General features: G+C 42.0%; 2 protein-coding genes and 1 long non-coding RNA gene across 4 annotated transcripts; 1 reads left to right on the top strand and 2 right to left on the bottom strand.

Moving 5' to 3' along the window:
* Positions 1-25927: 25927 nt before the first annotated feature.
* On the bottom strand, positions 25928-39035 carry HHLA1 (HHLA1 neighbor of OC90). Of its 2 annotated transcripts, XM_063419310.1 has the most exons (15): positions 38937-39035; positions 37985-38044; positions 36843-36923; positions 36299-36382; positions 36119-36202; positions 34694-34777; positions 34071-34127; positions 33882-33968; positions 32997-33083; positions 31750-31929; positions 31169-31240; positions 30860-30934; positions 27133-27289; positions 26418-26500; positions 25928-26203 (listed from the first exon to the last, which is right to left on the bottom strand). In XM_063419310.1, exons 1-15 carry the CDS (start codon positions 39010-39012, stop codon positions 26160-26162), a joined length of 1311 nt encoding a protein of 436 aa, XP_063275380.1. In that variant the 5' UTR covers positions 39013-39035; the 3' UTR covers positions 25928-26159. The 2 variants fall into 2 exon arrangements, with proteins under 2 accessions (XP_063275380.1, XP_063275392.1); XM_063419322.1 differs by lacking the exon at positions 32997-33083.
* Positions 39036-50721: 11686 nt separating this feature from the next.
* On the bottom strand, positions 50722-246111 carry KCNQ3 (potassium voltage-gated channel subfamily Q member 3). Its single transcript, XM_063410323.1, has 14 exons — positions 245780-246111; positions 87371-87461; positions 85496-85622; positions 83616-83788; positions 81579-81734; positions 79713-79823; positions 78738-78833; positions 77240-77334; positions 64585-64772; positions 63430-63532; positions 61247-61378; positions 59328-59426; positions 57557-57641; positions 50722-56678 (listed from the first exon to the last, which is right to left on the bottom strand). The coding sequence occupies exons 1-14, from the start codon at positions 246109-246111 to the stop codon at positions 55941-55943; spliced, it is 2526 nt and encodes an 841-aa protein (XP_063266393.1). The 3' UTR covers positions 50722-55940.
* On the top strand, positions 125711-127024 carry LOC134561934 (uncharacterized). Its single transcript, XR_010083029.1, has 2 exons — positions 125711-125962; positions 126236-127024. It is a non-coding gene; the product is annotated as an uncharacterized LOC134561934 (long non-coding RNA).
* Positions 246112-282354: the final 36243 nt, after the last annotated feature.

Here is a 282354-nt window from a genome sequence, read left to right as displayed (position 1 = left end):
AGGGGATTCAGGAGAGCTGAAGAGGGACTTTGGGCAAGGTCATGCAGTGATAAGACAGGGAGGAATGGCTTCAAACTGAAAGAGTAGATTTACATTAGATATTGGGAAGAAGTTCTTTCCTGTGAGTGGGGTGAGGCACTGGAACAGGCTACCCACAGAAGCTGTGGGTGCCCCATCCCCGGAAATGTCCATGGCCCAGTTGGAAAGAGCTTTGAGCAGCCTGGTCTAATGAAAGGTGTCCCTGCCGATGGGACAGGCAGAGAATTCAATGCTTCAAAAGTTAAAATATTGAAGTAGGAAACACTTGTAGATTAGTAGTTAATAAATTAGTTGTTTGCTTTGGAGAAATAGCTAGATTTTAGACAGCTGTGCCCTAAGTCTGTGAAAAATATGGTGTTAAGTGACTATGAGAGTGAGAGAAGAAAGAAAAAAGGTATGCTCAATGTTTCTTTTTGATCTGCTTGTCATTTTTTTATTATTTTAGCACTGATCTCTGAGTACGAATAAATGTAGCTAATCATGACTAGATAATTTAAGACTTCACTTTATCAACACAATTCCTGTGGCAGTAATTAGGGCACAACTTGGCTGTTAAGCTCTTCCTGAAATAAGAGGTATTGGGGAAAAAAACTCAAAGGAATTAGTGGCAACATTGCCTGAACAACAGCATATTTAGTTATTTCTCTTTTACTTGATTGATTATATGATCCATCTATTTCTGTTCAGTCAGAAAATTCAGCATCATTGACTGAATGAAGATAGTAATAATTAGCAGAAAGGAATGGGAGTTTATTTTAAGGTGCAGTGTTCAGAGCAGCAGCACCACTCTTGTCAAAGACATGATGCTAATTGTTACTCTGCACTGCAATTCATTCACCTGTTTATAGTCCAGTTTTCCACATTTCAACTCATTATTTATCTCCCTCACTGCAATATTTATTTATAAATTCTATGAATTGTAAAATAATTTTTCATCTCTATAATAAAAAATGATAAAAAATGCAGTGTAATACAGATCTCATCCTCAGCATAGGACAAAAATGGGCATTTTGCAGTTTTAGCATTTTACTTCGATACTGAGATGTTCTTTTTCTGTTCAGCATAAAGGGGGAGTTAATTGAGATCTTGTCTGCAAATAGAATTTCTCATATCACTTATCTGACCTCTCTGCCTTCCCTTAAAGAAAGTCTTTTTGTTCTGTTGGTTTTTTCACTGGTGCTGATGGTGTAGCCACTGGGATCCAGAGTGATTCACGTGACTAAATACCTTTGGGGTTTATTTTGGGAGTTTGTATTGGTGGGATTTTGGGTTGTTTGTTTGTACTTTTGGGAGGAGGGGGTTTTGGTAGTGTTTGGTTTTTTGTTTGTTTGTTTAGGGTTTTGTTTGTTTGAGGGGCTTTTGCACTGTCGTATTCCTTTGCACTTTTAATGTAGGAAAAATACTGAAGGGGGGTGTCACCAGCCAGAAGTTTATAGAATATAAACGACTCATCCAAAAACATTCACAGGCATTTTCACCTGCTGTTCTCACACTGTTCAGTTCACACAGGATCAGAGGCTGAGCTTTAATGAACTGCTGCTGGATCTGGAAGAACAGGCAGCATCTCTGCACCCAGCGTGAGGATAGAGTCATCAGTCTATAGGAATACTTTAGTTACAAAGTTCAGCCCTGTAGAACAAGATGATAGAGAAGAAATCCAGACCTTTCAGAGCAGCTCAGTCACTGCGAAGTTTGTAGCAACTTTTTTTGTTCTAGGAAGTGTTGGTGAGTTATAGAATCATAGAATGGGTTGGAAGGGATCTTTAGAGGTTTATCATGGCCTGGTATTACACCTCTCTCCCTTTAAGTCTGTTTCAAAGCCTGTCAGTCAGCCCTGATAGCTTATGAGCAAAGACCCTCTTACCCATGTGAGAAATCTGAATCCCATCTGACACAAACAGGTCTGGTGTTGTGCTGATCCTCCCATTGCCAAAAAAACCCAAATTCTGGCTGTGACACCAGCCATGGAGCCAGCTATTGATAGACTGAGTCTGTCCCTGCAAGGATGGGGGGAAAAATGGCCTGTGCTCCACATTTCCAGATCAGCCATTCCAAGGCTCTGAAGTCCCTTTTCATCACCCTTGGACTGCACATTGTGATTTCATCACCCCCAGCATGGAAGAGCAATAACAGTAACAGTCCAAGGGTTGTACCAGGCTGGGAAGTTTCCTGCTCATGTCCTTAACTTGGGCCCCAGGGAGGGAAAAGGCTTCACTAAGAGGGTTTGTCCAGCATTTTGGACCCTCTGTTGACTTCAGAAGGGAGTCACACACAGCTGTAGACAGGAGTGAAAAAAGGAACTAATTTTCATGTAATTACTTTAGCTTTGTGTCTGAGTGTTTCCTGCTAAGCTCAGTAAAGGAAGAATGTCTGCAGTAGGATTTGGAGTAGTTGCAGGTTGGTTTAATTAAAAACCTGGAATACTTGGCCACCATCAGCAAGATCCAGTCTGAACCAAGTGCACAGTTAACAAAAGTCGGTCTGATCATAACAGTTTTTACATTAAAAATCAAGTGAAATTATACAGAAAACTGTCAAATAATTATTTAAGGTAATATCTGACCTAGATAGATGGTCCATAGTGCTGACCTCGCTACATGAAGGAGTTAATACAGCCTAACACCTAATCCTAGTCTAGATTACATCACTTGTGTGCTGGAGAGAGTGAGGCAGCATGTAGAGGATAAGGAGTTCTCAGGAGGTGGTACTCAGTGGCTGGCTGCTGTCATGCCCTTCCCAAGCCCGTGGAGGTTGGTGCTTATCTGCCCTGGTGTCCCACAGCTCTGGAGTTCCCCATGTGATGCTGTGTCCCTCTCTTGGCTCTTCGGAATCTGCTCCGCAGGGCTCCTTCCTCCTCGCTGCTCTCCTCGGAGCTGGAACCCCCTGTGCCTCCTTCTGTGCCTGTGTGAGGCCTTTCAGCAGGGTCTCCTGGGCAGGAGGCCTTCTCCTCTCGGCACTCCTGCCCGTGGGGGAGCTTCAGGCTCTCGTTGAAGAAGGCAGAAGCCATGCACTCAGCTGCAGCCTTGTCACAGGCACAGAGGAGCTTCTCACACGTGCTCTGGCCAATGCCTGAAAGAGAAGTTTCACAATTAACGTTTGAAAGCCAGTAAACTTACTTCATGTATAATTTGCCATGGGTAGATGAGCTTTTGAAAATAAAATCTTTAAATCTGCCATGAATTTTAGTCTCCAAAGTCACCGTTAGTTACCTAAACAAAAACCTGACACCAAAGTGCTGGGCAGTGGAAAATTCTTCTGGCTTTAGTTGAATTTATGAATGTAAATACACAAATAGCTGACTTATGTCCACAATTATAAAATGTCTGAATTTAATTTCTCAGCCTGACCTGGTCACATACACAGCAATGTAATAACCTTTGTTGCACTACGAAAAAATTTCAAGATTATAGTAAACATTGCTAATTTTTTGTAAGCTAAATATTTCTGTCTCCGTACTCAGCACTAGCAGCTCTGTCATAGTCTCATTCAGTCTGTCATGTTGATACACTGTCATCAGGACATGAGAATTTCCTCTCACACAAACTTACATTTTGGCGTGTGATCAAAACATACAACTTCAGATCTCAAATTCCTTTCTGCATGACAGCCAAGTTTCTTAACTTGCTCCATACAGCAGTGATGAGAGAAGCAGCATCTAAAATAAATGGTAGAAGTAAATGGAAAATACTTACTTTTCCTGAATCCCAGAATGCTCACAAATATTTGTCTGTCTTTATTTCAATGCCTATTAAAACTGAAAAAAAAATTAGTTTTCATACCCTGGACTTTTTTTTTTTTATGAAGAACAAAAAACAACCCATGCTTTCCTACTTCTTTTACTTGTTCCTACCTTCACTTTCCTTTTCTAATACCTTTTGTGTTGTGTGTTTAATAGGGGTGTGTTTTAATTTTAAGACACATAATTACAATTGTAACCATGACCTAATCTGCCGTGAGAAGTGTCTTCCAGTGTTCCAGTGCCTGGAAATCTAAAATCTGCACCATGATACCCAGATCATGCCATCGTCTAATCCAATTTTTCATGCATGGGCTCTTGTTTGTGTGTGAGTGCAGGAAAAATGTGTGTAGACCTGATGTGCCCCAACTGTTACCAACTTCCACAGAGGAAGAGATTTTTAGCTGTAGATACAACGCTCCCAGAGGTGCTTTTGTTTGTGGAATTCTCTGCATTGCCCCTCATTGTCAGCCATGCTGGCTCTTGGCTGCAGCTCCAACAGAACTTTGCTCCAGCTCTGCTCCTTTCTGAAGGACAGTGTGCCCTGGGTGGATGTTAATTCTTCTCTTCATAAGTCACTTTCCAGGCCACCACTTAGCCAAGTTTCACTGTGACCCCATCCATTTGATGGGGGCCCTTTTGCTCTGCTTATCTCCCATCATTCTCCTTTCTTATTTTGAGTTAGTAAGTCCTCTCCAAAACATTGACTCAACAGTAGAATGTGGTTTAGTCACACTAGAGTATTTCGCGTTTTATTTACTTAAGAGGATTTTTTTCCCTACATAGCTATACAATGCCCAAAAAATGATGTGCTGATCTTTCTTGGTGCATGGGCACCACAACAACACCCACAGTTAATGGCACATACAGAGGAGCCCACACCTGTCCAGTGCATCGGTGGGGTCGCCTCTTCCCTCCTGGCCACAATAGCAGCCATAAGACTCAAATTCCTCTGGGCATCGCTCAGTTAAGCAGAACAGCATTTCTCCAAGCTGGGGCAGCTCCCTCTGCGCTCTTCCCCGTCCTCTCTCCTGCAGAAAGGTCAGTCGCTCGCACACTACAAAGCAAAGTTGTTATTTGACACATTTTCACTGGCTGAGGACTCTCTTGTGAAGACAGAAGTGTTTCCAGAGCTATCAGAAACTCTGAAGGACAACATTTTACCATCTCTAAATTATTGCTTCAGTCCATGTAGACTCTTAGAATACTGCTGGCTGAGCAAGACAGCAGAAGAGCAAGGCAATATTTAAACAGGAGAGAGATCCCTATGAAGATAGAACCTACAAGTCAAATTGGACTGCAATGAGAATACTTAGCAATCTTTTGTAACCTTTCATAGGTAAATTTTTCTTTAGGAATATTCAAACTCAGCTGAGTATTCAGTGGTTTCTGTCTTGATAATTCAGAAAATACAGTCCTAATCTCTTGTTCTTCCACAGTGGCAACAGGGAAATGACCATGTTTTGCTGAAGGAAACAATATTTCTTGATGATGTTCTCATTTGAAATATAGTCCAATTTGAGCTGTGGTACCCCTAGACCAAATGCAAGAGTGATTGGTTGTAATGGCTATTGTGCTGCTGAGGTTTTGGCATCACCAAATCCCAATCCTAATGTCTCTTTGGTTGCCTCTACTCAGGCAGAACTGATATTTTGAGAATTATTCATAAGATTTGAAAGAACACAACGTTCCATATCAGGAAAAAGACTTTAAAGGGGCCTCTTCTGGGAGTTTGCTGGGGAAAGGATGGAAGGGGCTGATGACTGGATTGCAGGAGAAGGGAGGAGGGAGGGCTTTTTTTCCCTCTGCCTCCTCCTTTCCCCCACGAGTAATCCCGTTTTCCCCTCTGCAGCTCTAGACTGTTTCCCTGCTCCTGTCAGGGTCAATCCTGGGTTACTGTCTCCAACAAGAAATTCTGACCATGTGCCTTCTTGGGTCTTGACTCATTTATGTTAATTCACAGAATAAACCACAGGTTCAGGGAACTGATCTGTGCTCTCTAAAGCTGATATTTTAAAATCAAATTTTCCAGTTTGGTGAAAAGTGGGGTTGATTCTTCTGCTCTTTTCCAGTTCCAGGGCTGCTTCTCTCCATTGGGAAGCCTAAAAAGATGGATGGGACAGTCCTTGAGTGTGGATTTATAGCCATGACAAGTCCAAAATGTCTTAGGATCTCTGAGGTCTCTGAACAGATATTGGAACAGAATCAGAAAAGTTGAGAAAAAGTCTAACTGGCCAAAAGGGCAGAACAAAGAGCAGGAAAGTTCCTATTGCTGCTGCTGCTTATAAAACAAAGTAACTTAAGGATGTGATTAAATTACTTCCAACAAATAAAAGCAGGGAGAAACATTCCCTGAGCTCATTTTTGATGAGCACTATATGAAAAAATAATACAAGCTAATAATAAGTGGCTTTTATAAGTGTTACTGGCAGCATATTGGCAGAAGAGGTTAAAGTGATGGAAGCTTTTGTAGATGTCTCCACCTCCTGTTTTTCTAAATCCCAATACATATGTGCTTATCTAACTGGTTTCAAATAACTATAATCTTTATAAATAATACATACCTTCTTTTAATATAGAGGTTGCTGAATATTTCATCAGATGTTATGAGGAAAAAACCCCTTTATTTACCTTTTCCTGCAGGTCCTCTCTCAGACAGTCCCAGGCCCTGAGCTATTCCAAAGGAAGCTGTGCTCGGGCCACCCCTTGCAGGGCTTGTCTCTGGAGAGGATAAATGCATAGATCAGACTTAGAATAAACTCTTCTTTCAGGACTGTGTCTTAAAGTGCATATTCTAAACTATTATCAACTGCAGTATTCTAAAATCTGTTCATTCTTGGTGGGATGCTTTTATTTGTATATGTTTATTAATGATTTGTTTCCTGGTCAGGGGGCAATGAGCTGCCCTTTCCAGGACAGTAAGTGTTATACATCCTGTATTATATGCAACCTCCAGATTTAAATAACAAAGTAGTTTAATTCTGCACATCCACGAAGAATGCTGATTCCTCAGATAGCTGTGAACAGGAATAGGGGAGTGCTCTAAATTAGAAAAAGTGTAATTCATTTTTCACTTGCCTTTTCCTTTTGTCTTTGCAGGAGTGCCTGCAGGACTCTTGGTGGTGGGAACAATTTTGACTTGCATTGAGTTCCTGTCTCCTGGGAATGAGGCTGGGGAGGTGGTTATCTCTTCCACTGGGACCAAAACTTCCATAAATCCATCTTCTTCTGAATAAGCAGAAAAAAAGAAAGCAGAAGAAGGAATAAAAAATAAACAGCGAGATTTTAATTTTAGATAGCTGGTAAGGGTAATATCCTCAGGCAGAATGAGTGTGAATTGATGGTCATAGAGAAGGAATATCTAAAAGGAAAATTGGAAAAGCAGAGTATCCACACTGGTCATTTATTCACATCTCTTCCCTTTCAGAAGAAAGGACTGTGGTTAACTATGATCAGTTAAACTGCTGATTTTTTTATTATTATTATTCTCTATATATTGAGACAAAGAGCTGGGCCAGATGCTGAAAATCATGTTGGTTACTGCTTTGCTGTACTGAGAGATAAAGTACAGGTGAGATGTCATGAGATGTTATTTTCTGAGTAAATTGCTTTAAAAACTGTCTGTTCAACTGAAATTTCTAAAACAGAGTAACATCAGTGAAAGGAAAAAATTATTTGACTGATGCAGAACTGGGTGACTGAAGGATTTACTGGGTTGTAACCACAAGGAAATATTGAGGGGAAAATTAGTTGACAAATAATTGTTTTCAGGAGATTCATTATCCTAAAAATTGATTGGTATTTGTTTTTAGATTATCTCACACTGTTGTTAGTCAGGAATGTTTTGTTGAATTTAGAGGTACTTAAAATATTTTTTCTTACTTTTTAAACCTTTTTTCATATAAACTAATTTGTAAATGAAAACACTTAAATGGTTTCAGTTTTTCTAAATGTCAATGTGAAAATGTGGCATTTCACAAAATATATAATTGGAAAATAGTAATGGGCATATATTTTCATATTTTTAAAGCTTTCCTTTTGAATTCTTTGGCTTAATTTATTAATTAGACTAAACTCAAATTCATTTAACTTGTCCCTCTGATGTTCTGGTTTTAGTATGTGTTGAAAATAACCTGTCACAGGATAAGAGAATAGTTTAAAAGAAATAAAAGTCCTGCTGAGAACACAGCAAAGCCAATGAAAGGTGGCAGAAAGGGATCAATAGTCACACACTGGTTTTAGTAGCTCAGCAAGGTGCATGTTTTATGCCACTTTGTTTGGCAGGGGAATGTTGAAATGAGTGATTCACGCTGGATGTATAAAATAAAACCAGAGTCTGGGAAATTCTACACTTAGCTAAGAATAGATATTACAAACAATCTCCTGGGAGCCATGCAGGCCTGCAACACGATACACAGATTGTCTGATACATTCAAGTTAATCTAGGAGAGCATTTAGTGATTTTGACCAGTGCTTAATACAGCAATGCCAAATTCAGTGAGGTGGGAGACAGAGATACTGTTCAGACAGTGTAATCAGAGTCAAAAATTAATTGCTTTCTACTTTCCATATGCAGTTTTCTCTGACATTTTTCTGGTGGATTTCAGCCCACCTGGATTATCCTTTCTACACAAAAGGAGCCACAGGAAACTTCCAGATCTACCAAGGTGCTTCATTTTCAGCTGAACCTACTGGTGAGGCAGTGCTGGAAGCACACCTGTGAAAGCTGGAACAGGTTTTAGACTGGGAAAGAGTTCCATGAATTTATCTATGATAAAGGAGGAGGCAAAATCAAAATGAACCCTTCTGGCAGCAGATGCTGTGAATGTAATTTACAGAAACAACCATTATATCATAAAACCTTATGGGGAGAGGCTTTCAGAAATGCTTGGATGGGGAGTGCAAATGAGTGGCTGGAGGCAAGGAGCAGCTAATGCTTCTCAGCCAGGTTTTATTGCTTGTGTATCTGCTATATGACCCTGATCTAAATTTGATTCTCCAGCAACCCTGTTACTACCATGCAGAGTTTTAAATGTGATGCTTTTAGATGAAGAATTGCTGTGTCAGTCAAAGAAAGAAGAAAACTGAGGGCCACTGACCTTTTATCGAGGGGATGGGGGGAGCAGGAGCTGTGCCTCTGTGGTCCCTTGAGGTAACTGTACAAAAAACCAGACATCATCAACATGCCAGCTGAATTTCTGCTGTGCATTTCTGAAATTACTTTTACTTAAGGTATTATAAAGCTTAACCAAACAGCCTGGATTTATAAAAATGGTAATTAGGAGAAGTGAAGTGTTTTGCTGAAGGATGTGCAAGTCAGCAGAAGAAATAATATCCAGAAATCCTGTGCTGAAGATTTTTGACTGTGGCACCACAGAGCGTCATAAATGAAAATCCATCTTGACCTAGAGTCAACAGTCCCAAATTTTTCAACAAAAGTTTAATGACTCTTACCTCTGGCTTTGGAAGTTGCCAAGACTATGTCACGAGGGTCAAAAGAAACCACTGTTGAAAACAGAAAATACAAACTCAGGAAACACATAACCAGCACAGTTATGAACAGTCAGGTTGCTGAGAAGAGCTTTTTCTGAAAACAGGAAGATCCAGATGTATCATGGGTAGACATTTGCCTATTTATCTCAGTGGTATATTGATGGTTATAGACAAAGTGATACTATAAATTAACCTCGTTGCATGAAAATAATGTGCATAGCACTAACACAGGACTCTATGATTGTATGAAAGGAGCAGCATAAATATGACTGAACTGGGAAATTCAATTTAAAGTCCATTTAACAGACAAATAGACTAAACAGGATTAGGTCTGGCATCCCAGTGTTGTGCACAGAAGGATGCTGCATTCCTTTTGAACACCTTGTGTTTGACTGCACTGAAAGTCAGGTATGGATGGTCAGCCATTAGTCCAAATAACTCAATCTCTAACTTATTTCTTTACCTGATAAAATGATTTTCATTTGTCAGCTGTCTTTTGATAAATTATAATCATAGCTATCAAACAATCAAAAAAATAATCTCCACTTTTTTTTCTGTGTTAGGATGTTGTGATTTGAAGAATAACTTGTTTGCCTTTGAATGAGTTCTCAGTGATACTTAGCTTTGGTTTAGTGTAGCTTCCACAGTTATCAATGTTGAAGCTTCTTTGGGCTTAAACAGGGAGACAACTGGTTAAATAATAAGTGATTCTCCAAATGTTTCCTTCAAAGTCTGATAGGAAATGTTATGTGTGTTGTTTTCAGCTTTCTGAAATTCCTAATACAGGTTTTTTTTCCTTGGTAATACTTGGAGTCTTAAAATGGACTGTGCCTCATTAGGGAGCAGGAGTAGTTGTTTTTTCAGGAAGTAAAAGATTGCTTCAGAAGTGCAAATACAGATGCTCTCACTCCTTCAGGAGTTCCATTTTCTCTTACAGAGTGTCTCAGAAGCAGATAGAAAAACATGAACCAATACTGGAGCTGCTGCTAGGTGAGAATGAAAAATATGGTAAAAAACAACTTTGATAATACAGGAGAGATATGAAGGAACAGCCAGCACTACATTAAGCATAAAGCATTTTCAGGTACCTACACTTGTGCATGTGCTACTATTTAAAAACAAAAATAAAAAACAAATCCACCAATCTTTAAATCTCAGAAACACAATTTTCTAAAAAGAAAAAAAAATCCATGTGGTTTTCATATTCCAGATTCCCACTTAGGGCAATGGCACACACAGAGGAGCACACTAAAGCTTGAGATCAGGTTCTTAGATTCTCAAAAAATCCCACTTTCTACCTCTCCCCATGCAAGCTGGTCTAGTGGAAAGTGTCCCTGCCCATAGCAGGGGAGTTGGAAGGAGAGGGTCTTGAAGTCTCCTTCCAACACAAACCACTCTGATTTTCTGGGTTAAGCAGTGGCCTGTTTGCACATACCCAGTGCATGTTGCTTGTGTGCTTGGCAGACATGGGGTCTATGAACAGAGAGTCATGGAACTGTCAAGATAGCAAGAGACCTTCAGATCACCAATCCCACTGTCAGCCCACACTGCCCCTGTGACCCCTAAACCCCCAAACCACATCACCCAGAGCCAGATCCTGACACCTCCTAAACACCTCCAGGGGTGGTGACTCCACCCCCTCCCTGGGCAGCCTATTCCAATGTCTGAGCACTTGAACAGAGAAAAAAAGTCTTTCTAATGTCTAATATGAATCTCCCCTGCCTGATCTTAAGGACATTTCCTGATTGTTTCCCTGCAGGCACAGTGGAAGAGACCGACTACACCCACCTCACTAGAGCCTCCTGTCAGGTGGTTGTAGAGAGCAGTGAGGACCCCCTGAGCCTGTTCTTCTCGAGACCAAACAAACCCACCTGCCTCAGCAGCTCCTCATGACACATGTTCTCTGGTCCTCTCAGCTTGCTGCCCTTCTCTGGACACACTCCAGCACCTCAATGTCCTTTTAAAAATGCTGGACCTACAACTGAGCACAGCCCTCGAGGTGCAGCCTTGTGGTGCTGAGGGGTGATCACTGCCCTGGTCCTGCTGTCACACCATTGCTGACACAGGCCCAGATGCCACTGGCATTGCCTGGGCACACACTGGCTCCTATTGAGGCAACAGTGGACCTGCACCACCACTCCATTTTCCAAAAAGCTCTGGTGCCACTCCTCCCTTTACAGCTTTGCTTGTGAAGGAGCCACAAAACAAGAGTGCAGCAGCTAAACTGGGTAATAGTCTTAGAGTGGTCTCCCTCTCTGCTTCATATCTTGGCTCTCTCTTACAAGGTGTCCCCTCCCAGAGGTACCAAGGGCTTTGGGTGCTTGTGTCCCTGGCCTCTCGTGTTGCAGTGCTCACCATGCAGAGGAGAACAGATTCTCACACTGCAACACTGAGATTTTGCAAGTACCCACTCCTCATAAGAAAACCACTGACTGTAGCAAAGAAAGAGTGTCATGAGAACCGTTTGATCTTGTGGTTTAGAGACTCACCAAGGAGGCTCCAGAGTGAGGAGGTTTCAGCCTGGATCTCTTCCTTACAAGTAAATAAACCACCAAACCCGTGGCTCATTGGCACAAACCGTGCTCAGAATTTCCTTGTGCTACTCCTTGATCTTAATTAATTTAATATCTTTTAAAGACTAGAAATATGCAATTGGCTGTGGATGCAGTGGTTGGCAACCACAGAGGGCATCTCTGCCAAACAGCTCACCTGCTCCAACCTGTGTTCCCAGGGAAGAAAAGGCTGTTTGGATGAAAACAGGTTTTGTTGCAGAGTGCTCATTCTCAGCCCTTGGGAAACTTACTGTAAACACTGGTTAAACACATTAGATGCACAAATTGAAAAATTGCACCGTCCCATTCAATCTTGAATCCATCACCAAAACATTACATCTACTTTTACATCAGTCCTTTTAGAAAGGCAGAAAGGAAGCAACCATCTTGTATTGTCTCAGCTTCTGGAAACTGAAAGCAGGGCTTTTTTCTCTCTAAATTGCAAACCTTCTTCCACAGATGCAGTCACAACCCCTGTTTCATCAGCCACTTTATGAACCAACTCTGCAAAAAAAACAAAACAAAAAAAATTACTCAAGAAAATCATGGCTTAGGGTGCTGCTTAGACTGTAGCACAAAATAATACCAGAGTCATCAGAAGAGAACTTATTTCTAAATATTATTATAATTACAGTGGCAGTATTAAAATATTGCTTTTATACCTTGTTGATACTAAATTCTACTGAAATATAATCAGGCACCTAAAATTAGCAAAGGCATCCAGTGAACTAAAATTGAATCCGTCTTTATCAGCAGTGATAAAATCAGCATGATTTTCCTGTTAGCACCAAACAATTTCCCCTTTATTTTTAGTGTGTTGGATCTACCATACTGTATATTAAGGCCATCTGATCCCAGTGAAAGATTACAGTCTTAAAAAAGACAACTACCTGGCTTTGATGGAAACCTTCCTGGGGCATTTTCTTGTCCCTTGATGTATTCAGGAGGGATGCACACATCCAGGTGTGATACAGGAGTGTGTGTGTCTTCCTTAGCACTGGAGGCTGTGACTGTGAGCCAAGGTATCAGAAAAGCTCAAGCTGCTTTTTCACATCTCCCTCAGCCTGGGAGCCCAGAGGTCCTGCCCCTGCCATGCTCTGCAATCCATATGAATGAAGTTTTTAATCCAGGCCTGATCCCACAGGGCAGGCATTGGGTCTTGCAAGGCTGTAATTTCAGCTAAGGAGCACGGAACAGTGTGTGACCATGGGGATAAACATCCCCTTCATCCTTAGCAGGGATTCTTCCTTCCAGAATAGAAACCTAGTCACTGAACAGAGTAAGACTGGTTTTGCTTTCCCAGTCAGTTTCTGAATGGTTTAAGGGAAGATGTGGGTTAGCAATACTTTCAGCATTTCCTGCTAGTGACCCCATCACAACTATCACTCATTCATTCCAGGTGGAAGAAGCTTCCTGAAGAAAAAAATTCTTCACATCTAACTGGAATTTCCCTGTTGCAGTTGTGTTCCTTGCCTCTTGTCCTGTCCCTGTGCACCTCCAGGAAGCGTCTGGCTCCACACCCACTCAGTACTGAGAGCAGCAAAAAGATCTCCCCAAGCCTTCAGGCTCCAGCCCCCTTCCCCATCTCCAAAGCCTCTCCTGGCCCTGCTCCAGGATAGCAATCAGCCTGCCACCACCTTCTCTCCTGGTACTCACCCAAGCAGCAGTAAATGGACAGGATACATGAAACAGAGAACAGATTTATGGCAGGAAAGCACTCAGCTCCTGCTTCACTCTCGCTGGGTCACATTTGATGCCAGGAGAAAGTCTGGCAGGAGGGGGCAGTGGATCAGATCCCTGTTGTTACCTGTAACTGGAGATGGGCAGGAGGAGACATCCAGCCCATTCAGGGAGGAGTTAATCTGTGCATTGACAAAGCATTCAATGGCATCTTTGTCACAGGTGCAGAGGAACTGTTCACAGGGATCCACAGACTCTGGAAATAAAACAAAAATCCAAACAAGGCGTTTTTGAAAAACTGTTTCCACCTTCTGCTTTCCCCCCTTGTAAAGTCTGTGTCTGTATTTTGCTAGTGCAAACCTATTTATACTGTGTTCCTCCATGCGAAACATGGTCAAGTTTCTTTGTCCAATTCTTGTTTTAAACACCAGTTGATGCAACCTGGCATAGCTGTCAATAAATTATTGCCTCTTTGGTTGTGTCTGCAGAGTATTGAGGACTACAGAGCAATGCTCCAGCTTTTCCATGGAAAATTTAATCCAGCTGATACTGCATTTAACATTTCACAGCTTTCATTAAAATATTCCTCCTAACTCCAAGTATTCACAGTGCACAATCGAAGCCTTTCATGTGAGATGCAATTTGCTCCTTATAAAAAATCAGAGAACCTTAGAACATCTTGGATTCAAAGGTGTGTTAAACCTCATGTCATTCCACTCCCTGCCATGGGCAGGGACACCTTCCACCAGAACAGGTTGCTCCAAGCCCCATCCAGCATGGCTTTGAACACTGCCAGGGATGGGGCATCCACAGCTTCTCTGGGCAGCCTCTGCCAGCGCCTCACTGCCCTCAAAGTTAAGAATTTCTTCCTAACATAAAGGATATGAAACAGTTTCCCAGGAAATACTATTTTCCCCTCTTTAAAATCTCCTACCTTTCAGAGTTTAAAAAAACATCGACTTTTCATAGCTCTCACACACCTATTTCCTATTTGTGATGGAGACTATAATGAAAGAGCTTAAAAAGCATTTTTAATGTTTAAATGCCCTTGGACCATTATGGATTTGCCCAAACAGAAAAAAAACTGTTTTAATCTGAAACAAGAAATGGAAATTGGATCAGATTGTTGTGTAAATAGAATGTAAGGGTATTAGTTTGGGGATTCTGCTCCTCTTAGCTGGTATCCTCAAATCATGTTCTAGCATATAGTCTTTTCTGAGAGCCAATACTTATGAAAAATTATATTACATGTTATTAGTCATTAAAGAACCCCACTGCACTCTTGTCAGGCCTGTAGCAGCATTGTATGGAACAGCTCCTGTTGTAACACTTGATCTCTGCCCTCACTGGTGATTGTGCTGTAGCTGAGGAGTGGGTGTGACCCTATCAACAAAGAATTTGATCCCTCAAAGTGCAGAAAAAAATCACATCTTGCTGCCCCAGAAGAAGATTGTTTTTCAGATCTCTCCTCAGCACCTGCTGCATGCCTGATGTGTGGAAACATCAAGCAATGCTTAGTGGTCCTGGAAACTGAGGGAAACCCCAGGAAGAGGCTGCCTGTTGGAGGAGCTCTGGGAAGTGGAGGTGGTTTCTGATTCATTTATCTGTGACTTTTGGTAGGTAGACCAGAACGAACTTCTGGTCACTGTGAGGCTGCAGTGCTAAGCTCTTTTGACAGGTCAATCTCACCACAGGTCAGGTTTTTAGTAGAGCAGCTGACTTCTGCAGAAATCTTTGATGGGTCCCACGTGCACTCCATCTCCAGCGCTTCCTCGTAGCACTTGCGGTGCTGAAAGCAGCATCTTGAACAGGAAATAACAGAGAGCTCAGACAATTCCATCTCAGTTCAAGGTCAGACTGCAGTGATGCCACGTGGCTCTCACACGAAAGTGCAAAAGGTGCCAAAGCAGAAAAGGGGGTCCCTGGTGTGATCCCCAAGCCAAGTGCTGCCTTTCCCTGGGTTGGAGTGGCAGGACAACCACAGCTGCACGCAAAACTGAGTGGTGGGAGCAGGTCTGCCTGCCATGGGTCACCAAACATTTCTGTCTTGCTGTGGTACCTGAGTGCTTGCAAGGGCTTCACAGGCACTTTAAATAAGAAATCCACTACCAGTGCACAAATACGCCCCCTCAGCACTGTCAGCTCACTGACAAGCAAAGCCCCACAAGTCAGCTCCAGAGATCTTGGATCCAGTCCTGTCCCAACCTTTCTCACTGCAGATTTGGGGAACTACACTGAACCTGGCACTCATGGAGGGTTAAAGGCTCTGCAGTGTGAATAATTGTGTCTCACTGGGACTATATAAATACATGTAGTTTTATCCTCTATTTCTTGAACTTCTATGCAGTAATCACAATTGAAATGCACCATTTAGCCATGGGAAAGGGCCACAAAATATTTTTCTCACACTGGAGTAAAACAATTTTCTCCTGCCACTATACAACACAAGCAGTCAGAAACCTTGTGTTTTCCTGCTCTTGTGCCAACCTCAAATTGCCTAATGGGCCTCTTAAGCTTTGAATAGGAATAAAAAGTCAACTAAACCACCAAGCTTGTCTTCAACCCTCTCCTCTCTTCAAGTCTTTGTGCAGATAAATCATCTACAACACTTCTGTGCTCTGACATCAGCTGTAAATAAAACATCAGTAAAACAGTCTTCATTTACCCCAGGTAAGATTGTTACATAGATTAAAGGCTCTTGCTGTTAGATCCAGATTGAAATACCCTCATTTCAGAGAAATGAACTCAAAACAGCTCTGTTATTGAGTTGCATTTGGCCTGGACAATGCTGAAGGCAAGGACAACACAAACATCCAAACCCAGCATCTGCTGCAGGAAGGCTGACACCTGCTCCTTGCCAGGCTCCCTTCTAGGGAGCCCTTCTAGGCTACACATGCACTTTTTTGCCTCCTATTTTTAGAAAGAATTTAATATTAAATCACTGATTGTATTAATAAATAATGATCACACTATTTAACTTGTCTTCACAACCAGGGGTGTCCAAGGAGTTTATCTAAAAAAAGTGAGGGCAAATAGCATTCAGCAGAAAGGCCTGATGGCTCCTCTGCACCACAAATTCTACTGTGCCATGTTCCAGAGATGAGCCATAAATCTGTGAGCTCCATCAGAAACAGGATTTTGAACACCTAACTGGTGATGTCTCAACACTCTCCTGACTCTACCTGAGGTCTAGTGAGATGTTAGCATCTAAAAGATCCTCTAACTGCAAAAGTCTAATACAAACTCTGCACTTCTCATTTGTTTAGAGATTCACAGATACATCAACATTTACTGCAACAGTTAATCCAAGAATTTGCTTAGTTTCTCTTTGCAAGCAGGACATTGTAAGACATGGATTGTCTTCTGGGCCTGCTTCTCTTTCAAAAGGTCTGTGGAGGTAAACTCGGCTCCTAATTTATGGGACTGACATGTATGAGCTACTCTGGGAAATGGGAAAAGGCTGGTCTTACAGGCACTAGTACTTTCCAATGCCTTAAAAACCTGTGTGACGCACTGAGCCCTTTTCTATGGAACAGAAATGGTACAGACAAGCCTCAAGATTTGCTTAGAAAACGAATTTCTAAGAAATAAAATCAGTGAAAAACAATTGCAACACTGTGGGAACTGTCTCTGGGAAAGACACACAAGCCTCTGGTTTGGAGGCTCCCTTGAACACAGAGCACATCTCTGTCAGTGGCACAGCAATAATCACTCTCTGTTTGCTGCACACGGCAGTAGGGACTCTGTGCTGGTAAGCAAACCTCACCCCAGGGCTGCAAAACAATTTGTAAATACAAACTGGCTGTGTGGGTGACTCTCAGGACAAACCTGCTGATGGATGTTTCTGCAGTTTCTGGGTTTGTGCTGCTCTGCACTAAAATGAAGCTGAGTGAAGCAAAAGCCCAGGTGCTCAGCTCTTGGGTATCAATCCATTGAACTGACTCGAGCTCCCGTTTCAGGATATCATCACAATTGTTCAGAAAACCTTTCACAGAGAAGTTCCATGGCTTTTTTCCAGTATCAGAGTTAGATCTCCATTTTCCCAGCCATCCCATGCTGCAGAGTGGGTGGATTAATTTCCACCTATCTATAGGCTTAGCCCTTTCTGAGCCTTTGCTGTCTTCACTCAGGGAATTAATACATTACATTGTTGGAAAACTCATTTTGTTCACAGACATGGATGTATCTTGATTCTCTTTGAATTTCCTTTCACATCTGCTGTTGATATAACTGAACAACTATTTGATTGTCCTGCCTCAGATTACATTTTCTCTCACTAGAGTCAATTGGTGTGGGTCTTACTCACCCTCCAAATAAATCTATCTTTTTATTACTGTTTTAAAATCATTTATACAGGCTTTATGCTTTGGATAATCAGAGCATGAAGGCATTTATTGCCATTCAGGGCAGCAAAGGATCTCTCATGGATATGACTTACTCATCAGCTTCATCCACGGGGAGCCCTTCCATCTCAAACCGGCAAGAGCAGCCGTAGTCTTCAAAATCCCTGGGACAAAACCCAGTAACACACTTCATCTTGTTCACAAAGTTGAGAAGGGCAGGGAAGTTAGTGAAGATGGACTGTAACCAGGTAAAGTGAGAACCCAGGCAGTCTGGAAAGAGAACAGCCATAGAACACCTGGTGAGTGGAGGTGAGGCAGGTGTGGGTCACACAGGGGTGACATTTGCAGGAACACAGAACCCAAACAACGCAGTGACATTGGGCACTGATTGACACTCAGCAGTGTTCAGTGTTACAGTGGTTTTTGGGGAGATCTGCATCAGCAAAATCCCTGTGTCATCTTAGTAAATATATAAAACAAACCCCACAGGATTTCTATTTAGTGCTCAAGTACAGCTGGAACAGGTACGTACCAAAAAATAATGCAACACTTTCCACATTTTGAAAGACTCCATTGAAGAGTGTGGCATTGTCTAAATGAAAAAAATAAACAAACAAACCAAGCTTACTTTAAAAAAAAAAAAAATGACAATAACTGTCCCCAGACTTCCCCAGGTCTCACTTCAGCTGTTAAACCATTTTCAGATGAGTTCCTAGCTTCTGGAGTACAGGGATTCCCACTGTCATGCAATATTGCAGAAAGTAAAGCTTAAACCTTTCTTACTCAAGATTCTTTCAGGTGTGTTAAGCAGCTCTGGCAGGAATGCTGGCGGCTTCAGTTCTTGGCCACCTACCTCAGCAAACAAATTTGAGAAGAAAAAGATTTTAAAGTAAAAAAAAAAAAAATAAAAAAAAATAAAAAAATAAAAACCCAAAAGATCACAATAAACCAGCGACATATATTTCATTATGACACATTTCAGGCATTTTGAATAGCTCCCTGCTCTGGTAAGGTGATTTATCAAAGACATGAAGGGGAAGCCCAGAACTGGACTGGTGTGGACTGGTAATTTACCTCCACTTCAGCTCAAACCCAGTCTGTGTTAAACAGGAATTGCTGCTGAGAATGAGCTAACCCTTGTCTTCCTGTTCTCATCTGAACAGTAGCCCTTACTGGGAGAAAATTGTATAAAATTGGTTTAGTGCCCACCTATGTCCCAAATACTCTGTAACCCTGTGCTATAATGTGAAGCAGAGTTATTTGAAGTGATTTGTTTTTTCTGAGTCCATATTGGCTATTGCCTCATTGCCTCATTGCCTCATTGTCTCTCTTCCTATAACTCTTTATATTTTACATTAATTATCTCTTCTTCCTTTTGAAGATGACATGGTAGTTTAGGCATATTTTCAACACTTTCATTTTTTTCTGTTGGTCAAGTACTGAATTAGAGTAAAATCTAATGTTTGTTCTCTCCTTTCCCATTTTTTAACCTGTTCTTTTCCTCTGCATGATTTCAGAAGACAGTGCATTACTTTGGATTGATTTAACCCAGCTTTTAAAAAGAAAGTAGTTAGTAAAGGGTATTTATTGTCTCAAGAATATAAATATTTAAAACCAGAAAAACCCATAACGTTAAATTCATGGCATCACTTATGTCTCAGAAAAACTGGCATTAAAAAAGCTGTCCTTTTTCTCTATAAAAATTCTGGGAAAGAGCTGACAGTTGTCTTGCTCATCTGTTACATTTTCCTGCAATAAGTATAGGTGTAAAAGTAAAGCAGAGTAGTAGGGTTTTTAGACAGGCGACTTAACTCTATGTTTAGCAAAGGATCAGGGAAAATAGGATTTATTTTATTATATTTTAAGATCGTGTACTAGTGCATTCTCAGGATATCTGCAACTTTTGTGGTGTGAAAAAGATTTTCATGGTAACAGTCGTCTGCTCCCAGCAATTAATTTCTCAAGTTCAGCTGCAGAATATGGATACAAGATTGAGTGAGTTAGGAAGAGGTGCTTCCTCTAACTTGTTCTTTTTCCTGAAATTCTTGGTCCCAATGAGAAGCTATTAGATAAACAGTAATCCATCAAAAACATCATTCTGTGCAGCAGGACTAAGGGGAGCAAATTGCTTTCCACAAACCAGAAATAGTCTCCCAATAAAGGCTGATCTTTTCACAGAGCTGGAACAAGTCTGTTGAAAGCTTCATGGCCATGAGGAATTCAGCTTCAGGCAAAATAATGGTGCCAAAAACCAGCATTGAATGCTGTATTTGTGCACATGCTTGCTAAAGAAAAACTAACTCTCATTTTTTGGCTTAAAGCCTGTATTTCCTCTGCAATGACAAACATCACCTGGGCCAGGTGTGACACACTGCATAACTCCGCAGCTCAAACTAAGTGTTGATGAACAGCCATCAATCATTTGGTTCTTTCAGGAAAATGTTTGGAAAACATGGAAATCCCATAAAGCTGAAATGCATCAGAGGAGAAAATAGACAAAACCATATTCCAGGGGTACTGGAAGCTGTGATTGCTCCAGTACCTTCACTTGCAATTTGTTCCTCTGAGCAAACTGAACTGTGCACACCCAATTAACACATAAATGTTTGAAGTTCCCCTGGAGAGGAATGTCTGCTCAGCAGTTTGGTAAATCATTGGCTCTTCTGATCCTCTCATTACAAAGAAAAACTTCTCTAATTGTCACCAAGTCAAGATCAATGAACCAATGTTTGCTAACAAGATTGCTTACTTTTGTTTAAATAGGGGATGGGAGGAACAAGGAGAAAATACTTTCTGGAGTAATTATTCTCTTTTCCTCTTTTGATATATTTGGAGCTACTGGTCCTATGTCATTCCCTGTAGAGGCAGCAAAAGATTTCACTACAAAAAAAATCAATCCTTTAAATCTCAGAAGACCCTGAGGATGTCAACTTGTCTCTTCTCTCTCTAAAACCTTTTAAAGAATTCAGTATGTTTTGAGGAGACTTGTATGGTACATCAGCTCTTGGGCTTTCCCACTGTACACCTTATGGAATTTCTTTTAATGTTCAGTTATATATGAAAATGTTTCTGGACTGCATCTGTAATTTTCCTACCTGACAACAGTTTTCCTGAAATGTTGCCTAAAAAAAGCCCATCAAAAAACATCATTGCACCTCCAATTGTCTTTTCCAGCCATAGCCCACTAAAATGTCCTGATACACGGCATGGATGCACTCATTATAATCATTGGGAAGCAAAAACCTCAACTATGCCAGAAAAAGTCAGGGTGCAGCAAACCCAAACTATTTGATTTATTCAAGGTAAATCAAATTAATTCCTCTCAAGGATGCTGTTCCATGTACAGATATTTGCTTCAGTCTCAAAGAAGAGATCAGTAGAATAAATCCCACAGAAATATGAATCAGTAATCCTCCTTAAACCTAAATGTAGTAACACTTTGAGTCTTCATGTACTGATTGCATTTAGCTAAGGGGAAAGAATCTAAACACTGTTATACAACCTTTTAATGTTTGGGGGAGTTTTTCTTCAAATATTTTGTCATGAAAATGTATGAATGTCCAGATATTTTTGAGTGCATTATCAATATAAAAATATATATTTTTTAAAATAAATAAATAGTGCAGGTATTTTGGCATTCACTGTCACTGCAGTGAGAAAATGTGAATATTTTCTCTGATTTCTTTCTGTACAGTTGGAGTCTTAAGGTTCAGCTGCATCATTTTAGCCTATATGTTTTGTGTCAGACCTGTTTCTTTTCTGAACTGCAATGCAAGCAACCCCTTCTCTTGTAATGCAAGAGAAGCAACTGGTGAACTTGATGAAGGTCAGTGCAGAATTTTTCTATCCCGGAGTCCTGAGTTTTCTCTTCCATTTAGAAATATCCCCATGGATTGACCAGAAATGGTGATTGACCTTCTAAGAGTCCTTCTCTTCACTTGCACATCATAACTCCTACTGACATTTCTGCATAGTGCAGAGACTGCAGAAATTTGAGATGTTTTCCCATCCCTGACTCTGGGAAGTTCATTCACTCATGACAATAAAATCTAAAGAGTTATGTGAAGAACAAACCTATTCACACTAAGATTCAAAAGAGGAGCTTTAGCTGGACATGGGTTATATTTCAGGATGCACTGAATGGTTTGGAGAATTAAGACAATATAAATGTATATAATGAGTAGACTCTCTTTATATAAAACTTATAAATGCAGAGTCTTAATGACTTAAATAATCACAAAATGCTAGCAAAAAGAAGTTTCAAATTTTCAGTTGTATTTTTAAGCCCACTACATGTTTGCTGCTTCACAAGTCCTGAGAAAAATATTTTATAAGAACTACATAAAGAAATATCTTCAAGTGCATTTGGGTGTTGAACACCGAAATTTGAGGAGAGAAAAGGTGTGTCTCTAAGGGTTTGTTTCCAAACGCTCATACTTAAAATAGTATTTTGACATAATGTGAAATAATCATAAAAATACATTGTCACTTACCACTGTGCACCACCATGGACATTGAGACCAGAAGAAATACAATCATTTTTTGTTTAATCCAAAGACAAGAAAAAAGTCACAGAGCAGACTGGAGTGCCTGGTAAATGTAAGTAAAATATTAGACAGAATATTATCTCTTCAGTCTGGGACTGGGAAGATATATTGGGAAATCATTCCTCTGTAGCCTGGATCAATTTCGGCTTGATAAAATTCACTTTTTACCCTTATCATAATAAATGCACATATTACAGGAATGATGAGCCTTACATATCCTTATTTTTACAATGTTGTCTAAAAGTCTGATTAACAATATTTATTTTGGTATTGCTTTGAGTCAACAGAATCTATGAAACTGTCATGCAGGGATAAAATGGTGCACTTGCAGCTTGTTTAGTTTTGCAGTTTTCACATCTTCCTTCATCTCACAGAATGTTCAAACTATTCTCATGTTTAAATGATGATATTGTGAAACACTCTGTAAATGAAGAATTATTCTTATATTACATCTATGGAACCCAGTTTATCTGCAATCCATTATATTTGTTTCATATCACAAAAATTTATAGTCAAACATTTATTCTAATCTGTGTTGAGACTGAATCAATATATTATCAGTTTTCCTAATGAGAAATATTATTTGGAGATCTTCAAGAAATGTGTGAAAAAAATTCTTCTAAATGTGTTGCACTAGTATTCATTAAATAGAAGATGATAGATTGGTTTATAACTAGTCACAAATTACTGTAAATTTAGAACAATTTTCCAAGTAAGTCAGGCATAAAGTTTTTTACAGATAAATAAATGAATATATATATATCAGTTTTCAAATATGTACCTATTGATTATTACCTGCTTTTCTGAGCTCAAATATAGAATTAATTTCTATTAGAAAATCTTGTAATATTTCATCAGGAAGTGAGATTATAAATCTAACATCTCTAAATATTACAGTCTATTTTCCCAGATCTCTTGCCTGTATTTTTGTCTATTATTCCTAAGTCACAAATAGCTTATTCTACATTGTTTTTTTCCTGCTTCCCTTATTATAGAGGACATCTAGAAAGACTTACCTTGAGGGATATTATCCCAAAGCAGCTGGATGGAAAACAAATGAATATCAGCAAAGCCAGCCCTAAGTTATTTATACCCACTTGAATATAGACCTCACCCATGTGATCACTTCCTTTATCAAACCCACTTCAACATTGATTAATTAATTCTTCCACGGGATTCCTCAGAGTCATTATGCCCCCAGTGTGTCTGGTAATATGGCTCCAGCCATGTAAAGGATCTATATGAGAATTCTGTTCTGCAGGTGCCCTCACCATTTAATAACTTTCCCTAATACTCTAATTAAATAACAGTCATCCCATTGTTATTAATCACTCACAAAATCTCTTGGGCATGTGAATATGGCTTTAATGGCTTAGCAAGAGGTAGTGTTCAGTGATGAAAGATGAGTGAGAGTTTACACAGCTTTAAACACGGGCATTCCTCAGGGCTGGGAAGTCTTCTTTAATCTATCCACGGTGGCTGTGATCCAAGGCTGAGTGAAATCCAGGAGAAGGTTGATTCCGTGAGCTTTGGGAAGGCTGCTTTTCATCAGGAAGGTGTGCTTTCTGCCAGGGCCAGACACAGCTAGCCTTCAAAGAGTCCATCAACAGAGACAAACTGTCCACTGGATTGGAGCATGGAGAAGTGAGAAGTCTGACAATTGGGAATTGTAAAAATACTTACATGAGCAAAAGGCCCTTTGACTCTGTGACCTACAAGGTTTTCAGGAAGACCTTAGCCCTGGTCACCTCTAAGATCCTTGTGGAGCAGCTGTTGATCTCTGATGTGCCTGGGGAGGTGGGTTAAAAATTGCCTGGTGGGGCCCCAGGGGCGGTGGCCAGTGGCACAAAGTCTCTCTGGAGGCTGCTGACTGATGGTGCATTCCTGCAGCCCGTGCTGGGTGCAGCCCTGCTCAGCATCTCCACTAATGATCTGGGTGATGGGGCAGAGTGGGCCTTCAGCGGGTGGCAGGTGACACTGGGCTGGGATGAGTGACTGGCACTTCAAAGGGTCCAGCAGGACCTCAACAGGAGCCCCATGAAGTTCAACAAGAAGTGCCACATCCTGCACCTGGAGAGGTGCAGCCTCATACACCGATATGTGCTGGGAAGCAGCTCTCTAGAAAAGGGCCTGGGTGCTGCTGCACACAGGCTGAACAGGGGTAAGAGGTGTGTCCCTGCAGCAGAGAAGGCTCAGGTGTCCCCAGCTGCATTGGGCAAAGGGCTGCCTGCAGACTGAGGGAGGGCTCCTGCCCCTCTGCTCCTGCCCCTCTCACCTGCAGGGCTGCATCCAGCTCCGGGCTCATCAGCGTAGGACAGACAGGGAAAAACTCGAGACAGCTCAGAGAGGGGCACAGGGATGAGGAAGGGACCAGAATATCTCTCATGGGGAGGGGACAAGAGAGCTGAGACTCTTCCCTAGAGGAGTCTTGGGGGGATCTCATCAACCTAGTAAACACCTGAGGGCAGCATGCAAAGGGACAGAGCCAGTCTCTGTCCAGTGGTGCCCAGTGGCATGACAGGAGGCAAGGGGCACAGACTGAGAGCTGCTGCAGCAGGGAGAGATCTCCCAAGGCATGGCAGTACCATGGCCATGTTATGGCACTTCTTCTTGAACTTCATGAAGTTCCTGCTGGCCCATTTCTTCTGTTAAGGTCCTTCTGGATAGCAGCATGTCTTATTCCCAACATACATTCACTGTATGGACATTCCTATTTATTCCATTTGCCTCAGTTTCAATATCTGCTGTAATTGGTACTTCTCCAAACTATCCTGCTCTTTGACATGACAGAAGTTCTTCTCTCACACTATTAAGCACAACAGTGAAATGTATTTTGGAAGAGAACTACTGCATCCCACCTCTCCCTGGGATCAGCATTGCACATACTGCCACTGTTCTCCTTGGCATTGCCTTTGAACTCATCTTTCTTCAGGGAAAAATCAATGTGCAGCAGCTACAGTGCAAATAAATTTCTTATTTAAAAACAATATTAATGGATTGGTGATGCTCTCTGGATAGACAGTACCATAATGTTGCTGCAGCATAGAAAAATATGGGATCGTGCAATTGATTTGGTTATTCTTTCGCTTTTTTAGAACTGATTTTCAATTCACCAGACTTACATATAAAGGACATGAAAGCTGGGTTGGAAGGGGCCCTGAGCAACCTGATCCAGTGGGGTTGGAAGTAGATAATCTTTAAAGTCCCTTCCAACCCAAACCATTCTATAATTCCATGTTTCTATGAATCCTGGTGAGCTCACACAAATATATCCAAGAGATCCTGTCACTTCCTGGGTTGACACTGCACAGCAGGCATTGCTAAAGTAAGAAGTTTTTGATTTAGAACCTAATCTGCATGTGTTTAACACCAGAGAGTCCTTCTAGCCTTCAGTATTTCAGGTTCCTTTTAAATTACTTTGCATTTCTTAATTTTGATTACTATGTCTCAAATGTCAATAAAATAAATAGAAACTATTTGCATTCACTAGCCAACCATGTAAATATCCGTTATAAAATAAGATTTTTAAAAGCCTTTCAATGTTTTTATTGCAGTTACATCACTTGTATAAAATACCTCTGTCTTTTACACATTCTTTTTACAGTGCCTTGGGGGAGAAGACATTTCTAAGTTAACATCTGCTTAATACCTTGTCTGATTTCAAATATTTGCAAATAACATGTTGCTTTCTGATTTTTACACTGAAAAATCAAAAAGAAAACTAAAACTGCCACCAGTCTTCCAACTTGGAGTAAAATTTCTCAGTGCTCTAAACTGATGTACAGATGTTTTTAAGGCATTTTTGCTTTAATGCTGGAAGAACACAAGAAAATATTAGTTAGAAGAGGTTTTACGAGGAAATATAAAAAACATGCATGAAGGTTAAACAATACTTTTTTTAATCCCTTAAAAATCTTTATGAGATATAATAGCTATCTGATGAAAGAAAATATTCTGTGGATATACAAAAATTTTGTTATGTCTTCATAATAAGGTATGTAGAGATATAAAGTGAAAATGAACTTACTGTGGGAGTAAGCAACTCTTTTGACTCTTTCGCAGACATAACTTGCATTTTTCACAAACCAGGAATAGTATTCAACACAGTACCTGAAGATGCAGTTACAGATAGGAGATGCAGTTAAAGATAAGAGGTTTGTTATCTCTCATAAGGAGAGGACTTTGGACAAGGGCATGAAGTGATAAGATGAGGAGGAATGGCTTCAGGCTGAACGAGGGCAGGTTTTGTTTAAATATTAGGCAGAAATTCTTTCTTGTGGGTGGTTAGACAGTGGGACAGGTTCTCCAGAGAATCTGTAGATGTCCCATCCCTAGGAGTGCTCCAGGTCAGGTTGGATGGGGCTTGGAGCAGCCTGGGATAGTGGAAGGTGCCCCTGCCCATGGCAGCAGAGTTGGAACTAAATGGTCTTCAGATCCCTTCCTCTCAAACCAGTCTATGATCCTATGAAAAGCACAGTATGTCATGCTGCTATTACTGAATATGGAAATAAAATTCCAACCTCAATGATGTCATTACACGTTTGGAAAAATGCAGCTGGGCTTTTTTCACTTAGCTGGAATACAGATCAGGTACTGATCAGTGCACTGGGACACATTTGGGTCTCAGCCGATGGCCACAGACCCTCCAAAATAATCACTGGTGATTAAAAATTGTCATCTGGGGGAGAAAAAGCCGGAAGAAGTATTTTAAGGAGACAGAGGGAAGAAAAACTAGGATTTACCTCATGGCTTCCTTTCTGGAATATCTTCTCTGACCGACACAGAGGCACAGCTGGAAGAACCTACAGAGCTCCATCACACAGGGGTTGATCTTCTGCACCATGAGAGTGACAGGAGGGGAGGTCACACGGGGCTCTCTGAGCATGGCCTGAGGGCACCCTGGGGAAAACATAGCTCTGAACTACTCCAAAAACGTGTCCCACTAAGCTTCTTGCTCTGCCTTATCTGGGCTATGGTCTCCAAAGCAATGTATTCCCTACTCCAGCAAATAAAGGATATCCCTGCAAATGCCATCCTGGGGCTCTGGGGAGGCAGGGAGGCAGGGAGGCAGGCAGGAAGGCAGGAAGGCAGGAAGGAAGGCAGGAAGGAAGGCAGGAAGGAAGGAAGGAAGGCAGGAAGGAAGGAAGGCAGGAAGGAAGGAAGGAAGGCAGGAAGGAAGGAAGGAAGGCAGGAAGGAAGGAAGGCAGGAAGGAAGGAAGGCAGGAAGGCAGGAAGGAAGGCAGGAAGGAAGGAAGGCAGGAAGGAAGGAAGGCAGGAAGGCAGGAAGGCAGGAAGGAAGGCAGGAAGGAAGGCAGGAAGGAAGGCAGGAAGGCAGGAAGGAAGGCAGGAAGGAAGGCAGGAAGGAAGGCAGGCAGGAAGGAAGGAAGGCAGGAAGGCAGGAAGGCAGGAAGGAAGGCAGGAAGGAAGGCAGGAAGGAAGGCAGGAAGGCAGGAAGGAAGGCAGGAAGGAAGGCAGGAAGGAAGGCAGGCAGGAAGGCAGGAAGGCAGGAAGGAAGGCAGGAAGGAAGGAAGGAAGGCAGGAAGGAAGGCAGGAAGGAAGGCAGGAAGGAAGGCAGGAAGGCAGGAAGGCAGGCAGGCAGGCAGGAAGGCAGGCAGGAAGGCAGGCAGGAAGGCAGGAAGGCAGGAAGGCAGGAAGGCAGGAAGGCAGGAAGGCAGGAAGGCAGGAAGGCAGGAAGGCAGGAAGGCAGGAAGGCAGGAAGGCAGGAAGGAAGGAAGGAAGGAAGGAAGGAAGGAAGGAAGGAAGGAAGGAAGGAAGGAAGGAAGGAAGGAAGGAAGGAAGGAAGGAAGGAAGGAAGGAAGGAAGGAAGGAAGGAAGGAAGGAAGGAAGGAAGGAAGGAAGGAAGGAAGGAAGGAAGGAAGGAAGGAAGGAAGGAAGGAAGGAAGGAAGGAAGGAAGGAAGGGCAAAGTGAGGCAGCTGTGGTGTGACTGTCAACTATTTTTTTCCATCTGTGTAACTAGCAGCAGGCTTTGGCCCCGTGTGGATAAACTGCCTTACCTGCTGAGTCTAATCCCCTCAGACAGTGTAATTGCATTTCCAGGTTCACATGTCTCACACACTTTATAGCTCTGGGCAGTGCTATGTTATGTGATAGCAGAGGTTATGAAGGTTAAATTTGGACTAATGAAGTTCTGTTGAAATAAGCTCGAGTCATCTAGTGCTGACAAGAAATTTAATATAAAATGGCATTCTTGGGCAGGAGGAAAATCAAGGGTCTGCCAGCCTGAAAGAGATTGCTCTGAAACTATTTCCCTCCTGGCAGCACTTGACCAAGATAGCAGGAATATGTGAGGAGTAAGGCACAGACACTGGCAGCTCCCAAACTCACAGGCTGCTCTGAAAACCAGTTGTGTGTCAAAGGCACTGCACAAATATCAGGTGTAATTAGCCAGGGATGGGCAAGAGAGAGACCCATTTCTCCTCACCCCAGAAATTTCACATCAAGGTCATTAGGCCTTGTCCACTTAATAGCATTTGACACACCTTGATATTTTCCTACATGGAGTAAATTAAAAAATGATTCCTTGCTTAAGTAAACACACTTCATGTCAATAAGAGCATGGGACAATGAGTTTTTAATACAAGTTGTCCCTGAGAAGTACTGTTAAAATTGATGAGAAATATTAAAGTTGATGAATAATTAAAACTTGCTGGAGGCCACCCTCCTACGAATTTCAGCCTCCACAGAAGTGAGTCCTCCTATCCTGCCAACCAGATGTTAAATGCTTTACTCAAGCCATGTGTTTTGCCAGCAGAAATTCAGTTTTATCTAGCTGCAAATTGAATGATGGCAATTTCAATTTGGAGTCATCTATTTGGGAAAGAGAAGTCAAACAAAAATGCTGAAAGCTAAGGAAATTGATTTGGTTTTCATTTTTGACAATCACTTTAAATTAACACTGTGTTTGCATAATACTATATTTGTTTAATGATGAAATTATTTTTCAATTAATTTTCTATTTAATTTTTTTGATTGCATTGTATATTCACATCATATCACTGAAATTTAAATTTTCACCCATTCATAGTAATGCTTTATACCTCTTCTGTAATAAATTTCTACTGTGAAAAGTTTTGGTGTTTTTTTTGTGTGTTCAGTACATAAGTTCATAAAGATAATTAAAAATAGGATTTTAGAACTTTCTTTTCTAAGAATTCTCTTTCTTAAGAAATTGAATTAGTGAAGAGACTAGAAAAGGCAAGAACCACAGCTCCTGCAAAGAGATTTCCTCCCTTGTGTTTCAAATTGCCACATTATTGTCAAGGGCAGTGAAGTGACCAACTTTTGCAGTAAACAGACAGTTCTTTTATTAATTCAATATCACATCCCTGTGACACTGAGATTAAATTTTGCTGCCTGTAAAGAGCAATGTTATGGTTACTGTGAATGATTCAGACTCAAAATATCTCTCCCTGCATTCTCTAACATGCACATTTATGTGTTTTATTAGTTGGGACCTACTTCTGATTTAAGAAATGAATTACTGCAATAATGAGTCATCCCTCAGAACAACATGGATGCCTTTTCTTACTTTGGGATCTCACTGTTGGATTTCTTTCCCTAAATGTACAATTGTTAGAATCAGGCAGGCAGCCTCTGCCTCTGTGGTTTCTCACAGAGAGGCATTTGGTGACTCCAGTTCACCCATCTCACTGAAATCCATGTTTCCCAACTTCTTCAAAACATCCTAGGTTCTCCAGGATCTGTGGTGTTGCACACCAGAGGACGACTCTGGTATTTGGAACTCTTTAAACAGAAGTAAGATGAGAGAAAAGTAAGCCTGGTTTCAGAATTGAACAGCATTATAAGAGCTACAAGGATGACCATGAAAACCAAAGTTATTTGCCCAGCATTTTAGTTCTTTAGACTCCTCTGGTTTTATCTAAAATATCGATTCAGGATATTGAAGACCCCTGCAGGTTGGGCTGATAAGTTATCTTTGCTCTACCCAGCATCTGTGCTTCTCTTAGACAGTCACCACACAGAAGCACAAGCAGGTGAGAACTGAGCTTTCACAAAGGTCTAGCTGATGATGATCCTTCATTAGCTGAGGAAGTAATTTGCAGTACTGGAAATTCTGAACAGTTCTGGGTGTTTCATGTGGTATGAGCTGGTTTCATAATTTTATTTATGATGAGATTTAAAGCATGATATTTTCTTTTGGAATGACTTTTAAGAATGAGTTCTCCGATAACCAATCAATACTAAAATTGCCACACAGAGTTCCTATGTTAATTCCATCACCACAGTGTGATCTCTGTTTTGATTTTGTAGTTGTGTGCAATTCACAAACAAATGGGAAGCAGTCCTTTGGACATTTTGAGTGGTTTACATACATAAACTGCCACAAACAAACCAACCATGTATGTTTTTTCTTCATGGGAACGTTTCTATCCTGCAGTACTTTCAAACACACTGCTGTTTCTGCTGTATGAGGTTCATTTACTTACTGGTAGCTGAGTAAAGTTTCAGAGTCACACCAGGTCGGTAGGAAGGTGGCATAGACAGCACTGTGGAAGGCAAATCTAAGGGAGGGAAGAGAATAGAACTTGCTTTCATACCTTAAACAAAAGGCAGGTTGATTGAAGGAGCAGCAGACAAAAATAAAAAACTAAACCTGAATTCACAGTTAATTAATAAACACTTACATAGGTAGTGATGTAGAAAATACATTTTCAGTCATCTATTTCTATATATTACTTTCTATTTCATAAATGTGCCAACTGACACACTTAGCTGCTATCCCAGACCAGTCTTACCTGGCTCTGTTTGCATCACTTTGTTGGCTTCTTGTGGAGACACTGTCTGCATCCAAACCATGGACATGTCAGCTGTGGGAACAAAGAGACACACACACTTCTGCCATTCATTATTTACCTGTCTTCTGGGAAGAATTGCTCTGTATGAGACGGCTCAACAGCCAGAGTCCCTCACCCAGAACTGCCAGTGTCATAAAAATGCCAGGATGAAATAGGAAGAACAAAAGCTGTACTTGAAAACCCTGTGGACTAGGGAAGAGCAGGAATTCAAGAAGGCATATTTAGGGGACACCAAAAGAAACATCTCTATTTTACTCTTTCACAGGTTTGCTCACCATATTTGGAGCAAATCGTGAAGGAAGATCCAAGTGGCAGAAATGTTTGTGGGAAACAAGATCAAGTTTTCCCCTAAAGATAAGAAACTACAGGATGGAACCTATAGCTGATTTTGACATTCCTGCAATAAAGTAATCAACTCACTGATAACCCAGAGAGGGTCTCCAACCTCCACCTCAGAGACACTTGGCCAAGCCCCACAGCAGTGGGGCAGGGCAGGTCCCAGGGCTCCTGGCCATACTCACTGGGGCTGGGCTGCAGGGCTGGCAGGGGGCTCAGAGGGGCTCTGGCTGAGCCTTGGGGCCTGGGAGCCTCCACGTGGGGTGATGGAAACCAGGATCCTTTGGCTCCAAGTGTCTCTGTCCACGGGGGGAACTTTGTGGTGGGGATTTCCCCTCCTTGCTGGGCAAGAGGCATCCTGGTAGCTGGAGAAGCAAGAGAGACAGAGAGGGCACCAGCACACTGAGGGTTCTGGTGCCCCATGGCAGCACCAACTGCAACACTGCGGGAAAATAATACTTAAAACACATCTAGAAAACCCCATCTACCCCTTGAGTGCTTCTCTGGCACTTGAGCAGCCACTTCTCCCTTTCATTTTAAATATGGAAACACAGGCAGCTCCAATAATGTTTGAAATTTTAACTTAGAAAGTTTCAATGTGTGAGTTTTTATAAAAAAGAAAGAAACTGAAATGTTCCTGCAGGGTTTTGTGTTTCTCGTCACATATTTTGTGCCTAATTTCCTGGACTGCTTCATTACAGTAGAAAGAGAGAAAAGTCTTGTCTGTTTGAAGGTGAGCAGGCAGGTCCTGGAGGGCAGATGCTGCAGTTTGAGAACTGACACTCATGGTTATAAGAGATAACAAAGGCTGGCATGTGGTTAAGGAAATTTAAACATTTTATAAAAGACAGCAGACTGACTACAGGAAATGCAGGCATTTTGTAGGGGAGATGCAGCTGCAACGACAAGGAGGTATGAAGTCAAGGTCAGAATTTCTATCAGTTTCTACTGCAAGTGAGCAGGTGCAAAGCCTTGGGTTTTGGCTCCCAAAATGGGGCAGATCAGGACTTTTCTATCTTGTAGCCCCATAGCAAAGCCAAATGAACTAAAGTTTATGAAATGCTCAAGTACATCTGAATGTCATATAAAGAAATAGACAGAGAATAATACAGGGGGAAAAAAACCCAAAGAAAATAAGAGGAAATAGTTTAAATAATCTTATTTCTTGGTTCAAAACTAAAACACAGTTTTTCTTTTCTTCTCTGCCTCTTCAGAAAACTATTTTTTTTCTGGTAAAATGGCTTTTCACAGGAGTTTTTCTATCCTCCAGCTCTTCAGTGCATTACTGACATCATCTGCTGATTCAGAGAAATTTTTGTTACCCTTTATTTGGAGTTAACATCACAGTTAACTGTGCAGGAAACATATCTGATCACTTGTCAAGACATTAATCAAAGGCAGCACAAATTTAGGTCTGACAATATTTGCTCACATTTAAATGTCCACACATGTTCTGCTGAGGAATCCAGTGTCTTGTTTGGGTCTTCCTGCAATTTCACAAAACTTGAGAAAATGGAATCTAGGTTTTTGAGGTATGAGAAGACAAGGTTAGAGCACTCACTGTCCACTGCACATTGTGTGAGAAAAGGGAAAGAAATCAGATTCTGCTACCACAGAAACAGCTGTTGTTTCTAATTAAAGGGGGTTTTGGCCAAATGTCTTGTTTGTTTGTTTGTTTGTTTGTTTGTTTGTTTGTTTGTTTGTTTGTTTTAAAAAGGAGAGAAACATCCCACAGGTTTCAGCACACACAATTTGCCACTGATTTCAGTCTGCCTGCATTAATTATTGAAAATGGGAGATAGTGATGGGCAACAGGGAAAGGTGAGCACCTGAAGCGCAGCTCAAACTGCAAAGGAGTTTTGGGTGGAGGAACCACGCAGGAGAACAGCTGATTGCATTCACCTCCACTCTGAAGGTAACTCATGTGAAGCTAGGAGGGCATTTGTGCTGAGAGCTGTGGAAGGCACCAGTTGGATTTAAGAGCACTAGAGACCCTCCCTAGCCCAATGCTGAATTCTGTAAAAGCTCTTGTCCCTGCAGGTTTTGTTTGTTCCTCCACCAGAAGACCATGTAACAAATAATTTAAAGTCTTTAAAATTTACTTACATTTATAATTATTGTATTAAATTTTCAACAATATAAAATATTATTCTAACTATAATCAAATATATAATACTATACAAATATATAAGCAATAATAAAAAATGAAATAATATTTATAGTAGTAGTAATGAGGATGGAGTACTCATTGCAAGAGCTATCTGGACATGATTTTCACTCTGGTTCTGTTTCCTTTTGTTCCCCAGGATGTACTTACCCAGGTCAGATGATGTGTTACTGGAAAATGTGTAATTAATAATAGGAGACTTCTCTAGTATTTCCAAGAAATCAGACAGATTTTTCCCTGCAAATAGAAATGCTTACAAATATCAAGAAAGGCTTCTTTCAATAATACATCATCACTGAGGAAAGCCAGGGCAGTATTCTGAATGATTTTAACTTTTACCTGTCTGCCCTGCCATCACACAGATGTAGATACAGTCAGAGTCATTGCTCTGACGCACTAAAAGGCAAAAAAAAAAAAATTAAAAGAGATTATTGTTACCAGATTTCCTTACATAGAATTGTCTTAAACAGTTGAAAACACAAACAAAAAATGGCATTTGTCTATGGCAGATGATCAAGTATGCTCCTTCTGATCTAATTTTTCACAAAAACGTTAGACCATCATCAAATCCAAATGTTAGTATCTTCAGGGAAAAAGTTTTTATCTAATTAAAATTCTAAGTTACAAGTATTTTTATATGGAAAAAAAAAATAATCTTCAGCTAAAATAGCCCATACTTATTCTCTGTGAATCAGAATTTCTCAAAATGTCAGTAACAATTCTCAAACCCACCAATTTTTAGTAATTAATTATAAAACATTCAAAGAACATAACTGCTCACAGAAACATGTACATCTCTATATTACACACATGCACATTATATATGTATCTTGTTCCATGTGTTGCAGGAAAAATGCTGTTGAGTAAGAGCAATAGGCTTTTATCCACATTTTTATGGTGTTTTCATGTAGGAGTAAATGAGGCAGATCAGACAATGATAAATGTTCAAAGGAAATGCAAACCTGAGAGAATAGAAGTGGATTTGAAGATTTCTGTGAGATAACTGGTGGAGTTTCCAATGATATCAACAAGTAGAGCTGTAAAATCTAGACAACAAATAGAGAAAGTTTATTATTGAAACATATATCCTATCATGTATTCCAAGTTTAAAAATCACTTTTATATGTGATGTTATTTTAGATATATGCTCATACATGACAAAGTTTAAAACATTTTAAGGGTTAAAATATTTTGCTGGAGTGGACTGAAAAAAACAGGAGAATACTTTCAGAAGTATATTTCAAAGATGATATCCAAAATTACATCAGTGTGTCTAAAAGCAAACTTAAATGGCATTTGTCTGTACAAGAGAGCATTTTAAAGTAATGTTCTACTTAGTCTGCTTAAATGTAGAAGGAGATCTAAAGCCTGCAAGCTTTGCCTTTGCTGTAATTGCCTGTCTGCTGTGTAGGACTCTCCAATAGGCATTGGATTTTTTCCTCTGGGGTCTGCTTCAGGCACACTGATGATTCAGATGTCAGCCCAAAAATGGTTGGTGGTGTTGTGGTGGCACTTTCTAGCAGGGAAAGGTTACTGCTCTCACTCAAGGAGTGATGGACCCAAGCCCTGAATTTTTACTGCTGTGGAGAAACTCCAATTCCCAAGATATTCTGGAACTGCAGCAGAAAGATTAAAGATTCTCTGTCATTCTCCAAGGTGAACTGGGTATTTATCCATAAAGGCTTGTGAGATGTGTGGGTCCAGAGAAAGCCATGAAAGCCACTGTGGGGCTTTGTGCAGGGTCACCACGTGTGGCAGAGAGGGTTTGGAGTCTGGTCTGCAGCTGCTGACCTACTCTTGATGCCTTACATTAACCAGGCATAGGATCCAAACACTCAGCTACACCCTGAAATGTAAAATTCTGTGAAACCAGGGGTGTGAATGAGGGTTTCAGGTGAAAGGTTTGCCCAACAGTATTTTGTAGTCTGTCCAACAGTTCTGTGAAGATGTTCATCCTTGCTTTTCACTCCTCTTGGGCTCACTGAAGTTGCTGGAGCCCCTTGGTGGAGAGAAGCCCTTGTTCATCTCCTGTTTTATTTTTCTCTCCTGAATTATCTCAGGAGAGAAAAAGTGGCCAAGATGATGTATCATATGTGGCTGGTTGTCTCTCCTGTGCTGCAATTTGTATTCCAAGGAGGAAAGGGAGGCCTTTTGCCAGTCAAACCACGCCAGTCACTTGACTGATGGCTCCATCCCAGACTGGCTGGCTGGGTGCAGCCACCTGAGGCTGAGGAGTGAGAGCAACCACTCATTGGGGGTCACTGATCTCTGTGTGGTGGTGGCAATCACAAGGATGAAGTCTGCAGAATTCAGACTACAGCCTCCAGCTCCAAAGGAAATAATTCAGCTTAAGCACATGCAATTGCCAACCTCTTTTGTGTACCCACCTGTCAAGTCATTTGTCACATTATTCAAACAGTAGCAGTAGTGCAGAGGGAACTTGCCAGGGTCAATAGTTTTTGCATTAGAGACTGGAGGGAGAGACAGAGAAAAAAAAAATCAATGTCTTGTTGCAGGGGCTGTGGGAGAGAAACTGCTCCTGAGCAGAGCAAAGCACCAACACTCACTGTTATAGATGGTGACTGACACTTTGTGGAAGGCAAACGAGCTGTAAGAGGTGACAGTCAGCAAAGAGAAGAGTTTCTTGCTACCTGCAGAAACACAGGTCCATGCTGTTAGTGCTTGGAGCAAATTGTGAGAACAGCATGAGAGCTAAATGACTCTGCTCATTTGGTGTCTAAAGCATTCCCGAGGTGCCAGTATGATACAGCTGCCTCACACCCAGTCTGTTCTCATTTCCACTGAAGGAAAGATCATTTGTATTGCTTCTTCCTTTCCATTTTGTTTTTCTTTTAATTGAAATGTACACTGGATTAGAAAGTGCTTTCAAAAGGTGTCCCACAAGTAATTACATTGTGTCTATATAAAAATCCACACTAATTTCCAGGTTCTCTGGGGCAGACAGACATCTGCATTGTAAATGCATGAAGGTAACTTGCTCCTAGAAGCAAATCTGGAGGCTGACAGCACAGGTTTACAGCTTCTCCTGCTAACCCTTGTAGTGCCTTTTCTCCTGCACTGCTGGGTGGCAGCTGTGACCTGCCCCATTACCTCTGAGTGCAGTGCTCAGCATCCCATTCACCAGCTCTGTCAGGTTAATAGCAGCCAGGTCCAGGGACTTTGCAGGCAGCTCTGAAAGAAAAGGGGTGCCTGAGGACACAAGGAAACAGCTGTGCATCCACTGCTTTGATGTGCTAGATGTCTGACAGAACAAGAAGAACAAAAGAAGCAGATTGTATACTGGGGTGCACCAAAAAAAAAAAACTGACGGGAAAAGAAAATTCCAGCACCACAGAGATGAGTCTAGAAAATTGCAAGATCTAGCAAGAGTGGAATGGTGGTCTAAAATCCAGGTCTGCCAGCTGTGCCCTTGAGCATGCCCTTGAGCAGCTGCAGGACCCAGCCAGCCCTGCTGTGCTGGTGCCCTCTCCTGCTGGGTGATGGGTGTTTGCTGCCAGCAGAGCAGCAGATCTCACCATGCTGGTCACTACAGGCAGAGGAAGTGCCTAGGAAATGTTCCACCTTCCCCAAATCTACAGGAAAATACAGATTTTTGTTTTTCAGCTGCATTGATGGCTATACTGCTTGCTACAACAGAATAATTTTGCTGTAGCCAAATCACACTTTTTATCTTAACATGTTTTATTTCTGTTGATGTTGCTTATTTGTTTTTCCCAAGTCAAAAGTTTCAAGGATATTTTTGGCTTCCCTCCCACAAAGTCATGCTGCAGCAGAGCAGTACAATGTCTGTGTGAGGGAGGAAGGTGTGTGTGAGCCTGACAGAGAGAGGAGGAACAGAGCAGGACAGAAAAAGAAGCACAGAAAGCTGAGATGAGAACAAAATTGAATTTGGGGAGAAATGCAATTTTCCAATGACATCAGTGTTATTTATAACCAAATTGAAGCCAAGCTGCACCCCAGGGCTGTAAGTAGTGCTTGTCCACAGCATAGAAGAGAGAAAAGGAAAAAAAAAAGGGAATGAAGAGCTGGGAAGGAGAGACAGGAACAAGAGAAGAGCAGATTTTGGGAAGGACAGTTGTTAACCTGGCCAGGGACTGGATGGGGTGGGGTGGGCTGGGGCTCCCAGACTCTGCAGGAGCAGGGCCCATCTGCTGCCACCTCCATGCCAAACACTGCACCTCCTATTCCCATTAACACCCCAGGGCTGGGGCCCCTGATGTGCTGCCTGTTACCTGCAGTAGCCAGCACTGCCACTTGCTTCTCTTTCTTGTTTTCTTTTCTTGTGCATGAAGCTGAAACGTGAAGAAAGAGACTGAGAAACAGTTTTCCCTGTTGAGTTTGCCCCTCAATAATCAAAATAAAAATAGAATAGTAAATATTTATAGAGATCTTCACTAGGTTTGCACACAGAATTTGCAGTAAGGTACAAAGTAAAATAAGTCCTAATCCAAACAAACTTTCCCTTCTCTTTGCATGTTGGTTATTCAGATCAGTCATGCAATTGAGGACTGTCCTCAAGAGCTGTGTTGCAGGAAGAATGGGCTGAAACTGGATTCAAGAGATTGGACTGGGTTTCTGGGATTCACTCTGTGACTAGCTGAGGTGCACAAGAGTAAATGAGATCTTGCAGGAAAATTGAAGATGTGTGTTTGAGATTTAGGTTTCCTATCCCACCAGAAGAGAGCTGAGTACCTCCTAAGAGTAATCCAAAAGGCTCTCCAAAGGAGTCAGTGCTAGAAAATGCTGATCTGCCATGTTCCTATGAAGCTTCAGCTTCTCAGCCCATCCAGGTTGCCCTTTATATATGTTTATAAAGGAGAATACCCAGCTGAAAGTGTGTAATCCAGGGCTTATAAATTGTGATGTGGTGTTATTCAGCTGTATTAACAACCCTCAATTAGTCAGAGCTAAATCTGGATTGACAGTCCTGGTGGTAGGAGCTCTTCTAACCCTTCTCTCTCTTTCCTTATAAACCTTTCTGATTCCAGATTCTCAGCATGGCATCCAGGAATAGGCACCACCTGGTGTGCTCTCTGAATGTCACCAGCCCTGAGCTCCAGCCTGTCAGTCCCCACACAGGGGAAAGAACCAAACCTGCCACAGATGTGGGGATGGGGCCATGGGAGAAGCTGGGAAAGAGGCACCTGGGTTATTCCCTTGGGAGCACCAGACCATTGTCCTTACCTGTGCTGAAAACCAGAAAGAGACATAGAAACCCCAGGCTCATCTTGGCTGCCACGTGCCAGCAGAATCCCTGCATGGTGGATGCTGACTTCAGCAGGTTTGGCTGGTCTAGGAGAGAGAAATGCTCTTTTGGTGGTGGTAAAAGTTTTAGTGTGGAGCGATTTTGTCCAGCCCTTGTCCAAGACTGGTTTGACCACAGGAGAAATTTCAGATTTCTGTGATGCAGAGAAAGATTTGTGTTGGAAATTACAAAGAAAGAGAGATCCCACAATCAGTATTTCCTCTGTGCCTGTGGGTGCAGTGAGTTTAGCATGTGCCTCTCAGTTTTTGAGTCTTACCTAACTGGCTATTCTGGGGACTTGGTAAGGGTGTCAACACAGCCCTCTTCTCTGGCAGGATGAGCTGTGCCTAAAAGGCACCTGACACATCAAGTGCCTAAAGTCTTTCTGTTAAAACAAGATAAAATTTGCTTATGTTTATTTTCAAACCAGAAAGGTCAGCTGAGGTTCTCTTCCACAGAAATGTTGCTTTTCTGATCATTCCTGGTCTTGTATTTCTGTAGTTACTGTCACCAGGTTGTGTCCTGTGCTTGCCTACCTTCTTGGTAATGATTAACAGTGTTCTGCCTTTCAGACCATGAGCTGCTTTCCAGGTTTCAATGATTTAATTAGACATGGTTAGGAAGGGAAAAAAAAGAGAAAGTTTCTTTTCATGTTTCCCCTCTTTTTGCAATATGAGAACATGTCAAATAACTCTGTAGTTGTAAGAAAATGAGGGATGATACGAAAATCAGAAAAAAAAGTCTAAAATTTTTTAATATCCTCTTGGAGCAGCTAATCTCGCAAGTATGCAGCAAATCATTATCTTGAAGATACGGTTTGATTGTTTACTGGTTTATCATCATAGTTACAATATTTTTCATATTGAAGTCTCTAGAGGATTAACACATTCCAAAAATGGCTTACTTGTATTCAGTGGCTCTAAAGAGACTCTTCCTTGGGATGGTGAAACAATACTAAATATTTCTGTATTGGAAATGTCCATGTTTTCTGGTTTGATGAGTCAAAAGTGTGTAAGTGCCAGCTCTGCTAATTCAAGCAAAGCTCTGAGAGCTTTCAAGCAGTTAATCCTACCTGTTCAGTCCATCTGCCCAATCCTTTTTATTCAGTCCCAAGCCTGGACTTATCCACAATTTCTGCACAGTATGTGCAGAAGAAAAGAACTGAGGCAGAAAGTGTTGGCCAAATCTCATTCCCAGACTTCATACTCCATCACCTTTCTGTGGAGTAATTATGCATGGAGAGAGTCCAGTATCCCATGGACAAGTCTAGCATCAAAAATCCTAAACCTGGCTTTTCCTGTGACAGTATTTGGGATCTGGCAAACTGCTAGACTACAGACCACGAAAATGTTGCTGTCATGAAAATCACAGGGTCCGACTCCTGGCAAGGTTGTCCCTGCTTCCACTCTCTGGTGTTATGAAGCTTCCTGGGACTTGTAACAGCTTTTTTTTTTCTTTAATGGATCTGTAGACTCTGTAATTAGGGGAGAGCAGTGTGTCAGCTCATGCCTGCTCACAGGCTGATGTGATGGAGGTGTAATCTGCATGGAAAAAGGTATAAAACCAATCCACATCTCTGAATTCTGATAATTTTTTTGTTGTCTTTGGTTTGGTTCAATGAAGTAGAGAGGAGTTAGTGAGAGATGCTCCTCAGTGGAGCTGAGCATGAGGAATTGGTGCTTGCAAAGCTGTAGGGAGGTGGCTGCTGGGGAGAGCAGGCTTTGGGAGGTGGAGAGGAGGGTGATCATGTAAAGGCAGGTTTGTAACTACATGTGACTTGGAGCAGGGGTCTGCGGTGGCTGGTGCATCTAGATAATCAAGTCTCCTATCACAGGGAAACTGTTGGGTTGAGTCTTTGTTTGAGGTGAGAAGTGGGGTGATTTGCTGCTTTTTTAATAGAACTTTATGCATTTTGATTGTGCTATGAGAAGTGCCCCCATAGCTCTATAAAATCTGCCATAGTATTGGTTGTGCTTTGTGATGATGGTTCAGTGTTTGTGGACCACAGACCCTCTGGGCATGTTCCCCATGACCTGTTCCAGGCTGCACAGCCAGGGCTGTACCTGTGCACAGCAACCCAAGGGACACCAGCAGGAGACACAGACAGCAGAGGTGCTGCCCCTGAGCTGTCCCTGAGGTGCAAGGCTGGTCAGCTGGAGGGTCTCTGCAGCCCTGACTGCTGAAAGACCCCACACCTCTGCCCTTCACAAGGATTTTGGCTGCGTGGTGGGTGGAAGAGCCACACCTAGGAGGTGGGAGAAGAGGGCATGCCCTGCCCCATTTTCAATCTGTCCCTACAGACCAATGGCCAGTGTTCATTCACCATGAGGAAACTTGATTTCCAGGACCTGCTTTGAGGAATATGGGCTTGGTCACCAGTGAATCACACCAGCACTGAAATTCTTGGTAAGTGCATTTCACAGACTGATGTGAAAGCACAACTCTTCTACAAAGGTTCATAAGTAAAAAGGTAGATAACAGATAATTTCCTATCAGAGATCCAACTTAGTACTGATTTATTTAAACTGGTCAGAGTTGTTTAAACTCTGGACACGGGAAAAATCATTTGACAGAGGACTTGGTATAGCAAGCAAGAGCAGGGTCTAAAGAGCATTCCTAAAAGACAGAGAAAAGGCAAGAGGATTGACACATGAAGGAATCATCTGTTTTAGGAGAGTGAGAAAAGCTGTAAAAATACAAACAAATAGAGCAAGATAAATTGTGCTTGGAAGCACTCCCCGCTTCCCCAGCACTTCCCCAGGGTGAAGTTTTCTTGCTCACCTGCACTGTCAGTCCCTTGCTGTATTCCTCACTGAGCTGCTCCTCTGTGCTAATCAACACACACAATTTTCTCCACACAGTGCTGGTTTCCAGCAGTAATTCACAGAAGGCATTAACCTGGCCATATCACACTACAGACTCAACCAAGCAAAACATCTAACGATAGGGACAACAGGCAAACATAACCTGGAAATGTGGATCAAAGTAAGACAAATCCTGCTCTGCTTCTAGCAAAGAAATACTGAGTATTGTTGGTATAAAATGATGGGAAGTCCTCCATTCATGAGGGCTTGTTTTGCCTGATTGCCAGATTTAGCACTGGTGTGTTCCCTGACCAGCACAAAATGCTTAAAAAGAAATTGCAGATAAATCTTAATACTAGGGATATCACTCCAAAATGTGCTACCCTTGCTCCTTATTTGGTAGAGACTTTGATTTAAATTTGAAGCATTAGCTTTTAGCTGCTTCCTAAAATCTTTTTCCAGCATTAACTCTCTGAAATTTATGCTATCCAATGAACTTTCAAAACCATGTCATGACAACAATTCCTAGAACTGTTGCCTGAAATATCTCTCAGCAATGTGAATATTAGTACTGTTAACTCTTGCAATACATGTCACGTTTGCGTTACTCTGGTTATTTGAGATCCAATTTTTATTTATAAGGGACAAGTCTTTATTACTTTGCAACTGTATCTCTCTTGCAGTGACTCCACTGCGATGACTGAAATACGTGCCCAGATTGCAAATATGAAACCCTCATTGTCCTCCAGATCAAAACCACCATTTCCATTTCAGACTAAACTGAGATTCACAGGCACTGAAGGCACAGGTGCCTCACAGCCCCGAGCAGGCAGACAAATCCAATAAATTGACTCAGAAGGTTTTCCTTCCAAACGTTTATCTGATAAAAGCTGGGGGTCAAGTCTTTGGTTACAACTTCTCCTTCACCTGTGCTGGCTATAACAATCCTACTCTGTTTATTTTAAGCTGAATGATATAAGTAGGATCTATTTTATATAGAACTGTTGATCCAGAGTTGCCTGAACTGCTGAATTGGAGATTTTAATCCAGTTCAAATTACTTTTATACACGCATGAAGACCTCTTATTAAATCCTTCTCTGTTGCTCTGGGCTAGCAGCAATCTTAAACCAATGTGTTTTTTAGCTATGCTTCAGTAGAACTCCTTTTAATGTGGCAGGTAACCATGAAGTTTGAATTGTTTTCATTTTTCCTGTACAAACCTAGTGCACTCCACTATCGAGCAGTTTCCTCATGTCTTCACGCTTACCAGAGCGGAACACAAATTAAGAGAACAAAGAAATAAAAGAGGAAAGTCCTTGAGTACAGATTTCCTTACCTTCATTCAGTTACAACATCTAAAGATCATGTCTCATTTTAAGCACACCATCATCCTCCAAGTCTAAAGAAATATTTCAAGTTAATGTGAAAATATGCCCGTGTTACAACCGCACGCTTCATTACGTTGATACAATTACTTTTTACGGTAAGATTTATTTGTGTGAGAATGCAATAAAATGAAATAAATATACATTTAATAAAATATTATTTAGTTTCCTCATTTCCACTGAGCATTAATAGCACAGCTGAAATGGTTTCCTCCAAGTACAAGCAAAACCACCAAGATCTTGAATAGTTAATATCAACTTACCTGATTTCTCATGACAAAAATTATTATCTTCAGAGCCTATATAAAACTGGAAGTTATTTCCAGGTCTTAATAAACACTTTGTGAAAAACTTTGAGTAGACAGGCTTGATAATCTTTCCTTAAAATCCTGTGAAAATTTTTATCCTAATCCCTGAAGGACTAACTGGAGGTAACACAATCATAAGCACACAAAGTGCCTGTTGAATCCTGCATGGAAAGGCTCTGTGGCAGGTCAGGTGGGGATTGGAAGCTCCCCTTGGCAGTAGAATTGAACTGTGGAGGATTTTTTTCCCTTTTAAAGGAACAGCTCTGCTTACTGCAATTAGACCAATGCCACCTTTGATGGTGAGAATTAGGCAAGGGTGAGCCCCTCTGGTGAAGCTTCAGCCATCCTTCAGTTCAAACAAGGGACATTGTCAAGGGGGCAGAGATCACACCTGAAGAGTATCTTAAGTGTGGAACCTCAAAAGGAATAAAATGTTAGTTAAAACAGGAAAAATTGCCTGGAATCGTGGTTAAGTGGAGAGGAAGGAAGAGAGGTCTGGTCAGAGCAATGACATAAGGCAGTTTCAGTGATGCTGAATGATGTTTAGTAGTATCCAGGGGAAGATCACTGTTAGACACAGCTGGCAAAATTCTGCTCCCATTTACTCCAGTGGGCTGGAAGTTATTCCTCTGAAATCAGTGAGTTTAGATGCAGCACGGTTAAAAGGCAATGATCATCCATTCAGTAATTTTATCACATTCCACCAAACATTTCAACTTGTGAGATCACTCAGAATGTTGTAGCAATTAATAAAGGAAATCTAAATGGATTCTGAAATGAAAAGTGTTTTAGCCACCATTTTATGTGTGTGGTTGAGCTGTGTGTCTGTGTGTCTGTCTAACAATCCTGCCTTCACCAAGAGCTTCAGATGCTGCAAGGCGACTGCAGCCACATTTAACAGAGCTGTAGCTGGTCAGTAAAATGCCCACACAACTGTGCACATGCACATACAATTTTTCCTTGTTTTCATTCACTCTGTCTTTTACAAAAAACATTATGCAGTGGGGTGTCACTGCATCTATTATTATTTAATTTTATATGGAATTTACTGTTGTGAAAAACAGAACATTTTTGAGACTTGTGACTGAATGCTGCAGCTGGAGAAATATAGAAGCACCTTTTCTTTGACAAGACTTACTTTTACTGACTTAATCACTAGTTGCTCAATATCACATCAAGAAGGCTGGGATGAAAGTCCTCTCTGTGGCAGCTGACAAAACCAGGTATAGCCAGGAAAATGTGTGTGCTGGGATCAGTTCCAGCCGTTTGATGTTTGCCTAGGAGGATAATTAGACTTTCAGCAGGTTTTGCCTCATGCTGTGTTTTACCCTGGGACTCTGTAATTTTAACTTTCCTCAGCTGCTGGGCAATGCTCAGGTGACCCAGGAGGGGGCTTTTGTTCAGCCCCAACTTTGACTCTGGGGGACAATGCTGTGTTCTCACTCAGAACATCCCTCTGAGCAAGGAGCTTTCTCAGGAGTATAATCTTTACATGCCTCCTTTTTCCAGCATCCCTTTGTGTGGCAGCACTCTGCCCATAACCAGCATCCCAAAATCCAGAACAGGAAAAGAAGACATTTTTAGAGTCTCTTAGTAACACAGTATAGACACAGAGTTCATATAAATTACCTAGTAAATGCATCCATTTGCTGAAGTTGCACAGGGTAAGGCCCTGCTAATGCAATTTCAATAATCACAAATTGAAGGAAATGCCTGTGATTTATCTCTAAGAGACAGTGTGGTGTGATGTTCTGGTGAGGACAGAGAAAATGAAGTCTGGCTGTTGGAGTTCCATCTCTCTGTGGCCTGAGAGCACTGAGTGAAAGCAATGAACTACTTCTTCCTTCTGGCTTTTTCTTAGGTCTTTAGACATTATTAAAATCTCTCTATAGAGATTTTTAGTTACAGAAATTGCAGTATGTGTAAGTGACTGCAAGACCTCCAGCCATACATTCCTGTGACCTCAGCCAGTGGCCTGAGCCAGCATCCCCCCCACCTGCCCTGTCCTGATGTGACCAGATGTCCTGGTTTGAGGGGAATTGAGTTTTTTCAAGAGGCTCTTGTCAAACCAATCAGTGGTCAGGTTTGAATGTTGGCACTTTTAGTGGCCACTGAGGGGTTGGACACGCCTCCAAGGACACAAGGGGTTAAAAGCAGGGAGTCCCAGAGGGGCTTCCTCTTTCTGGCTCTGCTTTCAGGAATGGAGCATCTTTACCCTCCTCCCCTACCCAGGCTGGGTGGGGGAGGAGAGCCACGTGGCCGGGCTGAAGTAAGCTGGGGCCCCGGGAAGGGGAGAGAGTGAACAGCACTGGAACTGAGCTGCCCCATCCAGGATGGAGGGGTGGAAAACTGTGGAGCTGCCTTCCTTCTTCCCCCCTCCCCCGCCCTCTGGGAGAAGATGCCCAGCCACGTGGGGGTTGCCGAGCCTGGGACTGCCTGAGCCTGCAGCCCTGCCGGGAGCCAAGAACTGTTAACTCTTTCTGAGGCAGAAGGAAACTTTTTTCCCAGACATTGATTCTCATGGCTAGTGGTTTCAGAAGAGAAAGAGAAACAGCCTGAGACCGAGATGATAAAGCACGATTAGAAAGAACCCGGTGGGCGGGGAATTGAAGAAGAGTGGCTTCTGAGCTGGACTTTTCATGCATAATGTTAGCCATAGACTGAACTCAAGTCTCTTTTGAACATAAACTGCATTTGGGTGGATACAGCTGCCCTTGCTTTTGCTACAGTGACTGGCACTTGAAGAGTGGAGCGAGCAGAGAAGAGAGGGAGAGGGTGAGGTAGTGCCCTCTGCCCTCAGGGCAGACCTGCTCTCAGAACCTCGGCCCCTGGGTAAAAAGGGGGAGAGCTCGGCATGCAAGCATCCTTAAAAGAGCCCTGTATGCAGCTTTGGCCCATGGACAGTGGTGAGAGCACTGGACATGGAAAAGAGAGTGTCACCCTGGCAGACTTCTCCGGGTGGTGCCACGGGTGACATGGAAACACATAAGGGGTGGACCCGTGTTTTCTGAGGAACAGTCTGTGGTGCGAAAGAGACTCCTCTCTCCCTTGCTGAATTGAAGATTAGTTTTTTTTGAGTGGTGATTGTTTGATCTAAAACCCAAGGTTTTGGTCTATGGAGGTTTACATGTAGGGGGTGAAACTGGGGGAGGAGAAGAAATGTTCTGGGAAGTGTTCATTTCTGGTTTTGTGTGTGTTTAGAGTTTCCCTTTCTATTTCTGTTCTTATGTAATGTAATAAAGTTTTGTTCTCTGTTTTCAAGTTTTGGGCCTGCTCTGCTCTGTTCTTGACCACATCTCACAGTAACTCATTAGGAAAAACATACACTCATGGGTGCATTAACATCTGGCCAGTGCTAACCCCTTGACACCAGATATGACCACCCTCAGGTGGTCATATCAGATCAGTGTCCTCAGGTCTGACCAGATCAGTGTCCTGAGGTCTGATCTAACCAGTGTCCTCAGGTCTGACCACCCTCCACCCTGGCTGGGCTATGAACCATCTCTGCCCTAAAAGAGCTCTGTAGTACCTAAAGCACCTCTCAAACCTGTCTGATTTACCTTGTTAGAAGACACAAATCCAGCTGTGCCTCTCTCTCTTTCACCAGATGCTGATGTGCAAGAGAGAAGAAAATGTTGTTTTTAAATAGAGTGTAAAGAAGCAAACTTAACCCAAGTTTACTCCAGAGCATTGGAGTTTTATTTTCAGTTACACTTCATTTTACTGTGGCAAATATTTCCATGAAAGCATCTTTGAGTGGTTGTTAAACAAATATTGTTTATAAAAGTATCAATTGAATAAATTTATTTTGTTCTGAAAAAAAACCTGATTGTACTTCAACAGTTCTCTGTTAGTCCTCTACCATTACAATTTTACAAGATATTTAGTTTATTTTATTAGGAAATGTACTAGCTCTATAAAATTTTAATTTCAGATTTTACCAATATCCTTCTATTACATTAATTTCTGGCATATTAAAGACAATTCTCTAAGTGTATTACTGTTTCTTTGTCAATCTTTTTTTTCAGAAGAATAATATTTCATCTTCTAAAAGAAAAAATATATTAAAAAAAACAGATTGTTGTGTTTGGAAAAGACCTCTAAGATCATTGAGTCCAACCATTAACCCAGCATTGCCAAGCCCACCACTAAACCACATCCCCAGCTGCCACATCCACACATTTTTACATACCTCTAAGGATGGTGACTCCCTGGACACTTCCTGCACAGCCTGTTCCAATGCTTGACAACCTTTCCACTGCAGAAATTGTTCCTAGTATCCAATCTAAACCTCCCCTGGCATGACTTCAGGCCATTTCCTCTATTCCTGTCTCTTGTTGCCTGGAAGAAAAGGCCAAACCTCACCTGGCTGCAGCCTCCTTTCAGGGACTTGCAGAGAGTGATGAGATCCCCCCTGAGCCTCCTTTTCTCCAGGCTGAACACCCCCAGCTCCCTCAGCTGCTCCTCACCACACTTGTGCTCCAGGCCCTTCCCCAGCTCTGTTGTCCCTCTCTGGACACACTCCAGCCCCTCGATGTTTTTCTTGCAGTGAGGGGCCCAACACTGGACACAGGATTGGAGGTGTGACCCCAGCACAGAGGGACAATCCCTGCCCTGGCCCTGCTGGCCACACTCTTGCACACAGGTGCCATTTGCCCTCTTGGCCACCCAGGCACACCCTGGCTCGTGTTCAGCTGCTGTCACAGCACCCCAGGGCCTTTCCCTGGGAGCTTTTCAGCCTCTCAGACCCAGCCTGGGGCACTGCAGGAGGCTGTTTCAACTCAAGTGCACTTTGCTTTGTAGAACCCCAAATATATAGCTATATATATAAACACGTATTTATTCCCATTCATAGAACTCCTTTCCTATTTCAGAACATATATTTAGAACTGCAAATGGTTTCTGTCCTTCATATAATTTTTTTCTTTAATTTTTCTCATCCATGTTTTGCTGAGATTAGTACTAACACCACAAAACCTCCTGAACAGAAAGCACATTAAATTGTTTTCAGTAAGAATGGTTTGCATATTTACTAGTCTAAAGTAGGGAGCACTTTCTTTTGAAGTGTGTGATATTGTGAAACTTTTTTTTTGGATTCAAGTACACTCATGAGGGAGTAAACGGAGAGAAACTGAAAAAAGGAGCCATGGAGGTCGTGTACTGGTGAGAGGCATGAAGTCCTAGTGGTTTTCCTATCTGTATGTGAGTTACGATACATGAGATTTTTACACAATACTATGCACTGCTCCTTGGGAGTTTCCAAAGATGTTAGTTTGTGATCAAGCTCTTGGCATGTTTAGACACAGATCCTCATAAAGCCTTGATTAGTATCAAGAAATTTCAGCGAGTTCAGTCCAGAATTTATTTAGAAAAATATTTAATGACTTATCCAATGATTTTATTTCTGAAAGATATGTGTCAGAGATGTAACTGATCCCATCAAATCTGCCAAAACATTCATAGCACACATTACACCTTTTTTTGTGATCTCTGGTCTGCATTCTGCTGTCCATCTGCACCTGACACAAAGAAGCAGGAGAAAAGCTGTGCTGCTGTCCCAAGCCCCCTGGGCTTCCAGCCTTTATCCTAGAGGGCAATTTCTTTAGCTAAAGTCTAGCTCTCCCGCTGCTCTCTGCCATGGGACTTGGCTTTCTTGATCCCTTTCCTCCTCTCTAGTCCAAGAGGATGCTCTGTGTTCCAAGAGGATTCTCTATGTTAATCAAGCAACCATTTTACCCTGGTGAGTCTTAAAAATCAAAGCATCCTGCAAAGAAACAGAAGGATACATTGAGAAAATTCCACTCCTGACACTTTTGTTTGAGACATACTGGACTCAATTTTAACCTTTCTAAGCTGCTGTCCCTAAGTCTTATTCTGCGTAGGTGGGGGACAATTTTATAAGATCCCCAGAGTCTCATAAAGAGGTAAGCCCAGGCTGCATCCCTGGATATAAGCAGGGAGGGCTTTGCCTAAGAACAGGTATCACACCTTCCTCCCATTTTAGAGTCCATTTCTTAAAAGATCAGACCTAATGCCTTACTGAGATCCAGTGATTTCTCAGGCTGAAGTCATTGGGTTACAGCCAAGGGGAGGTTTTAATGCAACACCTTTTAGTGCAGTGAACAAAAGCTGAGTGGTTTTCCTGTTGTGTCTGTGAAATCCTCAGGTAAATGTCATTGCTGTGCCTGGCAATGCCTTCAGTTCAAGCTGGGATATTCAGTACTAAGGCAGTAATGATAATGCAGGGTAAAATTGTCTGTAAAAGTGAAGACACCTGAAAAATCCCTGAACCACAGAAGGTTCAGAATTCCACACTCTGGTGCATTAGTTTTTAAAAACACAAACTCTCAGTCTTTGGAAAAAGTAGAACTTGGCTGTGAGAGCCTGACATTCATCCTATTTCTTATTTAGTTATTACTTTTATTTAAAACAAACAGACCCAAAAGCACTACAACTTAACATCACACTACAAAAGGATCTTTTAATTAAAATTAAATTTAAAATTAAATTTAAAATTAAATTTAAAATTAAATTCCCACTTTACAGTGATTTAGAAGTGGGATAAAACATGACATAAATGTTGAATATTTTTTTACCTACCACAAAAAGATAAAACACCTTTTTTAAATGTTGTATCTCAAGTGCTCAGCAGAGCTGATTCCTTGGTAACAGCCATGAAACTGAAGCCACAGAGAATGCCTTAAAAATACCTGTCTGTGTCCAGCTTTTGGGAAGAGTTGAAATTTCACCTGTTTCTCTTCCTGCCTCATTCAGACACAGGACCATACAAAAATGCAGCAACAGAACCAGGGGGAAATTCAAGCAAATTCCCTGCAGGGGATATTCTGATGATGCTTGTGCCATTGCTGTGTTCTCTCTATATTTTGTTTGCAATTTCATAATATTTTAGTACATTTATGTCTTCAAGAGGAATGTATTTTTCCCCCACTTTTAATTTCCCCCCATATCTATGCTCAAAGCCACATAAATGACATGGCCACTAAATCAAAAGATGTCACAAATAATGGGATCTACTGTGTGATGACAGAGCTGGATACAGAAGCCTCATAAAACCTACTTGTAGATGAATTTATTCCTGCCTAGATGAAGTCAAAAGTGTCATTACCAATGTCTCTGTCTTTGAATATATGAAGATATTAAGATTTAAATGAAAATAAATCCATCCACATTATAATTGAAATTTCTATTTATTAATAAGTGGTGCAGTTTTTAAAGACAGAACATAAAAAAATCAGTTAAGAAGTATTGTTTGCATAATATATTGAAATAAACATATTAAATTTGTTCAAATATTGGACAGTGCCAGAATAGAAATTACACATACATTTTAAAAATTACAATAAATAATATTATAAAGAGCACTAAAGGCCACTTGTATAAAAGTTGTGTTCCCTTGTCAGCCAGAATCTGAAAAGCATCTTTGTAGCATGGAGATTTCAGTGAGCAAGGCACAAATACTAGTAATAATAAGATGCCATAACTAGAAAACAAAATGCAGTTAGCTATGTAACCTTCAGTCTCAGCATGTTCTTCATGATGGAAATAGGATCCCATTTTCAGTAATTTGCTTCAGTTAACTTCAGAGGGAAGCTAGTCAAAACTGAATTGGGAAAGATCAAATCTTACAGCCTAAAAACCAGAAGGAAAAGTGATACCCAAGATCTTCATTTCCAGAGTGCCCAGCTGAAAATGCCCCTTCTTCCTCTGCACCTCTTAAAATTATCTTCAAATTGCACACTCACATCCAACAGGGCTCTTGACATGCCACCAAAATCATGAGGTGCTGTAGGAAATGTAGGTTTGCAGCTCTCAGGCACCCAGAGCTTAGTGCTGGGGCTGTGGGGTGCAGGGGATGCAGACCCAGCTCCTTCCTCACTGATTTAGTTCTTGCTAAGCAGATGTGACACCTCTGCAGCTGCCAGCAGGGTGAGGGTGCTCCTTACCCTGCACTTTCTGATTGCTTTAGGCTGTGATCCTGCACACTGGCTGGACCCTGGTGCTGTCCTGAAGGCCACAAGGCAGTGGCCCCACTACCCCCGGTTCAGGTGGGCTTTATTTTGCAGCCCTCATGGGCCACCATTTAAAGCAGAAAAATTTTAAATTATTTCCACTCTGGACCACAATAATGCAGAAATATTACAGATAAAAACAGAGCAAATATAGCCAAAGTCCATTTAGGGACTTTTTAATCAATCTCTCCATGGGTTGAATTCCCTTTTGTTTTGATATGAGCCAGACTGATAAATTCAGGGCAGGGAAAAGCCAAAGCAAGAACAACAGCCGTTACCTGGCTAGATTTTTTTTTTAAGTGCCAACTCCTTAGGTACAGCATAAAGCACATTTATTATACCTTCATACTTCAACTAAGCATTCACTTTTGCCTTAATCAAATAGTCCCAGTTTGCATCTAAAATGAAGAAGCTTAATTGGTAATAATGCTGCAAAGAGAGACACACAATGTAAACACAGAATCACCTTTTTGAAAACTTCCAGACATGTGGCATTTGTTAGGGACTGAAAATCACTCTCAAAATGTAGCCAAGAAAAAATGTCTCCAGATCAGTGCTGTTGTTCACAAGGAAATTTATAAAGACAGATTAGAACCCAGCCCTACTCCCAGTGCATCAGTGTGAGAAGGTTTCTAACTTACTTCAAGGAGAGCAGAGAAAAGCTCCACAGTTTCAAATTACAAAAAATATCTCAAGGCCTGAAATGAGATGAGAGTCATCAAAGTCATTAATACTTTTTAGTGTTAAGTACATGAAAACAAAGTGCTAATGTCAGTCGAGATGCTAGAAAGATGTGACTCAAAGAGAATTGATAACTCTTTAGTTGAAACATCATGTAGAAGAAGCAATTGAAAATGTGATTAGACATTCCTTGGGTGGGGAAACAGGTCTTGACCTTCTTAATGTTACTGGGTCCCACACAGTTTATTTTGCTTTGTCCAGTATCTATGGCCAGCACACAAACCACAGTTCCAAGGTGGATGCACTGCCTGGACTCACCCAGACTGGAGTCTGATGAAGTTTGTGTGCACATCCCAGAGCAGGGATGGCCTCCAGATCTCACCTTGGTGGTGGCACCATGACACACATCTGTGTCAGCACAGGCAGCAGAACTGATTGGGTGCCCTGTTTTTAATCTTGATGATGTAAAGGGCAGAGAGCTGCTAAGAACAGCACCCTTATGAACAGAGCAGTGACAGGTTTCAGTGCTAAGAAGGAAAAATAGATATCAAAATAAGTTAATCAGATCTGCCTGTCTCATTTCTTGGATCTCCTTCACAGGACCCACAGATGTTTACTGCAGAGGATCTTGCTGAGTTTATCACCAGTGCTTTTTAAGAGGAGGCAAGATCTTATCTGGAAATAATAAATATTTCATGGTGTGGCTACAAATACCTGACCTTTGAGATGCATACTGTAAATTGGTGATTGCAGGCCAGAGAAAATACTAACTTCAAGACAGTCCAGCTGCTAAGTGTGCAGAGTGCAGGGCAGCTCAAATCCTGCTTTCTCTGGGGCTGTACTCTGTGTGCAGGTGAATATTCATCCAAGTCTCTGCCCTTGCTTGGATTTTCTCTTGGAAAGAATATACCTTTATATGGAGGCTATTTATGGATTTTCAGCTGGGTTTAATACTGAGAAAAGATTCCTTTTATATGACCTGCCATGGAAGAGAACAGAAACCTGAATTGAAGGATTTCAGTGGGAATTGGACAGGGAACTGCATGGCATAGCCACTGTCAAAGACAGTCACAAACAAATTGATCAGACTGAACCTGCTTTTTGGCTGCCCTGATTTTTGATTGCTTAGATCTAGAGAGCATTTAAAGAAGGAGCAAACTCAGGTGAAATCAGTAGGAATGACAGGCCTTTGACATACAAGAAGACTGAAGCAGGGAAGCAGGCTTGTCTAGCACATATATCAACTTCAGAAGTGTAACAATGTTAAAATAACTTCTCATTCTTTTCCATTCTCTTGTCATGTGACGGTTAAATCTCACAAGCTGCCACAGACATCTATTACTATTTCAGAGAGCCTGCAACAGGTACAATGCAAGTATTTCCAAGAATTGCAAAGGCCAAAGAATTCTTCTCAATATGCCAAATTATAACAAATTACACCTTGGTCATTTAGTTTTATTCTTTGCAAATTTAGCCACAAAACTATGCCAAACACAGATTATCTTTCAGGTCAATGCTATTTTGTCAATTAAGTGATTACCAAAATTACCATCATAGTTACTGGCTTCAGAACAACTCCATGGACTCAGCCCAGTCTTCAAAGGCTGTAACTGGTCTGCAGTATTTAATCCAGTAACAACAGCAATTTGTTCTCCCTGAGGATCCACCCCAGAAGGATGACTCATGATTTAGCTGAAGAATCAGATGAAATAAGAAGATCCTAATCCTTTAGATGTCTCTTCCAATAGAGAACAAACAATGAAGATGAAGGCAATGCCCACATCTGGGAAGGAACAGAAGGTCCCTGGATGGAGCAACTGTTATGAGATGTCAACAACACTGAGGAATTAAACCGAAAGTTTACTATGGTGGGAAAAACCCAGCAAAATATTGTCCATTGGAGCACTTTCTATCCAGGGCTGTGCAAAACCCAGCAAGCACTGGGAGGCCCAGTAAGGAGGTTTTAGCTCTGACTGGATGTGCCAAGGATGCTCAGTTCTGCAGCTGCAGTGTAATATAAGCAGTCTCTACAGAAAGTGCCTCTTCTAACATCTTATTTGGGCCAAATCCTTGCACCTCTGCTGGTCAGTGCCCTGGCCACACTGGGGAAGTCATTGTGTGGAGTGACAGGGGCAGTTCTGGACATGAGCTGGGGATGAGCCAAGGCAGAGAGGCTCACCTTGGATCAGTGGGGGAAAGCTGAGAGCCTTGACACTGATTGTGCGGTCTCTGATCATCTGACATCTGTGCAAGTCAAGCTCTGCTCTCTTCGAAGCTGGTAGACATTTAGTCATTGTAGATGACTGAGTTAAAGGTGAGATTAATCTCATCCTAAAGTTGATGTGTGCCTTGGTTCCTGTAGCCTGTGCTCACTGACTGCACTCCTTCATTTCTCACCAGCTGTAAAGAGTGTACAGACATCAAGCTGGACATCACATGGATGCTATTTCATGGACACACTGACTGACATCTGACTTTCCTGGTCTCCTCCTTTTCAATAATTTCCAACTTCAATTAAAAAATATTTGGCTGAGGTCTAGGGAGTATGCTTATCTCTCTGTTGCTCAGGTACACGTGACAAAAATGGTGATTTTCATACATTAATCTTAAATATAGCACACATTCATGGATTTGGAGCACTCCACTTCCAAGAAAAAAGGTAAACAGAGAGAAACAGATCCTGGCAGCTTCTCACACTGTAGAACTTACAGGGAAGAGAATAGCAATTTTCTGCACATCTGAGGAGCTCAAAGCACTTGGCAAACATTACAGAGCAGAACCTTTCAGCCTGTGAGCATGTGTGGAAGTGTAACTCCCGATTAACAGATTGGGAAACTGAGGCTGAGTTACATTATGCATCTTACTTAGCAGCACCTAAGTCAATAGAAGAGTGAAGTGCATAAACCTGGAGTTCCCTACACTGAACAACCTTATTTTTGTAACAAAGAAAATTTGGCCCCATAAGTAGCAAATAGGCTTAGCAAAAGATTTTCTAAAAAAAGCATTATAACCCTACTTTGAGCAATTTCGTAAACATTAGTGAAGATTTTCAAAGTAGTTTGAGGGATTTCTATTTACATTTTACAATAAATAAATACCTATGATCAATCCCAGGAGGTGACTTTGATGATTTAAAATCCTACCCTTTAATTTCAACATTGTATTTCAGGGGTAATTATATAAGAGGTCACATGAGAAACATTGAGTTCACAAAAACATTTCAGTTAAGTCATACTTTAACTCAGCTTTTTCCTGCTTTCAATATGAGAAATTTTTGGCTTGGTTGATTAGAGATTGATTTGCTTGTATTGGAAAATGATTCAGACCTTATGTTACTGCAAAGGGATATTGTTCCTGAAAATCTTTTTATTTTGCTGCTCTGTTTACAAAATGTAGCAAGGACCACTGTATCGTGTCTGTTATCAATTCACCATTGTTGTATTGAAGAGTATCAGATAGATATGTATTATGGAAGAAATCAGCTGTACCATTTATATAGGGCAAAGTCATGCAAACCATGCTCAAAACTAAGCTCCTTAGTTTTGGTAGCATGAAAAAAACTGCATTAGTAAATTGTATGAAATGGTGCAGAATGACTACCACTAATATCACATGCATCTTATGCAGCCATTGGTGTTTTGAACTAGTAAGCTTTGGGTGTAGAGTAAGTGAGATATACAAAGTATGCTTACATTACAAGGAGAAGCCAGCCAGTGAGTGCCCCACACGCGCTTTTAGACTGGCTTGTTTGAGGGGGTCCATATGGAGTCTGAGATCCCATCTCCCGTGGAGGACAGCGGCATGGAGCCGCTGGGCGTGAAGGGGTCTGTGTCCGTGTCTGTCTCCCCCTCGGCCAGGTAGCGCTTCTCCCTCATCCACGCCGAGCCCCCGCTGGGCCCGAAGGGGAAGTCGTCTCTCTCCTGGGAGATGCTGAAGCCGCTCGGGGAGCGCTCCAGCTCCTCGTGGTTGACGGAGAGAAGGGACAAGGGAGTGTCGCTGTCCCTGGTGAGGCTCCTCCTCTGCCTGGGAGACACCTTGTCTGAGTAAGGGCTGGGCAGGTCCCCCCGGGAGTGGTAGCTGACCTGCGAGTCCATCAGTGTGAATATAGGCAGGACTGTCGGCCTCTCTGCATACGAAGTTGAGGAAGGTGTGGCTTGCAGTTTGCCAGAGTTTTGCCCACCTATTGACAAAGGTTGCGAGTGAGCCGTGTGACCCCGTGCTGAGAAACCATAGGGGCTGACTTTGTTGACTGGAACCTGCTGGAAGTTGTAAGGAGTTTCACGAGAGCACTGCTCAGTGTATTTATATATTATTGTTTTTAATTCAGAATATTTGTTTTCTTCTCTCTTCTCCCTTGCAGGAGAAGCGGTTTCTTTCAAAGGACTTATCTCAGCAACTTGTATCTGCAGCTGTTCCATGTGATGCATGTGCATATCAACAAGAAAATCCAGTTTCTTCCCCATGTCATTTACCTGAAAAATACCAATATCATGACATTGCCTCAAGTCAGTTGATCAAAAAGAGTCCATGATCCATATGTGCACTGCCCCCAGCAATGGTGTGCTGCCACATTTATTGGTCATGGAGGTACATAAAATAACCATGACCTTCCCTCAGAAGCAGGGCTGAAATGGATGACAGCTTATCCTCTAACTGCCTCAGAATAAGGAGACCCATCCCTAGGAACTGTGCCAAAAAAAAATATTGGTCTTGCTGGATATTTAACAGTACAGTATCCAACAGGACTCTATAAAGTTATGACAAAGTCTTGATACCATTGGTAAATAGCTATTACTAAAATACAATATATGGAATTACCTTTGCATACAGACCTGTTCTCCAACTGTGAATCACAGAATAATCTAGGTTGGAAAAGAACTTCTAGATCATTGAGTCCAACCTACGACCTAACACCATCTAATAGTCCCACAGCATCAGGGTTACATATCAGGACTAGTTTCCTTTCTCTTTTGGATAGGGCCCAAGAGTGGACAATCATTTTGAGACCAGACCCTGCAGGAAAAGGGCTTGCTCACACCAAACACCAGATGTGATGAGTACTGAAGTTACAGGAGTGAAAAAGTCCCACTTCAACATCGTGGTTAGGATCTTCTACCATACACAGTGACACTGATTAAACAAGTTTCAAAAGGCACACTTCCCAGGTAAGTAAATTCTTTCACAAAAAACTAGCAACATAGTTTTGTGATCATTAGAACAAAATCTCTGTGAGTTTTCACTGCCACCAGCACAATTCTGCCTGGGTCAGCCAGAGTCATGCAGAATTTATGTCAGCTCTATCATTTCTGAACAAGCACCTCAGCCTCTGTCATTGTCATGTATTACTTACCTGCCTCTCAACTTTAACAAATTTTCCCATCATACTTTGGTCTTCAGTATCAGCTGTAGATGCTTTGGCTACATATGGTTCATTTCTACAAAGAATTAATAACTCTGTTAGTGTTCAATATTTCTTTGCATCACAGTAAGCAATTTATATCAGAAAACAGATTGCTATACTGCTGATTTATTCATATAGATCCTTGGAGCCCTTTTAGCTGTTTGTACAAACAGGAATGAGAGTCTATTCTATGTGATGCTAATGCATTCCTAAAAAATTATAATCTTGATTTTTAATTTTTTGTTTTGTTTTTCAAGTTTAAGATAAAGATTTAAAAGCCCCAGAAGTTCAAAATAAAATTTAAATTAATCTCAGCTTGTTGGAATAATTTCAGGTTTGTGAAAATTTTGAGATGGTGCATTTAATGGGTCTACAGATGGCCATGTGTTTTTGAATCTATTTCTTTATAATTAGTATTTTTGGAGACTGAATCTGAGTTTCAAAGATTAGTGTAGTTTTTTTCTCAGTTTCATTGTATCAAATAGTAAGTGTCAGAGATTGGAAATGCTGAAAAGAGAGAGTCTGGTCTGGAGGTTTAAAGCTGATTCCAGAATAGTTTTCATCTGTGCAATCTCCTCCTGCCTGTCCATCAGATGGACAAAATTCATTAGGTAAGAAAATGATCGCTAACTAAAGAGCTTGATTTATAAGCTTCATGGCATCTTGGATACTCATGATCGAGTCAAACCTTTATCAAATGGTTTCCAAACTGATGTCACAGGAATCAATATCTCCCCATAACAAAGTCTACAAAAATAATTTCTGAGTGCTTGCTCTTTAACATGATTTGGAACAAATATACCCTAAAACTTTTAACATGGCCAGTTCTTCTCTTTCCTGACAAAATCCTAAATATAGCTGTGAATAAATTGTACTAGAGCAAAATCTATACACAAAATATGTCAGATTTTCCACACTGGGTTACTGGTGCTGTGGGCTCATGCAGTTTTTGCAATCTGCTTTCCTCCCCAAATGATCAGTCCCTCTTCCCTATACTTAGGTCTCTGTCTTCACATTTACGTGGTTTCATATTTTTCCCTATGTGGGATTATTTATTTTCTGTAAGATTGCTTTTGTTCTGAGCAACCACAACAGCTTTGGGGACAGATTGCTGATGGTCCTGTGTGGTTCTTGATGGACATTTATTGACAGATTAATAGTTGTAAACAACAGAAGAAATGTCATTTATTATTGAATTTTTCTATGTGGAATGCAGCAATACAATAATATGGTACAACTTTCACACCCAGAAATCTGTTATTACAATTTATTTTGAGTATCTTTCCCAATGACTGGTTTAAAAGCAGCAGCATTAAAAATCTCTGCTTGCCATTTGGTGGGCACTTCAGGAAGATAACTAATTTACTTTCAAACTGTTAGTGATTTTTATTGAGCTTTTAAGTGGGTTTACAAGCTAAATGTTAGAAAATTATCACATCAGCAGTCAAATGCATGTATTTAATTTAAAGCCATATTTTCAAACAGTGGAGAAGCTGAGCTGGACAATTAAGAAACCATGGTTTAGATTTCCATCATACATTGTTCTTAGGGAAGTTAGTGACTTTCTGGATCAATGTTTATCCATGTGTATCTCACAGCAACATATCCTCTCAGTCTCATTATTATAACACTGGATGAAGAAAGATGATGCTTATTGGAAAGAATTAACTTTTTATGTCTGTGTTGGGCTGTGCTAAATATTAGGTATAAAAGAATTCACCTGGGAGACTGTTGTGAAGGGTAAGAAAAAGCTCCTCCCTTTTGGGATTTCTTATGCTTGGGAGTAGATGGAGGTCCAGGTGTAAAAATCATATCTACTCTGAAAAAAAGAGAAGTGCAAATGTGTAAGTCCATCTCCAAATGCTAACACACCAGAGAACATGCTGTGCATCTCTGAAACAAAGATTAAAAAAGGAAGCTCTTGTTGATTTGGTAATATATTGAGGGTCATGATGTGTCTGCACTCTTTTTGGTCACAATCAATGCACTGAATTGCAATTACCTGGTAATTTTAGGGTAATTAAGTAATGCTCTACCTCACTGTTTCTAAACTTCAACATTTGAAACACATCTTCTTTTCCTTCAAAGGAACCAAACAGCATGATTGTCAAAAAATATCCAATAGCAGCTGCTCTTAAAAATGTCAGGAGACCCGCCAGATTTTGTGCAGGGTAATGAAAATCAAAACTTGGCAAAAGGTAAAATTTCTGACATTCCTAATGAACCAACAACATTCTGTCAGTTGTTGTTTCTAATTGTCAGCAATATTTTAGTCTTCACTAATTATTCTTTTGCCTCAAAATTCATAACTTTAAATGAAGTTGCATAAGGAAGTCTTCTCAATTTTTTCAGTTTGGGACAAGTGCAGAAAGATTGTTTGGAATGCTCCAACACGTAATTATGCTCTTTTACTACAGCAAATATTCTTTCATTTGTCATATCCAACTGCTCAGGTGCAAGTCTCTGTTTATTCAGCCTGGCCCCCAACATGGCCACATGTCAATCAGCACTAGTCCCCAGAGCAGTTATCTGTGTTATTGGACAATCCATGCAGATACCTTGCATGGTTTCACAGTGACCCATGGAGTTTTGAAAATGGAACTTGAAAAAGCTCCAGGCAAGCCTCACAAAACTGGCTGGATATTGGCTTGATCCCCAGGCATTGCTGACAGACATGTTATATACTTGAAAAAAGATAGCCCTGTGCATGGAAAATCACTTTGAAATAAGAAATTACAAAGTTCAGCAGAAAGATAAAAGCAGCCTTTCAAAGCCAAGGTAAGTCCAGATAAGGTGCAAACATGTAGCAAGAGTTCCACTCATTCAGCCCATTCTTGAGAGAAATGAAGGTGTTTGTGTGGCATTTTGGTGTTCAGAGACCCTGAGGGCATCAGGGAATGTGCTGTGCAGAGACTGAGCACAGACAGCTCCACACACCTGCACACACATCTGCACACACATCTGCACGCACATCTGCACGCACATCTGCACGCACATCTGCACGCACATCTGCACACACATCTGCACACAGGCCCACACAGATTTACAGCCCCAGGCTCTGACCTGGGCTCATACTCAGGGGATGAGTAGCACAGAGTTTTGTACATGTGCCTCAAAAGCACATTGCAATGAACCACCCCTGTGAGGAAATAGCTGTGGATGCAGATTGCATCTGAACAATCACAGAGGCCTGAAATTCCAACTTATTTTCAGATAGTTCAATTACACCTGAGTGAAACCTTTGTGCTGACATATTTTTGCACTTTTATGGGATGTTTCCAGGTCATCAGAGAATCCAGCTCAAAGAGTTTATGGAAAGCAACTATTGCTTTTATTTATCACCTATCAAATGGGGAGAAGGAGAGAAATTTGATCCTGATCAAATAAGGCAATGGTCAAGAAAATTCGCAGGATTTTTAAATTCTCATATCTTTGTTCTAAATCTGAGCCAGTGGTCTCTCCCTGCAGTTATCCCTGCTAGCAACTCACTTGCCTTTTCTCTTTGGGAAAAGGTTTTCTCATGGACCAGCTACATTGTGCAAAGGCAAAGCTCCTGTGTGGCCTTGTACACAAACAGGCCAATGTTTTGATTTTGCCAGCAAAGTTCTACACTTCTCCCATTTACCAAAAGATTCTTACCTTGCCTGAAGGTATTTTATTCTGGAAAGCATATCAAGATGCCCTGCTGAGTATTGCTCTATCACATCCTTTACATCATAAGGCCTCAAAGTCTCCTTGAATTTTTTTTTATAGAGACGAAACTGTAGTATTCTGCATAATAAACAGAAAAAAAATTAATTTCTTATATAAATTCCAAGATGAAAATTTCCAGGTTTATCAAAATGTGGATGAATTCTCTGTCTGTTTGTAAATTGAGCATCCTATTTCTAAACAAAGCAATAAATTATACACAAAGAATCTATAACATCATACCATATATGAACATTTATAATAGTTGGCTTTGCATAATTAATAGTCTAAAAATAATGGTTTAAAGCTTCAGAATCACAGTTGGAGCTTGACTTTGAACAACACAAGTCACAGGAGATTTTGAAGCTGTGAAGTTGAAGCTGCTTCTTTTGTACTTCAGCCTGTTATAAAGCTAATTTATAGAATATGTAATGCTGAATCATTTTCATCTTGGTTTTAATTTTGCACCTGGGAAAGTTTTGGATAGGAAATGCTAATTAGATATAAATGTGGAAGTTAAGAAGTTAGCAGCAGTTCAGGTTGTGAAGAGGTGAAAACTTTTTAGAACTGCCTGCAGTGTCCTTGGAGAAAACAGCAGTATGACATTATTGTTTTTGTAGTTGTAATGGTAATAACATTACTGCTGCTACTATTGCTGTTGTAATAAAATGACCTAGTAACTAGTAACAGAATGGTTATAGCAAGGAACATGTTGGCCACAGCACTTGAAAAATGTTTGGCATTCTTTTTTTCATCTTTTTCTGTTTATACATGACTATAAATGTATATATCTTGGTAAATTAAACAAACGGAAGTAATATATTTAAATAATGAAATCTTTAGCTCATCTGGTTACACTTGGATTCTGGATATTTGCTTTCTCAGTAGAGTCTCCAGGCACTTGTTGGTCTGAACTTGGAAATTGCTGTCATCTGTTAAGATTCCAGCTTGTTTTTTTATTTAAGGTTGGTGGGGTTTTTTATGTTTTTAAAGATAAATTTTATGTTTTTAAAGTCTACATAAACTTCCACTAAGAAAAGATAATTCTATTACATATTTTTAAGGACTGCTGATTCTCTAACTCTGTTGTTTATAACTACTTCAGGGTTTCAAAATTATACCTGTATCTATTTCAGCCAATTTATATATGGTAACAGCAAAGCTACACATTCAAAGACTTAAATGAAAAATAGGGATCACAATGTTAGCAATTCTGATTTAAAATCTCTTTGATCATGACCCTGAAATCCATTGAATGTTTTTTTCTGAAAGAATTACTCCAAATTAATGTTCAAGATCTGAGTACACTACACTAGAAAAAAAAATATCTTGGTTCCTGATTGAGTTTGAATGGAAATTGCATTAATCAATTAGATTTGGACAAGATGTGGGGAAGAAGTTTTTTAAAAGTAACAATAACATGTTTGAAAACAAGCAAGTATCAGGGAAAGAATGGGAAAGCTATGGAAGACAGGGATGAAGAAGCTTCCAACAGGAATGAAAGCAGAGCATTTTCCCATGGGGACATTTTTTCAAGGGAGGAGAGTAAAAAGTACTGCATCAAGGAGTAACAGAGCATCAGTGAATGAATTCTATCTGCCTGATGTGTTAAACACGACCAAGGCTTACTACAAGTTTTTTAACTCTAGGGAATATCTCTTGTGACATGGAAATAGAGGTGACACCTGCCACAAGCCAGAAACTACTGAAATGGAGACCTCAGCATCGATTAAAATATGACAGCTGAAAAGTAGGTTGCACACTCATACAATTGCGAATAAAGAGTTGAGTCAGCTTAGAGTTTTTTGTTAAGCAAAAGTTCCAGTTTCATATAAATATTAGTCACTAAATTGAAAAAGATATATTTATGTAACATTTTAACAAGGAACAGTACTCAATATTACATTATGATAAAAACACTGTGGAGTATCTTACAAAATGCCATGGTCAGTGTTACTGAAAAACTTTGTCCCTTCTGCATACTTTCAACAGACTGAGTAGGGTCTGTCTCATGTTTTTGAAAATATTAGTATTATCTCATCTATTGCACTGAAAAAAAGGAATAACAGAAACAGTGACTCAACATGTAGCAATGCTATTTCCTGAAGTACAATCCTTGAAATAGACATTACCTGACAGCTCGGATGGCTGTCTTGAATGTGGGGATCATGTCTTCCACAGGGAAATCACTACTGTCACCTCTTTCTTCTGCCATGGGTTCCCCTGTCCCTGCATCTGCAAAGCAGGCCAAAAAACCAGATGAGTGAACATCTCACCACACAGTATTTAGAGGGATGTCTGGATGAATAAGGCACTACATAAAGTAAGTGCAATTTAATAAAGAAATATCTCTTATAGCTTCTTTCACTGGTCAGGTCTTGAAAGGGATGCAATTGCTTTGGGACAGTAAAGGAACCTTCTTTATTGAAGGATCTCCTCTCAGATTCCAGCATTTCTGAAACACTGGGAACTTTTCTCTCTTTTGAATGGATGTTTGTCCAAATTATTTTACATAAAGGCTAAAGAATGTGGTTGTAGAAGCCACAGGCCAAGTTCTCCTCTTACTGGCATCGCCTGGAGTTCATGTACCTTCACAAAGGAGAAAATCAAGTTCCTGATGTGGATACCCAGGCTATATCCATGGTAGCATGTCCAGCATGCACTGGTGCCAGCTGGCACAAGAAAAGGGAAATTGTTATTTAAGGACCAGTTAGATGTTACAGGCAAGAAGAGGAAAAAGTGCATTCAGGGAAGCTGAGAGGAAAAATTCCCAATAATGTGTGGAGACCCAATGGAAACCTCTGAGGGGAAGCAGGCTTGGGGAGAGAGGAAGACATCAACTCTACAAACCAGGTTTAATGAGATGGCAGTGAGGGTATTTGGAGATGCCTGGACAGGCTGTGTCAGGGCTGGATGCAGCCCAGGAGGGAGCTACCTCAGCACAGCATCCTTGCTCGTAACCCAAGCCACGATGGCGTGTGCTTTTTGGGGAATATAGACTGACTGCCCAGTGTGCCCACTTTTTCCAGGTCAAATAGGCTGAATCCAGCACTGCCTTTATCCTGTGTCAATTGCTGGTTTTGAGAAGGGCTGTTGTTTGATTCCAAGCACTGTGTGTGTTGCCTGGACTCCAGGACTCTTTTTCTGGGGCATCCCCAAACGTACTACATAAAATCAGGTACCAGACATGCCTGTCCCAGAAAGTCACAAACCTTCAACAGAATATGCACAAAGTAAAATGGGGGGAACAGGAGAGGTATAAAAAGAAATCAACACAGATGGGCTACCTTCTGAGCTTTGCCAAAAAGCGTATGCTTTCATTCGGAATGCAGTGCGAAAACGCTCCTTATTATTCAAGACAACATTCTTAGGTTCTTTTGAAGGACTTTCTTCAATGGCATCTACATTCAGAGGGGTAAATAGCTTTCCTTTAGTATTGGTACCACGCACCCGATCCAAGAGACCCAGCTTTTGGCTACAAAATAAGCAAAAGTAATCATTTTCCTCCTTTGTACACCATTAACTTGTTTTCACGATGCTTTAAGTATATAAAGGGCTAAATATTTGTCTTGTATACAAGGACACTGCTGGGGCTACCATAATTAATGAATGTCTTTGTAAGCAACAGTTCAGATCCACAGATAATTAACTGCTTTTTATGAGCATTTTTTGGTATCAATGTTGAAAATGTTACCAGAGGGTCATGCTATCCCCTCCATGCAAGGTATCACAGTGCTTCAGCTCACGTAGCACACCTGAAGCAGTAGTTTTATTATTAAGACATGAAACAACACTACTGCCATGGGCAGGGATGTCATTCACCAGACAAAGTTGCTCAGAGCCCCATTCAGCTTGGCCTTAAAACACTTCCAAGGATGGAGCATCCACAATGTCTCTGGGCAACCTGTTCCAGTGGTTCCAGTGAGGAATTTCTTTCTAACTTCTAATCTAAACCTGCACTCTTTTAGTTTGAGGCCATTTCTCCTCATCCTGTCACTACACACCTTTGTTAAAAGTACCTCTCCCATTTCCTTGCAGTCTCCCTTTAGGTACCAGAAAGAGTTCTAAAGTCTCCTCAGAGCCTTCTGTTATCCAAACATAACCTCAACTGTCTCAGCCAGGAGATAAAACCAAAAATATAATATATATTATATATATAATATATATAATAAAATTAAACCAAAAATTTGTTTGGTTCAGGCTGTGAACCAAACAAATCACCAGCAAAATTCTGGCAAGGCTTTGCCAAGCACTGATTAGGGACATGGTAGGGCAGGATACCCTGTTTTCTCTCCACCATGACCTACAGGAGTTGTAGTGAAGTGAAAAATTTTATTCCTCTTATGATTCCTTGCACTGCCTGCCCTCTTAGGGATTTGCTGTCCAATTACATTTGTCCTTCCGTGACCACACAGAGATAGAATTTCATCTATGTGTCATTTTACCAGCATCACTAACCCTCCTGACAGCCTGCTGACTATAATGGTCTTAAAGGTGATCACTAATATCACTAAAACAGTAACAGGAATAGGAATTTGCTAGTGAGTTTATCAGCTTATATATATTCTTAACACTTTGTAGGTGATAGATAGTATAAATATTTGATTTGTTCATTCGCTTTACTGCTCTAATATTTGTTAATTGCACATTTGTTAAAAAAAAAAAAAAAAGAAGAAGAAGAAGAAAAAAAAGGCACAAAAAGCAGGGCTAAGGCATGGGAAGAAAGCCTGCTTTTTAACACATCCCTGGGACAGCTCTAGGGAGAGGTGAATTGCGCACACATGAACAAGAGGCAGTTCTGTGTGGGACAACAGACCAAGTAAGTTGAGTGTGGGGAGGGAAGAAGCTGCTGTAGCTGGCAGGTTTCTGAGAGCCACAGATGAGAGCAGAGCTGAAGGATGAACAGCCATGGCTACCAGCAGAAAGAGTGATGGGTATTCAGTGAGGTACCATTGCAGGAGGCTCAGCTGCAGCCACTAAACCTGCTGGCAGGAGAGGCAGGCGTGGGGAGGGTCCACTGTGCAAGGACAGAGTGGACAAAGATGGAGATGTGTGTGCAGACCTTGCAAGTGTGAAAGAAGGACTGTTCCTATCTGTGAGTTCTGTCTGTTGCAGTGTTCCACCACAATGGATGTTGTCTGGGCATCACAGCTGTTGAAAGTTTTTGTGTCTTTGGTTTTTTTTTAACATGAATTGCTGCAATTCTCATCTCTAGTGTCTGTTTCTCATTAATATATCTTTGACCCAGGCAGTAATGAAAAATGGTCTTCCTTATCAGAAAAGACGCAAGTACTAAACCTTTAGGTGTAGGAAGTTTTTCCAAACCTTCTGATATTTCTTTTTGATATAAAAATACTTGTGAATGTAATTTCTGCAGCCTAGGAAGTCCAGACACTTGGCCTGTCATTGCATGTATGAAGGGCATGTGTGTGTGTGAGTACTGAAGTGCAACTGAGGAGGAGCTGGGTATGGAGACACAGATTTAGTCCTGATATATCAGCATTTCCAGGAGATAAAAACATGGATTTCAGTGAAGAATTAGAACAGTCTAAACGTATGATATCTATGTTACTCAGACTTTGCCCCAGTGCCATTTCCTGAAGAATTCATGGAATGGGGGGAAGATGCACAAAGTGCAGACAAATGTATGGAGTAAAAATCGGGGATTTCTTCCTCCTTTGTAGAAAAATATGAGATGTTGCTTGTTGAAATCTGTGACAAAATATGTTTTGGGCAGTTTCACATTTGGACTTAAGAACTTGTTTTAAAAATTATTTCCATAGTTCTTGCTTTTGGTTCTTGATCTTGATCTTGATCTTTTGGTTCATAGTTCTTGATCTGCTTTGCTCACGAAGGTTCTGTCAACACTGAACTGGTGGTGGGTGTAGAGTCCCAGCAAGTGATTTGTGTTCTGCACCCTCTTTTCTGCATCACTTTGACTTCTCTCTTCGACCACATTTGAGAGCAGTTCTGCTGTACAAGACAGATATTTAAATTCTCTCTGAAATCTGGATTCTTCAAGCACCCAACTGCCACACATAGGGCAAATATATACAGGAGAAGATAACTAATGAGCAGGTTTGAGAAGGGCATGAAATATAAGAGTGAGGAAGCACAAGTCAACAGAATGATTTGCATGTGGGAATTTTGGGCAGGTAAAGTAGGGAAAATAAATTCTCATGTCTCGTTAATAATAAAATCCAAGTTTGAAGGAGGAATTCATTTTGAGAAGTACTGTCAAGAAGAGTCTAGAATCATGGTACATCACTAGAAAAGAATTCTAATGCAAAGAAATGCACCAAAAATCTAGTTAAGTGACAACAGCCAAGCAATGTAAACTGATGGGCCTGAAGGTGTTAGAGAGAGTGAGTTGTGACAGTGAGAATTTCTTTAATATAAAGAAAAACAAGCAATGAGGAATGGACACCCTTGTGGGGACCTTTGCAGCCTGAAGGAGGCTGTGGAATAAGATACAAAATGGGAGAAACCAAACAAGTTTTAGGTTGAGGAGATCTGATCTGTGGTAATAAAATGACAAAGTTTGTTTCTGGGTCTGAAAAAAATGTGCAACAAGCTTGTTGCGGAGATCAGCTTTCTCCAGGTGTGGGGATTACAGGGTTTCTGACAATAGATGATTGATAGATGAATCTCCAGTGAAAGGAAGAGTCAAGTGGTCACATACTACACACTGGCCTTGAGCAATGCACTAAATGTCACAAGATCTGAGTTAGTAACACCACAGAGAAGCCCTCAAGAGAAAAATATCTTTAAGGAAAAAAATCTGAAAGGCAAAGAAGCAGAAAAATAGGTGAAGCAAAAGACTCTGTTATTTATAACAAGCTGTTTAGTACTACATTAAAATAATATAGTTGTCATTGCATGTGGACTGTGTGTCTCTCTCCAGAAATTTGTTTAGTTCTTCAAAATACATATCCAGTTGTCCCAAAGTCTGCCCCTTAAAACTCCTGTGATAACTTCCTTGCATACCAGAAAAAAAGGAGGCATAAAGTGAGGCGAAGATCTGTGGGGATTAGACCAGCAGGAAAAGAGTCAGTAGATGATGCAAAGTATCCAAAATATTAATCTAGTGATTTGATTTTTTAAGTATAGGACAGCAATATAAGCAAGATATGCAGAAATCTTTCATAGTTATGCAAGACTGGGACTGAGCAAGATTTGATATCCTCCTCATAGATAAAATCAGAACAAAATATTCCTCTGCATTCAGCACAAACCCCTACTTATCTGCAGGGACATTTTCCACTGCCTATGGCACGCTCATTTGTGGTGTGGGTTTTTTTCAGTGGGTTTTTTTTTTCAGTGGGTGGGACTTAAGGTAGATAATACAAACTGAAAGCATTTCCAGATTTTCTTTTCGGAGAGTTTTGCTGCTATCCCTGCTGATAAGTGGCAGTTTAAGAAGAAACTATTCTCCAAAGACTGTTGCTTGAGCATCTTAGGTTTATGAGCTAGAACTCATCTGATCTGTTCTAAGCTGTTAAAAAAGTCAAATTTCCTGTCTAAGACTAATCTTTAGACCCATTTCTATAATCAATGGGAAGTCAGCAACTCTAACCAGGGAGTGGAGAGAGTGTGGCTCAGTTTGGGATGACTTTACACTTGGGGAACTTGGCTCTTGTTATTGACTATGGAAAGATCTAGATGAGAAGTCATCTAAAAAGCAGGTCTCTAGTTCAAGTTAAAGTTACCTGAGCTGAAGCCTTCCTCATTAACTGAATCCTAAAGATTAACCCTTGAAGTAACATTCAGATTCATAACAGAATGTTTGACAAACAAATGTAGACAATTGTGTTCATATCTGGCAGCCAGAGCAGTAAAATCACCAGAAAATAATTCATCAGCTTCACATCAAAATATACAACCATGTGTTGTATACAAAAGAGCCCCAAACAAAACCCAAGCTTCTTTCCAGATAACAACTATCTGTCATCAGGAAAAAAAAGGGACTTTATTCTCATTTCCAAGGAATGAAATCTGGATCTGCTGGGGTTTTAGTTTTCATTGATCTTTTTAGAAGTCCTGAGGAAAGGTTTGTTCTCATGGCACAGTCTCCCTCTGAAGCAGCATGCGCAGTCACGGCTCAGTCCCGGGCACGAGGCATGCGCAGATGACAGGGTCCTTCATGAGAGGGGCTAGCACAGTGGTTCCCACCCACGGGCTCATGCACTGCTGCTCTTTTGTCTTCCTGACTCCCCCTTCTGATGTTAGCTACTCTTCCTCCCCTGGGAACAGCAGCCCCACTTCATTTGGCTTCCTTATGTTCAATAAAATACGATTCTTAGCTTCCAGCACAGTCCAGAAACTGGGCACATACAAATCCACCCCAAACAGGCTCACAAAAATGCAGGGTTTTTGAAGTTTCTCTGGCTAGCTTGGACAAATTGCCATTTCTTGTCCTGCATGCTATTTCATCCTCTCTCTCATGGGTTCCAGAACCTATGTCTTTGAAATGGGACCCAGGATGAGAATTCCTTAACTCTGTGGTAGAAACAGATCACCAGAAAGGGAGGAAGGTGAAAGCAGTGCAGTTTCTTTCTACCTGAAGAAAAATTCTGCTCTTAATTTTTTGTTCCCCTAGAGCAGTGGGAATTATTTTGGACCACCTGAGAGATTATTTTGGTGGCTTGATACATAAGAGATGGCTGCTTCTGCAGCACGTTTTACCCTTGCTCAGAATAAAGAGTGGGAACCACTGAACTAGAAATATTTCCCAGAAACAATCATGCAAAGAAATAATGCATTTACATCCCATCATGCAAGCCAGATACTCTCCTCTCTATCCTTTTCCTAGTATTGGAGTTTCATAAACAAATAGTATGTGTATAAGGAGAAAAACAGTGAATTAATTCTAAGAGTAAATCAAACAGCCCTCTGCCATGGATTTACCACTTTCACCTAACAAGAACAAATGATAATCAGGAATTTTTTCCATATTTTTCACAGTTTAGAATCACTAGATGTAATTAGTCTCAGGTAACTGGAAGCAGAAGGAAGTCATGTTTACTCCAGTGTTTATGTACTTTATCAGCTGAACTTATATGGGTGAAGTTAGCTTTGGAAAATCAAACTTTCTGAATGAGTTTTCCAAAAGTATCCTGTGTTCTGCTTTGAACACTTCCTAATAAAAATTAACACCAGATTAAAGTTATGACAAACATTAATTCTGTAGTGAACCTGTTTAACTGATCTCAGATAGTCTATGAGATCTCTTAAGATAAAACAAAGAACATTCCACACTTCCAAGGTGGTTCTAATCTTTAGCCAATCAACTTTCCCTTTTATTGAGTAGCATCCTTTCCTTCAGAAAGGATCTCAAAAAAATGTTCTTTCTCAAAATAGTTGACTACAGCTTCCTGAAAACTAAAGACTTCACCTTGCACCCTGAATCTTGAAGTCTAAATTTGCAAGTTTCTAATGTGTGAGGAGGAAACATTCCTTCTAAATCAATAAATTTCCACACTCCTTGGAGGTGTACATCCCCACTTGTATTTAGGGTTGGGTATGACTCAAAATCCAGACTCACCTGCAATCCAGATTATCTGCCCATAGATATGAGCAGAAGTCAAAACTTCAGCTCAAATTTGGTGCCCTTCAGAAAAAGAAAGAGCCTTTACATACACTAAAGGCCTTTGCTTAGCCCCTTCTCTCATCCACACTTTCTAAAGGGATTTGAGATGGATGAAAATAAACAATGTCACACAGATCTATGGGAAGAATAATCCAAAAGGAATTCTTTGTGAAAACAGGATGGGTATTTTTCCACCAATGGATGCAGGCATTGTAGGTAGAAAAAAACATATGGATGCTGACCCACTTTTTGCTTCAAAGTGAACAAATATATCAAACAACAGAAAGCAAATTGAACTGCAAAATCAAAGTCTCTTGACTATTTTGCATGGGCCAATCATCAAATGAACAAATGGAGTGCTTTACTTGCTGCTCTCCAAAAGCTGAAGAGCTCCAGCTAGGAAAGCTGAGTTGCATGTTGATGATTTCATTTTGTGGAATGAAGCTGGAATGAGAACAACCAGCTAAAGTTGAATGACAGCAAGGTGTGGAATAGAGTAAAGTACTTTGCAATTCAGTCAGAATATTATTTCTAATGATGTGTCTTTCATATTCCTGAAATGTCACAAACTATTTCTATGTCTCTTTGCAGGAAGGTAAAGTTCTTGTCCCACAGTTCAGCAAGATACTTATGCGTGTCACTAACTTTATTCAGATGGTCAAAATTATCCCCTTGTTTTCCATTTTGTGAAACAGAACCTGCAAATACACATGCCAAGATGTTGTTCCACTGAACTCAAATTCAAAGTAACTTGCATGAATTGTGTTGGCAGGGTCAGGACCACATAAGGAATAGTGTTTAGCTCTTATAGTATATTTTTCTCACAATAAATTCCAAAACTATTTGCAGACTTGGCTAGTTTCATTTCCATTCTATGGAACCAGAGAAAAACACCTGTTTCTAAGCAGATCATTGGGAGAGCCAGGATAACATCCCATGTTTACTGAACAGCAGAACAATTAACTATTTTCAAGGTCATGCAACTTTCTTTTTATGCTTAATAACTTTTCAGTCTTAACTGTCCCTTAGTTTTGATGGTGGTTAGGTGAACCACTGTAGTAAAAACAGAAAGTGCAGGCAGAGAATGGCATGCAAGAAATATGAAAAGAATAAGGCTCAACTGTTACTTGAATGTATATACCTAAGTTTTCTTGTGAGGCTTGATCCAAAGAATGACTCCCTACTAAACATGACATTACTGTAAAGTGAAGAAAAGTTATTAATGTGAGACGTTAATGGTTACCTATGAAAAGCTCTATGAAAAAGAATGGGAGCCTTTCATTTGTAGCTAATGCAGTGTGAAGATCAGAGTTGCTTTTTTCTCTTTCCTGTTTTGGGCAGATTATTAGGATGAGATGCTTACAGTGAAATTTTACACCTTGCAAAGTAGGGTTTTATTTTCATTTTGTTGTCAACATTGGCGATACAAAGATGCACCACATTTCATGAATTCTTTCACACTCATGTAATAGGAAGGACAGGTACTGATTATGCCACTTTAAAAAATCAAATCAACTTTCCAAAGGCACAGAAATATTATTTGTCTTGCAGAAATAAGGAAACAGGGATAAATGATTTTTCTGCTATCACATAATAATAGGTCCAGGAATTAACATACTCTCCTGCTGTCTAGTTCTAAAGCTGGACAATGAGGATCAGGAACAAAACCCAAGGAGAAAGTTCAAAATCCTTCAGTAAAGTACCTGCACATGCAAGTTACAACACTGGTCAAAGTCAGTGGAACAGCTGCAAACAACACCACTGAAAAATCAGGCCCCAATATTCATTCCTGAACCACAGACATAAAAAGTTGGCTCAGAATAAAAATATGCCCGGCAAGCAAACGTCCATCTTAAATGCAGTTCAGGCTCCCAAATGTTTGCTGAATGATTTGCTGCATGCCAGCAGAAATGAGCATTACTATCTCTTCCTCATAAGTCTCCCTTCTTGAGAGCTGAGCAGATGAAAAGGCTTTGCAAGATAGGGAGAAAAGCAATTACTGTCTGAGGTTTCATGGGGCTGTGAGGTTTAGGCATTGATTAAGGAAGAAAAAGCTGGTGTCCCCTCTGGCATCAAGTCAAGTAAACTCCCCATCAGTGAGCCACAGAGAGCCCCAGTTCCTCCTGGGTTGGGGGATTATACAGGGCCTAAAGGGAAGATGCTGTTCTTAAGGAGCAGCATCATAGCTACCACTTCACTGTTTACAGGACAGAGCTGAGCTCCAGTCCAGTGTCCTCTTCATCAAATCTCATATCTTCCATTTTGTTCTAAAGGGAATGCAAATAAAGCTTTGGATTGCTGCCAAAATTTACTTGATTTTTCCACTATGAACAGTCCTTCCCTGCAACCTTGCCTTGGGATCCAACTTCTGAAATGGACTTTTCCACTCATTTTTGACCCCTGTGTTCTTCTCAAATGGCCTAAGAACAAGGTCCTGTATCTATCTGTGACTTTGTCATGATGCCAGCTCCTGCTTCTGTTCCAATCTAGGAGAGATCCTAGAGGGACCGGTCACAGAGTTCAGCTCTAGAACTGTGGAGTTCCTAAAGAACTTTCCCATTACTCAGTAGAAACTCTGCTACTTAAAGTACTTCCTGCCCTCAAATTTTGACACAGCCAGGCCTCATTTTTAGATTATTAAAAGTTTGAGATGTGAAAACTTTGGACCAATTCTTCTCTCTCCTTTGTCAGCCACAGATCAGACAATGTAATTGATTACTACAGCATCATTACTACTTTCTTACTTTCTCATTAAGTAATTAACTGATGGAAGAACCTGGAGACTGAGGATACTTATGGGCTGTTCTCCCCATTAGGACCGCATTCCCTTATTGCTCATTTATTTCAATACAGTCAAAGTACAAACTTCAGTTTAGTACTAGTAACATTTTCTATACTAAATCACTGCAGGAGGAGGAAGACTTTTTTAAATTATCTGGTTTGTAAATAAGAGTTTTATGAGACTTTGGATCTGGTACTGTCAAAACAACCAGATTTTATACTCAGTTCCATTTCTAGTGAAGTCAGTGGATGTTCCCACAAGTATCATCATATATCTGTTTTCCTGCAGATTTTCCAATCCCTTTAATTGAATGCTTCATTCCATAACACATTTCTTCTAGCAGGAAGGCTCCTATGCAGGTGTACTTATGATTTTGCTAAGGGTTATTATACATATATAATAAAATAAAACCAAGTTATATCTAGCTAGAATGAGGGGCCTTGGGATTATAGTTTTAAAGATTTTGAGCTGTGAGTCATACTTTTCCATTTTTAATTTAGTGTGCCAACATTAAATGGTTTTTACTGGCCTGAAAGGTGCAGTAACTCAGAACTGCTGCAGGTGCAGGAGCCTCTCTGTGGGTCTGTGACCAACACTGAACTGCAGCATTCTCTTACCTAATTTTAATCTGCTGCTGCATCTCAGCCAGAACACTTTGACTCAAGGTATAGACTTACACACTCAAAAGGATTTCAGCTCCTGAGATCTTCCCTACATATTAAAGACCAAAATTCATCTGTTACCAACACTGGAGATGGCTAAAATCTCCAGACATCTCCACTAATGCAACTGAGCCTGGTCATGACTGCTTAGCCTGGGGAGTGCTGTGGTTGTAAAGGACTTAAGGCCCGTGGGGGTTCATGAACTGGGTACCTCCCACCCTGATGGCTTTGAGGAGGGGCAGGTGAGCTCATGATTTTGGTGGCAAGAGGAGGAAGACAACCTTTCCCAATAATTTTTTACTAGAGCACTAGCCTGTATTGTAAGAAAATGTGAGATAGGTTTTTCTTCTCTGCTAAATGAAGCTTGAACCCCAAAAATTCCCAGGAGAACAGTGTGTTTTTTTTGGTTTTTTTTTGTTTTGGTTTGGTTTTTTTGTTTGTTTGTTTTTGGGTTTTTTTTTTTTGGTTTTTTTTTTGGTTTTTTTTTATTTATTTATTTTTTTTGTTTGTTTTTGTTTTTGTTTTTGGGGTTTTTTTTGTTGTTGTTGTTTTTTGTGGGGTTTTTTTGGGTTTTTTTGGTTTTTTTGTTTTGTTTTGTTTTGTTTTGTTTTTTGTGGTTTTTTTGGCAACTTCCTTTATAGAAGTTGTCATGTTCTGCATGAAATGTTTAAAAAACAAAAAGAAAAACATAATTTTTCATCAGGCCAGGGACTGGAACTCAGACCTGACCTCTGGCTTACCAAGTTTTCAGATATAGCTACAATTCTTGTTCCTTTTCTCTGCACTGTAAATGGGGATGCAAACTGAAGTAGCTTCAGCACGAGTCTGTGGAGCCATTTGTCCTTTAATTGTTATTGAATTTCATTGTGGGTGACCCACTGACAGGGGTTTGACATTAAGTTTTGACTTACAATTATTGTATGTTCATTTGACTCTTATACTTCTCTGAAGAGGGTTATAAATACATCATTTCCATTTGAGATTTTGCAGATTGACTGACAGTGGCTGCTTTGCTGCAGTCTTCAGTGACTGACCAGTATTGGGACTGATGATTCCTTCATTCTCTTTGCTTGTGAATACCCAAGTGTGAAGAGGAGCTTTCCCCTCTTTCTTCAGCACAGGTGGCACCAAGCCCTCAAACCCACTGTAGCTTTTACAGTCCTGCCAGAGAAAGTGACTGTCCTGCTCTTCCACCTTAGACACCCATCTCTGTATTTACTGCCAACAAATCTTTGCACATGGTGAGCTGTCACTGACTCACACCACAACATTGCTCTGTGCAAGGCTGTGGAGCAACAACTGCAAGCAGAGTCTTAAATTCCCCCCAGAAGAGCCTGGTTGCTAAATCCTGCCTCTGCAGCATGGATCAGGAGAAATCTACACCATGATTAGTCATAACAAACAATAAAGCTGTTTACAGACAACCAGCAAGCAACACTGCCTTGGTACAATTAGCATGTTAGCTGTGTTGTTAAACTAGGAAAAAAGCAAGCAGTTAGGAAATGGATTTGTTAATAGTTTTTAATGATTACTTGTGGTGTTAGTAGCACAATTTAGTTAACAGCTCATAAATCCAAAATTTAGCTTGCATCCTCCAACAGCTGTATTAAAACACATGTATATATTATAATGAAGCTACATACCCAGCAGTACCATCCAATTGCTCTTTCCTTTTATAGAAGAGAGGATGCATTACAAGGAAGCAAGGAGAGAAGAATCACATCATAAATTGAGCATATTTTAAAAATATAAATTGATAATCTACTGCTTATATTTTATACCTCTTTTGATCTGTCACCATAATTGACAGAAAAAACAGAATAAAAGCTACATTTTTAACTAGCCATAAAGAAAAAAAAAAAAAAAAAAAAAAAAAGATAGATTCACATAGATTCCTGAAACCAATCTGTGCTGCTTAGATTGGGTATCCAGTCTTTGGTGAGAAGTGGTCTCCCCTGCCCGTTCTCCCTGTATCTTATTTGCAAAACACCTATTAAATTTCAGGTTGCATTTGAATCATAAGAGCCTACACACAATGAGCAAGCTTGAAGTCACAGTAATGAGTCCAGACTCCTTATGAATCTGAGAATTATTCTCTGAAAAACCCTGCAGTCAAGAAATCCCAAAGAAATTACTCTGTAATGGAAAATGTGGGAATAGACAAAAAGTGAGAAGAGATAAAGAAAAGGGAAGAAATGTACTGAGCCTTAATTAAACACTTTTGGTGTTAGGGTTTTTTTGTAGTGGTTTTATTTTTGAAGCATGTGAAATTGATTCTAAAAATGTATTGTGACTAAAACAAAGAAAGTATGAGTATTTGTAATTTGCCCTTTGTGAAGGCAGGAGTCTGAAACACTTCAAGTCAGTCTTAAGCAACAGCTGGAGCTTCAGTATCAGTGCAGTGAGCACAACTACACATGGAGACCTCTGAGCTGAACAGAAGGTTAAGGGCATTTTTTTTGCAATAAGGCAGAACAGCAGTCCAGGAGGAAAGTTTAAAGCACTAACTTATGTAATGGCCATTATTAGTAGCTGATTATATGTTGCTGAAAGTCTTTGCTTTTCTTAGGGTTACATAGCTTTTTTAAAAAAATAAAATGTTAAGATCTAATTGTGAGAAAAATGTCTGTTTGGCAGGCAAGGAAAGTGAGGATCAGTCTAGTAGCCATAAACATATAAGCATCCATTTTATCTGAATGTCTTTATGTATGCAATACTTTCACTGAACTCAGAAGTGGTGACTGACATTAAATCACTACCTTAGAAAAGATTCCTCTTCTTCAGAAGAGTTTTCTGGAAACCATCTGTTACCTAAAAAAGCCTCATTGATATATATACAGAGTCTGTGTTCCCTGTCCTGACTGATACTTCACAGAAAATTATGATGGAGAGGTGGACAATGCACTTACCTGAAAAATGGAAATGATACAATTGATTCATAAAACCTCCAGGTAGCAACTAAATCAATCCTGTTGGGGTTAGTAGCATAGTATCTCCAGGCAGCCTAAATGACAAGGGAGAGGAAATAATTAGTGTTAGGTGAAGTTATTTCCCAGCTGGCTGCAGCCAGGCTCTTTCAAAGAACATAAAAATGCACCTGAGTGACTATCTGGAAATTAATTACTAATCAGCCATACCAAATGAGTGTCACTATATGGAAAAGCTAGTGACACTGAATTTTGGTTTGGGAGGGCTGTTAAAGGAGACAGGACATGGAGAGAACCACTAACAGAACATGATAATACATTAGACTAAACTGGTTTTACTGTCCTGTCTGGTATGTCTAAAAGAGCTTCAAGCACTCCTGGACTTGTCCAGTAATTCTGGAAATACTTATGATAGTTTGCCTCCTAATGGATCATCAGAAGAAATTTTGCTGAGCAATTTTCTACTTCAGCAGTTAGTTCAAATTAAAATTCTGCAAAAAAAAAAATCTCCAACCTAAAACCATTTGCTAAATAGGCCACCTGATCAGGGGAGATGCTTTAATTAAAAATTAAATTCCATTAAATTCTATTCACAACTCATGCCTGCAGCCCCTTCTGTTTGCTAAAGAGAGTTTTTAATGAGAACAGCCATGAATTTTAATGCCATTCAGCCTATTTCTCCTGAGGACTGGTTTGATCCTGAGCATCAATGCTTCCATTTGTTATCACAGAAACTTTCTCTGTCCTTCTGTGAAAGTGCTGTCATTTACTTAACTGCTATCAGGATGTGCTCCATACCTAGTAAGAATAAATCATTTCAAATTTGGCAGCACACAGACTAATGATTTTAAGCTTAATATCCTGAATTCATAACAAAGGCCATAACTGATGTCCAGGTGAGGTAAGGGCTCTCTTCCCACTGAATGTTTGGAACATCCAATGACATAACAGAGGATACAGAGAGTGTTTTCATTTTTAAAACACACATATACTCTTTATGTTATTTGCCTTGATTGAAATTGTCAGTCTATTGTGTTACTTCTATTGCTGTTTTCACGTCAATAACAACATAACTGTTTGCAGAGAAAAGCATTTTCTCAAGGGAACTGAAAAAAATCTGTATTTTGTAAAGAATGTGTTTTCAACAGCTTGTTTTCTGTGATTTTGTGGCAGTGATGCAGAAGCCAGTTGGTTTACAGAAGACAGTTGGTTTACAAAAGCTAGCAGATGAGATCCTTTCTTTGAAAAGGATCTGTTCTTCTGAAAGACGTTCTGGGAGTTGAAAGATTTTTCAAAACTGCAAGGGCCTCTGGATTATCTAGCCCAGTGTGAAAACATGACAAACACAAATTGTCACCTCCTGCAATGGGAAGTGAGAATTTGGGCAGGGGAGGAGTGGTGGCCCCTGTTAACATGATGCAGCAAAATGCACATGCACATGCACAACACTGTCTCAAGGAAGAGGAAAGCAGCTGCAAACCTGAATGAGCTCAGCTGCTGGCTTTCTTCTTTTCTCAAAATGTTTTTGACGATGCTGCTCCTGGACCTTCAGTGCCAGCCCCGACCCCAAAATGCCCTGAAAGCAGAGTGATGCAAGATTTTAGGCATTTCTTACTCAGAACAAAAGGGATCAATGATGACAGGATGCAGGTCTGTGGGTGGAGATGGCTACGTGGAACCTTTGTGCAGTTCCCGTGCCATTCCTGCTGCTCCACTCGTGGGACAGGAGGTTGTCATGGTCCCTACAAAGGACCACAGGCCACACCAAATCATTTAGAGGTCCTCAACAGGCTTCTGGAATGTCTACTGCCTTTCCAAGCTGGGGGTGTCCAGGTGCTGTGCTACTTTCCATTTCCACTGAAACTCTATTTGCAATATACAAGGGCTGTGCTAAAACATCATTTGGATCTGGGAGTGCAGGACTTGTCATCCTCTGTGAATTTTTTTCCAAGTCTGGATCTAGAGGAAAAATATCCTAAAGTCTGGGCTTGGGACAGTTTCTGTTGCTATTCAGCCCAGCTCAGTCAGATTTTGTCTCAATCTCATCTGAGGACATTGCAGAAAAAGGAAATAAAGGCCTGGATAAGATGGGTCAAATTCTAATTATTACAATATTGGACCTCAAATCCTTTGAAAATATGTCTTGTGGGGGTTATGTTAATAGCAGTGAATTACCATGTGCCAGTGTACAGTCTCATGAACTGCCTTGTCGATTGTTCACTTTCTAGATCAATTTTGTCCTGTCCTTGTCACTGTGGTTTGAGGAGTATTGGGGTGATATATTATTCCCAATAATATACATAATATATAAACAAGATCCTTTTACTGATACAGACCCTTTCAAGTCTCTGGAGTACTTCTTTAAAAGGGATTTGTTTCACTGATGATTTTATTAACTTCACCTTCTTTTTGCAAGTTCACAGCACTGTCAAACAGAGGAGGGGAAGGTACTTACAGCAGGAAGAGCAAAGAAAGACACTCCAATGAGAGAGAAGGTGGCTGCAATCAGCCGCCCCTCCCACGTTTTGGGGGTCTTGTCACCATACCCAATCGTAGCGAGGGTGATCTGTGGGCAGAAGGACAGGGCTTGATGTAAGAGAAACAAAGCCAACAGCTCTGGGTAAAGGCCACCATGGAAGCTGCATAACTCCCTTAGCCCCCTGGGTGCTCAGGCACAGCTTTGTGAAATAGGATCTTGAGGATGGGCCAACCAATTTCTGGTGGATCATAGTCCCAAGGCACTGCATGGAGAATGGCTTTAGTGTCAAAGCAGCTGCCTCTTTCAGATGTGCTTGCTGCAAGTGATCTCCACATTAATCTCCTGCCCACCATCCCATTCCACAATTAAGAATGGGATTTGCCAGTTAACAGCTTGCAGACCCTTAACAACCTAGTCAGAACTAGCTCTACCTGAAGTCCTGTATCGAGATTTCTCCCGATAACTCCGAGGGTCCAGCCAGCGGAGTAATGGCTTAATAAAATAGCGAGACGGCTTCCCAGGATATGCTTTGTAAAATAAAAGTTTTAATAACAGCAAAAATAATAAATGTTACAAAATGAAAAGAGATAAGCCGAGCACAGTGTACCAAGCACAGCTACACAGGCTAAGGCACTCCCAAAAAGCCTCGTGTACCCTTATGCAGGCCCTTTAGTACTCGATGGTCTAGGTGGGCTTATTTGGGTCTTGGCCCAATGAGATGGACACTAGACTTTGAGGTGCACTTCCAAAGCCCTATCACTGTGTCTGTGCTGGGACTGAGCCAATTACAGCGAGCAGGCTATAGAAAATTCTAGCTTAACTTCCTTATATGGAAACACCTGCTCGGGTACAGAAATGCACGACTACAGTCCTGGTCTTTTTAAAGCAAATATGTCTTTGTGAAAAGTTTCTCCTTTCTGGAACAATTGTTACTTTCCAACTGGGTTTTCCCACTACTGAGTCTATATCTAAATGTCCTGGATATAAAAGGACATGGAAACATTCAGGTATTCTATCAACACTTGGTATCTTTTGACTAATAATGGGAGGAGGGGAGTGTCTTATATTTATGTGTGAACTACATTAAAGAAAAAAATATGCTGCTTAATTTAAGTTACAGCGTGACATAGACTTCCTTGACTATCAGTAACAAAGCAACATGAATTCTGGAATGGCAGGAATATTCTGTGATTGAATGACTAGTGATGCAAACCAATACTCCTCTCATCATCAGAACAGACAAGAACAGATGTATCAAAGGTCCCTCTTGTTCGGCATCCTGCCACCAGTGGCATCTCCTCATCTTTGGGGAATGCATGTAAGAATGAGAATTGTTAACTTTCCAGGAATATTTTTTTACTTCCTCCATCTGAACCCAGAGACATCTTCAGTCATTGGCTCCATAAGAACCAAACCACCACGAGTGTCTACCTCAGCTGCCCAAACATTTGGTGCTCTTTTGTAGCCCAGCAAAACCATCCATTGGCCAGCTCTGGTTTTGGCATTTTCTGTAAGATGCAGCTCTCACAGGCAGGACAGTGCTGGCTTCAAAGTCTCCCATAGTGCAGTTGTACCTGAAGAGATGCTCCTCTAAAGGAGAGGTTTTCCAGACACCAGGAACACAGTTTGATTTCTGAAGGTTTAAGCACCTAAGGGCCTTTGTCTGAAAATCAACAGGGTTGTAGGTTCTGTTAATTGGGTCACCCCTACTTTGGTAATGTTACTGGGTAATGTGCCTTTCACCCAAATATAGCAGCACTTGCACTGTAATGCCTAAAACTTTATTTCTTCTTTGATATGAAGTTTTAAAGAAAGGTATAAGTTAATTTTGGAGTCACTTACCAGCCCCCACCACAGTGCATCTGCATAGGTTTCAAACTCCTCTTTCATCTCCACCCCATTAGCATCTTTTTCAGGAACATCTTTTTCAACCAGATAAACAAGAAAGGAGGATAAGATGAGTGTCAGGAACCCGATGTACCAAGCAGTAATGAGTTCCTGCAAAAGAAACAGATGGAGGGGCTGAAAAGAGCCTCAATATCCACAGTGGCAGAGTAAACATCAGGAGGAGAGAGAAGCACAGAGGGTAACAGCAGAGCTGTCACTGCTGGCTTTGGTCACATCCTGACCAGCCCAGCTCAGCACTTAGTGGGAAATAATGCAGAGATTTACAAGAAGTGGCCTTTACACAGAATCTTCCTTAGGAGAAGCCTGGAGGAATCTGCAGTTGTAGTTCTGCATAAAGCTGGACCCGTGGCTCAGGGGCTGCAGGGCTCTGACCCTGACCTTGGCTCTTTCCTTTCCTTCTGCCCCTGGCCTTGGTCAGTCCTGGCAAGCAAATCAACAGCTCTGCCCTCCCCCTACCTCCAGAGAGCCAAGGCTGCAGGATGCACCTCCATCTCTTCAGCCTCATCATCATGAATGATGTTTTCAAAGTGAATTCATGCAGTAAGAACAGAACTTGAAAATATTCTGTGTGCAAACAAACCCTGAACTTTTTTGTTTTAATGAGAATGACTAAAGTGGAGCATGTGTTTAATTCCACTGAGGTGGGATGTGCAGCCACCCAAGTTAAAATCCCAACAATAGCTTAAACAAGGCAGAAACTTTTTTTTTTAGGTCTTCAAAAGTGGGTAAAAAAATCAATTCCAATTCATTTTATGTGAATTTTATTTGGGGGAAAAAAAAAAAAGCAAAAAGTATTGTAGCTGAGAACTTTGTGACTGAATCTTGAGACAAGTAAACAACTTTCTTAGGTAATTTCTGGTGTGCAGTCAGAGAAGGAAATTGTTAGCAAAATTGTTTTGTCATTGTCTCCAGTAAAGCAAAGTTCTCACAACCATTTCACCACCTCAGCCAGCTGAAGTCTAAAAGTGAATGCTGGGGAACCAAATAAGTAATATTTGAATGAAATCCCACACAATTAAGCCTTTAACAATTTCTAAACAATGTTTTTGGTATATAGACTTCTTCCATGATGTTTCCTGAGAAACATTTTTGACATAAGTGTTTATCTGCCACCTGTCTTGCAGCAAGTTTATATGAGAAAGAAGCAGAAGCTGGTAAGAAATGAAGCATGGTGGGCATCCCCATCAGCCCCTACACAGAAGCAAAGTCTAAATATGCTATGCCAGCTGGCATTTTAACTTTCAAAACCCTCTAAAATGTCAGGAATGTCGTTCATGAGTAAGAAAAAACAGTATGTATTGGAGTACATGCAATTTTTATACATCCTGTGCAGATGAGAAAACTCATCTAGAGGCATTTTAAGCAGATAGTTTTTAACTTGTAACAATGTTTTGTGAAAATGCAAGAACACAAGTACCTGTCAGGTACAAGACAGAGTGTGTCTTTTGCCTGTCTGGGTTCCCACTGTGTCCATCTCTGTATTGTCTGACCTAAGCTTCTAAAGAGATGTTTCACTGGTAGCTCCCTTGTAAACCACATTTCCATGCACATTTCTCAGGCTGATCAGCCTCTTCCCACCCCTTCAGAGTGCTGCTGCATCTGTTGATCAGACAAGTCTGAGAAGCCACTGCAACCATGCTGCAACTTCACAGGCGTTTTTATCAAGGTTTTCAGCATTCTTTACTATAAAAGGGATGTCCCTGCTTCCATTTAGAGTGAAGGCAAAATTCCTGTTGTAACCTGTGGGGATGAACATGCTCTCACTTCCCAGCACCACTACTGAGCACAGAAAGGTGAAACAAGGGGCAGAAATGGTTCTGAGAATGAAGGAGGGAATAAAGCTGAAAGAACAAACTGCATTTTGAACTGCTAAACATAAACCCACGGCACTGCTGTACCTGTGCAGCCCCTCTCTTTCCTTTTAACCTTGCTCCCCAAGCCCCAGCTGAGCCCTGCAGGCTCCTCACTTACTTTGCTATGTGCACAAATAGCTGATCCTAAAAGTTTCCAGGTGCCGCCCCGCCGGTCCATGCGGAGCATCCGAAGGATCTGAAGGAAGCGGAGGCTTCTGAGAGACGTGGCCAGGACATTGCCCTGGTTCCCAACAGCGACCACTGGCACTGAAGCAATCAGCACAAAGATATCTGCAAGGCAAAAAGAACAAAGCCTGCCAACAGGAGTGGCCCCATCGCCCGCTTCTTAATCCCATCTGGTTGTGCTGCAAATTTCCCTGGGTGAGTTTGGAAGCTGCCTGCAAACGCCTTCTCTTGCCAATTAATCAGATATCTGCACCTGCCACGCAATCATATCAGGCACAGAACCTCCTGGAAAGCCTTGGGATCCATTTACAGATCAATGCACTGGACTTGAGACACTGAGCTTGCTTAGGGAAGCACGGAAACAGTGTCCTAATGCTGACAGAAAATCAGCCTTAACTTCATCTGTACCACTGGAACACCACAGTGAACAGCTCAGCAGATGAAAAATTCAGGTTTGATGGTACACTTAAAATTCTATTCTTTTGGCTGAGTTTTCCCACTAAAATCTTGAAGTCAGTACTACTATTTCTTTTGTAAGTGCTCACAGGACCAATTTGCTGATAACTGAAGAGTTTGAAATGTGAATAAATTCTTTTTGTTTTCTTTCTTTTCCTTGTTTTCCCCTGCTTTTTGATCCTGTATACACATAATAGAAGTGGTACCAAACAGCTTCAAACATTCTCTCAGCACTCAGTCTTTGAATTGTCTTTATATTCTCTTTCCAGCCAAAAAGAGTCGATTTCAGATTTATTCACTTCCAGTCATTCTCAAAACAAACTTGTACCAGTGACAAATGAGAGATGATTTTAATAAATCCAGGATATCTTCTGGTTTTTTTCACCCAGATATTAATGAAGATTCATACTCAGAAGTGAGATGACACTTCTACTGAGAAGAAATGAGACAGTATCAATCCCACTTGCTCACACTCTGCTGCCTTCACAAACCTCCTGGAAGTATAAGGAGTATCTGTACAACAGTAGCACCCAAAGGAGCATTACTAAATTGAGGATAGCACAGATGCACAAAGAAAATTTGTCACAATTTTGTCTACCATTTAGATCTATGAGCTAAACAAGAGGAGGGAGAGGAAAGAGAGGCTTGTATTCATGCAGTACCATGGCTCCCAGAGTGTTATGTGCTGTACAAATAAGGAAAAAACCCCAGTACTTGGCTTGAAGATAATCGAAAAAAGTGAGGGTATCCTAAAATCAGTGAACAAATGGGGATGACAGGTGCTCAAGGCAGGGTGAGCTCCTATATGTTGGCTGGTTGGTTTGTGGATATAATGAATAGTTGCAGGAGGGTATTCAAACATGAATAAGAAGTAATTTTATGGGTAATTATAGACAGAGCCTTCCAAGCCTGAAAGACAACATGGGTGAAATCACAGAGATACTTGTTTGCAAATACAGATCAGCAATTGTAAAACAGAACACCAATATGAAAGGGAGCTGGGGAAGATGGTATAGAGTTGGGCTCTCACATGGTTTGATACTGCAGGCAGAGAGAATCTTCCTGAGGACAAGCTTAAGAAAAGTGCAATGGGGATCGTGACAAGGAAAATGTATTTGAAGAGTAGAAGGATTCTTTTTTTCTCACTGATAGGTAGCCAAGTGTCTCTTAATTACAAGTTATTGCTGGCTACTTCAAAAAATTACTCCAAGCAGAACACAGTTCCTGGCATAAAGGGCAGATCTGATTTCAGTGCTCTTTGCACTCCCAGTCACCAGTGCTTTGACATCCCCCAAACTGGCTTAAAGGGAAAAAGGACATTAATGAGGAAAACAGTAGTAGAGAGCGTGTGCCTACCCAGCATGCACAAAGGCTTCCTGGCAAATTTGAGTCTCCCCCTCCATCCTTTGTAGCGACAGCAACAGCCAGCAGCCCAGATTCTTAAGGCAAACTCTGCTCCAAAGATGAAAATGGCAAAAGTTTCCTGTATCAAGACACAAACTACACTGTTAGTCTCACAACAGGTTTTGCAATAATTCTGGACACAAGGATACAGCTGAAGGAAACAGATGAGGTGCAAGTGTTAGGATATGTGTAATTGAGAGGAAAAAAGTGGAGGAGACTAGAGATTGATGACAGAGGCAAGGCAAAGTGGGTCAGAGTTTTCCAGCCTGCTAAGTACCGTGCAGGAAGGATTTGCCCTGCTAATGGGTAAACGTGAAGTGCTTACCCTGCCTTTATGGAAGGACAGTGACTTCACAGAAAGACTTCCTTCTCCACAAAAAATGGGCAGAAGTGTGTGAGGGGTGACTGCAAAGTCCCCAGGGCACTCTGTACCACCCCCAGGGTCACCCACCAGCAGCTCGTTCATGCAGCCGTGTCTGTCGAGACAGGGGCAGGACACAGGATACTCACATGGTCGTAAGTTTAAAGCAATGATAGAGACACACATAAGACAAATTTAAGGCAGATATTGTTCCCTTAAATTTCTGGTGCACGAAAGAATGGGATTTTTCACCTTGCTCCAGAACCTTTCTAAGCATGGGGAGGGAATGGGAGCAAAGAGCTTCTCTGAGGTGCTCAGCAGAGACAGGCCAAGGGCAGCCTGGGGCATGGGGTTACTTTTCCTCTCTGTGAATTGCTGGCAAGAGGGAAAAAGGGACTTTTCCTCATGCTCATTACCCACAGCTTCTAAAAACTGTTGAGAGCCACATAAAAACAAGCACAAGAGAAGGAAAGATAACCTTAGGCTTTTTCAAATGTGAAAGATGGGCCTAAGCAGGGTAACAGAGACCAAAAGCGAGTTTCACATTCCCTGAGGGATGGAGGTGTTTTCATACAGGCACTTTTTGAGAAAGAACATGCAAGGGGAATTCACCTTTCATTCCTTTTGGCATTTAGCTCTTGCTCGGATCTATATGTCTCTGGAGGTACAAGGGGAAATGGAAATTGAGATCTTAAAACTAATTTTGCTGTGCAGTTTCCCTAGGGATACTTCAAACAAGGCCAGGTTAAGCGAGACATTGTGCCCTCTATTTTGTGATAGCTATGGGAGTAAAGGAAGTTCATTTTTAGGGTCATTTTCATAAAATGTTGAATTTGCCATTTTATATTTAGTAAGGGGATTTTTTTTCTATTTTTTAATTCTTCTGCTAAATGGGAGGCCTTACTGAAATAAAGTCTTGAGGATGAACTTCAGCATTTATAGAACAAGCAATCTGGAATGTATTTGCTGTGAATACATTTTTTCTCAAAGGCACTGCCTGCAGCAATTTCAGTTATGCTGCTATTGGACACAAGCATGAATCCAACTGTGATGACCTTCCTTGAGAGAAATACTAGGTTAGTAGAATACTACAGAATGAATCAAAACTGTTGAAAGATTCCCCCAAAAAATAGTTTCAAAGTGTGCTTAGGTCTGGCATGGTCAATAGAAAATTAACTGATAATGTGATGGAAGGACTGTCAGACAAATGCTAAAAAGCCATTATTTAAAATCCTCAGGCTGGGGTCTTTCCTCTCATTTTCTTTCTGCTCAGGAGCCTCACTTACTTTTTACTCAGTTGGTGTTGACAATGGACTGAGAACCCTCCAATATCCAAGTGTACAGTCACTGGTCCAGGACCAAGAGCAGAATCTCACTGCATGCAGAGCTGGGAATGTCCAATCCCTGCTGATGGGGCTGAATTCCAGGACCTTACCAGGGCCATGCAGCAGCCACAGTTCACTTACCAGCAAGAGGAGCCAGTCTCCAGAAACTGTTTCATACTCCTTGAAAGTTGTCAGGACAGCTAAGATCAAACACCCCAAGACAATCAGAAACCTGGAAGGAAATAATAGAAAAAAAGGACAGAATTTTAATCCTCTCTGTATTTGCACTGGTGATATTTCCTATAAAATCCTGAGTAGAGACCTCCATGGGGTGGCTGCTCCCTGTTGGCGAGAATGAGAAAGGTTTTAAAGAAGATCAGAAGTTTTCAAGGTTGGAGCAGAGGGAACTGGCAGTCATGGCAAGATCCAGAGTCAGAATGCTCCTGGGGAAGACATGCTTTAATCAGCTCACGTTCTTCAAGAATGAAATGGGTGATAGTGCATTTTCAGAAGGGATTGTATGATATGGCAGAGGACTGCATTGCTCCATTCCAAGCTGTGTGCTGCCCAGAATGGCACTGCAGCTCCAGTGCAATGGATCTCCCTGGCACATCCTGAGGCCTGGGAAACACTAAACCCTTCACTACAGGGCAGCACTGGAACAAACCTTCCCTTGAAAACTGCATTGCATTTCTTTTTTTTTTTTTTTTTTTTCTTCCTTCTCTTTTTGCACTCATTTCTATGCAGATGAAAAGATGAAAAGTTTTAAAAGAGTAACAAGAGAGGGTAAATTTCTGCTCTCCAGTAAACAAAGTGTATGATAAATCACTGCCCTGTTTTATTTTCAGTCTGTGAGGCTCCAGAACACAGAGATTTGACTAAAAATTTAACTCCCACTGCTGGCAAATCCAATTCAGCCTAATTGATCTGCTTTGCAAAACTATTCCCAGGTTAAGGCTATTCAAAATCTTTTATAGAAGTGATTACTGTGAAGCAAAGAAGGGCAAGCTCATATTGTGGTACTTCATGTACCCAGATCATGGGCATTTTTCTGTGTTTCCAAAACTTGATCCACAGGAACAGAGGGGCAGGTGGCCATGGAAATATTCTGAGTTTAATGAATAAATTAGAAAGATGTTTTTGTAAAAGCTCTGGATCCCCTTCTTTCGTAGCTAGGGTACATCAAAGAAATGATAGGCATTAGGTACTGAAATCACCCAGGGAAAAAAGCTTGTGAAGAATCAAGCTGAGTTTATGTGTACTACCTGTTTTGAATTTTAATCTGGTTCCTGTAGTGTGATTTCATCTCTCGCTGAGTAAAACTCCACTTTGTTTCACTGGGTGAAATGAGCAGAGCCAGAGCCTGCAGAGGAGGCAGTGACAAGGGACTCAGCTCAGCTCAGCAGCATGTGTCTTCTAACCTGCCTTGGGTTTTCATTATTTCATGTCTAGAAAACCTAGGGCTAAAGAATGGTATTCTGAGAACATGAAAATTATTTACAGCTGGAGAGAAAGGATAGAGGTGAGCTCCAGGTAGCTCCTGCTGGCTTTTGGGGAGAATTTCCTCCAAGCAGAGTCCAGCAGCACCTTATATGCAAGGAAAAGACAATGGTGAAACACTTCATAGTAAACCCTGAAGGATTACTCTGCTGTGGCTTTCCTGAAATTCACTATTCTTATGCCAGGAAAATTTCAGATCAGCCATTTCAAGCAAGTTTAGAACAGAAGTAAATGTGTTTGCTCATGCTATATAATTTTGGATTTCTTCTGCAAGTTTCTCCTTTTCCCACTCCCCAGACCTGCTCTAGAGAATGGCTTATGTAATTGGTAGGAAACAGACCAAAATGTGTATTTTTTCATCTCCCTATAACCACACTCCTGCTACTCAAGACATCTGGCAGTTCACTGAGCAATTTTGTGGTGCTCCTGCCATGCCCTTGAGCTTTGCCACAACATATCTTGTTCTCCACAATTTGCAGTTATAAAGCCACTGGCTCCCTGGCTTCCCAAGGCCCATGATCCAGCTGTCCTAAACCTCCAAGAGCAAACTGGTGAAAACTAAACAAAGACAACCTGATTCCTTTAACTATGAGCCACCTATGCTCAGCCATGCTACAGCCTTTAGAGTGGTACCATCACCACACCCCATTTAAAGCCTTGAGCAGCTGCTGCTTGGCACTTTCCATTACAGCCACTTCTTTATACCGTGTGAAAATTCGGTCACCCATCAGCTCACAAGTATTATTTTAACGATTTAATGAAAGGTGAAACACACTGAAAGCAGTCCAAGGAAATTACATCATCGCATTACATCATGGGCTACTTAAACTAAAGGCATGAATTTACGATATCATTTTTTAAAAAATCACCACTGTCAGTTAAAGATGACGTACAGATTTTTTTGTCCAAAAGGAAAACAAAAGATAAGTTAGTAGTGAAATCGTCATTTTTTTGCCTAAAAATGCCTGCAGTTTTACCACTAGAGGGTACCGGTGCTCCACAGAGCGGTGCTACAGCTCCCTCGTTTTGAATCAGACTCAAGGCAGGGGATGCTCAGGTGATCCAGGTATTTGATATAAGGAAAAGGGTCTTACAGTGATGGAAGAGTTTGGTCAGTAAAAATCCCAGATGTTGACACCAAGGAACAACTGCTCAGTGCTGTTGAGGTGCTGTTTGTTCAATCCCTCCTGTGGCACAGCTGCAAGACCCAGCTCCAAGTGAGAGCCCACCCATGAGAACCACACATCAAGCAGGACAAAACACCCACTAAAAGCAGGGTGAGAGGGTCATACTGAAGATCACAATGAGCGTGAATAATGTTGAGGGCAGATCTGAGAAGAGGTTGTGGCCTGAAGCCCCCATTGCAGGAAGTGCATGAAAGCAATGAAAGCACCCCAGAAGTGCCACTGCTGAGTGGGAGCTGCGGTCCCCCAAAAACCTCGGAGCCCACAGCTGCTTCCCGAGGGACACTGAGGTATGAAGGGATGAAAAGCCTGTGTTGGTACCCATAACCACAACCCCTCTTGGAAGGGCTGGCTTTCCTCCTGCTGCACCGTATCTGAAGGATAAACACCAACTGCAAACACCCACAAGGCAATCAACTCTCATCTCCTCAGCATCTGCAATAATCACGATGCAGCTCAGAGCACGCCATCAATTTTAATCTGTATTGATGCTGTGCAACCCAGCCTCCTCTGGTCTGGATCTCTGTGGTGTTGAAGCCTGCAAGTCTTCTTGTGTCCTCTTTCTATGGAAGAGGTCACTCAGATTCCACCCTTCTTTCATCAGTCCCCTTGCTCAGCAAAGATGATAAGAAGGTTCATGCTCCCCTTGCTGCCCTGTTGTGAGCACACCTGTGCCCATACAGTGCCAGGCAAACATAAAGACAAACATAAAGCTGGCAACAGGACAGTGCCTGAGTCTGCACTGCCTAATCTCATTTTGAAGAGGCAGCAGCGTGGGCTGAGTGGTTGAGTCTGGCTGTAAAATTGTTACAGGAAAATCACAGGGTAGGAAACTGCTGAAATCACAGCGGATGAGCAGGAGGAAAACTGACCTGGGGAATCAAGGCACAGAGGGGGAGGAAATCTGAAATTTACTCACAGTTAAAGTGATTCATGGGACATAGAGTACTAAGGGTTAGAAGAAAGAAATAGGGTGAAAATCAAGGTTTAAAATGAGAACTGAGTCCTATTAAGTCAAAGCCTCCTATTAAACAGTGTTTCAGCAGGTGGCAGTCCAGACTTCAAGAGTGTACATCACATATGCCAAATGAGAATGTGTTCTTCAGCACTTTAGAATCATTTTTGCCATTATTTTATATTATTTTTTCACAGCACATTACATGATTCCTATTTGCAGCATTATGCCTTAAGAATCAGATTAGTTTGTTGTATGAATAATTTCCCGACCACCAAATGGCAGTACTTATTTGTCACTGTCACAAATAATACATTATTCAGGTTAGTATATTTTTTTAGTTTTAGAAATTACATTTAATATTCATATTTTCTAATAGCACTATTTCGGTGTGTTAAAAAGAGTATTCAAAAACCAACCAACAAACAAAACAAACAAACCAACCCCCCCCCCCCAAAATTTCCCAGAAAAGAAAAGATAATTTATGACTATGCATGATCATGAATCTAATGTTTCTTGTATGAACATCACAGACTGTTTTGTTTGGTAAATTTTTACCTTTATTTTTTAATATTCCCCATTCTCTGAGTTTTTTCTCTATATCTGTTTTCATTTGAAGCCAATAGAATGCAAATCTAGCTGAGAACCTTTATGTGTTTTATACATACATCTGCTCATCAGGCTTTCTATTCACCACCCCTTCCTTCAAAACTGCAGGAGCAGATCCTGTAGGAATTTGCCTGTAATCTAAGCCAAACCAGCTTCCCTATGAAGCTGTTTTAAGCACTAGATACGCCACAGGCAGGCCAAACTACATTTGCATCTGGTAACATTTTGACAAATTTTTGTTCTGTGGGACAAAATGTTAAGTCTCAGTGAGGTTTAGTTAACAGAGAGGAATGTGTGACTCCAGTGTATGGCTCAGGTTGATTTAAAGCAAATAGGTCAAGCTGGTCAGGAGCACCTACAGCGGATATTTCTTCTCTTTAACTGTAAGGACAAACTGATGATGAGCTCTTATGGAGAGGTTTCCTGTGTAAATGAGCTGAATGCCACCCCTTATGTTTAACCCTGGTTTGGATATAATTTTAAATACCACCTCTTCATAATGTTTATGTACTTTTTGCTACTGAAGTAATTAGCCAGCCAGCCACAGCAGTCCTACATGATAAGGTTTTTCTGAAATCCCTTGCTGTAAATTTAGTTACCATGTCTACATGTGGTCAAGGATCCTGCTTATAAAATTACAATCCAGGCTTTGGGTAAGAAAGCCTCTAGCCTGTAACTGAACAGTTACTAGTAAGAAATAACCCAAATCTAACACTGCACAGATTTCTTTTTGCACTCTCATCTTCATTACCACTTCTTGCAAGACATTGGGACTTTTCTGTCTCCAAATGTTCTTATGAATCTTAGATTTTTCTGCTTTGCTTCATTTGGTATTTTATTTTCTTCCCTTAAAGCTTGTGCTCTGGTTTCATTATGCTCTGCCACCTGGTAAATGCTAATGAAATTCTCTAAGATTGTGATATGTAAGGAAAATCTGGCAGTGTTCTGCTAAATTTTTGGTTTAGGGTATCCAAAGCAATATGGTTCTAAACCATGATTCCCACACAGTTTCCCAAATTTCATATTGGAACAACCTTATTTTCTTCAGCTATTGGCTTTTACCCATAAGGATTAAAAATGCATCTTTTCTCACAGTTCTTTCAGTTTCTCTATATTCCTACCCACCATCTTTTTCTCTTCTTCCAAACTTCATTTTTCACAGAACATCTGCAGGATCTTGCACTGATCGCTTTATGGTTGCTAATGAGAAACTTGAGTCAGGGTTTTTAACACTAAAAAAAATGACATTACCAAATATTTGAGAACAGCTCTTCAGAGAGAAGGGAATGCACGCCTGATTTCCACAGATTAGGCAATACTCATTGTCTAATATTTAGCTTCTTGAATCTCTGCACTTCCAAGCAATAGGCCAGAGATCAGAACTGAGATAAGAGTGACAGGAAAAATCCAAATATCTTGTGAGGCTACAAAGGGCAGGGGATGCAGGGAAAGAACTGAGAAACTTGGTGGAGGTCCTGGAAGAGAAGAGAAAAAGCAAAAGATCCTGCAGAAGGGATGTTCTAAGGTTCTTTTTCTTTGCGTCCATGGGTTGCCCTGAGTGCCCACACAGAGTTCCATGCAGAAATCCCTGTCCAAGTGCCATTATACAGCAAGGACAGGGCAGAAATGCCATGCTCAGTAAGCTGGATTGCACTCTTGCTCTGCTGCGATGGCAGAGGCAGAAAAAAGTCCTCCACTGGTGCTGAAGGAAACCTTAGGAAGTAAGGAAAGATCCCCAGAAGAGCTCTAGTCTAACTGGCACACAAGCTGACTGGCAGGTGATGAGGTGGTGGCCCAGAAGGACATGTGTCCATTGGTGACAGAAGTGACAGACATTGTCCCTGGCACAGCAGGAAGGTGAGACAAAAAAGCCCAAACTAGTACTCATGCCAGGTTTTTGATGACCTTGGGCTCTCATTGGCAGGAATGCCTCTGAATGCGCTTCACTGCTGTTCCCATGAGTCTGGGAAGCTTTTAAAATCAAGGCCTGGGAGAGGGAAGCTGTGTCTCACAGCAGGGCATTGAGGGTGCAAAAGGACAGATTTTATATCAGATGGTTCCTCTTTCCTCTCCTCCATATACTAGCCAAACCAGGTTAAAGCTCTCTTGCTTTTTTTTCAGGCTCAGTCCTAAAAATCTTTTTCTTCTGAGCCCTCTTGACCACCACTGCTTTTTTTTCTCAGGGGTCTGGCATGCTGGTACCTTTTGGGTCAGCAATGTCAGATAGCACAGACACCATCAATCTGTATTTTGTGCTTAAGGGGACATTTCAGAAGAATGGCCTGACACATTTCCCAGGTTTGCTGGTATGAGACTGCAAAACAGCCCAGAACACTACATTTCCCTGTGTGTTTTTTCTCAGCTTAAAAGACAAGAGTCATATACCAAGATCCTATTTCTCTCCTGGGACAAGTGTTAAAAGTGCTGCAAAATTCCTGGCACAAGTCAGTTACTGGGAGAGACCAAGGCATCTTCCCACATGGGTGGCTGAATGGGGAACAGATGGCAGAAGCAAAGGAGAGGCAATGACAGCATTAGCTACCAAGGGGTTAGATGTCTCCTATTCCCCTGCAGCTTGAATAAGGATGGAAAAGCTTCTGACTTGCAACTAAATATCGTGAATTGCTTCATTAGTGGCTTTAAATTCTATTTTTATATTAGGTGAAGGACATCAGACTGAACTATTGTTTTGGGGCTTTTATCTGCCATGGCCAGAATGCCTATCCATGGGCTTATCTCTGGCTGGCAGCAAGCTGCTAATTGAGTTGAGACACGGTGAGCCATGCAGGGCAGCAGAGCAGGGAGAGCACAGAGCCAAACCACAGCACCCAGCAGCCCCACCTGCAAAAACCACAAATCAGATGAGTTTCAGAATCGCTTCTGACAGGGCATTCTCCAAAAGACATTAAAAAACTTGCGTGAAGCCATTTGAAGAGAAACTTTAAGATTGTTACATTAGTTTCCGCTAAATTTTGCAAAATAAAAATGCTGGACCTCTGAGAGCCATCCTGTAATTGAGTAGTCAAGTGCCCAGACTTCAGCAAAATCTGTAAAGAAGTGAATTTAGATGGTAGAAAAAGCGTAAGACTAGCAATCATCCTAGCAAATCAATGTTTAAACATCTGGAGAAAAACTAGGAAGATTCCTTTTAAATGTCACCAAGACTGCTCTGTCTAGAGGGACAAAAGATCTAGGAGTCTACCTCCAAACATGACAAAATCTCAGGGGTACTTAGGATGTACAGACTTAGGATGTCTCACAGGCACATACCCTGATCTCCCCCTCACACCCTCCCTTGTTTCTTTAGAAAGGAGGGGGATGAGTTACACCCTCTGTATAAAGTTTTAGCAATCTCAAAAAAAAAAAAAAAAAAAAAAAAAAAAAAAAAAAAAAAAAAAAAAAGCAAATGAGAGTAACTTCTGAACCCACAGTTGTGACTTCTGCCTTGACTGAACACAGCGTTGTGATATTTTCCACCTTCCCATTTGAAATCCATAAAGATCAAAAGACCGTAGCAGACAGAGAAAACAAACAGAAAAAAACAGTCAAAGAGCCCAGCTACCCTTTCTTCCACCTGACCAAACTCCCTTTTCTTGCAGGCACACACATCAAATACATTAGGTCCTCCAAAGGTGGCATAACTTAAAGTGAATTTCTAACATGTCCAGAAAAAGCCTCTGTAGTCTCTAACACGGAGTTAGTAGATAGGAAATTGATAATAATAATTTGGTGGTCAGACAGATTCTTACAATAAACTGAAAAGAGAACCTTTGCTCTTTATGCAAGACTTCAGCCCATTTTGGAGTATTGATAGTTGGGTTTTTTCCCTATTTTTGACCATACACTGCAAACCTCATGCTTTCAAAAATGCCAGTAATTCCAGTCCAATGTAGCCCTTCAGCCATGTGGGACTGCCAACTGAAAAAACAATTTCCAGCTGGGACTGTATCGTCTTTGCCTGGGCCTTATCAAACTCATAAGTCACCCTTATGTGAGAACAAAAGCACTCTCAGCAAGGATCTCAGTTCTCACCTGGAGTGGGACATTCAGAAGAAAAGCTGCATGGTGCCATTCCCAATGGACTTTCTAGCCTGGTCAAATATTTGCAGCAGTGTAAGGAAGGCTGCACATGACCTGCACCCCACAACAACACTGCCACTACACTCCAGGTCCAGGTAACATTCCATTATGGGCAAGGAAGGATGTCCTGATAAAGCAGCTCCTGTGGAGCCAGACATATGGCTCAGTTCTCTCAGATTAGCCAGGATCTCTGGATTTTCTGGCATTAACTCCACAGTGAGCTCTACCATTTTGCACCTGAGTGGTCACAGTTGTGCTTGTGACACACTCAGGGCTTTTCCAGCTAAAAGCATGAAGTACTGCAGCTAGAATGGAAGATAGATCTTTTCCACATAGTGTTTAATCACTGACACACAAAGGTCTCATATTTTTGCTTTGAACCATCCAGTTGTTGGGGTTTTTAAATCCAGGAAGACTTTCTGGAATTTTTCTGTAAGTGAAGAGTTCAGAGTCATTACTGCAACTTAGGTTATTTGACAACACTGTACAACAGCTTTTCTTAACAATCAGGTCTGTAAACTGTGACCCATTCACAGATCCAGTGGTGCTGAAAAACAAGCTGACATTGGTCAGGGAAGGATTTCTATTTCTATTTACTATGCAGAGTGCAAAGAGGATGAGCTGCCCTCACTTTATCCTCAGGCAGAGAAGAAGAGGAGAAAGGATCTGTGCTAAAAGATGCAAGGGCTAAACTTCATGTCACAGGAGCTGTGGATAAAAAGAGTAATGGTGGTGTAGAGGAATGCTTTTTCTTGGAATATACAGATTGACACAGGCAAAATACTGCGTTAATAGACAAAATTTCACTGGAAATGAAACCAGATTTTTAATCCAGTTTGATTTGATGCTGTTCTTATAAACCTTTTCTTACACCAGACTCTTCACCTTTGCTTTGTGCTCCATAGCAGGTTGTAGTTTGGCATTTGTGATCAGTCAGATGACAAAGATTCACAGCTCTGGCTCATTTCCAGAATAACACCCCAGAAAATGGCATTAGCTGGAAGCAAGAGGAAGGCAACTGAATGCAGAATATTCTTAGGTATCTCCCTAGAACAGAACTGGGAATGTCTCAGAGGCTTTAGATTATCTCAGATAAAATAGCCATTTTTAAGCATATCAGTGTAGGAGCCTTATCTCAGTCTGATCCCAAGGGATGAGCTTTTATCCAGTGAAGATGGACACCACGATGCAACTCCACTCTCATGCTGCTTCTCCACGGGGAAACAGAAGTTCCTCCCCTAGGTTCTGTTGCACTCTTCCAGCCCTGCATGGAGTCTCACAGTGCACTTGGTGCACATGACCAAGCCCCAAATTTTTTGTGTTTTTGAAGCAGATGACTCCACTGTAACAATCAAGAGTAGTGTCAGAGTCCTGGCCCTTTGGGATGAGAGCCTGAGCATGGTCTCCCAATCACACCTTCCCCAGATGCCCAAATGCTTGATGCCAGGCCCTTTCTCTCAGTGCAGAAATCAAACCACTCCCTGTAACTCAGCCTCACACCAATCAAACCACTGCCACAGGTCTTCTGCCTTTAAATACCTGTCTTTCAAAATATATTTGAGGGCTTCTCTGATAGTTCTATATGAACACTGGGATTTTTTTAATATCTATTTGTTGGCAAGATAAAAGAGGGACAAAAAGTGAATTTTGACCCTAAAACGTCAGCTTCTGCCTTGATTGGTTTAATGCAGGACAAGATATGGGGTCTGGATAAAAATGTGAGGGACATGATGAGTCATTTAAAGGCAAATCCCATTATAATTTTGTTTTTTTCAACATCTTGCCTTTAAACTGATGAGAAGATGCCAATAATTTTTAGGTGTTACAGCAAAGGTGTTTATAAAGGCTGTGTTATGTGGAATGTCTGTAAGATCTGCCTCTCCATAGGAAAAAGATGGTGCTGATGGAGCGTCGAGGCCAACACAGCAACAGCTGAATTTGTGCTCCTTTCCCATCTCCAGTTCACATTCATTAGCAAATGATGAGTCATGTTAGCATTGAAAATGGATCACAGCCTCACTGGTGGTGAACTTTGGATAAGCTCTTTGGAGGTTATTTTATTATCAGGACTCTGATTTACACAACAGAGCAGTGTCATTAGCACAAAGTATTTGTACCTGTGTAAATCTGATGGTGTTTTAAAGTATTTCTGCTGGTTTTCATTACCATAAACCATTAATCAGCATTCAAAATTCAGAAGGGTCATCTGTAAGCAAGTAACATTTCATTTGATGCCTGAAGTTGAAGTCTTTGGAGGCAGTTATCAGTCTTTTCCAGACCTGTCCAATTTTATTCCTGAAATGTTTCACCAGCATCTGCAACAATGTTTCTCAGCACAATGTATGATGGACCTTTTGCTCAACTGACTCATTAATGTCTCAGATTGTATTATCCCTACTTAACCTGACAGATTCAAACAATAACAATTCTATCAAACACACAGGAAAAAATGGCCATATGGAAGGAGTTTTAAATTTTTTAAATTTTAATTTTTAGAAAGAAATCTATTGAGTTGAATAAGTAAATTGAAATGGCAGAGATTTCAGCATATGTAAAGTACATTTGGAAAAACAGAAAAAAATGCAGTAATGAGAAGTCCTGCATGCAGAATACAATCCAGAAAAGCAGTTAAATCTGTGCTAAGAAACTCTGTTGAGGACTAACATGTTTGTATCCTCAAAAATCATGAATCTTTTTGTGTCTCCTAGACAGAACAGCTGGTTTTACAGAAGGAAGGTTGTCTGTAACAGAGGAATACTGGGCACAATGAGACACAGTTTTGACATAACTTTCCTATTAATACTTGACATCAATGGGAACAGGAATTCCTATTCTTAATTCAAGCTTTGCTGCCTTCTTCTGTTGTGGTATCAGTGCAGAGAGTGGCTGGAATTTCAGCATAATAAGGGTGGAGAGTTAAATCCATTTTCAAGTATAGCATGACAGATCTGACCAGCCAGACAGCCACTAAAACTCACTCAGTGAGCTGAACAGCCCTCAGAGCTCCACAGGCAGCACCAGCTACATTAGTGGGACAGCAGACACTTAAATCATCTATACACACAAAGATATTTGGGTGCCTGAATCGTATATCCAGATCATGCCTTGAATCCCATCCCACGCAGAACAGAAACAGAAAGTAACACAACACTGGTGTTCTGCTCACAGCTTGCAGTGCCTCTGCCAGTTCTGAGTACTGGGGTGAAGGAGAAGGTTTGCATCAGACATGCAGAGCTTTTCCCTTTATCTGTAAAATTAGGACTGTTGCTGAGGGATGAATTTCAGGCCTAGATTTTTATCGACCTCCCAGATGACCATGATGGTTGACACAGGTATCTAAAGGGTGTGAAAAGGCAGGTTTTTCTCCCCTTACGTCCCACCAGGACATGTCCAGGGATAGGGAGTTACACTTGCCATGTGGCTACAGAAAACATTAATAAGTGAGCACTAGGCTATCACTCTTTCCTGGGTAAAAGACCTATTGACTCAGATGATCCCTCCAGTACCTCAGTTCTGTAACTAAATACAGATCTTAGCCTTGGCTATCTACAGCACTGGCTATACCTTTGTATTTGGTATAATGTGGCTTGAAGTGGCTGTCAGCACTGATTAATTATTTATCTCATAAGCTCCAACTGTTTCAGGGGTGTTTTCTGATAGTCTTGATCAAGATGCTCAGGACTGATTGTATATTGATTGTTCTATTGCTTACCAGCAGCAGTAGTTCCAAAAAGTTTCATAATTCTAGTCTATACACAAAGTAGCACATACTCTTTTTAAACAGGAAATTAAGGAGCCATTCCCACGTAGATCATCTGGGGAGCCAAAATTAATAATGAGCTGTTCTCAAAAACACCTCGCCGTACCATTTTTACACTCGAGTGTGGATGACTTCTACTGTTTTTCCACAGACAAGACAGCTATAAGAGTTTCCAAAGGAAAAAAAGCTTAGTTTCTCCTGTGAAGGAGAGTTATAGCTAAAAAAAAAAAATGAAAAAACCCAAGTACTGAAATGCCAGTAAAATTATAAGACCTGCTAACTACTAGTTTTCAAGTCATTTGAATTCTGGGGATGGTGTACTAAGTCTAATGCTAAAGCTAATTACTCACAAGAACAAAATTTGAAAGGGTTTCATGGTGAATGTTTCATATTAAATTACTGGAACTATTTTGGTCACTGTAACATTTTAAAAAAAGCACACTTGATTCTTGAAAGGTTATTAGATACATCTCAAGGTGGCTGCTTTAGGTGTACACTAAACAGATGTAATGTGGCTGTGGATGCTGTTTATCTAACACAAGTGATTCAACATGCCCACAATAGAAAGCGTGTAATTAAGTTCTGCAGACATCATTACTGGAGTTACAGGGCAGGCTAAGGAATATTTCACTCTTCAGACTCTTGAGGGAACTTGTGCTCCTTCTTCCAGCATGGATCATTATGTTCTTTCCTTCGCAGGACAGAAGAATACAAAAGTGTGTGACATGTTTAAAACACAAATATTGATTTGCCAGGAATTTTGAGTCACTGTCTTTATGCAAGAAATGTCACGCTGTGCACAAGAGCAGGAGCAGCATTTCCCCTTGAGCCTGCACAGTAGAAATTAATAATGCAGTCATCATTTTGTGCATTCTGTTGCATCTTTCAATCTTGCTCCACTGCTTAAACTCACATCAGTTTTATTCTTTCTGTAATCATTTAATACATGGAAGTTCTTTACATTGGAAAATACAGTCATACAAAAATGTTTTCTCACCTCCAGGAAGTAGTTTTGGTTTTTCTGTTCTATTTATTTATTCATTTATTTTAATCTGTTTATTTATTTCCAGTGCAGTTTTTTATTAGCGCGCTAGTTTACAGAGCAGGGAATAAATTGCACATGTCTGTCTCTTCATCCTTTATTACAGCATTAACCTTTCCATTATCTGCTCAAAAGCAGGGTTTAAATTGCAGCCATTAGATCCAGCAATGACTTCATCGGCTAATTTAGCAGCAATCCCAATCAGTCAGCTGATGGCCCACAGATCCCAACTTCATGAGTTAGGTAATAAAAGAAGAAAAAACAAGAAATAACAGCTAAAACCAGATTGAATTCAGGGGTTATTGGCTCCTCTCCACTTGCTTTTATGGTACAGCAAGTTAGCTAGATTGGAGTCACACAATGCTCCTAATTGATAAGGTAGCAGTGCATCAGATCAGGCATTTTTTGCATGCATGAATTTCCATAATTACCTCCATTCAGCTCAGAACAAAGAAGGAATAGATTAATTTTCTAGGATTCACACATAAAAATCCACATTTATTTCATAGGTATATATGAAACCTGTCACTATGCTTTTGGGAGCTGCCAGTTCTCATTTTAGTCAGCATGCACTGGTGGGGTTTGTAGGCTTCTGCCTACCCCCTCAGGGTCTCCTCTCCCCTTCATCCACTCCACCTACAAGAAGACAAGTTCTTCTTTGACACTGTTTGGTGCCCAATGGGAACTGAGAAAACTTGAAATATTAAACTGGAAAGATTCAGATGACCTCAGCTCTACCCCACCTTCAGCCTTGTGGGCTGGATCTCATCACCTTGGCAATGCTGGGTTTAGGGGGAGCTCAGGCCGAGTGAATCTATTGCCCAGTTTTCACTAAGCTGTCAAATTTACACTGACATCCCTCTAACTGCTCTGCGAGGGGATTTCAATGCCAGTGAGTAAAAAATAAATTAGCTGTGGTCCCTGATTACAAGTTTGTGTAAACACACCCTTAAAACCTTACCTTAAAGCTGGAGAACCAGATGTGATAAAGTAGCAAGCCATACTATTACAGTTACTTGTTACTACCTCTAACTTAATTGTACAGTGTTTTAGTATGAGTGTTTCAGAATTAATGAGTCTATCAGGGGCATTAAGACAAATGTAGCTGAGTTGGAATGGGTTAATTTTCATACTAAGAAATTAATTAATATGAGGGTAAAAAATCCTGTGTTTTCACAGTTAATTTGCTTTCATAATCATTGTAGCTTGGTTAAAGAAGGCTTGGGTATTTCTACATGCCACTGAAGTCTGTTCCATATTTGTATTTTTTGTTTCTTAGAAGTAGTGCATATACAAAGGCCATCATTTAAGGAAAGTAATGACAGCTTGAGCAGAAATGCAATAAAATCCAGGAAGTCTTTGATGCACAGGATGACACACTTCTCACATCTTCCACAGTCTGATTTAAGCCAAGCTTCAGATTTGGAATAAAGGAGGGATATCTCTTCATTTCACTCTGGCATCAAGCATTGGCTTAGGCCTGGATATTTTCTTTTCTTTTTCCTACAACATAAAGCATTTTCTATTTCTTCGGCTAATTTGGGAGCTATTTTATTATAGCAAGAACTAATTAGTGTCTCACTCTTGAAACCCTTGGTCTTCAATACAGGCCTTTTTCCAATGTTTCGAGCTCATTGTGGAGGTGACTGTTATTGTTCTGGTGAATGCAGTGCATAAGTAGATTGTCTCTGATATCATCTGCAGAAATACTCAGGTGTATTATATACTCATGCAGTTATACTCAATAACTGCATGTGACTGAAGCTCTTGGTCCTTGTAGCCTTTGCAAGGAAAGAGAGAACCCCCATCTTCACATCCTGGAGCCTGACTAGGAAGGGTCAGAGGTGCTGAAGGGATTGTAACTCTTGCACCTGCAGTGAAAGACTATTGAAACAAACCCAGAAAGATCAGAGAATCAGGAATATGCTGAGTTGGAAGGGACCCATCAGCATCACAGCTTCTGACCTTGCACAGGGCACCATGAGAATGATGCCATGTGCCTGACACAATTGTCCCAGTGTTTCTTGAACTCTCTCAGGCTTGGTGCTGTTGTCACTTCCAATGCCCAGTCACCCTCTGGGTGAAGAATCTTTTCCTATTGTCCAGGCTAAACCTCCCCTGGCACAGCTTCAGGCCATTCACTTGGGGCCTGTCACTGGTCACCAGAGAGAAGTGGTCAGTGCCTGCCCTTTCTCTTCCCCTCATGAGGAAGCTGTAACTGCAATGAGGTCTCCCCTCAGTCTCCTTCAGGCTGAACAATCCAAGTGACCTTAGCTACATCTTTTATGTCTTCACCTCAAGGCCTTTCACCAGCTCATGGTCTCCTCTGGATGCTGTCTAATAGCTTGATGTGTTTTTTTTAATTGTGTCACCCAAACCTGCACACAGGACTGCAGGTGAGGCTGCCCCAGTGCAGAGCAGAGCAGGACAATCCCCTCCCTTGCCCTGCTGGCCATGCTGTGCCTGATGTCCCCAAGAACATGGATGTCTCTCCTGGCTGCCAGGCACTGGTGACACATGTTCAGCTTTCTGTCAACCAGGACCCCAGGTCCCTTCCCACAGCCCTGCTCTCCAGACCCTCCTTCCCCAGTCTGTCCACAAAACCAGGGATGCCTTGTCACAGCTGCAGCATCCAGAACCTGCTCTTGCTAAACTTCATTTGTTGGTTATTGCCCATGTCTCTGATTTGTTGTGGACTCTCTGTCCTCAAGGGAGTTAACAGCTCCTTCCAATTTAGTATCATCACCAAATTTACTCAGTATAACTTCAGGTCCAAGATGCACATCTTTCTCTTTAGTCTATTTTCCTACAATTCCTACAATTTTGCTGACCAGCTCTTCTCCCCAGTTCCTGGAACTGATGTAAGAAACTGATGTAAGAAACTGATGTGAGAGCACAGGATGTAAGTGAAAAGTACTAAATAAAGGAAGCAGACATCAGTAACTTCATTTTCCTCCCATCAGGTTTAAAATAATTTTTGATGAATAAGGAGAACATCTTTTCATGTGAGCTAAAAATATTACAGGAAATTAAATAGGGTTGTGAAGATGTTAAATCTGGAAAGTGTATTCAATCATTATAACATCAGTTTTAGCTCTGATTTGAGCTCAAAACCTCAAACTAAACTTAATTTTGGAGCCCTCACAGCATTTCTGGAGTGTATTCTGGTTGCTATATTTATAGACAGTGTTATGTGAATGTTCTCTTTCTGTGCAGCTATTCAGGAGGTATCGAGGCAGTGGGTAGCACTCCGGAACACATCTGCTGATGTACCAGCATTATGGAGTCAGGAAGGTTTAATTTAGCAGCCTTAACTGCATACATTGTTCACAGTTATGATGATACTTGGATGTGAGCAATCAGAAATTATTTAATTCTTTTTAAATATGAATACCAAACTACTTCCGGGAAAGTTTCTATGTGGGAGTGAGCATGTGCATGAGTATTCTGAATTGATTTTCTGGCAACTAAACATCCTACATACACTGGTTTGCTATTTCAAGGAGAGATGAAATCTAAACTGCCTTAATCCTCACCCCTATCCTAAAGAGATTTTCCCAGAATGCTTGAGGAAATCTGGCAAATCAAATTATTAATTGGGTTTTTTTAAGTAAAGCCTGGAAAGAAACATTTGGGAAACTTGAGAAATAGTATGAAAGAAATTAAGAGCTTGATCTTATGCTTATAGAAATTACTGGCAAAACTCTTGGTGACTTTAACAGTGAAAAGACCAGAGCTCAAAGCATGAGCCCAAGAAGGGAAGAAAAGCACAGGGCAATGATGAAAGACACAAGCACAGAGAAATGGTGACAGTCAGAGAGCAAAGCCCAAAGCCAAACCCTTTCATGTGAAAATCTCCAAACTTCAATGACTTAAGCACTTCTGATGTAAGGTAATTTCCCTCTTCGGGGAAGATGGCCCCAGACCTACTGTCACTGTGCACTGAACTCAAGATGTTCAAAGTTGATGATTATTCTTCTTTAAAGTTTTCTCTTTCTTTTTTTTCAGCCTATCTGCTGTCAGCTCAGGAATTTTTACCCCACCAGTTCTGAGTACCTGTGTCTCTGGTGATTGGGGGAAGTCTTACAGACAGATCTTACAACTGTAAAAAAAACCCCTTTTCATTGTAATGGCTTGGAATATTGGCAACACATTGAGGTGCCTTTAGCTAATGCTGTAGTTTTATGTTTTCCAACAGAACAGGTGAAACCTGAAAGACTCAGGGAAGGGAAGCAGACAGGATTTAGCTATGGTTTTATTAGAAGAATTAATTTTGAATTTTACAGTGTCTGTTCTGAAGGCCTGAGGCTTTAATCCTGCAAAGATTTTACCATGCAATCTGTGCTGGATGTTGCACCATGATACATCATTCCCTGTTTGCAGCACAAATTCTTTTCTGATTGAGATTTCTGAAAACTTTGAAAAACATAAAGCATATGATTCAGCTCCATTGATCAGCTGAAGTACACCAAGCTGCAGAGCTTGTGAGGATGTAATCTTTTGGGGGAGTTAAATTTTAACAGACTGCTGGGGATATTTTTGGCTTGTCATGTGCAATCTGGCTGTAATCTCATTGGTACCCACTGAGAAGTCAGAAAGGATGATGTCTGTGCTAGAGCTGCTGGTGAAAGGTTATTCTTAATTTTAATCTGGCAAGCAAGTTATCAGCCATCATGAATGACAAGATTCCTTCTCCCACTCAGCCAGTGATGATGGGCAGGCTTTAAAACCCAATGTCTTAAAATGGCATAATTACAAAGCCATTTCAAAGTCAAGGTTAAAAACCTAAGCTGCTTCATTGCTCCTTTGGAGTAGAATATGAAATAGCATTGTATACTTTCCTCCCTGCCTCCATTAACTAATTCTCTGAAAAAAAATCAGCTGTTGTTGCTCTAGAAGGCAACTGACAGTTAAAGACTAGAAAGAATATTTTACCTTAAATTGGAGAGAGAAAAGCAATAGAAAAATAAGAGGTTTCAGGCTATTTTTGGCAAAATCAAGCTCTGCATCTAATTGCAATTGTGGCAACACACTGGAGGTTTTACCATGAACTAACAATGAAAGGGGCCACTAACTGCTGAAAAGAGCTACACATAAGTGGATGAAGTTTTATGTTAATTTAAAATGTGGTGATTCAATAAACAATTAATTTAAAATGCAGTGATTCAATAAACAATGGGGATCATTTCATGGCTTTGTGGGATGGCATCCCACTGCAAACTAATGGGGTAAAGTTTTCCATCAGTTGTCAGTGCTGATTTGAAATTGTGTCTGTTTTCAAAGCTAGAGCAAAATAAGGGAAAATAAACAACAAAATTATTTCTAAAGTAAAACCTTCCATTGACCCTCAAAGAAATATTAAAGAGAGGATCATTTGATCTAATCATATAATGTGAGCAAATCTCTGAATAACAGCTGCTGCATGAGGAGGACATCAGTGTCAACTCTCCAGCACAGGCACCAACATCTGATGATTAGCACTCATGAAAAGCACTGTGTTGCACATGCAAAACCCAGTTGCTAAGGGGACCTGAAAACTATTTAAAGCCAGAAAGTGGCAGGCATCCTTATGCAAGCTCAGTGTTATGCTGCCTCTGCAATCCTCTTTAATGCAAGAATTTTTGGTGAGAAGTTTCAAGCTGAGTAAGATCTCTGCTGTCTTGCAGGTGATGATGGAAGAAAGGACAGAGTGGTGTACAGTCAGCAGATAGGTCTGCATTCAGAGTGAGCACCTGACTTCTACTGAGCCTGGTGCTGAAATGAAACAATTGCATTTATTCAACATGTCCATGTTCAAAACATCTAAACCCTACTGCTGATGAAGACACTCAGACTCTGTGTGCTGCATGCCCTGCTGCTTTCCACAGACTGACAGAAGGTTGCCTCACCTGCCTGATCTTTGCTTGCTGATGACAAGGAAGGGAACTGAAATTGTCACCCCACACAAATACAGGACAGAAGCTTTACAGTTACACTTTTCTATCTTATAAGTATGAGATATTTTGCACACAATTGAATATAAAATAATTTAAAGAAGCTGCTTGACTCTAATCATATTTCTTAAAATTATGATTTATTTTTTTTTTTTGCTTTCTGGTATCAGTCTGATGTCTGACCTCAAGCATACTTAAAGCACTGTGCCTCAGTAATTTATTCTAGCAGACAGAGAGCTGAGGGATAACTTCATGAACAGCCTCTCAGTGCAGTCTGGCAGTGGTCTTGTGATTCCCACAATTCTGAAATACTCCACAGAGTCAGGATCCAAAACAAGGGAGATAACATTTCTATTATGAGGTTTCTTTTGGAGCTGTGTTAACAGTAACCCAGTAAATTAACTCTCCTATCTCCACAATTCTCCTGGTGATGTCAGACCACACCTAGAGCTGCTTTCCCCTGAGTTACACAGGTTACCACAGCATGTAGCACAAATCCAGAGTTTGGCTGAAGGAGACTTCAGTAAATACAAATTTACAAAGATTACAAGTCCAATACTTTCGGGAATTTCAAGGACCTCTCATGCTAACAAAACTTTAATTAAGGGAGGCTTGTTGAGACAGTACTGAACTGTAGGCTAGTACTAAAAATTCATTAAGAAAGAAATGCCTGTTCAGTGTTATTAAGAAACAATGTCTTGGTAATTTCCTTTGCAGGGCGTATTATTGGATCAGGAGCAGGTTTACAATCTTGGAATAATAATTACCTTGCACTAATGCTATCAATACCAAACACACACTGGTGGACTTTCACAGAGCAACTGGTCTCTTTGTGCAACCTAAACTGAAGCCATCCATTGCTATCCCATGTTTCCACCTTAGTGTCTGATTTCAGCCAAATTCTGACAGCCAAAAGCAGGAACTGAGTAGGAGATGAATGTTGTTTAGTGACAACCATGGTGGATTTTCTAACGATGCTGATAATAGGTCATTAATCACAAATGAAACCTTGCCATAAAGCAGCCACTGGCTCACAGCACAAGGAGGAGGAGTATGCACAGTAAGGGAAATGACCCTCACCCCCACTGCTCCCCCACCAAATGTCACATGGCCCAAATGATGTTCACCAACACAGCCCATTTTGATGACCACAGCTCCTGCCCCACTTCCAGGATCATTTATCCTCCCAGGAAATGGGGTAAAAATAATCTCTGGGACATGTGAAATGGCACTTCAGACAAAACAGAAGGAACTCCTTGGGAAGAAGTTAATTTCTCCAGTGCTGTGAGTATGTAAAGGGGGACACTGGCAATAACGTCACAAGTAACTTCATCACAAGGAAAGTTGAGTTCCTTTTGGTTATGTAGGACCACATCAAAGACAGCCACCCTTGAGACTGACCTTTCTCCACCCCACTGAAATGATTTGGGCACTATGAATACAGAAGTAAAACAATTTCATGCAGTGTACAGTGGCTGCTGTGACCTTGCTGGAGGAATGAGACCAATTTCTGCCTCCCTGAGAGCTGTGACTTCTCCCTCTCTACTCCATGGCAGCCTGGGGCCCACTCGTGTGGTCCCCAAGTCCCCAGGACCTCCAGTCCACAGCCAAGGTTTTAACACAGCAGGGCAGGATGACCTTTGCAAGGTGGTAGCCTACATTTTTAATCTTGTTCCTCTGGGTGTTTTCTCTTCCTTGGCAATTCCTCATTACTTGTTGTGTGTCTGTCTAGCAGCCTCCTAGCCTGAATCTGTTGGTTGGTTTCTCTAAATCCCTTCAGCCTTGGCTTTGTCCAGAAGCTGCAGAGCATAAAACATTACATCCCATCACAACCACAACCCAGAAGTGATCACAGCTCTAGAGAGCAGCTCAGCCTGTAAACCTATATCTGGCATTTAGGATTCATCTTATGTTATCTTTACACTGCAGACCAAGCAGCAATTTTAATACATGAGCAAACACACAAATTCAACACACCAAAGGAGAAAACATTCTCCTGTGATGTACACAAAAGACAGTTTAATGGGGGGTTTTTTGCCTCTAAGGGTTTTTTTGCCAAAAGACCTTGAAATTTATCTTGTAGCTGCCCATTGTTTTTTTTTTAATCTCTTGCTTGCGCCATCCCACCCTGAAGACACACTGTGCACTACCAAGAGATAGTTTGTCCTAGAAAAAAAAAAACAAAACCCAAAACAAAAAACAAACAAACAAACAAAAACCCCAAAGCATTTTGCTGGGTGAAAAAAATCAAGCCAACAAGATATCTCTCCAGCAACTCCTTTCTCATCTTAGCAAAACATTGCTACCACTTTCAAAGCATCTAAATGAATCCTTCCTAGTCTTCTTTAAATATTTATCCATTTATAATTTTAATATCCAGCCTTCTGGCTCTCAGAGATTAAACACTTAAAAGGATGAAGTCTGCCCTCACCTACCAGTTCTCTTGGGATAATCACCATTCCAATCCCATTAGGAAAGATACACCACTGTGGTTTTGGGTGGACCGATTCAGACCCTTGAATGTGCAACTTCTCTCCCTCCTCAGGTTGCAGCATTTTATTGACTTTTGGTGGTTAGCTGAACTGGCTGAATATCTGTGTATCTCACTGAAAGCTAAATCCAAGAATATATAGTGAGTGAAGGTCTAATACATTAATAAATAATAGCTGTGCAGAGGAAGGTAGGAATTCAACCCCTTCTGCAAGTACTTGCAAGGGTAAAAGCACTGCCACCAGGATGAGCCACTCAGTCTGACAGGCTGCAGAGCCAAGGACATGGTGTAGGCACAAAGAAATGACCACTGTTGCCCAGTGACAGAAGTTAATGAAATTTTATGGCTGAAACAGGTGTTTTAAAGGCATTTTTGTTGTCTTGTGTATCTTTCAAGCAGGCTCCAGAAGTGTGTTAATGGTAAGACAGCACAAGCCAAATAAATGTCAAAGTGAAATACTTGCAAGTTGTCACTTGCAGGGGTGGATTGGCTCCAAGAGATGATACAGCTGGACCTGCCTTGGCTCCTGCAGACACTGCCTGGTGCTGTGTGAGATTGGCAAAACCAAGAGCCCCCAAACCAGACAACTAAAAATAGAACTGCAACTATCCTCCAAATCCATTCCTCGCACTGTAAAGGCCAAAGGCTTTGAAATGATGAAATTCCTTTCCAGTCTCAGCACTATTTTGTATCCCAGCCATCTGTTGCTCTCCTGCTTATCCCAGGGAGCTGTGCCAGCTGGTTGTGCTGCACAGCTCCCCACGGGAGGGCTGCAGCCGGGGAATAGCCTGTGCTGGGGCAGGGAGAAGGGAAAGGCAGCAGGACCAGCCCAGAGAGGCTGTGGGACCAACCACAGCCCCAGCCTCAAGGTGGGGGAAGTGCTTCCAGTTCATATTTCCCTTTAGAAAGTCTGGGGCTGTCATCACTGGTAAACAAATTTATACATTAGGGACATTTTACTATTTTATTTTTTACTTAATCCAAAGTCAAAAAAAAGATAAAGAAGAGAAAAAAATAATATTATTTGGACAACCATTCTAGAGGATTTGTTCTTTGTGGTTTTTAGTATTTTACTGGAGTAAACTTTAATGACTGTAATGAGCAGTGGCTACCTGAGTGTCTGGAAGGCCAGTCAGAGTCACAGAGTCAGGGCTATCCCTGGTTGTGTGGACACACTGGGGAATGAGGGGCGGGAGAGCAGTGCTGTGAGAAGGGACCTGGGCCCCGCTCAGTGGGCAGCAGAACGTGAGGCAGCAGTGCCCTGAGAGCCAGGAGGGACAGCCCTGTCCTGGGGACATCAGGGACAGCATCAGCAGCCGGGCAAGGGAGGGGATGGTCCTGCTCTGCTCTGCACTGGGACGGCCTCACCTCGAGTGCTGGGCACCACAATGTGACGATTTTGAGCTATTAGAGAGCACCCAAAGGGGGCTATGAAGATGGTGAAGGAGGGACCACAAGAAAGACATGGAGGAGAATCTGTATGAGGAGCAGCTGAGGTCACGTGGATTGTTCCTCCCGGAGCAGACTGAGGTGAGACCTCACTGCAGCTACAACGTCCTCATGAGGGAAGAGGAGGGGCAGACTCTCATTTCTTCTCTCTGGTTACTAGTGACAAGACCTAGAGGAAGGCCTGAAGTTGTGTCAGAAGAGGTTTAGGTTAGATATTAACAAAATGTTCTTCCACCCAGAGGGTGGTTGGGCATTGGAACAGGCTCTCCAGGGAAGTGGTCACAGCCCCAAGCCTGACAGACTTCAAGAAGTGTTTGGACAATGCAGGCACCTGGTGTGACACTCTTGGGGTGTCCTGTGCAAGGCCAGGAACTGGATTCTGTGATGCTGATGGGCCCCTTGCAACTCAGTACATTCAATGACTCTGTGATTCTGTCTGATTCTTGATGAACAGTTAGTGTTTTTCACATGCTACTGACCACTGTCAGAAGTGTTTCTGTGTCCTTCACCTTAAAAAAAAGATTATTTCAATGTTTTCACTGTAACCCAATTACACCCCATGTCAGAACAGAGCAAAAGCAAATGTGATTTTGGCTTCAAGCCTGCCAGCATCGTTCAGTGCTTTAGTGATTTTATTTCCCCTAAGTCAGCAGTATTTAAATTTGTCAGTACATAATTCCTTGTCGTTTATTCATATCTCAACAGCTGGATTGTGGCACTGTGCCCTCCATTGTATCAGTGGAGGCTGAGGAACACAGAGCCACTGTGCCTCAGAGACCATCTACTGATTTATAGCTCACCCGTGCAAAATTATTTTGGGATGGCATAGAGTGGAAGATCCATTGCCAGTGGCCATCTGACAGGAACAGGAAAGCAGCCACTGTCTACTGCTTATGTGGGACAGGAAAAACTCCTCTTACACTGAGGAAAAACCTGTAGATGAAGGCTATTTTAATGTAGCCAAAATTCAGATGAACATTCCAAAGAATTGCTTTAGCCAAAGCAAGCAGTGCATCATTGTATAACAGGTATCAGCTGGGCAGGGTAAGTGGCCATGCATCCATAGCCCTCTGCAGCTGTGAAATAAAACATTCTAGCTTAGAGCAGGAACTTCTGAACCATGGTACCATTAGTGATTTCAGCCATAGCTTTGGCTTTGGTAATAGCTTTGCCTAGGCTGGAAATTATAGTAATGATCTTTATTGTTCTCTGTGTTAGACAGTGTCTTTAATGTCAGTCTACAGGGGAATATCTCAGCAGATTAATCTGAATTTTTAACGTGCATGCCCTGTAGCCACCAAAAGAAAGCTGTCCAGTGTCAGTAAAGGATTTGTGGTTCTTAATTCTACTACAGATGCACTTCCTTAGCCTCCATTTATTCATCTGTGAAATGGAAATTTTATGATTTAACTGCATTTCAGACCAGTGAAATGATTGCAATTTCAGCAACTTGAAATCAGGAAACATAACAATATTATTGTTGTTGTTAGCAATGCAGCATTAATCCCCACCCCCCCCCCAAACAAAACAAAAAAACCAAAAAAACCAAAACCCAAAAAAACCCACAAACAAAAACCCCCAAACACCCAAAACCAAAACAACAAAACAAAAAATTGCCTACACTTTTTCCTAACTGGAAGACTGTGGCAACAGAAATTAAGAAGTTGCTGGAAAAAGAAGTCCTGCCTATTCCCCTTCCATACTGAACTCACATACTGTTTAGAATCATTCTCTACATTTATCACCAGAGGAATCCTTTTCACAGCACCTGTCGGAGCTCTCTGGGGTATTCCCAGCATCTGAGCATATGGGCTGAGAGTGTGTTTGTGCTTCAGCTCCTGAGGGCACCAGGCACAGAGATAAGGGACACTGAGACTCAGCACCAGCTGTAGCAAACACTGTTCAGGCAACTCCCCAGTTTCCTCTTCTTGTGTATATTCAGCAGCAGCAGCAGAACAGCAGCCCCTGGGTGCCACCTTCCAGCTCCCATTCTGACTCACTGCCTGACCCCAGACAAGTCAGTTAACCTCACTTTGCCTGAGTGTTAAAGGAACACAGCAGTTCCCTCCTCTTCTGGGTGTTGCAAAGCTTGGGTAATTCCTACCTGTCAACTGCTTTGGGATCCTTAGACAAAAGGAGCTGAAGGATCAATATTAATATTTGTGAGAAAGCCAAACCCATAACGTAATGCATGCAAGCTGAATGCAGCTGCATGGACTTTGCTGGACAGCATTGAGCCACTGGGCTTATTTCTCTTCTCTTTTTACAGCAGCATGATTGCAACAGCATCCTTGGGTGGTTATGTCATTTAACCAGGACTGTACTTGGCACTGGTTGCATTTTTCACAAAAAGAAACTATTACCTTGATATTCATTGTACCACAAGTGTTGCCCAAATTATGGCATGCAATATTTTGCAGAGGCTCCTGGACAGCTTGACACCCCTGCAATACATAATTCCTTAGCTTCTTTCCCATCCTAGAGACAGTAGGTCTTTCCTTCTTTGATCTGAAACACCATTAGTCAATTTTTTTTGTGTTAAGTCCTATTTTCACAAGACTGTGCATTGTACAGTCCTGCTTAATGACTGACTGCAAGGTATGGACAATTACCTCGAGGGTTAATTATGTACATTATGATTCCAGCTTATAGGGCAAATTTCTGCTTGACTGCAAGAAAACCACGTCTTCTTGAGTGCCTCCAGAAGCCATCAGGAATGTGTCAGAGATGTCTTTCAATAAATCAGTCAATAAAGAGAGATCAGTAAGAGCTGCTTGCAGTCAGAGGGCAGACAGAGCTATGCTCCTGTTGGCTTCAGGGAGCACTGTTTGCTTCACAGGATTGTCTCTCTGCCCTCCACCATGGGTGCAGTTCTACAGCTGCTAGCTACAAACACCAGGCTATTTGCCTTTGTAGCTTCCTTTATGCCCAGCCAACCTTCCTTAAAGAGAGTAGGAGCAAAGAAGGTGGCAAACATGAAAAACAGGCTTTTGTAAGTAAGAAAAAAACCCGTGGACTCATCAGACTGAGAGATGACTCCGTGTGCTTTTTACAGTCTGGTCACATTCTCCAATTGCTCTGGTGATTTGTACTTAATCACAGCCATTCTCCTTTGCTTCCCATTCCACTCCTCTCTCTGGCCCGGGGATGAAGTCACAGGCTAAGCCTGTGAGGATGACAGCCCATGACATAGTCACAGGCAGTATTTTGGTCTGACTGTAATGATGGCAGATCTGCACATTTACTGCAGGATCAAACAGGAGAAACTGAGCAGGGTGCAGGAGGGAAAACTTTTATGTATTTTAAGGCAACTAGCTCCCTTATATCATGCTAGATGATAAATGTTAAAAATATGGAAAAATTAGAGGGGAACGCTAGGGAGAAAGACATTTCTGAGTGTGGGGTATAACGTGCTTTAGGGATTTATGGGAAGCTAGAGCCCATTCCCCCATTCCTCCAGGCACTCTTTTTCAATCTAATTAAGCATAAAGGAAAGTACATGCAACTTCAGGATGATGTAATGCATCTGCATAGCTGAGCACTGCATTGTGAAAGAGCATTCAGTGCAATGTTATGGATATTTGATGGAACCATTTCCACTATTAATATTCACTAAGGATTCCTAGAATTAACTCTAATTACTGAGGGAGAGGGCCTGGATAAGACTGAGCACAGCCCAAAGAAAACATCTGTTCAGTGCTCTGTGCTGGGCAACCACAAGGATGGTGTTAAGCTACATTAGGAAAGAACAAGGCTACAAAATATGAAAAGAGGCAATAGAAAGAGAGCTGAAGTAATGAATGGCTTCAAATTAAAGCCCAATATAAATTCTACTGCTGACCCCTAGAGAGAGGAAACTTGCAGAGCATTCACCAGAGTTACCTGACTCTGTATGATTCTAGAGAATGTTGTAAAGCAAGATCAATCTCTGTTTTTATCCCAGAAAAAATCCCAGAATTTATGGTAATAAGGAGGAAATGTATCTTGTGAACAAGATGATATGTCACCATATATCTGTTCAGCAAATCAGATCCTTAAAAGCAAACACCCTACATAAAGGAGGAGTGTGAGGGATTGCAGAATGTTCTTTCATTTATTACAAGGAGCTACACAGCAACACTTTTTGATTCATTAACAGATTAGGTCACAATATGGCAAATAAAAACTTGTTGTTTGTCTCTTGAAAGCTTGTAAAGTTCTTGCTGATTTTCCCTAATGTTTCAAAATTTGACAGTTCTAATGAATTAATTTTTCAAGTGAAGAGATGCTGAAGAGATCTTAAAAGCACATATTCAACTAAGTTGTAGGTTCTGTCATTGTTATCTTTCTAGCATTAAATTGTCCTACTGTATTAATGAACACTTGCTTTAATATTATGATTCTGCTACACCCATGACAAGGGATCTTTGATGTTGTCAGCAATATTAAAAAAATACAGGGAAGGAGACTGGTGAACTGCCCATTATCGTGTCTGCTGTTTATTCTGGCCCTGCACCAAACATAACTCCTTTTTTAGGATGGAAGGCAAGTCTGGTAGTTCTGGCTGAATAATAAAATCTTTTCAGGATTTCTGGTGGCTTGAATGTATAACAGGTCTAACAAGCTTGGGAGGCCTCACCTACACAGTCTGTGACATTTACCAATGTCCAAGGCATTCTAGAGTGACATGGTTTAGCCCTGTCTTCCTGCTTCTGAACTGATTAGGAAATTTCTTAACCTTGATGGTCATGGGATTTTTCATTCTGACAGGTTATGGGATTAAAAGACCAGTGAGCAGTGAGGCAAATTACAGAAGAACAAAATAACTGAGGAAAATAAATCCTTTGGGTCATTACATCCCTCCTACCATAGGATGTCACATAATCCTGTGCAAAAGCAGGTCAGACTGCATCTCCAATGCTGTGATCATTTCTCCTCTTACTCCTCAACTAGTCATCACCCTTCTTGTTTTCAGCCTAAAATAATCATGAGCAATACATTCACACTGGGTTCTGCCAGCACTGTCCTGTCTGCTAACAATTGTGTTTGCCTCCCCAGTGATCACACACTGATGTATTGATAGACAACATATATTTCTGCAGCCTCCACTTTGGGGAAGTTAAACAAGCTGACTCACTGTGTCTCCTCATAAGAAAATAATCTCTCAGTTTTGTCATTATCCTGTGCTCCACCTCTGCACCTGATCTAGTTTGAACTTCTCTGCTCTGAATATGGCCAGATTCTTACACAGATATGGACTGTAGCTTTCTCAGTCTCTATCTTTCTGGAAATTTTTGAATGAAGTTGGGCATCCTTCCCAAGTGCCTGCAGGCCTCTGAAAAGCAAAGCTGATTTTCTGACCTCCTTTTGTTCAATTTCTACAAGTTCTCCATGGACCTCCAATAAAAAAAAAACAAACATACATTTGCAGTGTGTTAGATCTTAGTATCTTAGCAATATTTCCCCTCTCCAGGACTTCTGATGTGTCCTGAAAGTGCATTTACTCTTTCATAGTCACATTACATTTTCTGTTTACCTCTGTCTTTTAAAAGAAAGAAACTCACAGCTCTGTCTGCTCCTGAGGCTGGGGTGCAGCTGGTATCTGCACAGAGCATTTGACCATTTCTCACCATTTGACTCCAGGTAACATGCTGGCTATTCCTCTACCAGTTTGATAGCTTTACTGAAAACACTCATATGACAATCAATATGCCAGCTTTTCAGGATTCTGGGACAAAGAGTATGATGTTCTCCTAGATGTCTCTCTTAGTGTTCTTTGAATTTGGTTTCCATATTGGATCTGATAGTTTCCTCTATTATGTATTTATTTGGTATTTTGTTTTGGCTTTTTGTGGCTTTGTGCTCACTAATTAAGTAAGAAATTGGAATTTGGTGCAAAGAGATACTTGTAGAAAAATGGGATTAGAACCTGGTGTTCTCAGCCAATAATAATATGTGAAAAGAGAATTTTCTTGTAGTACCTCAAAGCTGATGGGTTATTTCAAGACTTGTTAGGAAGCATAATTGTCATCTTGTCTCTGTTCCAAATTGGAATAGATTGTCAGTAATAACACAGTGATGAAGAGAGCCCCAGAACTGTGGCCTTTGGAGTGCATTAGAAATTAATTTTAATTTAACTTTTCCTCAGGGACAGTTCTGGTTCCCTTGGATCTAAGATGGGGTTGAGAGTCAGGACTTGTGGTCCCCGTTTCAGTTTCTGATAGTGAATCAAGCATTCTCTGAAAATTTTGTGAGATCTAAGTACCAATTTAGAAGCAAAATAAATTATCTAAGGTGTTCAAATTATTAAATGCATTTTGGTCATAAAGAACAAGACAGATTTATTTCCTGCTTCCTTCTTTTACAGTGGGAGCACTATGCTGGATATTCCTTCACAGAATTTAGTGAAAAATGAAATATGATTCTTTCTAAAAAAGAAAGGAAAAACCAAAATTCATAGAATTCTTCCACGGATGCAGAATGACATTGTGAGCTTTCTTGTCATTTTAGGAGTTGTTTATACTACTGGTCTGAAGAATCCTTTCTTCACTTAAAAATGAGGGAATTCAAGTATGAGAACACATGAATTTCCAGTGAAGGGTGAGCCAGAAATGGAATATACTACTCCATTTTGACACATTCAGTACTGTTCTGTGAAACCTCTTTAGCAGTGTTCAAAAAGAGCAAAAACCTAAAAGCTGATTTTCACCCATCTTCCCCAGTACATAAAGGAGAGCAGCTCTGTTCTAGTTTAAGAATTAAATTAGTTTAAGAATTAAATGGCTCTGTTTAACCGAAGTGTTTTTACTTGTTGGTGTATCTTTGAAATGCAATGTACACACCTTCCCCAGGCAGGAGCATTTCATTGTGAGATTCTCCCATTTTGCCTTCTGTGCTGGTTTTTTCTGGGGTGGAGTTAATTTTCTTCACAGTGGCCAATGGGGGGCTGTGGTTTTGATTTGTGCTGAACAGGGGGTTGATAATAGAGATGATTTTGTTATTGCTGAGCAGGGTTTGCACAGTTTGCCTTTTCTGCTTTTCCTGTGGCCATTCTGGTGAGAAGTTTGGGGGTGCAGGGGATGCTGGAAGGAGAGACAGCCAGGACAGGTGACCCAAACTGCCCAGAGGGACATTCCAGAGCATGTGACATCATGCTCAGCATATAAAGTGAGGGGAAGGAAGAGGAAGAGGAAGGGGGGACACTTGGAGTGATGACATCTGTCTTCCCAAATCACCACTACATGTGACGGGGCCCTGCTCTCCTGGAGATGGCTGAATTGCCTGGCTGTGAGAAGGAGAGAATTCATTCCTTGGGGTTTTTTTCTTTTTTTTTTTTTTGCTTGTGTGCTTGGCTTTTTCTTTCCCTTTTGAACTGTCTTTATCAAGCCCACGAGTTTTCCAGCTTTTACCATTCTGACTCTCTCCCCAGTCCTGCTGGTGGAGGAGTGAGAGAGTGGCTGTGTGGGGCTGGGTTCTTGGCTGGGGTTAAACCACAACAACTTCTCAGGCTTCTTCCCACATCTTTCCTTAATGGGAACAGACTTCTGTGCAGACTCGAAGATGAAAGCACAGCTCTGAACCTGCCCACAGTATTCTCAGTTGCTGCTGTGATTTATCCAATTGATAATATCTGCTTTCAATATGGGAAGGAAAGCTGAAAGGTGTTAGATTGCTCAGGATAACTGGAATGTCTTTTCTAGTGTGGGTCATTTTGACAGAAACAGGACAGGAGTTTATCTCACATCTTTTCCACCATCCCTGCAAGTGTGGTAATTTCCAGGTCAAGGAGGGAGGTAGGAATTTAGTTGAGGTGAGGGAAAAACCATTACCCTCCTTATCTGATACATCTCCTTACAATGCATGTTATCTGCAATTTGAGAAGCCAAAAGCTTTTTCTCTACCATTTTTCAGGTAAGCTGCATGACCTATCTAAATACACAACAGTCTGGAAAAGAGATATCACAGAAGTGTCCTGCTAGCTCAAACTAGTGATCCATCCAGGAGTTCTTTTTCCAGAAATAGAGTAGGAGCTGTGTAGGAGCAATACTAAGAGTGTAACATGTCCCAGTCTGCTCTCTGCACCCTTCCAACATACACAACTGCTGTATTAGCAGTGTTGGATCTCCACTCTGAGGAGTAAAACACAATCTGAGCACGAAAACTGAAGGATTGATCAAACTGAGATTGGGAAGAAGTGGCACATCCAAATGTTTTCTGAGAAGGAGAAAATGTAGGGGCAATGTTGTAATGTCAGTGGAGATAGGAGGTGACATACAGCAGAGACTTGTGTTTTGGGCCATGGTCCTGATGAAGTATGATGAAGACACAAGGGTTTACAATCCCAGCTGCCACAGGCACAACAAGGATGCCTGGTTTGGGCTGCATAAGCCGTGGCACAGAAATTGCACAGTAGACCACGTGTTTTTCCTGGCCTCCAAGATCCTCCTGAACAGGAACAAGATGCAAACAGCCTGTGGTGGTGGAGGTGGCTCTCTACTTTGCCTCTGGAGAGAGACCAAGCTTTGCACATGTTTCAATTCAGTCTAAATGCCATCAGATAAAGCTGTCAAGTGTTTGGGGTTGGCATCCATGGTTGGAGAGATGGCCTAGGATGTTGTCTAGAAGCTAAAAGAGAACTGAGCAGTGCACAGTGTTCAAGCGTGGTCACAGCACACCTCTCCTGTGTCGTGACAGCACTAAAACAGGAGAGCTGGCAGTGAGGAGGAGCCCATGAGAGTCACTTGCCACTATTTACCTGTTCACAATAGTAACCCAGCTGTTATGAGAGTTGTAAGAAAGAAAATGATCAATCTTTCTTTGGAATAATAATCCCAAACAAAATACAATCAAGGCAGGGTTAGCTCTGAGACTTAACACAGGTTGTGCTCCTGTGTATACACCTGTGTGTAGGCAAGGTGCCTACATTTCCCCTTATCATTACTGGAGATCTAGGCCTTGGTTTATTTGCACAGACAAGGTTTTGTAATGGGAGATTTTCTCTGTGTCCTACTTAGCACCCCATACTGATACTTTGGCTCATCTCAAATGTCACCAGTTGTTTACATATAGGCAATGAATTGAAATAAAATTCTATCACCTCCCCCAAAGTCCTGTGGCCCCCTGCCCCACTCCAGCCCTCCCCAAATGAAAGAAAAACAAAACCAAAAAGGCTTGAGCAATGCATTCCCTCATTCATAAAATGAAGACACTATATTGATATCTTGCACCCATTTTTTATGTCAAGTTCAGGCAAACTCAGTCCCCTGAAGGCTGGGAAATAGTGTTTAGTAGTTGCTCACATAAGCTTAAGTGATGGATGCCTTGAAAGTACAGATGGTCTCATTCTGCCTAAGATCTGCACAAACACAAGGTATAATTGCACATGTGTGAATATGTATGTGTGCTGTGAATTTGGTGTTAATCAAGTTCTGGAAATAAAATTCCTCTATTTTTGCTTTCTCATCCAGTATTTAACCTCTAATTTCTGTTTTTAAGGGATGCTCTAGACTCAAGTTTCTTTTCAAGAAAGCTTAAAAATATCCTCTACCCAGAAGTGCCAGTTTTCTTTCTGTAAACAATAATTTAATTACATTATTTCCTGAGCAGGCCATAGCATGCCATTCCGAACCCCCCTCATGTTATTGTCCTGATATAAATACATCCACAGCTCGTTTGCTCAAATCTGACTGTTTACAATCCCAGCAGGAGCTGGAAAATAATGAGTTTGATCACACAGTAAGGTAAGGAGGCTAGCCTAGCTCACAGAGAGACTTTCTAAGTACAATGCTTCCATTAACCCCCTAATGACATCCTCAATTGAATGTTTTTAAGCCAGAGCATAAATATAACAGCAGCAGGCCTGTGCTTGCTGGAAATAAGGTTTGCTCACAATATTCACTTAACTTCCCACGTGATGCAAGTTAGGATTCTGTTTCCTGCCACTGGGGTCCTGAGACCTGCAAAGAGAAGAGTTAACACTCAGAACAGAGAGAGCTCATCAGAGGCAGTGAAATGCCTGAGCTTGTTAGCTGAGCTGGCTTTGGAGAGAAACAGGTGCCTCCACAGGAAGAGTCAGCGGATCTGAGATGTTCCTCACAGGGTGAAATGAATTGCTGTATTGCAGCAATTTTAATTTGGAAGCCTCAAATTAATTCAAACTCACAACAGCCCCCTGGTGTGCAGCTGAGAAGTGGTTTCTTTGAAAACAGAAACAGAGGAAAAGGAAAGTTAAGCTGCTTGTCTTGGACATCTCGTGAGTCACCAGCAGCCAGCGACAGATTTGACAAGCCTTGGCTCCCTACTGCAGTGATATGAGCAGTCTTTGGATATAAATCTTCCCCTTTGGAAACACAAAGGTCCTGGCAGGCAACTAAATGAGTGTCTGCTGACTGGTGAGGCTCCCCATGGTGGCAGCAGGGACTCACTGGGCTCTCTCTGTCTGGTCAGTGGGGGTCTGGGTGGGGAGGGTGCACCAAGATTTCAGCTGTGCAGCTGGAAACACTGCTGGGATTGCACAGAAAGAGGCTGAGTTTCCACTTCATGAAGGGTTTTTCCACTGATCTGACAGGATAAAAGATGGTTAACACAGAGTGCAAGTGGCCCTACGTAATGTTCCCTGGCACTGCAGTGTCAGAGGTTTGGCTTCAAAACACCCTTCTGCAACTGCTCCCCAGTTCCAAATTTAAGTATTGAAGGTATACAAAAGAGCTAAAGGTGATCACACTGTACAGCTGCTGAGACTCTTTCAGAAAACACAATATTTATTTAGTTGCACACATTTCAACTGCTGCAGGCAACTGTGCACACACAACTCCTGTGAAACCCAGCTCGTGGCAGGGGAGGATGTCTGTAAAGGAATGAACTGATTGCTGGATAGAGCTGAGTGAGGCTGCATGCAGGGGCAAGAGCAAAGGAAGGGAAATCCTACTTTAAGGTTGTCCCAAAACACTAATCATGGAGCTATTCTTTCGGATTGTCAGTCAAGGGACAATTTATTCTGGATAATCTAAACTGAACCTTGTAGGTCTCAATAGCTTGGAGAAGCAATTCTTCTGACAAATTGAAACAGTATAACATAATATTCAGCATTTTTCTAAAGCCCCAGCTCCTTGAGTTATATGATTACACAAGAATCTTTGCTGTGGGCAAAATAAAGGAAAAAAAAATGATCTCTTGACGTGACAGCTATACAGAAAAGTCTGAGAGAATCAGACACAAAGTCTCCAACTTCAGAAAACTGGTAACTTTGCTCAGGTTTAGATTTTAAATTCAAAAGGATTTAGAATCTGTAGCCCTAAAGCTAGCCAGCATTTTACCCACTCCTAAGGGTAAAGGTAGAAAGGAAGTAAGCAACAATTCTGCCATCCCCTGGTGTGGCAAACATCTGCAGTGAAATGATCTGGGGTTTTGTTCTGGGGTACTTTTTTTCTTTTTGGGGAGCTGGTGTTCTTTTAAACCTGTCTATGCAAAGAGCCTGAGACCTTTTCTCAAGAGCAAATCCTATTAAATTGCAGTGCCTTAGACAAACAGTTGAGACACTGGTGGCCTGATCCAAGAAGTGCTGGACAATTTTGATGCACAGGCATGCAAAGATTCCCCTGACTAAAACCTGTGTGCTTTAATTATATAATGCTTCTGTGTTTGAATTGCAAACAATATTTATTCTGCATGCTCGTGCCTTTACCTGATGAAGAATTTGTCACTTCAAGACCTGACATATTCATGCAGTTTTTCTGTGCTTTGTAAACAAATCCCTTGTTTGTAAAGCTCTTAAAAATTCAATCTAAATATTTTTTGCTAAGTTATTTATGGCTGCACCAGATACAGCTGTGTGAAATGTGGCTTCTGATGCCACCTGGGCCCTATGAAATGCATGTCCATAAATCGTTTCAAGCTCCACTAGAATGAAAGCTCCTACATAAGCAAAATCATGGTATTTCATAGCTTTAATATTTGAGTTCAAATTCGTTAATGAACTTCTGTCAATTTACTGCAGGGAAGGAATTAGGATTTTTTTTTTACTGGCTGTATAAAATGACAGAAAAGTCTTAGAGAGGTTCAAAAGTTTAATTCTACTGTCTGCAGCCCAGGTACTATGTTATTCCTTTGATCTAAAATTGTATTAACACTGAACAGATTTCTTCTGAAGTTTACTACACCACATATTTGACCATAATGACCTTCTAAACCTCCTGATGTTTTCTCTTGTAATAATTCCTTCTTTCCTGGTAGCTTCCGACTATTTTGCTTTTTGAAGGTCCAATTTTATTTTCAGAGGCATAGCTATCTTACAGGGATTTAGTACTTCAATTTGCTTTTCCTAGTTCCTTTTCATACTTTCACCTTCTTACAACTAACCCTGAGGGTCTGCAAATCCCAGGTTGGAGGCTGCAGTTCTGCATTCAAAATAAAACAATTTTTCTTTCTGCTGAGGGACACCAAGGGAGGGAAGGACATGGGGAATGTGAAATGGGAGGAAAGGGAGGAAGAGGAGAAAGGAAAGGGAGGAAGAAGAAAAGGCAAGAAAAGATAAGGGAGGGAGGGAGGGAGGGAGGGAGAGAGGGAGGGAAGGAGGGAAGGAAGGAGGGAAGGAGGGAAGGAGGGAAGGAGGGAAGGAGGGAAGGAGGGAAGGAGGGAAGGAAGGAAGGAAGGAAGGAAGGAAGGAAGGAAGGAAGGAAGGAAGGAAGGAAGGAAGGAAGGAAGGAAGGAAGGAAGGAAGGAAGGAAGGAAGGAAGGAAGGAAGGAAGGAAGGAAGGAAGGAAGGAAGGAAGGAAGGAAGGAAGGAAGGAAGGAAGGAAGGAAGGAAGGAAGGAAGGAAGGAAGGAAGGAAGGAAGGAAGGAAGGAAGGAAGGAAGGAAGGAAGGAAGGAAGGAAGGAAGGAAGGAAGGAAGGAAGGAAGGAAGGAAGGAAGGAAGGAAGGAAGGAAGGAAGGAAGGAAGGAAGGAAGGAAGTCCCATCCTAATATATTTTTCAAGGTAGTGGGACAATATACTGCCAAATAATGTTCATTTAATTAGACCTTTAATGATTCAGCCTCAAGAAATTTTGCAGTAATTTAATGCCACAGTATTTCTGAGGTTCATTTACTTCATTTGAGGTAGATCTTCAAACTAATTTGCTCTGGGTAAATTCTTACTGTGCTGTTCTATCCCCCTGCCCTACCCTTGTGAGTTTGGTTCTGCTTTGAATCAATCCTGAATTTACTAAAAAAAAAAAAACCCAAACAAATTAAAAAGGAGAAAATCAAAGAGGGAGAAGAATAGGCCTGCAGGACAGGTTTCTGCAATATAGACATTATTTCTTATGTAAAAATAACTTTCCCAGCTGGGAGGAGAGGCAGGAAAGACAGAAGTTTATTGAGAGAGCTTTCCTTGCCATGAGCCTCACTACAGTTCAAGGAGAGAAACCAAGAGAGATTATCCCTGGAGTGTTCCATTGTGTTAGATCTGCACAAAGGTGCCAACACATGGAGTCTCACCCTGTCACCCATGAAAACCAGAGTTATAAACATTCTATGATCATGCCAGCTGATTAGGACCTATTTCAAAAGCAAACCCACTCATGCCACATGAATGTCAGGAGAAGTGTTGTGGTGCTTTTTGTCTTCTCAGCAGATTGTCTCATTTCATTAAATAAAATCAGTTGGGAAACATCCTATTCATTGGGGAAAAAAACCTGTCATTAAAACAACTCACCTTGGATGGCTTGGCTGGGCAACTTTGCTACAAATACTCCAAGAATTAGGCTGCAGTCATTTTTCTGTCCTGGACAAAGGGCTGTACCATTTGAAAATGTGTAAGGAATTCCCTTGTACACCACATAGTGAAGAGCAGTGGAAGCAGTAGTACACAATGCCAGAATGACAGTCCCAATCAAAAATGAAAGTTGAGGTTGCACTGGCAGAGTTTAAGCAAGGATGCTCAAAGGGTCTTCTGAAAATAACTCAGATTCTTTGCTTGTAGTGTGGGAACACAGGATGGATGAGATCAGCTGGGCCTGTACTCAGTCTTTGCAATTGCAGGTAATTCCAGAAACATTTCATCTGAAAGTGCCCACATAACCTCAGTTCAAGTCATCTTTGGAGACCATAGCAATGGAAATGTAAAAAGGATCAAAAATGACCAGGACTACACAATGGAGGGGAAGAGAACAGGAGAGGTCAAGGAGATCATGCCTCCAATTGCAAAAGCTCTCAAGTGAAAATACTCTCTTCTTCAATGTGGATTACATTCTAAGCTACAGAAACAACAAAAGAGAAAAAACAAACACCCAAGGATTTAATCATCAAAAATGGAAAAATAAATCCTCCAAACCATATATCTGATAGTCATTTTTAATCCATGTTGAATGAATAAAACTCTGAAACAAGACATCCAGCACCTGTAGGAGCAGCAGTGTGGTTCTGGCCATCAGCCATAGCCAACCTCTGCAGTTTCACATAAAGGTGACAATTATTTTTATTCTGTGAAGGCGAATGACATGCCAGGTTTGGGAGACCAAGGGTGGAGGATATCTGCAGTACTTGTCACAGACAACCAGCCAGATATGGGTAAGGAACAAAATAAATGTCATAAATAAAATAAAAGCTGGTTGAGACTCAGGTGTCTCAGGACTATTCGTAGCACTGGGCTGCATCCTGACCATCATTTGTATAAATGGATACTGGTGATGGCAGGACCTTTGCCAGTACAAGATGCAGACTGTGCCCACACTGGGCAATAGCAGGAGTAAAAGAAAAAGGAATAAATCTCTCAGTTTTCTGAAAATTCTCAATGTATACCAAAACAAGCAAGATGCAGGATAACCCCAATCCTTACTGTATTATCAAATAATACAGCCTTGTTTTCACTAACAAATCTGCTTAGTGGCAATTAGTCTGATTTGACCTTGGTAAGAAAGCTGTTCATTACCACAGAACTCGTGTATTCAAGCAGCCAAAATAGATTTTTAAAACCTCTTCAGCTGAAGTGTTTTGCTGTACCAAGGGACACAGAGCAAGGATACTGCCATCCATCAGAACACCAGAAAATATTGAGCATTTTTCACTATTAACACTTTGTGTTCTCTCCTGCAGAAATTGAGGAACTCTGAGGTGGAGAAAAGCCAATGCTAGTGACCTCCCAACCCTGGAAAAGTGAACTCCAGGAGCCTGGGAAAAAGAGAGTCAGTCATTCTCAGAGAGCAACACAAGGCAGTCAAGTCCAGTAAAGTGCAGTGAAAAGAAACAGATTCTCAAAGATATTTCAAACTTCTATGTTTCAAAACATTCTTGAGCACAAAACACCAGGAATATGCAGACAACCCTTCAGTATCAGCAAGATGTAGAAAACTCATGTCCATACTGTAGAAGAGTGAAAAGGGGTGAAGTTTTAGGAAGTATTTAGGAATGGTAATTTTGTGATTATAGAATAAAGAAGAAATTCTGCTGCTGTAGGTTCAGATGTTGTTTTTACCAAAGATATCATGTATCTTTGGCCATTTACATGGCCTTGTCGTGGTTTGAAGGGAAGTGAGTTTTTTTGGAAGTAGTGGTCAAACCAATCAGTCTTTAGATCTGAATATTGGCACCTTTGTTGGCCACTAAGAAGGTGGACACGCCTCTGAGGACACGAGGGGTTAAAAGCCGGATTTCCCAGCAGGACTCTCTCTTTCCTGCTCTGCTTTCGGAGAGGGAGCGTCTTCTCCTCTCCCCTGCCCAGGCCTGGGCTAGGCCGGGTGGGGGAGGGGAGCAAGGTGGGCCTGGCTGAGCAAGGTGGGCCTCGGGGTGGGGAACAGAGGGAGCTGGAGTGGAGCTGGTCCAGCTTCCATCTAGAATGGAGGGGTGGAGGGAGAACTTTGGAGGTGCCTTCCGTCCCCCTCCCTGTCCCATCCCGTTCCCCCCCCTTCCCCCCCCCCCGGTCCCGTCTCTCTCCTCCCCCCACAGAGAGAAGGTGCCGAGCTGGAGCTGCTTGTGAGAGCTGCAGTGTCTGCGATCGCCTGTGCCTGACCTTGGTGGTGGGAGATAAAGCTTTTAACTCTTTCTAAGGCAGAAGAGAGTTATCCCTGGACGCTGTATTCTCATAGTTGGTGGTTTTAGAAGAGAGAGAGGACAGCCTGGGACCGAGAGGGTAATGTGAGATGGAAAGAAGCCCCTTCGATTGCCGGAATGAAGAGGAGTGGCCAATGAGGCTGGACTTTTCTTGCATAATGATAGCCATAGACGGACCCTGGACCCTCCTGACTATAAATAAGACTGTGTTTGGGTGGATGTTTTTGGCTCAAACCCAGAGACGTTCTGGCCTGCTTCTTGGAGCCCCCGGCCCCAGGGGTAAATGGGGGGGACCTGAGTCCCAAAATGAGAAGATGGCTGGTTTTTGGTACTTGGCCAAACATCCTTAAAAAGAGCCCTGTTGCAGTGCAGGTCCATGGACAGCAGTGAGAGTGCTGGACATGGAAAGGAGGGTGTCACCCTGGCAGACTCTTCGAGGCAGTGCCATGGGTGACGTGGGAACACGGGATGGTGGACCTGTGTTTCCTGTGGGGGGATGGTCTGTGGTGCGAGAGAGACTCCTCTCGTCCTGGATGGAATGTGGATTGTCTGAATTTTAAAGGATGATGATGTGGATTAGGAACCCAGGGTTGTTGAGGGATTAAGCAAGTAGATGAAGGTAATGTGCTGGAGTCAACTGAGTGAGCATGTATGGAATGGAATTGGGGGGAGGAGAAGCAGTGTTTTGGGAGGTTTTCTCTTCTGCTTTTGGGTGGTTGGGTTTTTCTTTCCTTTTCTATTGTCCATTGTTATGTAATATAATAAATTGTCTGTCTGTTTCAAGAAGTAGGCCTGCTCTGCTCTGTTCTTGACCACATCTCACAGGAGTTCATTAGGTAAAATATACCCTCATGGGTGCATTGGCATTTTGTCTAATGTCAACCCATGACAGGCCTTCAACTCAAACACTGGCTCAACTTACCTGTGGGAAGCAGGCATACTCAGCAGTTTGGGTATGTGCCCGAGTTAATTTCAAGGATATGCTTAGGATTGTACAAGAATTTAAGGAAATTCCTAATTAGGAATAGGCTGAGACATGCAATTAAGTGCTTTGCTGAATCATCCTTAACACGTTCAAATTACCTTGCTGGAAGAGCTTTAACAAAATTTCTCGCTCTCATGAGGAAAAGGCCCATCTGATGGGTAAGGAGTTGAGGTACAGTGGTGCTGGGTCTTACTAGTAAACTAACTCTAATCTGGTAGGTTGCCTCAAAATCACTAATTTTCCTAGGCTCTTCTAACAGTGAACAAAGAGATAAGAAGTGCTTTGTGGGGTATATTCTGCCCATTTACTAGGGAACCTGCCCACTTTTTCCTCATTCTTGCAGACTCTAGAGGTGTCTTCATCTCTCCTCTAACTAATATAAGGAGCTCAAAGCAAAACAGTTCTTTCCATACCCACCTTCTAAGCTTTAATTTACAGAGAATAAATTCTAGCTGAACAAGCAAGGAGATAAACAAATTTATTCACTATCTCACATTTTGTCAGATATGATCTGCTTGTGATTAGCAGACTTTCTATTGCTTTTGTCGTTGAACTACTCCGGTATAATCAACAGTCAGTTTAAATTCCTTATTTCTCAGTAGCGCTTGATTACTCCCTAATTTCCCCCCTCTCCCGCCCACCAAATCACTCCCTTTCTTCAGGATTTCCATACGTATGTGTATTTTTATAGCTTCCTCCTCATTTACCCATAATTTCACAAGTGAGTAAAACAGGAACTCTTTTTCAGACCAGCTTCTGTAATACGCAAAAGCAATTCCAATGCAAGTAGTTTACTCCAAAGACAAAACCCTGCTAAAATAACTTAGGAAAGAACACATCTGTAGGATGAACATGGAATCTGGTACAGGAACAGTATGTTCCCATGTTCAGTATGTCAGTGTATGTTTCGAGAGAGATGTCACTGGGATGGGGGAATAAAATCAAGAAGAGAAAACTTCTACTTGAGAAAAAGCTTGGTAAGCTCTGTGGAGAGCACTTGAGAAGAAAGGGATTTGGCAGAAGGAATAATTGTCACCTGTAAGCCATGAGCAAAGAAACTTCTTTGCAATCATACCTGGTGATCTGGGGTCCAAGAACAGGAACAATTCTACATTAGGCTTACCTGGCGTGTATCCAGCAATACAAGTCCCAAAGTTCTACCTCTTTGATGTTTCAGAGAACCACAGGGTAGGTGAGGCTGGAAGGGACCACAGTGGGTCACCTGGTCCAACCTCCCTGCTCAGAGCACGTGGCACAGGATTGTGTCCAGACAGTTCTGGAATATCTCCAGTGAGGGGAACTCCACACCCTCTCTGAACAATCTGTTGCAGAGAACAGTAAAGATGTGCGTACTCATATTCGAGTGGAATTTTCTGTGCATCATTTTCTGCCCACTCCCTCTTGTCTGATTTGCACCAAGGGCAGCAAATGCTAAAGAGATGTTACTGGCTAATAATCCTGTAAATTAAGGCTACTGCTGTCTTCTTTGAAACTCATTAGTATTATTCTTAATGGTCAGAGCACAGAGGCCACTGGCCTGATTCCCAAAAGAGGAACTTCTTACCTGCATAACCCTAAAAATTATTTTGGTAGAGATGCGTGGATGGTGTTATGAGAGAGAATGACAGCAAACAACATCTGCCCATCAGCACAGATGTCCAATAGCAGGAATATACTGGTACCAATCTGCTTCACAGCCAGTGATCATCTCCATCAGTGCTAAGGACAAGACAAAAATAGTTCCTGTGACGCTAAGCTTTCCTTCAGGCATAACACTGCCAAGGCAACATCTCCACATCCCTTCTGGGCTGATCTTATACCTGGTTTGGGGAGGAGGATGCAAGCTGGAGCTCTGACAGCCAGCTCTTTTCACAAGCCCATAAAAAGCTCAGTAAAGCAACTGCAATGGGTTCTGTAAAGGAAACATTTTGAAACCGAAGTAGACAATGCCCAGATGCAAAGAGCCTACATAAATCTGTCAAAAAACCCCAAAGTACTAATTTTGTGAACATTAATTTCACTTCCTTTCACACAGATGCTTGATCTTTCTTTTTACTTCTAATTGAAGTAGAGATTTTGTAGAAATCATATAGAAAGGGAAAAAATGCAAACTCGTGCCTTGAGGTAAAGAGGAAGGATCTCTGCTTTGTTGCATCTCCTCAGCTATCACCAGCAATCATGATAATTCACTAGGGAAATGAAAACTATTTGGAAATTTGGAGTGGGGAGAAGTGATGAAGCACCAAGTGGGACGTCAACTACATTAAGAGATGGAACAGAGAAAGCTCTGTAAAATAAGCCTTCCTAGAAAGGGACTGTAAAAAAACTGATTTGATAAAGAATGATATGGCCATGTGAAATATTTCTTCCAGAATGAAATTTGATAACTGAACACCCCCTTAGAAAATAACACTGTACTAAATAAGAAAAAAATGTTGATACTCTCCTCTCTGTCTCACTCCTCTCTCTCTCTCTCTCTCTCTAGCTCTCCAAACAGCTGAACTGTTCATTTTCAGTAATGCTTTTTGACTCCTCTGCTAAGGTAGTTATAAGGTACTAGCCTTATTTTACTGAGGAGGAACCAAACCATAAAGTGGATTAAGTGAGCTACCTGAGAGTGCACAGAACTTGGCCTGATAGGCTGGTTTGATAGATATCCAGCAAAATATGAACTGAGAATTAATCCCAGATATCTTGAATCCAATTTACCAGATTAAATTTTATCAAAACTTCTACTGGGACTTCAGGACTGAGGGATAGTCACATCCCATTTATCTAGCTGCAAGGCACATGCAAGTCCAGGGCAATACCTTGGCAATAGAAAAATGAGTGCTGTCATCAGTGGTTGAATGTAGATCTGACCAACCTGGCCCTGCTCTAAATTCTTTCCAGAAAATGCTGTTAATCACTACAGGAATATAAGCTACTCTCTATAGCATGAAAGGCCTCTGCTTATTTAAGTGAAAACTGCTTTTGGTATGACTTGAACAACTGGATAAAACATTATAGCAACAAAATCAGCCATAGCTCTCAGAAAACTCAGGCAGAACAGTCAGTCCTTGTTCTCTGACACCACTGTTTGCACTGGCTGACCTGTGGCAGCTACTCTCAGAGGAAGAAATCCCAGTCTTCATCCTGAGGAGTTGAATCCACAAGGAAAATTCCTCCTTGTGGCCCTGGGAGTCTCCTGCTGCAGCCTGGCTCTTACCCAAGGTGAGAGGTCTTGGAGCTGTGCAGCCCTTTGCCAGGGCACAGCAACGAGGTATACTTCTGCATATCCACAAGGAGTAGCCAGGGCTCACTACCCAGCCTTGGGATAATATTCCATCCCTAAATCCCACATTTTAGTGCAGTAAACAGGTAGATCATCTAGCCTGGAGCAAAAAACAGCCTTAGCAACTGCCTAGCAACACTACTGCAGAGTAAGGCAGGAGCTGCAGGTTATCTGGATGCAGTAACTCATAAGGAAGAGCCAGCCCCAGACAAAGCTCAGCAGCTCTAGAGCACAAACTGAGTCTCAACCTTGTCTCTCTCTGCCCTAGAAAGGCAGGAACTTTCTGTCAATAAAGCAGTGAACACAAAAAAATATGTTAAAACCTTTCCTTAAAGAGCTGCCTGTCTCAGTCTTCAGCATCAGTAGGTTGATAAACTTGTCAGGTAGACAAATTAGCAGTAAGTCAAAGGTTACTGCTCATCCCCAAGACTGAGAGGGTTTTTTAATCTTCAGAACATATCATCCTGATTTTGATTTCTCTTTCCTGTTTACAGATATGAGTGATGGATTGTGGAACTGTTTTGGCCATCTCAAGTTCCTCACTGAAACCTTGCACAGTTGTAACTTTCCCCTCCTTGCAGTTTATAGCTTCCATAGTTGCTTTATTAACACTGCTACAAAAGAGAAATACGGCTTGGGCAGTATATTGGTGCCCATTAGTATTGCAGACTCAGTGCTATGCATCACATTGTAATGCCTCTGATACCACAGCCAAAATGGTTACAGGGGGAATGAGGCTATTAACTCCAGGGGCTGTGAGCAATTTAAATTCAAATGCTGCTCCACCTTAAAAAAACAGTCTTTCTTGCAGGTTTGGAGCTTGCAAACCTTCAGTTAGAGCTTTCCAGGTGGAAAGCCATTCCTATAAAAAGCAGCTGAAAAAAAGAAGCAAACTTAAAAATTTAAGAAAATTGTTCACTTTGGCTGTCCAGTTGTGAGGTCTTTTTGTGCGATTAAAATTCTTTGTGAAAGAATGGAATGGAATGGAATGGAATGGAATGGAATGGAATGGAATGGAATGGAATGGAATGGAGCAGATAGAGTGGTTCAGTTGAAAGGGGGCTTCCAAAAACCATCTAGTCCAACTGCCTGACCACTGCAGGGCTGACCAAAAGTTAAAGCATGCTATTAACTCTATTGTCCAAATGTCTCTTAGTGGCGGCTTTGGGTATTGACCACCTCTCTAGAAAGTTTGTCCCACTGTTTGACCACACCCTCAGTAAACAACTGCTTTCCAGTATCAACACTGAGCCTCTGTTGATGCACCTTTGGATCATTCCCACATGTCCTATCTCTGAACATCAGAGAGAAGCCCTCAGCACCTCCCATTCCCTGTAGAGAACCACAAGGTCACCCCTCAGCCCCTCTTCTCCAAACCAGACAAACCTAGAGCCCTCAGATGCTCCTCACAGCACATGACTTCCAGCCCTCTCACTGGCTTTGTTACCCTCCTTGGCACACACTCAAGGACCTTCATGTCTTTCTTAACTGGTGGGGCCCAGCCCTGCACACAGGGCTCCAAGGCTGAGCACAGCAAGAGAATCACCTCTGCTGCCTGTCTGGTTGTGCTGGCTTTGATGCAGCCCAGGATGGGGTTTGCCCTTTTGCCTTCCATATTTTTGGAAAACTGAATGCAGTTATAAATAAACCTATGAGGTAATGACTAACAGTTCATGTTCTTTTACTCAATAATGGCTTTGAAATTTTAGTTTTAGAACTAAATTGGCAGGATGCCAATGTGACAGTGGGGTCATTTGAATTATAGATACAAGACTGTAATATTTCACCTTTTGATTACTACCTATTGAAATACATAGATGCAATTTCATACCATCTCTGCTTTCCCTTCTTTGCCTATTTTTTTTCTTTTCCATAATAAATATGTTTTGAAAGAATATGCTTTTAATTCTAAGTTAGCTGATGCTAATGGGTTTTTAAAGAACAAATCTGTTGTCATTCAAATGGCGAACTCCAGAAACACTTGTCAAGAATCAGAATCATAACATCTGTCTTAGAAAGCTTTTCACATGAACAGCTGGGGTTTTACATCATATCATGGTGAAGGACTCCATTGGCTTCTCTAAGAGCCTTGATTTCCACTTGGATGATTTTTGGAGCATGGGTAGATTTTTGCAGCTATCACTGTGGGGGTTTTTTTGTGCATTTGTGTGCTCATTTCCAGGCTAAATCTCAAAGCCTCATAAAATAGCAAATTTAAATTGACACTTTGGTTTAATTGCTCAGTGCAGTTAAGCAGTGAGAAACAAGTTGAAGCAGATCCTATATCCCTGGTAAAATCCACTGTAATTGACCTCCAATCCCTTTCTCAACAGATGTAGGATCTGAGCACCCACTGGTCTGCATGGAAGGCACAGTGTCCATCAGGATACTTAGTCCAGTTCCCACAGCAACATACAACCATGTAAGAGAAATGAAACACAAAAAACCTGCACAAAAACCTGCCCTTTATGTCATCCTGAAATAAAACTCCCACAGCTTGTACAGGACTTGCTTTTGGATGGCAATCTCCAGACCTTATTTCATTTATCAGTTTAATGCAGATATTTCTAGTTTCAATTGCTTGCTGTACAAATTATTTCTTCCAAACCCCACCATATGCAAAGGCACAAGTGACTTTTCACTGTACATCCAAGTACTGGAATGAATCTGTCAAACATTTCTGTTTTAATCTAAACTACATTACATTGGAACATAAGCTGTCAAAAGCTGAAAGTGGTGAAACCTATTTAACAGAGTTGAATGCAAAATGTTTTTCCTGCTTTATAGAAAAAGAATATAACACTGATATTTGCAATTTTTAGATCATCCCTTACTCTTTTCACATTTGGACCTGAAATGTTTTTCATTTTCTTAAAACTACACAGATGCTAATACTCAGTATTTCTGATCCCCACCAGGATCTCTCTGTTTTGCTTTGTCTGGTTAACCCCATTCTGATAGAAGGAATGAGGCAATATCCATCTACTCATAATTAGAATAATTCCTTGTCTGAGTCTGCCTTGAAAAGAGCAAAGCTATGGAAGATTTAATAATTGCTGGCAGCAGAGTTTGCAATTCCTACAATCACCAAACTTTCCTCAAAAAAAATCCCTCATTTAAAATACAATTCTTGCAGACTTTTGTATATATTTAATTCTTGGATTTATTTTCCCAAATACCAAAATGCCAGGTAGTTTTCACCAGAGTCTTATTTGGAAGCAATGATAAGGATTAAAAAAGCTTAGCTCGTATTATGGGTGAAAAGGGTTGCGGATCTAGCAATGTGTGAGGAGGAAGATAAAGCGTTTATCTAAAAATCACAACTGTAAATGCTTCAATCTCAGTCTTTTAAAAACTGCTCTACCAAATTATACTTTCAGAAGCACAGGTAATTCATTGATGGTATTTCCCTTTAACATCCAAATCAGAAATTATAATAATTCTTTATGCTGTTTTTTCACCCTCCTTATAGGTAGGAGGCAAGATAGGAGCACAACCTAAGCCCTCCAGATCTGTCTCTTCTGTTAGGCCCAGCATGAACTAAGTCTTAAATAAGGAAGTTACTAAGAAGGCTGAAAAAACTAAAAGGAGCACTCATTGCAGAGAAGCAGACAGGCCTGTGGCAGTCCCATGAGCTTGCAGGGATGAAAGAGGCTGCTCCCATCCTCCCACTTGGGAAATCAGTCTGCAGATGTTGGATAAGCACAAACTAAGAGAAGAGGAGGGTCAGAACTCATTGTTAAAACACACTTGTTTACTGTCTTGCTCCAGTGGGGCAGAGACTCAGTGGGAAAAAGTATTAAACCCTTGAGTAGGTCAGTCCTGCTCCTGGCTTGTGCTGACAAAATCCACTGGAAATCTAGACAGGATTTAGCTATAAACTGTGCCTTATAAAAGTGCATCTGTCATGTCACCAGAGAAAACAAACAGCATGGTGAGTGAAGGAAAAGCCAGAGAAAGCAATATATATGAGAGAAAAGAATATGGAATGAAAATCAAGAAAACAAAGATCTGCTGGGCTGTGAACCAGACTCATATTTAATCAGTGCACTCAGAACAGGTAGTTAGTCTGGACCAGATAAAATATGATAAGAAATAAATCTGTGAAGAGCATAGAAATGGCTAAAGGACAGACAATTTTGAGGTCAGCAAGCTGCTGATTTATGTCCCTATGAACTGGCATAGCTACCAGACATACTGACTCCAAATTTTGCTGCTTCCAGAACTGCAGAGGCAACAAACGTCATCACAGGCTTCTCTGCATAAAGGAAAGGAAATATCTTTTCTTAAGTCATAGGTGATTATTGATACTTTTATCTTTAAAAGATTCCATTTTAAGTTGTTCTTATTAAAATGAAAACAAATGCCTTCTAAAATAACAGAAATTTTTCTTCCAGTTTATTTTTTAATAGCAGTGCATTTTTCAGGGAACAATAACTTAACATGCTGATGCATTAGTTTTGCACCTGAGACTGGAATCTTTCTGTTCTTCATTCTAACTCTAGAATACATAGCAAAAATGGCATGATTATAATTTTAATTCTCCCATAGAGATATAGTTTGTCTCTTACTAATACCTTCTTCAATGTTAATAAACTAATATTTTTAAATATTGCCCTATTTTAAAATGTATATTGCAACATTAAGGGAGAACATTGGATTCATAATGACACAAACTACAGAAAAAAAATCCTTAATAATAAAACTGCCAGTTTCTTTAGTAAATGAATACCAGAATGTGGGCTCAAAAGACCAGACATTGTTCTAACAGCAGCCTCACAGTATATAAGGAAGCTTATTCAATCAACAGTCCAGTTCTCTGGGTCCTTTTCATCAATGAATTTTCATTGATAAACTTTCTCTGAATGGAGGTTTCCAAAGGCTCTGGGATAAATTAATTAGCTCCCTTTGTCTTAATCTAAAACTCACTTAAATATATGGTAAGAGTTCCATTTATTCTAGGGCAGGTTGAACCTGACCCTGTGTCATTTAAAAATTGGCTTTTCTGCAGAGTGCTTCAAACATGCTGATATTCTGAGCCAACCACAGCCCTAGGTGGTGGTAAGGCATGTTGCCAATGCAAAGAGGTTGTCCTGATTTTCTCACTGGGCTGGTAAAATACAGGGAAATATTGTTCCTACTGGGATGGATAAAAAGGATTTCCCTATGATCTGCTTTCCAGGCTGTGAAATGCTGGAGCCATGGCTTTATGTTTTTGTTCTTTCACCTTTGATTGAGCCATTCTCATGTGGTTTGTCCCCACTGCAAGACTGAGACAGGAATGAAGTCATGTCACGCTCTCTTTCAGGCTCAGGCGATGTATTGCCATGAATAATGTTCACCTGTTTGGAAATTCAAAGTGATTTGTAGATTTTGGCACTAAATCAAGGATTATTTTTTATTCCCAGAACCTCTGTGCTCACTAGGAAACAGCCAGTAAAAACTGGGCATCCTACAGCATTAAAGCACAGTGTCACTGAGGGCAATAACACAGCAGAACAAAGGGCTGGGAAGGCTTTTAACTTCACCCCTAGTTACAACAATCTCACAGATAATGTTTCTGGCCTGTCCTGTTGTCTCTGCCCTGACACCTCAAAATTAGACTCTCCCCTTTGTCAGCCTGCTGCTCTTGCTGTCTTTAGCAAATATGACATATATTTTCTTTTGAAACTCAATCTGTCTTGCAGCTGTACAGTGCAATGTGCAGTACACCTGGCTCTGCCTGTGCAGCTCCTCAGATCCTTCCTTGTTAAAAGACCCCTCATTCCACTGCTGAGCAAGTCTTTCACACAGACACCTATCTCACTTTCAGTGCTCTGACCTCACATCACCTTTCTTTCCTTTTGTGCAGCATTGTTTGATCAATACTTCCACTCTTCCCTGTCTGCTACAGAGGTTCCCTAAAAGCATCAAGTTAGTTTGGCTTTTTTGGATGTTTGTTTTGCCTGACCTACTTATGGTACTTGTATTAGCTGCCTTTAATCACTCCATCCTACCCAAATTAGTAACAACACTAAAGGCCAGTAGTAATTTCTGGTGCTTCCATTCCCTGGCATTTAAAATAACACCTCCTAGACTTTCTATACTGCAGAGGGACGCCTCCAGACCCAAGTTAGCACAGACATGTCTACAAACCACTAAGATTAGAAAAGACCTCCAAGATCTTTCAGTCCAACCTTTGACCAACACCACCATGCCCACTAAACCACACTGCAAAGTGCCACATCTGCTCATTCCTAGAGCACTTCCAGGGATGGTGACTCCACCACTGCCCTGGACAGCCTGTTCCAATGCTTAACCACCCTTACAGTGAAGAAATTCTTCCTAATAGCCAGCCTGAACATCCCCTGGTGCAATTTGAGGCCATTTCCCTTTATTCTGTTCCCAGTTGCTTGAGAGCAGAGGCTGATCCCCACCTTACCACAAACACCTTAGGAAAACAAAGGCAAATCTTACACAGCTCAGCCCAAGTGCTTGTATACCATACAGGGCCGCTGGCAGCAGAACAGAAATGTTTTTAAAGCAGAAAGAATCATAGGTTTTTGTCCTTTCCCACAGGGACTTGAAATCAGAGGGTAGAATGTGGATGTAGTGCAATATTCCCCAACAGAGGAAAGGAAATAAAGAGGAATATTGATACTGTAAAGTTTATTTCAGCCATCAAGGCTAAGAGTTATTGCAGAGGGACACTGCAGAAGCAAAGATTCCCTCTCTGTAGCTTGCCTTTCTGTCTGGCCTTGCAACAGCATTTCTTGAGCTCTGCATATAAAAGATGATCTAGGCCTATTAAAGAATTAATGTTCAATTCTCCTTAACAGGATCATTCTGGTCATTTCAATGTCAAGACTTAATTTTTTTTTGGCAGTGATTTGATCTGGAACATCCAGATAATGTTTATCTACTGCAAATGGATTTTTTTTGAAAGAATAAGGAAGTTTTCAACAGGCATATAAGTGAGAGGCCAGTCAGATTAAGTAGGTATTTCTGTCTGTATTTAAATGTTCCTGTCCTTTTTTTGTCTCTTTCCCTCAGGTGTGGGGACAGAAAGCTTTCTGCCTGAAGAAGAAATATATGTGAAAAAAAGAGATCTGTGATGTTTGGAAAATCCTTTGGCAGTGAATGTGAGCAGGCTTAAAAAAGGTCAGGTTTAGATGTATTTATAAAGACAAAATTGTCTGAAATCAGCTCCACTGGCTTCACTTCAAGCTCTTCAGGCAAATTTCTCATAGCATGAAGCCCCTCAGAGAGCCCTGGAATTTTGCTTAGTGACTTTTTGATGTGTCTGTTTTCAGACTCTAAATGTTGTGATCTGCTTGGGTAGGGCTGGTACATCAGGCAATCACTGTAGGGCACTTCAGTGATTATTTTGTGTTTAAAAGTTGCTACTTCAGTTAGAAAACAACATGTCTTCCACCAGCCTACTACGAAGCAGGGTGCTAATATCCCAGGTAATTCAACGGCAGCTCAGGTATTTCCAGTGCCGTGCTGTAGTCTTCTCTATCACTTAGTGTGGACTTTCCCTTGGTGCTCCTGTGTTTAGTAAAGCCCATGCTGGGCACCATGGAAAAATAAGCAACCTTAAGTCTCTAGAGATACTGGCATTGTGAAAACTCATTTCTGATGCTAGAATTCCTAGAGAGCTTTCATAAGCTTGAAGAATTTTTAGGGACTCGGATTCTAAATCATGCCTGCTGCTGTAAAAGTGATGCATGTTAAGGGTCTATAGTGTTCATGCATGTTTTTTAATATTTCTATTTAATTATTTGCTTGCTTGCCTGGACCAATTTCTTTTCTCTTAATAAGAATAAAATGAAGTTAAAGTGTATGCATTATTAAATTTAATAGGAAGTTACAATTGAATTACAAAATAGTAGATATTTCTTTTATTTATTATGATGTACTCTCTCTCACAATGGATCTTCCTTTTCTGCTTGTAAGACATGGGGGAAATGGCCTAATAAGCTGTTTTTTACAGCTGAGATTTTCAGAGCAAACTTCAGATGTCTGAATGCCCTCATCCCAATCAATTTAATGAGGACAGAGAATCAAATCCCTTAAGTGACTACGAAAACTTTAGAAGGGAGGGAGGATGTTCCAGCAGGCAGGGCCGTGTGTGCTGAGGCTGCCTGCTCCATGGGGAGCTCCCTCTGTGCCTCCAGACTTCCCCTTCCTTTCTCTCTGCAAAGTGGACAATGCCCTTGGCCACCCACTGTGGGTGTGAAGGGCTGTGTGGGGAGGAAGACCTTACAGACAGTGAATTTTTGGACTGCACAGAGGCAGGGGTGTGTACCTAACATGTGAGAGCACTGCATTTCAGAACTATTTCCTTGCATTGACACTGCAGTCCTGGCATTTCATAAATGCCAACATGATGGAGCCTGCATTGCTTGATACAAGAAACTATCAGCCTCCCTGAGCAATGGAGATGAAAACAATGATCCAGGTACAAACAATGATAAGAAAAAGAAGCTGTTTGGGGTAAGAGATCATCCTCATCACATGACTGGGGAAAAAAAAAAAGTAAATTTTGGCCATGAAAATTTTAGGCTAGACAATACTTAACAATCATATGGCAGCAGCCCTCACACAGTCTCACAAAAGAGGTGATGGAGACAAAAACATGGAGCATGCCTATGATTTGGAGTGCAAGAAGTGCAGCATCAAATTATTTGGTATAAAAAACAAGGTCATTTTCAGTCCCATTGTACTGAAACTCCTTCTTTCAGAGTAAAGGACATTTTATAACCATAGTTATGTCTCTTATGCAATTGCAATGTGACTGAGAGGAGTAAACGTGAATTTGTTTCCAAGGCATAGTGGAACTAACTGAGGGCCATCAGAAAGAAAGAAAGAAAAGAGAAATGGGAAATGTTAATAATCAGAAGAATGCAGAAGGGGTTCTAAAGCTGAGCAGAAAGTTTTGACTGGAAATAATACACAAATATCTTAATGTGAAGGAGTGGCATAGATCCTCCATATCATAGGTGGACTGGATTTCCCTCTGCACAAAAATCAATCTCTTTCTGCCTCTGTAGAAGGTTTCAGAGGATCCTTTCAGATCTTGAAATTCACTCCTGTGCATATGAGGAAAAATATAGTAATGATAGAGTGACTCTTAATTCAAATTTTTCTCTTATCTTCTCCAAGCAATACAGAGATTCTAAGGGACGCTAGATTAATGGAGGTAACATTAATTTAACAGTGTCTCATAAATTAGAAAATAAAAAAATAGAAGAGATTAAAAATGTAACTGCTATGAATCTGGAATGGAATTGGTTTTCCACTAAACTTGAGAAAAAATGAGAAGATAGGGGAGGGGAGGGGAGGGGAGGGGAGGGGAGGGGAGGGGAGGGGAGGGGAGGGGAGGGGAGGGGAGGGGAGGGGAGGGGAGGGGAGGGGAGGGGAGGGGAGGGGAGGGGAGGGGAGGGGAGGGGAGGGGAGGGGAGGGGAGGGGAGGGGAGGGGAGGGGAGGGGAGGGGAGGGGAGGGGAGGGAATCACGGCTGAGTTACCTGATCCATAAGGGGAGATGGAGCAAGTAGATGTGACTAGAAACCAAAATTAGCTTGTGAACTGGGGCAGTTTCAAGCCTTCACCAAGATATAAATGGCAAAGATCAAACTTTGATACAGCAGTGCACAGTTCTGACTTTGAGTGCCTGAAACCCCTAGGATTTGGATCATACAGTGTTCTGTAGCATCCTGAATTTACCTGACACAGATATGCTACTCTTCCTGAAAGCCCTGACTGTGGTCCCTGCTTTTTCTCGGAGAAACCTCACAAACTTCAACAAGTATTAGCCTTGTCATAAAACTCTGCTTCTTTGAGTTTATTTCCAGGATTAAGGACTGTAAATCCGCTGCAGTAGGGAATGTTTGGCTCATGCTCAGCAATAGATAAGATGTTTTCCCATGTAGGTCATTGAGCTGGATCTGCTCCAGGTCAGTAGTGGCCAAAGGTAAATGTTGTTTCATTACAAAAATCTAAAGTGGATCCCAATAAAACTTTAAATGAGCAATTACTATTTCACCTAATTTCTTATGTTAAGTCTAAAATGTCTCGAAAATGCCATGACACAGAGGTTATTATCTTAAAGACCAACCCTCCTTTATCCAGGGCAATGGGGGTTTGGGTAATTGCATTAACAGAAGGAACTGGTGACAGGGATACAAGCTGCAAAGGCATCCATCTGGCTTTGCACAGAGCCAGTCTGGCTCCTGCAGGACTCATTAGCTCTCAGCTGCAGCTCTGCAAGATTTGGATTATCCCTTGTGAAGCCACTGGTCACCCCAGCCCCTGCAGTCTGAAAGAATGGTGAAGGAGGGTATGTTCCACTGTACAAATGTACAGAGCCTGCTCCTTTGCAATGCCATGCTGCTTTCCCAAGGAAGAAGCACTGGGAAGGCAGTGCAGAAGGAGCACTGCTGCTCAGCACTTGGCCTGCCTCTGTGCAAACCCAGCCTGGGTGGAGCACTGGGCACTGTCCTGTTCTCTCTCACGTGGGCAGGCTGAGGGACCTGGCAAGGGACTGTCCCTGGCAATGTCACTGGAGAACAGGCCAGGGACGTGACCATGGAAGGGGCACTTGGCCCCTCATATGGATGAGAGCAACAGAAGGATTTAGTGACCACAAACTCATTTGCAATGGACAAACCACCACCACCATCACTCTTAGCAACAGTTTTCTCCCCAGCTGGCCCACAGAAGTTGTTTTCATGGCAAAAAGGCATCCAGTTTTCACCAACAGTTGCTGATTATCATATTTCCAGAAGTGGACAAGCTTCCAATCTTAAGAGGTGAACAGCATGGGACAAGGGAGAGAGTCTGTGTGGTTCAGTGCTCTCTTTAATCCACAGTCCCTGGCTGCTGACAAGACAGGCTATTACAGCTCCTTCAGAGCTCCTCAGTGTGCTTGTGCCAGTTCCTTATCCATGGATCATGGATATGATGGAGCACAACAGCAGCCTCCGTGCCCCTTATATTTTCAGTTGTCAGATTGAATACAGGGAGATGCTCAGCAGCAGGAAGTCACTCACTGTAGTGCTACTTTTATGTGGGTTCATGAAGCCTTTACAATATTTCATAACAGAAAGGTACAAAATACACTACTCTAGATTTCTCTAATTGCAAATGCCAAATTACCAAGTATAATGGAGCAAAACGATTTCATTTTTGTCTCATTTCTGAGCTAAAATGTTACAATTACATGACCATCAGAGATTCGGAATATTATTTTTGTTCTTTTTTGTTCCTTGTCTTAGTATCTCATTAGAAAATACATTTTTAAAGGCTGTTTATCATTGCTATGCACCATTATAACTTTCCTGATAGATCTCACTTCTATGCATACTGTTGTTTAGAGATGAAGAGTTACAAAATAGAATCCAAAAGGGCATTTGAACAGCATCCTGTCCAAGATCCAGCTTAAAAGGGAAGCAGCCAGAGCAATAAAATCATGCTTACTTCCACATTAAAATTTTCTGCAGTAAATTCCAGATCTCTACACTGTTCTTCACATGTACAATAGAGGAATGGGTAAAACTTGTCAGCTCTGTGATGAAATGAGTGGCAAGCTGAGATTTGATTTATGACCTGGCAGGTAACAACAAACAATTCTAAGAGGGGTTTCATTGTCAAAGCATTGATGGGCTTGTCTTGTTTCTGGCTAAAAGAAAAAAGAGTCTTCCCTACTATTCCTCCACCTAAAAAAGTTCAGAAGGGGAAGGCTGTAGCTTTTCCTCAGCAGACAGAAATTGAAATGGAGAACTTTTATGGATGTCAAGATGACTGGACAAGCTCAGTGAAATGAACTCAGCCACCACCATTGTCTAATTCACTTTAGTTTATTTCTCCTGTGGCTGAGCTTGTCCCTTAAGATGTCAGCCTTGATGACAATATCTTGAGAGCTACTCCAAAGTAATTTAAAGCAATATATAATTACTGTGGGGCTGAAAGCTCCCAGTTTACAAAGCAATAGCAGCTGTGTGAGTTCTGGCTCATCTAACAGGATGATAGCTCTGCAGGCTCCTCCAGCCTCTTTTGCAAGCTCACCCCCTGGATCACAGAACAATTCATTTGGGCTCTGTAGGATCTGGGGCCCAGCTGTGTCTGAGGAACTGCAGATTTCTCCAAGGACAAGGAGCTGGCAGTCAGTGCTGCAAAGCAAACAGTGAAAGGCACAGGGTGGGCACTGGCAGAGTGTGTAGGGAGCACTTAGAAGGCACAGCACAGGCTCTTTGCACTACCAAAAACCTGGTGTTAGAGCCATCAGTTCTAGTGGGGAGACTGCTCAGTCCCTCACTTTGCTGAGGGGACTGCCAGGTGCCAGAGAGCTTTGCCAGACATTCAAATTGTTCAACATCCAGATCCAAAAATTCTTCTCTATGTGCATCTGGATTTATGGTTCACCAAAACTGCCAACTACACCATGTGCCTAATATCAGAATTTGGATCCAGCTCAGTATGTGCCACACTGTCCATGAGAAAACAACCCCCTTTGGCCACCACGTCCTTAATCAGGCTTCAGTTCCCTGCTGGAGTTTGGAGTTCTTCTCTGGGTTCTTTTCTTTGTGGTAATGGGAGAAGCATGAGTCACTGGAGATGTGCTTTGAGGTGATGCTGATAGTGATAACTTTTGTGGCACCTAACAAATTAACTTTGAAAACTATTTTGTTGTTACTTGGCTTTATCTATGCTCTCCCTCAAAACTATCTTCCAATATATACCTAACAAACCTTCCTCTATGCATATGCATTACTCAAATAAGTTTTAACAAGTACTCAACATTGCTAAGTTAAGAGGTGACTATTGATTAATAAGGAAACAGATGGCTTTTCTCCAGAAGTTAGATCCAGAATTACATAATTTCGGAAGAGAAGCAGATTTAATGATCAAGTTAATTATTAGAACTGGAAAACTAATTACCACAAAAGCCTACTCACTTGTTAAAAGTTTCAGAAAACTCAATGAAGTCTTGTTCCCATATCCTCTTTCTGTACTCTGACTAAGCTAATTTTCATGTTTTGCTGATGTTCATCTGTGGTATCTCTGAGATGTGAAGCAGAACACCTCCAAGCTCAGGAAGCCTTACATGCTGCACTTGCTAAATCTGATTCCCTGCACAGTCACTGGCCAAAACAAAGGGGGTCCAACCACTGCCTTCAGCAGAAAAAAGCCATCCTGGTTAGATTTACCTCACATGGAAAGCAAACCCAAACTGCACACAGTTACATGTCTCTGATCTTTAAATATTATAAGATAAAGATAGTAAGATTTTTTAAAATCTATTTGGCTATTTGGATACACAGAATTGCTGTCCAAGGCAGGTGCCTCACAACCACAGAGCTCAGGGTGGTCTCTCTGGGCTCTGCCTCCATGGATGGAAGGGATTGTGCCAAATGATTGTATGCAAAAAATGCCAGAGCCTATGGCAGTGGTTCCCATCACAGACAAAACAACACAGTTCCTGCCTGTGCCCTGTGATTCAAGGGAGAAGCCCCCTATTATGCTGGTGAGACCTCACACTGATGGGGAAAATGTCAGGGTAAAATAACAGTGAAGCTCTTTGATGCTCTTCAATGAGCTATAATTACCACATTGTCTAGAAAAGTAGATCAATTAACAGGGATACATGCATGCAGGATTATTGTGGTAAAGAACACTCTCCTTCTCATGACTTTCTACTGAAATTTTTACTCAGAGAGCATTTTAAACATATTAAATGCTGTGCAAAGAGAGCACTGCAGGTAAGGTTCAGCTGTGTTACTGAATTTTAAAAGAAAAATTACATTACTGAAACATTTAGAAACAATTCAAGCAGAGATAATAAATGCTTAATGACTGTCAATAAATGGTTGGTCAGTGGTTATGACAGTTAAGAATCTAAGAGGTCCACAGGTTTTGTTAATGTGATGGGATTGTATCATGTATAAAATACGGCTACTTCTTTTACAAATATCCTTTTAACACCTTTTTATTTTTATTTACCCTTTTCCAATTATTTATAAAGATGGGCAGAACAGTAATTGAAAAAAGAAATAAAAGAAAAAGAAGAAAAAAAAAGAACTATTGGATCCTGTTGGATCTACTGTAAAGGTACAATGTTTTTGAACTCCTGCCATTCACTTCTAGCCACAGACAAAGCCCAGAGGCCAGAGTCACACCAGTGATGTTCTGGTCTGGTGTGTCAGGGAGAAGGGCAGCTGAAGCAGACACTGGTTATTAATTCTCTGATGAACTTTTCAGTCTGCTGTTGCCTGTTTACATCTGTAGTCCTTCAAGGGTAGTCCAAGGCATATTTCTACCTCCCTCTGCAGCATTATGGTCCTCTCTACAACCCACTTTCTCCTCCCTGCACACTCCACCTTCCCTCCTTGCAAGCAAAGTCACAGCCACCCTCCACTATTGCAAGGATGGATTCACAATCAATCCCCACCAAGGCAATACATCTAGGGCCACCACACTTCTTCATGGCTGGGAAGCACCACTCCATGGTCACTGTCAGCCTTTATTTAGCTATAAAAGTGATTCACTCTCTCTGCTATGCTGCTGACCTTTTCAGAATTACACCCACAGCTCACCCTGAAGCCAATAAACTCTTGATGCAAAGGGAAATAAACCTGCTTTAGCCCATTGCAGGACTTTCTAATTATTTCTGAAATGTCTTTGCTCTTACTGCAGATTTGGGGGGGTCACTGTGCAATGCAGTTGACACACACAAAAGCTCCTCCCCACATCTGTGAGAGCTACAGACTGTTCTGGAACAGGCTGACAATGTCAGGTTTATTCCTGAGGTCAGGTAAATGCAGGTGCCATCTCTCCACATAATATGTTCAACATTCCTACTGCCCCACTTGCAAACACAGCAAATACAGACACAAGATCTCCCAGCTTTGCTGCACCTGAGCTATTGCCCAGATCTCCAGCACTGAATCAGAACCCAAGCCAATGGAGCCAACAGGGACCAAGTGTAGGAGGCTTGGGACAAGGCAAATTGCATCCCAAACTCTGCAGATGTCACTGACCACTCCTTCCCTGGATACAATGGGGAATAGGAACATTTGCTCAGGTATGGGTGTTGTAGATAAGCATCTTACTCAAGTGACTTTCACTCTTGTTTATTATCAATGGAAGAGAAATGAGGCTTCCCAGAGCAGTTTCAGCCTGTTTAGAAAGGTTGTGTTGACTTCTGAGGTTTAATCGCCCACTGCTGTATAAAATGCTGTCATTTCATGAGCTCTACACTGGGCAATGGCTTCATAAGTGTCTCATACATGCAGAGCCCCATAAACACTGGAGCAAAGATTCTTAACAGTATTTTTTTTTTCCCAACAACTGCTTGTTGTAACAAAAGCTAATTAAGAAAAGAAAATATATTGTTAGGAAGATTCAATTTTTAACAGCGCAAGGAACATACTGATTAACAAAAGTCAGTCAAACAAACATGCAGCTGCTAAGCCTTTTCCTTAGCTGTCTACAAAGATAGGTGTTCATTCCCTTCCTTCTAGTCACTGCTGTAGCTGCACAAGCTGCCTGGGGTGACTCAAATTTAGTCAGTACATACAGGGACAGTCCTGCAAGACTGGGGCAGAAGTAAATTTTGTTTAGCTCCTGTCTGAATGACCAACTAGGCCAATTTTAAAACACATCTGGTTTTCTGAGTCCTGCAGGTCATAAGCAGGACCTGACCATTTCCAAACTATTTTCTGACAATTTGAGGCACGTTACCTTATCTTCCTTTGTTAAAGACTCTGTGTTATTTTGTTGGAATGAAAAAATGCACAAAATGACTGACCATAGGTCAGGAAATGTAATAATTTCATGTTCTAGTGTATGAGTCCCCTTACATGGTGATCAAGAAAAGTATTGTGTGGTTATCTGCTGTGTACAGGAAAACCAAAACTGAAAGCTGAGACTGAGAGGAAAACATTTATACAGTCCTGCCTCCATAGCCTATCCTGCTCATGGACAGGAGACAGGGATCAGTCCTACAGCAATCCAGACTTCAACAACCCTCCTCTGCATGGATGTCAGAGGCAGTTTTCTACTCATAAAAAAAAAAAGTCTCCCTTTGAGGTGAAATGTTTCCCTTCTCCTGGGTTATTGCTGAGAAGATCTGGGCAGACATTCACTGCTTCTGACTCCATCTCCCTGTTGTGGAGGAAATCTCTGTTCCCAGAGCAGTCTGATATCCTCAGTCCCTCCTCAAGGACTTGATTTCCCTTAGGATCCCACTTGGGATGACTTGGGATTCCACTCGATCTGTCTTGAGATGCAGAAAGCCTGAGTGGATTTCCCAGCAGTGTTGGCCACCCTGGGTGTGGGTGGCCACTGCAGGATTCAGTCACCCTGGGGAGGGAAAGGCTCCTACCCTGGGGAGGGAAAGGCTCCTACCCTGGGGAGGGAAAGGCTCATACCCTGGACAGGGAAAGACTCATACCCCGGACAGAGAAAGGCTCCTACCCTGAGTAGGAAGAAGCTCATACCAGCATGGGAGGAAGGGAACAGATCTGGGCCAGGACCTGGGTAGCTTTAAGCACCCATCTACATAATGTGAAATAAGCATCTTGTCACTTTAGGCTCTCTTACCAATCCCTACTATCCATTTGGCTTGGTTTTAGCTCCAAGGGCACCCCTCACACTCTGGCAAAGACCACAAAGGAAACACAGATGGACTCTCAGCACAACAGTGCTTCAATTGGGATGATTTAGGCTTAAGACACACAGCAGGAGCTCAGAAACTCCCGTCCAAGTTCAATTCCTGACCCATGAGAACCTTACTCTGTGGTTTTTAAATGAAAGCTGAATGTGGCCAAGGCAAGGACTCCTGAAAGGTAAAGCAAAGAGCTGGAAATCAATTCACCAAAGCTTTATTACTAGAAAGCTCTATTACTGGCCTGAGCTCAAGATTACGGGTGTATTATTCTTCCTAGTCAACACAGTCAAAACTGAAGATAAAGCAGATCTGGGGAAATTATTAAGGTTTTTTTCTGATAATTATTTGTTTTTTCATCCTTTCTGTCTCTTCCCATTAGGAAGTGAGTAAGAGGCAGATCCATGTACAGAGCTTACAGTGAAACTGTGGGAGTGACAAGAGACAGAAAAATAATTAAATTCCATGGCTTGCTTAACTAGAGCCTGTTCATCAGGTTGTTAATTTGGCCAATACTCAAACTTGTGTTAGTTTAGGTACATTAAATTAAATGCAGGTAAAAGCCTGGCTGAAGTGGGTGCCTGGCTCATGCTGTCAGCCATCCCACAGCCATGCCCAGCAGAGCCAACATCGGGAGAGACACCAAAAGTTTCAGCACAGACTGGCTCCTACACAGGCTCATTCAGCCCCTGAGCTGCCCCCACGGATAACAGGGCTTTCCTCAGTCAGGGCAGAGAGCAGGCAACACTGCAGCTGTCTGCCCTCAGCTCTCTTGGAAAGGAATAACTTGACAGTCACAAGAAACCAAGGAGTGAATAAACCAGCCTGTGGGACACAACAGAACTTCATGGAGCATCCTGCTTACAAATAAACCAAAAGAAAATAGAAAATGAAATTTAAAGGAAAACAAATGCATATTCTTTAAAGCTTTAAGCTATTTTCAGAACTATCTACTGGATTTCCCCTATACAGGCAAATCCTTGGGCTGCCTGTGATATTGTGGGCTGTCACGTCCTAGTGATGAGCATACATCAAGCTGTTCTGCCATCCCTGTGTTACAGCACCGTGGAATCAGAGTGAAATGAGGCTGGAGGGGGCACACAGCTGGCAGTCCCAGGCTGGGATCTATCCTGGATAGACAGCTGTCAAATGCTACACCTCCTGGAAGAGACATTTCCTTGCCTCCCACATTCTTTTTGCTTATTTAGCTAGACTCACTGCTAAAAAACACTCTTCTAATTAGCAAATTAAATCTTCTCTTTAAGCTATTTCCTCATTGCATCACATCCCACGTGGAATGAACATGGAGAACAGATGATTTTTGCAGCAATCTGTTGTATATTGACCCCTGTTTCTTGACACTTGTCAGTCTTCCCCAGACTGAGCAACCCCAGTCCTGTCCACCTTCCGATGCAAGTCATTGGCACGATGTCTCTGACTGACACATAGTTTTTCCCTCTCTTTCCCCAGATAGCCCAAATTCTGTTTCCACATGGTGCTCACAAAACCTCAGACTGAGGTCTTACTCAAAGTGATGATTGCTGTTCTCCTCTCTCTGCCTTTGCATGAGTTTCTTTACTTAGTCGAGGCCAGCTTCTCACCCACTGCAATTTCTAGAACTTCTCTTGCAGATCTGTTTTCTCTCACTTTTCTTTGTGTAATTGACACTCTCTGCCTAGGGGCTATGTCTGAAGCCTTTCCTGCACTGTAATTTCTCCATTTTCTTAAAATGTTCTCAGATAACTTCTATTGAATGACTCCCACACATGAGCATGTTTAACCAGAACCCTCTTGGTGGTACCTGCAAACGACCTAAGTAGGTTTCCTATTCCATCCTCTAGGATTTCAGTGAAAACAATAATAGGGCAGATAGGCCAGTGCAGACTTCCATTCATAATCAACCATTTTTGTAGGTTTCTCCAGGCTGTTATGCAGAGGTGTTCAAGCAATTTTCCTCAAATTAATTCTCTCTAGATCTTGCATTATTTGTTATACCAGTAGCTTGAGGGAGGTGCCATGCCATGTTTTGAAAATCAAAACTTTTCTTTCCCCTCAGGTTCACCTAAGGCTCTCTTGTTAATCCATACCCTGCCTAGATCCTACTTGAAACCCTGCCTTTAGTTTCCCAATTTGCCAGACTGACTTCCCAACACCATCTTTCCTTTCCTTCTGTTGTTTGTTTTTGATGTGGGCTGTCAAGTCTTTTGAGTGCATCTTTGGGTTGCTGTTACTGTCTCACCTAGTCGACAAGGAAGTCCTTATTCCTTGACTTAACACTTCCAAAAGAGGAACTATGCTTACAAATAAGGTGCTTTCACTAAAATCAAATGAGAATCCAGAACAAAAATGTGTTGATTGAGGGAACTTTTGTTCCTTTTTTTATATTATAAGTGAGATAAAGCAGTATAAATACCTGTCCTATACAGAAAACTAAGTTCTTGGCATGGATTTTTTTTTCACTTTTAACCCATAGCTGAAATTTTACCTGTGATTTGAACTCAACCATTTAGCCTGGAAAAATCCAATGCTGTCTTGAGTGAAAGACAATTCAAGAGTAAAGAAAGACAGTTTTCCTCGTAGGTACCTGTCTAAATGCTGGCTATTTAAAACTCTTTTTGCAGCAAAGACCTTTAGTCAATCCAGGCAATGGGGCCTGAGGAGTGACCCAGCCCTGCAGGCACCAGCTGCCCCTGCAGGGTGAGCTGAATTACTCTGGGCTGCACCAGCTTCACTGGCTGCACATCCAGAGACAGCAGTGGGATCCTGAGGCACAATGGGCTCATTTCAGTCGTCCACATGGGCCTTTATCCAGTGTCATTTGGGATGATCCAGGGTATCTTTCCTTTGCTTCTCCTTGGGGTGTCTCACAGAGCAGTAGGCCACTGCATCATTTCTCTACATGCTGCCCTGTATAGGGAAAGGCTCACCAGCCCTTCTTTAGTCTGAAGGACCTAAGGTGGGTCAGCTGAACCACAAAGAGACAATCCTATTTCTGGCAGCCCTTCTCTAGGATATATGTCACATTTCTACTCTGACTCAGGGATAGACAGCCAGGCAGAGCTGATGCAGAGATGAACACAGGATCTCTACCCTGTTAGCACCTGTCCCTGTTAAAATGTCTGTAACAAGGTTGAAGAAAAGCCCTGGGTTACATCCAGGTCCCAGACTCCTTGCTCTGAAGTTTACCCAGTTGCTTCCTTCTTTGATGCATCCCTTAAGGTATCCCCCTGCTGTGTACTGGTCTTACTTCACTACACAGTGAGGACAACTGACAGAGAAACCTTCTGTATGTGTCAAGCATCAGCAAAAATTATCAAATCTAATAGGAAGGAGTGTCTGAGAAATATGTCAATCACAGAGACCCTTCTTTCCCACTATAAGGCAAGCTGCACTCGTTGAAGGCCACTGGCCTTGGGAGTATGAGGGTAACTAATGATGCTGTGTAGGAATTTGATCAGTCCTGGGTTTCAGCCTCACTCTGCTGATCAGCTCACCTAAAGACTCACCTGAAGGTCAAAAAGAAAGGGAAACCCATAAAAGAACTGTTTTCAGAGGTACATGTGGTGTTGGAATCTGTGACTAGGTCTCCTAACAGGACAGTTCTTCATTTGCCACCCTGCCTTGCTTTGACCTTCTGCTTCTGAGATTTGACCTATATTTTATGCCAAAAGCCAAGTTCTGTGCTTTTAACAGGAGAGTCAGCAATGGTACCTAAAGACCCCTGATACCAAGAAGAAGGTATGTCCCCATTAATCCCATTAATTTGTGCATCAGCATCTGTGTGAAAGAATGATTGGCTTTGACAAACAAATAGAATGACCCACAGTCTCTGAGGACAGTGTGTGCTAAATAAGCTTCCTCAAATTTTCACATTTCTTGGAATGAAGGCCCAGATTCATAAAGTCATTTCACTGCCTGAATCCCATTGAAATTCATGGGAGACGAGAGCAATGATGCTTTGTGAATCCTGGCCAATGTGCCTGAACTCCAGTCCAGCAGCCAAGGACCAGAGGCAATGGCAAACTTCCCACAAAGATCAGTGGAACAGGCTTCAAAAGACTGTCACTGTTAATATCTAATGTTAAGGTAACTCCTCAGCTGAATTAAAATGTTCCACGCTTGTAGAAGTCAGTGGATCTTGTACATCTGAAACTAGCATTGTCTCATCCCATTTCTCTCATTATTTTGTGAGTGCCTCTCATTTTTTTTTTTAACAGGAGTCTGCTAGCAGAGACTACAGCAATGGTGTGTTGGACTGTTCCTGGGAAGAGTGAAATAGGTGGAGTGATCTTTGTGCATTTTCCTCATCACAACACATTCCCATGAAAATAGAAATGAAAATGTCACTAGGGGATCTTTAAGGTCCTTTCCAACAGAAGCAGGAGGATAGAGAGCTAGAGAATCTGAGATACCCTCATGTTTGCTGAAGTCTCCAAGACATTAGACATTATTCCCAGAGACATTTTGTAAAAGTGGATCAGTGAGTAAGAAGATAAAAATTCAGCTAAACATGGTGCCAGGTTGTAGCATGCCTCCCCATCAGTCTCCCTGCAGAAGACTAAGTAATCAGCTTTTAAATATTTTATTTTCTGTGAATTTCAAGCATTTCCTCAGCATGCTGAAATGTGCCAAGGATTGTGGCTTTTGATATTTAAGCCAAAGCCCAATAATCTGTTGACCTGTCAAATATGATATTCCTAGTGTTTAATAATAATTTTTAAAATCCTGTAAAAGTCAGTTCAGAAAATATTCCTGTTAAACAGACACTGGTGACTGCTTTAAATCCTTCACTTAATGCCTGTGTGGAAGAGAGTAAGAGATAAGACCAAAGCCAACATATCCTTTGAGCACTGTGATCAAAGTACATAAAAGATACTTCAATAGAAGAATTTTGCTGTCAAAATGCAGCTTCTACCCTAAAGCTCTTACAGTGCACACTGGAGAAACTACTGAAGCACTAGTTTCTCTCAAACAGGGGCCTCTTGTGAAGAAACACACCCCAAAACCCCACAAACACTAGTAGAAGTCTGACCAGCCAGTATCAGGGGGCTGTGGGTCAGATTGCTTATGGCCTGATTTGACCCTTCATTTAAAATTTTTGTAAGGAAAGAATGTGTCACCAGTCCCATCAAGAAGAACAGATCCATCCTGGCATAGTGATGTGCCTACACTCACTCTGAGAGCAGACAGATTGTGTCACCAATCAATGGTGTTGAGCTGTACCAGCACTCCCAGGGAATGACTGCACTTTTCAGACCTCAGTTACAGGACAGATGAACTTCAAAAGAATTCTAAATTCCTGTGCCCATCACTGATTGTATCTGTGGATATATGCCCAATGTGATGGTGACAAATCTTCTCATCTTCCCAGCTAAACTGGGTTTTTTGAGGGGGGTATTTTTTAAGATCTAAACACATTGGAGCTGAATTCAGGACTAAAGAAATTGGGGTCTTTTAAAAGCCTACACTGACAGGCAGCAGAATAATAATTCCAGTTTGCTGTGTCCTCTAGTAAGGGTGATAGGCCTTAGGTAACAGTCCCTATCATTGCTGAAATCATGAACACAACCATATGATCCTGTTGAAGAGGTAATCAGGAAGGCAAAATGATAACATACAATATGAGACTGATTAATAGAGGGACATAGGCCAAATTTTGTATTTAAAACTCAGTTAACAAACAAATTCAAATTACCTGTCTATCTGGAAGCAGATGATATCTTAAATTATTTCCACTTTGATTAATCAAGGTAGCAATTAGGAAAACTGGTGTCTTGTTGAATTAGCAGGGATTTAGAATGAGTTACATGTGTGCTGGGAAAGCGCTTGTGATTAGAGCATTTTGAATAAATTGGGAAAGAAGAAGTTCCTGAGGGATCCAATGAAGGCTAAACTTTAATGTCTGTGTACTAAAAAAGCAAATCAAGTCCTAAGCCAAGAACATGGACCAGTGTGCTACTGTCTTCTGCCAAATGCAATAAAGCTTGGGCAGAAAAACATCCTCAAACTGTCCACATTTTGAAATGTGGTCACTTCTGAGATTTGTAATGCCCACAGGTATGCCCAGAATAGCCTGAACTGAGGAAGGAAGGCAAGTTAAGAAAGATGTTTGAGGTGTGTTCTTGGCTTTGTTTGGTTCCCTTATCTTCACTGTGTGCTGCTCAGTACTGGCTGGACACCGTCTCTCTCTAGCCTGGTTCAGCCCCTGTGCACAGATGCTGTGTGACAACCCAGCTCCCCAGAGAGGAGCCTTGCCCTTGGCTCAGAGAGACAAGCACGTGGTTGTCCAGAGAGAAACCTGGCCCAGAGCACACCATCAATGGACACACAGCACCTCCCCTAAAATAAGGGCTCTAAAGCATGAGCATTTGCTTTCTTTGAGCATATCAGGAAATATTAATATCAATGAGCTAATATCAAGATGGAAAACTAAGAGACAATAAGACTAATGCTCCTTATAATGTCTAACTGAGGGGAGAATAAGGTTTATCTCTGAGTGCAGCACACTAAAAAGAAAACAGCCCTGTGAGCAGTGCACCAAACCCTCCCTCAGAGCAGCACCCCACAAAGAGCAGCCCTCAGCTGGGCTCCACACAGGAACTTGCTTACCCTGGTAGTGGGTGGAAACACAAGGTTTTAAACTTCTTGCCTTCTCTCATGCTGTTTGAAGTCCCTGAAAGGGAAGAAATTAACTAGGAAATGCTGATCATTCTTCATTTTGGCTAGGGGTGGTCCTGCACACCTTATCTTATTTTTCTGATGCTTTCAGGTCCCAGACTCCATTCAGACCTTTTCAAGCCACTCAAACATGGTCTAACCAGTCAACCCTCAATCACTGCAACATCTTTAACACCTCTCACATCTACCCTGCCCACTGGTGAAGTGAGACTTCTGAAGCACTCTGACAAGTTTCCAGTGCAGAGTACCATGACCTCCAGCTCCCACCCTCATCCAGCCTTTCCGTGGCACTGGCTGAGCCTCCTGGATCCTGTCTTGGGCACTGAGCTCAAAGTCCCCTCACTTTCTCTTAACTCTAGCAGAAGGTTGTAAAGCTGCTCTGAACCATAGGAATGGATGAATTAACAATAATTCCTTGCTGTTCAAGGGAATGAAACCAACAATGTTGTGGAGTTTGGAAATCTTCTGTCTGCCAATCACAGAGCAAAGCCCCTCAGGGACCAAGGAGGCATTAATTGATGTCTCCAGCTCAGCAGGAGCCACTTAGCAGTTCCTCTCTATCCTGTGTGCTTTGGTTGCCCCTCCAGTTTGTCCTTCTGATGCTCTCTCAGGGTTTTCATAGTAGAAGTTCAGAGATGCCTCTGCCATTACACATCCAGTTTTCTCCAGACTGTTCCTGAGGATCCACTAGCTACATCTGTAGGAGTCTACACAAGGACCAGGACTCATTAGCTCCCCTTGTGTGAGAACTTAAAAACACAATTGATTGTCTCAAACACCATCAAGGCCACAGAAGGAACTTGCCATAAGATAAGGCACCACAGCAGGAACATGAGATTAGCACAGAAGGGAGGAATTTGACAGTGAGGCGCAAATCCCAGGCCTGGGGAAACTGAGTGCATCCTGGTTAACATAACCAGACAGAAATTCCCACTGTGTGGGAAATTCCAAAGTGTGGGAAAGGAAGCAACTGCTCCCACACATATCACCCCAATTTATGGGAATAGTTTTGACCACCACTCCAGCAATATCCATAACTTGAATTGTATAAAGGTGGTAGCCTCAGAAGAATAACTCTGGGACCCCCAACACTAGGAAGCCCAGGGTGAGAAGGACCAGTGGAATACTACTTGATCTCTCTTGTTCTCTTTTATGTCTCTTTCTATCTCTTTACCTCACATTCATAGTTAAATAAAATCCATATCATTGTCTTTAGCGTATGGTCATGTTTGCACCTTAATTGGGCAGAGGCATCTCTTGCTAATGGGACCTTGGCATAGCTTTGCATGGTTACAGCACTGCATTACAGGCTGCTCAGAGAGGGTGTGCAGTGTCTCCCTCACCAGAGACATTCCAGAACTGTCTGGACACAATCCTATGCCATGTGCTCTGGGCTGGACCAAGTGACCCACTGCGCTTCCTTCCAACCGCACCCATCCTGGGATTCTGTGATTCTGTGCCCCATACGGTCACTCCCCTCCCCCCTGGCACAGGTTAGCCTCATCCCTGCTCCTCACTGGGAATCATGCTTGCCTGTACTGCTCCTGAAGGTGTGGCCTTTGAGGAACATGCCCTGGTCACAACCATTCCAAGGAGCAAGGTCAGGCTGCACAGTCTGTACAGTTCTTGCACCTATGTCATACCCCTGTTTAGTTTATTAGTTCAGATATTATTACTTATTCCAGCTTAAGCTATTGAGGGCAAGTTTCTCCAGACTTAACGTCCAGGATAAGATTTGAACACATTTCTACTCAGCATAAGCTTTAAATATGTCTACATATTTTTCTATTTCCTGCATCATAGATAAGTCTGCATGTGTATATGATCACAAAAATAACCATGGGATATGCAAGTGAATACAGCAGAAAACTGTATGCTCTCTTATGTTTCCATTTCAGAACAAATGTCCAGCAACATAATTTTTTTTAAGCTTTTTCAAATGCTGACACATCAGTATTTGAAAACTTCATTCTGTGTCAGTAAAGTTATTTCTCGATTGCTCTATGACAAAACTTGCCAGAACAGTAGAATATTTTTCTGTATATTCAAGATTCATGGCCTTCTGTACACTTGCAACACTGTTAGTGAAAATATGAACATCACCACTAAGTACTTGAGGTGAGATAAGAAATTTGTGTGCAAGAGACAGAGAGATCTCCCATTCTCTGAAGGGACATATCTCAAACCTACAGCTTCTTACTGAAAATTCCCCTTGCTGTAAATGGTGCTGATGCACTGAGTGCATCCAAAATAAAAGCAATTTCATTGGAGGTCAACTGTCAGGCACACAAATACTGACAAGCTTTGGTCAGACTGATGTTGCAAGCAAGTTCTCCATGTAACAGGTGATAAGAGACCAGCCACACTGGCTCACAGCCTGTGTGCAAATAGTGAACAAGAGTTTTATATTGTACTTGGATTTCATAAAGGCACAGGGAACATCACATGGCCAGAGGCAACTAATGAGATGAGGGACTATATTCAAGACTTCAAAACAGCAGTGAGAATGACAGAGTCAATATGATAGGTTTAAGTCAATTTACTAAAGACTTACTCGTGTCAGAGGATCAGGTTCCCAACATATACTTGCAGAAAATGCTGAAGACAACCACCACATAAAACATATAATAAAAAGATGAGAGTAAATAATAGAAAAGAGGTTCTTTCCAGATTAACCAGGGGAAATGCTCCATCCTTAGCTCTGATGTCAGATCAGGTTTTTATTCCCATGTAGAGTCAGAGGAGAGCAGCCAGACAGGTACATCCATCCCACACTCCTCCTTAAAAACCACCATAATTCACTGCTTGGGAACATCCCAGCAGGCTGTGCCTCAGATTTATGCACTAGGTAAAGCTACAAGGTAAAAACAACACCATGAAATCACTCCACATCTAGACATATTTGTGCCCCTTCCTGTTTGTGTTTTATGGCTGTTGATTTTGATCTTCCCAAAGGACATCAGCCAGATGGGGCTGTGGATGTCTGTGGTGTCACAAACTGTTTACATCTGACCCACTCACACCCTGATGAAAAGTGCAGTGAAGTCAGTGACAGACTTTTCTTTCTTTCCTGTGGCACCGGATCAGGTTTTTGAAACTCAGACTTGCCATAGGAGAGAAGAGCCTGTACAGGTGACTGCCTCAGAATGGAAAACACATTGCTTTTACCTTTCTGATTTTAGAGGCAGTTGAACAAGTTTTTTCAATCTAAAATGATGCTTTCACCTCAGAAACTGGGAGACAGAGCCACCCTTGTATACAGTCTGACTAGGACATGCCAGCCTGGGGCAATGATGCATTACTCACAAGTATTACCATCTCCATTGGTGCAAAAAGCAGGGAGATAGCTCAGGAAGTCTGAAATCTTGTTATTTCTAAGTCAGCAGCAGATTTAATGTGGAAATGCATTTTATGGAAATGGTTTGCTCTGGCTCACCCCTGGAAAATGTATGGTTTATCCCCAGTCTGTACCCTCCCTGCAGTATCCTGTATCTGTAACCTCATTGGCTGGAGAATGTTACCGCGCCCCTTTGAACCTCTGTGATAAGAATGCTAAGGCAGAAGGCTCTGCCCTCTTGCCCCTCTACCCCTGGAGGCGTCCGGACGCTCCTCTCTCCTCTCCTCCCTTCCCCCCCCTTCCCTTCCCCTCTCCCTCAGTGAATAAACCCTCACCTCATCAGCACCCACCGGCGTCTGAGTCTCCTTGCCTGCAAGCCCGGGAACACCACGACCCCAAAAGACCCCGGGGGTCTCCGGGGGGCACTCCCCGGGGACCCCCCATAAATTTAAACAACAACAGATGACGCACCAACGTCGGGCAACAGCATCAGCGACCCTGAGATAAGATGGACCATGGTAACTCCGTTTCTGTGCCGTCTCCGGTGGAGCGGCCGTTCTGGGCCATCGCGGCCCAGGGCGGCCCCTCCCCCACCGCGCAGAGACCTCGTGAGCCACCACGCGGCCGTCCCACCACCGCCGACCAGCCCGGCGCGGGCCCAGGTCCCGGCCCCTTGGGGCCCCGGCCCGCCTCGGCGCTGCGCGGGCTGCGCAGCCCCGCCGGGCGGCGCGGCCCAGGCGGCGCGGCTCCGCCACGGCGAGGCTCCGGCGTGAGCCCTGGCGCGGCGGGACCGCTGCTGCGGCGCGTGGCGGCGGAGCGGCCCCGGCCCGGCGCGGCCCCGGCGGCGGAACGGCCCCGGCCCGGCACGGCCCTGGCGGCGGAGCGGCCCTGGCGGCGGCACGGCCCCGGCGGAGGAGCGGCCCCAGCCCAGCGGCCGCGGCACGGGGCAGTCCCGGAGCGAGCCAACACGTGGTCCCGGCCCCGCCGCAGCGCGCGCGGGCCCCAGCACCGGGAGAAGCCGCGCGGACAAGCAGCCCTGGACAGCAGCGAAAGGAACTCAGCCAGACGGCCATCAGAGAAGGAAAAAGCAGTCTTCAGTTGTGCCCAAGCCCCGCACCTTCCAAAACTCGGTTTTGTAAATTGTGTAACCTCCTTCCTTACCCTTACCCCCTCCTCCCCTCGCTGCTCCTTCTCCCCAACCCCCTTTCCCTTAACAAACCCCCGAGAGTTAACCCCTTCCTGCTAAACCCGGCACGGCACAGCTAACACCACGTGCTGCGCTGTGACCGCATGGCCACCATGGCCACGTGCTCTCAGTTCCATCTTCCGCTTTCCAAGTCCCACAAGGTAAACGCTAAGAAACCAAACCCCAAAGCTAAAGTGAATTTGTAATACCAGTTTTGCAGCCTTGTATAATTGTTAATGCTACTTTGATTCCCTTTCCCTGTTTTTCTGCCCCTGTCCCTTGCTGTTCTGGCCAAACAGCAGGGTGTCCCAAACCCCTCCATTTCCTTCCCATCCCCATGAAGTAGTTTTACAATTATGCCTTTCTAGTTTTGTGTGTGTAAATATTGCAGATTCCCCTGTTTTCTGTTTTAGAAAGCAGAGGCCTTTTCAGGTCACAAGTGTAGATCCAAGGGAAGCAGTTTTTGAATTGTCTTCTTGTAAGGCGCGATTCAGTAGTGTAGACTATTGAATCTGTAACGCTTTTGGGTTTATGCTGTCCTCAGTTAGTTCTGAGGGTGATTGATAACCTAAATTGGTGTCTGAGAAAGTATTTGACGGTTTTTGTAGTTTTTTTCTTTTGTTTTTCTTTTGATGACCTAAAACTGGGGGTCTTTTGTTTTGGTTGAACCAGTTGGAAAGTGAAAGGAGTGGTTTGGCTCAGATCCGTGAGTGTCGGTGACTTGCTGTTCAGGCCTTACGGGAATTCCGTGACAGATCAATGGCAGCTTGAGTTGATTTAAATTCCTCACTGCCCCTGCCCGGCCCCAATGGGGGAACTGCAGCAGGCCACCTGGAGAATCTGAAGTCGTGTGTGGAGCCCGGGGAACTCCACGTGTTTTCCTGTCCCTAGAGTGGGAGCATAGTCAGCGCCACAGCCTAAGCTGGGGGCTGTGGTAGTCTGAAAAGCCAGTTGGAAAAGGCTAGACACTATTAGGCCAGTCACGCTGAAAAGGCTCAAACAAATTTGCAAATTTGTTTCAAATCTTGCAATATAAACCCACATAACCCGTCTACTGCAATTACAAGGTCAGATAAACTGTTCACAGTATAACATAATCCTTACTGCAATTGTATTTGGTTTCATGCTGCAAAACTGTGTAATTACTATTTCATTTTAAATTGTTAATTGTCATATGTCATATTTCTCTTCTCACATTTTAAAGAAAAAAAGGGTGACTTGTGGAAATGCATTTTATGGAAATGGTTTGCTCTGGCTCGCCCCTGGAAAATGTATGGTTTATCCCCAGTCTGTACCCTCCCTGCAGTATCCTGTATCTGTAACCTCATTGGCTGGAGAATGTTACCGCGCCCCTTTGAACCTCTGTGATAAGAATGCTAAGGCAGAAGGCTCTGCCCTCTTGCCCCTCTACCCCTGGAGGCGTCCGGACGCTCCTCTCTCCTCTCCCCCCCTTCCCCCTCCCCCCTTTCCCTCTCCCTCAGTGAATAAACCCTCACCTCATCAGCACCCACCGGCGTCTGAGTCTCCTTGCCTGCAAGCCCGGGAACACCACGACCCCAAAAGACCCCGGGGGTCTCCGGGGGGCACTCCCCGGGGACCCCCCATAAATTTAAACAACAACAATTTAACATTGTGAATCATTCTTGTGGTTATATATTCATGTGGTTGGATTCTGCCTGCAGCTTGTTTCCTTGTGAAGTCTGGTGATTGAAGAAGGACAATCTCAGGTTTGGGAAGGTTGAAGATGGACGTACCAAGGCACATCAGTACTACTCTTTAATTCAAGTGATGCATTCATAACAGACTAAAATCACCAGATTACTAAAATTTACAGGACTGATGGTTTGCTTCAGAGTTATGCTGGCCCTCAGAAGAATGTGGAAGAAGAGAAGGAAGGGGAAGGGGAAAGCAGTGCAAATATTTAATAGTAAAATATTGTCAGATTTTGAAATTTCTTCTTTGGAAAAACAGCATCACTGATTTTTACTCCTGCAGGTAATAGCTAGAAAGAGCCTTTGACCTCAAATACAACTGGCTTTAGGGAAGAAAAAGTAAGAGAAGATAAGAATTATGTCTGTTGCACTTATTTGAGTTGTAAGCAGTTTCCTTGGACAGAGTGGCAACAGGATGCACATAGTGGAGAGAAAAGAACAGCAAAGATGAAACCTGCCATTTCTGATTTTGGTGCTAACTCTTGTAAACATGCTCACTGTAAGAGACAGACAGACACAACATACTTTCAGGCCACCTGGAGACCTGGCAAACTTATGTCATTGTGGTGCTCTTTAGAACATTGCTATTTAGCTGCCTTTTTGGTGATGAGTTCACAGCCAAATGTTCTCTGAGCATGATCCATTTTTAAGCACATGGCAAGAAAAATGGGAAAGAGAAAAAGTGTAAGTGTAGAAAGGGAAAGAAAAGATAAGACAGAAATTGTATAACTTTGAGCTGTTCAAGCTTTAGCAAAAACCAATTGACAAAGAAAAAAAATCCAAATGCATTTCTTCACATCCAATTTGTCCAGTCATCTCTCAAAGTAAATATATGAAAGTTCAGCAACATGAATGATTTTTGGAGTTCAGCAGATGGAAGGAATGACTCTGATCCTTTCTGCCTCTTCTTCAGTTATCACTCATAAAATGTCAAACAAATTATCCCAAAAAACCTTGTTAGGTGAGGCACAGGAACAGGTTGCCCAGGAATGCTGTGGATGCCCCATCCAAGTGTTCAAGGCCAGGCTGGATGGGGCCCTGGGCAACCTGATCTCTTGAGTGGCAACCCTGCCCATGGTGAGGGGGTTTGAACTAAATGATCTTAAAGGCTCCTTTCAACTCAAAGTATTCTACAATTCCATGATTCTGTGAAAAAATGTTGTAAGTCCCATTGACTCACCTTCTTCTTTGCTAGTTAGGCCTGCTTCCCAATACACCAATTTAATCTGCTGATTTCCAGCTCTACATTTCTCTTGTTTACAAGATAGGGTCTCAGCACTGTCTTTGATTGGCATCCATAGACCCTCCACTTGGATATAGATGATCTGTCTTTAGCTCTTGCTGACATTTGAACAGTCTCTGGTGTCAATCTGAATCAGTCTGTATTGACTTTGGGTGATGTTAACTTTAGACCTCTACAGAAGCATTCTGTTCTACCTTTCTCCAAGGTTTAGGAAATCATCTGAACCCTGCAATATCATTTTCTATCTGAAAAATTTGGATAGATACAGAAGCCCTACCTGCTCCAGGAAATATTTTAGGGAGCAGAAAAGGGATAGCAAGAGCACAGTGACATCTCTTCAGAAGTATCTGTTCTCATCAGGAAGCAGACGGTTTACAATCTGGCTGTAGTCTTGAAGATCAGCTTGAGTTAGTCTTGTTTGGTATCTAATTTAAGACACCATGGTTCTATCCCTGAAAAATTCCACTGCCAAAACCTGTTTGACCCAGCAAGCTTTTGATTCCTCCTTGTTTCTTGCAGTTCTGAGAGGATGATCATAACAAACATTTTGCATACCTTAATAATGGGTGGAGACCCTTAGATCCAGATCATAGCTCAAACCCAAGCTGAGGCCAGGGATTGAGTTTTAGATATCTTTTTGTTTAATTAATCTCACAGGAACTTGCCCTTCCTCAGATCCAAGGTTGGTGAGGTGATCTGGATCTTCTGAGGCAAGAAAAAAAGCATGTTTTTGGTTTGGAAGCTGCTCCTAAGCTGCCCCAAGGAGTTCGCCAGCAGGTGACCCAGCCATGAGGCATTAAGATCTCCATCTCCAGCATGGCTGGTGTCTCCTGCCAGTTGGTCAATAAATCCATGACCACTATTAAAAGGAAGGAAGGACCCACAGTCAGGCACAGGATGGCTGAAACTCCTGCCTGTGTGAAGGCACAGAGCTGGTGAGTCAAAAGGTGCACTGGGTTCAAGTGCAGGTTTCTGATGTCATGGGCTCCTACTCTCATCATCAATATTGCTTCAGTATTGAAGCATTTCACCAATGTTAAGGAGAAATACTATGTTCCTGATGAAAAAAAGAAAACTTCTTACAATAGTTTAGGGGCTTTTAAATTCATTTTAGTAACTTACTAATTTTAGTAATGTTTTAAGAAAAGAATTAAAAAATCAGGGAAGGTGTTCACCATTCTTATTTGGGGATATAATTTTTAGCATATAATTTTCTTTTATGTTCTGGCACTGCACATTTTTCCGAAATATTTCTATTTTAAATAGCCAAATTATTTCGTTGAAGTTATAATTGTCTCTTTTAAGAAATCAACTTCCTTTACTTTTCAGGTATGCAGTGAGGAACAAGTAGATAATGATAGCAAAGGTTATTGAAGATGGAAGTGCCAAGGCACATCAGTATTACTGTTTGATTCTATTCATGCACTGGTAAGAGACTATACAACTCAGATTACTAAAATTTCCCTGAGTCTCAACAAAAAGAGTTTCTGTTTATTTTCTTCCCTTATAAGGGAAGAATTGCTCTAGAAGCTGTTTCAATATATTATATTAGGTTCTCTTTCTCAATTTTTGTTGTGGTTGGAAAAGGATGTGTAACTGATGTAGTTGCCTCTTGAAACATTATGTCTAGGTGGGGTCATTGGTGTTCCAGAGAAAGCAGCCCATGCTAAAGTGAGTCACAGACCAAAGAAGAGAATGGAGGCTCATCTAAGAAGAGAGTACTAGGTAAAAATCAGGTCAGTTTTACTAAATTAGGGGGTTTGAATTCATCAGGGAAGTAAATAGTAGAGAGCAAGATGAAGTGTTCAAGGCATAAACCAACACTGCTAAAAGCTAAGGGGAATAAGAGCATATAGACAAAGGTTATTAAATATCAGGTACTTCCATAATAACATTCATTTTGGATTTGTGAGAGTGAAATATTTAAAATCTTTTCAGACTGAGTTTGATATCTTCATTTAAGTGGTTGTATGAAATGACAGCACTGGAATTGGCCTTGGGTAACTCTCTTTGGCCCCTCTAATCCATAGATGTAGTCCTTATTCTCAGAATGTCTGAATGAGATGGACAAGAAGATGTATGAAAGAGGCAGACATAAGGAGAATCCGTCAATAAATATGCTAAATTTGCAAGTGAAATGATCCCCGCACACATGCAACAAATGCCAGCCTTTCCAATGTAATTGGAGATCTGAAAGTCAAATTTTGACCTTTCTGCCTAGTTCCCCTTCACCAGGAATAAAGATATTTGTGATCAGAATTTAGCTGTTTTGAAGGGTATTTTTGGTAGTAATGCATGAGGCTGAATATCATTGCTTCCTTTATCGAGAGACAAGTTCACTCTGTGAAACCCAGACCCAAAATGTGGCAGACAAGAAATGTGCCTGAATCACACAGAAAAGCCAAATCTAATGACTCACAAAGTACTATATTCACCCAGATCTTTTGTGTCTACAGCCACTTACTGTGTGATTTGTGTTCAAATCCTCTACAAGGTAGCTCAGAAAGGTAATATGGATCAAATCAGAGGCTCAGATGAATTTTCACTCTGTGACTGATTCAAGGCAGAGGCACCTAGCAGAGAGCAGGGGATGGAAAACAGTCTGGTTAACTCTGCCCTGTGATGTGAATTCACTGCTCAGTACTTCAACACACCCTTGCTACAGAAATGCCTACAATGATGCCTCCATGTGTTACCTGCACAGCAGTTTTAGCAATGACAAAAGTTGTCCTACATGACCTAACAAGTATTTTTCAAATGCAGACTCCATGAACCTAAGTTGAAACTGCTAATCAGAGACAGAGAAAAAAATTTACTGAAATAGGAGGGCAGAATGGGTCACAAGAAGTAAATTAAAAGAATGATCTCAGTGCTGCCTATAATGTGTTCTAGTAATAAATTAATCAACTGCATCATAAAAATCTGTAGGGAATTCTGTTAACATAAACTAGGCAAAATCTGACTTTGAATGTCTCTTGTAGAGCAATTTCCCAGGTTAGTATGTAGGTCAAATGACACACTGAGGCCGAGCATTCACAAGGATGGCAAAATGAATCATACAGCAACTCCAGGCTCTTTTAGTCAATAATCCATTAATGGGGAGAATCAATGTTTGATTCATAGCTGCAGACATCTGGGGGCATGATTCTGCTGTCACTGGAAGCATGGCACATAACTCACAGAAAGTTAAAGGAAAATACAGCAACTGATGCCTCTGTGAGATAATGTCTGCAAGGAAGGTGGAAAGCTGTAATTCTTCCTGAAATGGTCAATCACAGACAAAAAAAAAAAAAACCACAACAAAAAAGCCCAACCAAATAATTAAAAAAAAGAAAATTAAAAAAAAAAAAAAGTTTCTGGCACATCCTAAAGACAGAATTCTGAAAGCCATCGAGTATCCGGCCTCTCACCACGGTTTGACAATAACTTCACTTCCAGAACAAAACATGGACCATTTCTCAAAATCAACAAACCTCAGGGTTTGGATGGGGTGTTGGTAAAGATGGACAGGTTGGTTATCGTTGACAGGAGGATAAAATCGATTTTACCAACTCATCTCACCTATTTCAACTAAAGAAAAAAGTCACCAAAGAAAACAAAAGTCAAATAAACCCAACTACAAAAAATAATCTAAACCAAAGGTTTATTCTCATGCTGAATATTATGAAGTAATGGCACCTATTATTGCTTTGTACTTCTCAGGGAATTGTAGGAAATTTTTATTTTCAAGTTTTAGAAGGATAATGTAGGGCAGATACTTGATGACCTTTATAGTTGTCAAAAACAGGCATTGCAATTTAGATAGCTAAACTAGTCTATATTCATTCTATCTCAATCCCAGGTTCAGGGGAAATCTGTTTTATAGTGTGGTCCAAATTTGTATGTCTAGGGACACGGTCAAGAAAATGACCTTCAGAAAGTCTGGGGGTTTATGAAGGTCTTCAGTCAAATTCCTTACATACTTTCCAAGTGATTCTACAGGGAGAATCACAGAAAATAGGACAGCAAAGATCCTTAAAGGGTCATTTTGTGTACACTCATGCACCAAAATACACTCTTATCCAAACTTCTTCCAGTTACAGCATTCAAGTGTAAAATACATAATTTAGATGTGTCAGCTGCTCATGCTAGGGTACTTTACCCTCCAAAGCAATCCTCCCAAGGTCCTCACCTTCAGTTGAACTTTAAAATATACACTCAACATATTTACTGAATTTAAAATGTCATACTGAAATGCTCTCACATGTTGAATTCTCCCCATTTCAGAACAGAGGATGTGAACCTCATGTACTTTTAGACAGACTGTAAAAACTCTAAACAACAGCAAACTTGGAAAGGACTTGTGAGAAACCAAAGCAGCATTATTGACACTACTCAGAACTTAAGCAGAATAAGGAACTGTGCATCAAGGTTTTGTATATTAATCTTTTTATCACTATCCTTGTCTTTATCACTGAAGAGAGACATATTAGTGGAAGAATTCTCATTTAGACCTTGCAGATGAGACAAAAATCTATCCAGGCATTAAAGCAATGAGTTTGCTTTCATAGGATTTGCAACTGAGTGGTATTTTCAACCTGAAATAGGCACCAATACACACAAAACAGAAAGCTTAATGATTTCTTCAAAACCCAGCAAATAAAAAAGTAGTAGAAAGGAAAAAAAAAACCAAAAACCAAAAACCAAACAATTTTTAAAATACACTTCCATCTTTCAATGCAGATTTCCACAGTCTCCCTTGCCTGCCCTGCTGTTTGGGCTGACACCAGTGGCCGTATTTCCTTTCACACAAGGTGGCTGTTGACAGGTCACACGGCCCCCCGCAGTAAGGGCGCCCTATTTTCTGACTACAAAATCTGCTGCTATTCACCTCTCCTAGGGCAGCCAAAAGTCTCCAGTTCAGTAGTGCTGGTGCCTGCTGTGTCTGCCCTACTTTGTGGTATCGGGGTATGCCATTACCAACCTAATCTACCGTGATTCAAAGGAGTAATGTCAGCACCTTTCATTTCTAACCACAATGCCAGTAGCATCTCTGGAATCTGACTGAGATTCCATTAACAGCTCTTGGATCATACTTGAATCCTTACTATATCAAAAGTTTTCTTTCAGTACCAAGTCCTGATAATTTGTTTTTGAAAGGGATTCTTTTTTCTCTCTGTCTTTCCAGACCTCTGAATAAAATTAAACTTCCTAGGTAAAATTAGATACCCAGTAGCCTTAAAATCAAGGGATAATAAATACTATATTTGTGATCTAAAAATGAAAAAAATCATGAGTTTGTGTTCTCAGGTCTTGTTGTTTGGAGGCACTATGACAGCTGTTATATCCCTCAATGGCAATCCAAACTGGCAATCCAAACTTTTTCACTACTGAGTGATCAACATTTTTCTTGATAAGAAGCTTTAGATCAATTGTGAGATAAAATTTCTCTTATTTCACAAGAAGATCTGTAGTTGGGAATATCTGTATCTGAGCATGTCACCAAAGGCTTCCTTGTAGTTAGCAGAGACCTAACCAGAGTGTTTAGTGAAATTTAGGGTGAGATTCAGTAAATGATTCTTATTATTCATACAAACTATGAGTTATAGGAATAACCTTCATACAGGCTAAGATGACCTCAAGAAAAACTCAGATAATTGTCACACTCTACTTGCCCTGACTATAAAAAAAACCTCAATTAAATCTTCAAAGCAGATCATAAATACCTAAAGATTTGGTCAAGCAAGTTTACCCTGGATATCTAATAGTCTCCTTGTATGCTCTTAATTGCAGCTCATGGAAAAAGCCATCTCCACAGCAGAATATATTCAACTGTGTTAGATACCTGTCCTGAGATCAGAGCCCTCTAAAGGCACTGGCCTTTCTCCATGCTTATTCCACGGGCCCAAATGAGCTGTGAACACTGGGGGCCTACCCATCAGCAGGGTTAAAGACAGGGGAGATGGGATCTGAACTGATGTTCTGTGACTTCAATGGACAGGGACACCAAATGGGGTAAAAATAATGCTTTTAACAAATAGTTATGCACAGTGAATCAGCCATAGTGTGGTTCCAACTCCAAGATATGCTGGTTCCTCAATAAATCAGCTGTGCCAAGTTTTTTTCATTATTGTTCCTCTTTCCTTTGTAATTCTGGTGGTCACCCTATTTTCAAATGATCATTAAACTGAGCAGCTTCTAGTGTCAACACTGTGATTCAATGTCTGCCTTCTTAACAGAATGAGAGGGGCATGGACAGCTAGAAAATCAGGAAACACACTCTCTTGGCTCATTTCTTTGCAGAAAAAGACTTCACACCCCTCTCTCCTTGCCCATTATATGCAAGCCTCTCTTCAGGCTTCTTAACGTTGCTGCCTGCTCTGGCAGTTCTGTCTGTCTGCCCTTCTGCTCTGAATTTAAAACAGGAGATGACCATGGCAAATCATAACAACCTCAGAAAAGAATTAGTACACAGCCAAGACTGCATTTCTAAGAGCTGTGTTTTCACAGGTCGAGAATTATAAAAGATTATGCAATGATATTCTGTTGTTTTGTATGGAGAACTGAAACAGGAGTGTCAGGCTTTGTTTCAGCTTATATCATATTCCAAAATCCATATTCTGTTATTGCTGCTTTTCTAACCTGAATGACAGTAAGTGCTGTAATGTCTCACATCTAGGAGATGCACAATACTCCCATCTAATTATTCTATAAAGTTTGCACGAGAAACTTCATGGAATCACAGAATGTTTTGGGTTGGAAAGGGCCTTAAAAATCACCCAGTTCCAAACTCCTGCCATGGACAGGGACAACTTCCACTAGGCCAGCTTGATGGAAGCCCCATCCAGCCTGGCCTTGAACACTGCCAGGGGTGTGCCAAAAGATTCTGTTATGGAAACTGAGGATTTCAAACAGCATGGAAGAAATAAGGGCCCTGCTTGGCATGGTGTTGAAAGGTTCTGGATGTGGTTTCCCGATTCTCTGTTCCAAGCTCTGCACACCCACGGAGAGAGCCAGAGAGCAAAACAGCGCTGTGGCAGCTCCTCCCTGCCACGGCGTGACAGCACAGCAACCAGAGCAGCAGCTAGCCTGGCACAGCAGCTATTGGGGAGCTTGGCATGCTGCTCTGGAGAGCAGACTGCGTGGGAGCATCTGTCCCTGAAAGCAGGCGAGAAGAAACGAGAACGAGGATAATGCAGGCACGCTCTTGGACAGAGCAGAGAATCCTACTGATGCAAGAACAGGCATGAACAAAGGGTCATTCTGCTCCATCCCCTGTAATCCAATCAGCTAATATCCCTTTTTAATTAGCTACAATCAAGTTAGCATAATGAGTGCCTTGTCTGTTTACAAGCTTCATCTGTCCTTTTCCATTCTTGCATCCAAATCTGCAGTGCTGGGTTTTGATGATATTTGCTAAACAGCTTGACCGAGGGCTGTCCCAAACTTCCCATTAACCTCAGGGGCACTGAAATGCATCATTCTTAACTTTTAGCAATTAATAGAGAATCTCCTGCTATGCTCATTCCTAGTCCATGTTTTGCCCTCCAAAGAAAATACCCCTTTTCAGCAAGAATATTGTTCTATTGTCAATAACCTGATCTAATGCATCGGGGTTAGGAGAGCCTTGCACAGCCCCTGTACCTGTGCACAAGTAGAAGTGTGAAGGACATTCAAGGATCTTTGAGGGGACAGGCAAGAGAAGCTGGCCTTGACACCTAATGGGTCACCTATGTTTATTTGTACATAAAAGGCATTAAAATATACAAGATATTTACAAGACTTAAAAGACATTTGTAGCAATAGTCTGGGACAAAGTCTCCTTTGTAAGAATTTGCTATGGTTTCTCACATTAATGCAACAAAATAATTCTTTCATTTCACAGCTCATGATTCTCTGTCAGATTATTGCACAGACTGCTTTTTTTTACTGCTCAGTGGCTTTTAATTGGTGTACATTGTAGGAAAGGAAATATCAATTCAAGAATGACTTAGAAATGCAAAATAACTAGGTTATTATCCTATTTTACAGTAAGCCTTCTTTTAATAGCCACTCATTTCTGCTGTTCAAGCAGACTCTGAAAAGGGATTTTGTCCTTCAGCCAGAATAAAAGACATCTTGATGCTAAAAATAAAAGAAATGGGAATCACTTTCCGGAGCTGGAATCCTCCCCTGCAAGAAGCCTCTGACAGCACTGAGGCTGGCAGAGGAGCATTGTGATGGAACAAAGGCAACAACAGCCCTAAGCCATCTCCCCTGCACAGCAGGAGAAAAAAATTGATAAGGGTCTGTATTTCTTAGAAATAATCCACTGATGCTGTGTCTACTCTCAGACTCACTAAAATAAGGCAAACCTTTCCATCAGCTTCACCAAACTTAGCCAAACATTTTCCACTGACTGACTGTAAGCTATCACAGTCCAGCTACAGCAGTGCAAATGGGGCCAAAGTAATGTTCTGGGGGTTGAAAAGTGAAGTTAATTAAAACAGTAAACTATCAGAATTTGTCCTTTACTTTTCACTTTCCCTGTTCTCTCTTTTATTTTTTTCCTTCTGTTTTCCTGAGGAGATCATATCTACTGCTGAAATAAATCAGAACAACTCCTGGCTCCAACAGCACAGTATTGGTGTGCAGTATCTCACAAACTGGCACATACAAAATTTAACATCCCTGTTGTAAGAATATTTGCCTACAGAGAGTCTGCACCTGCCTAAAGAAAATTAATAAAATGAGAAATTCCTCCCTGTAAAGTATATTTTCAAAGCTTTTTAAAATCCAGCTAAAAAAGCTTCTTTATGTCACTGCTCAGCCACCAAGTGCACAGCAGCTAATTAAAATGCACAGCTCCAGCTAGGAAGTTTATTCTGACTCCTGGCTATAACTGGCAGGCTTCAGCCTGCCTAGATAAAAGGTGATGGGAGCATGCAATGTCAGACAGCTTGCTCTGCTCTGCTTTGTTCCTTTTCCTGCACTCATCAGGAGCCAACCTGCAAAGAACTGAAAGTCTGCAGCTACCCACACTTTCCCTTTTCACAGAGGGCACAGCCCTCCTGATCCTTGGCACTAACAAGCCAGCCTAGTTCAGATCAGGGAAAACCAATTTAATCAGGGCATGCAAGAAAGCCAGAGAGGGATTCTTTATAAAAGCATGTCACTACATGGGACAGGGACATGCCCTTGTCAGGACAAGGGGCAATAGCTTCTAATCAAAAGAGAATAGGTTTAGATCAGATGTTAGGAAGAAATTCTCTCCTCTGAGGGTGGTAAGGCACTTGAACAGGTTGCACAGAGAAGCTGTGGATACTCCATCCCTGGAAGTGTCCAAAGTGTTCAGAGCCAGGCTGGATGAGGCTTTGATCAACCTGGTCTAGTGGAAGGTGTCATTGCCATGGCAGGGAGGTTGGAATTGGGTGATCTTTAAAGTCTCTTCCAACCCAAAACATTCTGGGATTCTATGATTGGTACTTACAAGAGAAAGAACCAGGAAAGGACCTGACAGGACCAGGTACTTGTCTGTGTTGGCTGGCCTTTCAGCATGAATGGAGAAGAAAACTCCCTTCATAACCCTCTATAATGACATGAAGCTTTAAAAGGTGAACCTTCTTCTAGCCAGGCATCTCTGGATACCAGTTTGACCACACGTGCAATGCACCCAGCTGCTGGGTCTAAACTCAGCAGCTGATGAAGACTCCTGCCCAGCAAGGGCTCACTCCCATTACGTGATTGAAGATGGGCAGAGAACATCACCAGTCTCAGAGGTGTCTTATACAGGGACACATCCCTTATAACATGCCTGCTCTTTAATTTCTCTGTAATCTTCTCTGGGGGGAACAGAGTTGGAAACAGCAGAAGCCCAGAAGTGTCTCTCTCTGAGATGTCCCTCACTTCTGCTATGGCTGTGTTGCATGTGCAGGAATGCACATTCCTGCTGGTGCCCTGAGAGCAGTTGAAAAGCAGGGTCACTGCTGTGCTTCACAGGCACCCACAGCACCACAAGAAGTGCCCAGCTGCCATTGTGCAGTTTAATGAAAGAAGCTCTATCACATAATTACACAGCAAGGACAATACATCCCTTCCTGTCTTCCAGGATTGATTGTAAAACACAGGCAAACTGTAACTCATGACTAATACAGCATTACTTACAAATATCTCATTGTTAATCCAGAACTCTGCAATTACAAGATGCTCATTACAATCTGGGAACCTTCTACTTTTTCTCACACTGACAGTAACTTACAGGCTATGGACTGCTTTATGCCTGCTCAAGGTGGGCATATCCACCTGATTCTTAAATCAAACTTGACATTAGCATCACTTCGTGTTTTGGGTTTTTGTGGGGGATTTTTGATGGTTTGTTGATTTTTTTAAACGTAGCAGTTGCAGAGATTTCAGCTCAGATAAAATGTTGCCAAAGTAAATCTAAAAGCATGGGGTAGCCCAGACAGAAATACAGAAATACATCAAGACACTCTGAGTCACACTAAATGAAGGAAGATAGAAATGAGCTCAGAGAAAAGAATTATCTGCATCCACAAGAAAAACCAATCTACATTTTAGTGAGGTCTGTCTGCCCTGGTTCCTCTCTAAGGAACTCTGAAGTTCCCTGATCCCTTTCTTGGCAACTCTTCATGCTGGTGTGTTGTTAGCACACAGCAGGGACACAGATTTCCATGATGCAATTTGCTTGTTTTTCCTTAGTCCTTCACTTTGTTTTTCCTTAGTCCTTCACTTTATTTAACTCTGCCTATATGCTTCCCATGGAAATCTCAGCTTCGTTGACAGAATTATTAACAGTGGTGAGGGCTGATGGAGAGTCTCAAGCAGAGTAAACACAAACACATCGTGGTGTAGCACAGTGTTTGTTATTGCATGTGTCATGGTAAAACTTTATAAAAAGAAAAAAGAAATGTTCCACTTCTTATAAAGCCGGTCTCATGGGACACAAACTATTCCATCAAGAAGTTCTAAGGGAATATGGTAAATGAGCATTTTGGCCCTAATGAACCGATTTTTATTACCACTCATGTCCAGAAATGTATATGACACAAGAGCAAGATTTATGGTCAAAGCATTCAGCAGTCAAGAAAATACCAAAAATGGAACAGCTGTGTAACTTTCCATTCCAGAGTATTAATTCCTCATGGGTTCTGTGAAAGTCTTTAATGACTAAATCACAGATGAGTTTCTCCACTGAGCCCCCACCCCTTATGTGCAATATTCATTGCACATAAGACATGATGGGCACTGACCATGTGGGTGTTCAAAACTCCAATTCAATGCCCCTGTTCAATGGCAACTCTACTCCATTTTTGTCATGACTTATTCAAACTCTGAACAGCTTGAATTTATTGTTGACTCTTTTCTGAGTGCATCATGATTGTCCTTATGCACTTCAAGAGGGACCTGTTCTCATTAGACTTCAAGAATATTAATATCCCCATTTTAAATATAAGGAATTGGGTTTGAGAGAGATACTGTCAAACATCCCATCAGCTTTGAGAGTGTGTTATGCCCATGGATTGATCTTTCTGGATATTTAACATTTTTGCAGCACCTCTGTCCACAGTTTGTTACACAGATGTTGGTTGAAGAGAACAGTTTATTGGGATCTTGGCCCAGGACACCACATGTGAGGAGGCAAATCTCTCAGACAGAGCTCCTTGTTTGCACTGGTGGTGGGAATCTCTTGGGAAAGTCCTTGCAATGACATCTTTATCTGGATTGGGTGAGGCTCTTCTGCTCAGTTCCTATATTCCAGCTGGCCTGTGGTTCCATGTGAACACCTCAGCAAACATAATTTATCTCTACTTATATATCATAACCTTATATAAGACATTTCCAAAATAAATACACTAAAAGGACGGGCCCATATAATCAATTCTGCACTTGCAAGAATCATTTCTGTTTATTATTTACAAGTGCCTTATCTAAGCACAATTTGATCACTTCCAGGAAGTTCCTGCCTTGTCATTTCACCCAGGATCATTGAATCATAGCCAATTATAACTAAGAAACTTGATTTTCATACATTTAACTCACCAGTAACTTCAGGTCCATAAATCTTGTCACCAGTTCCCACAGATTTCAGCAGCAGATCCCAATGCTTCACCTTTCTTCTTCTGAATCTCAAGCCCCAATGTTACACACCTCATGAAAGAAGACTACTTTGATCAAATTACAATTTGCCACTCTTAAATAAAAATATTCAAGGCTCAGTGAGAATCAGGTTTGTGCAGGTGGCCCTTTGATTGACCAGGTAATCTTGTTACACAACTTAATTGTTTTACCACTTTCCCTAACACCCAGCCCTTCCAGGGGTGAGCCAGAGCTTCTTCCCCTCTTCCTCTACACTGTGTTGGTAACAAAATGAAAGGGACTGGGAACACTAACAATTGTCATTCTGCTTTTGAGTATTTGCAAACAAATAGCAGTGTCAAAGATCAGGAAGCAAGGGGCCTCTGCTTTGGCACTTATTCAGTAGCATGGGGAACAGGCTGGATGCAAATCACTACAACACAGCAGAAAAAGCAGAGGAAGGACAAAATTTAGCATAATTAGAACCTGTGGGAGAATTCATCTCCTCAGTCTCCAGGAGGGCCACAGAAATTAAGATCTCAGATCTTTGACAGATTCAGGCAATTTTTCAGAGATGAAACACCCCAACAGGAGCTAAGTACCACAGCTGACACCTGCCTTTCAAGGCAGGAAAGCCTCTTTCTGTGATCTCCTTCTTAGAAAACTTCTCAGGGTGGCATATAACAAAGTACCCTCATTCTGTGGGCTTAATCTTTTTCACATTTGCAGCTGACAAGGGCAAAGCTCCTCACAAAGTCACTCAGGAAAAAAGAATATTTAGCACTTGAGCAGCTACTTACCTTTCCCTATGCATAATTGCATACAGTGAAGTCTGGATCACTACGAAGTGTTTGTTTAAGCACACAGAACCTTGGGCTCAGCTCCCTGCTTTTCCACAGCCTTCCTTTTGTGACATTGAGAAGTCTCATAGGCCCAAAAGTTTCAAGTTAGTTAAGAATCTTTAATTAAGTTAAATCTCATAGCTTGAAGGACTGCTTTCCTCTGAATCCCATTTCACCCACACACCCTTGAAGATCAAGGCTTTACCCACTCTGCTTCAGCTTCCCCTCTCAAAGTTAAAGGCAGTGTTCCATGATCTTAAGGCAGGTTAGGGAAAATAAATGCACCGTGACTGTTATTTTTAACAAGCATTTTATTTTACATGTATTCGTTACTGCCCAAGATGACTGGGTAATTTTAAAAAAAAAATTAATAACAATCAGTTCCTGGAAAAACAAGGGGGTGGTGTAGTTCATGGAAAGGTACTTGCTGTCCTTCACAGTCTGCTCTTCCCAAGCTTACAGCAGGGATCCAGGGAATGTTTTATCACAGCTGCCCTGTGGTGAAAATACTTTAGTATTGGTGGATGCTCTGCAGGTACATGGAGCCCATGGGACATGTGAAAGAGGGAAGAACGTGTCACTACAAACTCTCATGCATTGAGATGGAGTTTCCTTGACTGACAGGGATTTATGAGAATCCATTAGGACATTTATGGTTGGCATTAGCCAAATATACACACAGCTGTGTGCTCCTTTCCTTGCTATTCAGTTTGCCATGGGTGAAAAGGAAATTACTTGTTTTGAAGAGGCTGTCAGGGGATAAAAAGGACTTTTAGTCACCAAGTGAAGATAGACCATGGCTGAAAAGTGCAGCCCTTCAGAGACTGAGTTTCTGAGATGGAGGGATCCTGTGATGGAGCACAAAGCTCCTGAACCCAGACCTGGTGTCTTCAGGCTGCAGAGAAGGAGTGCAAAGTGAGCTGTCCTCTTAGACAGGGGCAATATGTTTGTACCTCATCAAATGAAAAAGAAAAATGAAGGTTAATGTGGCATTTATCATTTTTCCATGTTAAAACCTTTCTCCTAGAGGTCTAGGTTGTCCCCAGTTTTTCATGATGGGAGCTGTTGGGAATTGTAGGAATGTGCTGTTCCCATGGCATGGGGTCCTGCCCTCCAGCATGGGGTCAGGTACTACTTTTATTAACAGCAATGGTCACTGTGATTGCCAAAAGGAGAGAAGGTCAGCTCAGAGCAGCATTTAACATAAAAATACATTAGACCTCAGGAAATGGGACCACAAGTACATAATACTTTATGGACAGATGCTGCTAAGCAGGCAGCTCCCCTGACCAGAGGAGATTAATTTAATGCATGTATATGACACTCTCCTTTTAAAACATCACTCATATGAGCACAGTGCTCCTCTCTATTCTTTTGACTTTGTGCCAGAGGGAGAGGACATCCAAGTTGCCCAGCTTTAAGAAAAATAGACCTTCAAACACACTATCACCAGATTTCTGCACTAACATATTTTGTAGCAGGGCTGGTAAACCCTAAACCCATGGGCCAATTTGTGTTTTAATTCATACAGCAAATTGCCTTGTGACAAACTCAGCATTAAGTCATTTATCATCTCTTTTTTCTGCTCAGCTCACCAGCTACAGCTTTATTTGCTGCCCAAATGCTGAACTATAGATAGCTTGAGAGGTAGAATTTGAAATGAAAAATGAATGCACCTTACAAACTTAGCACCTTGAGAGGTGATCTTGTCAAGCTTCACAAACTAAGCAGATTTGGGTTAGACCTGCACTGAAAGGAGAGCTATGAGAGGAGAGGCAAGAGAAAGCAGAAGGTGACATTCAGCTTTTCTTTCACCAGGACAGCAGGGAGAAGGTCCCCTTGTGTAGCCCCGGTGGGTGTTGAAGAAAAGCCATCAGCTGGAGCATGTTAATGTTATTAACTGTGGTTTGAAGGCATTAGAGGAGAGTTTGGCCTTGATGCTTTTTGTGATTGCAGGGTGGGGTTTTTTTTTCACCAGATCATGCATTCACACTGCATCCTCCTTTTGCAGTATTTGCAGTCAGCCTTGTAGCTTCTGACGAGGGAGGCAGAAGGACTCATGTCTATGGCAAATCCCAGTACTGTGCACCTGAAGCATCTTGGAATCACAGAATTATCTGGGCTGGAAGAGACATTTAAATCCCCAGTTTAAAAAGTCCAACCCCCCTGCAAAGTGCAGGGACATGTTCCATAGACAGATTGCTCAGAACCCCATCCAACCTGACCTTGAGCATATTCAGGAATGGGGCATCCATCACCTCTATGGGCAACCTCTTCTGGGTTTCATCATTGTAAGAAATGTCTCCCTTTTATCTAAGTTAAGTTCACCCTCTTTCAGTTTAAACCCATTACCCCTTGGCCTATTGCAGCAGGCCTGCTAAAAAGTTTGTTCCTATCTCTGTGTGTCTGTTTTGTAATAAAATAAAGGAATAATGCAACTGTTGCAAAGCTGAGACACCAGGAACCTGCTAGGCTTAAAAAATAAATGGGTTAGAGGCAAGGAAAAAAACAAAGAAAAATAAGTATAAAAATGCTGTGATGTCAGTAAGTATATAGAAGACTGAAAAGAAAAACATAATATTGCTTGCACAACTATCTTTTAAAATCTATTTGTCTTTTTAGGATTTAGGGTTTTTTACATTGAAATCTGCCTCTTCGCTGTCATTATCATTCTCACATCTTAGTCTGATTCCCTCTGCCCTTTTCTCCTTCATTTCATTTCAACCTTCTTCCAACACTTAAGAGATGGGAGACAAAACCTTAAAGACAGAAATTTCCACAAGATTCCTGATTGCTGGTGTCCAGAAAGAGGAAGGAAAACTGAATGAGTTTTTGCAATGAGAAAAACCTGTGATGGGAATTCACCTGCTGAAATTGTATTTCACAATTCCAAAATTCTCAAGCCTGCCAGTGCCAGGAATCAGACAGGTTGCAGGTGCCAAAAGCCACAGGCAGAAGCTCAGACTCCTGTTCTCTTCTGAGAATAACTCTTCTGAATCAGACTCCTGTTCTCTTCTGAGAATAACCTCAAGAATTTTATCTGGTAGGCACTTTGTCATGACTGTTTAGGTCCTCTCCACTGACCAGTTCAGCCTCAGAGGGTGCTCTTCAATTTCTTTTGAGTTTTGTTGCTGTTAGAAATTAAACTTCACCCTCTGGGGTTTTTTCACCCATTATGCGATGAAGCTTCATGCCTGTAAATGCTATGCCATGAAAGCAGACTTTCCCCTAATTTCCTGCTCTTCTTTATGATTAATTTCCTCTGCTAATCAGAAGAAAAACAACAAAATATCTTTACAAGGAAAGAGCTTTGAATGGCTAAAACCTCAGAAGTCTACAGCTTTCACTAGAAGCTCTATGCCATCCCCAAAGTCTGGTCTTTATTTCCACAAAATTCAAAAGGTCTTTAAATCCCCTGTTGTGGTCTATACCAAGCTGACCTCCTTGGCATGCAAACTTTTATACAACAAGAAAATGCTACTGCACACAAAATTAAAAAGGATGGATGGTCTCAGTAATAGACATTACTCCACTTCTTACCAGCTTCCTCAGCAAATCAAGTTATGTCACTGGGGTAACTTTTCAGCATCTGCCACTAACAGGAACAGCAAAGTCCTCAGAGAGTTGATCTGGCATAATAGCTGACACAAAACTCATGGGACAATTGATCACAATAAAAACTGCACACAGGTAAATTGCTTTCTCAAATGTCTTGGATAATCCTCAGAATAACACAGAACTCAAGAGAGAAAAAAAATGCTGAAATACAGCCCTTGAATCATTGCCTCTCCCAGCTCAGAAATTTATAATGGAGCAAACAAGGGAATCCCTCAGTGCACCTCACCCCAGTGAAGGCATCTGTGGAAGTTTGCACATGCTGAGCTTTTTGGCTGCAGAGTGAACCTCAGCAAAAAGAAGGAAATAAATTTTTGCAGGTGCAGTGAGTTGAATAGAACACAGAGGTGTGGGGATGCTATGGGAAGCAGCAAGAGAAGATTTCTGAGTGGCAAAGGCAGGAGAGAGCCTGAAACAGGGAATGGGACCTCAGAGAAAAGGCAATCCCAGCTGTCTGCCTGAGTAGTTTTCCCCACGGCAGCAAATTCACCCATTTTACTCCACAGCTGCTGCTGAAGCAGTGCATGGTGGGGAGAACCCAGACAGTGCTTTGAACTTCTTTAGAACACAATAGTGCTGTTAAAATACCACATATTTTATCTTGACAAAACTGCTCCCTTGTGTAAGAGATGCTGACACCATCATGGGAGGCACAGAAAAGTATCTGATAACACAATGAGCCCAGAGAGAGAAAGGGAAAGAACGAAGTAATTGCTTTGTAAGCTGTTAAATGCAGCCTTTGCAGAGTACAGGGTTTTCCTGGGTGAATTCATGACATTTTTCAGTTTTTATCTTCCAGACATCGGAAAAAATATAAATATATAAAAAATTTAATAATTCTGACTTGACAAAACTTGGTTTTCAACTAATACAAATTCTCCTCAGGTATGCTTTGTCCCTATTATTCGACTTGGCAGATAATTACAAACCAAGCCCTCTTGCCTACAGATTTGCATCTTAATGGTGAAATTTTGAAGAGGTTTTTGCCTTTTTTTATTATTATCTTTCGAAGCAATCTCAAAGAATCAAATACTTGTCCATTGAATACAGTATATATCTAAAATCTGATTCCACTTTGGAGAACGCAGCTTTTTTATGTTATCATTATTTTTGTCAGGATTGTGGTATTTCACAGTTATAAGTCTGTAATTTTCTTCTGGAAAAAAGTCAGATTTTCTTATAACTATGGTTATCTCCTTAGTACATAAGATATACTGAGATGTCAGATGTTTATATTTTTAAAAGAAAAACAATGAGTTTTGAACAGGGAGCAATTTGGTTTTGGGTTTACCTATGGAATACCTAAAAGAATTTTGGAGTGACAAATTTGGCTTATGGGATATGGCTTGAGGTACAGAGGAAAAGGAGGGGGAATTTGTGCCATGCTGAGTCCAGGTGATATCCCAGTTCATAGAACTGCAGAATTGTTAAGGATGGAAGAGACCTCTAAGATCATTGAGTCCAAGCACTAACCCCACACTCCCACCCTGCCCAAGCCACCCTGTCTCCAAACACCACAGGAAACACCATTTGAACAAGGTTTGTTCAAAACTCCCATCCATCACTGCTGGTGAAACAAAATAGAACAAAACCAAAACCCCAACAGATTCAGGGAGGCACCAGGTGACTTATTCAAAACAATCACTGAACACAGCATGGAAAAAAATCCCTGAGAAAGGCTGGTATGAGCCAAGCATGGACTGGAACCAGGTCACTTCTGCTGTCAGTGACCAGAGGCCTTGAGTGAAAGCTTTTGGTAGCACAAGGTCAGATCCTTGGTAAGCAACAGTGTGTCCTGCAAATACCAGGCATTTCTACATCTCAGAGAAGACCTGAAAATCACTTTGCAAAGCACACATGCAGGCCCATCATATTCAGAAAGGCAATCAGTGGAATTCATAGAGGAAAAAGGCACTGAGATACGGAGTTTCTTGGCAGTGGTCACACATTGCCATCAGCAGTGCTCTGCTAGATCATGACTGGTTTCCTGAACCCTTTGGAAGCAGAAACTGAAGATTCATGCTCTTACCCTCCAATGAAGCTTTTCCATACAAACTTTGGGAGGCACACATGGCAGGCTCCTGCATTCACTGCACATCCATCACAACACCAAGTCTGCCTTTGCAGACCAACGAGGGCCCCCAGCATCTCCAGAAGAGGTGACGCAGCCTCCACTGCTGCCCTGCTCCCAGAATCACAGAATATTCTGGGTTGGAAGGGTCCCACAAGGACCATCAAGTCCAGCTCTTACAGAGATCAATCCACAACCATGGCATTACCTACACCATGCTCTAACCAACTGCTAATCTAACAGAATCTATTTAATTTAATCTCTTAATCAATACATCAGAACTACAAGACACCAGTTAACTAACCAACAAAGGAAGAGTTTACAGCAGCACTAGGTTCTAAAGATGAACATTAAACAACCAGACTCTTCCTTGAATCGGAATTTAGACCCCAGTCCCTCAAAAGGTGAAATATGTCGTTTGCCCCTTGCTTAGTGGAACTGAAGTGTCCTGTTGAATAATTAATAAATCAGGATGAATTTAACTATATCTCTGTCATTTTTGTTTTCAAACCAGTGGATAACAATTTTGACCATGTATTATGCACTGCACTGTCAGATTATTACTCACAGCTGTTGTTTACCATGGCACTACAGGTGACTCCTTAGTGCACAGAACACAGACCCTGCTTCCACCAGCCCCCTCCTGGGGCAGGAGCTGGGGCATGTGAGGGCAGCCAAAAGCACAAACAATACCAGCCAACACAGCATGCTTTAAGCTGCACTAATTCACTCTCCCAAGGCTGTGCCTCAAGATCTTGTGCTTAGCCCAAGATTAATGGAAATTTTGTCACACGAACAAGAACAGGCAGCAGGGCTTCCCTGGCTGGTGACAGCAGTCTGGTCTTGGGATCATCCTTCATCTTTTCAAAGGAAACCTGGACAAAGGCAACACTGGCAATTCCAGTGAATATAAAACATTACAGAGAGGCCACCAAGAGCCCCATTATTCATACTTCTCCCCTAGCTGCTACCTCTACCCTGTAAATCTTCAGTTCAGATAAATCTTCATCTCCAGATGCATTCAAACAGGGACCAATGCAACAGATAACAGAATACAAATCTCTAAATATATTTGTTCAAACTAATTAATTCCTTTTCATGTCCTTGACATTGAGATAGGGTGGAAGAAAATGTGTCATTTGATGACACATTACTTTTCCCCATCTCCATCCATCTTCCCCAGTGCTTATTCAATAGTTACATGACTTGAATTCATCACATCAAGTGTACACTAAAATTGAATTAAAACAATTTGAGTCAGAAAGTATACAGATGCTCCTATGTTTTCAATAGCTAAGGACATCCTGTTAGAGTTGCACAGCTGCAAATTTTGAAACATTTAAAAAGAAAATTGCTTTACATGGAGGAAGGAAAGAGAGGAAAGATGCCTAATTTTAAACAATTCATGTTCTACATTATGATGTTTGGTATATTTTTTATGTTTTAGAAAGGGGAATGCTGGGTAGAAAGGAGGAAAATTCCATTAGTGTCTCCAGAAAGGGTTTTTTAAATCTTCTGTAAAGCACTTTAGCACTGAAAAGCATTCTTCTAGACACGTTTTGCAGAGACAAATTAGACACATCCTTAGTCCACTGAGAATTTAAAATAGAATTAACAAACATATGTTTACAGAGGCTTTAAGAAAGGGATTTCTAATCAAATATAGATAACAAAAAAAAACCCCAAAACAGTACTAGGGTCAGATTATCAGCAGGTGCAAACTGGTGGTGAGACTCCAACCATGAATTTCTGATCCACTTCAGTTGTCATTTTTACAGGTATTTGAGTGAGAGAGGGACAGATATCTTTCATCTACTCTTTATTTAATGGCATAAGAAGCTCACTAAAGGCAGAAATCAGAAGAACACACTAAGAAGAAGAATACCAGGGAAACGGACCTGACAGTAAATAATATTTGCAATCAAATCCTCCTCCCCATATCCTCATAGCTCTAGAACAGATAAACCCAGCAGTAGTAATCATGATGCAGGATTTGCCTCAATGGGCTTTACTTTGAGCCTTCTCTCCTTGGGGGAAAATGGGGATCCCACTTTTTTCTGCATGTTCAAGCCTTTTCCTCAGTATTCTGTCTGTGAGCAAGGGTGTAATTTACTTCTATCATTTCCAAGATGCTGACATATTATAATCATCTAAGCTTCTAATTCATTTAGTATTGCATACAGATAAATAGCAGAGTATCAAAGCATTCCTCTTGCATAATTTCTGATTTGTGCTACACAGACTCACTGTCAGGAGAATGCAGGAGAAAATCTTAGCTTTGCCAGAAACAATGGCTCTTTTGCCCTTGTTTTCAGAGGTAGCACAAGAGAAAAGGTGGAAAACTTCATTTCAGCTCTCTGCAGGAAAACTGCTGTGGAGTTATGCTGTCTTTCATTATATTTGTCAGTGTGTTTCCTTTTCACAGGCTGCAAGTGAAGGAAAAGGTTGAGAAACTGAACAGGCTGGGAACCTGTGGGAGTCCCCAGCCCTTCGACCCTTTTTACTCTTCCAGCCATCCAAACAGCTGGTTGAATTCTGGTTCACTTCCAGGAGTAAATGAGTATTCAACCAACTGAGTCTTTTGTCCACATCTTTGTTCTTTCCAGGCAAACAGTAGCAAGGAAAGATCTGTTCTTTTCACTCATCCATGGCAACAGAAAGATAAAAGTGTCCAGAACACCACTGTAAGCAGCTTCCTAAAACCACAGACTGGGGCACAGTGATCTTCTCTAAGGAAATGACATCATGTATGCTCTTAAAAAGAACTTTTCTCAAGGATCCAGTTGATTTATGTGATTACTTATCTGCAGGGAGTAGAGCATGGCCCCTGTGAAGCCATCTGTGGAACCCAGCTGGACCAGATGTTGGGTGTCCATTTCAGCTGGCAGAGTTCTCTCAGCCCCAGAGGATCTGGGCTTGGCAGTGACAAAAGAGAGCGTGCCCCACTGACACAGGGGTGACAGCAACTCTGGATGTCACAAGGCCTTTGGAAATGGACTGGACCATCCTCACCAAAACCTCCTCTTCTGGAAAATGCACCACAGGGTACTTAGTGAGCGTGTATCTCCAGGACAAGGATGCCTGGCACCACAAGACAAGAACAAATGCAAGACTCAGCAGTCTTGTGGAGCTGACACATATTAAATCATCAGCCTGACCTGCAAATACACCCAGGATTAATCCCTAACGGCGTTTTTATCCGAGTTCTAACTTGGCTTGCTATCAATTAATTCGGGACATATAACAAGATCACAGCAGGAGATGAAATGGCTGTATCTTCACATGCCCCAATTCTTAACTATTGAATTTTCTAATTAAAAGATGCATAAATAAAGAAGGCGTACAAGAACTTCTATGTTCTTTTAATTAGAACATACAAAGAAAGCCATACAAGAGCATCCAGAGAACTTACAGCAATGCTAACCAAATGTGGATCCATTAAACAATTGCTTACAGCAACTCTCCCTCTATTCACATAGATTAGGATAAAAATTATCATTGTCTGTAAGTGCAAACTATGCCAATAACTATCTTAAACTGAATTATCTGAAAGCAAGCACCTAATTCCTTATGTGTGCGTCTTCATAAAGAAGAGTTTGCTTTCCATAGCACAGAGAAGAATCACTCAGATAAAAGGAGGCAGAACATGTTACCTGAAATGTCCTGGGTTATCTCACTGGCCTTGAGAAAGCCCAGAGCAGATTCCAGACTCTTAAGGTCCCCTTTAGACCCCATCTCATTCTTCCTGCACGATTATCTTTGATATCTCAGAGCTTCCCATCCTATACACTGTGTTTAGGCAGCTGAATCATTTCCATCACACAGCACTGCAAACTTAGGCAATGCTGATAACTCCAGAATTTTAGGGAGTCAATGCTGGATCCTGACCAAAGATATTGATTACTGCAGACTTTCCAAAGTAAACCCAATTACATATACATTCCAATTAGTGACAAAGGAAATCTATAATATACCCAACAAAAATAGTTCATTCCAAGATAGTGTCATACCTCTCAAAGTACTCTTATAATCTCAGTTTGAGGAACTACTTCATTTACTTGCCTGGAAATGAAACAGCTGATGTGAAAAAGCTCTGTGACATCATAAGTTGCACAGAGACAGTGAAAGGCTGAACAACTTCCAGCTGCCTCTTCCAACAAAATAGAAGGAACAACATAAAACCAGCAAGTTAAATAAAGATAAAGAAAAAGTGAGATCATTCATTACATGCCATGTTTGTGACTGTAGATAGAATCATTATATAATGGGAGATAAAACAGATGGGCTTTACAAAAAAAAGAATCCAGAAATTACTGAGCCAAAAGTCTTAGAAAACATGGAAAAGATCCTTGGGAAAAATCAGAATATAGATATCCTTAATCTCTTTCTTTGCATCCAATTCAGGTAAGGATTGGGAAGAAGATCCTGAGCTTGCAAATATTTTCTGATAATGAAGACTCTTAGATTAGCAAAGTGCAAGTGTAATAAATGCTGCAAGTGATCTCTGGAAACAGAGAAATACTGGTGACAATAATGACCTAAATGCATCCTGATTTCCCTTCTTAATCATTACTCTACACAATCTACATCACAGGCTGCAAATCACAGCAAAACACCCATGGATTGCAAAACACCTAAGACTTCCTAGTGTAAGGAAATACCATCCAAATAAAAAAATTTCCCCTTGACAGGGGTCTCAGTTGTAGGCAAACTTCTTGATATTTTTGTGAGCTCACAGGTGAGATTCTACACCTTGTGTCATTTCACAGGTGACAGCAGAAGGATTATGGGACAGGGCTGCAGCTGGGAATGAGCCTTCACCAGTGGGGCTCCTCTGAAATGTTTTCTGCTGTCAGCCTGCTGCAGGGCTGTCCACAGAGCAGGGAGAGCATGGCATTGTGTTCCCAAAGCAGAGGACAGAAAAGGGGAAAAGAATTTGAGTCTCCAGCCCATCATCTGGGATTAGGCTGGCCCATGGCTCATTTCTATTCAAATCCCTTTCTTTTCCAGGAGGACAAAAAAAACCTGTCCAGAGAAAAGGGAAAGGATTAGGAACTGGTTACATCATGGAGACATGTTGCTAGGTATTTCATAGTCTCTGGAACACATAGGAAGCCACAGGAATTTTGAATTTCTAAGGAATAAGCAGTCCTTGCAATAATCCAACCTCCTCATCCAGTGATTATGAATAGTTTAATTTATATGCCTGTGCTACCATCTTGCTTGTCCAATGCAACTTCCATTCCTACCCTTTCATGTACACCCTCAGATCTACAGGAGCCCTCTGCTAGTGCTCCCCTGCTCAAACCTCTGACACACCTAATGGAAAATAATTTCTACGAGTCAAAGTGGAAAAGCAACCTGCTCTACCCATCCTCAGAGCTGGACTCTAATCCCCCCAGGAAATGGCTCCAGAGAGCAGTGTCTAAGCTGCAGGAGTCAATCACCCAATTTGTGTTTTGCAGCACCCAGCACAATGGGCAGTCCCATTTCCATTCATTCCTATGTGCAGCACTGTAATAGAAATAAATAATAACAATAATATTGCAGCACTGAGCTTGCTGTTCCCTGCCACTGCTTAATAAATTCTCATTATTGTATTAAGGAAATCCAAGGGTGTGTATGTTCTGTAATTAGTCATCTCTCTGCCATGTAGCATAGCTAGTCCTTACACTCTCCCTAGTGATACAGATGTTAGCAGGGGAGTTTACAAATGCATTCCCCTTTAAAGGCAGACTCTATATGTTTCACTTAATTATCCTCATTTTTAAATATATTAAATAACAGTACTTTACACATCTGGCCCTCCTATAATTTTATCTAACAGCTCCCCACACCCTCAAAAGGGAAATCTTTCACTTTAATTGCATATTAGAGCTTATTTTCAGAGAGGCAGACAGCTATTTATTAATTGAGCTATTTCCTCTCAGAGACAAAGCAGTCCAGCATTCACTGAGTTAAGTGTAGGGTAGCTGCTGCCACTGTCTGTGACACATTTTGTTTTCCAGAAATCTATATTCTTCAAATTCCCCTGAGTAAGTCTAGAGCCTCTCTACCAGCATTAGCCTGATGATGGAGAATAGGATTGCTGGTACAAAAAAAGTCATGTTTGGTCTCTGATTTCTACTCTTGTAGCTCCTGCAGCTAAGCTTATCATCACTGCCAGTGAGATATATGCCTATTTATCAGTAAGAAATAAAGAGAGTCTGACAACGTTGGAAAATCTGGTGTACTATAAAATACCTGGCAATGCAAAGCCTGATTATGTATGCAAGCAACTCCTAAAAATCCCATAGCTCTTAACAGAGGGTTCCTTACCTAGACAGATGAAGTAGTTTTTTCCCAAGACAACCAACATCTATATTCAAGGAAAGAAACTAATTCTGCTTATTTTGACTTGAAGAGAGAGGAGGGAAGAGGGAAGTGAAGAGCAGGCAGGAAAAGACACTAGATAAAAGGAATAAAACCCTTGGTGAGAAAATTGCCTCATTAGGTGTCATATGCTCTATTGGTACATGAATGATATCTGTATCTGAAACTCCTGCCAGTAAGTCTGCAGTACTCTGAGTTTTGTTCATTATTGACTGATTTCCTGACAGATGACATCAACCAGTGTCCCCATGAGGCCACTCTGCCCAGGTGTGTTTCTTACAGCCTCTTCTAGAGAGCTGGCTGACCTGGGTGTCAGTCAGGAGCTGCTGGCTTGGAGGAGAAATGGCAAAAGCCCAAAGAAGCACCCACAGGCTGATGTGATGGGGCCCAGTACGGCCAAAAATGTTCTTAACCAGAGGAAGCATTGTTCTGCATGCTGCCACAAGGTCACGAGTCATTTCCCAGGCAAAACCAGACACTGCTGCAGCCAAAAATCACCTCTGTCTTTAAATCTGTGCAATCATTCCCAGTGGCTTCCCTAGGCTTTTGCACTTGCTTTTGGGCAGGCTTGGCCATGACAGTGTATTGCCCTTGAGGAATTAATACCTGCTCTCCAAACAGAAATGAGCAGCTGGTCTTCCACAGGGAGGGACTGCCAGCAAACAAAAGGATTTTCCAGCATGTCCCACTAAAATTAATTTTGGCAGGAAAATGAGAATCTTTCACAATGGAGACATGTTTAAGGGATGCCTGTACCAACTGCAACAGAAACAAAACATTGATTAAAATAAAAAAGGCAGAGAGAGCACAAAGAGATTGGATTATGGCTGCCTCCAGCAGCCAGGCTCTCCCTGGCCTCTCCAGCTTCTTGTGGGAATTGCTCCATTTTGCATACCTAAGTTTGCTATCCTAGAAAAGAGAGGGAGAGACACGCTGTGCATTTGCTACCATGGCCTCTTTCATTCCCCATCAAGCCCAGCTGCTGTCACACCACTGTGACAAGATTCCACAGTTCCCACATGTAGATTAGGGTAATTTTCACCCTCCTTTTGCGGTTCTTTTTCATCTAAGTAAAGTCTTGAGGTCAGGTGCATGCAGAACCAGGCAGAGCAGGAAGGAGAATTTCAGGACCTGTTTCTCATCATTGTTCCATCGCCTAAGAAAAACTCCCTCTCTAAAAAGCTTCTTTAGTTGTGATAAGAGGCAGGGAAGTCTGGCTTCACAGACTTTCCCAAGTCCAAAATAATTTCTGTAATAGCTTTAGTTTCTTCCAGAATTTTGGAAATCACTTCTGTAATAGCTTTAGTTTCCTCTATAATTACGTTAGCAATTAGATTTCAGTCCAGTTTGACTTCAGAATCACAATGTCCTTTCCAACATTTATAACTTTGCATGAACATAACCACCTGTTTTACTCTAGTAACAGCCAAAATTTCTCTTTATTTAACAAAGAGCATGAAATTTAAACAGTTTCTTGATTTCTTCTCATGACAATAAAACATCTCAAAGAACAAGAATTTTCTTTAAAAAACTTCTACTGTTGACCATTGATGTTACAGTATTTTGTCTGGGAAGGAGTGCTCATCAAGATGCATTGGTATGAAAGGGCTCTGAGCTATGGCTCCTCCTCTGAGTATCTCAGATCTCTGAAATATGGACAACACAGGAGAGCTCTTCAGTAAATCTAAGGTTTCCTAGAAATGCTGAATTTACTGGACATTCAAGGCACATTGTTTGCATTATACATGCAATAGTAGCTCTGTTTTGACCTCAGCAGCAAGAAAGATTGGCTAACTGTGTCCTTCAGAGTATTCTGGAGTGAGGCAAAGAGCAGACAGAGAAATTTACAGCTTCAGTGGTGGTAACCAGCTCCTCACTTCCCTTTTCTCATATTGCCAGATATAAAATTATCACATGGCAGAGATGGGACCAAAAAAGCTGTCTGCATGTAGAGAATCACTCTTTAAATACAGTACTTTGCTGCTGCACAACATTTTCTTATATGACTCTCTTATTTATTCTTCCTTGTCCTTTAACCAGGTTGTCTGTTGTCCATTGTAACAATGCTGGTCCAAGCAAACAATGCACAAACAGCCCCACCATACCAGTGCTCACAGACATTTCCCTAAAACCTGCCTAAATCTTCCCTTCAGTAATTCCAGCCCATTTCAGATAATTATAGCACCTTCTACCATCCTCTGTAATTCCCCTTCCTTCGTGCTGTTTACACTTCTCAGGAGTGCGTGGGTTGCCCAAAGCAAGAACTTCACTCTGGCTCATTAATATTTAAAATCTCCAGCAAAATGTTTACAAGGTTACCTTTCTTTTAAGCCAACCTAATGTATGAGTTTTTCTATGTGGTTGGATATTGCGATAATTCAAAAATACAGACACTGACAGGAAAATGGAAGACTACAATAAAAGGAATAGAAAGAGTTCTCAGCATTGCTAAAATGAAGAAACGGTTTTCTGTATTTTTATCTCTGAATTAGCTGGAGGGATTGCTATCTTAAAACTTGGTTTACCCAGCATCAAATAAAAGGACTTCAGTGCATTATGGTCTGTGTTCTAGGTTTGCTGTGATCAAGTTATACTCAGTATGAAGAATCAAGTCTAAATTGTGATGTACACTGATCATTTCATAAAAAGATACAAGATATTATGTCTGTATTGCTCATCCTACTTCTCTGTGTGTTTCCTAATCTGGTGCAGTCATAAAATCCTGCTGTTTTAGCTATGCAGTTTGCTAGCAAGGATATTCTGGAACAAAAGAAAAGCCCCACTGAGCACTCCACAGGAGACACCCAAATTCTCTGTTTCAAGTTCTCCCATCAAAAATTAAAAAGAATTCTGAAACCAGAAGCTTTTTTCCATACAGATACTGTCCTGCTTTCCGTAAATCCTTGAATGTCTTGTGCCACACAGGTGTTCAGCTGTAACTTGAGAGTGCAATAGGACACCTGCACAGAGCAGCCCTGCAGCAGCTGCAGCTGGCAGATGCCCACAGCCCATCACACGTTGTTTGCTGGGGCAGTAGCAAAAGGATGGAGAAAGTTTCCACATTTGCCAAGGAAATCAAAGTGAGTGAAGCAAATAAACTGGGTCAGCCAAGAGAAGAGACAAGCACATGAAGGTCAGCCATGGTCCACAGGATGCTGAAGATGCCTGGTACCTGTTCAGCCAGGCACAGCCAAACCCTTCCAGCCCGGACACTGCTGGTCTGCAGCTGGATTGCACGAGCTGCTGATCTGCCTGCTCAGCAGAGGGGAAAAGGAGCCTTATTTCTGGAGACCACAATTCAGCAGTTCAACTTGGGCTCTAATTTGCTGCATTTGCAGTAGGCTTTTGTAAATACATGGTCTTTCTTAAAATGTGGAAAAGAGGGATTATTTTTCTAATTCAACTAGACACTGTGCAAGGTGTGTGCAGGAGTAAAATAAATGATACCAAGGACTCAATTCATTTACCCACAGATGGGTGTCAGGTGCCACTGGAGATGTCCAAGGGAGATCATATGATCCAGAGAACTGCAGGACTTGCTGACTGAAGGATCAGGGAGTTCCAAAGGGGGAAATTGGGGGTAACCACGATGACCTAAAGCATCTCACATAGTCCATATGGCTGAAAATGATGCTGAGGGAGGAGATCACCTCATCTATCTATAAATGTCTGTATCTGAGCAAATTGCCTTGGCTCTCTTTTTTTTTTTTTTTTTTAAGACTGTGAACAGGAGCAGGTGCATGTAGATCACAGCTTTCACAGCTTCTCTGCCCTATTTTAGGGTGAGAGAAATATTCCCCAAAAGACCTGTTTCTCTTCATTGATTAGATGGGAAGCTCAGATGTGGGGTAGCCTATCTAAAATTGGAATTTCTCAACTGCAAGAACGTAATGTCTTTGGAGCAGTACTTGCCAGGGATGGCTATAAAGGTGAAGGCTCCTTTCCATGTTCCCCTTCTAGCTGAAGAAAGGCTCGTGGAGCCACAAGTTCAAGGTGTCACACTTGTCAGAGCAGATGCCTGCCTTTGCAGAGATGAATCCTGCCTTTGCATTCACTCAGATGAATATTGCCTAAGGCTTGGGCTAAGCCTGGGGCAAGAAAAAAAGTATCAAGAGGAATAAAGATTTGCCAGGGAAAACGAGAAGTGCTGCTGGAGTGTCTGAGGTCCAACATTATAAATTAAAGGAGTGTTCACACTCTGTAGTTCTAACTGGTACATGAGCTCACACACATTCTTTAGAGTGGGAAATCCACAAGAAGCTTATGGGAAGGAAAAAAGAACAGGAAAAAAAAGAGAGGAAATTCACAAGAAAAGTGAAGTTTGGCTGCTCCTGAATGCCTGTGTTCTCACCCTTCCAAAGGTTTCGGTCAAAGTTCAGAGTAAATCAGCTTTTTAAATGAATTATTTAGTACTTACAAAATAGTAAAACATCCCACAGCATTAACTTAGCAGTGATTAATGTTCTATAAAAGATTTTTTCATGTTTGGATATCTCATGCAATATTTATCATAGCCCCACAAGTTGCTGGGTCATCACTTTTATGATAAACCTCCAGAGTCTCTCATCTCAGATGGGTATAAATCAGGAATGCTGTGAAAAGGAGGGTCATAATCTATTCCTCTCCTGTGTGGGAGGGTTACAATGTTATTAAAATATTAAGTGTGTAATATTTCACAGTCAGAAACTTGAAAAATTAGTCTTGAGTTGTCTTCATCAAGAATTTAGTGAAGAGATGAGGAAGTGTCCACTTCATTTCACTTGCTAAGGAAAGGAATGAATTTCCTTTCATTAGGACTCCTGGTCTGGAGTGTTCCTGCATTTTCTCAATTGAGATTTAGTTGGAGAAGCTTAAACTGAAACTCAGTAATTAACTGCACACACTCTGCTGGTGTATTTCAGGGCTTACTAGAGAGGAGAATCATAACACTCCTACTTCGATATGACTCCTGGGCAGAAGAGCTCAATGTAAAGGTACATATGTGAGGCTCACATCAGACTTCCTAGCTGAGGAATTCCATGGAAAACTTGCAATTCTACCATGCCTCAGTTTCCCTGCCTGCTGTATGAGAAAATACAGAAAAAAAATTCGTGGTCTAAGGTTCATTGCATAACTTCTCAAGGTTTCCTGTCACCTAGATATAAGGTGATTTTTTTTCTCCTTGTAAATAAAACTTTCTGAGATAGTTAATATTCAAACTTTCTCTATTTTTCAACTAAAGGGATTCCTATATCTCAGAAGAGTGGTCCTGAAACTATTAGCCTTGGGACAGTTCAGGGAGTTGGGTAAGATCATTTCTCAGTGCAGTGTTAATTCAGTCCAGTTCAGAGAATGATGCAGATTTACCCACTCACCATTCCAAAAAATAGGCTGGAGCATGTGTTAAAAATCTGCCCTGGCCTCCTAGTTCTATATAAGATGAACTGTCTTGTAAAAGGATTTCCTGTGACCTCTTCCTTTATAAATCAATTTTATGAACAGTTTGCCTGCCAAACTCAGATCAGCAGCAGGAGAAGGTATTCAAGGCTGGAGGGAGTCACTTGGTCATGGCTCTCACCAGCTCTCAGGTTAAAGGGAACAGTGATGCTCCTTCCTCCCACCCTTGCTGAGGTATCCTGGCTCTTCCCTGATTTCTCCACAACTCTCCACAATGAGGGGCCAAGGCTGTCATTTCACATTGCTGCTGCCCAGACAGTCAGGGCCTGCTCTGCAGCACTTCCCTGCTCTGTTCCTGGCTCCTGGGTGTGAGAGCTCAGTGCCAGCTCCACACTGAGATTCCTCAGTGGAACATCTCCAGCAGAGGTGCCTGGCTGGGAGCAACGTGTAGAACCCCGGCAGAGCTGAGGGGGCTCGAGGGGGCTCAGCTCCCCCACTCTGGAATCTTCCAGCCCCACAGAGATGCTCCTGGGCATTTCACACACCTCCAGGGGTTGTGTGAGGACAAATTCAGATCTGGGTCTCTGTTCACTATGAGCGTGTAGACACCAAAAGCACACTACAGACATCCAAATGTCTACTTTTGAAGCTGAATCATAGCCCTGGGGCTCAGTTTAAGGGCCTAAATGTAGGCTGCTAGTGCCATCTAGATGCTCTGAAATGTCTGAGGACCTTTGAGCAAGCCACATCCTTCTGAACAGGCAGCTGGAGAATGAGCTAAATACCCCAAGGTAGCTCTGGTGGCTCAGAGAGAAGAATGGTGCCCCCAGCATGTTTGGTCACTGGAGTCAACACTAAAGCCAGTTGCAGAGCTATTCCTAAGTTTTCTGTTGGAGGGATTTGAGCCCTTTCATGTTTTAGGCACTGTGAATTTAGTGACATGTATTCATTTTCATATAAAGAAGGTAGATGAGCCTCACTTCATTTATTCTCCCCAGGAGAAGTAGAAAGCACTAGTCTGTGCACAACAGGTTGGTAAAAATGAACTGTTTCTTTTGGGTGTAAAAAGAAATATACCTTCTTAAAAATCAAAAAGGTTTCCAAAAAATGTTAAACTAATAATATCCCTTTTCCCTCATCATGTCTCTTTTCTTTGTCTTGTCCTTTCTTTTTCAGTGATGAAAAGGAACCAGAACAGGAAATAGATGCTGGGATCACAGGAGAAAGCACAGAGCTGCTGATAAAATGAGTGGGGGGAGAAACTGTGGGAAGGAAATGCTCCTCTAAACCCTTCAGATCAATCACAACAACAAAAATTTCCTTCCAGAGCCCACTGAATTCACAGCAGTGACTTCAACTGTCTGCTTGTTTTGTGAAAATAATTTTTCAATAAACTTTCAGCTACTTTAAGGCTCAGCTAAAATAACATTCAGACAAACTGATCTCTACCAACCACCTAAATGTGATTTCCAGTGTCAAAGGCAACTCTACCTTTTGCTACAGAAATCCTTTTGGTTTATGGACACTGCAGCAAACCAGACAGGGACTGTCCATTAAACAGGCAGTTCCCAAATAATGAGTTTCACAGTCATGGCAGCACAGATGCCATTTGCAGGTTGTCAGCCACTGGTCCACAAAGCACTCATGACTTTATAGTCCATGAACTGTCTCAGGTTACTTTCTCCAGCTTAGTACCAACAGTTCTCTACCTCCCTTTGATATCTCCAAGGAAAAAACACGTCCTTGAATATATCACAAATACATCAGTAGGTGAAGCTCACTTAAAGTACTTAATAGCATGGAAAATTATTTTAAGCCATTGTTGAAGCTTTCCACCAACTGGCAAGTACCAAAACAGTATCTAGCCACTGTGCACGTATCCAAAGGCAGGATGTTCACATTTTTGTTGCAAATTTCATTTGCTTTGAGTTTGTCATGGGTAAGCTTCCATACTCCAATGTTTCTGTGCTGCAAATGCCCATTGCATTGCAGATTGCATGCCTGCCCTCTGGTCTGAGGGAACGTGGATGGCAGGGAGGTTCAGGACCTGCTACCACATCCTGTGGTTTCTCGGTGATCCCTGACAACAGAACCTGGAGTCTCAAAACTTGGTCTCTGTTTCTAACCTCTCTACAAAGGTTTCTAACCTCTCTGATCTCTGATCAGAGATCACTGTGCACTTCACTAGTCACTTAAAAGGGGACCTCAATATCCACCTCAATATACACTGAAGCACACAAGGAGTGATATGTAGAAATAACAGACACCTCATGTAAAATGAACGGGGGAGTGCCAGCAAAAGGAAAAACAAACGCTGATGCTACATCCCGTTAGCAATAAGCACAAGCCAAGAAAGAAATCTATAAATGAAGTTGTTGGCTATTTGTTAGTTCAGAAAATGCCACATCCCCTCATGAATGTTTCTCCTCAGAGTCATTAGTTTTCCCTTTGCAACAAAATGAATGATGAGGCAGACTGCAAAACATTGTGTTCCACTGCAGAACAAGTGGTTAGAATTTCCGATTAGGCCTGGTGAAGGGGAGAAATGAACATTTCTTTGCTGACAGGAGGGCTGCTGCTAAGTTAAGGAGTAGAGAACACAGCTCACAGCTTCTTCTTGGGGTCTAGCAAGGCCTTAGTCCAGAGAGAAAAACAAAACTGGGACCATAATAATCAAAATTATTTAATTCAGATCTAGACAGGAAAAGAAGCAGTGCATTTGCAGAAGCATTTTTTACCTAATTGATGCTGAGGTTTCCAGAATCTGTGTCCATATGTTTCCCCAAGCTCCATAGTCTTGATCCCACAAGTAAGAATTGCCCTGTTGATCTGACTGCACTTAGTATTGACTCCTGAAAGGTTAGTTCTTCTGATGTGTTTTGAAAAACTGGTGTTTAGTCAGGCTTAAACTGCGTTTTGTATCCCCTTCTTTCAGGAATTATTTAATTCACAAATTATCAGTATATACTGCTCATTATTTGGGAATTATTTTCTTAATGACACTCCCTAGTCACAACATAAAGGGCTTCTATATCAAACCATGGAACTTCCTTTGACACTGAAAATCACATCCATGATTTCTGATCTGTCTCAAACATGCAAAGAGTTTGGGGCTCAGATCTCATGTTCCTTCATCTGATTTCCCAGGATCACATAGCATGGCCAATAAATCTCTTTGAAACATTTTGGTTAAAAAAAAAAAAGAAGAAACCCCCCCCCCCCAAAAAAAGAAAAAAAGATAAAAGATAAAAATCACTACTCAGAGAAATTGTTTTCATATTATGAAAAAAACCCCAAAGTTTCTCAAATAAAGGCACTATTACACAAAGGCAATGAATCTAAATGAAAACACCATGTCTGGATCTCTGCATAACAAATGGATTCATTCTTTGATCAAAAATCCTCTGTCCTGCAATGACTTTAATTCTCAGTAAGAGAGCTGAGTTTATAATATACTGAATTTAAAAGCTATAAAATCAGATGTTCCCTGATGTACTTCTGTATGTTATCCCAAATCAGGTTACAGTTGGCTGTGAATGTAGCAATGTGACAAAACCTGCACTACATCATACCATATTAAGCCCTCTGTGAGAAAATAAATGTTGTACTGCTGTTAAAGTGGATCTTATTCATGGAAATAAAAACAACCAATAAAACATTCTCAGCCGTGCATACAACTTAAGAACTCCTTGAATTTACTTATGAAAAAGAGTAGAATATCACAGTACAAATAATGCTTCAATTTCATCAGATCTTTTTTTAAACTATGGAGAGTAAGCTCAACAGAACCTCTGAAAGTCTGCTACCTCAGAAGGAATATTTGTCTCTGGTCTCAGTGTACATGTACATGCCTCAGGATATTTGTGCCAGGAGGAGAAGAGCACAGGGTTGGCAGGAATCCTTGAGACAGCACAGAACAAGAAGTCCACAGATGATTGTCTCCTATTTACTGTTTTCTGCCACCTACATCTGCTCATGAGAACTACCTGCTTCTTCCAAAGAGACTGAGGTGCAGCTGCTAGGAAGTTTTCTGCCAAAATCTCATTTTGATGTCAAACTAGATTTCAGTCTACCAAGGAGCCATTTCTTCCCATTTGTTCCCAATTCTTCTCACTTTGGGACTGAAAATTTTTCAGGTTTGGAGGAAAAAAAAAGTTTATTTTAGTTGGTAGAAGTCACTATCGTGTTTGTTTCCATACAAGGGACTCTGAGCCACTCAGGAGATTCTGGTGACAGCGTCATCTTCTCTGCACCACAATTACTCTCATGAGTCCCCACATCCTGACTGGGGCCCAAGGAGGTAACAGGTAATTATACCCAACAAATCAATGAAAGACTCAATGACAGAGCCAGGTTTTTTGATTCCAATTCCTTTCCAGATCACTTTTGTCCCAATAATCTTCCAGATGATTCCTTAATAAGCATAGCAGTGCTTATGAGTAGGCATTTGAAGATTCTGCTGTCTAAACTGACATTATAATATAATCTCATGGTTGGAACACTAATTCTCTTATTAGGTTCTAAAAAGTAACTCTTATCTGTAGTAAGCCCATTTGCACAATTTAAGGTCAGGCTCTCTCTAACAAGACCACCATCCACAGTTGCACAGACTGAAAACTTGCTTTTGATACTGTATTTTCTCAAAGTCCATAACCCTAATCATTCTAATAAATATGATTTGTGCCCAGATCATCAATTTACTTTCCTGCAGGATGCTTCTTCTGCTTTTATGCTGTTCTGGTTTTATTTGTTGAAGTCACTTTGGAGCAAAGGTCCAACATAAATAAATAACATGAAATGCAGTGTTCCTCTCTTATTAGATTTTTGGGTCTCTGGAACTCAAAAAATAAAATTATATTATTATTACATTTCTTATCTTTCTAATAGTTTATTAAGCCAAGCGAAGGAATACGTTGGAGCAAACTTCTCTTAATGTTTGGACATGGCCTGCAACAAAGAAAAACCAAGCACCCAGCAATATAACATAAAGACAGAAAATTACCTCAATGGAACTGCTTACCTCCATAATCTAGGACTGTCAGGGAAAGTTTCTGCTTAACTTTAATTCTCATTTTCTCTTCACCTACCTGCTTTGACTATTGGTCATGTTTGGCTTGTCAAATTCCCTGGGACAGAGACTGTGTTTTATATTTTACACTGTTTTCACACTGACCAGTGGATAAGGTCTTTATCCTTGAGAAAGGTCACTGGGCACTGCTGCAATGTATCCAAGCAGCACTGCCCAGCACCCTAAAGTAATTTTCCTCTCTGCCATAGGCTGCTTTTTCTGTCTCCAATTTGAGAATAGGAACAGAGGGTAATGTAATAACACTGCCTGTATGAAACATCTTACGTGCCTTACAAGGCCTGATGGAAGTTGATTTAATATTGCCATATTTTTTCCTGTTGGCCTTGTTCCCATGTTGGGGATGGCAAGCTATCTTTGTGGCACACCAGAATTTGCCCATGACTACCCTTTCCCAGAAGGATTTTCTCAGGTTTCTGTCTCAGCTGATTTGGAAAAGAACTCAACAGGTGAGCAATAAGGATTAAAATCCTTTTGGAAAGTCACCCAGAATGGATTTCATAGTATCACAGAATGGGTTGGGTTGGAAAGGACTCTGAAGACCATCCATTTCCAAGCCCCTGCCTTCCACTAAACCAGGTTGCTCAAATGCCCATCCAACCTGGCCTTAAACACTTCCAGGGATGGGGCACTTGAGTTGCTGCAGCAGCAAATAAATGTTTGTGTGGTTACAGCATTTGCATCCAATTCACCTGCACTAAAATGGAGACTTCAGCACAGTGATTTCCTCTTAGAGCTCAAGAAGGGTCACTGCAGAGAAACTCAAAATTATTTTATGCTGCCACAACCTTGCCCAGGGCTCTTAAACAGTCCAGAAAAGCAGTAGTGTCATACTCCTGTTGGAAGCAGTCTGACTGCTCCAGTGCCCTGGACTGCAAGGCCAGGAATGCAATATCTGATTTTATGGTGTGCTCTGCACAGATGGGGATTATAAAGAGTTAGAGGGAGTCAAGTGTGCAGCTTCCCCCACTGTAAATGCACCTTCTTATTTTATCCTTTCAGGCATATCTCAGCCTTGTGGAGGTGCAAGAAAAATGGGAGGCGGGTACTGCTTTTGCAGAAGAGCATCAACTTTAGAAGCCATAAGAGACTAAGAAATATCTGTATTAACCTTTTCAAGAGAATGAAATGCAGCAAACAAAGGCCTAATGTTTACAGCTAAAGGCTCTTCCCTACACTTAAGGCAAAATTCCAATTTTATTGAAAGCTGTGGAGAAACTAATTTTATGTGTAGTCAGGATTTCACTCCCATTTCTTTTCTCCAATGTCTTCACACAAAAATAAAAATCTAATCCAAATGGTTCTTATTTGAGGTAAAGGCATGTCAGTTTTGAGATTCTGGGAAGGTCTCACTATCAAATTTTGCACACACATCCTGAGAAAAAGTTTGTTAGAAAATTCCATAGAAAAAATTGTTTTTTCTATTTTACTGTGGCCATTAAATGAAAACATAAGAGTAAATTAAAGTGTACCACTCTTTAAAGCACATGGGTTTAGATATATGCCTAAACATAAAATCACATTGTAATCTGGAGCTCAAAATATTATGTTGCATAGGGCAGGACGAAACAGCCACCAAGAAGGGTGGCCCTGGTGCCATGTAATGTACAATTGCAAAGCAGCAAGTGGTCTCTGCCCTACAAAAAACCCATAGAACTATTTTCATATTCCCTTTCCTAAATCCAGAAAAAAAATTGCAGTAAATACACCAAGTCTTAGTAAAGAAAACAAAATCATGTTGCAGGGGGTAACTCCTGCACAGAACAGTTGCAGACCTTTTCCACGACTCCCTAAGTTAGGCTGAACCTCTGCTGCTTTAGCAAGATGCTGCAATTTAGAAAGTTATTCAATAATTGCACATGCAGAAACCTTCATTGGCCTCCCCTGTGCTCATGCATTATGATGAAGCCTTTAATTATAAGTGAACATATATTATTATTTTTACAGGTTTTACAACTCAATGCACAGAGAGAATGAGGCACGCTGGGCACACCTCTGAATATATTTCCTCCTAGCTGCCCCCTGTATCTGCACTGAGTATAACCTTGCTGCATACTTCAAAACCCTGCTGGGAAATAAGACCATTGGTTTCCTCACTCCCAACGTGACAAACCCCTGCACACTTCACAGACACACACAAATTCCTTTCCATAAATCTGCTGTGACATCAGAGCAGGCCTGGATTTATTTTATTGAGGGAGGAACCGAGGCCGGGAGGACTGGATCAAAAGAACAATTTAATTTTTGACATCTCAGAATAAGGACACCATATTTCATTTTTCTATTCTCAAGGTTTTTATCAGTCCACAGCACAGCTCTCTCAGGCTTTGGCTGCAGCTAGAAGTGATGAGCATTTCTGACTTGCACAAGTGCTGTCCCATTTCCTCCCACATAAGCACCCACTCCTCCTCCTCCTCTTTCCTGGGGCATCAAGGAGCAAAGTAAGGCAACTCTCCTCTTCAGCCTCCTGGCATTCCTTGGGAAGAAATTTTCTCTAGGGAAGTCCAGCCAGGACCCTCCATCTTAAGCAGAATCAGAGCTGGGAGAATCTGGGAAGAAGTCAGCTGCCAAATTTCAATGGGTTTCTTGCATTGGACCAGAATTTTCTGAAGTTCATGGTTTCTTCACATATGGAAACTTCTACAGGAACATCAAATTAAATATCCCAGACATAAAGGCAATACTTCTTACCAATGCTAAACCTACAGTCATAAAAATGTGGTAAGTTTCACTGTAGGATCCCTTTTTAGCATGAACAAAAATTATGTCCTGGTTTCATTTTCTGAAACAGCTTGTTGTTTTTGTTGAAAATTTAAAGCAAATTTCATCAAATTTTCAGATGGGGACAATGGTCAGAATTTTGCCAAAACTTTTAGTCCTGTCTAATTATTATTAATGACAGACATCAGTACCAGTCCTGCCTGTATCTGATGCAGAAGGATCTGCCTACTTACTGTCACCAAGGAATACAAAAGCGCAGCAATTTTTTAATTTCTTCTTAAAAAAAATAGATTCCTCTATTCATCAAGTCTCTTGTTTCTCCTACCACTTGTCTAGAGGAAGGAGAGCAGCTGAGATCTGAAGTTTAGAGGCAGCAGAAACTTAAGGAGGATTGTGCACCAGGACTGAGAGGGCTGTGTGAGCTCCGTGCTCCCACTGGCAGCTCCTGCCCTGCAGCACCCTAGATGCTGTGCACTGCTGGCTGCTGCAATCACCCCAAAATACAGCGTGTGACCTCCTCTTCAGGCAGCCAGGGCTCAGCTGCAGCATCACTTCCAGCTGCCACTTCAGTCAAAGGTGAGTCTCCCCTAAGTCTTGCAGGGAAAGGGGAGTGGGATTAGGATGGACAGGTTCTCAGCTACCTAAAACCATTAGAAAAGGGAACTGCAAAAGAGTTAACAGGAACATACATGAAAAAATGTTAGCTGCTTGTAGGTTTAGAAGTGTCAGGTAACACATTGAAGTTATCTGCTCTGAAAATCATGGAGTCTTTAGTGTTGGAAAAGACCTGCAAGGTCAAGTCCAACCATTAACCAGCACTGCCAAATCCACCATTAAAACATGTTCCTATAGTGCCACATGTACATGTCTTTGGAACCCTTCCAGACATGGTGACTTCACTCCTTCATGGGTGGCCTGTTCCCATGCTTGACACCTTTTCACTAAAAAGTCTATCTAAACTTGTGTGTGGTTGTGTGGTTGCATGTTCAGAATGTGCTAAGCAAAGGCCACATTGAGAGGACTGAATTCACACAGCTCCTGCCATCAGCACACCTGAGCATTCATGAAACCTCCTCAGCCTCCCACCAACACTGGGCAGCCACGACACACTCAGGGCAAGCTGGGAGAACTGGATGCTGAGAGCTGCTCTTCCAGCTGAGGTCCAGAGCACTGGACTGTGATGCACAGCTGCAGTGCTTGTCTGGCAGGATTTTTACTATATTTTTTGCTGTTGTTGTTGTTAATGAGCCTGAGGACCTCTGGGTCTGCATTAAGTGCTACTCTGTATGAGTACTTAAACATCAACACTCAATTGCACAGAATATCTCAGTAATGAACCTGTGCTAGATTTGTGCAGTGCCCAATCCTCAAAGAACGTCCATCTCTCATGATTTAAAAGTAATTCTCATGTGCATCCCTTTGCACCACTATTCTGAATGTTAATGTTTCAATGCCTCTCCACTTGTGCATCCATTTTTCACATGGGAAGGCAGATGGCATGCTCTAGCAAAGGATGGGAGAGTATTCAAGAAAGAACATTCCCTAGATATTAAGGGATAAATAATGCAGTGGGACTTGTTAAAAATAGAGTTGTTGGGGTTTATTTGATGTCAATGTGCATCCAATGTACTCTAGTTGGTATCAGCAAGAACCTTCTGTTTACTCTTATCATCTATATTTTTATTTAGACTAGGACATTTTCACAGGGATTAAAGAGTGTAGGGTGCCCAAAAAGAGAGGGGGAAAGGGTACCTGAGCAACATCCCAGACTTAGTCCTGCATTTTGTACACTGAGGTTTTTATCCCCAGCATCTCAGAGCTAACAGTTAGATAGATCCAAGAGTCAATTATTGGGAAGAGGTGGGAAGAAAATTCTAATCTTCTGATTTATTAAAATATGTTAATGCTTTATAGTGTAAATCTTGAACAGGATGTGTGTGTGGGCAGGTGTTTGCACCTGCTCAATGCCCTATTCGTGACTGAATGGAGCAGGAAGGTAGGCAGTGGAGGGGGAGGGTGGATATTACTTTCACCCAACTGATATACAGAATGCTTACACTGACAAAAAAATACAATGTTCTTGTTCAGCTGGTCAGCTTAGTATCACACTCCATGCCTTATCACTACCTGGAACAGCAGTGTGGATGTGACCCTTGAGTTTGGCTCAACTTTGATTTCTGAGGAGCTGTGAGGGATTTGCTTGTCCAGGGCAGATCTCCTTCATCCTGTCTGTGGGCTCCTTCTTCTCTCAGACCAATATTTAATGCAATTCTCTCAGCTGCACTAAGCTGGGGATGCCAAAATGAGATATGAGCTGCTGTATGTTACAGATTGACAGAGGTAATCAATATGACAGTGTATATGGGCAAAAACTCAGGCAGAAATGCAATCATTCCACCCTACACATCTCTGTCAGGTTCTCTCAAACCACATGGACTTAATATAACATCAGTGAACTGGCTCACACTGGGAAAGTTTCCCTCCTACCAGCAAAAACAAGCAGAGTCAAGGTCTTCCAGCTATTTTCTGTGAATTGCTTTTTTCAGCCAAAGTTCAGATTTTAGAGCTGACCACAGCTTGAAGCCCAGTAACGATGGTGATGCATCAGCTGGCAGCTTATCTTCAGCTCTGGTTTGGTTATCTTTGGGGCATCCCAGCTGGGGACTGGTGGGATTCTCCATGACCTGCTTCTAAGGTCTTAAGAGGAAATTTGAGACACAACCCTTTGTTTGGGAACACTGACACAAGCAAAATAGAACTGATATTGTAGCATTTTATGTTTCCCTCAAATGTGCTTCCTCAAGTTGTCCAAAGAAATTTAAATTCAAGAACATCAGTTTCAGCTAAAAGTCATTTGAAAATCAGCATCTGAAATGCTCAGTATTGAGTCAATAATATTTTTTTGTTTTGGTCCAAGAACTTGATACTTCTTGTTTTGATGCTTCCCATTCAAAATGTTCTTGAGCACTTTCAAAAATTAAAACAAAACCAAAAACAACCACACAACCAAACAAAACCTCAAAATGCAACCAAAAAAAACCCTAAGAATATAATTTTAACTCTAAATTCCAGTTATAGATAAATACACAAAAAACACTGCAACTTTTTCATAGTGAACAAGCTTTGGGTTGGTTTTTTTGTCTCAGCTCAGCTACTGATATCACTTGGTGTAAGACAAATGAGCCTAATACAGGGTTTTTTGCTCAGGTAAATGAACTTCATTAATTGACCAAGGAATAGTTAATGAGCCCAGAAAAAGAATTAGCAATTGGCAGAGAAGTAGGTGATGGAGAATTCAAGAATGTCAGAACATGCAATTTGTTATTTCTGAATTCTTTTCCTCATAACATTGCTGCTGACATTCAGTTGTGTTTCAGGATGCATTTACCCCCCCCTCCCAACAAGTGTCACCTGGACAAGACTCAGCTGTCAGGCTCTGGTTAGAAGCTTTCAAGCAGTGAGTGGGAAGTGGGGCAGATAGTCTATTTTATTTTATTTATTTATCTTATTGCACTAAGTCTATTTTATTCCTGCACAAACCACTTCTTGCAGCCAACTTGCAGAAAGCTGCTGTTTTCACCTACAGCTGAGAAAGGTTCAAACCAGATTTTATTTCTAGAATGACCTTCAATATTAAATGCTCCATGAAACATTCCTTCTGCTGCATGAAAATTGCTCATTTCAGAAATCTCTCCACTAGGTCTATCAGTTTTACAAAATTTAACAGAGAATATTCAGGGTCATGCTGTAAGTGTCCAAATAGATGTCCAAAATGGAAAAATGTCTCTGTGACTTGAAATTGCAATTAAAGAGTCTGGTCCTTCAGCAGAGGCAGTTTCTTACCCATGCCAAAGAGATGACGTTAGCACCTTCCATTACATTTTTGTAATTTCTGATGGCAATGAAAACATAAGGGAATGAACCTTGCTCTGAGATTAATCTGCACTGTGCTGCTTTTGCTGCAGCTTTTTGAAAAGCCAGAGCAACCTACAGCTCAAACACTGGTGAAGAACAGCCACACATTTTGCTCTCTCCTAACTTCTGGGAACCGTGTGAAGTTTTTCCACTTGGAATCTGACTCCTTAAAGCTTGAGAGGTTCCTTTGGAGCCCTTATGACAGTCCTGACACAGTTCATTGTGCTGAGATCCCATTTCAGGCAGCAGGAATTTTCTTGGAATCCTTTGGATCCATACCCTGAAAAGTATCTTCAGGAGAGTCAGTGGGCCTATTGAAATAACGATCTTGTTACAATAATTGAATCTATTTGAATATTTGCAAAATATTTGAAAAAGGCTGCAAAGTAGACAACCTGTGTTCTGTCATGGACCTTTAAAAATTTTGGGGCTGGAGAAGAAAAGTCAGAGTATTGGAATGCCCTTTTCAACTCCAGGCTTTTTGATGATTATCCACAGCTTTAAGTGGCTGAAGTGGACACATCATAGTCCAGAACTCATGTGATTTATTCAGGAAAATATACAAAGTAGGAAAAGGGAAGTTTCTGTTTCCACAGATGTTCTCTTGAGGGCACCCCAACCAAAAATGCTGCATTGGTCTGTTTAAACACATTCTGGGGGAAACAATATTTTACCTTAGACACATGAGTTTTGAAGCCTTGAGGAAACTTCAAGGTTCCTCCCCACATACCTTGGTTAAAACACCACCTTCTGTCTGAGACTGTGCACGTTATTGTGGAAGAGACATATTTCAAACTGATTTTAAAACCAGTGGACAATCTAGCAGTATCACATCCACTGTGTTTTTTTCAGTACAAGATATCTTTGTGTCTTTTTTTCATAGCAGTTGCCAGTTTCTAACCACTGGCTCATTTTTTGCTTTTTCTGCCACATCAATCAACTCCCAGCAATGTCTTCTCCATGTATTTTTCCACAAACTACTCTTAAATAAGCTTAGGAGCTTAACAAAAATCTTTCCCTGGATAAATTAAATATTTCCATCTTCTGAGATATGTTTTTCAAAAAGACATCCTGAAAATCTCAAGTATGCCTTGTAATACTTTACCAAAACCTTTCTCATTTCTTCAACAAGCTCTTTTAATGTTGGACACAGTGCAGTGTCCACCAAATTAAGCTACCTCCTGAATATTTTCCTACTTCTGCAGTCAGGATCCTATTCTCCCTATTATCTATTGATTGGGTAAGAATTCCCACCAAATGACTCTGAAAGCCATTCACTGGTGGAAGTGTTTCACTGCATTCTGCATGTGTAATTACCAGTATTGTTTGACTAGGAAGGAAAGAGTTGTTTAATGAATTCAACTGTATTTATCATATTATATTCATCAAATTAATATTAAATAAGCCAGTACTGCATCTAGAATTTATTATTCTCCTTTTGCACTAAGCTTTAAGCCTTCTAACACAAAATAGAAATGGGTCTGGAAAGCAAACTAACAGCTATTCAAGGCTGTGTTAATTGGGCTCCCTGCCTCCCTGTCACAGCCAGACAAAATGCTATTTACAGCCAGATGCTAAAAATTAATTGTGTCTGTGGCTGAATGGAAACCAGGAAGGAGCTTCAAATGCCAACAGGAGAACTGAGATGCAGAGGTTATCCCGTTCATACGTCATAGGCAACAGCCTGGGAAATCTTGTGCATTTCCCACAAATAGTCTAATTAAAAGGAGAAGAGGGAGAGACATTTGTCAAAATATGTTCTGGAATTATGCAAATAAATGAGAGAAAACAAACCTCTGTGCTTGCACTCAGGGAAAAAACCCAAAAAGCTGCCTATTTATAGCCACCTCCCCTGGCCTCAGATGCTCCGTGCAAGGACCGCTGCTGGCACAGCTCTCTTCACACTTTGCACCCAGTTTACCCAAGTTTAATATCCCTAATTGCAATGGTGTCCCTCCAACTGGAGAGGCAAACCCCACCCCTGGAAGTGTTCAAGGCCAGGAGGGGCAGGGTGTGAAACAGCCTTGAATTTGGGCAGGCCATTGTTGAAACACTGGTAGGGAAGGAAATGGCCGAGCAGGCAAAGGCACCTCGAAGAGCAGAGGAGTGAAATCCTGGTGTAGGGCAAGGAATAGGACAAAATTGGATAGAGAGTCTTGTCCTTTGTAGAGTTGTAGGATGCTGTGTTGTAAATAAAATTTCACTGTTGGTGACATTAGCAACTGTACTTACCTAAACAGGGACACCTTAACAAACCAAAGGTGTTTATTTCTGGAAAAAATATCCTATTGCCAAAAAGCTTCACTATGAAAAAGCAGGCAGCATCTAGGAATCTTAGTTAGCACTTGCATGCCATTTAAAGATCACATGAAAAAATGAAGCAGCCCTGCTTGTGTGTTTCTCTGTGTTTTCTCCCAACCCAGACCTACAATATCTTTTTACCACTGTGGTTATCAATGTACAATTCAAAACATCTTAGATTCTCACACAGTTCTGAAGCAGGAGCTGAACTGAGAAGATGGATAAGCACTGCACAAGGTCCCTTTGCATAGCCCCAAGCCTGCCAGTGTTCAAAAAGCATTTGGACAACACACTCAGACATTTGGTTTAACTTTTATGGTTCACGTGTGTGGAGTCAGGAGTTAGTTTTGATGACCATTCTGAGTCTCTTCCCAGCCACAGTGTTCCATAGTGGAAGGTGTCCCTGTCTATGGCAGGAAGGCTGGAACCAGGTGATCTTTAAGGTCACTTCGAACACAAACTATTCTGTGATTCTATGAAACCCTCCAAGACTGTTAAAATAGTTGCTCAGGTGTCTGATCTGCAGGTGGGAAATGCTCATTATCAACCAAAGGGCATTCACTGGAGAACTCCAGGATGGAGAACTTTTAACCATCCCCTTCACCACCCTGCCCTTCCTACAGCAAGACAAATTAGCTGTAATTTAACAACCAGGCAACCTCCCTGCCCAGCTCTCCCCTCCTCATCCTGCCCCAGGCTGCAGCCTGCAGTAAAACAGCCATTTGCTCAGCTGAGCAGTCTGATGTAAAATTGTTGACCGGGAAAACAGAAGAAAGTCAGCTGGCTAAGTGATTGCATAAAAGAATGATTAATGACAATATTTGAGCTATTTTCGTGCAAATGAGGTTATTGGGAAGGACACATCGAAATTAACTTTCTTCACTTACTTACTACATCTTTAGGAATTGATTATAGCTCTGGAAAGGAGATAAAAGCTGTGAAGACTTAGAGATGATCTTAAAAGAGTGGCTACAAGCCCAAGCCACATACTATGACTGGAGTACTATGACAGGATATAAAACCAAGGTGAAGGGTAGATACTCAAAAGGCAAAGCTAGGAAGATTGCTGGGCTGTGTTCCCTGAGGCAGTATCACAGGAGATATGCTCAGGAGCAGATTTCTCTGGGCTAAGAGAGCAGTCTGGGCACTGGCACTGGCAGCAGGAGCTCAACTGAGAGTAGCAGAGGTAGCAACAACACAGGGTGCTGAACTCAAGCAAGAGCTGCATCACTCACACTCAGCCCAGAAGGGTCTGTGAGGGGTATCTGCAACAGCAGGGCACTGCCAGGCAGGGACAGAGCTCATTTGTGCCTCAGGCCTGAGGGGTCGAGCAGAAAATGAAACACTTCTGTCCCACAGCACCCCCAGACCCTTACAGGTCAAACACAGAGCACAGGGCTCACACAACTGCTTCGTCCCCTCCAAACCATGCCTGCACCTCACACCCTGGCAGTGCAGGGGTTTGGCCTCTCTTGTGTCCCCAGATACCACAAAATAAGCAGAAGTGCTTTGCCCATCTGCCACCTGTCCCCAGCATGCAAAGGGAAGGGCCTCAAGAGAAGTGTGCTGGAGGCAGGAGAGAAGATGGCACATGCAAAATGTCCAGGAGGTGCCTCCAAGATGCACCACTTCCCCGGCTTCAGCAGCTCCACCCAGTGACATCTGAGTGCTGTCAACACCCCCCATCATCTGTCCAGACATGGGGCCCACCCAGGGACCATCAGTACCATCCCCTGAAGAAGAAAATTCCTCAGAGGTCAGACTCCCAAAGGGCACAGAGGAGAGGAAAATTCAGACTTATTGTGCAGGGCCTGAAAGGGAAGTGGGACAACACCACCAGGACAGAGATCCAGGGCCCCACCAATGGTCATCAATGAGCACTGATATTATCAATGCACAGCACGACAGAGACTATTTGTGAATGCAGGAATGACTCAGCCAGTGCCACAGCAGAGACTGTGCAGCTGATATATCCTTTGAATAGGAGATAAAAGCTTAGAAAATAAGTCTACAGACCTAACGACAAAGGCAGAATTCAATGCAGACTCTGACCACAAGAGTAGAAAGCATCCAGAGGAAATTTTGTCATTTGATGGATGCAAAAAATAATAATACAGCCTTTTTTAAACCATGTCCAGCAAGATTTAAAGGATTTGAAAAAGGAGAGTAGATAGAACACATATCTAGGATTGAGCAACTGAAAAAATCAGTAAGCTTGACTTACACTTCATCTGCTTGGACAAGAGACTACAAGGGATTATTTTATTCTGAAAAGGGAATTATCTGTATCAATAGTGATTTTGTCAGTCACATTGAATCAATTCTCAAAAGCATGAAACTGCATCTTCTGTGGGCAAAGGAGTAACAGGAAGTGTTAGATCAGGATAAAAGCATTACTGAGATGGAAAATTGTCCAGACTGGCAGGTGAGACAAGAAAACAGGAGGTCCTCAAAGAAGCACTCACACTGTCACTATCAAAAATAGCATCAGAACCTGAAATTTTCCATGAACTTCCATCTAATCCCTGCCCAAAGGTCAAACCCAATGGAGTCACATCTGAAGTATGTGTTTTATCCCAGGCTGCATAAAAAAGTTCAGATGTCCAAAATCATATCTTTAACTAACAAACACATGTTTGTATTCCCTGGCTCTTTAAAGAAGCCACCCAAGATCAACAAAAATTTTAAAGACATCCTCATTTCCTTTATGGACTGGATATAAGCATAGTATATGCATTTAAGAGTTTTGCCAACCTAAATCTTTAATCCCCTTGTAATCTGCTACCTAGCTCAGGACAGTAGGTTGATAATAATGTTTTCCTTCCTCCATTTGTCTGTCTTGTTAATTGTAGTTTCTTTGGCTGTAAAGCCTTTAGTTATGAGGACAGAAAATACCCTGGAGCAAGAATTATATCTTCTTATCTGTTTTAATAATTCATAACAAAAGATTGGTAATCACCTAATAAAAAAGGCAAGATCAAACAAACAAAAATATTCTCTAACAAAATTAAACCATTCTCAAATGTACACTCCCTCAAAACATCAAAACAAAGTGGTTTTGAAAATAACATATTCCATCTTCCCAGCAACTATGTCATCTTTTGTTCTCAACAGCAAGAGAAGCATATGTATTTGTGATTGAATAGGAAAGAAGCTCTAAGATACTAGCCATAAACTGTTTATCTTCCCAATAAATTAGACTCCTCAATTCTACTCTTCTTCTTTTTCTTTGTGAACAGGCAGGAAATGAATCTCACCAGAACGTGCTACTCCTGCAAGAAGCAACAGCTCTTAAAAAAACATGAGAACACCACATGGACTCTGCAACACACCTGTTGGTGATGCTGACTCATGGTGCATTGAAGCCTATACATAGCATTTAATAGGCAACAGTCAAGGTACCACAGTGAGCACTGAATAAAACAAACTGAAAATCTGACTGGAAGTTGAAATCAGATGTTCTTCTCAAATTGTACCCAGAATAATATCCCCTAGAAGAATTAGTGTATCTTAGCCCCAGCATGGGGAATTCAGTCTTCTTTCGTTTCAGCATTACATTTGTCTTGGAGATTAACCTCTGGATTAACTATGGTTCATGTCAGAAGGTCCTGATTCTCCTCCAGAGAGCCATTAGCTCAGGTAACCCTCCTTGGACAGACACTGAGCCATTCTCACAGTCCCAAAGAGGTGTGGGCCACCAGTGTGGACCCAAGAACTCCTCCTGTGCTTGTCCATATGTGCCCCTTTTCCCTTGCCTCATGCCCATCTTCCCACCTGCAAGGAACCCTCTTTTCTTGTAACCCACACCAGCTATGTATCCCTGTTGGACCACGATGGATGAAAAACTATCATGTCCCCAAATAAGTTGAATGATTTCTTTTTTAAAATTGAAACAGAACGGGGTGCTTTTTGGAAACTCACAGCTGAGCATTTCTAGACACAATATAGGGGATTTTGCCATCTCACTCATAATTGTAGTTTCATGGCTCCCAACGGTTTTGGGCAAAGCCCCTTTTTCAGCCTCAAGCAATTTTCACTCAGAGTCCCTGCTTTGAAGGTACTTGTCTCTGGGAAAAAGCTTTTATCCCTGGAATGAAGAGTAGGCCTGATTCTTCCTCTGATATTTTGCAAGTCTGCAAATATTCCTGAAATCTACTGCCCTTTTCAGTCCAGGCAGGGCTAAACCCTGAGTCCTTGCACTGGTGGAGATGTGGTCTCTAAGTTTCCTACCTAAGACTAATTTTGACTTAGATTTCATTGTTTCCCAATGAAAATACACCATTTCCTGACAATATCAAACTGAGTCAGGCATCAGAGTCATCATTGTTCTACTTAATGCCTCCCACCCAGGATGTTAATTACTCAAGCTATGGAAGAACCCATGCAAAAGAAAAGAAACTGGGGCAGAGAGACTGAGATGTGCAGAGGCTGTTGTTCTTTTCCCTGCAGATGAACCATCTATAATCCTTTTCCCCAGTTTCCAACTGCAGCCTGCACAAACAGCCCAAACCCGCTGTACCAGCAATTCAGACACCTCATTTCAATTTCTAGGAGTATCCTGCAACAGCTGGTGTCCTCAGAGGTGGTGCCTGCCAGGATACAAAGCCTAAAAGATCCACTTCCACTCCTACCTGCATCACATGAGCTTCAAAGGACCCAAGGAAAATAATTTTCTTTCTGTTAACACATTATTCTCCTTGTAAAAGCACTTCCAGAAATCTTACAAAGGAGGATTATAAAAGACCTAGAAATTATTATTATCATTGTTATTACTAGTACTACTACAATTTCCCCAGACAGGCTTCATAGCAGTGCACAATACACACTGAGCAGTCAAAAGGAGGTTTTGCACCAAGAAATATCTTTAAAACAAGCTTAGAGATGAATCACTTAATCGTCACATTTTGCTTTCCCACTGCATGATTGCACGTAGCATGAGAATATTAATTAATTCCCAGACCAGCAGGAGGGGAGGAACTGCCAGTTCAGCTCAACCTTAGGTCTCCTCAGTTACAGCATCTCATCTCCCACAGGAGAGTTCAGAGGAAGGTATCAGAAATCTCACAGCTACCCAGAACAGAGGAATTCAACCTAAAGGAAATTCTTGTTCTAACCTCACATTATTTGGAAGCTAAAGCTAAAATGATAAGGCAGTGTTCATCACCCAAGGCAGACAGGTAGCGCCTTGTCATTCTGACAGCTAAAGGAGAACAGGATGCTTAATTATTTGCCTAAGGCATTAGGGCTGTGTTTGCATTGAGGAAACTCCCTACAATGCAACCACATCAGTGAAAAATCTATAATGCAGTCATCTGCATTGGCTCGAGGCAGGGCTTAAACTGCAGCAAACCCCACTAGAGTCTATTTTTAGATTACAAGACATCATCTGTACGAGCAAACTGCCTTAGGGATGGCACAAGCAACAGCTCCCAGTGCCAGCCACACCACACCAGTCCTGCTCCTGACCAGCCAGAAACCCAGCAGAACCCAGGTCAGAGTGTGTGACACTTTGATTCAGCTGATGCTCGTGCTGTGACACAGCCCAGGGGAAAAGCAAAGCCCTGCTATGGGGAGAGCATTCCCTTTCCCACTGTTCCTGCTCTTCCTGCTGTGCAGCATTGCAGCAGTGAGCAACAGGCTGGGCTGTCATGGGGAAACCCCTCTGCTCTCGTCACAGGTTCATCAGTGCCCATGACAAGCAGATGTATCTTGTGCTTTGGCTCAAAGATGTTTGTGAAGCTGTCTAAATCCATCTTTAAGAGCTCATGGCAGCCTTTCCAAGGGCATGCTCCATCGAGAGCTGACAGTCCCCACAGTGCTTAAAACTCATATGGAAAACGTGTATGGAAACAAAGGCAGCTCGTCGTGCTGCACTGCAAACACCAGGCAGAATGAATAAATTCCAATGCCTGACACAGACCCTTGTCTCATTTTGCTTCTGTGTCTGCAGTGCTGCTGCTGGGTTGTTATTTGCACAACAAACCCAGCCCTGATCTGCTCGAAGCTCAGGAATCGATAGTGCTCCTTGGCAGGCTCTGCAGTTCTGCACAGTAATGAAAGCTAAAAGGGGCTTCCCTGGAAGAGAGAAAGCTGTTCTGTCACCATTAGGAACCCACTGATTATATGATAATAACTTCTTCACCAAGTCTGTAAATGCATGACAACACAAGAAGGCACTAAACTGCGTGTAAAGATTTCAAATGACAGAGAATCTTCCACACTCTTAGAGCCCAGAAAATTCCTCAGCCCTTTCCATGGCATGCTGCTAAGCCATTAGCAGCATATCCCAGAAAGAAAAACAGTTTATTGGACAACAATTTTTTTCAAAGTGAAAAAAAAAAAAAAAAAACAGTGAAGATGTCAAATTAATTGATGAAGACCTTCCTCCAAGCTGACCAAAACCTGGACAAGGCTCACAGAACAATAAAATCCCACCAGTAAACTTAGGGAGTTGATTTTGAAACCTTTAGCTGCAGCTCCATTTTCTTGTGTGGAGGTTTTGCCTGCTTCATGCCAGGCAGTCCATTTTCATGCACACATTGCCTGCATGGCTACGTGGCAGGGAAACCCCCATCTGCTCCCCTCGGATTTACACTCAGCCGTGACAAATGACTTTAGCTTCAACTTTCTGCTAGGAGACGCATATAGAAAATGAGGTCAAAAAGGCTCATTTTAAATAATTCATTGTGAAAAATTCTCCCTGTCTTTTCTAAGGCTGTGCAGCCAAGAGGAACCACCAGTTCTCTGGAGCCAGAAGAGCTGATCTGTGTGTTTGCTCTGCTGCCTGTGGCTCTGCTCTATCTGGGGGACGCAAAGGCGGCACCACAGCAGGGCTGTGGGAGTGAGGAGATCTGGATTACTCTGTTCCAAGCACCAACTGTCTCCATGTGTCAGCCTGGGAGAGCCAGAAGCATCCATTTGGAGATCAGAAGGGACAGGGTTGGTGCTGGAAAATCTCCACAGTGAAATCCCCAATCCACATGACATGAGAGGCCAGGCTGATGGATCACAATGGGGGGAGTGCAAGCAAATCTGAGGGGGACTATCAGGATTATCTGCCCTGATTTTGTGGTGTAAGGCAGAAATTGTCACACAAATTTTCTGGAATCCAGTCAGTTGTTTTTGGTTAAGTGAAAGAGAAGAGATATTTGCAGAGAAAAGGCTTGCTGGCAGGCAATATTTGGGCACGCTCCTTGGTTCATCTGTCCTAATAGCTGATTATTCACACTTTGCATACACAGCCCTTTCCTTCAGTCCAAACTGTGTTGACAGGACTTTGCTTGTCCCTGTGTTCAAGGGCATCATTCCCCACAACCATCCCAGTTTTACTGCAGCACAGTTCTTCTCCCCTGACTGGGGGAGATGACACCTGCTGTTAAAAAGCAGAAGGAAAGTGTTCAATCAAAGAAAAAAGCCACCCCCCAAAAAACCCCCAAAATAAATAAAACACATAACCAAACAACCCAAAAAGACCCCAAATCAAAACAGAAACACAACCAAAAAATACCAAAACTAACCAAAAACACAACCAAAAAACCAAGGACAAATCAAACCAAAAAACCAAAAGAAAAAAACAAACAAACAAAACACCAAAACCAAAAAAAAAACCAAAAAACAAAACCCTTCCACTTTTAGTGCAACATGGTAAAAGACAGAGGAAATCCTCATAAAATGATGTGCTGGGCTGGGAAATACTGAGGCCATAAAATCAAGTGTCTAATCTACAGCAAAGATGCTGTTCATGCTGCATGTATTTATCTGGTTTCTTGGCTATGTCTGTAGGCTCACTCTCCCTCCAGCTGTGCTTCTCTTTCCAGAGGGACTGATTGACTCTCATTTCTCCTCAGGCTCCACACACTCTTTTACAAGCATCTTACGTGACACAACAACCTAATTTCAGTTTATTTGTCGAAGCAAATGGTATTTCTGCAGTTTGGTACTTGACAGCTCTAAACTGGGCAATTGTTTTGGTATCAGCTAGTAAGTTATTGGTGTGCATTGGGAATATGCAAAGGCTCGTTCCAAAGTGCCAGCAGCTGCCAGGCTCTCATTACCTTCAGAAACACACCACATCTTTGTGTCAGTCTCTCATAATTAAGCTATTGAGTGCCATTACTTATCTGCTTTTAATGAATTTTAGTACATTTATGTGCTTTCATTTCTGCCTATATCCGCTTATTTTAAGTACCACGACAGGTAAGTCCTAAATAATAAAAAGGTGGGTTTCTATTAAACAGAGATATTTTATAATTTTGGGAACCACCCCTTGATCACTTTTTGCCTAGGACAACATTTTGGAGATCCAGACCTAGAACACATTGATTACAATGCTGTGCTTGATTTTAAACCTAAAGATAAGTTTGAAGAGGTCTGCTTGTGCAACTGGAGAGAAATCCTCTGGAAAGGAACATTATGTGGAGAGGAACTGTTTAAAAGGGCAGGTAGTGGTAGGACAAGGGGGGATGGCCTCAAACTTGAAGAAAGTAGATATAGATTACAGATATTATGAAGGAATTCTTTACTGTGAGGATGGTGAGGCACAGGCTGCCCAGAGATGCTGTGGCTGCCCCATCCCTGAAGTGCACCAAGCCAGGCTAGGTGGGGCTTGGAACAACCTGGTCTGCTGGAAGATGTCCCTGCCCATGGCAGTGAGGCTGGAACCAGGTGATTTTTAAGGTCCTTTCCAACCTAAACCATTCTGTGATTCCATGATTTGATGCTCCTAAATTGTTAAAACTGAAAGAAGGCAATGCACACGTTGAGTGTTTTACAGAGCTGGAATTCAAACACTAATAGCAACAAGGCACACAGACTTCTCCTGGGGGATACAGGGGGCTGTATCCTTCTTTTTAATGAATTCAAAATAAACATTTCCTGTAGAAGGTTGCTTTGCAAATGACTTATAATATAAGAAAAGTAGAAGCAGAAAAGTTATTCCAACCATAAATATTAGAAAAAAAGTGGACTCTCAACTTTGCCCAGCATTCCAAAACACTCCCCTACATGGTGTCTATGTTAATTTAGTTATCAGATAGTGAGTGGGATCAGTACAACACACAACAGGAGCTTGACAGGCAAAGGTACAACCAGTCCTGCCCTGAACATCATCAGTTGTGGTGGGAATGGACATTAGAAACAGTCTCATAACTGCTTTTACTTTGGGAATTGGAGCCTGGTCCTGGAGGGCAGAGAACATTCCCAGTGCCATTCATTTTGGTAGCAGCTCGAGAAATTTAACAGCCTCTTGAAGGAACAAGACTGTGCATAAGATTGGAATCTTGCACGAAATTGAGAGTGAAGGAAGGAGGGAGGTAAAATAATGTTATGATGATGGCCACCCAATAGGCTTTATTTACTCTCCTGAAACTACGAAAATACCAGTCTGCAGTCAGCTAAATGTATTGCCTGCTCAAGCAGCTTTATAAGCATGAAATTTACTCAGCTGTATCCATAACCTAATAGGCCAATTATCTATAAGAACACGCTGTCTACGCCAGGATTAAGAGCTAAATGTAGGTTTTCTTAAAAATGCACCAAGAAGTTAAAAAGCCACATGGTCATTATTGTTAATAGCATGAAGGCAATGCCTGGAGACATCAGGTAGGAACAGAAACAAGTATGCCAAGAGCTGTATAAAGAGGACAGGGCAGTGTACACCAGAAAAAGCTAGGAATATCAGAAGAGGCATAAAAATATGGGGAAGGAACAGCAGGTAGCAGGAGAGCTGCAAGGAGAGATGCAAGTGTCATCCAAGGGTCATGAATTGTGTGTGTCTGAGTTTTTATATGGAGTGGGTTAAACACAGGGTGTGGAAGCTACTGGGAAGGAGATAGAGAGGCAATGCTGAGTTAGAAAAGACCAGAAGAACGGAAATAGGATTACTGGCAAATAGAAAAATTGAAGCAAACTGTTAGTGGAACAGTCAGGAGCTGAGATAAGGACAGTCCATGTTCCTTGTGGAACACACACAGCCATGCAGAGATCAGAAGACCATGTTGGCAATTTCTCACCAGCCCACAGACTGGGTGTCCTGGGAGCCTGAGGAGGGTCTGCACAGATTAACTGCTGTTCAGATCCCCCAGGCTCTCACACACTCCCAGGTGCCTCATTCCTGTTGCCTTTTTTGAGCTCTCCAAGTGTCTGAGCCTGGTAACACTTCTGCTTACTTAGCAGTTGCTTTTCCTCCCTCAGCTGTCACATTCCTTTTGTGTCTTCCCAAGGGTGCTTTCCTCAGCTTTCCTTATGTCCTTTCTGTTTTCTTCAGGGAGTCTTAAATCTCCCTGGCACAGCTTCTCACCACGGAGAGGTGGGAAGTTCACCACAAGTTCCATGCTGCCTTCTGCTGCTGGCAGAACTGCAGGATAAGCTGTGCATCTGCTTGTGCCTGCAATGAAAGTCACCTCTCATCACCAGCATCTCAAACTCTAAATGGACATTGGGGAAGAAAAATTATCAGCCTGCCCTAAACAACTTGTTGAAGTGTGTAAGTGCTGGACACTGAGGAGGTCACTTTGTTTCTTCAGCTCTGCCAGTGCTGCTCTGCAGCAGCAGCCTCAATCTAGATTTGCTGCCTGTCCACACTTTGCACACACTGCTGGGTGATCATCTGGTGCTCCTGGAGGATGAAATGTACCTTCATCCTCCTCAAATGATCCACAGGAGCAGAGTTTCCTGGCTGAGGCACAAGCCTGGTGCTCAGCTCCTGATCCAGCAGGTACAGAATCATCTGTCCCATCCGTCTTTACAGCATTGTGCCTCGACTGATTTTTGGCAGAGACAAAGGCTCCCTAAATTACTCAGAGATTTCTCTGCCACAGGGTTGCTAGGATTTGCTAGGATAGGCTGAAATGAGGGTTTGCTTAGGCTGCCTATAGAAACAGCATCACAAGGAGCAGGCAGTGAGAGCCGGGGTACAGCACATTGACTGTGTCTGCTCTGCCACCAGCAAAATGAGCCTGGATTTTCTACTGAGCTTTCCTCTTTTGTCTCAACTGGGACTGAGTTGGGAGGTTTTGGCACAGGAGTGTGTGTAGCTGTGTCCAACACCACCTTCAGTCTAAGGGGTTTTCTTTCCCACCATGTTCTGGATTCCCTCCAGAACCTTCTACATCACAGACCATCTTCCCAGACAACTCCGGGCCCATGTCATCTTTCAGCTCAGATATCTGGGGACAAATATCAATCTCAAATGACCTTCAGGAAGCACAAACAAGGATGACTAATTGTCATTTTAAGGGAGTCCTAAGATATATAACACTGGGCAAATCATTATTCATGATGATCAATCACGTGTTGTACGAACGCAGTTGTTTAACTTATTCATTTGCATATGCATTAATCACATTATGTATGGAGAAGTGGTACTGGCAGAGACAAATTGAGCACGCAATACAATGGCTAAACTGTTTAAATAACATCAATGTTTGTCCTTTAGTTCCCTGTGTGAAAGACTGGGCTGTTAATAATTAGTTTCCTACCTCCAAAAGAGCACACATGTTAATTAATTAATAGTTGCAAAGTACTTTGAAGTTGCAAAGCACCATAAGAAAGCTGTCCATTATTATGTATAGTAAATGTAATTCTGAATTAAATAATTTGCTTATTTGAAATTATTTCCCTCCCCAAATCCCCTAGAATCCCTTATCCATATTATTCATTAGCATCTACAAATAAGTATATGTGTTTAAACATTCATTTGGAGTTTCAGAGCAGAACTGCTTTTCCATCCCTGGTGTGCCAAGGATAAGACAGAGTGGCACGAACAAGCACCCACACGAATACAGTTGTGTGAGCTGTGTACCACAAAGCCAGTGTTGCACAAGAGCAGAGACTCCAGGGTCAGATTGTGCCAATGTGGAAGAACAGACCCCGGTGTGACTGGGGTAAATTTCTGTGTGACCCTGGACATGTCTCCTGACCTGCACACTGGGATTCCTCAGACAACTCCCTAAGCCCCAAAAGCAGAGGGGTTGGGGTGCCTGGGCTCTCAGCAGAGCTGATGCTTTGACAGCATCACCTAGCCCAGCACCCCCTGCACCTGATGAATTCCTGCTCCAAGGTGTCAGTCCCTCTCCTGGCACGTGCTCCTGAAGCTGCCAACAAGAAACCAAGACTGGAGCTCCATCTCTCCTGCTTTCCCCAAAGTCTCAAGGTGTTTCAGAAAACAGGTCTGAAGCTTTATCTTATGTCATGTGCCAGCTTTTATCTTTGGACTTCAGGCCTCAAAAGCTCAGGTGTTTAATCCTTTGGTGCTTTGCTGTTGCCTTGCAAGGAAGTGTGTCATCTTCAGATGAAAGACTATTCACCTAACATGTCAGAAATTACATCAAATGTGAAGAGCCACACAGGCTACCAAGAGTGAAACTTGGTAACTCCAGTAACTCCAATTTCCTTCTGCAGGAACACCTAGCAAAGAAAACAAGAACCACTACAATGCTGCTGTGATGCCTGAAAGAGGTGTTTGATGTTCAGGAGGCTGAAAAAAAAAAGGTTTTCAGATTAGAAGTTTATGGGCTTCATCTTCTCAGGATTTCCCAGGCACTAAAAAGAGCTGAAGAGCCATGTGTTGCCATGAGAAATAGGCACCTCAAACCTTTTGAAACGTGGGGTAAAGTCTTTCAATCTGCTGAGCTTCACCTGGGGGCATGAGTGAAGGCTGTAACCCCACTGAATGCAGAAGCAGCTGCAATCCCTCGCTTCAGTGCTCTGATATTTCCCAGGTGGAGCACAGTAACAGGGTAGGAGTAAACTCTCCTAAATATGCCATCAACTTCCTGAGCAAAAACAAACAAAACACTTGGGATCATAATTTCACAGACTCAGGAGAACTGGATACTACCTGTTTTCAGTTTCTCTGTCTCACTGGAGAATTAAGAAACCTGATCTATGGGCTTCATATTCATTATAGGTGACCTCACTCGGGATCTCTTTTTTGAATAAGTGCAAACAACAATTAAACTCTCCCAAACATTCTAAAAATAGCAGGTAGTTCCTTGGAAGAGCAAATTTTCTACCTAGCACAGTGTAACTTAATACTAGACCTCATTTTGATGGACAAAGAAAAATCAATTGTGACCTAAAAATGAGTGGTTACTTAGGGACTGAAGATTATGATGATGATCTGTTTACATTTATTGAGTGCAAACAGAAAACACCAGTGACCAGAAGTATAAGAATTTTTGAAAGGGCTGACTTTGGCCAAACTTGTGAGATTGTCTGCATCACTGACAGGGACATGAAAGGAGGAAATCCTAAAAGAAGACTGTAGTGGGAACTGTTCTCAGATTTCCTATTGGAGGCTCCAAAAGCCAGAAACCCCCAGTCATGTCAGTGCTCTACTGGGAACAAAAAAATCTTCTTAAATATTGAAAGAGGATATGGAAATGGCAGTAAGGCATTAATTTTCATATATTTATAGAGTCAGGAAGAAAATGGGAAGGAAATGGTAATTATAATTTACAAAACATTTGACTGATAATAAGGAAATGAAGGGAACAATGAAATGACCAATACAGATAGAAATAATTACAGCAATTTTTTTCAATATGAGCTATTGCTACAGGAACTCAGAAAAACTGTTCTTAGGCAAGTAGAAAAAGTAGAAATTTTCAGAGGATAGATATTTTTGTCTGTATATCAAACTGAGCAGGAATTTTATACCGAGGGTGGAACAGAAAGATTGCCATCTGTGATGAAAAGGGGATGTGAGGTAGCATTTGCTAAAATTAAACATTTTTTAAAAACAACAGACACATATCTTGCACCAAGAGCCTTTAAGGGATGAGGAACTCCTGGTAAAGTTAATTTCAACAAAACTTGGGAAACAAAATTTCAAACTGCAGGATTACCAACATCATTTGAATACTCAAAAGTGTAGAGGGGATGAACTAGAGAATCACAAACCAACCAAGCTCATGATCATGGGTAAATAATATAAAATTGAATTCTAGACTATATTACAAAAAATTTGAGGGAAAATGGTAATTAAATCATCCAGCATCATCTTGAAAAAGTGAGGTTTTAAAACCATCCCTTTTTGGGGTTAAAGAACAATTTACCAATTAATTATTGTGTTTGTGTCTAAAAATGTCTGAAACCCCACAGCCTTTTGACATTAAAATCTTTCCATTTCCTGCAGTGGATGGGTTACCACGGGTTCAGCAGACAGATTTTTTTTTAAGATATATTTTAAGATATATACAGAGATATTTTTTAGAAGGTGTTCCCAAGAACTGCTCCTTGGTTTAGCACTTTGGTCACTGACAGATTGCTTTTACCAGGGAAGCCTGAAGTGATGCACAGGGCAGGAGGTAGAAAGGAGAGTAAGTCACTACTACAAAATACATCATCTACCACAGCAAAGAAGTTAACCATGAACCCAAAAAAAGGTGATTCAGATGGAAATTTTTCATGGTTTATGGTCATGACATGAATTCTAGCTGCAGTAATAAAAAGGGGATGTGTGATTTATAGGAGGGATTTCAAACAAAAATGAGTAGAGAGACAAATGTGAGAAGAAATGAGTTCCAAACAGACATGGAGGAAAATTGTCCAGCAGAAAAGATAATGGAATAGAGGTAGATGGTCTAAAGCATTATTCACTCAACATGAGTTCTGACTTTTAGGAAGAGATTGGACAAACACCTTTCACAAATAACTGAGATATGTTGGTGTGCTTTGGTTTCTATTTTAGCAGTGGGCAGGAAGACCAGCTAAGGTCCCACCCAATCTTACATTTTGAGGTTATACTGAATTTGGTGGTATTTGCCTACATATCTACTCCTAGTATTCAGAAGAATATGAGAAGAATGGGAGGAGTTCAAGAAGGTGTTTTGAAAATGTAAAAACTCAGAAGTTTCCTCTGAGTCTTCCTTACAAAGCAGAAAAATTACCATCCAAGCTAGTTTAATAAAACTGGACTCCAGAGGAGAGAAAAGGTTACTTTTTATATGTTTTTTCCCAGCCCTATATCACTACAGTGGCTTTTTAATGTTCCCAAACTCCACATGACATCTAGTGAAGCCCATTAATAACACAGGATAATCATCCACTGGATTCAAACAAAATTTTGGAAGCCATTAAAAAAAAAAAAAAAAAAAAAAAAGATTAAAATATCCTGGATGCCTATTAGTTACTTGGGGTTTTTTCCTCTTCCTTATCCGTTAAATCATTGGCCCAAAACGTAACACAAAGGGGCCAGTCAATCACAACCATTTTTATCTGCTGTCTCTGTCACCATTTATCTGCACAGCTTTAAAAACAAAAGCTGTACTAGACAGCATCAGGTGCTTCCCCTTTGTGCACTGCTCCCATCACCTGTCTCACTGCTCTTGTTAAATCTTTGATGGGAGTCTTCAGCATTCCTGCAAAATAATTTATGCATTTTCCCCACCTCTGCAACTACCTTGTGACAAGAACCAGAAATCATAGAGAAGGCTGCAATTAATGCATTTCCACCATCTGAAACCAATGCTGTAAAACCAGTGCCCAGCCTTGTCACCAACATCCAGTGACAATTGTCTCTCTCTGTATCTCAGTCCAGTGTCAGCTGTCTCTACTGGCAGAGCAGCTCAGTTGCAACCTGGGTGGCTCTGACCAGGAATCAAGAGGGAAGCTCAGTCACACTCAAGCCCTTGTCTGCAGTTAATTTAGCAGTTTATGGGAAAGGAAGACTATAAATGTGACATCTGTGCCAAGATAATCTGTTTGACTGATCCCTTCCTAATTCTGGGGCTTAGCTTCACTGAACAATCTCATGCACTGAAACCTTCACATGTGAAGTTAAATCAAAATTTAAAAGTTAATTTGTCCCATTAGGGTTATCATTTAGAGGAAATACTAACCTGTTATGAAGAATATGGAAAAGTGGTAATCAAGGACAGACCTACCTAGGGAGGAGATGTTAAAAGAAATTGATTAAGCAAAGAGCAAAACATCACCAGAATTATACCTGGAGCATCTTCAAACAGTTTGGAGAAATTAATAAGGGAAATTATGGGAATTCATAAGGAGCTCAAATGGAACTGCTAATCAGAGAGGTAAAGTCAGTGACACTGCCTCAGGGGATCAGTGTTGCAGCCTGGTTTTGCAAAGCAGCTGAGCCAAGACCTGTGGGCTCTGCTGCTGATGCAGGGGAGGTGTCAGTGAGGCATTGGCCACCAAGGGACTCTCTGGTGCCACTGGCTCTGCTTCCCAGCACTCAGAGACCAGAGCAGATCTGAGCTAAACTGAGATCCCAGGAGCTCCCAGCAGCTGGGCACCAACACATGCCAGAGCCTCCTCCACAGTAACAAAGATAAACCTTGACATTTCCAATATTCTAAAATATAAAGTAAGAAAAAAAGCAATATGTATATTTTTAGGCATTCTTCTTGTCTATATTATTTTTCCTGCAATAAATCATAAGGGTACAAAAAGAACTCAAGTTTAAATTTAAATATTTTCAGGAAACCTTTAAGAGAAGTATATCCAGTATTAAGGTCTCTCGTGTTTATAAATATCACAAAATATTATAAAACAAGGTGGTGAAAATTGTGAAGAAATTGCAAAAAAAAGATCACAAGGTTGTTTTTAGGGTATTTTTCCTCTTCGATCCACAAATGTTATCTTTTCAGTAAGCTGTTAAGATAGAAGATGACTATTCCCTTTAATTATGCTGGGAAAGTGAGGAATGGGGGAAGCAGAAGAGCTGTTTGAACTGAAAACCAGCATTGGCAAAAGACAGAAATGAATATACACAGGCTGTGCATAAATATAGATATGGATTTGAAAGGTTTTGAGCCACGAAAATAGCAAAAGCCTTGAACAGTCTTCAAATAGCAGCCGTGGGAGCAGAGCAGCGGGATCCGTGTACCCGGCGGGGATGTGCAGATGTGCCCAGGCTCTCTGAGCACTGCTCACTCTCGGGAACTGCCTGGCTACAGAAGCATGGGCCTCAGTTTGGGTTAATTTGCAGAGAATTCCAGCCTTTTTACTTCCTTCTCAGCCTCCCTCGTGGCCCCTGTGGAGCTCCATTCTCAGCTGCCACTGACACCTGAGCTCATCATTGAAAACTAGTGCCAGTCCAGGAGTGCACTGCAGCCCTGCTCTGAGCCCAGCAGGCACAGATTCTAATTAGCCTTCACAAAGACTTTATTCACTTAAGGAAAAAACACATTATGTTCCTGCCTCAGATGGAAGAGAGCAGAACTCAGACCCTGCAAAGATTTCCTTCCTGTCCTGGATTCCTTTGTAGGTGCTTGCTTCTTTTCACAGAAACAAAATCTCCTTTCTCCAAATACTTCTGTCGTTAGCTTGCCAAGGGAGTCTGAGAGCTCTAAAGTGTCTCCTGATGTCCAGGCAGAGATGCCTGAGCACAGAGGGAAGGAGCAATTTTCTCTCATGGCTGTGCAATGAGGAGCCCACTGCAGTCCCCAGTGAGCAGGAGCACTTGTAATACCACACAGGTGAATGGGATATTGTCTCACACAATGCTTACCGAGCAGACTTGTCACTTTTCTCACTTTACTGTATCAGCTCTTTCTTCTTTTGCCCTCTTAATCTCACCCACACCGTTATATTTTTTTAAGACTATGAATCTGTTTCAAAAAAATGTATTTCTGCTCTTCTGGAAAGATACAATAGCAGCAGACTTTCATGGGCAAAATCAGAACTGAGCCCTCAGGAGAAATGAGAAGATTATGATTTCTATATTATCAAAGTTTTCTTTAAAAAAAGCAAATTTGAGAGAGCTGGGAGTATTCAGTTCCCAGTATTTTGGAAAGCTTACACAGACACTTACATCTCTGTGACTGCCTGGAAACACAAACCTTCCAAAGGCAAAAGGAATAAATAAAGAAGATTAACATATATGTAAAAAGCTGCTATAATTGTCACAAAAGACCCCTTGTGGTTTAGATTGCAAGAAACTCTGCAAATATCTTGGGATTTGTGCTCAAACTGGGAGTGACCACCACTAAGAGACCCTTTTTAAGAGATAGCCAGGTCACCTGTAATTCAAAATTGGATAAACAAATTTATCTAAGTTGCTTTTATAGTGTTTTTTGCCTAATGGTGATAAAATAGAGACAATATAGGTCTACAGGGGTTTTGTTGGTTGGTTTGGTTTTTTTCCTAAGTAGGACCAGATATAAAAGAAAGATTTCTTCATAAATGGCTTTGCAATTCTTAACTCCTAAACAGGTGCTAATAACATCTATGAAAGTTATTTTTGTAGAAGGATCCCTATGCTTTCCACAAACATTAAGATACAGACAATACCATGGGGGAAAAAAAAGATTTATCTTAAAGATTGTGCTTTTCTATTTTAACAAAGGCTGTTTTATAACCTGAAGGAAAATGACTATTTGACTGATTTTTACATAATCTGCTTATTTTCAATACCTACCTTTTCAGCTTCCTGGCTATAAATAGCCTTCACTCACATGACACAGCAAACCCACAGATTCCTCTCATCTCTACACTCTGCAGATACCCCAAGCAGTCTGCAGGAGAGGTCTGTAAACCTCCCTGAGCTGGCCAAATTTCATGAAGAACCCACAGTGGAACCATGAGCCCCAAGGGGATGTGATCTCACAGGCACAGGGCTGACTACACCAGGGCTCCTCTCTGCTGCTTATCACCTCCTGTGAAGAGATGTTTCACAAACCCACAATTAACATTTAAACCAGCTGTTAAAGCTAAGAGCTTCTTATAAAAGATGCCCAAACCTGTTTTTCATAAAAACGTTTTTACTGCTTTAAAGATTTTATTAAAATGCCAACAGACCAATTGTACTTGATTGTTTCCAGCATCGACCTGCCTTGGTTATCACTCAGCTCACAAGAGTGAAAGATGTTTGCTCCATTACAGGCTCTCCTCTCCTTCTCTGGAACTACATTTTTTATTCACTACTGTTCCCCAGGTAGTCCAGAAAATTTGGAATATCAATCTCTTTTGCTAACAATATACTGCCTTGCAATGAATTTAGGTGCTTATATATCAAAGGATTTTTGCTGTCTAAAACAACAAGGAAGGCTCCCTCCCAAACAAAACTCTTCATGTCCAAAAACTGATTGTATCCAGAAAAAAAATCAATTTATAAAAAATGCTGTGTTTGAAAAAGCACTGACAACTTTAAGCAGAAAATAAAAATTCTGGGTAGAATATTCTTTCAGTGACAGATTCCAAGGATGTGGCATCTCTGAGGGGGGGGACCAGGTCCTTGCTTTGGCTCAGCCATCACATCTCCCTGTGCTGCACAGCCAGGGAGGTGCCTGGGAGGTGACTGAAATGCAGAAATATGAACAGCTACAACTTGGAAACACTTCTCCATTCGAGCTGTGAAAGGCTGAGTCTGTGCCTTGTAGGTCTGTGAGTTCACAGGAGTGCCCCTGTTGCTATCAGTGCCAGTGTCTGTACAAGTGCATTACACACCAGGAGATAAGTTTGATAGCTACTGTCCTTTGAAAGATATCAGCATTGTACTGTAATCCTGGAAAATCCTACCAGCAGCATGCTCAGAGTAATGGAAGATAATGGCAGCTTTAATGACATTGTCTTGAAACACCAAACTGGAGAAAAAAAACAGAGACTGCTCTTGTTTTTAATATGTGTATTTTCCAGCCACATTGTTCAGCATCAATAGAGTCATTTGTGAAATCAATGGTGACATTTAAAATGGTTACACTGCCAAGTTAAAGTCGTATGTAGACACTGAGCAGCTTCTCCTGGTACCTCTTCAGTTCTCCAACTCAGAATTGTAGCATAAAAGCTGTCTGTACCCTGGAAATATTTTGGGGTTTTTTGAAGGAAGCTGTTTGGGTTTTTAATAGCTGACTACTATGAGAAATGACGGAAATCCGAAAGACATTTTATCCGTCTCATTTTTAATGTTTTCCAATTGTTGTCTCCAGAATAATCTCATTCCTCCACAACCAGCAATTTTCTAGCCAGAGATTTAAATAAATCAGTGAGCAGTGATGTGCCATAGCGGCATTTCTAAAATTAGTTGCACACTTATAATTCTGATTTCCCACCTCTGCTCTTCCCTGGAGAATTCAGGCTACAGAGCCAAAGGACACAAAAGTGAATGATAAAGACAGGCATAATGTCTTACAGCTTTGCCAGAAACATAATTTTGGCATTTATGTACTACAGGCCTCTCCTCAGCCAGTTTATCTTTTAGTTCGCTTCATCTTCACCAGAATATTCAGCCAAGTTTCAGCTCAGCTTATGCTACATGAAGTCACACTGTTTCTCTGAGAGCCTCCAGCACGCTGCTCAGAGATGCTCACTCATTTTTCTTTCCTTTCCTGTTGTCAGGGATAACCTCCAATGTATTTACAGATGAGAAAGAGCCTTCTGGAAAATCATTCTGCAGCTGAATTGAGAGACCCAATGGGGCTAATATTTTTTTTCCTGACTCCACAAACACCTTCCAGCAGAAAGTGCCCATTTGTTTGCTATTCAAGGAAGCTCTTTGGACCCCACAAACCTCATCCAGGATCTATCTCCTGGTATTTCCAGCTAAGGCTGAGGAGCTGACATGGAGCAGAGGAGCTCCACCAGGAGCACACACCATGTTTTTAACTCATAGCACATTGTCCTTAGGAAAGCTTTACCACTGAGAGAGCTGAGCTCCAGCCCTAGTGCCAGAGCACAGCCCAAGCACCACCAGACCACCTTGACAGAGCAACTCAGCCCTGAGTGGTGTTTCCTGCAGTGCTTTCCCTTCCTCCTGCTGGGAACAGCAGCTTCCCACAGGTCTGTGCCAGCCCTTATTGATCATGTGTCAGATCTTTATGGCACTCACCCCAAATCTTTTAGCTGCTCGGGCATAAGCTGCAAGAGGCAAAGATGCATGAAGCTGCCTTGCTGACTTTTCTAACAGCTTTTCTTCAAATAAGCTGTTCCTGTAGTATATACAGCATTATTAACAGTTTATACTGAGGGCAAACTCTGAGTCCTGCTAATGCTTCTTGTTTCACCCCTCTGGATCCACCTGTAAATATCCCTATTACATTACATGTGTAAGGTCTTTGGGCAAAGACCAATTTTTTATCTGCATTTGCAGTGAGATCACAGACCACAATAAGGTTCTTGCTGTTGCTGCTGCACAAATATTTTATTTAAAGTTTTACTTCCCATGAACAGTTCTTCCATTTTCCTTGCTTGCTCCGCCTTCCCTAATAACTGAAAACTTAGCAAAGTTCATCTATGACCCTCCAACCTGCAGTTATCAGTGCCATGTCACTGTAACAAGTGTTGAGCACTGAAGGACAGAACCTCATTCCATGTCCAGCCCTTCCAGCCTTTCTCTCCTCAGTCACTTCCACCCAGTTAAAGCAGACACTGTGCAACAAAACCCACTTGTGGAGACAGTGCAGACTGGCAGAGCTGGGTGGGCCAGCAGCACCAGCACCTCTGCCAGTTCTGCCCTCCTTCCCTGCTAGAGCAGCACCACACACAGGATCCAGACATATGAAAACAGGCTTTGCTTTCCAGAGTTTCCAGAAACAAAGCCAACCTCAGCCTGTCTGCATAAATCAACAACGAAAACAACATGCATGAGCACTTGCCAGCTGAAGGATCACAACCCACCTCGAGGTCTGTGCATCAGATTTAGCCCATATATCTCCAGAATGCAGCAGCACCTGCCATGAAATGCTATAGCTCAACAGCTCAGGGTGGCCCAGAAAAGGAATAAAACCTCAGTGTTACACAATTCTCTATTTTTGCTTGCCTCCCTAAATCCTCTGCATTTCCATCAGAGATGGGTCACTGCAGGATGGGCAGAAATGAGACAGACCACAGGTGGGGGCAGAGGATGCACACAGGGTGCATTTCTAAACCCTCCACCCTCCCAGTGTCAATAGGCCAAGAAAAATGAGACAGAACCACAGATTTGAGGTTAAGTGAATGTATATGAATCTGAGTGAAATGTGGCTGAAAAACATGGTTTGAGAATAAAATGGATGGGACCTCCAGACACACAAACCCAACCACCCCCAGTAAAGAGGAGTATTAGTCAAAAATATCCCACCCCAGCACAGGCTGTGTAAGGGCAGCCAGCTGCATATGAGTGCAGCTCATAGACTGACCATGTGTGACACACCAGCCATACAACAATACATGTTCTGGAGTTAATGACATCAGATTTTTACTCCTGTCTCTTCAGCACTATGAGCAGAACAGTCCCCAGGTCCCAGTATCGGTAGCTCCTACATCCATGGTGAGCTGAACTGATATAAAAGAAAGCTGAATTAGCCCTGAAACATGACAGCCTTTATTTGGTTTGTCTTCTCCCCTGGGAGTGAAAATAGCAGGACTGACAACAGTTTCTGTGTCCACAACTTGCACTCTCACTGAGCCCCACCTCAGGAACAGGGAGACCCTCTCAACAACAGTGACAAAGCAGAGAAGCCTTAAGAAAGCCATTTAATCTGTGGCAAAAGAGAAAACACTGCCAGTGAGGATGTTAGCCTTGCAGGTGTTTTTTGAACATCATTTAAAGGCCAGTTAGAGCAGACTTTCTCAAGTGGTCCTTGACCTTTAAGTCCCAATGTCTTCCCAAAACAACCATGAGGGGCTTAATCCCCAGTTATCAAAGAACATTTATTAATAGTGAACCATTGCTGGTTCTGGAGTGGCACCACTCTCTTTTCCACCAGATATACCATCTTCTCCTATTTACTGCCCCGCTTTTTTCTCACTGTCCTTCTCATTCTCTGTCCCTTGAACAAGGAAGGAACAGTCTGTGGGCACCAGAAAATCCAGCACTGTTCTCCTTCCAGACTTCCCTTGCAGCAGCTTTGTCTCTATGCCATACATGCAAAACACTGAGAATAATACTGTGAGGCTACTGATTATTGCAGTAAGCACAACTGCTTTCTTGTTAAATTATATTTGCCCCAGCTGGTAATCACAGTAATTTTTGGTGTCTTGTTATGTACAAATTTGGCCCCAGCTTGGGACAAGGATCCTCTTTGACAGATCCTCAAGGATCTGTCTGGGCAGTGCAGAGCCCAAGGGATGGCTGGGCAGGGTGAACAGCATCTCTCTGAGGAGGGCAGGTGTGTCCACACCTCATCAGCTTCTCAGGAGAAGGCTGGAGATTCTATGGAAACACTGTGGTGGGACTAGAAGTGTTGGAAGAAGTCTGGGATACTCTGGGATAACAAGGATGCACAGCCTAAAGGGCTTTCATGTCTGCTTGTCCCTGAAGGTGCTTCTACAGTATGTATAAATACTCTACATATAATTTCTGGGTTAGTAAAAGGAGCACTTGCTACATGCAAACAGGAATAGGGGCTGCAGTGACTGTGTGGTACTACACTGTTTCAAACACACATTCCTAGGTATGTCAGACACAACCTCTGATATCACATTCACCTCCTATTCATTTTGACTTACCACATGACTGATAATGTCTGCACACTGCTAATAATGTCCATATTGACACTAAAAATTATTTGGGGGCTTGAAAAGGGTGCAACGACATGAAGATTAATCTCAGATTAAAACCCTGATTTTATGGTAGATTTGCTGACTCACAGAGAGGTCAGTGACTTTCCTCTGCCTCATCTTAAAATAAAATAAATTTTTTTAAAAAAAGTACCCATCTGCAGGGAACATCCTGTAAACTATATAAAAACAATAACAGAGAATAACAAAAGGTCTTGCACCTTGATACGATGTTGCAGGGTAGGGCATTTTATGAGATATAGAAGTAAAGAAACTGAAACTCATTGAAGAGAAGTGTTGTCAGGCCATGAGAACAGAGAACAGCTGAAATCATTACTTCATTATGTGCTTCTCCCAGTCCTGTGAAATCTCAGGTTCAAGAATGAAGTTTAGAGAATGAAACAGTGCAGTCACCATCCTGAAAATGTTCAAAAATGCACAGACATAGCACTTCATGATATGGTTGAGTGGGCATGGTGGTATTCAGTCAATGAATGACAACCTTGAAGGTCTTTTCCAACCTTAATGACTCTGATTCTAAGCTATTTCTCTTTTATCTTACATTTAACAGGCCTAGAAGATGCAGCTTCTTTGGTGTCTCTCTTTAGACTTTCTTCAGGTTTGGAGCTGACCCATGAGCACGTTGGGGAGAGAGGGAGGTTCACTGTTCCAGGAGAGCCCAAATTGCCACAAAGCACACTATCCCAGGATTTCTGCTCTGAGGGCTCAGCTCTGCACTGGAATAACAAACAAAGCTTCAATCTCCTTCTCTTTGGGTGTCAGGATATAACTCACAGCTCTGTGCTGCCAAGAGCAGATGACAACCACAAGTACAAAGACAGTGGATCCACCTCGGAAATCCTGGCCCTCTGCAGGGCAGGAACAGTTCAAGAAACAAAAAGCTGCTTTCCTCCACCACCTGGGCAGGGCTCCTCACCACTCACCGGGACTTGGGCTTGTTCTCAGCACACCCAGAGCACACAGGGTCTCCCTTGTAGAGCAACAGCAATGTGAGTTTTCACACTGTAGACACTTTGCAATTACATGAAAATAGGCAACTTGCCTGAAACAGCCACCAAAGCACCAGGTGGGCAATTAAGTCATTTTCTCTGTACAAGCAGCACCTTCATGAAGTGCTTCTAACATGATGACTTACAAGAGTGGTCTTACTTCCCCTCCTCCTTCTCTTTTACGTCTCACAATGAGGTTATTCCTCTTCCCTCTCATTTTTGCAAGTTTGTTTCCAACATCTCCCCTGCCTCATTCTGCAGCTCAGCTGCTGTTTTGTCACCATCACTGCTTTCAAAGCTGCTGGCTTCTTCCCTGAGCTATTGCTGTCTTCTGTCTTACCTCCCTCTGAAAAACATGGGCTTTATTGCTTATTTTTTTCCTCTGCCTTTGAATTATTTATTTTTTTTTTAACTAAGTGGGCTGAAAATCATTCTTTTTTCCCTCTGGACAAGGCAGACATCAGACAGGTCCATCTGTTCTCCTTACAGGATCAGTGGCAAAGAGACTGCATGGACACCTAAAACTTACATCCCACTCTTCAAGAGAGCTGACAGCTGAAGAAATGACCATATTGCAATTGCTTTTTAAAATAACTGAAGAGATACAGCTAGGTGTTTGTGTTCTGAATACAATAACATTGACTTAGAGCCCTTTCCAATAACAAAAAAAAAGAAAACCAAAACATTACACTCTGGCAATTATTATTTGGCCATTAATGTAGTCCCTGCATTGACCAGAAAAAAACAGCAACAATTTCTGAGCCCAGTCCTGCAAGCCTGTTAAATGAGATTTATCTTCTGAATGCACATGGAACCAGAGGGACATCAGCAGAGATCACCATAAGGTGAGCCTAAAGGGCATCACAAAAAGATTTAGGTACAAGACTGAATCAGAATTCAGCGCTGCAGAAAGTTGGTGATCTTGGGTCACGCCTTCACATGCTTTGAGAAGGGTGTTTCAGACTTTAGACTCTATGAGATTTTAGCATTTGGCATAGTTATTATCTCAAGGCCAAAAGGTTGGCTTGTTTTATCCTCATGTCCAGAGTACTTCACAAAGTTGTTATGCCCACCAGGCCTTCAACAACCTGGTTAGGATGAGATCCATCTCAGTGTTTGTAATGTAGATTTCTACATCTAAGCCATGCATTGAGGCTCCTCTGACAGTCAAGGGATACCTATTTATTTGGCACAATCGTTGGTAATCTGGGTGTGATAAATCACTGTCTCATTTACTTCAGGATGAGCTCAAGATCAGCAATGCTCCTGTAGCCATGGTTTATACCAGCATCTGAGGAGATTGAAATGACACATTTAGACATTTGCATCTACATCTACATTTTATCTTAAGCATCCCAGCACAATTACTGTAACTGCTACTACTTCTGTTATGTTACATTATGATGTTAGCAATACAGTTAAGGTACAAGTAAAGCTCCTTTTCCTGAGTTAATTCATTGCTCATTTGCTTATCTGTTGCTAAATTAAAAAGAAAAAAAAAAGAAAAAAAAAACCAACCAAGAAAACAACAACCTGCAAACCCAACATATTCCTGGCTATTTCTTGCAGTCCTGCTTAATCCCTAGCCAAGAATATACAAAATCATTGATTTAGCCCATATTTTGCAGCTAAGATACAGTCTACAGCTGTCTTCTAGAAAAATTCTCCAAGTTTAGTTTAAAAATGACAAGTGGAAAATTGAAAATTTCTTGTGCTAATTCTTTCAGCAGATATCTATCTGCTATTAGACCTTATGTATAGCCTGAATTTATCTTGCATCACCTTCCAATCATGCTATATCATCATCTGTGCAATTAAAAAGCCCTCTAGTAAAACAGAAACTCCGTCTTCATAGCCTGGAACAAACATTGATGAAAATCTCACATTAATGCTAATAAACACATTATCTACTTCAAGTTGCTGGGAAATTAACTCATGGTAGAGTAAGTGAAAACAAGCATTGCCAATGAAGACAGATTTCCATCTGCTCGAAACCTCTTTTCTTCCCTCATCCTAATGTTTTCTTTAGAGTTACTGTTTCCAGAAAATAAGGTATTATTCTATAAAAGCATATTTTCCCTATGGTGTCCAACAAAATGTTGCTTTGGAGGTGATTATGTCCTTCTTTGGTCTCTGGGAGCAATGTTCTTTTTCATCCCATTTGCTGGGTGGTGACTCAGGCATTCAGCCCTGGCTGTGTGTCCTATTCCTACAGAAAGTTTCTGTCCATTTATTATCACACCAAGAGCTCCCATCTTTAATTTCTTGGTTATCAACGCTGGTAGCAAATGGAGCTGCAAACCAGGACCTGGTATTATCATCCTGACTCTGGGAGCAACAGCTGCAGCTGTGACACAGGCTGTGCATGAAGTAACATGCAGGTCATGGCTTATGCTGTGCTCCTAAGCCACCTTCTCCTACCACTGCAACCAGGGACAGATATTAGTTTCATTAGTTCCATTTGTATCCTTTCTGGGAAGAGAAATGGGTGTCCACCTCCACTTCTTATTCCCTGTTTCTTGAGAGAGCAGCTGAATCACCACAAGGAAGCTGTTACCTCCCCAGGTCATCAATAAATCACTCTTTCCCAACACCATCACCACTCCTGGGCAAAGAGTGATCGGGAACTGTGACTCACACGTGTGTGGGCCCGAATCTCAACAGCTCCATGAGCTTCTCCTACAAGGATTTGCTTGTGTAGGGACTCAAAAAGCCTTGCCCAAAGTCACAGGTGGCCCATGGAAGGACCTTACCCCTGGATACCACATTCCCTGGTATCAGGGAGCTGTGCAACCAAACAAGAAACACCAATGACATTGAAACACAAGGTGATTCAGAGATAATTCTGGCACTTAAATGACCTCGCTCCATACGGACAAAGCAATTCTTAATGAGTCCGTTCTCTGCGAGAATAGAGGCACAGTTTTAATACTGACATATCAAAATCAAATAAGTTTAAAAAAAAGGGCTAGAAAGATCATAAAAGTAAATATAGCTGTGTATGCATAAGAGACAACTTGACATGTCAGCTCCATCAGCCTGCTATCAGCACTTAGGCAGAGGGAGTCTAAGTCAGACTCAACTCTGCTGTCCCAGTCACGTAACGCAGGAAAGGCAGAGCTGGATCCAGTGATTGGTGCTGTTCTTCAGTAGTGAGATGATGAATGCCACCAAGGAAAAGAGAGAAGATGGGATTGAGTGAGGGACAAGGAGAAAGAGATGGGAAAGTGAGAAGGAGTTGAGACTGAATGATTCTTCTGAATGATGAAAAATTGGTGGAAATAGCAAGTTACATCTGTTAAAGGAAAAAAAAAAAAGTCATTGGGAGAGATTTGCTATCTTCAACAAACTCTACGGATTAATGAAAACCATACCTAGCATTTCCCATTGTCAGTACTCCAAACACAGACAACACTGGTTTGAGTTAGCCTAGAGACACACAACTGCCTTTGTAGCTAAGTATGAATATTGTTTGCTCTGCAGTGGGCTCACCTGCCCAGCATCTTTGTCTAGATGTTACACCTCACTTCTGTCCATGCACACTGAAGATTAAATGGAGTGAGGAGGAAGAAAACTCTCCATGACTCTGGGCCCTGAAGTCTGCATGTTATGTGAAACACATTAAACAACATATTCTGTGAAAAGCAACCAAATTTGTTCCCTACGATATAATAGAGTTCGAATCTTAGAGATACACAAAACTCAACTGGATATAGCCCCCAGCAACCTGATTTAAGTTTGAAGTTAACCTTGCTCTGTGGACTGGACTGGAGACCTGTAAAACCTTCCAAATTAAATGGTTTTGTGGTTTCAGTTGTCAGCTTCCTCCTACAGCCCCAATATCAAACACGACCCGCACCAAGAAATGTGCAGAAAGACAGCCTTTGACCTGCACAACTTCCCCAGCCTATCGGCACTGGATTTGTTACCCAATTAACTGGATTTATGAGGGAGGAAAAAAATTTCTCTCATCTTTGAGGATCAAGGAGGGAAGGAAAGCCTCATGCCTGAATAAAGCAGCTCCCAACATGAAGGAAACAGCCCATGACCATCACGGTGTGAACACTGGCAGCTCTGGGATAGGTTGGTGCTCACCTGTTTCTCTGCCAGGGGATCTCCCTCTGTCCCATTACCTCCCTCCTCAAGCAATCTTACACTACTGGGAGGACAAGTGTGTTCTGTGCAAGACCTTGATCTTGGCCTCTGGTACTAGCAGAATACCCATTAAAATGGAAAGATTTTGTCTTGGGTCCAGAGCAAGCTTGTGGTGCAGCAGCCAAATCCAATTGTTCTTCTAACTGTAATGGATTTACTCTACATTTGCACTGACATGATTAAAAGAGGTTACTGGCTCAGTATTTCTGTAAAAACGAGCAAAACACAAACTAGCAGCTGTTAAAGGAACACACTACCTCCCAAATACACTTCTTTATGTCAGGATATTTGCATGCATCCAGATTTCATACAGTTTTCCAATGATTTTCATCATCAGGTTCAATTATGCTGGTTTCCTGCTTCAGCTGGTGTATAAAAGTGAGCATGCCCTTGAAAATACTGAGTGGTGCTTACACCTCTGCAGTCTCCAATTTTATACAGAAAACTGTAGCACTTAAAAACTGTCTGGGCCCACAAATGACCTTATGATGACCCTCATTCACACCAGGTCATTCGAATTGACCTTCCACACTTGTTACAGGCTTTAAGAGGACAATGTTCAAGCCACCCTCAAAATGTTTTCTGACCCCTAAAAGACACCTAGAAAACAGTGATGCCTGTTCATTGCTTTTGGGAGGTAATTTTGAGTGATGTGGTCAAGAGGAGCAATGCAAATGGACAGAAATTCAGGAACAGGAAGAAGGAGGACTGATGCTGGCAAACTACCAGCACAGTAGCTCCTGTGCCCAGGTAAATACAAAAGACAAAGGGAAAACAGAGTCAATTACAACCTTAGATTTGAAGCCCAGTACAACAGGTAGTTATGTCTGGGTTTGAATGTGACCTCAAGATCAACTGCAATTACCATCATAAATCAAAGCAAATTTATGTGAGGGCTCAGGAAGATAAAGCCCAAGGCAAAACAAAGAACAAAAGGAAGGTGGGAAGTTAAAACTTAAGAATCTCAACTAGGGAAATATCTTAAAGCTACTGAAATGTTATTTTCTTTGGCATAATGTCAGGGATGACTGTAGGCTTGTCATGGCCTGGGATAATAAGTAATAACATATATAAAGCTCTTGAGAAAAGAGAATTAGAATTGAGACTAATATTAATAAAAGTTTATGTAATAATAAGAATCATATTCCTCTTGCCTTTAGAGGTACAACTCATTTGCCTGAACGTGGCTTTTACTGCATTTACCAAAGATCAGCTCCTGCTATAGACAAGGGAGAGCTGCTCAGTGGAGCTGAAGCTGTGATTTATCTCCATGTAAACCAGACCCTCACATCTGGCTGGACGAATTCCACCCTAAAATCTATTGATTGTATTGACTAAATCTCCACTGACTGTAAAGAGAAGCTAAATACCTACTGCACACACAGAACTGTACTTGAACATATCTACATTTAGCTGTCCTAATTTGGCTTTCATCCTTGCCCCTCAGGTCAGGCAGAAAGTTCCCCATTCCTCAAGAGTTTTCAGTGCAAACACCTAATTTTAAATTAGTTCCATGAGGTCTCCTTTGTAGTCAGGGAAGAGTTTCAGGTGCTGCAAGATGTGATTAATCTCACCCATTTTAAAATTGTCTTTAGAATGAGATTAATTGCACTCAAGAAAGTTCCATTTCCTGTTTTTCTTCAGCAGCTATAAAAGAATTCCAGACAGCTACCTCAGATAATGTGCTAGATGGATGGGTCCCATTGTGGGAAGACTGACACTCAAGCCCTGAGGAAGAGCAAGGAAATGCAGTTTGTAGAAGTAATTTAACACTGAGGAGAGCAGTGTATTTGACACTGTACTATGTGATAGCACCACATTCTGAGAGCAGGAACTGTCATGAGCCAGCCTCTGCCAGATCCCACCTCTGCACCCAGGACCTGACAAGGTAATGGAGCAACATCTACAATAATGAGTGAGACACAATCAAGAGAAATAGCCAAATATCAGCAGCCACACAGCTAGGAATATCTTCACATTTTGCACAAGAAGTTTGGTAATGAATGATCAGCGGGCTCTTCCTCCTGGATTTCTATCACAAAAATGTATTTTTTTGTTAATATGCCAAGATGTGGGGGTGAAGTGTTGAAATCTCCATGGGAGTTTGATCAGCACAAGAAGTGTTGAAACAGAAAAGGCAAAAGCCATGGCAAAGTCCCATGAACAGGAAGGAGAAAAGATGTAGAATGTAAAATGTTATTGAACACATACCAAGGGTGAAACCTGTATAATTGAGTGGGGTAGGATTTCTTGGGCCTTTGTCTAAGTGAAAGGTCTTATCCCAGAGGTAATGGTTTGAAACTAAGAGCATCAACTTAGATTAAATATAAGGAAGAATTTTATTTACAATGAGGTGATAAAACACTGGCACAGGTTGTCCAGGGAGGTAGTGAATGCCCCATCCCCAGAAACATTCAAGGCCATCTTGGATGGGGCTTTGAGCAGCCTGCTGAAACTGGAGGTGCCCACAGCAGCGAGATTGGACTGGACCTTTAAAGGTCTCTTCCAACTTAAATTATTCTAAGATTCTATCCCCCAAAAAAGTGGCTTTTTGCACAGACCCAGGAGGATAACCTCAAAGTGGTAAGATCTCACATATAAGAATTATGTCTGTTCTATTGACCCAAAGATGCTCACCCCAGCTCTCTGTCCCTGAGGCCAGCTGGCATGACCAGGGTGCACATCCCTGACCTCACCTGCCTCCAGAGCAGGGAGCCCCTCTCAGGCTCCTACTGGGAGCAGTCCCAGGTCTGTGGCAGCACTGATCTGTGCTCAGTCACCTCGGAACAAAACCACCAGTGCAGTGCTGTGCTGTGCTGTCAGTCAGTGTGTGTCACTGCTGGGGATGGCTCTGACAATTAGCCAGGACATGGCTAATGACTGCTCTGGGCATGAGCAAAGCTGCTGTCAGAGCTGCAGGACAAGGCTGATCCTGGGCTGCACCTGGTGCCAGGGCACAGGAGGTGTCTGAGGTGTGATCAGGCAGCCTCAGCTGTGTGCATTGGAATTCTCCCAGCACATCTCACAGGAGCAGCAGTGTTAGCAAAGGTAGAAGAGCAAATTCCAGGTCGTGTAATTACCTTCCTAAACTAATTCCCCTGCAATTTCAATCAGCTGCTCTTAACATTCCCTCCTCAGGGTTTAATCCCTCCTCATAAACACTCTGAGCCTGCATGGAGAGGCATGAGGGGAGCAAAGATAAGCAGAGCTGATGCTGCACTGCTGAGAACTGGTGGGCAGGTCCCCACCAGGCACTTTGGGAATTTCACTATCAGTCCCTCAACAGCTGCACTTGCTCCTCCTCCATCCCCACTGAAAGCAGAAAATTTTACACTCTGAGTTTACAGTCCATGGGGACTGTCCTGTAAAGAGTCTTCTGGTTTATGATTAGCATCTCTGTCGTTGACCTAAAGTTAGGTATAACCCAACTCTAATAGCTTCTATAAAACTTAAAAGAACTAAGACCTGGATGGCTTGGAATATTTAAGCTTTCAGCATTGCTTTATCTCTACTTCAGTGGTGAATGGCACCTGGAACAATTAATTATTTTGTTGTTTGAGATACCCATCATGTCAAAAGCATGAAAAATCTCAGATGGAGGGATAACTATTAAATGCACATTGCAGAACTAAACAGATAAACGATAGCCTGAAACCCAGGTTTGAACAGAAAGAAATGAGGAAATAGTTGCAGTTTTAACACAGGTGCAATAGCTCATAAAATCTTTGGTTTAGTATTAATTCAGAAGACTGTGAGAAACTATATGACATTAAAAACTGGATCCAGAGCTATAAATAAAGCCCAAACAAATTACACTGTATTAACCAGGAAGCAGGGAAGTTGTTTAGTGACATGCTGAATGGTGTTTGTTAGTTCTGGCCTTAATAAGTGTTTCCTTAATAATCTAGAAAAAGAACTGAATTGAACGTTAGCAAAATTATGAGGTACTAACCTATAAGGTGATCAAAGCACTATTGAGGACACAATAAAGTAAATGTAACACCACTTGAGATTTTAAAAAAAGCATCACTGGAGAGTCAACATGATAATTACAAACTAACACAGGCTGCCAAAGGAATGCAAAGCACATTTATGCAGCTCTCAGCCACAGCTCTGGAAACAGAGGGACAAGCGAGATCCAAGTATCCATGAAATGAAATAAAGTGTGGAAAGCCAAAGGAAGTAAAAGGCAATAGCAACCCAGAGAGGATGAGGGTTCCCCCTCTGTCACTGCCATACGATGGATCTCTGTGGCTCCACTACCATGCACTAGCAATTGAGAAAAATTAAAGTGGGAAAGACTTTGGCAAGATTAATCCTGAGGGAGAGGGAAGAGCAAGTGCTTTCTCAAAAGACTCCAGATGTGCCTGATGTCAGGGTCTCAGCATCTCTCCAGACCAGATATAGCAGAGTCAGAGAAATTACACCTTCACCTCTGCATGGTTTGCACCACTGAGGAGGACAAGGTGGTATCCTGGTGACTACAACCAGAGGTGGTTATTCAGCTGTGGAAAGGCTGAAGATGTGTGATGGATCCTGTGAAGAACTTGAGCCTAGAAGGATCCCAGCAGGCCTAGAACAGTGAGCTCATTGTACAGAGGAAGAGGATGATACCTCGTGTGCTTTGCACCAAATCCCAGTCACACTTTCCTGCTTTGGATTACCTCAGTCAGTGTCCCCTTGGACAGGTTCCTCCTGACTTCAGTGGGACCTTTCACTCGCTCCAAGTTAAACACACATTTGTGCAATTCGCTCACTTAAGGCTGGGGAAGGCAATTTACAGATTTCCAGACTGGAAGTTTTCCAAAAGCGCCTTTTTCCAAGTAGGTTACCAAAACCTAAATATCCCAGGGCATGTCCCTCTCTCCGCAGAAAATGCTGTTTCCCAGCTCCCATCCTAAGAGAGAAGTCAGCATACACTTAACAGCTCTTGTGGAGCTTATTCCCTGCAAAGCTATTAATATTTAAGTTATCCCATTTAATACAGTATCTGCCAGAAGCAATAGCAGATGCATGGCTCCATTCTTTCTGTAAAGTTTCATGCACAAGAGAGTATGGCATTCTTAAATACAAAAAGGGAATATAATGTTACTAAATACAAGAATAAACATTAGCATTTATTTATAACATGCAAGGCTGATCATGGTAGTACCCATGTGTCTAAGGTCTGTGTCTAAGGTCACCAGTCTTATATGTTTGTAAAGAACATACAAATTATCTTAATGCTCACTTGATCAATTTTGATCAGAAAGTTTCTTCCAGCTATAAAATCAAATTCCTCCAGTTCAGACCTTGTCCTTGAATATGCATGCCATTGTCTGACCTTCTACATGTATCTCAATGCCACAAAGGACTTTTTGACAGTCAAGGGATACAGAGTTATGTTCTATATACGTGCACAGGTTTGTATGTTGGGTAACCTATAAATAAAAATGATGCAATCAAGTGATATTTGAAGATGAAGACTACAAAAAAAACCAAGAAATATGCTGGTTGAGTGGATTCTGATCTTGGGAGAAGTAGGAATGGCTGGGGCACCTTCGTGTTCACCTGCACACATGAAAGCACACAGTGATACATGACTGGTATTATATGTATTATTTTTTTAATCCAGCTATTAAGACACATAGTCTTTAGTTATTATTTTTTCCATTAAATTTGTTTTGGGTGTTCCTACATTTTACAGCAAAAGGAGCAAAACAAGTGTAGAAAGCCTCTCCCCATTCATTTTTGTACCGTTTCCCTAATCTCCCTTTCAGATTAAAACAAGAAGTCAAGCTCAGGTGTCCTCTTCACCCCGCAGCTGTCCCAGAAGTGTGCAGACCCTGCTGTGCCCCACCACGATCCATTGTTTGCAACAAGGAACAAACAGAGACATGTGAAGAGGCTGGGATGGCTTTTATGAAGAGTAGTCCCTCTGACCACAGTCCAGGCTGGAGACACTGAGATAAATCTAGTCCTGGGCTTTCCCACTGACAGTGTCTCCAGAACTGCTGGGGTGGCACTGACATGCTGCTGCTCCTCACACCAAGTCTCTCAAAAGAGAACAAAAATGTGATTTGCTGGCTGCTGCACTGGGTTTGCTCTATCATTGCTTGCCAAACTGATTAAATTTGGGACAGTTCAGCTTTATAGACCTAACACCAGGGACTCTGAGTGCTCTTTGAGGGGCTGTTCCTCTGCTGAGCTGGCAGCACTGCCAGACCAGCTGCTGAGTGTCTGCTGGCAGTGCTGCTCCCCCGATGCCCCACGCCCTCCCTCGGGCATCACTGACCACCGTGGGCTCCCGTGCCCATCCAGACAGGCTGGCCTGAGCTGGGGACTGAACTTGCAGCAGGATGCTGAGGGATCTGCAGCCCCAGGGGCCTGGGGGACACTGAGGCACACCATGTGCAGCCCTGTGTGTGCAGCTCCCACGAGGCACGGAGCAGGCATGAGCAGCACCAAAACCTGGCAAGTGGCAGAGTAGTCATGGCAACGTGGGATGAAGGGCAAACCAACCCAACCTGGGGGTACCCACTGTGGAGGGCTCTCAGCATTAATGCCCAGGCACAAAGATTTGAGGCTGCAGGTGAACACCTGTTGCCACCAAAGGGCCTGGTCCACAGTTTCAGAGGAAGTTTGGATGCTTAAACAAGCATTGGGCACCTGTGAGCTGCTGAAGGGACCCCAGAGCTGCAGCTGGGGATCACCAGGCACTCATTCCCCAGGCAGTGGCTTCCCCAGGCTGTGCTGCCCCTGCTCATTCCCCCTAGCAAATCCCAGTTTCCTTGTGCCAGCTGATCCCAGCAGCTGAGCTACAGTCACATCCCCCAAACCACAGGCAGTCCCAGGGCACCTGCTGGAGCTGCAGCACCAGAGGTGTGTGGTAAGGTCTCCAATGACTAAGACTTCATTAGTTTTTACAAAGTATACTGCAGAATATTTATCCATGCATTATGATGAATTAGCATAAATAATTAAAGCAGAACTCATATTGGCACACACATAAGCAAAGGGCACTCGCTAATGGACCAGGCTCGCTCTGCTGCTCCAGGGACTCAGCTACAAGTCCATGCCAAACAAGCCAAGAAAAGATTCATTATTGCCCTTCTTTTTACCCCAAACCTTCCCCATCTCCCTCCAGATAGCTCACAGAGACTGAGGGGTCAGCACATCTTATGGAGCATCTCCTGAAGGGTGAAGAGGAAAATAATGGAAAGCCTCCAGGCCTTCACCCTGCTCCCCAAATCCCATGACACTCTTTTCTGCAAACAACCCACCTACAGTCAGTCAGGCAAGAGGTGCTTGCCGGTGCTTCCCAGAAATGCTGCTGATCTGACAGATCGCATGACTCTGCCTCCTCTTTTTATTCCAGGTATTAAGCTGTACTCAAAGAAGATTGCATGGCAAATAGAGAAGGGTTCTCTAATGCTCCCCATGGCTTTCCCCTCACATCAGCAGGTACATCGTGGGGATCTACACCAGCAGAGTGTAGGTGATATTGCACACTTCACCGGAGAGAAATATCTAATCCCAAACCTTTTCCTAGTCTTATTTGGTCATGAAAGTAAAAGCTGTAGTTGTCTCAGAAGATGATATGAAAATGAGAATATCTCCTAGTTACCTCTCCTTCATCCTGTCTTTTAGTCAGGTTAAAATTTTTCCACAAATTGCAATTCCAAACAATCTGTATTATGTTAGCTTTCTGGACTCTGTCCTTTATCCACCAAATATTTTGTGCTTACAAAAAAAAATTGGAAAAATAGAAATCTTACTTGTTTCAGTTTTTCATTCTACTCATTAATGCTCTTGTGTATAAATAAAGCATTTGGATGGTTTGTGGAGGCGGACAGGTCTTGAGTCTGTCTCCCTGGCCACAGCACACATCCCACGAGGCACAACTGCAGGGGTTTCCTACAATATATTGCACTGCCTAACACAAAGGGAAATACAGAACATCATGGGTACATCAGCTATACCTACAATGACATGAGCTCAAAAAAGAACAGGGATAGGCTGTAGCCTGACCTGCAACCTACAAGAAAACATTTCTAAATTAAATATCTCAAAAATATCTCAAAATCTTAGATTTTTATTTTATTTTATTTTATTCTGTAAATGTTCAGCTAGAGTTTAGCTTTACAGACATGGAATTTTTAATGGGAAAAACAATTTTTTTCTTACCAAGTAGAACCACTAGAACATTGCCATATTGCCAAAAGCACCATGAACCCTGGTGACCCAGCAAAAGGCAACATCATGGGTGATAGATAGATAAATCTCTTGTCTATTACAGCTACCAGAAAACCAATATTTTCAGATGGTGACAGAAACAGAGCCAGCTTCTTTAGGGACTAAATCCCCAAGGATAGGGTTGGACAAACTCACTTGTGCAGAACAAAGAAGGAGGAATCACAAGGAAAGTATCTCACACCGCTTTCTCTTAATTACTGCCAGTGAAAGCTGAATGCTAAAATTGCCATCAGGAATTACTTCCTTTCTCAACTGCATCTGTGTCCTTAGGGCTCGGCAGGGCCTGATCCCATTTATGAGTTCTCCTTGAATTGCTTCATCAGACTGAATCATTTCAGAACACCAGACGCCAACTAAAGCGAGCGTTTACGAGAGGCAGCTCTCGAGCTGTATTTATGTGCACATGACAGCAGGGAGATCCTCACAGGATTGGGACCCTCTGCAGCCACGTGTGCACCTCTGTAGGATTTAATGAGATCCCATCTGTACCACCCTTTCAAAAGTCATGGCATCCAAAACTTTCACAAAGACTTTGTCAGAGCCTCTTCCTGCCCCCTCACACAGCACCCTCAGCACATCTTGAAAAGCTGCAACCCTCTTCCATCAGCAGCTACCTGCCTTCCAAACCCCAGGATATACACAGTATTGGAGTGCTTTGCATCATCTCTTTGTTAAACACCTCTGAATGCTGGGATTTATAAGGAATTCATCATATCCAGCCATGCAATCTCTCCTGCTGTTTATTCTCTAGTTACTTGTAGTTGACAGCAACAATCTTACTGGTTAATTTGGGGTGCAGGGCACTTACTGCAAAGTTACTCAGAAGATGAGACAAAGCCTAACGTGCCATTAAAATAACATAATTGGGACTTTGCTTGAAAATTAAAACAGGATCAAATTTGCAGATTTTATGGGAAGAGTGGCAATCTCTCGCCATGCCAAGGAAAAGTGTAAACTGTTCCAGTGTGAAAAGAATCACTGGGAGACTGCTGGGATGGAACTACACTGTGCCACAGCAGCACCTCCAAATGAGAGAGACTCCTTTAAAAAAGGAAAAAAGGTTAAAAGACAATTCATTTGAAAGCAAGAATAAAGACTTTGGGTATCAACCTAGACACTGCTTCCCCACAGCTCCTGCTCTTGAGCAGGTCTTCCTTCTCCAGGGGCAGGAACAAGCTCTGAAGCCTGTCAGACAGATCTCAGCACACTCTCCCATCTCTCTCAGCAGATTCCTTTTGTAGGGTTGGATCGTACAGTGAAGTAAGACCCCACAGCTTCAACTGAGTTCAGGGGAGCTGAGACTGAACAGAAACTCAGCGGGGCAAACTTGGGCAGCAGGATGCTCTGGATGTCCTGGGAAGGGATGGATTTCTATGCTGGGCTGGCAGACTTGTGCATTTTACTTCCTTTAAGTAAAGATAAGGACTTCTAGCAGTGTTTTGTTTTGTTTCATTTTCATTAATACTGAATTTGGCACTGATGGTTTTCACAAGACTCTTACTGACTTTTGTGAGTCAGACTGACATTTCAGTTTTGCAGGACTGAATAGTCATCAAAGAGAAGCTGACCACACAGTGTCAGGTCCACTCCTGTGAAAGATCAAACCTTACAAATGTCATGATTTTTTGCCCATTCTGTGACCCATATTGCAGAAGTACCTTAAGGTCAAGCACACATCTAGAGAGTTATCTACAATGAATGCTGTAACTTGGAAATTCTTATACCACTGCAAATAATTGTGGCTTTCTCAGCTCACCTGAGCCTCTCCAGATACATCCACTGTCCTATTGCTTATATCCAGACACGAGCCTGGACACAGATTTGACCCAGCTTCCAAAGAGGGGTGCAAACTGCTTGGAATGCTCTGCTGTGTGCTAAAGCCTCACTGAGTGTGTGGGTTGGCCAAGGCAGGATGAAAGGGGTGCCCCTCTGTCCAGTTGTGACTCTCCCCAGCCAGAAGCAGCATTATGCAATACTGAACACAACTCAACAGCAAGCTCCACGCCAAAGAGCCTTCCCAGCAAAACACACTTCAAGCACTGTCACTCCCTGCCTGCTAGCATGAGTTTTCCTATGGCAAAAAGAGGTGAAAGAACAAAAAAAGTGTCACGGCATCCAGTTTCCACAGTTTCAGATTTTAAGCTGGTAAACAAAATCTGAGTCCCAAGATGTACTTTATGAATAGACACTGAAAAGAGGGGAGCAGCAATGGGTAAGTGGTACACAAGCAGCACTGTACTAGTGAAGGTTGGTTTTTAAGTCTTGCTCAGGGCTAAATCACTGTGAACATCAATAACAATGTGCCTGAAAGTAAAATCACAGCCCTACATTCAAGTTGTTTATTTGCAGGTGCAAGGACTATGCCAATGATCAGGACTTCCTGAGATCCAGCTCCAGGCTCACTAACTATGCAGCCTAGAGAGCTTTGTTTGTCTTTGGCAAATAAACCAATTTCAAAAATCACTGCTTAAATCCTCTGTCACATAGAGCTCTGCACACCTTACAGTGCCAAAGAAAAATAGTACCACCACGATCACTGATAAACCCCTGGGGTTTCAAACACATTCACAACACTAAAACACACATTCATTTTAACACGACTCTGCCAGCTCCGTTCTGTGTTGTTCACAGAATGATCTTTTGGATATTCTTTATGAAAAGTTAAGGCAACAGAATTTTTAGGAATGCAAACCACTTGTCATCCTCCTGACTCGTCACCTATGGGCCATAAAACGAGTTTATTTCCTCTCGGTTCACTTGTGGTCAGTGTAACTTTCTGCTTGACAGCGCTGCAATGCTCGGGTTTCATGCACTGCGGGGTGATGCTTATCGGACCGAAGCCCGATGGTTTTCGTTTGACGCTTTTAGCTACGGGAGGAATCGCTTCACTCGCGGGCTCTAACAGCTCCAGGCTGAGCTGAACTGGCCGCGCTCCCCTGAAGCACTTCGAGCCTCAAAACCGCCCAGAGCTTGGTCTTTCTGGCATCCCTCTCCCAGTGCCTCAGACACACAGGCTCGGGAATGCCACTCCAAGGCAACGTGGAGGTACGGGCAAGCCAGAAACACAGAGTTAAAAGCAGCTGCTCCTTTTGGAAAACCCGACGACATAAGAGAAATAAAGCCGCTCAGCAGCACACCCGTATCAGACCCTCGCCGCACACAGAGCCGGCGCCGGAGCGAGCCCCCGGAGCGCCGTACACCGAGCATGATAAAGCAAAACGCGGCCCCGGGGCAGCCCCGGACGCGCCCTCGGGAGCCCCGCTCCGCGCTCCGCGTACTCACACGAAGGCGTGATAGAGCAGCGCCCAGCCGCGGGGTCGTTCCAGGGCGTCGTAGATCAAAGTTTGGATGCGGCGGTACCTGGCGTGGTTCCGCTTCACCGGGCGGCTCAGGGGGGTCTTCGCCAGCAGCCCCAGTCCCGGCGGGCTCCGCTTGCCGCCCTCCTCCTTCCCGCCGCCCTCCAGCAGCAGCGTCCCGTCGCGGTCGCCGCCGGTGCCCAGGGCCAGCGAGCCCTGCTCGGGGTCGCCGCCGGCCGCCGCTCGCCGCCCCGCCGCCGCCGCCGCCCCGCCGGCCGCGCTACCGCCCGCCGCGCCGCGCCGCGCCTTCAGCCCCATGCTCGGGCCCCGGAGGCGAGCTGCAGATCGGCGGCGGCAGCCCCGGGAGCCCCAGGGCCATGATCCGAGCTCCCCGCCCCTCCCCCCAAAATGACTTCTCTATATATTTATATATATATATTCATCTGTGAATGTATGTGTGTATATATATATATATATATATAATATATATATATGGAGGGAGGGGGCGAGAGGCGGTGGGCAGGGGGAGGCGGTCACATCCCCGGCAGGTCACCCCCGCCGGCGGGCAGCGGGCGGGCAGGAGCGCGGCGCGCACCTGGGCCGGCGCGAGGGAGGGGAATCATCGCGGAGTTTATTTACCAGCCCGATGCCCGAGCCCCTTCCTTCCCCCCCTCTCCCGCCTTCTCTTCCTCCTCCTCCTCCCAGCTCCTGCCTCCCCCCAGCCCTCACGTTAGGGAGTGGCCCATTGTATGCAGCCAGCAAATAGCCGGGCGCCCGTCCCCCGCTCCCCCGGCCCCGGCTGTCGAGTCATCCACGGTGTGGGGGACACCGACCCCGGCCCCCCGCCACGGCGCTGCCCCCCTTGTCCCCTCAGCCCCCGGCTGCCACCCCCCAGCAGCCGCCGCTGGGGCCGCCGGCGCCGAGCGGGGAGATCCCGGCAGCCGGCGGAAGGGGAGACCCCGCTCGGCTCCCGGGGATCCCCCTGCAGCATCACAGCCCCCCTCCCCCGCTGCGGCTGGAGGGAGGGAGAGGAGGGGAGGGCATTCCCGGCCCCCGGCGGGGGGCTGCTTCCACCGCCGAAGCAGGAAGGAGCGGAGGATGGGGATGAAGGATGCCGGGAGAGGCGGCGAGTGGGCGGCTGGAGGCGCCGGCTGCCGCTGCCGATCGCTCCGAGCCGAGCCGGAGCCTCCGCCCGCGGACCGGGGCTGGGGGCAGCACGGCCGGGCGGCCCCAGCCCCTCCGGGAGCGCTTTTTGCGGGGGTCTCTGGCCGGAGATGCTGCCCCTGTCCTCTCCCGGGTGGTTCCTGCGGGGAGCGGCCCCGGTGCCGAACCCAGCTGCAGACCCGAGGGTCCGCCCGACCCGCAGGACCCGAGAACTGCCCTCCCCGCTGTGCCTGTGAACCCGCACCCTGCCCCAGTCCGCGGACCTACAGCCTGCCGGGATGGGATCAACAGCCCGCACCCTTTTCCTTTCAGCTTCTTGGCTGTAAGGAAGAAGGGAAGAGACAAGCTTTTGTGTGCCTTACACTTTTGGTGCCCTCGGATTTTTTCTACAACGCACTAGAAACATCCCCTCTGAGCGCTGCTCTGGTGTAAAAACCTGCTTCAGGCTGTTCGTTCGCATAGCTACACCTCGGGAAGATAGAAAGGGTCTAAAGATAAAATGAAATACAATAAAATTAAATAAGTTATGAAATAAAATGGCCAATAAAATAAAATAAAATAAAATAAAATAAAATAAAATAATGCAAAGCCTTACAGGTTGCTAGTTGTTTCCATGGGAGGTTCTCCTCCTCCAGATGGGGGAGTTTTCCCGGTATCTCCTGAAGAGATGCCAAAACACCCATGAGCCCTTCCAGACTCAGAAGCAGATTTGCCACCTACTCTATCTGCTCCTGTTCCATTCCTGAAGGATTTATGAACTGAGCAGTCCTTCCCCTGTTTCACACACCAGGAAGAACAACAGATGCAAAGAGAGCTGCTGGAAGTGGTTTCTGGACCCACCACAGGCCATACTATCCCAGGTCACTCAAAAACCACATTTCTGTCATTGCGGAGCTGGGTGGTAGAAAAGCTGTTTTCCCTCCCATATTTCACCCTCTGAGGGTCTAAAGTGAACAAATTCTGTGCCAAAGAAGAAAAAACGTTTCTTCCTTCAGCTCTGCAAGCTGCAGCATCAATGTGTCTCAGTCACCATCTGATTTCGAACCTTTGCATCCCCAGGGTTTGTCTACAAGCCGATGGGAGCAGACAGAGCAGTGTCTCAGGCACATGCCCCCAGTGTCAGCAGGCAGTGTCGGATGCTGAGGTCTCCTGACATTATCAGCAAGAAGGGGCAGCACCGGCACCGCAGACGTTCTGCTGCCTGCTCAGCTAACATCTATCAGCATCATTTGAATGTCATTTATAGCTGTATTCCCAAGGAGGGCTGTGGGAGGCTAGGAAGTTTTGATAACTAGGCCATTTATCTCTCTCCAGCTCCAGTTCTACCTCAGTACAATAGCGATTACACTTCCCAATGCCACAGGGGAGCTATAAGCATTAGCGAGGATGTATGGGGCACTGAGAATGGAGCACTTGCTTCAGATAACACCCTATGCCTTAACCTTCATCCCAGCATTACATTAGGAAGAGGTGGGAGGAGAAGGGGAGAGGAAAGACAATTTATAGCTAACCAATTCATCACAGCTTTGAACCACAACAGTAAATGTTCAAACCGAAATGGGGATGGTAAATAATTTTCATGGGTGGAAGCAGTAAATTATTTTCTCTTGCAAAGGGTTGCACCAATGTCAGATAGCAATAGGTGATTGATGGGAAGGTACACCAGCTAGTTTGGCTTTTATAACACCTACAGCAGGGACACAACACTTTTCAATATCAATTACATGTTGAGGTTTTTCAGTCTCAGGCTTCTGAGACATTTTCAAGCCTCAAATCACACCCATACAAACCACCACTTGAGACCCAACAGGAAAGAGTTTCCATCACCTCTCTAAAATTAAAATCCCACAGCTCAGTGTCAGGAATTCTCCTCCTCCATATTCCATCTGGGATAACTGCTGCGCAGATGTAGCTGTACTGGCTGAGCAGTGTAAAGCAGGGGAGGCTGGCTAAAGTCTTCTAAATCAATCCAAAGGCACACAGCAGTTTCAAGGGGATCTGAAGCAGCCCCCAGCAGTGGTGGTACAGTACCCCATTGGTGGTACCACTGCTTGGGACCACAATCCTCTTGCACACCTGCTGGCAAAGCTCCCAGTGACGTTTGGCCAGATGGAGGGCCCCGGGCTATGATTTGGCTTAATGAGCAATTACACTCCATTACTATTATTTATGAAGTGTTGCTGGCAGCAGCCAGCGTGCTCAGGTTTGATATCCACCTCCTTGGCTGACACTGGAGATCTGTGCAATCAAAAGCAAGTGCTTCTGCTGAGCTGGAGCTGGCAGCCAGGAGGCTGTAACAGGCTCTGACAGGAACGTGTGGTAGGACCACTGATAAGCATCTCCCAGGAGGTTATGCTGGCCCTCATCTAACAGAAAACTGGTTCAGTCAAAGAGGTTATAGCCTAAAATCAGAGGAAAACAGGATTTTATCTGTTGGTCAAGATAATGTGGCTTTTTCATAGGTCATCTGGATTCTTGTGAATTACAAAGCACAGGAGTGCCTGGTAAACATCACATTAACACACAGAGTGTATTCTGGTAGAACCACATAAACACTCAGTTGGACCATCTAGAAGGAAAGTGCAAGTGGAAAATCAGTTACTGTGCAAAAGACTCTAGGAGCAAAATGGACAAACAGCTGCTCCTGAGCTCCAGTGACAGTGGAGCAGAGATTTGTTACTTGAAAAAATGGTCAGGCTATCTAGAAACCAGGAACAGAAAGCAGCACTGTCTATACTGTGAGTGAAACTGTCATTAAAATGCCATATCCTGCTCTAGCAGTGCATGCTTGGAGAAAGGTGAAGAGCAGAACCATGGGATCATTTCCTGGGATGAGAGATTTGAAGACTGAGGACCTCTTGAGACTCAGGAGTCTTGTATATGGAGCGAGACCCAGTTCATGGAGGGTGAAGCTGTGTAACCATAGAAGTGGGACTTCAGTTTCAGTATAAGGACTGATATTAAATTTTATTGCCCTTTTCTATCCTTCTTCTGGCTCTTCTATCCTACCAAGCAAAACGTTTGCAGTACTTCAAGGCTTCTAGTTTCTCATTTAGGGTGATAAGACCTAATTGTTAGCTGGTCTTTTACACCAACTTTCACTCAGCCTTTGGTGTAAGCTCCATCAGGCATCCTCATGCTCTTAACTTGGAAGCTCCAAAAGCTTTAAGGAGGACTCCATTCACACACAAACCTACCTCACTTTTAATCATTTTGTTAAAATTCACCACTTGGATGCCCACAAAATCTACCAGTGTGACTGAGCATGGTCTGGAAGGCCCTGCTGAATGCCAAATGAGACATTGCAAGTGCAGCACTGATAGCCCAGATAATTCAGGCAGCAGGAGCAGCCTGGCTTTAAAAGAGACCTGAAGCTCCATGGGGGCTAGGGGGTTAGCTTAGGTTGCTAACCCAGACACAGACTGTGCTGTCTCAGCTGCATTGTTCAAACACCCAATCTGAATCTTGTACTGTGACTTCTGTGTTCAGCAACATTTCCTGTCCCCTCTTTGTGCATCCACATTCTCCTCGTTCCTTACAGCTACATGTCAGGTTTTTTAGGGTTTGTTTCTTAAGGATTAGCATTGAAGGACTCTAAGATGTGGCTTAAACCAACACAAAGTGCAGCTTAAAAAGAACAACTAGTTGGAACAAGAGAGAATAGACTAGCCAAGCATGAAGCACTCTTGGACTTGGTTTTAAGTCAGACTTGCAGGTTTGATCTTTATTTTTAAAAGCTATAGCTTAGTTCAACTTGAAGTTATGTTCTGTGATCAGCAGGTGGTCAAATTGATAAAATGCTACACTGGCATCCAGATCAATGCATGAACTTAATGAAACCAGGTCAGGTGCACAACAGTTGTGTTGGGGAGACGGAGATCAGTGTCTGATCCTAAATCTGCTGGTGGAAGAGTGGTTGGGATGTCCATGAATTCTCAAAGCTGTGAGGAAAAATAAAAGCTAGTTATGACAGGCAGCTCTTCCTTCCCCAGACTGAAGATGAACCTATTGAAAAGTATCTGCTGCCCCAAGCTGTTTTCTGTGCAGTGGAAGCCAGAGCCTATATTAGTTGTATGTTCAGAATCAAAATAACTGTAGGGCTGGTGCTGCTGGTCCCAAAGTGGATAAAATTCATTAAAAGAAAAAATAACAACCAACAAAATAAAACAGCAACTCCAAAATACCTTCACAGTGCTCGCTTGAGGGACAGACTTGCCAGAACAGGTCCCCTGGTCCAAGAGCTAGCAGGGCAAGTGTTCCCTGGTTTGCAACTGCAGCAGCTTTGGCCTGGCAGAAAACATCCCTTTATGCCAGTGTGGAAATGAGGCCACAGAAATCTCCCATGCCAACTTTGCTGTCCCTAAGCATTGAGTTTCCTGGCACTCTCATCCTCAGAGCACAAGAGCATCCACAGGAATGGGAGACCAACCACCAGCTGCCATTGGCCTTGCTGCCTGCCAGCTTCATGGAAAACACAAAGTGGAAAATAAATCTCCACCACTGCAAATTACTGCATGGGCAAAAGAAAATCAATACATTGTAACATCACACTGTCTTAGTGCCATTAAAAGATCATTTAAAACCGATCAAAAGAGCATTCATAATTCACTCATACTCCCCTTACTGAGTCCCTGTCACAGTCACAATGTATGTGTGCATCCATAATCTTGTCCCATCATTTTGCACAGTCCTTGTTTTTGAGATAGAAGTAGGGATTTCAGCCAGCAAGGTTCTCACATTGCATCAATACCTTCAAACCTTGGGTCTCCATCTGTGCTGAGCTCTGACCATCCCAGTCCTTGACTTTCTTGAAAGAACTACTCATCTGAAACTCTTTCATTTCTCAACCCAGTGAGCTTAACCAATTCACATGGTTGAATCCACCTTATCATGATTCATTTTCAGGCATGGCCCTTTAGCACACAAGGCAGGGCAACACTAAATCACTGAAAGTCAAAGGGCTGTCTGAAAAAATTCTTCAGGGAAGGAAATCAAACAGATAAAGGTGGGTCATCATGAGTCTTTCACTTTCTCTCACTAAGTCTCTTTATGACTTTTTTTGAGCATCCTGGAATTTCTCACCTCCCCTCCTGACTATGAGTGAATGAAAGTAAGGTGAGAATCTCCCTTCGAGGTGTTGGGACATCACACAATCAACCTCAAATCCAGACATTTGAACTCTTATCATTACAGATGACAACTCTGAGAAATATATATTGAAATCATTACTGACTCCAGTGATTTCTCCATTTCATTTTAGATCATTTTTAAGGCTCCATATTGTGCCTAAGATAGCACTGTATCTCCCTGTCAAAGTGGGTCTCTAAACTGGATATTTTCCCTTAGAATCAAAATAATCAGTTGGAATGTCATTAGTGGAAATTTGACTGTGCTATAAATTCAACATCAGTCACTATGGAGTTACTAAGAGGTGCTACCTGTGACTGCTTTTACAAATTCCTATCAAATTCCTTCTTTGCCTCCAGACCTGCAGAAGTCATTCTTGTGACAATGTTTCTTGCAAGAAATTTACCCACTGGTTTCCTTTGTGCTGTCTGTTTTCATACAAGGCAGCAGCCAGGCCCAGCAAACCAATACCTCCGAGGCATTTTCTAGAAACATTTATCCAATGCTTCCAGTTTTCTGCAGAGTAACAATGGCCATGTGGCACAATTTGAAGTGGAAAAGAGGAAGGAGTAATGGCTACATATAGCAGAAACCTCTGAATATCAGTTTTAATATGCTATAAATGAATCCACTGCAAATTCCTCAGTCAAGTCTCTTTCAGTTGAGCAAGACAGAAAAGGCCTTTGCTGTGAGTGTCTCGTGTTCCAGAATTGTATTTCTCCATGACTTGGGCTCCATCACTGATGGTAAAATAAGAGGATGGCTGAATAGCTAGTACAATTTCACCTCCAGCTCTGGGTGGGACTGTAAGTGGTTGTGTGAAGCATCACACACACTGAAATAGTGATGTGGTCTGGCAAGCCCTCATGGTACAATCTGCTTTACAACACTCAACAGTCCTGTTCCAGGAGGGTCCTAATAACCCCAGTGGAAGAGGTCTTCAGATATTCACAAAATCACAGAATCAGTGACTGGTTGAGGCTGGGAAGGACACTGGAGATAACCTGGTCCACCCCTCCTCCTCCAGCAGGGCACACTATCACCGTGGAGGCCCAACCAGGAAAACAGACTGGGGACACAGATCTGGGTGCATCAACAGCAGCAGGGCAGAAGACCCTGCCCTTAGTTTATTTTTCCATTATATATCTGTGTCAAGGTGACCATGGATTGGAGAAGGGTATCGCCACCTCTCCTGTCACATTGGTCCAGGAGGCTGTCATTCAACCTCCCCTTGTCTTGGAGAAAGAATTCATAACATTGCCAGTATTTACAAAACATGGTCCTGTGTTTACAATTCACCAGCGTGAGAAACTGCACGTTTCTCCTTTAATATGAACGCTCAGCAAACCAGGAAAATTCATGGCAACAGCACACAGCTCAGGATCATGTCCAGATGGCTTCTGAGTATCTCCAAGGTTGGAAACTCCACAGTTAAATATTACCTAATTTCTTGCTTCTGAACACCTAGTTCCACAAAGGATTGATTGAAGTACCTGACACATATTTTAATTGCAAGGAATTTAGCACAGAACTACACTATGATTTAGAGCTATCAGTCCTTCACACATGGAACCCAGCTCTGGTTTGGACAGGTACCCCATCCCCATGTGAAATTCAGACCTTGGGATAAGAACATCCCATGGGCTGGCAATAATCCTAAGGGCAAGTTTCTTTACACTGTTTTTGGTAGCTGCAAGATTTCATTCCAGTCATTCCAAGGATGCCACTTATCACTTCCCCAAACAGAGGAAGAAATTGCCCTGTCTTAGGACAACTTCTGTCTTCACAAATATAAAACTGAAAATCTATTTCCAGCCTCCTTCTCCTTGCCCACTCATTTCCAAGACAACACTTCCCTCTCCCATTGGAATCAGACTCTGACAAGCAGCTCCTCCAGGGCTCCCTGAACACTGCAGCTCTGAAGGTTCAGCAAATCCCCAAGTCCACACCACACACGTCCTAATTTTTAGGTGGCTTGTCTCAAATGGACACTTTCCTGCACAGACAGGCACAGCTCTCCAGCTCATGCAGTCTCTCCGTGCTGAAAGTAACAGTGAGCTGCACAGTACCAGGAGCTCACAACATTTTTTCCTCTTTCTTTGCAGCTGAACAGGCCGACTCTAATACATAAGTTCCCTTTGAATGATGTCAAATCTACAGCTTCTGTTGTTCTCAAATGCTGTCTTTCTGTTTCATAATTTGCACCTTCTGTGTGCAGAAGTGTTCAGAAGGGGAAGGGTTCATAATCAATTGTAGAAAACTGTATTTTATTGCACAAAGATAAATTTTGATCAGCCTGAACAGCACCAAAGTTGACTTCAGGCAAAAAACCATGGTGTGGCTGTAGCCTTGTTGCAGCTCCCAAGTATCACATAATTCCTGCAGCTCAGTGAGCAAGGGATGCACTGTGAATCTGCCAAATTAAATATTTTTTCCACTTTTCTGGAGAACAAATGTTCACACCTCCCACCTTGAAAAATGTGGCACCCTGCACTATCAGAGCAGCACCTTTCTACTAGGTGCTTTCACCATTATCTTTCCTGTTGCTCCAAAGGTCTGGTTAGGAATTAGCCATGAGAAAGAACAGAGCCACAAGGCTCTGCTTTGAAATGACCTTCTGCCCACCTATGAAGTCAGCCTTGCTGGACCATTGCAGAGGTGGGTCTGGGTGTGTCCAGGGTACCTGAGCAGTGACAAATGGATGTGCTCCTTAAATCATATTATTGCTTAGCTTGATTTCATAATGAAAAATCCAAAGAAACTGTGAGCAGAGACTGTGTCTAGAAGACAGAGTGGGAAGGAGTAGGATTTGCTCTCGTGTTCAGGAGGAGAGCTGAATTGGCAGTTAATACGTAGGTGTAGTACTTAAAAGATCTTGCTTTCCTTTCCTGCTATTCCCTGTGTGTCTGTGATCAATATTACTCCATGTACCCTTCAGGGAGCAGCTGTTGGTCTCAGTTCCTGAGGATTTGGTCCTGTGCTTCATTTTCTTCCAAGGCCAGTGCACAGAGTTCACTGGAGCATTAGGGCTTTAGTGATTTGAGACTACAACTTCTGGTGCTGGACCTGGCAGGGCCAGGCATGATGAATGGGACAGCAAGAGCAGGCATGCCACATTATTAATGAGCAGGTGAGCAAGGAGGTGCATGGCAGTGCAGTTCTGAAGTGTGTGGACTGAGGCACTGACAGTGAAAGCACATCTGTTAGTCCCATCTCCACCAGATGGCTCCTTTCGCTGCCCAAATCTGTCATTTATTTCATCAATAATTTATTTCAGGGCTACCTCAGGAACCTACACCTCCCAGGTAGGGGAAGAGTGGTCTGACACCTGAAGACTTTGACAGGGACATAAACCCAGGGAAATTCTTCAATAATAAGTTAAAGACACTCAGAGTTTTCTTTCAAATGGATGACCTGATTAAAAAAAGAGAAAGCATTTTTTTATTAATATGTGCTAAGCTAAGCTCTTCCTTTTTATTATTATTCTTTCTTGGAAAAAAATTTCAGAGAAGTTTTTTTTTCTTGGAAAACAAGTTTTTTGCTCATTAAAAATAATTCAAAAGCTGATTCTATTTCAGTTTAACACAAAAACAACAACATGGAAAAGTTTGGCAAGAAGTTGTTAAAAGGTTGAGCAAGTCATTATTCAAGGTTTCAGCACTGAGTGGTTTCTCATGCTCAGAGCCTCAAGAAGGTTTAAACCAGGGCAGTTGTTTCTCCTTGGGGTGGATGCTGAGGACACTTGTGGGCAGCCAGGGCAGCAGCAGGGAGAGGCTGGGACTGAACAGGCTGTTTGAACAGGCTGTTCCCAGTCAGTCAAATGTCTGTTTGCTGATCTGTGACCCTGTAAACTGGAAAGATTTGGTGCATTTTTCACTGAGCTTCAGTAACAAGGCCACATATTTGTCTGAATCTTCAGGCAGCCTGAACTCACATTCAGTGTTGCCAAGATTCATCTTTTTAAAGAGGATGTCATAACCTCCTGGGCTCTCAAGATAAACATCAGTTCTATTCTATCACTTTTTGATGAAAAGACAAAATATTTCTTCCATATATGGCTGCATGTTCATCTTGCTGTCTCATCCCATTTTCACAGCAGGAGGTGCTGGGCTGTGACCATGGCTGGTGTCTTGGGTTATATAACCAAAAAAAAAAAAAAGTGTATTCTGTTTCATCTGTTGAAAGCAGTTGGGGAGATGTTTGGGGGTTTTTTTCGTTTATCTCTTGTAACTCCAGGAGGAAGGAGGGTGAATGCCTTCTGATAATAGGCCAGCTGTTAAAACCAGGTGGGGCAGTGTTTTTTATCTCTTCCACCACTGTCCACCCTCTGGGGGATATCTTCTGTTAATGGGCCATTAAGGCTCACCAGTGACTGACACATCACATCATCCCATTCTGAGATGCTCCACCCAGTGAGGGGGGAGCCAGCCGTTCCTACCAAAATAAAAACTGAGATGCAGGAACACCAAGCAGCCTCTTTTCCACTGGATTCTCAGAGGAAGAGTGAACCCATCTCACTACCATTGGAATAATTTCTACTCCAACAGAACTACATCTGTTTCACCAGGAGGATTTTTTTGGACTGCTTCCAACACCCTGAACAGGCTGTCAGGTCGTATCTCTGACTCTGTCAGGGTTTCTAGGGTTTCTTTGTTTGTTTGTTTGTTTTTGTACTACTATATTTGTATTTTTAATATTCTTAGTAAAGAACTGTTATTCCATTTTCCAAAACTTTGCCTGAAAGCCCTGAACTGCAAAATTATAATATTTTGGAGGGAAGGGGTTTTACATTCTCCATTCCAAGGGAAACTCCAGTTTTCCTGTCTTCTCAAACCAAGACACTGGAGGTTGGATGGGGCTCTGAGCAACCTGGGCTAGTAGAAGGTGTCCCTGTCCATGGCAGCAGGTTGGAACTGAATGATTTTAAGGTCCTTTCCATCACAAACTATTCTATATTTCTGTGATTCTGTGATTGTTTTGTTGGACACTGAAATCAAACTGAAGAGCACTCAATCTTAATTATAGCTTGATCTTCTTTGTTGGGCAGAAGATCATTTGTGATAGCCAGGTACACTAGGATCTTGAAGTCTTCAGTAGGTGTTTCTAGCAAGCTAGGAGAACAAAAGCATTGTGAGATGAGTGGTTTCAACCTCTTGAATTTATGGTGGGACTTTAAGCTGAGCTGAGGGGAATTTATTTCTTTTTGTCAAACTGAAAACATATAATAGGAAAATGATAACAAAGAAAAAAAAAAAAAAAGAAGGGTTTTTACCTATTTTCCAGAAGCTTAGACAGAGTCAAAAACTTTCTTCTGAAGATTGGTTTGAAGTGTGTATTTTACTAGTTCAAAGCTCTCTTTCAGCAGTTCAAACCAGTAGTAATAAAATTTGAAATGTGGCCAAAGCCAAAATGCAGTACTGTGAACAGTCAGAGACAGATTGCTCCCACTGTCCTTTCTGAGCCTTGAGGTTGCTTGCAGTACTGGTGAAGTTGAATGAGGTCCTTTAATGCAACTGAATTTGCAATGACTGTTTTTATGGTGTTTCTTTGCATTCAGCAACCTGACAGCAGCCAGAACCCTGTTTCTATTCCCTTCCAGTGCAGCCTCTCTTTTTCTCCATATGTTTGTGTGTAGTGTGTGTAGTTGTGCCATTATAACAGCCTCAGACACCTCAAACTCTACCCAGCAAAGACTGATGATGTCTGAGGGGTGTTGCTTAAGCAGTGGAAGCTCAGGGTGTTGTGCCTTTTTCCCTAGGCCACAAGCAATTTAGACTGGCTACAGAGAAATCACATTTAACTCTGCTGCAGCCATAAATTTTGGTTACCTAAGCTGACTGTTGCTCTGTTAAGATAAAAAGACATAATTTTTCTGTTTGCAAAACATGTAAGACAGGTTAAGATCCTGGGGGGATCTGATGGTGTCTTTATTCTGCCATTCCTACCAATCCTGATGTTTGAGTGGGGACATTTTCCTGGAGCAGTGTTCAGGCACCTCTCCGTAGTTTCAAATGAGTACTGCAAACCCACTTTTGCCATTTCATGGGGGGAAAAAGCAAGTTCAAACAAAATGTTTTCACTTTCTCTTAATGTCACAATGTGAGGTCTTAGAAATTATTTTTCCTTGCATGGCAGAGGTTTTGGGCAGTGCAAGGTTCAGAGCTCATCCCAAGACTTTGCTGTTGCTTGCAGAAGCTTCCAGTTCATCAACCTCTTGACGTTTGAATCCCACCAATTCAAGTGATTTAAATGTATTTAAAAGTCTTCCTGGGTACTTCCTTGTTCCTTTAAGTCCTTGTGGCCCTTGTGGATTTCTGAGAGTTCAGCACAGAAGTCAGCAAGTGAATAAAGAGTTCAGAGGAAGAGATGCAGATGAGGATCCATTTTGCCAGATCACTATCTACTTCCAGGCTGAATTACAGCTGAGCCACTCCTATCTTGGCCCAATCAGTCTGCCCTTAGGAGAATGCTCTATCAAAGAAAGTCTAAATATATCCAGGCTTGGAGAAAGAGCTCCCAGCAATTCATTGTGGAGGCCAGAGACAGAGCAGTTTAAAGGTATTCTCAGTGCAGTTTCTTCACCTGTAGCTGACCTTTCTACTCAAAAAAGAATTAATTTTTTCAGACTGTCAAGAACTTGTTCTTTGGGGGCATCACTAAAAGGGAAAGTGCCTGTACCACAAGATATTTTTGTCCTCACCAGGAAGCTACGAGAGCATTAATTTAAATGCATTAACACGATGTTGCAATTTGTGGATGTTGGAGAGAAGCCCGTGTTCCTCCCCACTCACTGAGCTGCCTTTCAGCATTTCTGTCTGTGACAGGGCTGTGCTGGACCAGAGCTGGGACCTAGTGCTACTGAACACTGAAAGATGTCCCACTGGGAAGGATGGGAGGTGTGGGGAGATGAACTGGGTATTTCCAGGTCTCACTGCAGCAGCTCACAACACAACAGAGAGGAAGCCTTTTGGCCCCCAGTTTCTAAAATTTGCCCTTAGATCACCCAGGCACAAGCTGTATTAATCAGCAGAAGCTCTGCACTAAGAGAACTGATGGGAAGCTGAAGGCAAGGATGACTTGGCCAAACCAAAAAGCCTTTTTCAGGTCTTCTGAATACCCCTCTATTTCCCCAACAGATTTCCAGCAAGCTTGGAAAGAGCAAAACTCTGAAATTAGTTGGAAAATTTCAGTGCCTAGATTGAGATTTGTGGTGTCTGAAAGTCCCAGTGCTCACTGTGTTATGCCTTAATTTCCCTACCTTCAAATGGAGATGATGTGGCAATAATTAGTATCTGGAAAGCACTTCAGATGTTTATACAGTGCATTCCCTAGAGCCAGTTACCTACAATCAATGGGATATAATGGCCTCATATTATCACAATAATTAAATACTTCCAGCTCTTCACTTAACTAATGTTTACAGTGCACCAGGAAGACAGAGGAAATCTTAACTTTACCTGGTTGACAGAGGACACATGTAAAGGGAAAAAACTTACAATATTCGAGACCTCGTATAGAAAAAATCCCCATGTGTTTTTGAGCAATTAAATGCAAAGAACTGTTAGGCAGCTTAGATCACTTAGTTTTTGGACTGCAGGAGTCCACCCTGAAGTTTAAGGAACTGTAGTCATGCACTGCAGGTCTTACTCTTAGATCCTGGTAATAAAAATTATACAGACTATGCCTGGAGCAGCTGTACTTCTGCAGCCCTGTCCCAGACATTTACTATGTATGGTTCTAAATATAGATCTTCAATAAATTATTGCAGGGACAGAAGGAGTCATACTTGTTCTCTGAAGCATCTGTCTCTATGGCCAAAGCAAATTATTGGTATCACACTTCTGCTAACCAGTTTGTCTTTAACCCACACATCATTTTGGAGAATATTTTTACCTTTATCACACTTATGTGGTATCCAAACATAAAATCTGTTTGGACTGAGAATGAGTGATAGAGGCATTTTTTAAATAAAGATATCTAGGATTTCATGAAAAAGACCAATTCTAGGATTTTATGTCTGAAGGCTGGGTTCTGTTCTGCTTCACCTTTCCTTCCTCCAACCTGGAAAAGAAAGGATAAATCTGGTGCAGTCAGGCCTATGGTCTATGTATATATCCACATATTTCTTTTACTATGAGCAAACATATAGGCAAGAACCATAATCACAAATGCTGGCTCACCAAAATCTGAACTTTTTATGACCTACTCCTGTGTTTTGTGCACTTGCAAGACAACAGAGGCTAAAAAGATGTCTCTGAATAATAGAAGAAGTTCTGTGCATAGGATGGTGCAAAGTGCATCTCCAATGTGATTACCAGGAACCAAGTGGGACTGTGTTATTTCAAACTGATTCTGGGTTTTATAATGTATCCCCCAGAGAATTTATTGCAGCATAAGTAACAGCAGACAGACCATCCCATGTCTGACAAACATACTCCATTTGATGCATCTTCAGAGTAGTACTGAATAATAGAAGATATTGTGTATCATTTTCATTTTTTATGATGCAGCACCACAATACAGGTCAAATAGAAATTTTCACTCAAAAAAAACCCCCTAAAATATGACAAAAAAAACCCAAAAAACAACACCCCCCCCCCCAAAAAAAAAAAAAAAAAAAAAAAAAAAACAAAACCCAAAACTCAAACATGTAAAACTCTAGAAATACAGAAAGTGGGACTCTAGAAGAAAGACTAGAAAGTGAGAAACTTTGGTTTGATTTCTGTGCTAGATCAGGCTGCTCATATCCTTATTTTCTACGAGTCTTTCAAGTATGGCATCTGATGTAATTTTTTAGACTTGAGATGAAGAAAACAGACTCGTTTAGCAGCTTATGAACAAAAAAATGAAAGGAACTTCTGCTGCCCATTTCTTTCCACTTCCTCTTGCCGCTCTCATATATAAAATTGCTCATAAGCATTCACTGAGAAAATGCAATTCAACCTCAAGTAGAAATATAGACTCATAGAATGATTCAGGTTGGAAGGGACCCTAAAAATCATCCAGTTCCAATCCCCCTGTGTGGACAGGGACACCTTGCACTAGACCAAGTTCCTCAAGGCCACCTAATAATTCCACCATTCCTGATGGACTTTTCTATCAGATGCCTGATAAAAGTTTGACTGGAACCTGTAGTAAATTCAGTGCCAGCAGGGGCTCATTTCAGCAGTGTGTGGTAGAGATCCTTGGCCTTTTGTTAGATACCCTTGACCCAACCTTCTGTCCCACATGCCTTCAAATCCAAAGCTCCTGCTGCTCATTAAATCCCTACTTTCATTCAGGGATTTAAATGACTATCAGTACCATCAATAGACATCAGCCAAACTTTGCTTTATGGGAGCAACCACAAGAGAACTTCTTGTTGTCTAAAAACTTTGTTGAAACAAAGGGAAAAGATATAAAGACCTCCACTTCAGCAACGTCTACTGTGTCTGTGCATTTCATGTGATTTGAGAAGCATTAGCATTTTGTTTTGTTTCAGTCTTGTAATTAGAAGGCTTGTGCTTCATTATCCCACTGTAGTTCCCACTGTGACACAGTCCTGGTTATCTTTGTAAAAGCAGTATTTTATACCAGCATTCAGTTCTGTCAACTGAGTACAAAAGCATTGGATGTTTGTCCATTTCTTATTTCAGAACAATATTTAAAGGAAAAGGAAACAACATTCCCCCCACCACCCCAGCCATTTCTTCCTATGAAGTCCTCATATTTGGGAATGATATAAGGAAGCATTTCAGACAAGGGAGTTTATTTTCATACAACTGGATACTTGAACTATTGAGGGGAAAGATATATTTGGAGGGCTTGAGGTTTTCCCCTTTTCCTTTACATGATAGCTCTTATTAAAAGGGAAAAAAACCCAGTTCAAATTAATTAACTGATATTTACGTGATGGGGATGAGGGGTTGGTCATTTTTTTCCCCAAAAAAAGCCCTGAAGAGTTGTTCTACAAAACTATGTTTGCTCAGACACTGGCAGTTTTCAGTCTAAGTCTCCAAGGTTGTATCTATGAAACTGTATCCAAAGAGCTCCACTGCCTCCTTCTTTTCTTCAACTCATCTGCCAGTATCCTGCCCTTCCTTTAACAATCAGAGCCTCTCCTTGTACAAAACATATGCTCACAGCTAATAAGATGATGTTGTCAGTGATACTTATAATCTTGTGTTCCTGTGTGCATATGTTAACTGCAGTATTCATTTGGAGTATTCTGATATTCAGAAGGGAAAAGGGCTTTCCTATATTTATGTTAATTAGCATAACATAGTCTACCCAGAATTCATCATATTCTGCTAAGCTCTGCCAGAGAAAATGTATTAATAGCTGAACTGTTGCGATTCTTTATTAATATCAGCACTGCAAGCTCTGTACCAATTTTAAGGCTTATCAAGAAGACAGGATTCTTGTACTTATTCCTTAAGTCTTTCCTAGTAAACAGAGATAATGAAAAAATTGCTCCAGGGGAAGAAGCTTGGGAGGAAAGTCAAGTGGTTTTTAACTCCATACTGGGTTGTTATGTCCTGTAGCTGTTGGATCAGTGACAATGAATTCTTCCAAGGATTCCCAGTTCAGGGGAACATTTTGTGCTTCCTCATCCCAGATAATACCTACACCTTAAATCCTTGCCATGAAGGCCTGAGGAGGCCCCTCTGATAGGAGCACTTCTAAAAGCATCTGAAGTAGATATGGCTGTTTTCTTGAAAAGCTTTGGTGCAGCAGGATATTCTGCCTAAGGGGGGGTAAATCAACTCAGACTTTGCCCAATTAACAAAACTCACCAGTGGATGGAGAAGTGGGGTCACCGTGCTTTTGGTACTGAGATCAGCCTGACCCATCCACTCCTAAGTGAAACATCCAGAGGATGTTTTCTGCCTGAAGCTGGCACTGGTGAGGGCTCACCCAGAAACATCTGACTGACAAGGCAGTCTCTTCATACTATAAAAGTAGAAAATCCAGTTCCACTCTTTGATGGCAGGGACTTCTAAGATATTCCTCAGAGTGCATGGGATTCCTCCCTGGAGTGGGGATGCCCCTCAAGGTCACTCCTCCAGGCTGAGCGAAAGACAATTGCCCAAAGTCGTTGGTATGGAGAAGTAACACCAATCTCTACTTAATAATTATTAAGCTTTGAAATTGTTAATTGGATAAATCATGTGCTATATTAGTAGTTATAACTATCTATACTGTGTAGTAAATAATACTGATTAAAATTTCTTATTCTAATGATTATCATCATCAATTTAAATAAATCATTTATTTTATTCATATATTTGGCTTAATATCCTTAATCCTGTGGGACAAAGTCATGTGAAGGTTCAATTACAGTTATATGAAGCTTTAGACACAAGTCATTGACCAAGTCCTGGGCTAGAAGAGGAACCAGCCACATGCAGGCTCCTTTCTGAGGAGTTTGGAAAGCAAGGGGGTCCCTTCTGCTCCTTGTAGCTAAATGGGAGGGTCTCCCTCATAAACCTTGCCCAGAGCTTCCATTCTGCCCACAACATTTGGTGTTGCACTGTTTCCCCTCACAGGGATTCACTTCAACCTTCTCCTCTTCAGCTTCAGTCTTTCCTCACTGCTCCCCATTTTCAGCACTTTTTTTGTACTCTTCACTCCTTTTCTTCAAGGTGTCCCCTTCTCTTTCTAGCTGATCATCTCTGAAATGCACATCTGGAACTGGGGCACAATTTCTGCAGGGAAGGGAGACCAGAAAGAATTTTGTCACACCATGTGTGGGCAGTGCATTGTCTGTTACAAAATTCTCTGTCTGTCTGGGGGATCCCTTCTGTTGACAATTTTTATCAAAGGAACAGTTTTGCCTGCATGCTAAAAGGACTCATTCTTCTTGAACTCCTGGGTACAAACTGACACAAATAAGATTAATAAAAACCTCCAATAATTACCACTGTTTAAAAAAAAATCATCAAGCTGAATAGGAAAAACATGAAAATAATTAAAAGAAGAAGAAAGGGAAAGGAAGTGCATTGTAATTTGAGTAAGAACAGATGCATGGCCGTGAAGCAGAAAGGAAAAAAACATGAAATAATTGCAAAACAGCAGGGCATGTTAGTTCCTTTCTAGCATCCCTGTATTTGCAAAAGAAATTACTGAGTCAAGGCCTATAGGTGAGAACCCTTCCAAGGAAACAACCTCATTTAGGCACAAGTTTTATCATTTACAATTGGCTGCACTGACCAAGAACATGAAAAATAGTAACAGTCACATATCTCCCTCTGGCACAGCTTTTACAAGTCAGTCCTGGCACAAAAGCAGCTGTCCTAGCAAGGCAAACATTTACACCTGCAGGTAAGCACTACAGGGGACACACGTTTCTGTTTCCAAGTCCTAAAATCAGGGCTGTCTCCCCATGTGCCAACAATCTTTCTTTGTTTTTGTTTCCTACTATTCTTCCCTGAAGGGGATTTTGAGATACCAGTGGCTTTCAGGAGGTCTAAATTTCACTAAATCATAATCTTCCCCACTCTCTAAATGTTTTATTGGAGAGTATTAGTTTTCGGAGCTGCTATCTCTTCCTCTTTCCCACATTGCTCTATTTCATCTGTTTCATCAATATAGTTCATCTTTTAAGTTAGTTTGGGGTTTTTTTGTTGAAGATTATTCATTAAGGTTTGATATGCATTTGAAAGCTGCTAACTCTGACCACTTATCCTTAATGCAAAAAAAAAAAAAATAGCCTATTTGTAGCAGAAACCTTGTCAAACAGAGTCTCATTGGGATCACAGAGCTGTGGTGAGATGGTGAAGATGGCTGGAGTGCTACAGTGGAAGGATAAAGGATTTTCAGGAAGGGCAGGCTGGAAAGTGAAGCCATTTGCCCTGTGTGAGCTGCAGAAAGGCAGGGAGCTCTGCCTAGGGAGGGATGAAGAGCCAGCTGAGAGGTGATGGGTCAGCAGCAGTGGTCAGACAAACACGGCTGATATGGCTAAAGACCACTGGAGCTGAAAAAGCTACCAAAAAAAGCTGAAAAAGCTTCAGACAACTGGAGGAAGCCTCATGTTCACGTGCTTTGGTCCACAGCAGGAGCTTGGATGACTCTGGTATCTTCTGAAGGGGCAGCACACAGGTGACAAACAACGCCCTGCCAGGCTGGAAGCTCTGTAGTCAGCAGCAGCCTGGCCAGGGGTCAGGCACCAGGGGTGGAACTGGGGCTGATATTGGCACAAGGGTTGCTGAACACCTGCTTTACTGACAGAGGTGACTTGTACCCTCTGGAGGTTTCCAAGGGACACAAAACTTCAAGAGGTGATTGATACGTGACAGGGCCATGCTGCCTCCAGAGGGACCTCAACAGAATGGAAAAATGGATTGACAGGAATCCCATGGAATTCAGTACACAGAAATGGAAAGCCATGCACCTGCCAAGGAGCAGCCCCATGCACCAGGACAGACTGGGTGCCAACCAACTGGGAAACAGCTGGGCACCATAGGACCACGGGGTCATGGCAGACACAAGGATCCATGACACAGGAATTTGTCACTGCAGCAAAGAGGGCCAGCAGCCTCCTGGGCTGTGATAGAGGGAGTATTGCCAGCAGGCTGAGGGAGGGGATCCCTCCTCTCTGCTCTCCACTGGTGAGGCACATCTGCAGGCTGTGTCCAGTGCTGGGCTCCCCAGTACAGGAGAGACATGGACACACTGGAGCAACTCCATTGAAGGGCTGTGAAAATGATGAGGGGGCTGGAGCATCTCTTTTACAAAGAGAGGCTGAGAGAGCTTAGACTATTAATCCAGCAGCAGAAAAGGATCAGGAGGATCTTATCTATGTGTATAAATATCAATTTTGGGGGAGAAAAGGTGATAGAGATTCTTCCCACTGGTATTCAGTGACAATAAAGGAGGTAATAGGCACAAATTCAAATACAGGAAATTCCACTTAAAAGAAGAAAATACCTTTGTATTGCGAGGATATTTGAAAATGGATTGTGTTCCCCAGAGAGGCTCTAGGGATGTGTAGTGTCCATCCTTGGAGGTATTAAAAATTCAGCAGGACATATCCCTTGGCAACCTGCTGTAGGTGACCCTGTTCTGAGCAGGGCATTGGACTCAATGAGCTCGAGATGTGCCTTCCAACCCCAGCTGCTGTGTGATTTTGTGAAATAGATTCAGCCCAACTGCCCAGTGCCTGGATACAAAAAAAATTCAGAAATATTCTTTGGTTGAAGGTCAGTCACTGTATAGCTTGCATTCTGAAGATGTATAAAACATGGAGTGGCAGGAGGGCTTTGCTTGGTTCTTCAATGAAACAAATTCTGTGCAGTAACACTTCAAGGTCACTGCCTCCATCCAAGCTAAGACCTGAGGACTTGTACTGCAGACCTGACATGCTCAAATCTCTGGCCCACACAACAGTGTTACTTTATTCTTAAACACGAATTTGTTCATCAATTTTACTGGAGTGGTGGGCAAGACTACAGAGGTCAATAGCTGACCTAGGAATTAGAGCCAGGCTTTGAGTGTAAGGGCAGACCCCACCGATGAGACTGGGACAATGTGTCTGACACTGGGATATGCTCTAGTGATTAGACTGCTGCCAGTTGGCCAAAACGAAAATTTCACAATTTTGAGTATCTTCAGGTGCTCCTGTTCAGACATGAGCAAGATTTGCCCTCTTGCAGAGCAGCAGGAGGATGTTCTGAATTTACAGTTGTAATTAGGCAAGGATAAATTGGGGGAAACTGAATACTGCTCATTTGGTGTCTCAACAGAGTAACTCTTTAGAAGTCAGCACAGAAGATGCACAGATCAAATCAAGGGGGCAGATATACCCACAGATACTGACATGTTTGTCCTTCCATCAGGAATTCATGGGGAGAATTTCCTCTGGCATCCAGGACTTTCTTTTTTGCAAGAATCTCCATATTTTTTGCATCCTAATGGTACAGTTTAGGAAGAACAATATTCTCTAGAATTTCATTTTCTTTTACTTCAGCTTAATGATTTCCTGATCGGCCCCAGCAGGGATTCAAACTTAAACTTCCTGACATCTTATATATAGTAGGAAGAAACCAATAAATGCATTTTGATTACTGCAGTGGTGCTCAGCTGTGCCTCTTGATACAGAAACAAAGAGGAGGTGCTGTTTGGAGTCATCTTGAGATGGGAAAGGAGGGGGAGTAGAAAGTGAGAACAAAGATTCTGAAGGTCCCATGGCTGAGTAAAGGCAAAGGTGTTTACACTCAGCACGTTAATAGTAGATGAAAATTACTCTAAACATCTCAGAACAGCTGGAAATGCCTTTGTGCATGCCCTTGCCCATGCAGGACCATAATTGGAAGGTCTGGAAAAGACATGCTGGAGGCTGCAGGTCTCTGAGATCTCAGCAGGGAACAGACCTGGAGCCCTCCAAAAGCCAGAGCAGCAAGAGCTGAGAAGGAGACTGAATCCACTATGAAACCTGTGGTCATTGAGTAGAGTCTTGGTTCAAATGATGTAGCATTTCATCCCTGGACACAAAACCTCAGCCAGTGTTCACTGGAAATTACAAGAGTCAGGCCATCTGCTGCAGTCCAGGAGAGACAGAGGCCATCTCAGAAGAACTATATACTTCAATTAATTAATAGGGAAGGAAAGAGAAAAACTACTGTATTGTGAGATCCAGTCCTTTAGTATGCAGAGAGAGATATAAAAGCATTGCTTTGGTGCACACTAGCTCAACCTATGAGTCACTGTGCCAAATCCATCCCTGGTTTTGAAAGGCTGAAGAAAACAAAAAGAAATTTATTCTTTTCATTCTCTAGAAACAATCTTTGAGCTCAAATACTTACATCAGAAAGCAACTGCAGATCAAAGAGGTTGAACACTGTGTTATTCAAGCAGGTTAGTTAGTTAAAGTTCTCCAGTGTACCACAGGGTTTGTGCTAGGCTCTAGCTCCTAACAGTTGCTGTATCTGAGCTCTCCTTAGAGGTCAACCATTCCTTCTCCTTTCTGTCACACAAACACTTTTCCATCCGGGTTTATGGAGCAAAGAGGACACTCAGTGGCTGGTTAGGTTATCACAGGTACGTGTTCCAGCAGTTTTCCAAAGGAGCTGCTCCTGGATGCTGTTGCAGAGGCTGTTCACAGAAGCATGCAGTGCCACGATGGGTACAACACCAGCTGCAGATTTCCAGAGAAGGGCAGTTCTCCTCCACTCCAGTCACTGGCACAGTAAGGCAGTGATCTGTTTTTCAAGTATGTTTTTGATAAATGCGTTTCTTAACAGAATTTCTTGTAGTTTCCAGAAGATGGAAGGAAAATTATTTGAGGATGTCTCAATGGGATTTTTGCTCTTTGTAGAAAATAGGATTATCTGCTTTTAGTATTCAGAGCCACAACTTTCCCTGTGCTGTTAGGATGAGCCTCCAGGGCATAAACCCGGGGCCTTTGTGAGCACTGTAGGCACTCCCTTACCCAACCCCAACTGAGATGGAGACCTAGATCAGGACCCCTGTGATGCAGCAAGGCAAAGGTAATGTTTGTGGGCTGAAAGGATCCGGGCAAGCATTTCCCCAGTATGAGCAGAATTGAGTTTTGAGGGGTTTAGCCTGTGTCCCAGTGCCCTCCCACTCTCATGGGTGATGCAGCACACTGGTATGAGAGTAGAAAATACCTAACAACTACTTTGCAAGAAAAAGACCTTGACAAAAAGCCACCAGCCATTTGGTGTGTACTACACACAGTGTATATACATTTTTATCTCTGCAGTGCCTGCTCATCCGCCTCAGCACCTTCTTTCCTCAAGGTCCCCTTCCCAGACAGGGAGTAATGCACAGGCTCTTGCATTAGTGAACGTTGTCACACAGATTTCCCTTCATCCTTTTCTAAGTCCCAGAAAAAGGCTGCAAGCATCCTGGGGGTTTGACCACAACTGTGGTTATATTCACTGCTCAGTTACCCAGACAAAATGAGCAGTGTCCATTTCTCAAAAAATAGTCAGTGTATGTGTTCCAGAATTAGTGCATTCATGGGCTTCTTTCATTATCAACATAAATACAGGGAAGTCAGGAATTCAATTTCTTCTGCTCCCTACAGGTTCCTGGCATTGGGCAATAAAGAATATTAGCAGAAGAGCAGAGGCAAACTGCACTGCTGCTGCCTATGGTTTTCTGGCTTAAAAAAGGAAAAATTGGAACCTTCAAGGCTGGTCTGGCAACATTTGCTGTAATTAAGCTGATGTATCAATAAAGGGGGAAAAGTGGGTGGACAGAAGGAGTGCAATTTCTAACTAGAGTAGTACTCATTTGGATAGTGACTGACACAGGAAAGTGATTGGCAAAGTCTTTCTTGACATCCTCAGGCTGATAAAGACAGCAAGGGGATTTCCCTCTGAGATCAAGCAGAAATTTGCACAGAGATCAAAGGCAGAATAAAGCATTTCTGTAGTGAGTAAACTCTGAGAAAATCTTCTTTACTTCTAACATACTGCACTGGCTACAGCCAACAACATCCTTTGCAACACATCATCCTGCTTTATCCTCCTTTGGCCTCTGGATTTCCTCACCTCTTCCTTTTTTTGCCTCTTGCAGTCTCCCTGGCTGCCCCACCTGGCAACAGTAGCAGAGCTTTTATTAGTAGCATCTTCTGGATTTGGCAATTATTAGTCAGCTCCAGGCCTTAAAAAGGAAACAGGTGTGCTTACATTTATACTCCTTGCATGCTCTTTAGCACAGGGACCATGTTTTCACCCTGTATCTGCAAGGCACAGTAAGTGATAATGAGTTCTATTGGAACTACCATGGTGGAGAAAATAGTGCAGCTGGGCTAACAAGGGTCTAAGTGAGTGGCAAGTACAGACATCATTCAGAGGAGGTGTTTTAGGCTGCCTGTGGAAGAAATAGCTAATGCTGCAACAATGTATTTGGGAAATTTTGTCAGCAGACGTGTTGGTGACTTAAAATACAGAGATATTTATATGTATGTAGATGTATATAAGCTTATATATGTACTTGATCTTCCATACTATGCAGAAAAACTGTCAAACATACAGGTAAAGTGAATACCTCAGTCTGGACAAATCCTGTTTCCAGGCTTAGGTTTTGATTTGTCATATCACTGAGTTTTATTGTTTTTACTGCTCAGCCTTGTATAGATCTGACTCTCTGACATTCTCCTCATCCCTTCAAAACAGACTGCAGTATGATGCTTCTGGACTGTATTCCTTTACATCCATCTGGGACATCTCTTTAAACTAAAGGTTTTGTGCAAATAATCATCTCTCAGGTAAACTAATATGGAACCAAATACTGACACATTTTCTTAAATCATATTTTTGTTAAAATTCCTAAAAGCAGTTCAGGTGTCTGACACTACTGAAATCAAAATAAACTAATTTTTAAAATATTTTAAAATATCCATTGTTAAAACAGCTGCCTGGGACATCACTTGAGGTGTTTCTGCAGGGATAAGGACTGCAGACTTAGGCTAACTTAGGATTTGCCTTGTTGTTTCCCATTGTTTGCCTGTAAGTCAGCAATTTCAAACCACTCCGACTGTGATTGCTTTGTCCTTCAAAACTCACTTCTCCCTGCCAAAATCTTTCTAGCATTGTGTTATAACTTGCCTCAACTTGCCTAAAATTTCTGGAGTTTGAGAGTTCTCAGTTTGAGAATTAATGCAATACAAGAGCATAATCAATGAGCAAGAAAAAGCAACATTATCCTTTCTCAGTGTTGCAGCTGCAAAAGTGAAACTAGACCAACCTCAGCCCACAGTTATACATATTCCTTTCAGTACACCCATGAGAACTCCATTAGGGCTGGCACCAAAGACCAGAAACTTTCTGAGAGTCTTTTGAATATGTTTTGTGAACATAGAAGTCCTTCAGACTTCACGTAAAATTTGTGAACAGGACTTATGTAAGCTTCATAAGAGTTTGGCTTGCCTGCTACCACATTCAAAAAGGCCCTTTACCCTTATAGTTGAACAGACTAAAATAAAAATGCCTAAAGAATTCTGAAACAAAAGTAAAATCAGTGTGTCAGATGGAGGGACACAAATTTATATTTGATAGTGCAAATAAACTCATGAGCCCAGAAGTGGGAAAATGGAAGGAGGAACACATTACAGAGAGTAACGTTTGCAAATAGTAAAGTCAGGAGTTGCTGCTTCCCATGAAACTGCTTCCCAAGAAATCTGGAGTGGGAGCAACCTGGGTCTGTAGTCCAGAATTAGACTGACTTCTTAAAAACTGTACTTTCCCTACTGCTTTTCAGGCTCATATCTAATTCAGTGTTTGTAGTTTCCTTATGTCTCCCTCATCGTTTCTGCTTTCCCAGTGTCTCTCTCCTATTCAGTGTTTCACCTGATTTCCTTCTCCTACCTACATGCTCTTGCACAATCACCAAGTCCCATTTTATTCCCTTATTTTGAACTGCTAAGAAGGCTTTACCCAGCAAAGGGGCTGTGCTTTGTGCCTCTTGTGGCCCATCAGCTCTCATTACTGGGATTCACAAGGCCCTAAATGCCTCAGTGTTCTCCAGCTTTCTCTGTATCTTATCAGCACTTGCAATTACTGGCACTGCGTTTCCTAAACTAAGTGCAACAAAAGTAGAATATCCAAACCAAAACACTTTGTCTTACATTCTTTCTGCATCTGTCTTGGGTTGAAAAATGAAACCAAAAAAAAAAGTGTATTCTATTTTCATCTGTTGAAACTGGTTGGGAGATATTGTTCTTTATCTCTTGTAACTCTAGGGGGTGGGGGGAAGAGGGTGGATGCCTTCTGATAAGACAATCTGGGGCAGTGTTTATCTCTTTCATGGACTTCCTCTCCCTCTCCAGGGGATATCCTCTGTTAATGGGCCATTAAGGCTCATCAGTGACATGACACATTGCATCATCCCATTGTGAGATGCACCACCCAGTGGGGAGGAGCCAACCATTCCCTACCCAGATAAAAATGGGGACACAGGGACCCCAGAGCATTCTCTTTTCCACTGGATCCTCAGAGGAAGACCGGACTCATCGCCACTACAGGATCATCTATACTCCAACAGAACTACCTCTGTCACTCCAGGAGGATTTATTTGGACTGCTTCCAACACCCTGACCAAGAGGGTGACTCCTGACTCCGGACTCTAGGACTTTTGTTTGTTTGCTTTCTTGCTTGAGTTTTTTTGTATTATTGCATTTGCATTTTTTATTAAACGTAGTAAAGAACTGTTACTCCTATTCCCATATTTTTACCTGAAAGCTCCTAATTGCAAAATTGTAATAACTTGGAGCAAGGGGGTTTTACATTTTCCACTCCAAGGGAGACTCCAGTTTTCCCTATCAGATACCTGTCTTTCCAAACCCTGACAGCATCCTAAAAAGACATTTCTAAAGTAGGATGGTTCTTTTCAGTCTGGATCTGTATCTTTGGCAAGGTTGGCTATTAAAATATCACTGCCTTCACATGCTGCCCTTCTCTTTGCACTGGCTGCCAAGTTGTTGTGACCTCTACAGAATCTTCCTTAATGCTGTGCTTTGGGAAATCTGTTTTCCACATAGTGACTGAATACTAGCAATGACACTAAACCACTCCATTCCTTGGCTCCATCTTCTTTAGCAGAACAAACCTTTTATTCATCTTCCTGCTCCCCTTTCTGAAAAAGGTTTTGTGCTTGGCAGTTGAAAATTGCAGGTGGGTGCATGTAGCTGAATTTAGCTTCCACAAATATTTGCACAGCTCTAAGGAAAAATAATATCTCAAATTCAGTTTTAATTCACGTTTAGTTCTAACAGAAGCCTCTAGAAAGTTTTTAGCTAGATCACGATGTCCAAAGAAGAGCACTGTTTCCTAGAAAGGATCAGTTGGGAAGTAGTGGGAAAGTGTGAGTGGGCCTTTTAGGAGTCACAGCATGTACACAAGGTGGCTGTGGAGGAGATAAGCAAAGTTTTCTGCTCAGTGAGGGCAGAACAAATGGTGCAACTTTAGTCTACAGCATGAAAACAACATGGCAATAGAAGCTGCTTTTGGAGGCACATCAGGCAAACATCTGAGAAAAGTCTGGGCATAGCTGTTCTGATCTTGAGGAACTAAAACAGTCCCTGTGTGTCCTCAGTGTTCTAACTCCTCTGGCTCTTGGGAATCCCACAGCAGTTCTGGGAAACTGGTGCCAGGCTCATCCAGTGCTGTGTGGGTGGGCACAGGAAGGTCCTGACAGCAGAACCCCTCTGGGATGCAGCTTAAAAGCCACACCAGAAATGAAAAGCCACAGGCTGTCCCATGGAAAGTAGAAGAGGGATCTCAGAGTCAGTCACAGCTTTGCCAAGGCTCATTCTGCTGGCATAGTCTCTCAGAGTCATCAGTGATACTGGTTTAATTGCATTTGCATACTGTGCTATTTCCGAACACCCTGCGCAACAACCCTGATTTTGCTCTCAACAAGATGTGACGTCTCTGATTCACTGAGAGTGTAAGTAGCTGAAAATCCAAGTTTTAACTCACAAGAGACACAGTCCTGGCCTGTGATCATGACTCTCAGTACTGATTCCATTTCCTTTTCATATCAGGTACGTCTGTTGTTCTTTAGATTAAATAATCCAGGATGGTCCCTGTTGGAAGGCTCTCAGAGAATTTTTACATGACTGATCCAACCTCCACCCAACGACCAAATTCTCCCTATTTAAATGGCAGTGATTTCCTTTCCTGCTCTGCCCATGGAAGACACATCCATCACAGACTGCAGAAGAGCAATGGGTCTGGTCTGCACTGCCAGTCAGGGAAGTTCTTGGTGGTCTTCAAGAAGAGTATTTAGTAGGGAGTTAGAAAGCGGGGCAAAGGATGAGATTCAGATTATTTGGAACCTTAAATCACCTCCCTCAAAAAGAGAAGCAAGTAACTCAATGTGTAGAGAGGGAAGGGGTCAATCATGCTGTTGTTAGTATCATATCACAAAACACAGCAGGGACCATAGTTTGGAGTTGACTTAAAATTTTTATAGTGGAGGGCATTCAGCCATGGTTTAAAGGCCTGCAGTGATGAAGACTTTACTTGATTTATCATGAAGTTGGTTGATTGCCCTCTTAGTTAAACATTAGTTTCATTTTTCTATTCCTGGCAATGTGGCTTCCTGGTTTTATAGTTTATAGTTCCAGGGTCTTGGTGTACCTTTATCCCCTGGGTGAGAGGGCCCCTATTCCCTGTCAGCCCTTTGAGGAGCTGCTGATGGACTGCCAGGAATGTTCCAGCAATGCCTGTGGGCTCCCACCTGGAGGCTCTCACTGTGGTGTGGTTTCCAGAGCCCAAGCCAGCTTCACTAAAGCCCAATTCTCAGACCCATGATTCTAACACAGGCACTTCTATTTCTGACTTTGATCAGTGCCCTATTATCTGCAATTTGCAAACATGGTACAAACCAGTTGCTTATCAAATCTTCATAAATCTCATCATTTTTAGTCACTGTTTTAGTGCAAATTTAGGGGCTTTTTAAATAAAGTTTTGCCCTCTGTTCCTTTTTATTACTGTTTATTTTTAGAATAAGAAATGTGCTTAACAGCATTTGATAGCTGAACATTGAACAAGTAGTTCTATTAATAGACTGAAGTGTTCCTGTTGCTGAGGAAGATTAGTACAACTCTGCTGAATGAAAAGCACAATAAAAAGAAAACATTAGCATAAATGGAAATGTTTTTGTTGTTTGCTTGGTAATGAAATACAAGGTGAAGCTGCAGAAATGATATGAACTTGAGAAATTTTTTATATTTGTATAATCTGTGTGTGGGGGAGGTATTCTATACAAGGGACTGGTTTCTTGGTGTTTTCCCAAGGCAGTGTTCCTACAGATCATTAAATCCTTATTAATGAAGAAGATGTTAGGTTAAATAAAGTACACACCTCCTTCATTTCAAGCATAACAGGTATGACTCTACCTCTTCATTTCAGGCTGAATCCAGAATTTCATGCCATATTTCTGTGTTACAGATTGAAACCTAAACTAGCAAAGGTAGCAACTATCAACAAGATTTGTGTAACCTCTGATCTCTCTGGTGACCAGGGACAGGACCCAAGGGAATGGCCTGAGGCTGTGTCAGGGAAGGTTTAGGTTGGATATCAGGAAAAGATTCTTCACCCAGAGGGTGGCTGGACACTGGAACAGGATCCCCAGAGAAGTGGTCACAGCCCTAAGTCTGACACAGCTCAAGAAAAGTTTGAATGTCACACTTGGGCATGTGGTGGGATTTTTTGATGTCCTGTGCAGGGCCAGGAGTTGGACTCTATGATCTCTGAGGGTCCTTTCCAGCTCAAGACTTTCTATGATTCCATGGCTCTGATTCTTTGCTTCTGATTCTAACCAAGAGCACAGTCAATAAAAGTTTACTGAAATGAGTGCTTTGTTTTGCTTTAAAATGAGCAGTAGCATAATTGGCTTATATACTTTCATTATATTTTATGTAAGTAGTTTAAAGATGGAAGAGTATCTTTTCCAACTAACTCCTGGTGAAGATGACATGAGTGTTAAATACTAACCTGCAAGCTAATTAAAATTCTTAAATAGTTCCAGTTATTTGAAGTCCTGTCATTTTTTATTTCAGTGGCACTTGGGTTACAATCTCTTGGCTGATTCTGATCTCCCATAAAAGTTTTGTTTGGATGGTCAAAATGTTCTCCTTATATTTTTATAACATATCTACTCAGACTGTAGAAAAATCACAGACTTCTAAACTGATTTGAGATTGGCCGTACTGAAGCTGATTTTCTCCATGGCCTTAGGTAAACTAATATTATCTCTATTCTATGTCAAACTGAATTTCACAAGCACATACCCAAAATCACAAGTGTTTCAAAATCAGCTTTCATTTAATAAACCTTTGAATAAAAGTATTTGAGCACTAAAAGTCACAAAGTGCAAGATGCCTGAGAAATGTCTAGCAATATGCTGTCACCGTGTGATAGGTCAGTATTTGTTTAGCTTTAAATCTCCTTCCTTCTCTCTGAATGTCAGAATACTTATTATATTGCTATATATGTGTATAAAAGCAAGGTGTAGTAAGATAAACACTGGAATTGCTAATACAGGCATTAAAAGAGCACATGATTGGGTTTCCATTTGCTCTAAGCAGACCAAGAGTTCCAACATACTGAACTTGTTTTCTAGATTTCTAGATTTCTTCCTGCCAGTCTAAGCTGCATCAAAATTGCAAGGGAATTCAGTTCTGCTGCTGACTACTTGTTAATCTTGTCTTACAATACATTATGTGATCTGCTTGATCGCCACGTTTGCTCTAATAGAAATCTTGTGCCATGGAATAATTTTTATATGAGGAAGAAAAAATCCTTTTCATCTGCTCAGATGTACAAAAGTCACAAATGTAGACAGCTCCTGAGCTAGCCTGTACACTGGAGCAGTCCCTTAGGTTATGTCTGCATCCCCAGTATCTGACACCAAGGGCAGATGAACAAATCCTCCTGGATGAACAAATCCTTTTCCCTGGGAGACAGAACAGCTGCATCCTTAATGGGGAATGAGCCCTGCTCCTGTTAGCTCCTCCTCAGCTGTGTCTGGGGACATGCTAGTTGGTGCCAGGCAGAAAATGCACCAGGAATAATTTTCAGAAAATGTAGAGAACCTACAAGGTTAACTTAATGGTACAGATGTAGCCTGAGAGTCCTCTTCCAGTTAAACAGGAGGAATAAAAGCTTTGTCATAAACACCAGAAACAGATAATTCACATCTTTAGCTGCTTATTTCCATGACTTTAAAAGGAGTGGCTAGGAGAGAGGCAGACATCTATGTGGTAGAAATTTAAAGGTAGATGGGATGAATCTCTGTGAACTCACAGCTACACTTGCAACATAATGTCCCATATTAAAGTCAGTGGAACTTAATTAATAGTTTAGTTTTACATATGCACTTCAAATGTCCTTCCTGCCCATCAATGATTTCTAAAATCAAGGCCAGTTCTTTCAATCTTGTTTTCACTGAAGCTAAGGGCAAACTCCCATTTCTTCGTTGGAGCCTGGATTTCCTTGTTAGGGTTCAAGTCTCCAAAACAGAGATTCTCGTTTTAATTGGATTACTCGCCAGTGTCTCTGCTGATAGGCAGCAGAGACTGAGAAAAACAATTATAACTCTGATATTCTGGACAGCTTTGCTGCTCTAGCTCTCCCCCAGCATCTGAAGAATTGGCAGTTCTTAGAAGAAAGTCCATACTAAATTAGGAAACGTTCTTTTCTGCTCTATATTAACAGCTTGCAAGCAGCAGGAGACCAAAGAGTTTTGCTCTATGAATTATTTTTTTAAAAATGCAGAGAATTAGTTCTTTTCTTGTTCTCTATTTTTATTGCAACACTTGTGCCAAGACTCCATATGCCAAGATGTAATTAGCTTTCAGAGAAGACATTTGCAGATCTGGCACAGACCACGGATAGTTTAACAGCTTCTTTTCTGTTTCTTCTGAATATTAAGCAGGAGCATATAATTGCTTATGACTTCTTTCAATGCATCTCAGGAGTTTAAATCATTTTTCAGAATTAAATAAATATATAAAAAAAATAAGATTAACACAAATAATATTCAAAGAAGATATTTTAGGCACATACAAAATCAGGAATTCCTACAATTATGTGGTTCATTTCAGTGCAATTCCAGCCTTGTCTTTTAATTATACATATATTCATTCTTTCTCTTTCTATATAAAGATGAGAAAGACTGAATAAAGACTGCCAGGTGTGTGCACTAGAGAAGAGCTGATTTTCTGAGGGCCACCATGTCTTTGGGTATTCCTTGTCTCTGGAGTGCTTAATATCCCATTCATTTCTCTTTACATTTTATGGCTTTTGATTTGCTCAGCAATTTGTTCTCAACCAGACATCTGGAGCTAGCACAATATTTTCAATGAGCTTGAAGATCATTGGAAACATTGAAAATTTTTACTGATATCACTGCTTTTCACATCACCCAAAAACTGTGCGTGCTCTCCATGGTCCAAGCCACAACTGCACTGCCCCTCAACTCCTTCAGCCTGGCTGATTCTTGCTGTTTTCCTGCTCACCATCTTCCAAGCCAGGTGCAAAGGATAGAAATCCTCACAGTCATGGTGATATTCCCCACAAAGCACTGGAACAAGCATGCAGACAGGAATGAGGTGAATCAGCCTCACTCCCAGACAGGCTGAGGATAAATGGGTGTCTGACCCACGGATGGAAGGTGCTGGAAGGTGTTACCAGTGATACCTTGACTGGGGATCTCCTCATATGTCCTATTTACAAAGGGCCCCTCTGACTGCAACAGCTCTCTGAACAGCTTCTGAAAGGATGTCTGGATCTTTGTGATGAATTTTCCACAGCACATCTTCACCTCTGTTTGCTGGGCTACCTTTGGCTCTGTGGGCTTGTGCTCTCAAAAGTGACTGGTATTTTGAAGGGCTTTTTCCCACACTTCTTGTCTGGCTCTTCCACACATTCATCTTCTGGCTCCTATGCAAAATCAGCTGCCAGTGGGACTTGCAAGAGCTGCTCTCCATGGCAATGAACTTCTTTTACTGTTTCCCATCAGAAAAAAAAATACTGAAAGTTATTCTACTTCTGTGAGACTGTCAGGAGTGGGACTCAGTGATCCTTGTGGGTGCCTTCCAGCTCAGGATATTCTGTGATTGTGGGATGTCTGCCTGTTGTGGCAGTGCACAGATCAGACAGTGCATTGTTAGAGGATACTGCAGTGTGAGACACAGGAGGGACAAACTGGTGAAGCAGCCTCGTGGAGATCATGCACAGGCACGGGACTGCTCCGTGCACAGCAGTTCTGCAGGAGAGTCCTTAGGATGTGCTGCAGTTTATGCAAAGAGCTGATTAAGTTTCATGTAAGTAAAGTTTGGCTGAGGTAGGAAAAGACACGTGAAAATCACAGACTCAGACTTGCTTGGGTTGGAAGGCCTCTCAAGGATCAGTTCCAAGTCCCCTGGCATGGCAGGGCTGCCATCCACTGGGTCAAGTTGCTCAGGGCCCCATCCAATCTGTCCTTGACCACTTTCAGGGACAGAGCATCCACAAATTCTCTGGCCAACCTATTCTACTGCCCAATCAAGTCCTCAATTAAAATGGAGTGTTTGCACATGTCCAACTTAAAGACTGCTTAGGAATTTAAACTAAAAAGGGTGACTCAGCTTGAATACATGGGAGACATAACAAAATTCAATTTCTTTCATAAAATACCTAACTGAAATATTTTGCTGCTTGACTGCACCTTGACAATGCACCCAGAGGGGAAAAAAAAAAGACGGATCTTGGTTTGCTCAGCAGCTTAATATGTAGAGCTATCAAACAAAAAAAGATGTCAGTGTTCACTGAGCTGGTAACAGAGACTAATCCACTGCAAGGCTGGAAAAATGTGTCTTGGGTCTTATATAATCTGGACAGCTTAGTTTACAAAGGGATGTATTTTTGCATGTCAGAAAGTCAGGCTCTGATTAATAAGGCATTTAACATAAATGACATTGTTTTGACAAAGGAAAAGTGACAAACAAGCAGAATGTGATGCCTCCCTTGCCCTCTGGCTCCCTCCACACACTTTTTCAAATCCCGTGCTAATTAGATGCATGTGCAAACAATTGATGTGTCATGCCTTTAACAAGTAAAGAGTTGTTTTCTGTGAGCTAATTTCACCAAAAATTCACACAGATTCTCCTGTCTTATCAACAGGAAGGGATGTTAGGGCTGGTTGAGTATGACATGCCATGGATTGCCTACCTCCAGCCCTCTGGTGTCACTCACCAGCTGATTCCCACTGTCTGAAGAGCTCAAGATGAGGCAGCCACTGGCAGATTCCATCCACTACTACCAGCCAGAACTCTTCAAACAAGTGCCTGGGATGCTGCAGGCTTTCCTCACCTCTCCTGTATGAACACTCCAAACCTGGCTGGCTGTTGTTACTAGAATGAGAGGCTCTGGATATTGCAGAGGGAAGCTTCTGGAAAGGCATGAATGTTTGATCTAAACAGCATCCTACTTATGAAATCCAGCATAAGCCAGCTGAAGGCTGCCAGCACACCCAGCTCTCCACATGTGCCCTCCTCCTTTTTACCTTCACCCTTTCTCTGCATCCTCATCCTGTGCGTGTCTGCAGAGCGTGGAAAATGTGCCTTTTTCAGACTGCCATAGCAGGGGCAGTACAGGTCTCTTTATGATCACCACTACAGGAGAAATTTTGTTGCCTGAAAGCTCAAATATTCCCACTTCAAAACAAGTAGTAGGCAGAGTGAGGACCATGACCAGGTAACTATGCCAACCCTGTGAGGATTATAGAATCCTTTAATAAGAAAGAAACAGGCAAAAGTGACCTCAGGAAGCTGTAGGGTATATGTCAAGCTAAAACAAAAAGTAAAATTACATAAATAGGGGCAAGAAGCACAAAACTTTTAGCAAGACCATTGTTTGAATCTGAATACAACACCAGGAACCAGGCTAGAGCAACAGTAAGGCTGAAGGTTGAGCCCCCATATGGCAATCAGCTCTGCATGGGTGCATTTCTGTGCAACATGTGGAGCTCTGCACAGCCTGAATAATGACTGCAGGGCGGTGATGAAAGAACCAGGACCTCTGCTGGTTGGGTAGACATGGCAGGAGAAAGAGACAGTGAAGGAAAAAGTAGGAGGAAGAAAGGTCAACAGGCCTCTCCTTCATTATTCACTTGATGGGCAATGTGATGATGAAGGCGACAGAGCTGACACAGCACAGACCCACAGCAACATCAGTCATTAGGGTGTCACTTGTTTGAAGCATGGTAGAGGAGAACATCTTTGTCACCAAGCCATGGACGTGTGAACTGGGGGAGGAGCAGCAGCAGGCATTGCTTCTGTTGGATTCTGCAGCTCTTGAGACTTGACTGCAAACATGGGCTGGGAGGCTCCTGGGAGGGTTGAATACTCTTCCTCAGGATGGACTTTATCTAAACTGTCACAGAGTACAGCTGCTGCCCTCAGTTTAATCACATTTGTGAAACAGAATGAAGAGTCTCTTCTTTGGCACCCAGAGGACACCAAGAGAGCTGGTGAAAGGGCTGCAAGGCATATCCTGTGAGAAGAGGCTCTGGGCTTGTCTGATGGGGAGGCTGAGGGGAAACCTCATTGCTCTCCAACAGCTTCCAGAGGGGGTGGAGGTGAGGGGGAGGGATACGCTCTTCTCCCTGGGATCCAGTGACAGGATGCATGGGGAGGGTTCAAGTTGTGTCAAGAAGCTCAGAAAGGACATTGGCAAGATGCATTCCTTTAGGATGGATGCATTCCTTTACTGAGAGGATGGTCAAAGACTTCAACAGACTTCCTAGAGAGGTGATCAGTGTCTTAGGCCTGTCACTGTGTAAGAGACATTTGCACAATGTCCTTCACAACATACTTTAATTTTTGGTAAGCTCTGATTCATTAGGCAGTTGGACTAGATGGTTGTTGCAGGCTTCTTTCAACTGAACCATTCTATTCTATTCTATTCTATTCTATTCTATTCTATTCTATTCTATTCTATTCTATTCTATTCTATTCTATTCTATTCTATTCTATTCTATTCTATTCTATTCTATTCTATTCTGTTCTGTTCTGTTCTGTTCTGTTCTGTTCTGTTCTGTTCTGTTCCGTCCTGTCCCATCCCACCCCATCCCATCCCATTCCATTCTTCTCATCCCACTTGTGTAGGGTTTGGCACATACAACCTTAGGGGTGCACCAGTGGATTTATATGCAGAGATTCTGCAAAAATTCATATGAGACCTTGTTTCCAAGGATTTGACATCTGTGCATGGAGTGCAGTTGAATTTCTCTGCCTGCCTGGTGTTGAAATGCCAGAACAAAGGAGGAGACCAATAAGAACGACTCAAGTTCACAAGGATTTAGTGCAAGAATTAGCAGCTGTTTTCAACTCCTGTATTCAGACCACAACTCTTTCTCCTGACTGATGTTCTCGGGTTCACTGATGTATTTGCCATTTAAAAAGCTATTTTTGAACTCCCAAGTCATGCTTCACTCCAAAATTCTTCACAATGGAATTCACAATGAGTTTGTTTACTAAGGTCTAAACAGCTCCTGCATTTTTTATTGTCTGCCATATTTCTATATTACACTATCAGAATAATCAAGGTTGAACTGCCAAGGTCAGAATCTCCTGATAGAGCACAGTAATAAATTTAGTGGAGACACTGTAATTGCTTCACCCTGAAATGCCAATGAATATGTTGAATATTATAAAGCTTCTCACTGCCCTCTTACCATTTCCCAGAAAGATGCATTATATGCAGATACTAATTTGTTAATTGTCATGCAGTCAAGGGCATGCAAATGATGTAAAAGTGGATCTACTAAAGA

Source organism: Prinia subflava, chromosome 1 (assembly GCF_021018805.1).
Source record: "Prinia subflava isolate CZ2003 ecotype Zambia chromosome 1, Cam_Psub_1.2, whole genome shotgun sequence".
Lineage (NCBI taxonomy): Eukaryota > Metazoa > Chordata > Aves > Passeriformes > Cisticolidae > Prinia > Prinia subflava.
Note: the sequence above shows the minus strand (reverse complement) of the source record. Positions and strands in the feature narration are given on the sequence as shown.

What these genes read in the sequence shown, in the direction of transcription:
- KCNQ3 (XM_063410323.1), bottom strand. Translation starts at nt 246,111, where the DNA reads ATGGGGCTGAAGGCGCGGCGCGGCGCGGCGGGCGGTAGCGCGGCCGGC. An exon ending in CTGCTCTATCACGCCTTCGT is followed by an intron (nt 87,462 to 245,779) that starts GTGAGTACGCGG and finishes ATTTCCTTCCAG; the next exon opens with GTTTCTGATTGTCTTGGGGT. An exon ending in ATGCACTGTGGTGGGGGCTG is followed by an intron (nt 79,824 to 81,578) that starts GTAAGTGACTCC and finishes TTCTGCCCACAG; the next exon opens with ATCACCCTCGCTACGATTGG.
- HHLA1 (XM_063419310.1), bottom strand. Translation starts at nt 39,012, where the DNA reads ATGCAGGGATTCTGCTGGCACGTGGCAGCCAAGATGAGCCTGGGGTTT. An exon ending in ATCCACTTCTATTCTCTCAG is followed by an intron (nt 34,128 to 34,693) that starts GTTTGCATTTCC and finishes TTTGCCTTTTAG; the next exon opens with TGCGTCAGAGCAATGACTCT. An exon ending in AGTGATGCAAACAGAGCCAG is followed by an intron (nt 30,935 to 31,168) that starts GTAAGACTGGTC and finishes TCCCTCCCTTAG; the next exon opens with ATTTGCCTTCCACAGTGCTG.